This window comes from Solenopsis invicta, chromosome 10 (genome assembly GCF_016802725.1).
Source record: "Solenopsis invicta isolate M01_SB chromosome 10, UNIL_Sinv_3.0, whole genome shotgun sequence".
Classification (NCBI taxonomy): domain Eukaryota; kingdom Metazoa; phylum Arthropoda; class Insecta; order Hymenoptera; family Formicidae; genus Solenopsis; species Solenopsis invicta.
The window spans coordinates 6,598,613-6,826,867 of record NC_052673.1 but is presented as its reverse complement, the minus strand read 5'-3'; the positions used below and the strand labels follow the sequence as shown (position 1 = coordinate 6,826,867).

Here is a 228,255-nt window from a genome sequence, read left to right as displayed (position 1 = left end):
TCCATATGCGGCAAACACATATAAGATTAAGCACACTCCATTTCTAATTAAATAAACAGCATATTGTCGCAATTTTTGCAGCATGAAAAGCCATCTTTTATATGCTGATAACATTTATCTCATTTGGCGACGCATCTTGACGTCTTTATGCAAGCATTTTCAATCGGCAAATTTCGGCAATATGCAGACAATATGCCGAAATTTGTCTATCTGGGATGTGATAATACACTCAAGTTTAAGAATAATGAGAAGTGTATGTAATTAAAGGTTAAAGGTGTACCTTGAAAAAGTTGAAGTGCTCAAAAATAAAAAACCTTATAACAATTGTCAGTCATTATAATGTATTGGCATATTAGCATCACTAAAAAATGATGGGCTACTAAACGAATAACTCCATAAGCATTGTTAAAATACGTCACTTAATAAAGGAAATAATAGAGGTAGTCATATTGTCGACAATAGCCATAATACTCTCTTCTCCTCGACTCTTATCTCATTAAAATGTGTAACGATTTGTACAAAAAACTATATGTTTATATGCGCTGGATATATATATATATATATTTTTTTTTTAACTAAGTTAAGATAAAAATTAATGATGTATAAAATTAATTTAGTTACGTTAAAAATTACATGAATGAAAAAGATAACTTCCCAGCAAACACAGCTATATAATAGCAATATTGGCAAACATAGCGCAACTACTATTGGACACAGTTACTGCTCTGTTTGCCATCGTTTACGTGCGCTAAACGAAATTTGTACACGTACAGCTGTTTACCTATTAAACTTTTTTGTTAGGTTTTTGACTCGAATGACACATAGTCAGTGTTGTTTGTTATAGCGTTTTTCACTGGGAGAACTGGTGCGCACTGAGTGCGCACTCGCTACGGGCAACGTGTTTCACTGAACGTTTCGGTGCGCATGAAACCGGTGCGCGCTGTTTCACTGGGAAGGCTAGTGCCGAATTTTTGCCCTTTCGTGCAAGATTTCGGCACGAGCTCCCAGAGACGGTGCCAGTTCAGTGCAACATGGCTGCGCGGGACGCACGATTAGCAATTGCATTACTAGATTTGCTTTCTTCATCATCATCTAGCAGTGATGAAGAAGAAGTATTAAAAAATCCACGGAAAATTCCGAAAATCAAAAATTTTGTTCAGGTGGTGCATAACTTAACGGATAAAGATGTAAATACATCTGTTTTCATTGTTTCTGCAGATTATATTGTATTACACGTGAAGCAATAATATATATTGTATAAATATATAGTATCAATACTACAAATAATTATCAAAATATTTAAGATAGACTTGGTAGTATTAAAATTAGAGAATAAAACGTAGGAAATGCGAATCAAATGCGGTAGTTGATGCGTCAATAATATAAATAGTAAATATATTTCGCTATCAGTACATAAATGTGAATACAAATAACGGACGCGTTTCGACTTTCTTTGAAGTCATTCTCAACGATAATTTTAAATTAACAATTAGCATATATGATTTTGTTAATTGAAAATTATCGTTGAGAATGACTTCAAGGAAAGTTGAAACGCGTCCGTTATTTGTATTCACGTTTATGTATTAATAGCGAAATATATGTATTATTATATTGACGCACCAACTACTGCGTTTGATTCGTATTTCCTACGTTTTATTCTCTAATACAAATAATTATATTATTAATAATTGTATTATTAATTATATTATTATTATTACTATTATTACTATTACTACTATTACTATTACTATTATTATTATATTACATTATTATTATTAATTATTTTTAATCTAATGGAGTCTGTGGTACTTACCAATTAATTTTATTATTTTATTAATTTTATTATTATTTTTATTTATTAATTTTATAGAAATTTATCAATTTCTTTTCTAACATGTGCATTGAATAACCTCAAAAACCAAGATCATAAGTATATACTTACTCTTTAATTTATTATATAAGTCCGTTTCAAGCGGCTCAAGGGTTAAAGTTAATATTTCAGTATTTATTCTAAAAGAAATACACAAACTAATCGATCCTTCCATATTAAATTACAAATTTTTGTGATGCTAATGTTCAAAAGGTATCGAATATAATGCGCCATAAAACTGCACGGAAAATAATGGACGTGTTTAGCTGAGAGTGCAAGAAACTCGCACTGTCAGTGCACTCGGGCAGTGTCGCCTGAACTCGGCGAGTTTCCAGTGCGCACTCAGTGTCGCCCAGTGAAAAACGCTATTTAGAGTCTTCTGAAGTCCGGACTAGTCTCATTTCGTACACCCAAGGACTTTGATTCTGTCCATGGGGAAATTTTCCAAACTGAGAAATTGCTATCTTTCTACATACTTACAGTTCATGATTAACGTAACGACCAATAAGCTCTAGTCGTATCATTAATCATGAACTGCGAGTATGTAGAAAGTGATGACTTTTCAGTTTGGAAAATTTTCCCAGAATCAAAGTCCTTGGGTGTACATAATGAGCTACAGAATATCAGTAAATGACAAAAGTTAACCTTGGTTGACAGCTAGGATTCACAAGCCAAAAATAAATAAATTTTTAACTTTTTATTCAATTTTCTCGTAAAATTTACCAGCCCGGACTTTGTTTTAGTGCGTACTTTTATTCTGTGAAAAGATTTTGTAATCTGTAGAGTCAATTTGAAAATTAATAAACACTGTATATAATGTGTCGGTAATTTCCGTCAGTGTAGCATTTTCTTAAATTCAATGAGAAATTAATTTTGATTATTATTTATATATTAACTTAAAATTGTAGTTTTATGTAAAAATTAAATTATATGTAAAGTTCTGAGAAAAATTTTCACCAATATAAACTTCAATATAAACTTCATCAATCTGTTCATAATCTTTTTTAGTTGAAATTGGTTTATCTATTGACAAATTTTATTTTTTTCAATTTTTATTTTTACCCTTATAATTCCCATAAAAATTTTTTTTTAGATAAACCTTTTAAGAAATTTATAGCGTTTTTCACTGGAAAAACTAGTGCGCACTGAGTGTGCACTCGCCGCTGGCAATTGGACGTTTTGGTTCGCGCGATGACAGTGCCAACGGAAACGCTCAATTACCTGCAGCGAGTGCACACTCAGTGCGCACTAGATTTCTCAGTAAAAAACGCTCTTTAGGGGAAAGTAGGGTTATTGTACGCACTGGGTAATTGTACGCTTCGTGGTTTGGCACTTTTCCGATGAATAGAAATTATATCACGACGATATTTGTAGGCTGAAGGCATTTTTTAAATATATAACCATACGTTATATCATTTAAAAACGTAGTTAATTGAAAAAATAAGAAAAAGTAAAATCATGATTTTTCTTGCGATTTTGGCGTTCAGAAAATAAGGCAATAAGTTCGTATTTTTACTTTATTCATTTAATTTTGTTATACCTAACAAAAGTATGTTTTTTCCTGCGTTCTTTGAGCTATTGTTTATTAAATTTAATTAATAAATAGTCATCAAGTAATTGTTTTTTTTATCAAATCAAGTCCGCCGTCGACAATTTTACGCATCCATCTTGAAAGGCGTGAGACCACGTGAGATCAACTATAGTGCCACTAGTATAGTGTAGTGCAGTGTAGTGTAGTTAAAAGAATGGGCTATAACCTCATTTTTCCTCCGCGTCTATTTATCCAACCGCACGTACAATTACCCAAGGCCCGAGAAATTTTTTCGTTTAACCACTTGCTTATTTTTGCTGAATATAGCATTATCAAATAAAAAATTGTTCAATATCATATGACAATACATAATGATAAAAAAATGTTTAAAGTTTTTATTTCTGTACTCGTATCGATTTCAACTTTAAAAATCACTTCACTGCGATAAATTTCCCTTAGGTGCGTACAATTTACCTACTTTTCCCTATAGTTTTACATCACTACCAACTTATGGTAAAAATCAGATTTATATGCAGTATTCTGCTATGATCAATAGTTGATAACAAGGTCCGTGGATTGGCGTTGGAGGAGAAGGAAGGTCGTTGCATCCACTTCAACGATGTGGAACGAAAATGGCGGCGGCCATACTTTTACTGCACACTCGCTCACTCACACAACTAATAGCTGTAGTACCTACGTACACTAATACTGACTCGCTGTCTCGAAAATGGCGGCTATGCAACGACCTTCCTTCCCCTCCAGCGCCAATCCACGGACCTTGGTTGATAATACTCTTCAATTATCGTTGGAGCTTCTTCGTTGGAGTTGACTATCTATCTTCATAGATATTTTATGGCGACAGAATGAGATACGTCTAGACGTCCATGTCACTTATCATATCATGGTCGTCATGGCGTAGCGGTTGTTTCGTTTCGTCGTGAGCATATTGGGTGTGTTTTATTCGGAAAAAAGTTTTCGAGGATTGTTGCAACAATCAATCGCTGTTTGCATTTTAAATCGATTTTGTATTTCAAAACTCTAAGAATTCGCACAGATGTAATGCCTGCATAACTGTGTCGTCCCTGGTTCTTATAGAGGACTGAGGGAACGGGTACCAGTCAGCGAATGAACAATCATATTGTGGCCGTGGTGCATTACCGTATAAACAACGAAGAGGAAATATATTGTGTTGCACGGTCGTACGATTCTTTGTTGTTTTGGTTGGCTCGTGAGTTATTTTGATATCATCATGTGGCAAAGCGCAAACACGGGGATCGAGTCCAGCATGAATAAATGCCGCGCGTGCATGAAGGAAGGTGGCAAGATGTTGCCTATGTACGATGATAATATCATCAATCAGATTAATCTGCCGTACAAACTCGCGCAGCTCGCATCCATCCAGGTAACGTTTATTCCTTTCAGTATATCGACTTTGTTGTGCTATAACTTGCGTGGAAAATTACAAAGGTACGAAACTTTCGTATCTAACCTCAACAAGCATATTTTTGGTTAGTAAATGTTTAGTACTTGGAGTATGGTCTTCAACGAAGATATTAATAAAAATATATTTGGTGAGTTTTGATGAAACGACAGAAAAAGGCGCATTTTGTATCATGAAACGAATTGGAATATTTAAAAATTATGTTTTGAAGTAATTTTATTAAGTATTAGGTTATTTAAGGAGTAGGACTTTTTATATTCAGTTTTTCTGATATAACAAAAGATAATGTGATTTTTTGAAGTGTTATTTACTTGTCCCTGTTGTTATCGATGACAGTCTCAGACTGTTTATAGTTCATTACTATTAAGTATTTATTTTAATTTTTATTCAAAGCTGTAAGATGCTTATACTACCTCATTTCGTAAATGACCTAATACATGAGTGAGTGGAGGATTTGCCGTACATGGGGAGTTAAAAAATATAATCTAAGTTAAACTCAATTTTAGTCCCGATTTAATCACATAGATATTAACATTGAGATTTCTGAGTTGAAACTAAAATTGAAATCTTTTTGTCACTATTACATGTTGCATCTCGTCATCTAATTTCTTAACATTCAAAAAGTTCTTTAATGTTTAATAATTCACTTACGAGGCAAAGTATCTTTCTACTAGATTTTTTGTTTTTTGTTAAAACGAATCAAATAAGTATATTTGCATTAACATTTACAATGAGGCCTATATTCTAAATATTTACCAATTTCTTAATTTCAATGGTAAACCTTTTTAATTTTTTCACTTATGCTCTAGAGATAAAGTGCCATAATTGTTATTCTAATCAATCAAATCCATATACAACTAATATATGATTAATAAGAAATTTAATTTTGTTGATTGTCACTATTAATAATTTTATGTTAAAAGAATGTTTTGCATGCAGTATATTAGCATGTATTAAATGAGATCAAATAATAAAACTTATTTATGTTGACTACTTCAAGAAAAACATCGACATTATTTTTATCACTATAAGTAATTTACAATAAGCTAATAAGACTTTTTCTTAACAGATTGATAGATTTGATGGATTACCCAACATGCTTTGCCCAAAGTGTGCTTACCGAACTAATGTTTTATATAACTTCAGATTAGAAGTGCAAGAATCGGACAAGAAGCTTAGAAAGATACATGAAACTCAAATGTGCAAGGTATGATATAACAGAATAAAAATGACATTAAGAAAATTCTCCAGCCTTTAATAAGAACATGACATAATAAGAATATGATTAAATTTTGAAAATAAGTTTATGATTAATACATAGGAGTTCCTGAATTTTTTCAAATTTTTTTACAATATAATTTTCTTGCAATAACACTTCAAAATGACACTAGATTATAAGGAAAGAAAAATTTTAAGTAATTTAATCACAAACAAAATACAAGAATTTTGAAAAACTATATTTAAATAAGAAAGATTGTCGAGTTTAAAGAAATATATATTTTATAATTAAAGAAATAAAATTTCATTATATCATTAGCTGCATTTAGCAGAAAAAGCAGCTTTACAACTGTTGTAAGATTCTTTAATATAATTGGTTTTTATCTTTAGTTGCCTTGAGTTTAAATTTAAATGTAGATACAAATGAATTGTATTAACAAAATTTATAACAGATGCGAAGCTTTATTTGCTAAACGCTATTATTTTTGTGTAACGGTATAAAATTTCTATGAATTATAAAATTATTTTTGCTTATGTTTTACTAATAAGTATGTAGCGATGTGGTGCATTTTGTTATTACTACATTTAAATGATTATTATGAACAATATTTGTTCTATTTTTTCTACATTAATATTTATCAATATTATGAAAAAAATATTTGTTATTAACAAATTATTTTTATTGCTTAAACTGTGTTTATTATTATTTTAAAGATTGCTGTAAAAACTTCTTTGTCAAAAAATACATGTATGTAAATGAAAAGTTACATGACTCTCCCATCTTACTTTTTCAAGTTGGAAAACTTTCTTAATTTCTAATTTACATCTATTTAATGAATTAAATTTAGAATATTCTTGAATTATTTTGGGATATCATTAGCAAACACTAATCCATGAATATAAATTTTTAAGAACTTAGAATTACTTAAAAAATGTTCATGCGTTTTTTAGAAAGAAGAGTTAAATGAACAAAACAAAGATAACAGTATACAAATGGAGGAATCTTTAGAATTAAATATATCAAGTGACAGAAAGTTTACACATACTTCTGATTTTGAGCATATAAACATTAAAACAGATGAAGGGCTCAAGGAAGAAGAATACAAAATTGATGTATCACAGATAGTTGAAAATAGTGAGGATGACAAGAAAAGTTCACAATTGAATGAACTTTTTTATAATATTATACAAGAAACTAATGAGGATGTCCATTTGGTAAAAACCAATATACCTGAAGAAATTTCGAAAATGTTTGCATCACAAAATGTCACAATCATGTATGTACCAAAATCTGCAATTGAGTCGATATCAGAGACCACATTAATAGTCGATCAGGAAGAAAACGAAATCGAAACTAGCAATGATATATTTATCTCTGAAGTGGAAAATTTGAGTGGACAAGAAAATTATGAAGAAGTCTCGAGTAATGTATACATTTCCAATTCTGTAAAATCTAATGCGACTAGAAAGGAAAAATGCACATATTGGGAACAAGATACAGCAATAATAAATGTTGATGAACAGAAACAATACGACACAATACAAAATGAAGATACAGAAACAAAACTTAATGAGAGCGGTTCTAATATTGAACAATCCATAAGAATAGAGGACAGCGATGGATCCGATTCTGACTACTTTGTCGATGGTAAAGACAATGTATTAGGAAGTGTGAGCGATGCGATTATACGAATAAAGGAAGTTCAGCGAGAAAATGGGATCGAATATCAATGCACGTTGTGTCTGCAAAACTACGATCAATTGACAAGTGTATTGCTACATACCGTCGATAATCATGTCCCTCTTAGTGGTCCGTTCTTTTGCATGGTATGCGACAAAGACTTCAAAAGCTGTCGAAAACTGCGAGCGCATGTGAAAACACACACTGGTGATTTTCCATATTCCTGTTTCCTTTGTAAAAAGGCGTATAATAGAAGAAGGTATCTGAAAAGGCACATGGCATGCCATTCAAATTTTTCACGACACCGCTGCTTAAAGTGCGGTTGTCGCTTCAAGTCTAAATCGGAATTGGAGACTCATGCGACGACGCATAAACATGACGCGCCCTATGCTTGCAATCAGTGTACTCGAGTATTTAATCACAAAGGCAATTATAAACGGCATTTAATCAGTCATTTGGATCCTGAAGGCCGTCATTTACCCAAATATCCATGTAATTACTGTGGCAAACGCTTTCCTAACAATCGTACACTGCAAACGCATATACGCGTACATACTGGTGAGAAACCATTCCAGTGTGACATTTGTCTCAAGTCATTTTCACAACGAGGCAATTTATTAAATCACTCAAAGATACATACAAATCCTCGCAGTCATACGTGCGAAGTCTGTGGTAAAAGGTTTGTTAGCTTATGTATTTACAATTTGATACAAATAATCAATTTTTAAAGTAGAACGTGATAATTATGTTATAATTAAAATTATATTTAAATACTATAAATATTTGTTATAATTAAAAAGTTTCTGACAAAAACTAAACAAGTAAAATTTTTTCAAGAAACAAAAATTTGTTTTTGTGATTGAATAAATATGGTAATTTTTATAATATATTTTTATAATATTTTACATTGTACTTTTTTTATAATATTGATAATGATAGGTGCAATAAATTGCTCTTAAAAATTGCTTTTAACAAAAACCTTTTTATATTTTTAAATACAGTAATTTTTTTCAACGTATAATAGATAAAAGAATAAAGTTTAAAATTTTGATTAATATTTTGAGAATTAATTTACAAGAAAAAAAATTAAAAAATTGCTGGACTTATTCGTATATAATTTTCATGGAAATTTTATGTTTATTATTTATTTATATTTATATTTCTTTATTTCTATCTTATTTATTCCATTATCTATTATACATTTCTCATTTTTTGTTTAATTTTTGCCGAAACTGAACTATTGATGATGTGATAAGGCATGATTGGCGCCATATTTCAAACTTTTTGTTAAATGGACTTATTTTATTTTTGTAGGAAACTCTTTAATTACATATGTTATGATTTAAAAAAAGCAATTGTATTATTATACTGTTTATCAATATCTCAATTATATTTTGAATAATACATTAGTATTTTTTATATTTTTTTATTTTTGTTTTGGAATCATGTTTTTTATAACAATATGTATTTCATTAAATGTATATTTTATTAAATATTTTGATGTTAATGTTTTTATACGATTGTTTCAGCTTTAATCAGCGTGCTACATTACGAGATCATGGATTATTGCATACAGGTGAAAAGCCCCATGTATGTACAGTATGTGGAAAAGCTTTTACGGTTAGCGCGGCATTGAGGCGGCATATGTTCAATCACGTTGATGGCAAACCGTTTAATTGTGCGAATTGTGGCATGGGATTCGTCGGCAAATACGACTTACGACGACATATGCGAGTACATGAGAACCGACCAAGGGAAAAGCGGAGAAAAACTACAAAAACACCCAATTTAGTTCAACAGAAATCAGACAAAAGTCATGTCGTATTAGAAGAACCAGTTCTTGAGACTGTGTTCATAGCAGTAGCGAAAGAAGAAGAAGAAGAAGAAGAAGAAGAAGAAGAAGAGCATTTATCACAAAACATTACACAAACAACGTCTCAAGTCGAATCAGAAAAAGAAAATGAAAATGCATTGTTCAATCTTCAATCTTATAATTCGGTTTTATATAATACAGCTGATAGTAAATCATAGATGGTATAATAGTGATTACTATTTTGTTAGTAAGCGCATTTTTGTTTTATTCATATAATCACAAATACAGTCGCAGTCACTCTTCAATTTATCGATTATGTGTAAATGTGATAATGCAGCAATAGAATTTGTACAGCACTTTATAAAGGTATATATTTTATTTCTTTTGAAGCTAACAGGTAATTAGCTTTTTGCATAAACATATATTACAATTAATATTTAAAAATCAGGTATTTAATTTTTGAGATTTTTAAAGTGCTAAATGTATAGACAATTAAAAATAATTTAAATATAACTCTTGATGTATTATATTCATTTTTAAAAATAATTTTATGTTATACAAATTTCAAGATATTTCGTAAATTTTTTTCCTATAATTTCTATTTAGAAATAGAGATATGCAAATAGTTTGAGTTCGAATTTGAATCAAATCAAATTGCATAGATTCATTTTAAATCATTTTTTAATCTGAAAGATTTGAATAGTTTAAGAATTTTAAATATTGTCGATGATTCGAATCGCCTACTTTGTTTCATTTATCTATCTTGTACGACTGATCTTGTATTAGCAGTACTAATTCTCGTGTCAGATTGTCGATTTCTAAAACTGTTATTGTTTCTCAATTTTGGCTTCCGCCCAATAGATACTACGGATAATTTGAAGAATTAATTAATCGGAACAAAGAATTTTGCAAATTGACCAATCAAAGAATGCTTTAAAGCGTTTATAACATCAAGTGAACCGTAACTTTTACTAAACTATTTAAATATTATTTAGACACTCGGTTTGGTAATAATATTGTAATTTATATACGTATTTTATGTTTATTTATTAATATAATATATATCTTTATTAATTGTCTATAGTATTTAAAATATATAAATATATAAATTTTTATTTAGCACATCATATTTTTGTAATTATTCTCTAAAATTCTTGCAATTTTTGTCTATTAAAAAGAATTTGCAATATAATAGAAAATAGTTTTTTACATTTAAATTGGCAAATAACCGAGGGGAAATTCACAGCCGGCATTGGTGTACAAAATTTCGGCAGTGGACTGCCGAAAAAAGTAAGCAGTGACCTATAATATTGACGGCATTGTCGTCAGTGGTTGGGGAGTGGTGAGCTCACTTCAGAGTCGGTTTTTCGATCATGGGGTTGAGCACAAAAATTTTTGAATACTTCGGGAAAGCTTTAGAATTCTTGTGCAGGCATTGGCGTATGATAATGGGCACGCGGTAGTGTTCATAATTGCATGGCATTGCCTTAATTTTAATATAGGATTGACGGCATTGTAGGCATTGACTAACAATAAGCATTGTCGGCAGTGTACAAAAATGTCGGCAGTGTTTTACAGCAATGTCAAAAATCGGCATTGGTGTACAAAATTTTGGGTTGTGAATTCCCCCTCGCAAATAACATAAATCCGAGAAAATTTGAATTGATTCAAATTGATATGAAAATTTCTTATTTGATTCAATTTGATTTTGAATATGCTATCCAAAATTTGATTTAATTTGATTTGAACTTACAAATGATTAATTTGTATAATCTCTACACTGAGAAAAAAAGTTGTTAACGTTACTAAATTTTTCTATTTGAATTTCTTAAATTTAAAAATTTTACGTATTTAAATTTTATACACACACACAGGGTGGGGAGTACCGGGATAGCAAAATATCTCAAAAACTAAGCATTTTAGAAAGTGTTTCAGATAAAACTTGTAGGGTTTCAAAAGATCTATTTACTAATATTATCAGTTTGACCTTGAATAGCGTTGCCAAGGTCAGATCAAAATCACATTAACTTTTTAAAATGGAATATCCTATTTTTGATTCCAGAATCTAATAGCTGGTGGCAAGATCTTTTCAAAACCCTACAAAAAAGTTTATTTTCGTTGAATACTTTCCGAATTGTGAGGCTTGAAAGCTACAGTATACTGTAACTTTCAAGCGTCATAACTCGGAAAGTACTTAATGAAAAATAACTTCTGATTGAAATTTATAGGGTTAGATTGTGATACCATTGTATTTCATCTTTGTTCCATTTAGAAAAGTTAATGTGATTTTGATCTGACCTTGGCGACGCTATCTAAGGTCAAACTGATAATATTAGTAAATAGATCTTTTGAAATCCTACAAGTTTTACCTAAAATGCTTAGTTTTCGAGATACTTTGCTGTTCCGGTACTTTTCCTCTACCCTGTATATATATATATAAAATTTTGAAAATTATATTTTGGGTCACGTCCTCAAATCCAAATTTTAGAGAAAACGAAAAAACTCATCTTATTTCTAATTATTTAAATCAATGCTATAAAAATTTATATAAATACTTTATTTGTGATCTATTTAAAATTGCTGATAGTGATAAGCATTTTTTAAATTTATCCTTCTGTCTAGGTTAAATTTGGATGTTTGAACATGACTCTTTCGAAACTAACGATACAAATTCATAAGGTAACTAGTTTTTATGAATAAAACAATACTTAAAATTACTAAGAAAACGGAATTTATTTTCCTTGTTTTATTAAAAAATTAAAAATCAACACTGAAAGTAATTTGCAAAAATTACAAAAAACTTATTTTATGTTATCATGAACATTTGAAAAACGATTGATAAATTTAGAAAGAATACCAAGAATGAAATCTTCCTCGGGGATGTTGTTGTTCAGTAGATGACACCTTTTCGAAATTCGTGAAACCATTTTAATTTTTTTTTCTTCTCTTTTTCAAAAAACAATTTCCAAAAAATGAAATGACACTTTTTCAAAATTGATAATTCACATGTAATTAGATTAAATTTATAATTACTTAAACAAAAGTTCTAGTATTTAATGTATTTAAGTTAAATACATGATTAGCTGAACTGAAAATTTAATAGAGTTAAAAAATTTAGTCAATAACTTTTTTTCTCAGTGTATGATATAAAGATATTCTTACATATTATATAAGACGTCTGTATCTCTCACACGCGCACATCTAAAAAATTTTGAAGGTATTTGTAAAAATTTCAAAGATTTAAATATATAAATTTTAATGTATAAATAAATAATTGCAATATGTTAATAAATTCATCGACGGATAACTATTAATAACATAATACATTGATTGCTTTGTCGATTACATAATATATTATTCATATAAGAATTGTTATTCTTGTTTCAAGTACGAATGATACTAAATTTTTGTAAGAGATTTCATTGTTCAAGAATGTTTTATGGCATAATAAAGTTAATTATGAAAGAAAATATGTTTGCTTTCTGGAAGTTTTAAAGAAAGTTGAATATGTAAGTTATACATACATGAATGCATTCAATGTGTTAAAAGTGCATTAAAGCTAGTCTTGATTAATTTTTGTGATTATTAAATTGTCGTAATTACATTCCGGAAGATCACGCAAGATTCCATATATCGCACTGAGCACTACTGCTTATAAATTGTGTGTATGTGTATGATATCAATTCTTATTTAGCGCGCGAGTACTTGAGCGGCGTTCTATTAACATGCATATACTTGCACGCAGCGATATTCAACACGCTAAATGGGATTACGCACGAACTTTCGAGCCTTAATCTTTGTATCCATGATACTAGAAATCAGTCTAAGATTTTAAATAGAGAGAATTGACCAATCACATAAGTTAGTTGGCTGAATTGTTCGAATGCGATCAATTATTTTCTGTTTGCTCGAGATCTCGGACCGATTTTTAATATCGTGGATACACGACTTGAATGATTAGATGAAATTGGGACTCAGTTTCCATAACAAGAACATTCGGTATTTAAAATAATTATTATGATTATGAAATTGTTCTAATGTGATGGAGAAAACTTTTCCTTACATTTTCATGCCTTGTATATGATATATATAGTTTCTTTTTGAAATACGCAACATGCATTGCAGCAAATTTCCCCTGAACAGGACATGTATTATGAAACTAGAATGATCGGAATTATTTTCTAAATTTCTATTGTATTTTCTGCTTAGAACGTTTTCCCCAAAACGGAATTTTGAGTATATTCCATTTCGAAGAAAATTCTTCCTCAAAATTATTCTGTTTAATCACTTACCCTGCTCGGGGCAAAATTATTCCGTTCTATTCTTAACAAAATAATTTTAAGTATGAATCCATTCCAAACATGGCATTATAAAACTGTTTGGAATGAATTCTGAACGGAATTATTCAATTATATTTTCTAAATTTCTATTGTGTTTTTCAGGGAAAATGAAATAATTCTAATCGAAATCCATTCCGAATAGTTCCATAATATGTGCTCATTGTAACAGGGTAAATGTGCACATATCACAATACAACTTACCTATATGATAAACTCCATATTAAATTAATGATACCATAATAGAAATAAAGAAACAGATAGATACTTTTTCGCTGATATATACTTGTATCTTTTAAACTATTTTAAAGTTATTTTATGCTGATCTAATAAAATGTTACAGACTAACACAAAATATTAAAAAATAGAAACTATTTTAAATGTAGTTTGCTTCATTACAGAAACATTTAATATATAAAGCGTTTTTTTAGAATTAGTAGTTATGGTTGTAATGTTCATATTTCTTCCTCACACATGAGGTAAACTTGTTTTAACTTTTTGAGAAACACATTTTTTTCTGACGAATTTTCTGTTAAATCTTGCAATTTTATGTTTTTTAGGTCACTGATTGTGACTACATTTTTTTGTAAAAAAATATTCTTTTTCTACGTTATTTTTTTATAAATAATTAGAAATAAACAATTATACAAAGACCATGGGAAAATATGTAAAATAAGTAATACTATATCAGAAAATTATGAAATTATAATTGGTTTCATTAAATTGTGTGATACATTTTCTTATAAATGAAAAAAAAGGTGGAAAGTATACTTCTTACAGTCCTTAAATACATATGAGTCAATGTACCTATATACATTTGATTTTAATTATTTTCTTATAATAAATTATTTATTATTTATAATAACATGTTATATAGTAACAGAAACTTTTCTTTTAAGTAATAATGTACGACTTATAAGGAAAGGCACGAAAGTGTTCTTTAATTTTAACGAGCCTTTAATATGTGTAATACGGATCAAAATAGAAGACACATTTTTTTATACGTGTCTGTTTTTATTTTTAGGAGGTAAAACGCGTCTTTGAAAAAAATCAGTATTTTTCTTTCGAAACGAATATCGTGGAAACTAAGTGAATATTGTTAAAACTATAAGAAATAGAAAAAAATATTCTGAATAAAAGTTGAATGACTTTAAGAATACTTTATAACAGCGATAACAAATTATTTTTTTTATTTTAAATTAAAAAAATTTTTATCATTCTTGTAAAGTACTCTTCAAGTCATTTAATTTTTATTTCGAACATTTTTTTCTGTTTCTTATAGTTTCGACAATATTCGCTTTGAAAGAAAAATAGCGGTTTTCTTCAAAGTGGTGTTTTAGCTCCTAAAAGTGAAAACGGGCACGTATAAAAAAAAAATACATGTCCCTTATTTTGATACATACTACAACATATTAAAGTCAAAATTGAAGGACAACACTTCCGTGCTTTTCTTTGTTAGATTTATTTTCTCAAGTTGAAAAACAACAATACGAAATTTTGAAACATTTGAAAATTTACTTACCCCCGCTTGAATCAAATTTTTCTCTTTATTGTAATACTTGTTTAATTTAAATAAAATTTTGGGATAATATTTCTGTTATGAAAGATATTTTGTGATAATTTTTAAAATTTTTTTTGCCGTAACCGAAACGCAATATCAACTTACTTCTTCTGTCAACGAGCCTTGGTTTTTCTCCACCAAATGGACTCGATATAAAACGATAAATATTGTAATTATTATAAATAGATAAATATTGAGATGAACATGTCTAATAATTAGCTTAAAATGTAACGTAAATTAAATTCATGATTTATTAGAGATGCGTCGTAAAAATAAGCATACATATTTAAGCATACATTAAGATGTAAAACTCATAATATATTGCAGCATTTTTCTTCTATACATATACATATATAGTTATTACTTGCATAGAGATAATCACTAAATTTTATCATAAATGAAAGTAATAGAAGAAATAAAAATTTAATATTATTATATTGTTTATGTACGTACGTTTATAAAATAAAAATTAAACTTACAAATTAATCGTTACAATTTTGTCAATCACGCAAATTTCCATAAGATAGTGGTTTTTTAATAATATTTTGTTGAAAAATTGTAATAAAAACAAAAACGATATATAATATCTATATTTAAAAAAAACCGGTTGATTATTTTACATATATCTTTTTGATATAATTTATAATTCTTATTATTAAATAGAAATTGGCATATGTACAATTTGTGTTACCAAAGTAGCTGCATGAAAATGTAATAACTGTGATACTTGAAAGTTTAATTTAAAAGAAAGCCTCTTAGTAAAAAATAAAAATTTGTTTTTCATTTTTTTTAATAATTATGCATATATAAATTTTGAAAAGCTTTTAATTTTTTCTAATGATAGTAATAAATGTAATAATAAGTAAAATTCTTCAAATGCACAAATTATCGATTGTAGAAACAAAAAAGTGCTATTTCCTGACCACAGATAGCGCTACGCATATTATTTTCACGATTCACTATCGTTCTAAGTCAATATTTTCTGTAGAGCAATGATTGATTAAAATCTGTTTAGGTGGTTAAATGTAGTTAAAGTTTTCAAATAATAAGTAAGACGTTGCGTAATTACTTAAATAAGAATGTTCTGAAAAATTGATAAATAGTATACTTCTGCGAGTCATAGCTTATTTATTGCATGTCTATTTAATTTATATTTTTAATAATTTGTCTAGAATTATTCAACTTTTTGATCTATACAAAACATTTTTTTAAAACTGATATAATAATTAAATTTTCCATTTTTTTTAATTTTCTTAGCTCTCGCTAGATGGCGCATGCAGTCCATCGAGCTATTAAAAATCGAAGATTTTTTTACTTTTTCATGACTATAGAAACAATTAATATGTTTTTATATTAATCAACAGATATGAATGGCTCAAGTGTTATTGTGATAAGTTTACTGATTAATTATCAGTATTTTCACAAATGAAATTTGTAGTTTTGGAAATATAAACCCTGAAGCCGTATGTGTATTCAGTAATATTAGATAGTAATTAAATTAATTACATACGTAAAGCTCGACAAGGTTTCACCATTGTACAATTCTTTAAGAATTGAGTTGTAAGTTAATTGATTGCAAATCAATTATTTTTAATAAACTTTTATATTATACATATTTCAACTATTATTTAGAAAATCGTCTCCTTTTCTAATAAGACACATATTTAATGTGTCGTTTGTGATTCTGGAACTGATTGTTAAATTGAAATTTATACAACTTCCTACAAATGTTTTATATTGAGATATACGCATTAAAAAATAGCAAATTTAAATATCAATATCATTTTATCTTTTCAAAATATTGGAGTGATCTTTCTTCTTTTTCTTATTGATTTTCGTTAGTTTGATTTGAATCAAAATCATTACGTCTAAATGAATTAAATTTTGGAATAAAAAATGTTTTTATAAAGTGTTAAGAGACATATCGAAAGGATATTTTGTGATATTTTAATAAAGAAAATATGGTATTTTTTCTAATGTAAAACAAATAGTAATGAATGATTATTTAATGAAAGAATATTAAATATCATATTAATTATTAATATGAAATAATCAGTGAGATACATTAACAATCGCAATATTAACTTAATTTATACATAAAATATAATAAACAATTGAAAAACTTTAAATTATAAAATTATGCCGAAATTAAACATAATCTAAACTAACTTGTCTATTCGCACTATAAATGTACAATATTTCAATGTAAATCTCAATCTTAATGGCTTTGCGATCAAATACAATGAAATGTTACATCCTTTCTATATTTTTCAGTCAAATGTGTATTGAAGTGAAATTTTTTACGAGAATTAGTATTTTTATACTTCCAAGATTTAATATGACTGTTTGATTTTACATTTCATACGTGTAGCAATTTACGTGTAACGCTGACTGTAAACATCTGAAAATCTGAATCACATTCGATGGCGATTTCACAGAATGGAATTTCACAGAATGGACTAACGCTCTTAATTTTGCAGTTGGTTTTTTATAACTAGGAAAAGATAAAGAATAATTTGAACCGAGATTAAAGTTAATCTACATTGGTGAAAATGAGCATAAATGTTGAATTGGACTCCTGTGAGGAGCACATGTTAAAATTTTCGTAAAGAGAGCGAAGGGAGATGGAGCATCGATCGGACAAAGAAGAGCCGTCACTGGAACGCGCGTCAAGATACACCACGTCAAATGTAGACGGTGAAGAGCATCCAAATCGGAGCGCGCGTTCGCGGGAGCGGTCGTATCGCACGGAGAAACGCAAAACGATGTTGCTGGCTGCGCGTTCCGTGCGCAATTGAGAGCCGCGGTGAGCGTCGCGCGTGGCTGCGCGGCGCGCGACTGCGCAAGTCGCGCATGCGCGACGTCGAGCGGCCAAGCAGAGCAGCGAAAGCTACGGTGGCGCCAGTTATGGCGGCTGAAAATACACGCGCACGGATTCGCTACCGCCGCCGCCGCCGCCGCCGCCGCCGGTCGGTGCCTCCACGCCCTACCTCGCCTCCGCCACCGCCACCGATCCCGTGACTCGTGGGTAAGTACCCTCACACTCCACGCTCCAATCAGTCTGCACTCGCATGTCCACGAGGTTGCTCGCACGGGCCTGGCGGCATCCTCTTTCTCTCTCTCTCTCTCTCTTTCTCTCTCCCCCTCTCTTTCTCTCTCTCGCTTCGCCCGCACTCTCGTACCCTTGTTCTGTCGTTCTCTATCTCGCTCTTCCCCCCTCTTTCTCATTCATCGTCTGTCTGTCTCTCTTTCGCTCGCTCGCTCGCTCTTTCATTCACCTGACTCTTAACGCGAGCAGTGCGTTACACAGCACACGGGGGTGATACCGGTCGCCAGTCGAGGTACTGGTCGCGGACACCACACAACCGTGGTTGAGGTTAGGTCGACGGACCTGTCGGTCGTAGTGGCGGGACGCGGCGCGGCGGATTTGAATTTTCGAACCCGCGGTCATACCCGCGCCGTGCCCACGCACGCACGGCTTCACCAGATCGATTCGCGCGCGCGTCGCGATCGGAGGATCGCGCGGACCGTCGTCGTCGTCGTCGTTGTTCTTGTCATTACTACCGTCGCCGTTTTCCCGCCGAACAGACGGCTGCGAACGGGTTTGTGATTGTCGTCGTCCACCGACAACGCGCGGGCAGCCGTTGCGCGCGCCTGCAGATTAGGTGAGGCGACGTTAGACTGACACGCGCGTTTTTCGAAACGAACGGAAACGCTTTTTGTGAGGACGATGCGCCGCGAGTTTTTATCGTCGCCACCACCGCCACCGCCGCCGCCGCCGTCGCCGTCGTGGCCATCGTCATCATCGTCGTCGTCGTCGTTGTTGTTGACTCTGTTACTGTCGCCGAGGTCGCATTCGCGTCTGGTGGAAACGCGCAGCGACGGAGACAAGCAGCGGGCCCTGTGAGCTTCTGTGAATGTTCTCGGACAGCCGCGTGCCGCGGCTAGCCGCGCATCAATTTCTCAGTGCACACGAGGAAAACGTACGCGTGCCTGGTGATCAACATGTCATTCTTGCGCTCGGAAGCGCCACGCGGATCCCGCTCGGCTTCCGCGTCTCGTCTCGTCCTCGAGTCCGCGTCACGTCGCGTCGTATCGCGTTACATCGCGAGCGCGTTTGCAAACTGTTGTTCGTCGCTCGGACAATGAGAAACATCGTGGTCTGCAGAATATGCTCTCAAATTATCGTATTCGCGCGCTTATTTGAGCGAAAGTGCCGCGCATTAACGATGATGAGAATGTTGTCGATTGTTAAACCTGCGTTATGGGCGACGAGTGAGCCTTGTTTCTCGCAAAGTTCCGCGTATTTACCTCGGAGTAGAAATGTTATAAAAATGAATTATGAAACGATGAAATAGTGTAGATTGTAGCGTCAGCCTGGAAATTTATCTGCGCCGTATCATTGTTCGAACGTTAATACGTTCGATTACACTAAATTTCGATTACACTAAAGCTATTCGTATTGGCTGATTAGATAAACCTTGCAGACGTTGGCAGATGTTAACCGATTATTTTATCAACGATTGACAAGAGGCTCGCGGCTCTTTAATATGAAATAAAGTGGCATATTTTAATAAAAGAATCTTAATATTTAATTTACATTATCGAATCATTACTGCATATTAAGTGCTGCTTGTAAAGTGAACAACAAAATAACTTCAAAAGTTTATAGATACACGGCGAACGTTGCACGATAAAAAAATCTTTTTTCAAATAAATAAGTTTTTTTGAACTATAATTTATTAATTAAAAAAAATAATTATAACAATAATTTTTTCTTGATCACGATAATATTTCGTTGGAACAAGAAAATTATCGTTGCAAATAATTTCTTTGAATTAATAAATTATAATTCAAGGAAATGTATTTATTCGAGACAAGAATTTTTTTGCTGCGTACATTTTGTAAATCGGAAATATAAAATTTTTTACAAGTATTGCACAAGTGTTGCAAAAGGAATTTGTTCATACGAAGTGAATTCGAAACTTATTTGTCCAAAATAACGTTTTTTATTAGTGGTTTTACTCTATTTTTTTACCTTTATCTTTCTTTTGTATGAAATAAGACGTCGAATACATTTATTTGTTTAAATGCCATTAATATATTTCTCACACTAAATTGCTAATGAGCTTGACTGATCAAATCAATATCTATGTGATTGTTAAATCGATTCTTTCTCCTTACATTTTTACATTATTAAACAGTTCAGATAGTTATTATTTGCAATATTCGAGCGACGCGCAGAAAGCAATTTTAAAATTTTGATGTAAAAAATTTTTAATTGTGCTCGATTTGAATTTTTTGTTACTTTTAATTCTTGATTCCGATTTTGAATTGATGAAATAAATATGAATTTTGATAGGAACGGAATATATAATTACAGCCGTAAAGTCTTTTGTCAATTGTTTGCGAAATTGTGCGTACATTAAGCTTTGGATTCGATTGCTATTTCTAAAAGTCTACATGCAATCTTACTGGCACATTCGCCGTTTTTCATTACCGCTAATATTTCTCGCGCGCGATTTTCTATCAAGCGCTCATCGTTCAATCGCTGTCGCGAAAGCGAAGGCGATCTGGCATCGATCGACGCAATTACTCGCGGATCGAATTCGATAGCTTTCTGGTTGAAAGGTTAGAAGTAGCAGAAATTGTCGGCAGATCGACACCCGATCCAACACCGGTGATTAATTGACAATCGCGATAATTAATGATACGCGGTATACCGCGATCTCGTGCCACGACACGCTGATGCGTTCCATTAAATCGCGTTTTGCGGAAGAAAATATCGAGTGAGTTATGAGCAGATTTGCTCGTATTTATTCATTTTTTAGAGATGAACGCAGCAACTGTCATAACATTCGATACTGTTTTTAAACATTTTTGTTTCATATGACGCGCAAAATTTTAAGGATTTTAATTGTTCATTTTTATATATTTAATACTTGAAGTAGCACATTTAATATTTCTAAACAATATTGAGAGTTTTATAATTAAAAATGAATAGATTTTAGTTCTAAAATTCAAACGCTATTTAAATGCTTGTAATTTAAATTACAATGTGGTTAGAATTTAAAATCAGGTATTCTGAGAATTTGTAATGATCTAAGAATACTTTAGAGTCTAATTAAGATAATATAGTTTTTCTTATGTGAATTTAAAACTTAGCTGTAATTACATATTATGAAATGAACTTGAGATTCTAGATGTTTCATTAGATTTCATTGAGATGTTCACATACTCAGAGTATAATTTTACGATATGCGAGTCATATAATAACGGCAAAAAGATGCCGTATTCTAACTCCAAACTATTCTAGAAACTATTCTAGAAACAATTTTTGAAAAATGTAATAAATTAAAAAAAATTGTAATATATATTTACTAAATCGTACGGTTTTACAGTTAAACATAAATTATATAGAGAATGTCGGTTGCTGTTGGACTTCATCTGACTATTCCATAATTAATTAAACTGTTTTTGTATACGAGAAGTGCCAATACGAAATTGATAAAATTATAATTTCATTCCGCTGAGGAAACACGACATAATTCTCATCGATGTAATTAATGCGCCACGACGTAATCCTCATTGATGAGCCGCGAGCTAATTTATTGAATTCACTTCTCGATCGATGACCTCTTATTTCCAATTTTGCACATTCTTAAATTATAATGTAAAATCCGTGAAAATCATATTATTTGAATTGCGAGTTTAATAAAATCAAAGTCCGTAAAAAAAGATCAAGAATCGAAAACGAATTTAGTAAAGTTTAGAATACTGCAAGTGTACACCATTTTTAACTTGTTACATGTATTCTTTGAATCTGAGGTATATTATACCGTACCTTAATATTGCTACGTATATATTTTAATGTAAGATTCTATAAATTTTTCTTAAATCATTGTCAATGAATGTTTTTTATTAATAATTTATAGAAAATTAATTATGTTTAACTTATTATGAAAGATAATTTAATCGTTAACATTAACAAACAATGATAAAGTAAAAGAGATAAGTTTAAGTTCTCAAATTTATTTGTTAGATTTTATTTTCTTTTTTTTTAATTTTTTAGAAAAACATATAAGCTTTTGCAAAATTGGTAAGAATGTGCTCTGTGTATCAAATGAAAACGGGTTGTAATGAGATATTAAATTAATAAGAATTGATCGAGAAGTAAATCGCGTGATAATCTATATCTGTGGATAATCTATTTGTAATCATATTTCATCACCGTAGCTACGAAAATCGCGAGGATCCGATTAATTCGAAAATTTAGTTAATAATTGATTATCCAATATAAACGTGATCGATAAGGTATGTCCGATCATCGCGATCGCGTTTTCGAGATCCCGAGTTAACGCGTAAATTTTTCGAGAATCCCGCGTTGCCGAGCGTTATCTAGAATAGGAAAAAACGATAAATCGACGAGACACGGAAGGAAGAAAACGACGATATATGTTTTAGATGGATAATTCTGCGTACGTACCGAATCACCTACCGCCGCCGTCTTTGGTCGTATTCTCGCAGGCCGGAGGGCTGCCTGAGGCCTTGAGAATGCAAAGACCATTCAATCCACAAGTTAGTGTCCCATTGTCCTTACCCTTACGTCTATAAGCTTCTGCATCAGCTTGCATTTACGCCATTACGCTGCATTTCGCTCACCTGCAACGCGCTGAAACGCATTTTGACCCTCAGATAAAAATTTCTTCTGTTCTTCTTATGTTCTAAAATTTTCATTCTTTTATTAAGAAGAAAGTGAGTGTGTACGTATAAACTTAATCGCTCGAGGTATTACCTTCGATCGAATTCGATGTATTGCGAATTGCGCTCGGTAAACGTTGCGTAATTACATGATAATATTCGCGTAATTTTTTCAATCACATTTTTTAATCACAGAGTTTGACGAAAGAGCAAGATTTATTAGAGAAGTTGGAGGATTAAATCACTTTCACGCTTGCATTACGTGCAACGAAACTGCGCCGTGGTAATTCGAGCTTATCGTATTTGACGGTAACGCACGTCACTATTGGCAGAAAAGCAACTTGAAATATGTACAAAATAAACAAAACACACAAAAAAAATAAATAATTGCTGGCATTGGTTTCGATGAACGCGTCGGATTGCTCGAGTTACTTCCATCTCGCTTTGCATATCTGTGCCGCTTTATACACGCGAGTACTAATTAGTGCACGCAATGAATAGAAATTTGATTGTGTGGTGTGTGTGTGTGTGTGTGTGTGTGTGTGTGTGTGTTAGTGTATATGAATGTGAATGCTTGAATAACAGTTAGTACTAAGTCAATGATGCACAACTTTCCTCCGTAAAACAAATAATCTTGCTTTAGGCACACATTGTTCATTTATCGCTATAAAGGAGTAAATGTTTAATTAAGAAAATATAAGCTTAAATATAAAAATTGAATAGTAGCTTGTCAAATAGTTGTTTTTGTCGAAAATAGATATTTACAATTTGGAGCCTAAAGAGAAACATCCGTGTAGATTGTGCATCATTGACATGTAACATGGTAAGCACTTAAAAGAAGAGAAGTAAAACTATTAGCGGTGAGATGCAGTGAATATTTTTATACGATCAACAATCTATGAGTATTTTTTTTATGGAGCAGTCACGAATTGTTTGATACGTTTTAAAAGAAAATAATGGTTATTAAGTTTGTAGTAATATTGCAATCAAAGTATTATTTTTTGGTGAAGTATGACATGGACTTTCATAATTTTCTTATGGCCGTTTCCAAATTTTATGTAATACAATGAAAACGCCCGCGTATCGATAACGAATTATCGAAAATGCCATTATTAAACTTCCGATAATAACAAGACTCTTTTAAATACAATTTTATATCGCATACATTTCTATCTCATAACTGTGATTGCCACAAATATTTAACGAACGGGCGTCGCGGTTAATTATAAGCGTATTCCACAGCGTTTTTAAATGCTTGAATATTTTTCATACGTGCGGGACATCAATCGAGTCCGGATAAAACGCGTGCAGATGCGGAACGGTAGATACAGATAGCAGTGGAATGAGGGAGACAGCGAGAGAATGGGTTGCATCAAAATTCAGCATCGTTAAAAAATGAGATAATTTCGGGGCGAACCTAATTGTGATGGCGCGGTGACAAAATACACTCGCGTTTTACCGCCCGCGGAAGCGAGCGGAAAAAAAAATAAAAGATTATTGCAAATATGCAAGCGACGCGCGTCGCGCGACACTGATCGCGAAAAAAAGGACCGGGGCCGCAATTAAAATAATAATGAATACCTAATAAATCACTGATTGGACCGCGGGCGCAAATATGCCGGGCCGGCGAACGCGAACCTCATTTCCCCGTATAAAAGAATAATAAACTAATCGCGGCGTACTAATACCCGCGCGTGTAACTCATCGCCCGTGTCATTATCGGCCGAATGAAATGTTTATTCGCAAACCAGCTGTCCGTTTTCGCCGATGAAGTCATTTCGTACCTCCGTATCCGACCCTTAGTCGCGCGGAATGTCGTGTAACACTTTGCGCTTTTGTAATTATAATTCGTGATGAGTCTAATAATACTGAGCTATGTTAACCTTTCGTGGTCACCCGGAATCCACTGGATTCAAAAAAAGTTTGAGGCTATATGTGACAATTATATAATAATTATACAATAATTTTATATTTTCTTTTTCTTTAAAATGACCTTCTTTATTTATCAAAATAAATTTCTTTACATTTCTTGGAATGTGAACTCTTGCATTGTTTTCTCCTGAAAGTGTTATATCTGTATAGCCATCACTTTTTATTAAAAGAAAAAAAAAATTAAAAAGTTATATTCTTTTTTAGTAAAAAGACTTATTTTTAACAACTTTTACTCTCGCGATTTTTTAAAATGTGTTACAATTAAAATCTTTACAAAGCTGTTATATTTCTATGTTCTACAATGTTTAAAGTATGTTCAGTAATTTTCTTTTTTTATTGAACTTAAATGCGTTGATATTATTTTGTCTCTGGTGTGACTATCACGGAACTTTCAAGAGATATGGCCGCGAAGGGTTAAGGAAAAGTCGAATCTACTGTTGGAAATTTTATTAAATGAAAAGAACCGCTGCACAATTTCGGAATATCCAAGATAATAAAAGTAATACGAACAATCTTGTTTTCAAAAAATGCAAATCTTTTAGACTGTTACGAAGAGTAAGCCGCACAAATATAACAACATTTTCCTTTGATTTAACGAAATTTTAAAAGAACTTCCTGAATATTTTTGAAATATGATGTCACGTCATGAAGTACTCGTGCGTAATTACGCGTTGAAACACTCACATGTTACTCGCGTCATTACGTTTTTCGACAAGTCGCGGCATAGGAAATACAATGCACCGTTATTACTTTGGCGTTACGTTTAATACGATCCGATAATTCTGGCATTATAAATGTTACAAAATCCAACGCGTAGATGCTTCAGCCGAGCATTCAGTATGCGGCTTAATAGACTCGTCAATCACGGCGAATTGAATGATACAACCGGTACACCGGGTGGAAAGGGGCCGCGGGGGAGAAGAGCTTCAGGTTTTGACGGATTATTATAACACAGTGGTTTCGCGTTATTAACAGTATACCACCACGCTGCTTTGATATTATATGCCATTCAGACTCTGAAAGCACGGAAATACCCACATGCTGCAAATGAGCTATCGAATTACACGATTCAAACATTTTTTTGCTCGTTGCGTATACGCGGAATAAAGTTATCCTCTCAAGTTTGATAATACGAGGGCAGTTTCTCGAAACGGGAGTAAACGTCAGGATCACTTTCGTGAATGCCACTAAAATTTATAGGAAAATAGAGATTGAAGGCATACGGTGTACGGAGTTTGTAAAATCGATTATATAATATTAAAATTGTGTAATGAAGTAAAATACAAAAAAAATTTATATTAGATTGGAACCTCAACTTCGTGACGTCCCAATGTTTGAATACATATTAGTATTGGAAATATTTAAAATGTAGAATACTTGAATTCTCAAATTTCAAAAATATTTTGTTTTTTTTTTATAATAATTTGTGTGCAGCCCTTATAAATAGTATTAATTTATTTGAATAAATTTCTCTCTTCCCCCCTCTCTTTCACCTTTTCTTTCTTATATTATTTTCAATATTTATTTTCTTAATTAACTAATTAATTGTTAAATAACGATTATTAAAAATTAACTAATTAAAAGCTGTTTGAATGGAATATATATTTTTAATTCACTAATCCCTATGTTTTCACGATGGTGCGTTTTATAATGCTGATTTAAAAACAACGTAAAGCTGTATACATATACTCAAATATGCATTTATGAAGATCCAAGAGGCAGAATAATTAGACTAACATTTTGTTTACCAATCTTTTTTCCTCTCGTTCGTTTCAGGTGACCGATTCGAAAGACCTGCAGGTGCCCTTTAGCACGGCGGCATCGCTGGGCTACGGGCTGCATCACATGCTGCATCTGCCGCCGCAATTCCTGCACCCGCTCGATCATAGACTGCCCTTCGGCGGCTTCCGGCCCTTGGTGCCGTCCGCGTTCGCGCCCCCCAGCAAGTGCCTCAAGGTCGAAACCGGGAACGGCGCGGTGCCGGGGAACGGCGGCCTACCCAGCCTCGGCTCGCTTTCGAGCATGTCGAACATGTTCTCGCCACGTCCCTACCGGGTGCTGGCGGGGGTGCGGTGGTGTCTGTATCCGGTGCGGCGGCCGCCGCGGCCGCCGCTGCTGCCGCAGCCGGCCAGGAAGTCGGCGGGCCGCAAAGTCCGGCCGGTTCCGCGAGCCGCTCGCCCACTGGTACCGGTGGTACCGGTTCCGTGCCGAATCGTGGTGCGACTCCCGATGAGGAGGACCGCGACGCCAACGCCACACCAGGATCCGAGAATACCGAGCGGTCCACTCCGGAAGAGGGACGACCGTATAGACGTGAGTCCAATAATATGCATGTTTCTTGCTTTCTTTTCTGACCGGACAATGACGATCAATACGATATCGGTGTCGTATTGATCTTGCTGGAATTTAATTCATGTTTGAATTTTTCGTTAACGTTCGATTGTTCTTATACAATTTCTGACTGTTATCATATATACTCAACATTTCATCATTTGTATTGATCGTTTTTGTTTGTGCGATTTTAATATGTAGATATATTATATCAAATTTTTAACAATGGTTGTTCGCCAAGCTTCGTTAATACATTAATGACACATCGCTCCGAAAAGAGCATTAAATGTTATTAAAACCTTCACGTCAGCTCGTAAGATACTCTCGTTGACGTAATTTCGAAGGCACGCGGATTTTCTCTGTTCATGATAAACATTCTCCTTGTTAAATAAACTCAGCTGCGTATCCGAAATTTTCAAAACATACCACGGGTATGTATCTTAAGAGATAAGAAAGGAGCATATGTTGTATTGTTTGAGAACGCGATCTTTCTCGAGTCGCGGGCGGTCGGGGGTGGACAAACCGTATATTTTTTCGCGTTGACCCCAACGCATGGGCGGGTTAAAGCCGGTTACACCCGAAGCAGAATCATCTAGATTTGTATGCTTAATCTACCTAAGTCGTTTATTTGAGCCCCCGGCTACGTAACAGCTGTGCCACGGACAGCCCTGAAGAGACGCGTTTACGTGGAGGGCTCACACACACTCTCTCTCTTTCTCTTTCTCTCTACCGCATATTTGTTTATTTTCCGCCGTTGTCTTAATTACCGAAAGATAGAGCCATCCATTTTTCTCCGGTCGCGACGCCGCCGCCCGCTTTTTCCGTACCCTTCAACGTACGCCTTCCTTCGGGTTCGTGCTGCCGAGATAAATTGTCATTTTAAATAATATAATACGATATTATAATGCTCTCTGAAGATTTCAAGCCAGATTTGACTTACAGTTTGCACAGATATAAAACATTGTTGAAAGAAGATAAAGATAATAAAATATTCCACACTTTTGTTTAAAATATTTGAGTTTATTATTTTGTCTTTCTGACAACGAGTGAAATAATTTACGCGGTTTATAATAATAACAAGCATCAGATATATGAAGAGTCTGCTCTAAGAGAAAAGTATTTCGTAACTATAACGTGATAAAAGAATTATGGTTAGGAACTCCATTTTTATAGTTATCAGTGCTATAACGTTAGTAATAATAATCTTATGTTTGTAATTTTATCAATTATAAAAAATCTTACTACAAATTATGATAAATTTAAATATTAATATATAGTAAAATATCAAGATATGGATGGTAAATTCAGACAAAATAAATGTTTTTATTTAACAAATGCAATCCCAATTGTAAATATAACCATTTTTTTACATTTGCTACTACTATTTGTTAATAATAACTAATAGTTATAATTTCCATGGCTAAAACAACTGGCTAAATACAGTTGGCATCGAAAATGACTATAAATTACAGTTAAATTATGGTAACTGTATGCAAACATTTTGTTCTCTCAACGTGGAACAGTTCTTTCAATGATAATTTTTATAAACAAACTGTTGATGACGTTAACAAATGTTCAATTGTTCTTTTTATTAATAATATAAGATAGAAATAATCTCTCCCATTAAAAAAAACCGGATCGTACGCCGAATCTAGCAACCTCGTGAGAAATCGTACGTTTCTTCGTGCAAATTAACAGTCGACGAAAAAGCGCACGATGGTTAGTTCGCTCGCTTTTCGTTGGCTAATTTTCGTTTGATTGCGAAAGAGAAAAGGGGTTGGAGTCACACGAAAAGTCTCCCCCTTCTGTTCTTTCTCTCTTTCTTTTTTTTCTTTTTTATTCCCACGTAGTTCGGTGCAGAGATAACGACGCCCTTTGACCGCGTCGTGCTCAGTACCACTCGAGTGCGACGTTAGCGCTAATTAGTTGATACTGACTTTGTGGCGATGCATGGCGTGTGGCGTTCCGTAACAGGACAATCATTATGGAAAATTACTCGCATGATCGAGAGCGAAGAGCCAGTTTTAATTACAGAAGACACTGTATGGTTTTTTTTTTAATTACAGCCTCTTTTACGTTAATTATTTGAATAAGTTCTGAATTTAAATGAGACCTTTTTTATTTTGAAATCCTTTCTGTTGAACTTTATTGCTAATCGCGATCCGTGATGTGTCGGGGATATATTATTAATATATCGTTTGATATCTCAAACGTCGACGCTATTATGCGAATTGGCCGCATACATACCTATTTTATACTCCATGTATAGTGTGGTATTTTCATTATACACTCGCGCCCTTTTTGAGCTGCTCCGTGAAGGGTGCATATAGAGACGCGGTTGACATACGCTCACGCTCGTGCTTCATCGCTATTTATGGCAAATAATCATACGCGACTGTATCGTGCAATTTACATTGCGTTTGTTTGACTCTAATGGCGCGGCAAAAATATCAAGTTAATATTGACTCGCGTCTGTAATGCATGTGTTTTGGCCGCATCCACTAGTTGCTATAATCGACTATCGTCGTCATTTCAATAATCGTTATCGTTCCTAAATTTATTATTGATGGAAAAAATCACGTTTCTGCAAAACAAAATTAACATCTACCGTTTTTTTTTTTTTTTGTTATAAATTTACGATGATTATTATAGACACGTAATTCTAATCTTTAAATATTTTCGAAATACGACGGTTTTTATTACTCGCACCTGAGTATGGTTCCAATAAAATATTCATTATATCTTTATATTATTATAAAGTACGAGATAATGTAATTCTTCAGTCGTTATCTCTAACAACAAGATCGGCGATAAGTTTTAATGATTAGGAGTCGAAATAAAATCGCCAGCAGATCGTTCTGTAATCAGTTCGCCGGTGCGGAGAATATCAGCGAGCAAGTAATATGCGCGCATTGTATCGCTCGTGCTCGCACATCACTCCCGCGAACGCATGTAGGTACAGCCGTTGCATCGGCAGGGGGGGAGGGATATGCGGTGTTTGGTTCGCAGCCGGGGATTGGAGTGTACAATCGTACCGTTTGGCAGCCTGTTTGAATGTTTTGCGACGAGTTTATTCGAGTTATCAATTTCCTGGCAAATATCTGCATTTCCGCGCACCCATGTGTTCTCTTCCTCTGTCGTTCTTCCCCTGCCCATTCCCCGTCCACTATATCGCGCCTGCAGTAGTATTGCATAATTGCAATTCTGCGAAGGTGCAAGCTGAACTTTATCTGCTGACGAAAAATGGTGGAGGAAAGAAGTAAGCTATATACTTTTATTTAAGAACAGTCTCTATTAAGATCCTCTTTTCCCCTTTTCTCTCTCTATAGCCGCGAGAATGACATAAATAGCAATAAATTTGACGAAATTACGGATAGTAAAAGTGTTACATAATGAAAGAAAATATTACATAATGAAGAAATTGACTGATATTTATACCTAATTATAATCACAGCAACTTTGAACTATCGTGTACTCGCAAAATATCATGCGAGTATTTTTTAATTTTTTTTTTTTGCATTTTTTTACATTTGAATTTCATGTGTTTTTATATTATCTGTTTTATTGCCGTTTTTAATTACATTTCGGAATTTGCAATCCTTATATGGCACCAACAGAATTGTACCCATGAAATGGATATGCGACATAAAGAGTTACGAAACGTTTTAAAGTCGAAACGATATAGAGGGTCATCAAAAATCATTGATAATTTCGAAAAAATATCAGGGCTTGTTTTCAACATACGTGGTCGTTTTAACACGGGCACTTTTCCACGTAAAAGCGCATCGTAGAGGCGCGGCACACGACGGGCCGTAGGGCTGTGCGTGTATTAGCGCGTTATCCATACGTGTTTTTTTTTTCTTTTTTTTTTTACGCACGCATAAATACGCGGCGATATAACATAGGGACGCCACGCCGCTCGTCTCGACGGTCATGAAATGGCAAACATAAACCGGAAGCGTCGTGATTTTTAGCCCGAATGTATGACGTCGTTTTTTCAGTTTTGCGTATTTATGTTAGCGCAATTTTCTGCGAATATCACACCGAGAATCGTTTCTACGTACGTTGTTTAAAATGTACAGAGAAAATGCAAACTGGAAATTCTTAAATAAAATGAAGCGAAATTGCTTGCACGTAACTTATCATTTCATTTTTAGATTTTGATGAGAAGTTTTAGATAATTTTTATTTTCACTTAATACAACAGATTTAATGTTGTAGATTGTTTAGCTTTTTTGAAATTATTTTATAATTGAAACAAAAAAGGTTTATTTTTAGATATATATATATATAAATCTTTTTTGTTTAATAGTTAAATATGATTATTTAATGGATTATATATATAATCTATTGCTAGATTTTTGTTCTAAATAATTGTATAAAAATTTACATAAATAGTAATTAAATAAATATTTAATCTATATATTTTAATAAATAATCCTATTTTAGTAAATAAAGCTACGTCAGAAATAGAAAAGTCAATATAATTGACTTCATTGAATGATTGATAAATAAAACTATGAAGTAACAAAATTACTAGAGATGTCTTTCCACTCTTGTAGTGTTATGAATAATAAAGTAGAAAATCTCTTTAAGCAATAATTTATATGCATAAAAAAATGCATTGCTACCAATGAAGTGAGTTGAAAAAATTGTCGACGTGTTAAAAGAGTAAAAATGCAACGCATATTATTGTGGCATCGCATATTATGTAAATTATTGCTTCTTGAGGAAAGCAGTTAGTATCGCGACCGTTAGTACGCGACCGACTGTGTCGTACGTCACCGGTAAAAGCCCATATAAACGTCAGTTACGTCAATCATTCTTTAATGGGAATGAATTTTCGTTGACCGCCGCTAAATCACTATTGGCCAATAACGTTTACCGTTAACAAAACACCGCGTATGTCGGTACTGAATTGATGTACCACTTCGCCAATGAGATGTAGTATAAATACTCGCAGACGTGATGCTGCAACTATGTTAAGCAATCGAGCGAACGGGGTAAAATCGAATTTGCATGTAACGCGCGTAATTGCTATAGCAGTAAATCGATTGGAAATTAATGTCTCTTCGGTTTGTCTATTGGATATTCTAAATACTAACGAATTTTATTAAAACAACGCACTGTGTGCACATAAACGGAAAACAATTTTCGTAAACGCGAAATTAAATATTTTCACGGACAAAGCTAATACATTGCTTGTCCTACACTTAGAAAAAAAAAATCGTATCAGTAACTATATATTTGTGAACAAGCAGCATTTTAACTATGTATTACAAAGTTGTAATAAAAACAATAATAAATTACACGAAAGAAAATACAATAATATTAATCATTTGTAGTAAAATTGTTGGATAAATTATAATAAAATAGCAAATGTAGGTGGCGGAAAAATTGAACTGAGATTCGAAACTCGGAATCCTTTTTGTTCTCATTCCTAATAGCTCTTATAGGGCCTTACAGCACTACTCCGTTACTATCATAGGTATTCCGGTTGCATATTTAATTGACTTAAACTAGAAGTATGTAATTATAATTTAGTCATAATTTATTATTTGTAATAAAGTATATAACTAATTATAGTTGAGGTGCTATTTCACTATAAATGATTAGCACGAATATTGATACTGTGATAAGTTTGCAACAACTATAGAATAGTTTATTAAACATGTACATTAATTCTACATATAAAACTTATATAATTATTTAGTATTTTTTTCTAAGCACATTTATTTCATATTATTATTTATATAAATAATGTAAAAGCTTTCTGTTTTTTTCTTTTTAATTATTATGAATAATAACTTAACATGTTAAGACAGTTTATTGCTTTTTCATAAAATAATTACAATTTTCGAGAATGTGCCTTCCTCACAAATGATTCAGAAATGCTGCTCAAATACGTTCGCCGGTAGTAGCGCGTAGAAGTTTCCCTCATTTGTATTCTTAGGGCGAGCCGCGAGCCAGCACCCACGATTTACTATCACGTCGTACGAATTATTTAGTAATCAAATTTCACCCGCTTACCGAGGCTTCGACGGCGGCACGGAAGGGTGGTCGCGTCGGTGGCTGCTTTTACGATGATTTCTCTATTTTACGGTGGCTGCGTGAGAAGACCATTAGGCAACTGTCGAGATTCAGTGTAAACGTGCCGCGAAAACCACTTAAGCCGCGAATTCATGCTTTTTTCTCGGAAAATTATCGTTGAAAAGTGCGGCGAGACTGATAGAAGAATATCAGTCGACGACCTTTTGGAAAAAAATTACATTACAAAATGTATTATATATGTATAATATGAATATTTTTGGTTTAAAGATATAAAAATATGAAATATTTAGGAAAGAATTAAGAGAAATGAGTATTATCTTAATTTTAAATTTTAAGATTTCTTAGTTCTTTGTTTTGAATTTTTTTTTAGAAATCTTTGCGTTTCTAGATATATCACGTAACACTCTCGTGAGGTCTCAATAATTTTATTTCAATTTACCCGATTTTTCGGAGATACATCGTTATGTACATCGTCTCGGCTTTTAAAAGAGATGAGTGGAATTTGCTCGCCGATAATATGCGTTTCGTTATTTTCGTTATTTAAAAAAAAATTTCATAGCTGATATCGCGACCCAGATAACCACGGCACCCGGCCGTGGTTGAACCAACAATTCGTTACTGCGGATTATCCAGCTGTCCGCGCCGAGAAAAGGCGAGTAACGCGAAACTCATTATGATGCAGGAATAACGAGCCGCAGTATAGATTACCGGATTACAAACGAACTGGAATTATTGAATTACAAATGATTCCTCCGATTCCTCCTCCCATGCCATGCCCGATATTTTGTTTCTTCGTTATTATTTTGTAAGATACGACTTTCCGCATTGGCATGCATTTAATTTCCACTCATATACGGAACTATTGATGGAAATTTGATTTCAAGATGGAACCCATTTCACTTGTTATTACTTCTCTCATGGCGACTGTGCTACAGTCGCCTTCAGAATTTTATATGAATTTATTTATTAACGATAATTGGGAGCGTACCTCGATCATCATGTACAAAGATTATCGTTACGTGAAAGAGTAACATTAATTTGGATCAATGTATTTAGAATCAATCCCTTTGGAATGTTGAATGAAAATTTTCGATTAATAATTGAGTCATTCATTTTTTATTATATTTTAAAAAAATAAAATTACGAAATTCTGTTCCGTCATTTGCACAACTCAAATTCCAGGCATAGAGCATAAATTACGAACGACGCGGACGGACGCACCGTACGTACTGTTGACTCTCCACTACTCTCCAGTGCGACCGGCGCGGGCGGGCCGGCCCTTTGCCGTCTCCCTCGAATCGGCAGATCGAAGCGCGCAAAAACGGACCAACTGCCCGTCTGTGACCCATATTACTTGGAAAATTTTTAATTGCATTTTTTTTCATCGACAAAGAGGGCCAACGCGGTGTGCCTTACGGGTCGCGTCGCGCATCCATCGCGTTCGTTTGTATTCGACGGGAGCGGTTCGCGAACGAATGGCGACATTGCGAACGGACGCGCCACCTCGACGCGACCAATTACCAATCACTCTCGCGGAACAATAAAGCAAAACCGTGGAAAAAAATTCCCGTCAAAAGTATCGCGTTTCATATGCACCTAGCGCGTCCCCGTGGAGCCCGCGGTGGCGTATAACCGTCGCGCAAAAATAAAATTAAAAGCTGAATGTTGCGGGAAAAAACGCGCTGTCGCGCGTCGGTCTCCTTTGTTTACGAAAGAAAAATTCAACGCTCGATTTTGTTCCTCGAATGATTTGGAATTTTTATATTAATCGTATGTCGTGTCTCTCGAAATTGGATGCAAGCATTTGCAGTCTTGGAACATGCCGGACCGGGCACGTCTCTAATATTTTCACTCTGCGAAAGCGATAACGAAATTCTTCGGCGGATACCGTGCCTGAAAAGTGACGGTCGAGGTCTCATTTAAAAGTTTTATTTTCTCGGCTTTATAATTTTCGTTTTATTGCCCGAAAACCACTTTCCGTTGCGTCACACGTACTATCAATTTAATGGCGCGATAATGTCTAGTGGAGTTAATTCACGGATGTGGATCCAGTGGAACAGCCCCCGCGCAATATTAGATAACACCACTCTACATATGTATATGGCCATCGATCCAACTTCAAAGTCGGTTACTTTAAAATGCTATAAATACTTCCATTTACCGCTCTCATCGGTAATATAAGCGTATTTATTAATACGCGGATATAACTCGCCTCTCGCGAGAATATGATTAAAACTGACAGGACGTAGAATGGGTACAAAACATTTTTTAAATTAAGATAACGAGGACGTGAGAGCGCGAGCGAACGCAAAGCAGCCGTCATCGATCTTGCGGGGGGGAGAGGGTATTTAGCTCGGGGACACCCAAGCGGGAAGGGACGAGTTCCGCAAGAAGCGAGGGAGGATGAAGCGCAGAGGAAGGAGGACACTATTCATCCGAGAATGGTGCAACTGCAACTGCGGCGACGTGGAGTTCGCCGCGCCTCTACGTGCGCACAGTCCCTGTAGAAAGATGGAAGAAGCTGATTGTGAGGGATGGAGGGAAGGGATAGGGGCAATAGAGATGGCACAGTACTGGCGGTGTCGTAGCAGGGAGTAAAATAACTGAGATACTGGCTATATCCTCCTTCTCCTCCTCCTCCTCCTCCTCTTCCTCTTCCTTCTCGTCCTCCTTCTCCTCACGACTGCAACTAGCTAGGCGGAGCTCGCGGACCGAGCTCTATATAACAGCTGCATTGCATTGGGCATCTAGAGACCCCTCCGCTTGCATTCTTGCGCAATAGAAACGATCTCCGCGTCTTTCGCCCTCTTCGTTTCGCTTCTTTCTTTTTTTTTATCCTTCTGTCTACCCCGTGCATGTGCAACCCAACCCTGTGACTTATACGCGACTTATACGTAGTGTCCGCAAAAAGATATACAGTACGGTAGTAGGACTTTACTCTTAAAGCAGTTTACGGACTTCATTTTTCTTTAGTGGATACTTGGCTCCAAGTGTGACTGGTTGTCATGAATATTCTTCTCTGAATATTCTTAATTATGCGATGTTCTTTTTATTATTTGTATCCAGCAATCATTGACTATAAAATATCTTGAGTAGTATCACGTAAAGTAACAGTAAAAGGTCGTATAATTTTATCATAATGGCCATGTAACCGATATGAGCGGTATGTAAAATAAATTACGAAATATGAAATAATTTGCTCTATAGGAAATATTTAATTTTTGTATTTTCAATTTTAAAAGATAGAACAAGTGTCTTGGCTTTGAAGTCACCCCGTTCTTTTGTTAAAGATTAATTTTTAATTTCTACTGTTATTTTTTCATGCCTCTCATATCTTCTCCTTAACCAAAATTTTTAGCATCAAAATACTCGAACTTTTAATTAAAAAGAAATTTGCATTGATTTTAAATGAAATTTCTTGTCCCTATCGATGTGTTTTAATAAGAAACGAATTTGGATCATTAATGGACCTTACTAGGAGAGGACCGATCTTCCATCGAGACTCACTTTTTATAATCAACTGCAATCTTCGTACATTGCCGGTAATAAAATCACGGATCTGCTTCCGTCTCAGAGATTTGTACAGATATGTGTCCCTGTGTATGCATACTCTTCTGACCGTCGGGTCGACGACCGTCCTCTTTCGATTTCCACCATCCCCACGTGGAACCGCGATCGTTTCACCTTTTCCTCTCAGCTACCCAGTCGATGTTGTATCTTCCTCTCTTTATCCTCTCCAAGAGGAACGAGGATACTTGTGAGAGAGGGGGAGAGGGTTACTGATTTTCTCGTGCGCGCGCGCACGTATGTGTGTGTGTGTGTGTGTGTGTCTGCGTGGTTGGTAATTCTCTCTTTCGTCTTCCGTCTTCTATCCCGTCGTTTCCGCGCTCGTTTAACGATCTGGCTCGCGCTGCTAGAAATAGAAGCTCCGCCTCCTAGACCAGGAGCCGAAGCCTGAATGAGAGAGAAAGATAGGAAGAGAGAGAGAGGTATGAAGAAGAGAGAAAGAGAGGTATCCTCCTCCGCAACGTGGGAGGACGAGACTCCTTGCGAAGCCCTGGGCGTGGTGAGGGAGGAGCTTCCTATACTGTATACGAACTCGTTTATATCCAACAACGAGAGCTTCTACGCTCGGATACAGCCAACGTCGGCGTCGACGTCGCCGGAACCGTCGAGGATCACGACGCAGTTTGCGTTCGCTAAAACCGTTCGTCGTTGTGGTTAATCCCCGACCAACAGAATATTTTCCCACTATTTTCAGATTTATGCAAGATAATTTCTCGGGGAGGGGTGATCTCATAGATGCTAGTTAACATCATATTATAAAATTCAATGTCAATTTAATTCAGTGATATTACTTTTTACATTCAGTTTAACTGCTGTGAAGCGAAAAGTAACGACGCACAATTCGGAGAGTTAGAAAATATAACTGAGAGTCAGGCGAGAAGCATTATATACCAAAACGCGATCTTATCTCCCAATTACTGTTTTTGTACAAAATAATCTTTTAACTATGAATTTATTTCAAATTTTTATCGACTATTAACGCCCCATCATTATTATCCACCGTATAATACGCTTTTTTAATGTAGTAGGAAATACGGAGGATAATTATTAGTATTGTTGTTTACAATATATTATCGCAATTGGAAATTTGTTTTACGTTAATGAGAGCATATCTTACGACATACCTACACATCGATATCTTTGCGAGTATATATTTTAGATATTAATGTACTCAAGTAAACGTACAATAGGTTTATCTATATTGTAAGTGAATTCTGTACATCAGTTACATTCGCGCAGAACAATGGAACGTACAAGCTCGAAATAATTTTAATCAAAGACGATAATTTCAATTTATGATTCACGGCGGATTCGACTGGGCTTTAACATAATTTAATGAAATTCGGTGCTAATGCAACATATTTGGCATACGTATTCCGTCGGATGGAGTAGAGTTTCCCTGTAATTTTAATTAAAAGTATTGATTTAAATTCTACGTACTGCTACATGGCTCTCTCTCTCCACATATTAATTCGATTCATTTAACGTGCGTCGTCAATTTTATTCCCATCGAGCAGTCTGTAATTGTAATGCAGTCACGAGATATCTTTTACAAACTCCGATCGCGGACTTGTAAAGTCGCGCGACACTTCTCGTTACACATTTAGGCTTACTAATTTTTTTCCCATGCTTTTCACCACGAGATAGTGCAGTAAGAGTGCTAGTATATGCAGGGAAGATAAAATTTGCGTAGAATCTACCAATCTCGTGTAACCCGATGAACACGAGACTTCGTAATGAATGTAACGAAGAGAGTTAATTTTGATTCGTAGTGGATCTGACCAAATTTCGAGCTTAATGAAATCTGGTAATGGTATATGTATATGTGATTAATGTACGATTTAACTGAAATTTCATTTTACTTTGTATCAGTCGTGACATATCTTTTCGTGAAAAAAAAAGAAGAGATGTCTCTGATAAAAGCAATACATTTTTTTTTATCAATGTTCTAGAAGAAAGTTCAATTAGAACCGAGTCAAGTCCAGTCTTTTGTAAATATTGCCATAACTATTGATTAACAAAAGAAAATACTTAACAAACTCTCCAGATACTTTTTGCCTTTCTTTATCATTGAAAGAAACGCATTACAGTTTTGTTGGGCCGAGAAAATGATTTTCAAACCCGTATCTAAGCTAAACTTTAAAATGGTCGAGCAAAACCGTTCCTTCCGCGCATACTCTTATCCGGCTGTTTGATTTCATCGCATAACATCGCACGTCCTACATGATCGACGCATCCGTTTACGTGACGATCGCGCGAGCAAGGAAGGTGGGCGTCCCACGAAGGAGGGTTAAACTGTGCAGTTTGCCAATTTGCCGCAGGCGTCATCGCCCCGGTAGATGCGTAGATGCGCGCCATGCCGCGCCAGGACGCACCGCGTTTAGCGGGCCGGGAGATGAAGTGCGCGAACGAACGAGATTCGGCGAGAGGCTGATGTGCGGTTGAGGAGATTAATATGCGCGCGAGGCTCGCGCGCGCCACCCCCGTATCCTCATCCTTCACCCTCGTTTCACCCGTGTCCGCGGCTCTTGCGCCACCGTCGTTTTGCTCTTCTCTCCCTGCTCGCTCGTCGACCACCCCTCTGCTCGCTCGCTCTCCGTCTCTCTCTTTCTCTCGTCGACCACCCCCGTCGCAGTCCCATTTGCGAGTGGCGGCGATATATACACACGTATAAATCCAGCGGCGCGCACACGTGTACCTACGTATACCGCGGCCGGTGGTCCCCATTTAGTAATTTCTGTCACGAGCCGAACGTTCCGTTCGGAACGTCAACTCACGTGTAACTGCGGAGCGAATGGCTGCTCACGTATGCGTCGAGCTTAGCCGGCAACCGCGAGAAGAGGATGGCCTCTGCGAGAAAATTCGAGCGCATCGCGACGCTGATGGCCTCGAGCCGCCCTCGGGTCCGCCACGTTCGTGCAAATAGTCTGCGCGTGGAATATCGAAACTGTCATCTTACTCGTATAATATATAAGTACGTACAGGTGACACATTCAATTCGATGATATTTTTATATCGAAATAATAAAACGCTCTTTATATCAATGTCAATGTCGACACGTACTTTTCCTCTTTTAATGCGAAAGAAAATTCAGTTAAATTCTACAATCGTGTGAGACAAAGTCCACCTGTCATCAAGTTAATAATATTGATTGTAAAAGATAACAATATTGGGTGTAGCGCTAGCTGAATTGCAAAGGAGGGAAGAGAAAACGAAGATATAATGGATGTTATATTTTATAACTATTAGAAATTTATTCTCCGATTTGGAATTATTAGCATACGTTTTAATCAGATTTGTTAGTTTTCATCAGCTTATAAACGCTAATCGTATTTTGTAACGTTTATTAAATAACGAAAGTAAAAATGTGCGAACATTCTTAAATAATTTGTATTTATACAAAGATTTTTACGTAGTCAAATATTACGCAATTGAGTTGAGAATTTTATTCTTGAAAGAAACTCTGATATTAAAAAATAAATTTAACTTTAACATAATATAGATATCTTAAAAATAAACCCAAGATTATATATAAATATTTTGGAAATTCGAGAAAGGTCAAAAATGATGTTTTAGTTTTGCACCAATTGTATTCTATAAGACGGAAAGAACAGTTTTGCTAAAGTCTAAAACTTTAGAGATACAGATCTGAAAATAATTTTGTTGAATCATTCAAATGTATATGTAGATTGCTCGAGTTAATTGCTAAAGTGTCAAAACTTTTTACAGCATTGCTCATCATGCTTTGATGTCCACTATAATTATTTTAATGATCCAACAAAATTACTTTTAGATCTACATATATTTAATTAAATTTTTGGATATTTTAGCAAAATCATTGTTTCTGTGTACAAGGAAAGAACAATTTTGTTAAAGTATCTAAAAATTTAGCTAGATAACACAGAAAATAATGTTAGGCTGTCAAAATCACGTAAAATGCTTGTGCTGCCAAAAGTTTCGACTTTCTATTAACTTGAGCGTCCTACATAATTATTTTGATGGTCTAACAAAATTATTTTTAGATCTGTGTCTAACTAAATTTTTAAGTATTTTAGCAAAACCGTTTTCTGGAACATAAACCGTTTTAGAACACAAAGAAAGAGCATATGGAGCTGTTTATTTGCACGTTTAAAAAATCATTCAGTATTTCGCACTTAAGTTTTTTTCTTTCGATCTATTACTCGAATTTATTGTGTCATAAACTTAACGATTGGTGGACGCCAAAAAATCACGCACGCGCCCGAACCAGTTTTTTTTTGTTTTTTTTTACTTCGGAGAATATATAGGGAGAGCGAATTGCGGGATCGCGTTCTTTCGCGGGCATTCCGGAGGCATTCCGCGTGCATTCCGCGGAAGGATTGAGAGGGCGAACGACAACAGTAGGACCGGTCGGTCATTCGGCAGGGTGCAAAGAGCGGCAGAAATCACGCGTGCGGTTTTGCGGGCTGCGTTCCTAACCGCCGAACGCCGAAGTTCGGATTGAACTGTCACCATCAGCCCGTACGCCGCGACCGCGTGACGTATATTCGTTCGTAATAACTGCGGTCGACCAGTCGAGACACTCGGTAAACGTTGTTTTACGATCCGTCCCGTCTTTTCTTTCTTGTGCCTCTTCATGTAACACGTTTCAATGCTTACCAATTCGCTTCGGCGAGTCTCTTACTGAGAACGTGGTCGGAGACGCTTCAAAGTGAACACATCAAATACGTCGACCAAGTGACTTTAATCACTGTGGCTTTGCATTCGTAATATGAAGTAATAACATTGTAGTTCGTTCATGAAAAAGGCAAACTACATCTGTCGCTTTTATTACGGAATAAGCCGCTTTTGCTTTATTCGTTTTCATAAACGTTATATCGTTATTTTTAGGAGCCTGGCTATATTTATTCGAGACATGAAAAGGAATCAATTTTTTTTGCTTCCTTCTTACTCAGTTTCGAATGATAAGCACTGTTATCGACAATATAACGCTACAAAAAGTTTCCGGAAAGTTACAGGAGATTGCCGTCTCTAATAGGATTACAAAGAAAGAAAGAGAGAGAGAGAGATGTGCTAACTTGTACATGTATAAAGTAACAACTTGTAAATATTATAATTTTAATTTTAATTTATAAATTTCATTTTATTAGACTAAGGTGTAATCGAAATTATTTATGTGCACGGTCGTCGAGCTGATACAAAATTGGGATACCGGTATTATTGATAATTGATACACTGTCGACACTTTTTTTATTGATTTTCATGAATTTCTAAAGCGAAATAGGAATTTATCTCGATTCTAGTTGCGCGAAGAGAAAAATGCGTTTTTAATGGACAAGCTAATGAGAATTATAAAAATGATTAGTAATCGATATGCAGTAAAACGATCCGGCGAATCCGATCGCAGTAACACATGGAGGGCTTGATTTATGCTCGATCACCCTCACCAGCAAGTGCTCACGTACGCGCTCACGCACACAAGCGCAGATACGGCAAAGAGAAAGCGAGAGGGAGGACAAAACATTTCTTCGTCGTATTATATTGTCGAAGGCGTGGGCGTCGCCGGCCTATCGGCGGTTTTCGGGGGGGTTGGAGGCTATTTGTCCACCGCTGCGTTGTTACCTTTTTATTTGCCCGCCCGTTATATATGGCAGCACATACGTATGGATACGCGTCCATATATCCGGACTGGGCTATAAAAATACCAACGAGAGCCGATACGTCGGGTATTATTAGAAGCTCAAAACAAGATTGCCCGGACGACTCCGACTTTCGTGGCCCTCCACCTTCGTTTCTGCACCCTTCGTCGGTCAGCCCCTCGCATTGCTACCGCTCTCGCCCCTTTCTCGTGAAACGATCTCCGTGCGGACAGTCGCGAAAGCCCTCTCAACCCAGAACGTATCGTCGCAGTAATCGTCTCGAATCCCTTTTGCGTAAAAACATTGACGAGTTTTGTCTCCGCGATATAACACGTCACGGTTCTCAATCTAAATCTTGTCATTTTTAGTCTCCCTTTATGTTCTGCTCAAGTTTTTACGAGTTTTGTTTTCACAGCTCGTGAAAAATAAAATACAAGATGGAATGTTTACTTAGTTTACTATAATTATGGTTTCTTAGAGTAATCACAGATAATATTTTTTTCTATCACTCATTAATTACATGTAATTAAATTTTTAATAACAAACTCAGTAGAACTCATTGCGTGTGTATTAAGTGACGAATTTTGATAAACTTAGAAAACGTTGGAACATAAAAATCGAAGAGAATAATACGAGTTCTGAATTTAAGCTTAATTTAAACTCAAATCTTTATATTTGAGTAATTATTTTACGTGAACTGCGCGTGTTATTTCACGACTGTATCGTCGCATCAGACGGATTTTTACATGAGCAAAAATTATCCGAGACTTAACTCGGCGTTGAAAAGGTACAGGGAGGAAGAGGGACGTCCTGTCCGCCGATCGTTCACAAAAGAATATGAGAAAAGGAAGAAGCGGCTTACGCGCGCAAGAGGCTAGGAACTTAAGCCTACCAAAGTAAGACGTTCCACCTTTAGCCCTTTACTCATGGCGCCTTCGTGGATATTTACAACGTCGTCGCCCGGGTCCACGTCGAGCGGAAGCCGAGGAGTGAGAAATGGTCGCGCCGACAATTAACTGAAATCACAGCGGGCTAAGGCGGTTTGTCACTGTCTGCGCCCTCGAACTACCGTGCCCTGCTGTTGCCGTTAGTACCACTAATGTCCTCGGTCAATATCGAGAAACACACGGCCTCACTGCTATATTTTTTCACTTTTCATAATTTCTTTAATAAGATAAATGCCCAAATAATCGGACATATAACGACGAAGAGCCTAGCTTGCTATATTTTCGTAACGATTCGTATAAAGTGCTCTGATTACACAACCAACTGAAATATGAAATTTATTTACAACATTATTAACACACGAAAGTATATAAATTTTAAACTATTCCGAAAATCATAAAAACTTGTAAAGTAAATGAATGAACCAGTAAACTGATTCAATCAGTATCCAGACAATCTAAAATGCTTGTTTTTAATGTTTGTGAAATGTAAAAGATATATCTTAACAAATACATAGTTTCTTAAACAAAAAATCAAGGAGACAAAATATAAACTCTAACTTAGTTGTGTAACAAATTAATTTTTTTAATGTTAATTTTTATAATTTTAAAATAACTTACGTTATAAATATATCAAATATTTCGAGATATAATTAAATTTTTATATTTTAAAGAAAACATATTTAAGATTAATAATAATAAGTGAAAACGTTTAAGATCAATAATAATGAATGTGTCGAGATATAGGGGCATGTTTGATTTCTCTCTCTCTCTCTCTCTCTCTCTCTCTCTCTGCTCTGCTCTATCTTTCTGTCTCTTTCTCTCATTGGAACATTTAGCTTAATGCGCGTTTTGCTCCACGTTTTGCAAGAAATATTGTAGCGCAATTGTGTGGCCTAGCGCGCCACGATTAACAAGAGAACATATTACATAATAAAATTACAAAATTTTTTGCCGAGAACAATGCAGCGAGGATAATAAAAGTGATAAAAGAGAGGAAAACGTTATCTTTCGTACCCTTTGGGCGCGAGTGGCGTTCTCTTTGACATAAGCGTAGCTGTAGGAACGCGATTAAGTAATTAAGGGATTTTTAATCTTGTCCCAGTCTCACCCTCGTTTTGGCACCGGTCACGAGTCGGCGAAAGAATAAATAAACTCGAAGCCGTAGCCGTTCACAGGAATTAAATCACTGATGAAGAGCCTGTGCCTGCGTTCTTTTTTTTTTTTCGCCCCTCTCGGGGTTCACCTAAATCGATAAATTACTCGTGACGTGAACCCTGTGGGCCTCGAATCTTGTTCTCACCTATCCGCCGTGTCTCCTTTTAAATTCTCACTTGATGATTGTCCAGAAAATCCCACATTTTCTCTCTGTACAATTTATTTGTTTGATGGCGCATTTTGGTTAAATGCAAACGTTAAACTTGTCTTGAAGAATTTTCTTGAAATTCTAAAATAAAATTGTACAACATATGTGAAATACGAAAACAATGTCTCTTCAGTTTATTTAGCAAGTTTTAATACACCGAAATATGTATTTACAATATAGAGGTTACGGCAAAAGAATAAATATAGATAAATCGCAAGGCTATAGTCCATCCCAGCAAAATATACTGGCAGTACATTTCTCTTACAGATAAATGTAGATTCAATTTTTTCTTTAATCGTGGATCAGCTAGACATTACTAATGATTTTAAACAAAGTCAAGCCCGCAAGCACTTGTCGGTTAAATGCGAGGGTGACTTCGGCAAAGAAGAGCGAGCAGAGTGGAGTCACGGCAAAAGGAAAGTGGGGAGAATCGTGAAGAAGCGTGTTTGGTTACAAGCAGCGAGACATTTATCCTCGCCCCTTTAGCATTGCTCTGCTCTCAATCGCCCACGTATACGCATCGAGCCGTGTACGTTGCCGTAGCGTATATGTAGCCATAAAACGATTCAACGATCTATCTTTCGCTTTATCTCTACTTTTTATTACAACTTTGATAAAATGCATAATAATTCTAATAATTTGTATGCTCTTCGTTTCAACAAAATTATATTAAGTTTTTCTTTAAGCGTGTTTGTGATAAACACAGAGGATTTCAAAGTCCCTCCTCTTGCTCTTTAACATTCTCGTATTATAAGAAGTGGTAATCAGAAAATACCAGCACAGATAATTTATAATGCTGTCCACGACGTATTTTGTTATTAATTAACGAACTAAACACCGTCGGTTTTATTAGGGCACTGCTTATTTAACTTTTTGATAGTTGGATAATAAACCGTACTAGTTGGATTGGCCGCGTGCAAGTTAACCAGTTTTTAACGAGAAGGCGGAATGGAACGGAAAAGGTCGATACCTCGTGTGTCTTCGTTGGTCACTGCTCCGAAATCGCTCTCGATTTCGTCGTTTTCTAGCATTTGACAATTATTCGGTAATTTATCAAAGCGTCGACGCACAATGGCCCGATACGAAAGCAATCGGGAACGGCTCTACCTTTGTGAGCCTCGCACGCAACACACGGTGTCTGCGAAATACTCATCCGCGTTGCTTAAATTTTTTATCTCGAGAAATACCGAGTAACATTCAACGTTCTTAATTTTGACAATAAGAATATGTTAATATTATTTTTAATATTATATTTAACAGTCTCTTGTAATTTTTATTTTACAATATTTATTTATAATTATATTATGATTATAATACATGTATGTCGAAATTTATATTGCAAATTTTTTCTCTTTTATCAATATAAATTGAATGATAATAATAAATACGTTTCATCATATCTACGTTCTCGTAAAAGTAAAATAAAATCTCATACAGCTGGCTTAAAAAAACAATACATTTTAGGAGAATAAAAACACAAAATATGTAAAGAATTTTTATAAATGTATATATTTTTATTTTGTCTGAATCTGAACATGGAATTTAAATCGAACTCATTTGTAAATTTAAGAATTAATTCGAATCGATATACATACCCTCTTTTCCGCATATCAGGAACACAAGCCGCATTAGTCTCTTGCAGCTTCTACCAGCATGAAGAGGCGAACAGCTGCTATACTTTGTTCAATGATTCGGAAATCGTGATTTGCGCTAATCGTTTGTACCAGCTTTTAATTATAATTAAATACGTTAGCACTGGGACTTTGAATGACGAGCTCGGTGGTGAGGTTGTCTCCAATTAGCGGCATACGTCGGTAATATAAAGCACTAACGTCGCAGATCGACACCGTATTCCATCGTTGATTATCAGCGCCCGGTGGCAGGCTTCGATCGGCGATCTCCGCGCGCTTAATGCTCCCGGCGGCCACTTAGTAGCCGGCAGTCCGGTTACTTTGTGGCAGTCGAATCAGCGGCTACAAAATCGGCGACTAACGATCTCGTCGCTCGGTTTAGCGAATAAACTATCGCGGAAACGGCCGGCGGGCACAGCGGCGGCGGCCGTTAAAAACCGGCGGAGTTGATAATTCGATTTAAATATAAGCGCGCGGGCAGCCGGCGGTTTTTAATTTTTCCCGCCGGTTCTGCGGACTGCGCAGGATGATTTTTTTTTATGACCGCCGTCGCAGCGGAACTGCGATTTTATTTAATTCACTCGTTTGGGATCCGGACTCTATACCGAGTCATTAGTGCGTGAGTTAACGTCAGAGTTTACTGTTTGGCACAACGCAGCAACACGCACCGTCGTTTGGCCCGTTCCGCATTTTTATACGCCGCGCTTAACTTTGCCTATATAATTCGCATGAATGCGTTTGATGTAGCTCGACAAAGTGCGGCCATTTTCCCTCTGAGAAATCGAGTAGAAATTTTACTTCTACTTTTGACCTCAATTAGATCTTTTACGTTTATTTTGATATATTTAACACTCGAATGAGCTTCTTTTGAACCTATTAAGTAGGGTTTTTATGAAGAATTTTTAGTGATTTTTAAATGTTTTTTCGAAAATCTTTTTTTAACCTTAAAGTGGAAAATTTTCTGATAATTAGAATTTTGAAGCACAAGGTAGGAGCTTAAAAGATCTAATCGAGGTCAAAAGTAAAATAAAATTTTGACTCGAATTTTCTTATTTAAGTACAAAATTATGCGGCGTATAAAGAATTTTACAATATAACGTTATCGCAAAGTTCTCTGATTTTCTATTTCTCTTCTTATATTATAGAAACTATTTCATATATATTTTTGATATATATATACAGTAAATGGAATTGTTGATTTTATTTAAAACATTTTTTACAGATATTTTTAACGTAATATAACAAATTGTAGGGATTCCGCGATATAGCGGAGCATCTACTTTTTCCGCAATATTCTAGGATCTATTTCATTTTACATATTGTTTACTTATTGATTATTTGTTGCGGAGAAATATGGCCGCAAACAGATACTCGCGCTATTGTGAATAGAAATTTTGTTAACGTGAAAAAAAAAATTTTTTTACATGCTTCATAATTATCACAATTCAACATGGAGAAAATTTTCTCTTATAATTTACTCTCTCGAAATGGTAGTCGTGAAACTAACCTGCACACAGAAAAATACCAAAATAAGCGTTTATTCAGCTTTTTTTCTAGTAAATAACACGATTATCATTAATCAAGAATATTTTCTTGATTCTAATTGTCTTAAAGTATATACTCGTTACAAATTTTTAAAAAGTTCATTATTATATTTTAAAAAAAAGAAAAGAATTTATATGCTTTTTCGAAGAACATTATAAAATCGTATCGAAGAAAAGTCAAAATAATAAGCAAATTGAATTTTTGTTTGAACTTTATATTTTTGATTCAAGTATTAAATTACTAGAATTCAGAATATAATTTTGAATAAATGTGATGCTTATAATCAGCTTATGATAGATTTGCGGATATATGAACTTACAAAATATTTGAAAATAAGTAATATTTACTTAATTCAACGATATATTTTCTGTGTGTATATAGAAGTTTAAGTAAATGTTACTTGTTTTAAGTAAATGATAAGTATCATATTTTAGTGTTAAGAAAATATTTTTTGCAAAGGCAACTTAAGAAGGAAATTTAAGAGAAGAAAACTAAAAATTGAGTAAAACTTTAATACTACAAAATGCTCCTAGAAGTTTATTAAATTTTACTAAATTTATTCATATCTTACACCTGATGATTAGAATTTTTCTATCCATACTATATTTATACTTTAGTAAAATTAAAGAAATAATACGTACTTTATTAAAAATATAAAAAATGAAAATTCTTTAAGGTGTATGTTGACTCACAACTATCATGATTTTTAGGATAACTTTCGAGAGAAAATTCTCTCCGCGAATCTATACTTGTAACCGAGCATTTTCCGTAAACGCAAAGGAGGATAGAACCGACCGTATTGTTAAGCGTGATTGTACGCTCATGTACCTCGTTCGTAAGCGTGATCGCGTATATGCGGCGATATAATTCGTCGACACGTAACACGCACGCTCCGCTGCAACGCTTTTTTTCGTAGGGAATTCGGGACACCCGGTACATCTGGTATCCATAGTATGGAACGTGGCTGCCGACATCGAAACGAACAAGCGCGGTCCCGCGTTTGGAGTGGCGGAACAAAACTATCTCATTGTGTGTTAATACACCGTACCGCTCGCTCGCGGCCCGACTCGTGCGGCCCGCAATACGCGGCAATGGTGCGGTCTTAAAGTTGTGCTCACATCGCGATCCAACTCGATCGCAACCCATTCCGGTATACTGAGGATAATGGCAATGTTCTCCGTGTTCGCAGTTCCCACGATTGCTGTGAAAAATTGGACAGCCTCTCTTTCCCTGAAAAGGAATCCTAATTTCGGATGTTTTAAAATTGTAATACGCATAAGGAAGAGTGTGTGGAATATCGCGAAACTCTTACTATCCGCTGCAAATAATTTCTTTTATTATAAATTTATCTCGTTTTCTTTGAGATTACGACGTTTCCCGGATGGCGAGACCGCTAGTATCGAGAGACCACACATCTTGAGAATTTTCTCGATCGTTGTAAACGCGACTCTACCTTTGCAATGTTACATCGTTGAGATAGGCGTGCGTGCATGCCGAAAGCGTTCGATCCTCGAACATCTGTTCGCGTAAAGGGCGCGTAAAGATGTAAATGCTGAGCCACTTGTGCATCGGCTCTCAACGTTTTACGCCTTTTACTTTAGTCTAACCGAGAATCTCGTCTCGTTTCCTCGATCATTAAGGAGGATCCCATAAGTTTTCCACGCGAAGCTCTAGATCGTTTTCTTAGTCCACAATTCTCTTTGAGCTATTTATGAAAACTTTAACTTTATTTAAATCAAGAGCTCGTTACACCGAGGCTCAACGCACGATGGAGAAATATTTATAGAAATATAAGAATACAAATTTTATACATATATAGAATTATTTTCTTCAATGAATGTTGAATGTAACGCATAATGGAAATTAATAAGCTATAACACATCAATGTGTTATGCGAAACACAACATAATTATTATTAATTATTATTTATTACTTATTATTTATCTATAGTGTTTGTTGAGGAAACTGATTCTAATATCTAATGTTCCTCCACTTAAAAGTAATGTTTTTTTAACGAAACATACAAATACTTGCATCAAAATACATAGTTTTAAGAAAATGGGTGTATATTTTTTTTTTTAATTAAAAAAAATTTTATATCTTAGCGTAAAAAGGAGAGAAAAGGAGAGTTGATCGATAGTATTTATCACGATTAAATATCTTGTGTCTCTTACATTTAACTGAGCAATATAATAAAAATCGATAATTTTACACTAAAATATTTGAGAAATTTTTGAATTTTTGTTCTATTATTATTAATTTTATAATTTTGAATCTTACAGACATTGCGAATCTGTTTTACATAGTCCGACAGATTTTAGTTTTCTGTAAAGATTTTTTGCAATTGTCGATTAAAAAATGCTAATAGTCATAATCGTCTCTGATTCCACTGATGCATCATTTCTTCCTAATACTTCGCTTCTGCTTCGCGCAACGAGCTTTTCAGTCATGTTTGCATCCTCTTAAGAAGCGCGCGAGTCGCGTATCTCTTTAAATATTCAGAACTCGTGAAGCCCATATGGACGATGGTAGACGTGGTCGGGGGAAACGGCAGATTCGATAACACGGGCGCGATTACACGCTGCTCCGAGACTCGAAGCCGCGAGTTTGCGAAGGGAAACTAGCGGCATCCCTTGTATTCTAAATTACGCGAAAATTCGAGGACCAATTTTCAGCAGCTTAGAGGGTTCTCTCTCTCTCTCTCTCTCTCCCTCCCTCCTCTCGCGGGTTTCGTCGGCGGTTAGTAGGTATGGGCGGGCCACATATTGGATCATATCGTATCTTCTCGCGCCCCATGAATAATGCATCTCAAAGGTCGCCCTCTCCTCTGACTCCTCTTCTCCTCCGCCTCGATACTCGATCTCACCCCTTCCCTCCCTCATCCGTTTCTCTCTCTCTTTCCTATCTCTCTTTTTCGCTCGCTTCCTCTCTCGCGAGAGCCCAAGCCGAGTCGCGTTCCGAAATCTCTTCGTAATTAAAGCTGCCATATATTTTACTTTAATCGAGAAGATCGGCCGGCTACCATTGGCCGCGACGATTTATCACGACCGGACCCGTTCGTCCGCCTCTCTTCTCGCTTCTTCACCACCGCAGATTATAATGCCGAGGATGTATGTACCGGCGCGGCGTAATTGCGAGACTTTCTCACGACTTCTCGCCTCCTGAATCACGAATGCAAACGATGATCTGAAATTTCCATGAAAACGTGCGTGTTATTTTAAAAACCTCTACAGTAATCGTGAAAAAATAAGTTTTTAAGTTATTGCACACAACATTTAATCGTCGACTTTCTCATAATTTGTTTTTGTTTCATTCTCGTTAAACTTGATAGAAGCCAATATCGTTTCATAAATCGAATCGTTGCGAGTAGAATGAGAGAAATATACATATAAAGATACTCATCAACCTCTTCTGGTATCTTTGCATATTAAAAAACGCGATGCATTTTAACGATTTGCGCAGGCAATCAAGTTAGAAGCCGTAGCTGTAGCTCGACTTTCTTCTGTTTTGCGCGCGAATCACTTCCAGCCCGCGCGAGGGCGGAGAGATCCGGTAGCCCTTGAAGCAACAGAAGCAGCAGTCCCGGTGTCACAGACTGCGAGATAAATCTTGGATTACCACGCGCGCTCCCCTATCCTCCTCCTCCTCCTCTTCCTCCTCCTCCTGGCCTTGCTCCTTGAGTGGTAGCACCTCGGCATCCCGATTCTTCTCCGTCTACGACATTCACTTCTTCCCTCTCCTCCCTCTCTTTCTTCTCTTCGTCCTCGCACCCTGCCCGCCGACACAGGCTTAGCACCGTTTTACACTCGGGCGAGAAGGACTCGCGGACTACTGTACTCTTGGATTTACAACTTCGAAGACGCTGTTAGATCGCACGCGAGAGCTCCGTATTAATGAGCGATTAGAGACATAAATCTGACTTTAACTCTCACCCCATTTTTGTCACGCGCGCACACCTTGCTATTCTTATTGTTCGTAGATCTCACAGTAGATGATCCCGAAACTATTTTCGTCGCTTCCATAGAAACACGTTTACCTGAAATGCGATGTATGTGAACAGTAATAAATGAAATTAGGTTTTGATTCGATGAAATACCGAATCAAAACTGTATGTAACATAAATGCAAGAAAAGTATTTACTGTACCAATAAAGAATTAAAATTGGTTCAACCATGAATTTTATCATAATGCGCTTTTATTAAAAGAGTAATTTGGGTATATTTGGAAATAATTTGAACTATTATTAAAGTTCATTGTTACAATGAATATGTACATCGCACATATTTTTAGTCATCACTTTTTATTCGTTGTATTAACGAATTTTATTATTAAAACGTTTTTTTTAATCTTATACATACAATGAATTCGATCATTGAGCTAATGTACAAACTTTATTAACTAATGGGATAATGTTAATACGTTGAATACATTTCCACACTTCTATAAAATTTTTAGCACGCATTAGATGAATTAGTTAATTGATTCTATGAACATGTCACAAGAAGAATGAACTCTCTTATTATTTGTTCAGTTAAATGTTATATTAAGATATGATAAATTTAAGTTGTATGATATTTCAAGTCAACAAATTGTGAACAACTTTTTTTCGGTGAAATATCAAACGTAACGAAAAGAGAGCCATTATAGCGAATCTTCCAGCTAATAATAAATTTTTGAGTGAATTTTTATATGACGAACGAATTTTTACAGACGAATATACGACGCGCAGTTCACGTGAACTGGAGAGATTGTAAAAATTATAACACGAAATTATTATTAGCCATCAAAACCCACTATGACGGATAATAATCTTTCCTCTTTCTATTTACGCTGTATATGGATTGGAGAAATTTTTTTATTCATGGAAATCTGTTATAATTTAGGAAGATGTTGAGACTTTCACACTCGCATTGTAAACATACTTTTAAACTTATCCGAAACAACATGCGATGATATTGTAAAATAAATTATCCTCTTATTGCTATTTTTATTGTATATTGTTTTTGAAAAATGATTTTTTTTTTTTGCGAATGACGAGAATTGATCTTCAACGGGCGTGTGCGAAGGCGAAAAACTGGCGTTAAGAGGGAGGAAAATGAGAGCAACGAGAAACGAGGAACCCTCCTCGTCTTCTCGGTGATCCGCGAGACGCCACGGGAGTCGGAGTAGCTCGAGCGAACCCTCTTAAATTAATTACAGGGAAAAGATCCGCGAGCATCCCTAGGCAGCCACCCTTATCCAAGAGGGCAAAGAAGGATACGCGCGCGCGCGCGCGCGCTCAGCCAAGTGTCTAACGGATGGAAATCCTCGCTAAAGGAGCAGAATGCTCTCTCCGAAAAAATTTCTTCTTATACGCTTCAGACGCCGAGATTTTAAGTAGTCTCTTCTATGTTTCCCTCCTCTTCCGTGTCCTATAGTGTCTCCTATCCTTGCTCTTCTATCCCTTAGGTATCCCCATGGATTCTTCAGTCCAGCTTTCCTTCAAATTGGTTCGGCAAATTTACTCGATGTGTACGCCTCTTTTGCATGCCTGGGACAAATTAAAGATACCTCGATAAGAAGCGCAGGACATCTTTTCACGCCAATTTGCGCAATTTTTGTCATATTTTATAAGATTGCATTAAAGAACTAATCTTCTTTAATATCGGAGCCCTTTCATGTATAATTGAAAAGAATATGACATGTAATCTCTGGAGATTGTAAACGGTTCAGAAATTGTGGGAAAAAGAACATTCAGGGTGCGAAAACATTTGAAAGCGTTACATATGTTCTCACCCTTATATCGTTCACTCCGAATCCGGGGGATCGTAAATGTATTATTACCGAACAGATCTCTAAATAGTTGCGAAGTTTCCGGGGCCGACTCGCTAGAAATGCTGCTTGTAACCCGGCTTTATCGCGGATCTCGTACAGAACGGTGGAGAACAAGCTCTACAGGCTAATGCCGGTGTAATCCCATAAGCGGCATAAAGTCCCGATGACTGGTCGGAATAATTCCGATAGGCCGTTTCGCCCTCTTCGTCGCGCGTTCGAGTTTCCTATTCCTTTCTGTCCCGTGGAGTTTTGCCACATCCCGACCGAGCTTATAGTTTGCCGAGAAAGAAAATAATCGTATAATTTCGCTTAACCTTTCGTTTGATTAGCCTTTTTATTTTTAAAAAGATTTTTGCTAATTGATAAAGATTTTTAAATTTTGCATCATATTAACATTACGAACGTATAAATTGCTGCAATTTTTTTTTTTTTTTTTTAGAAAACTATTAGAAATAAACAGTGTTAAATTTTACATTGTAGCTAAGGAACGCTATACCTATAAAACAGATTTCTGGATTCAATACTATTACTCTTCCGCGTGTCATAAAATAAAATTGTTATCATAATTATTATTGGAAAGAGAATATTGTAAATGGAAAAATTCTTAAATGTGGAATAAAATAATCTCGATGAATAACATCGATTAACAGAATAACTGTTAATTAATATTTTCTTAATGGAAACTTGTGGCAAATTTTATAATATTCTTGATTTAATTTTGAATAAATTAAGCTGAAGAAAATTTGAAGATTTTTTTCTAATTAAATATTCTAACGAAGGGTTGTAAGAGAGCTCACTTCGTAGATACTAAAAATATCTCAAAACGTAAAGTAAGGAGTTACTTTACGCATAGGCAAAGATTGCTAGATTTTCCGTTAATTCTAATGCATTGCATGCGAATCTTTCTTACGAGAAAGCACTTTCTCGTACGGTTCCCTGTCGGTAGTATTTGAAATTCTGTAGCGATTAATCATTGTGCGTTATAACATCGAGCAAATTTTTATTCTAAATGTAAGGATATAAGTTGAAATTTATATGTGTTATGCTTGTCTCAAGACAATAAATCAGTCTTATTTATGGAGGAGAAAGGAATTATAAACCTCTTAGTATTGCTTTATTTTTATATTGCACAAAGTTGCAATTATATAAAGCACGACAGGAATATTTTTAGTTTTATGATTAAAAATCCTTTCTGACAGAATATCGATGTTAAATATCGAATAGTAGGTTTGAATCATTAAAAAAAATAAATTCTCTTTTTCAACGATTAAGTGCTCTCAATAGATATTACTTTGTAACATTTATTTTTTATATTACAGAGATATCGATATTGAGATTATGGCAATATACATAAAAAAATAACTCTTATTCTTTAATAATAACCGAAATATCGGTCGCTGAACTTTGACGTGATGGAGAGATTATCTGTGTGCATTCTTAATATGGCTTCTCTTCTCCAGTTACCCGATTTCGTCGCGTTCGCAGATTCAATCTCACGATTCGTACTGCACACGCGTGCACGTAGCAGCGGCGCTATTTACTTTTTTTCTTATTCGCGTAGCACATTTGTATTGGTTTTCTTTTTGAAACCGAAATTCCAAAGCAATTGTCTATATTGCGAGATATCGCTTTTGCCTATTTATCGTACAATTTTGCGATACGCGGACGTGCATTGAATATTAAATTTTTGTATTGGTTTTTATCGACTTGTTCGCTATTCTGTTCAATATTGAGTACAGAATTAAACAGCTTGCTTTTTGCGTAACTACATATTCTCTATAATCTATAATATTCATAAAATTCCGGCGCGTATAACAGCAGGAATTAATATAATCCAATCTGAAGCACAAAATATTTTAGCATTTTTAAAATATCAACTGTGACTTAATAAAAACTCGAGCGCGTTTGTATAAACTGTTACGTTATATAAACTATTAATAAATCTACTTCTACCTTATAAATAAATTTTTTGGAATTATGGATAGAAACGATCGTCATCATTCTGCAATCTTTATTATATTTTGCATTACGAATGTATAGTCACTAATGGAATATAATTAAAATTTAAGGCAGCGTCAGAGCCCGCGTCAACGAACGCGTAAATCGTAATGAGATCGAGAGATCGCGCGAAACTCGGGTGCTATTAGCGTCAGCCGGGGAAGCCGCTAGATCGCCGCTGGATCTTGAAGAAGTCGCGCGGGGAGCCGAGGACAGATCGTAAAACAACCGACGCGGTGTCGGCGCGACAAGAGCTGCAGAAAATACAAGCGAAGTGGAACACAGGCGGGCTGTGTCCTCCTTTGCATTAAACGCACATTCCGTGCCGAACGATTAAGACTTAAGAGAAACCGCTGTCCCCGGCACGCACTACGGACGCACGAAGACACGAATGAATGTCCTTATTGTCTCTCACCGTGAGAACCCCGGACACGCGCAAATCCGATGTAATTAAATAAACGATACGTCTCGCGTGAATCGCGAGAACGCGATTCTTAATCCCGCGCTCTTTTACACCCATTTCTGCAATGTAGACGACGTTGTGCACGCGCAATGAAAAATCGTTTTTAATTCCGGCAAAATCTTGCAATCGTCTTGGCTAATCATTTTGAAATCTTGGAACTTTATATGCAATTTTGATCTGAACGTTCTGGAACGTATCTTGAGTTTGGAATCCTCATATGAGAGCATCTCGCCATGAGATACTGGTAACTTCAGGTTTAGGAAACTTGAAGTCTACTTGCGTGAGGACTGACCTGTTTTTATGCACCACGCCGCAAAATTTGCACGTCGAGTGTCTCGTTCGGGTCTAAGATGATGCTGAGATAGCGAGAGGGAAGCCCCGCGTGTCGCGCAAACCGGATGTTAAACCGCACTTTACTCAATGGGGTGTACATAGGTCGGGGAGCGTAATAACAGGCGAAAGCATAATATAGGTGACGCTATACGGTGGAGGACGTGGACGACGATGGGGCATACACCCGTTACCCACTCTGTATGAAATATCAACCACCGTGAAACTTGAACGCCCTGAGAAACTTCGAACGTCCTCTCCGGCTCTCGCTCGATTGACGATCCGACCCGAATATGCGGGAGGACGAAAAATTCCCGAGAATCTTCACCGTAAAGAGCGTATAAACTCGTCGACCAGACGTGGCGAGCGCTGGAAGACCAACGTCGCGGTGAACTGTGCGCGACGACGTCGGATCCAGGCGCGGGTGCGTTGCTTTACAGACAGTTGTAAAATTAATAAAGACTCTGCCGTGATGAGTTTCTCTGGGAATCGATTGCGATTGCTCGTCTCGCGGATGTGAGGGATAAGAAAAACATTAGCTTATGAAGCATTCGGTCTCGTAACATTTACAGTTTCCGTCGGGCATTAAATTATCGAACGATAAAATCATATATATCTAATCTGTCAATGGGAAATTAATATTTTTCTATCGCAATAAATTTATATAATTTTTGCTGTCAGAAATAGAACCTAATATTGAGGATATTACATTATGAAATGTCTTATGCAATATATGTTGCGTTATTTTCAATCGCATATATGTTCTAAGAGAGAATATAGAATGATAAAATAGCTAATTCATAGCCGTCTGATGTGAATTGGTGATTTTATCATGCTATATTGTTTCTCTTAGAATATGTATTGTGAATATGTAATTCATTACAGGACGCATGATTTTTCGTTCTCTCTCTCTCTCTCTCTCTCTCTCTCTCTCTCTCTCTCATATTCTCGTGTGATGAATTTATATTACCCATCACACCCACAGATCGAGTTATTTAGAAAATCGTCATGTTGATTATTAAACTAATATCGAATTGGACAATTCGAGACTCGCCACTATTTATGTTCCCGTTTCAATCGGTGGACTTCCGCTGTGGGATAATACGGTTAACCGCGTTAGCCATTAGTCTTTCCACAATCGATACACGCCGGCTGCTACGTTGGAAATCGATGTCGATTATCGCGTAGTGACTCCCTGCCGCTTCCATTCCTTCCGTTTTCTCTCTGGTCTCTTTTTTTTGTCTTTTTTGCAAATTTTATTTTTGTGGTGTACATAATGGCATACATGGGAAGAACAATTTTATTGCAGAATTTAAAAATTTAGTCAGATACAGATCAGACAATAATTATGTTGAGCTATCAAAACTATGTAGGAATTCAAACATAATAATATTGCTGTAAACAGTTTTGACAGTTTAGCAATTCAAGTTGAACAATTTTTTAAATCTGACACAATTTTTTAAATCTTACTGATTAAATTGTACTGAAAATTATACAATATGTGCAATATTAACTTAGCTTTCAAACATGAAGAATCAACAAGTACATTTTTTTTTTTTTTTTTTCAATAGAAAAAGGTATAATCTGAAGATTTGTATAAAATTTTATATAAGATTTTTTCATCATCAAACGACTCAATATAATTATTTTCAGATTTTATTTTCGGCAAAATTGTTTCTGTGTATGCTTTATTATATTTTATATTGCATAATTTGTTAAAATAAGTTGGTTGTCATAAAAAAAAGCTCGAAAGGGATTTATAATTATTATTTGCATCAATTTAACTTTAAAAGTACATTTTGTTAACTGTTTAACATTAATATTATTATAAATAATATTATTAAATTAAGGCTAAAAATCTTGAAAAATCTTACATATAATTTTATACAACTCTCTAGATTAAATCTTTTTCATCACGTTTGATATTATGAGTCGTATTTCTTGTTGATTCTTCATGTTTGAAAGCCAAGTTGATATTGCACGTATAATTTTCGGCATAATACAAGTTAATTATAGCAGTAAGATTTAACAAGTTTATATAGGATCGCACGATTTTCTGGAATTATAATATCGTCGCATAATCCCAAGGATTAGCCTTAATAATCGTGGCTACTTCAGAGGGGCTTACTCTCTTCTTTCTTGTGGTTCTCCTTCAGTTCTTCCAACTCGTCTCTCGTCTCGTGCGTCGTATCGTCAGTTTGACAGCGTTGTCTAACAGATCTCACGCCGAGTACTGAGCCGGTTAACTCGCTGCAACCCAATCCACTCTCTCTCGTTTCAATCTCGAGTCTTCTTACCCTTCTCATTTTCCTCTTTTTTCGCAACCATCTTGCTAGAGACAGCCGCGTCCTTTTATGCATCTCGAGATGAGTTTTTATTGCACGCGCATAAAGCTTGATCTCGATTGACTAGCACAAAGATAAACACTAGTACATTTTGCCCCGAATATTTATTAAAATAAACGAAGACGTTAGATTGATTTAATTCTTCTGTTCGTGTTTTACAAATAATTGTTTTTATCATCGTACGAAAACAGAGATTATGCGCCTCTTTCTTTATCCGGAATATAATCATGAAAAATACAGCGTGCAAATTTGCTTTTACCATCGCTTCGTGTCGCGTCGAGGGAAAAGGGTAGTAGGCGCGCGTACTCGACGCGCAGCGCAAACACGCAGGGAGGCTGCCTGTCGTCGGACCCCGCGCTCGATCTCGGCGATGAATTATTCAGGGTGCCTTGATCCGGTCGGCCGACCGACCGACAGACGGATTCCGGTTCGTTCGATCTTCATGGTGCTCCGCGATTTTTTTCCCGGCCGTCTTCCAGCCGCTCTTGCCGGGGATCTCCCTTCTTACGAACGGCCAGATTAAGATCGCAGGGATCGGCTGTCAGCTGCGACGATGTCGATTCGTCGGTGATCGCATGGCTCCCAGGCTCGTCTTGTGTGCCATGTACGGCAGCCGTCGCATCCTCGCTTCTTCATTCATGCGCTGCTCCATCGTCCCCGATCGATGTCGATCCACTAGGTAGACAGGTAGAGACACTTCGAGTCAGGGTTTGGTCAAGCTTGACCGCGAAGCGTAACCATATTCAGTTGCGCTGCCACAAATGTTATAGACGTTACATGCGCATTGAGTACTCTCTAGAATCACCTGAGAAACCAGATGCCGTATCCAGAAGAACAGTTTTGTTCAAATACGTAAATGATGATTTTGTTGGACATCGAAATAATTATACATAGGACATTCAAACGAATTACTAGAATATCTAAATTTTTTTTACAGCTTTATTTATCATGCTTAAGCGTCCTATTTATTTTGATGAATCAACGAAATTATTTTCAGATCTGTAGCTAGTTATATTTTTAGGTACTTTAGCAAAATCATTCCTTCCGTTATGAGTCACAATAAAGTTGCGAAATCCCGAATGTGTATAATTTCCGGTAACTTTATTGTAGCATTATTGTAATAAAAAGCGACAATTTACTTTTATTTCAAGATTGAGCATTTGTCATTGCCTGTCTCTCGAAACACTTTATCAGCAATACTTGTACTAAACTGAAAATGCTCAGCTCTTGTATTTCTTTACTTTACGAATTTTTATGATACTCGAGAATTATACTGAAGCAGTTAATTGTGTCTATAATATTATTTTATCGTTAAAGTGGTTGAAAAAAATCGTCCGATCACGCAACGAGCGTTCAAAATGTTTGTCGTAAGCGAGGACACTAATGACGCGTTGTACGCGACGGGTGATGCTGATTCCTGATTATCTTCAAGATGACAATTTCCACGCTTGTAATTGGCGAGACGAACCTTTCGGTTGTGAAGCCGAGCATGCACAGTAGTCCCGTGTGAGGATTAACGTTAACAAAGTCCGCGGCTTTCGTTGCCGACTTGACTCTCGCGCGGCTTAAACGAGCCGATTCGTCACACCATACACCTGACTTCGTCTACGGGGTGTCCGTTTCGTAAAACATCTAATATTTTCCGTTTTTTTTTATTTTTTTTTTTTAGAAACGTGCGGTATATGTGTAATGTAATTATTATTATATTGTTAAATTTTCCGGTATAATATTTTCCAAGATTAATAAGGGATTATCAATATTATTATTATTTTTTAATATTGTATTAAAAATGTTATTTTTCCATCAAATTTAAAATTTAACTAATTATAAATTAAAATGTGAATTAATGCCAACACAAGATGTTCCTGTGTTATTCTTTCTCCTCGGAATATTTCTTCTTGGGGTTGGATAGCGCACGACTCGCAAACGCGGTAATTTAATTTTAATTATACATTGTTAATGATATACATTTTTCGGAAACATTACATACTTCTTTTTTATTTTCTGAGAAAAGTATTTGATATTTGTGTCTATGATAATTTAACAGTCTCATTTTTATCGTTGTTATTCTGTAGGGATTAGTAGTATTAGCATATGATTGTAATTGCTACGATTTGAACATAGTTGGCACCGAAAATGATTATAAATTATAGTCATTCCGTTGTACTAACTAACCATAGATATTTTAACATTTAATTATAGTAACAGATACCAAATACCTTTTCTCTCAGTATACTTATGTTAGCAATTTCCTCATCAACTGCAATTGTATGGTAGTTCATAAATTTTCACCATTTTCCAATCACTCGTTTGCAAGACTTCCATTATGAACTCGTCGAAATTACATGATTTTCGAAAGCGACGTGAACACGACGGATAATACTCGATCATGCTGCATCGCGCTCGACGTGCGTGCAAGTTTTTCGGCCGTCAATGCGGATCATCGAGCGCGATCATTTCGCGAACGCGCAACCGAATGACGATCGATCGGCGTGGAATGACGCGCGTCACCTTTTTCGAGGTGCTCGTTGGTCCGTCATCGTTTGTGACGTAGAAACCCGCAGCTGCTCGTCGTCGTTCGTTTATTTGACGAGCTCGACTGAACGCGCGGAATTAATGCTTTGGCATTAACCCTTTCGACATATCGAACTGTGTGATTCGTGCACGCATACCGCGTAATATCAAAAGTTAAAATCTCTTTTCACGAAGAGATTCAGTTTGAAAAGATTCGATACATGGCAAATGTTATTAACTGTTTAAATTTTATATAACTGAAAAAGTAATCTTTTCGATCTTTTATTTCAAAGCAAACTTTTAATGGTAGTTTTAGCATGTTCAGCAGAAAATTAACTTTGAGTCAAATACGAAGAAGAAAGAGATATATTTGAAATGTTTTTTTTTTTTCCATTGTATACATTTCCAATGGTAACTCAAGTCCGTGTGGGTGTGTGTGTGTGTGTGTATATGTGTGGACACCCGGTACATACACATCTATGCCCGTGGGCATGATGCAAAGGTTGGCGGCTTCCCCTCACACGCGCGTCTTTTGAGGTTCTTTTCGCCGCCTAATTGTATCGGGTGTCTTAATCAGCGTGTAAGCTACGGGGCCAGAAAGTCAAAAGTGAATGAGAAAGAGAGAAGGGGTGTAGGAGAGGAAGGGGAAACACCTCCGCACGAGGAGCCACCGTTCTGCATCTCAAAGGCGCAATTTAAAAAGTATGTTAAGTCGTCGCCATTATGCTCGATGTACTTATCCGCCCTGGGATCCCGTCAGACATGAATTTAGATTATGGTCCGGGTATTGTGCGCCGCTTTCCTTTCCTTCTCCGTCTCGTAAGATTCGAATAGAACCTGGCATCTCTCTTTCTCTCAGTATACCTCACTCTCTCGGAAGACAAAGAAAATTTTCTTGCTCAAACCGTAAACTAGAATGATGCTAAAGGAATTTGTTAAGGTCTTGTTTGTTTGTTTCTTCTATTGTCTCGCTCGCTTAGGGTAAAGTCGTCTATTGTTTATGGGTTCCCAATATGAGCTAGCGAGGTTTTTGCTACAATAATAAACGCACGTGGTTGGTGTCATCGTAAACTTATTACTCTTGCGGCAAAATCTAATTAGTAGAAAATTCATTATTACATCATGAGTGCAATCGTTGAAGAAAAATATTTTTAAAATTGGATATTGTCAAGATTTATTGAGACGAGTCTTTAAACCTTGTTTATTATAAAATAAACAAATATTTGATAAGAAATTCTGCATGTACACACACACACACACACACACACACACACACACAGTGATAGAGTAAAGTCGTATTAATAGAAAAGTACGGGATGCGATGATTTGCTTAATTATAAATATTAAATTTGGTGATCATGAAACTGCAAAGCGAGGAATTCATAACATGAGACACTAAAAATCAGGAAGGTGTATCGGTTCCACGGTAAACGGCAAAATAGTGTGGGCGATACAATTTGGGAGCCCCTTTGTTTCGGGGTGTTCCGTTAGTCTCTCGGTGATAATTCTCGTCTTGGTCTTCGGAGGAAACGGTCATTGCGGTCGCCGAATCTTTCCTAGATCGCTTCTAGCGCTTATTTTTGAGTATTTCGAAGATCGCAGGGACGGCACAAAGACAATCACACACGCGTAAAGATCACGTCAACGAATCCGCGCTTGCTTTCGAGCCGGAAGGACGCCAGCATCCGTGTCGCGCCCTGCGGTCGGGCCATGCGGCCCTTGTGACGGACGACGAACGCAAATCGCACCGTCATACTATATACACCTAATGGTATTTAATGCAAATGAAAAACAACAATACAATATTCTTATAATTGCAATTAAACTTAAGAACTTTGTTGTTTTGTCTAGTATTTAAATTTTTTCATGTTCAGAAAATTTCAACTTTTAACTTTATACGCGCGAAATTAAAATCCTATGAAATTTTTATTATCTCGCATTCAAATGTCGATTCGCCCGGATATGAATTTCGATGGGCGGATCAGGAGCGGCAGGAATGTAGGCGATCGCACGAGGAGTTAAAGGGGGTTGTCGACGGCCGACAGTCCGGCACGTGCTGAATGTATACTAAAAGCAATAAACTCCTTCGGGAACTTATCTCGTAATGACAACGCGTAATATCTATATGGGATCATAATAAAGCCACCGGGAGGCAAAACGCCGAGGGCCTTTGAGGGCATATTGATGCTCCACCTTTTGATCCTGCTCGCTAATTCGCTACGTATATTTAGGGATCTACGAGTCGCACGAGTACGACGCGTAATTGAATCGAGCGAGCGGAAAGCTTTATGAACTTTTCGCTAATCTTAGCGACTGATAATTGAAAACTGCAAACTACCAAAAACGTCTAGCATCAAATGAAAAAGGAAACATGAAATACGTTTGAGAATTATTATAAATGGTAATTAATTGATACATCATTATTGGCAACTTTACGAAGGTTTAATTAATATCTTTCCGTTTGGTAACATGACTAATAATATTTGCGGATTAAATGCATGATATGGTAACGCCTTTTGCTGAAACCGTCAACGCAAGTGCGAAATAATTTTTATATTATTCATGTTTTTCAATGCTCCTTTTATTTTTTTTTTTTATATTTTAATATACTCATTCCTCCAACATTATTGCACGACTTTTTCTACATGTACTTTTATTAATAAATGGTTATCATTAATATTGATTACTAAGCTACAGTGAGCATAACAATAATAATTTAATCGTACATTTTGATACTTAAAACTTTTATTGGATATATTGGGAAACCTCATTAAAAAGCCCATTAATTGAAAATGATCATATTCGAGCGAAGGATTTCTCGGGATTTTCAGGCTTCGACAAAAGATTTCGATTTACCGTTCGATCAGCAATCGCGCTGTTCCAATCTGCTAGCCTGAAAGTGTCGGGTGCCTTCCGTCGTGCATGATAAACTCTTGTTAATTGATGATGATTTTGTGTCTGCTTATCTTGATGACGATGACTGATGACCACTGTTATATGGGTGATTCTAGTGGGGCCTGTGTTCGGGGGCCGATGCGGCGCGGAGGCGCTCGGTCTGGGGCTGGGGCTGTCGCCGGGCCCGGCCTACAGGTTCGCTCTGCCCCCGGGACTCGCTGCCAAGACCACCCGCTGCCTTGTATTCGACCAAGGTAGGCCTACCAGCCATCTTCATTGCCGCGGCAGTCGCACCTTTGACCCTTTCGTGTTTACATCCGTTCGGTGGATTCTCTTATCCCGAGTTGTTTTAGCCATATTGCAAGTCCTGGAAAAAGATATACGTCAGTATAACGAGATCAGAGTCGCCAAGGAAATTGGCATGAGAACCGAAAGGGTTAATGGAAATGGCTTCTTTTATTTGCGAATGCAGGTAGTCGTGTAATTAAATTGCGCGGATCTATATGCGAAAATACGCGAGATGTGTCAGATGAGGAATGTGACGTAGGCATAAATTGTACGAGACCGCGCTTCATTTCGTTTAAACGCAAATGAGAGAGAATCGGCAGGGCCGAATTTGTTCGAAATGAAAACTTATTTTCGACTTATACCGTGGTTGAATATTCCCGAGCGAGGACGAACGAATGAAAGCATAATTAACGTGAAGAACGACCTGCTCGCGCCGATAATCAGATCCGAAATGCATAATTAATTTTCGTTAAATAGCGTCTAGTTGCATCGGTAATTTTCGGCGAATCGCGTAATGAAAAAATAATAATAACAGGTAATTTGATCGAAGCAATTTTGGTAAGAGTAATTTTAATTTAATTATATTGATTGCAATTTAGTTTCGATTCATCACAATCATTAAAATTTATGAGGTTATTTCAACTGAATTATTTTGATTAAATTAACATTACTTTATTTGTAGTCACTATATAGGATGTCCTCAGCCACCATATATTACTAATAGCGACTTCTGAATATTAATCAGGATAGAAAATTCTAAGATGTGAATATCAAAATTGTTGTTTCTTCGAATTATAAGTGATAAAAAAAATTGACGAATTGGATAATGCGCGTTACAATTTGCGCTCTTACGCAAATATAATGTGTATACGTACGCGATCTATCATTATTATTATTATGTTTGTTTCAAGTTTTCTCATCTTCGGAGGAATGCGATTTTAGTAAATCACAGAAATTAATCTGTGATTTACTACATGTTTTTTCACGAAGCAATTTAATCTTGCCTTCTTGATTAAAATCGCAATTCTATATTCATCGAGATCACACAATTTTTCACTTCTCTTGTAGAAATTTAAAAAAATAATGATATATAATTATTAAGAGGCGTGGTCGCATCTCAGCGCCAAGTCAAGTGCAGCGAGCTAAATTATAACGCGTGAAACTAGACCGATATATGAATAACACAAATAAGAAAGAAATTAGAAAGAGTTTTCTTTGCGTGTCATGCTACCTTGGAGAGAAATCCTCACAATTATCTTCTGTAAATTTCGACGATTTCTAATACGTGCGATTGATTATCTTATGTGATTCATAGGAGCAACGAGATGATAGATATTTATAGAAATAGATATTATCGATAGATATTAATAGAAAGATATATAATTATAGAAAAGCAGATATCTAGCGCGATTTATCAATTTAAATTATCATTTTTAAGTACATAGAAATCGATAGCGACGAGAATTATAGATTATCGTTTCGTTGCTACATTTGATGATTATTTCTTTAATGCTTGAACGCGAATATATCTTACCTCGTGCTTCGCGGATTAAACTGTAATTTGCTTATTCTGATTGAAAACGCTAAGTAATTCGTGAAACGAACATTATTTAGATAATACGTTGCAGAGTGATGTGTTTGTTAAGCGTTGATTCAATTGAATATAATATTTGACGTATGTTTATTTTCAAATGTCCATTAAATGTTTCATTGAACTCGGAGGATTGCTTGACAAAGCAATGCGCCTGCTACACGGCACTCGGCAGTTCTTATGACATAGTACACTATTGCTTATACAAGATACCGCGCATTATCATTCGTGATGTAGTTATTATGTTGCATTGAGGATATGTTACATATTATCAAAATGTGGAAAAAAATCTAAAAAATTATATATTAATGCAATACCGTTCTTGGTATTGCATTTGAAAGTACAAATAATTTGGCAAAGAACTATTTTCTACTTATTGTTGGATCAATAATTATTTTAATAAGGAATAGAAATGTGCTCCTAATAGAAATGCAATTAAGAAATAATGACAAAAAAATCTCGATTTTGTTTTATATAAACACTTTAAATATTTAGAATAATTTATGTAGAATTTTATTGCAAGGCAGAAATTTATTGTTTTGTAAATAAACGATTTATTTGTTTATTTACAGAATACCTAAATTCAAAATTGTAATGAAACATTACATTGTGTACGAAAAATTTTTTCACTTTTTAAAAATAATTAATTTTTTAGTAAGGAGAAACGTGTATAAACTATAAGAATATAATGTTATTCGCACAACTTTGATATGTATACGGTTTACTTAAGTTTTAAATATTAACAATTTCAATTTGCAGGGACTGTGTGTGTCCTACATCCTTATGTGTCTCTCGAAATGCGATCGCGATTATTTCAATTACATTACTCTGTGCAATTATGTTTGGAAATAGTAATCTACCCCTCACACTCTAATGGCTAGTTTCACAACTTCCGATTAATTTAATCGGCTGACTTTTCTATTGGAATTGATCAATCGCATTTATCGTTAAGTAGAATTGGCTAGAAATAATTAATCACGGTTGACATTTAACGAGTCGATTAAATTGACCGGAGATTGTGAAACTGATCTTAACAGCGAGAAAATATAAAGCTCGTATTCAGTCCAAGTTTTCTTTTTCAATTAAGAATCTAATACCTATTGATTTTTAATTGAACTGTAAAAAAAACAATTTAAACCATCTTTTACACACAAAAAACTAAATCACGTTTACTAATTACTTACCGATTACTATTTCTGGGTTAATGAGCTACCGCGTAAGTACATTGAGTCGATAACTATTAAGATTAATGTTTTATGCAGTTTATTCGATTAAAGTAGTAAAGTAGTTATTTTGATTGAAATAGCGACTAATTTGCTCACGACTCATTGCGACACGCCAATTCTATTTTTGAATTTTTCGGTCCTTAACGAAATGTGGAATGAATTTTCTGCGAATCGAGCAGTATTTAATTAATTGCATGCACTGAATTAATAATTCCGGAATTTCATAATTTTCCATTGATACTTTGTTGATGTCGCGTGAATTGCAAGTTTGTGTAATCGTACTTTTCACCACGTTCGTTTTTTCGTTGTCTTTTCACCGACATAAAATGCAACTCGGGATTATTATATACTTAAGTATTGTGCGATCATTGTGTGCTGATAATATTGAGCAACAAAAAATCAACTTTTTTTGCTTCAAGATTGTGTAGAGTATTTCCTGTAGATTTTTTACTACCAACCGCGAATCTGATCGCGTAAAATGTCTCTATCAATATTTCTGTGCCTCCAAAATCCCAATATGTAATTAATCTTATTTTTGCAAGTTTTACGTGAGTGCCATTGAGAAACAAATAGAATTTAAGAAGAGGAGCGAAGAATCTAATTCCGAATAATGAATAAATTTTATCTATAATATTTATTGAGAAAAAAAATCTGGAAGTCGCTTGCTTTGCGTGTGAGAAATTCGTTATTTCTCTCTTTATATATAAATCTTCAATTTCATTTTGCGTATAAGAAAATCGAAATTTATCTCGAAGGTAAAACAAATCCAGTTTCCAAAGTTAACATTCGAAATCGGAGCACAGCGTCGTCGGTTTATATCTTCACGATCGAAACTCGAACTTCTTAGGATTTCGCGTCGCGACATTATCTTATTTCACCAACGTTGTCGTTTGCAATCGTTATCGTGTCGCAGCGCATTGCAACATGATGCACAGTGATGATCGTATGCACTGGCGCATCAGGTGCGCCGGCACGCAGCTGGCGAAAGGCCCGACGGCGGCGGCGGGTCTTAGGAGATTTGTGGACAGGAAGATGATCGTAGCTCGTGGGCTTAGTCCGTGCAAACGCGCAAGTCGATTTGGTAGCTGGATTTGCGGGATCGATGGACCGTCGCGTCGCGTCGCGCCGCGTCGACCGGCTGGCCAGCACGCCGAATTCGCGGGAACGAACGGACAACGGATCGATAACTTGATTCGCCGCAACGGCGTGGGGACCTCCCCAACTTAAGCCCGAAATCGATCGGAATCAGTATCTACCTTAGCCATTCCCTGATTCCGCCCTGTTAATTGGCCGGCTCTGCGTCCCTCAAGATTAATGACTTTCATAAGGTGAATGCACCGGTATCTGACGCTTTTAGCCAGTGACTCTCAGCCGCGTCAAGTTTTCCGGGTAAACAGCGAATTGTAATTGTCACACATGTTCGGAAAGAGGCGAGAATCTACACTGGAAAAATTATTTGGTAACTGTTATCAAATTATTAAATTGTTCATTCCGTGTGACCAATTTTTGGTAATTATTATCAAATTTGGTAAATATTACCAAATTTGATGATAATTAGCAAAAATTTGGTAATTATTATCAAATTTGGTAATATTTACCAAACTCTTTCTTCAGCGTATTCTATTCTATACATGCATGTGCGATAGCAAACATTAGATGCAACAAGAAATTTATAATAGTCACATTAATAACAGTAAAGTACAGTGCAAAAAGTAAACTTGAATATTGATTATCGGAAAATTGATTGTCGTGTTATCGAATAAGTATTTGTTCTCACTTAAAAAAAAAGGGCATAATGTTAACATATCGTCGTTTAATCGTCGCCATTCGGTTTGCAATAGTGCGATCGAGATACCACTGAAAATAGAAAACGATGGTTAATGGTGAAAGTTTAACGATGACACATCCGGAATATTGTTGGATACATATGTCCCAAATTTTTCATCGCTGTACGCGCGCGCGACACGCGCCCTACAGTAATGCCGTAGTTTTATTGCCGTGAAAAGTGCGTGTTTGCCAACGGTTTAGCGAACTCGCTAAGCCTGACTGACATAACACTAATTTGGGTGTCATTCATTGCGAATGCCTCTAAAAAATGTTTCATATATGTACGTTTAGAAAACTTCTAATAATAATAAATTATCGATAATTAATCCTAAGTTTCCAGTGCAGCGTTATTATTTTTAGCGGTTTTATCTCTTAATTATTTTATTTTATTTTTTAATTGTACTGGCGATAATACATCATTTAAGTAATTGTAAGATATATCTCCTTTAGCTACTTAATTTTTTTCCAGATTAATCGTATAAAAAATAATAAAGGGAAGTCGTCAAAACTGATATGGCTTTCTAAAGCGACATTGTCTTATTTCTCGGAAACTAAACATTTCTGCATAAAATCTGTCAAAAATGAATTTTTGAAAAGCGAGAATAAAATTTGCGTTTTTCTTTCGCAAAATGCATGGAGTTACATCGTATAACATTGAAATGTCTTATAAACTTTTTCACAATTTCTTTAATATTCAAGACAGGAAAGATAGCATCAAACGTGACAGATCCACATTAACAGGGTGCCAAAAAAAAAACGTAATGCAGGAGGGTTTAATTTTAGCTTTTTAATTTTATAAACTTCTTTGTTTAATACATAAAAATAAATTTTGTTACTTATTGTTAGTTTATTAATTTATTTCATAGTTAACTCCTTTCCCACGGGATTGTGTTTAAATTCTATTATCTGCCAGTTTGAGGGCCCAAGTTCTCAAACGCTCTTTCTGGATTATGTTACAAGAACATTAATTATTACACACAATGCGAAACAGTATTACAAAACCTACTATACTAAATGAAGACGCTTTCTAGTTTGTATTCATGTTTATAAAGTTTCATTGTTAGCTTTTGTTCAACAAATATTATTCAAAAACAGTGGTATATGTATAAATAATTGATGACTTTCCTTTACTTAAAAATGTATAGCACTTTTTATAATAATTATTACGGAACTTTTCCAAATGATTAATTATATTTGTTGCCGGCAAGATAACTTGTCTAAGTTCTGACGTTCTTTTCTGACATTCTGATGATTCCCTAACAACTGATTCCGCTGAGCAATAATGCATCACGCGTTACGCGAGCTTCAATTTTTCGCTGCGACGGAACACGGTCCGACAGGATCGCCAATTAAACCGCTTTGCGGCGCGTCTTTCACCCCGAGGAAGATGAGAACGCGGCAACGTTTTGAGGGCTCCGTTACGAGTGGCTCGCGGTTGAACCAAGGAATATATAAACTTTAACGGCGACCAACGTCGCTCCTTAATACCTGCGCGGGCCCAGTTTTGGTCGACAGTTAGTGCCTTTCCTAGTACAGCGATGATCCTCTTCCCGCGGTACTTTTCCCGCTCATAATCGTCGTCGGCGACCGGCATTCGCGGCTTGTAATCAAATCTCGTTGCTCCCCAAAACCGACTTTTAACCCTTAACTAGCGGCATAAATGTGTGACTATATATTCCTTTTTGTAGCTGTTGGATTTTTTAAAAGGATTTAGGGCGGTTTCCTTTCCTGAAGCACTTGTGAAAGTATCCCTCGAACACAATGCGTCGACAAAAGGATTTATTGCAAATAGATTGTATCATAAACGAACACAACAAATTGATATTCGGAGCATCAAATTTTTCAATGTACAGATTTCAGAAATATTAATAAGTAGAGTACCTTTACTACATTCTTCTCAAGAGATTTAAAATTTGTAAACAAATTGTGAGAAGATTGATGGGAAAGCGGACTCTGGAATATTGAATATAGCTACAAATTATGTAAAATATGGTGCGATTCACATGAAAGAATTGTGCTTGAATATGTATCGAATTGTATTATATTTACATAATTTGTAATAAAAATTACGAAAATAAAATTTACTGATTGCGTTTTAAAATGTAATTTATATTTGAATTATTTAATATCGTTGATTGTAGCGGTAAACATAAAAAAAAAATATTGATAAAACGTGATATACATTTACGAATCGAAGCACATTTCGGGATTATTTCTTCGAATCAGATCGTATTGCGAAAATCCAGAACAAGGAGAGAAACCATGTGTTACGCTAAGAAAACAGAAACATGAGCGTTCGCCGAAATTGTCGGACCACCTCAACGCGCGCATAAATTCATATTTTATCGCACGGATGCATAATATATGCATCATTTCAGCATATTTTAGACGGCGCTTTTTAGACGCTCTTGTGCATATTGTTCGCACATTTAAAACTTGGCCACAAGTATTTCGTAAACGAGCATTATCACCACTCGTATTCTGTAATCTCAATTTGGAACGCGTGATTTAACATATAATATTTTTAACGGAATTTTTTTATTGTTGCGAAATTAAAAACCACTTTGCCTATTTTAATATATATAACTTTGGTTAAGAAAATATCTCTTTAATTTCTCGAAACAAAATATCGTCGTTTTTACAATGTGATGTTTGTTATAAAGTACTAATTGTTTGATCAATATTTTTTCACACACGATGTAAAGGTTAAGCCAAGAACTCGCGAATTAAAATTAAAATCAGTTAATTGACAGTCCCGCGATAGAATATCGTCCAACTAATTAAATCGGTAATTAAAGGCCGTAAGAAAGATCGGATGAAGGAAACGGGGCGCGACAAAGATCTGGATATTCTCTTAGAAGGAAATAAGCTACTGTTAATTTATCGTAATCGCTCGGTGTGACTAAGTAAGTGAGCGACGCCTCGTAATATTCTTTATTAAAATATCGAGCTGCTGCTTCTTCCCGCGTTTGCTCGATCTTATCTCCGAGACAACTCATCCCCGAACGAAAACAATCTGAATATTACTGATGCTTGTATTGTATCTAATTAATCGTTTCTTTTACTATATCTTATTTTTACAAAATCACTCATACTATTCTCTAAATTTTTAGCAAATTATTGCTGCTACAATTGAAAGATTTCCTACATAATTAAGTTCAGAAAGTTGAATTTTTGAGAAACAAAAAGAACTTGTAAAAGAACAGTTTTAATAAACGATTAAATGTAAATATGATAATTTTTCTTCGGATATATAATAGGTGTAAAAATAAAGTTGTAAACTTTGATTAATATATATTTTTAGGCGGGATCCATTTAAAAGAAAAATTAAAGAATCTTTGGATTTGTTTGTGTGACTTTGGCAGGAATTTTATATTTATGTATTATTTATTTATCTTGTAATATTTTACATTCACCTTTTTTTTATAACATTATTAATGATAAACGTCAAAAAGAATATATTATTTAAAGTATGGAGCGATTATTTTTTACTTTTTATTCACAAAATTTTACAAATTATTTTTAATAAAAACGTTTATTTATATTTCTTTTTGTATGAATTATAAATATTATATACAAATGTAATTTGTACAAAGAGTAATTTTCTCATGAAAATACAATAACTATAGGAACAAAGTTTTATTTTGTAAAGCTTTGATTAATATAGTATTTTGAGGATAAGGATTAAAAAATAAATAATTTAAAAAATCTTTGCACTTGTCTAGTTTTTGTAAGAAACCCTTTAATTGAATACTGTATATCGTATTTAGTTTACTTGCTTACTTTATAATAATACTAATGAGATTTGGCGTAAATGACATCCGCTTTGCACTAACGTTAAAATCTTTTCGGTGAGCATTCATTCAGAAAATCAGGGAGAAACGAAAACTTTTTTCCTCCCCCGAGAGCAGAGGTGACGTTAATTCCCGGCGACAGGAGCAAAACGCTTTGCCATCCGGAAGGATACGCGTGACACCGTTTCGATCGATACATGCGTGTACCGGGGATGTGACGGTGGACTGGTAATCGCATCACGAGGCGATATCTCGATTCGTTTAATCGGACGAAGGCGACGACAACGACGGGCAAGGGCCAGATGGACATCGCGAAAGTTGCCCTTTCCCTTTTGTGTCCCCCGCTCTTTTACTACGGATTAATTAGCTCTTTCGTGAGTCAGCATGACGGATCGTGACGAGAACGAGAAATGACGTGACTTTCTCTAACTCGATACGAAAGAAATCTGTCGAAAGTGAGATCACAGCTCAAATCAGATTTCTGTACTCTTATTCAATTTTCTATTTAATATCAAACACACTTTTCTCCTCTTTATTATATATTTTTATATATGATTAATACTCTTAATGTTGCAATGAATAATGCTCGCTGATTTACGATTTCATATAAATTCAAAAATATTACTAAAATGTTGATACTAATTTATCTTACATTAATCTGGGATCAATTACTAAAGGATAAAGACAAGAACAATTTTCTAAGCTTATCCGAAAGAATATGGTTGCAAGATTTTATAGAAAGATTGTGACGCATCTTATGTGGGGCAACATAAAACTCGAATCGCGAAATACAGTGCACACGCGAATCACATGCGAAGAAAGAAATACTACCACACACTTGGTAGGTAATCGCTGATAGGATTAATTACAAGCATAGCTTCGATTGGGACAAATCTTGATTTTATGCAAGGAATGATTCTTGAGAAAGCGATTGATTTCGGAAACGCTATAAAATGCCAAAATAGTAGCCTTAATTTACAATTGGGTATTTACATCATGGATATGTTCCATCCTTATTAAATTATAAGGCCTTAATCAGTTTTGCGTTTCTTCTCTGCTTTTATTTATTCGCAATATTATAACGCGCACCTTGTGACCGCATCATTGCAATATTGACCACGTCCACGATCATTTTAAATTTCAACTGCCGTCATACATCCTAAAATAGTTTAAATTGTTGTCTTTTGATTGAATTTTTATTGCTCTTATTTATTGTATAATTTATTCATTATGCATTGCCTATTACATCTTATATACATCATTATGGGATTTTTGTCCTGTACTTCGCGTGGTGATTGACAAACTTGCTCTATATTATTTCATACATGAAGTGATTGCTTGATCGTCATATTTAAAACTGTTCACTCTATCAATCACTCGACCTACTACCCGATTGTGACTGACACACATCCAGGGCTGCGTTCGGAAATATCACTCAAGTGCCCCTATGCATCATTTTATTCTTGTTTAATATTCGGTGAACGAGAAGGATGGGATGATGCACATACTCGGGTGATGTTTACAAATGCAGCTCAGGATTGTTGCTTTCATGTGATGCAGTGTACATGAATGGTTCTATTAAGGTGTGCAATTTACCAAAGAGGGCTCGAATTTGTGCCGTTATAGCATCTTGTATTTTTTTTTTAATAATGAATTGTTTTATACGGGCACGCACTACAAACCATGTTACCTCTCATTGGCTTTTCTAATCGACATGTTTTATTTCATAAAAATAGATAATTTGTATTCCTAATTATTTGTGTAATACTAGAGTACGAATTAGAGTTTTTACAAATTAATTTAATCACATTGACATATCTTCAATAAAAAATTGAAAAGAGTAGAAAACAAAGAGAAAGGGAGTAGCGAAAAGAGAGAGAGAGAGAGAGAGAGAGAGAGAGTCTGGTGATAAAAGTCGAGCATCGCCGGACGAATAATCGCTTTTCATAAATAACCCTCGCGATAAATCAATTCAATGCCGGGACTCTTTGGATTTCCAAATAAGCAATAACTGCCGAAGTGCGGGGATGGGAAAATGAAAAAGCGCGGACCAATGGATCTTTTTTTTTTTTAAAGGGGGGAATCCCGGCGTGTATAGGGGTGAGGCGCTAAGTGGGTCAGTATCGGCACAATGCGGCAGACATGCAACAAAAAACACGTTGTTATACGGACCGCAACGGAGATGCGCTCGGTGCATACGCGTTTTATCCGGACCGATATACCTGATAACGAGTTCCAAAAAAGAAAAAAATAACTCGCTCTACAGGAAATGGATATTGAAATGCGTATTCTCGGCGAAGAGGTCGAAGTAGGCCGGATATTGAAATATGCTTTTGCGTGAGGGGGATCACGATGGGAGTTCGATGGAAGTCTGTATTTTGATCAAAATTCTTGCGATTTTTTTCGCAAGAAAGAATCTCCAAATTAGGAAGAGATTAATATTTGTTGCCAGCTTTCGGTTTAAAAATAAAATAAGCAGTAACAAAAGTTTTAATACATTTTTTTCCAGAATTTTACCACAGTCGTTATGTCGATGATGACTGTAATTTAATTGACGGTTGTAACTTTAAATGTCTCGTGTGTTTTATGTAGCTACTGCAGCTGTTTTCTATTTTCCGTCGAATGAAAAGTCGATGAGTAAGCAATAAAAAATGAAAGAAATTTCAAGACGACTTTACGAGCGATGTGTCTTTGTATATCGAGTGAAAAGTAATGTTGAAGAGAAGGAGAAGCAAAATGTAGATCTAGGGCAACAACGTCTGTCTCGATCTTCTCGATCGTTTCGGTAGAAGTAGGAATTCGCTCATGCGACAACAGAGATATTATTTTTCATAAACGCGGCATAAATGGCCGTTTCGCGTGATTGCGTGGATGCTTGGAGGAGTACGCTAACGAAGATCCACTCTGTATAGGATCTAGTATGATTTCTAGTTACGCTTTCATGAAAGTTATGAAAGATCGCCTACGAGGCTATTTTTCCAGTAATATTTTTTTTTCTTTTTTAGATAAATTTATAGGATTAACTCGGGTAAGATGGTCATAGTTTTATAAAATCTAACAAACATATTTTCATTTTTGTTATTTTTTAATAATATTTGATATATCACTTTACTGAATTTTAAAGTTAATAATACTATTGAATTTAAAGAGAAAACACTTATTAGAAATCTAATATTATTAAAATAACATATGCACTGGCCGTCTTATCAGACTTTTAAGGAAAAGATGGCCATACTATTATGGGACAGTTGGCTATACACGTTTTATGTTAAAAATAAATGTAACATTCTCTAAAGTGATAAATAAAACTTATAATTTTATATATTTAATATAAATACGTATATTATATATATATATATATATATAAAATTATGTATAACTAAATTATATATAAAATTATGTATAACTAAATTATAATTATAATATTGCAATAGTAACATAGAAATTAAAATTTGATGTCGCAATAATATAACAATTATAATTTTTTTTAAGTAAGGAAACGAAACAGATTTCTATAATTAAAAAACAGCGTATGAAAATTATTTTATATACTTATGATTATCTTGTCTGTATGGCCATAATACTCCAATTTACCTTAACCTCTCAATCTGAAATTACATAAGCGTCTTAAATATTACGTAATATTTCTAGCATCGAACGCGATAATGTTTAGCACGATAATATATCGCTCCGCTTGCCCAAGATAATTAAGAATTAATTAAGACTGAACGGATCATTCGAAAACTGGAATTACCCAGTCATGTAAATATTCCCGCCACGGTATCCTAAGCATGCGTTTAATCGCGAGAAGCGGGAGGAAACTGCCGCCGCGCGAATTCGTTTACTTTCTATTACTCCGTTTTTATCAGGGGATGAGATCATTATGCGAGTCCCCCTTACCGTCCCGCGTGACGTCTTGCATCACCATTTTTTTTTTTTCAGTCGGGCTCCAGCCGGAGAGAAGCTTCTCGCCTCTCCGCGCGCGACAGTAATTTTACTTAATTAAATTCCGTTCTTTCCGCCTTTGGTGGCGCGACCCCTCGTTTCGGGCCGGCCACCACCGACTAACCCCTCCTCCTCTCAAATGCCGCCTTTTCCTAACGCGTCACCCGCTGTATCGCCACTGATTTTTCTCCTCTCGCTCTGTCGCTCCGTTCTTGCTTCATCGTCGCTTCAAACGGTTTTTCTCGTGGACGATCTCAGCCATCGGGAGAGATAGATACCCTCCGAAATGAAAGGGGCGGATCTAAAAAACTTTCAAGAGGAACGCTGGAATGGTCACAAATTATATTTTCAAACGATGGATTATGATCATGTTGCTTCTTTAAATTTTTTCGCATTTTATGTTATTATTTAATATGATTGTGTTATTGTTTAATATGATTTATTACGTATAAACTTTTCCTTTTTCTTTCTTTCTAATCGATCTTTCATGACTGAAAATCGTGGTCTTCATTTGATACATACTGCTTATATGCTTCATGGTGATTGTCTCGGCAAATTACTCTCGGTAGTTTGTAATTGCCTTTCGCGAGAGGTGATGATTTATTAAATCTGATATGGGTATAAGACTTGAACCTGGTAGAGAAGAAACGCGCAACTCTTACCCTACGATTACCACAAATTACATGATGATATTAATTATTAAAAAAGATAAATTATAACAAATTACATGATTCCGTAATAAGTTTTGAATTAATCTTTGATCGAGAATCTTTAATAAAAATTGTTGAAAACAAAACTTCTAAATATTTTAAATAAAGATTAATGGATTACAGCTGGATTGTAGCCGCTGATGATATCGCGTGTAATAAATCTTCTATACATAGCACATGTCTTTTAAACTCCTTATATCATAAGAAGGCTGGGAATTAAGACTCGTTACACGTGTTAAAGTATCCGGCTATCGTTACCTCCTTCGTCAAGGCGTTCGTCGAATAATATCATCGGCGATGATTTACATTTAATAGCAGAGTAAAAACGCGGCGAGATGTCAGCGGAGTCGTAACGAGGGAAGAATGTGTCTATCGCGGCTTTCGCAGTCGGGATAACGTTCACGGTTGCTCGTTAAGCGCCGTAAGAATTAAAGCAGCAAAGAAGGGCTCCACCCGAGTGAGAGAGGGAAAGAGAGAGAGAGAAAGAGAGAGAGAGAACAGCTTCTTATTGCCACTTCATTTGCAATTAACATTTATGGGCGCGGGCGAGTGCCGCTGGAAAAACTAATTAAATATTCTGTGACACGCCGTGAACCTTAGGGGCCGATACTTTGTACATAGCGTTACGTCGTTTTCAACCCTTGAACGAGGAGAAGAGGAATAAAGAGATAAGAAGTCACAATTTCTTTCGGTCTCTTGCCAGAGTTGGAGATTTAATTCGCAACCAACTTTGTTAGTATTTTATAATGATGCACTTGAATAATTAAATACTATTTTATCACATTGGTAATGGAAAAGAAAATTTATTTTAAGTAGAACTGTTTTATTTGTACATCTGTTCAAATGAAATATTTATAGTAAAATTATTAGCATGCAGCTGATAATTTTTATATCTACATTAAATTTTTTTTTATATACGCAGAGAGAAATTTCTCTTAGAGTTTATCTTTTCAAAATTATAATAATTATGGGACAATATGGTATTTCGAAGAATTTTTTTTTAATTTATTAACTATAAAATATATAACGTTTTGTTAAATTTTACTAAAATATATACAAAAATGACAATTTTTAAATACGTTAAGCAATTTGTAACTTTTTATTTTTTAAATTAGAATAGATACCGAATAGAAATAAACTTGTGAAATGTTAATTATTATAATATATAAATTTTATAATACAACCTAATAACTGACTTACAAGGGAACATTCCGAAATGTAAAATTCTGATTTTAATGAAGGTTTGTATACATATAGGTTACATAAATAGACGAATTCAGAAAATATCAGTTGTTGCTCAAAACGGTTTTAAAATCATCTCTCTTGTGTAAAGCGATTTTCAGCTTTTCTTATTAATTTCAAAAATTATTCAAAAAATATTTTATACAAAAGTTTTACAATAAAATTACTTCTATTTATTCTCGTCAATAACATTTTTAAAAAATACTTATTTGAAAGAAAATTTTTTCAAAAATTATTTTTATAAAATATTATTAGTAGAAATGGATAGAGATAATTTTATTGCAAAACTTCTGTATAAAACATTTTTTGATATCTTGAATAGTTTTTTGAGATATAACAAAAAAAATTGAAAATTGCTTTACACAAGGGAGATAATTTTACCCTTTAAAACCGTTTTTGGGCAGCAACGGATATTTTTTAAATTTATCTATTTATGTAACCTATACGTATATGTACACAGTTTCATTAAAATTAGAATTTTATACTTTGGAATGTTCCCTTTATGTTAGTTCGTGATAATTTTACCGTTCAACATGATAATTAGCTGTGTTGAATTATCGGTTACTTTTGTTATTAGAGTGCGTCTATTAGATTACTACATTAGCTACTTTAGATTAATTCGAGCAAAGAAGAGGCGAACAAAGAAAGAGCTAGATCATTCAAAGTACTTATTGTTAAAAAATGGTAAGAATCATATGCCCTCTCAGAAAATATAATAACAAGGTTAAAAATATTTTTAATGTACGTAATTTTATTGCATCCTTATGCAATATGAAAATAAAGCAATATTAAGATGAGGCTTATAATTCCTATTCTCCTCTATCGAATTAAATAAGATTAACCTATTATTTTGAGACCAAAGTGAGACATATAAGTTTCAGCTTATATTTATATTTTTATATTTCGAATACAAATTTGTTTGATGTTATAGCGCACGGATCGCTAATATGCAGTTCGGGATATCACTGATAGGACCGCGCGATCAAGCATTCTCTCGTAAGAAAGATTCGCATGTGATGCATTATAATTAACGCATCCACGAATATTCAGTAGTCTTTGTTTACGCGTACAACATAAATCCTTATGGATCTAATGGATCGATTTGGCTATGACACGAGATATTTTTGGTATTTACGAAGTAAGCAGCTCCCTTGTGGGTCTTCGTGATATTTCATCAGCAAGAACATTCTTCAAATATCCTTCAGATCAATCTCTGTCATGAATTTCCATTGTCTAATCTATATCTAAGAAAATTAATGAGACAGCATCAAGATTATTTCAGTCTAAATTTAAGAATTTTTTCATTTAAGAATACAATATTCTCTTTCCAATGATAATTATGATTGTCTCTGTATCAGTCTTATTTTGCGATACGCAGAAGTGTAATGGCATTGAATCCAGAAATCTTTTCTGTGGGCGCAGGCGACTTAATCACGTCGCTAAATGACGGGACAAAGTTGCTGCAGTGCATGATTCAGTAACTCTGCTGAATTGCGTTATTGAATAATGAATATATAGAATTTTTAACGCCAAAAATTTGTTTACAATATGGTATTGTAACGAAACGCTTTTATGAAGCGCATTGTTAACAATTCGTTTTAGAACATTTTACAATCTGGTGATTTTTATTATAAAGTTTATAAAATGTCTTTTGTATATTTTAAAAACTCCTATCGTTACCGATAAATATTTGACAGGTTACCAAGTTGTCCCAAGCTTATCGTCAAATCTGATAAAATTTGCAGCCAATTTCGGGTAAAATATAACGAAAAATTCTCTCCGCCTAGCTGTATATGTGTTTTCATAAAATTCTTACGTTTAATTAAGTTTTCGTCGCAAATCGGATTGAAATTTCTGAAACTCCATCAGAGAACGCACATGCGACTATTGGTACATCACGCATACAATTGAATCGAGCGTCATGTCGCTCGAAACCGTGGCAAACTGCGCGCGGCTTTGTCGCACACCCGTTTGCGTAAAACGTACGTCATCTTTCGGCGCTGATGAACGCCGGTGTAAACGCGGTATAATCGCGACGTGTTACTACCTATTTGTCGGTCGGCTCGTAACGCGGGTCGGCCAACCAACCCCTCCCCGCCCCCGGGGGGAGGGGGAGAGAGATGGGGACGAGAGAGCGAGCGCCGAGGGTTAGCTCGCGGTGTGATCGGGCGAGAGAGTATATCTAGCGGATTCGTGTGTGCAAACCACATCGGGTGGTGGTTGTCGGGCGCGCGATCCGCGTGTAAGCCCCTCACACACGATAAGCACCAGCCGATAACGGAAGAGCATCCCTCCGGCGCGCACCCTCGCACGCGCGCGCGCGCGCGCCTCCGACACCCGCTTCTCGTCTCCCCCTCGGGTTAACCCCTCGTCATGAGGGCCACCCTAGCGCGACGGACGCTTTAAATTTTCGCCGATTTTCTTTAAAATCTTCGGAAGGGACGCGCGCACGGACAGCCGGGATGGCGAAGGGATAAAGGCGAAACAACCCCGACGTCGTCCCACCGGCGCGGGCGCCCCCAACCCCCGCGCGACAAGGCGACAAGATAGCGCTGACGGATAGGGGCAGCCGCAGCGCCGGCTGGGGCGATGAGAGCTGTTTAGAGATTTTCGAAGTGATAACGCAGAAACACGGCCGCGACCGCACATTTAAATCCGCGAGCGCGCATGCACGCCACTACCGGGGATTTTCACTGATTTAGTTTCCTCGACGCCGTTTTTCCGGCCCCCTTCCCTCTCGACTGTTTGTCAGCGACGAAAGGTGCGAGCCTGCGGGGAAGATGAAATTTGTCGCTCATCCGATCAATCGATCTTAAATCGATCTTCGCCTTCAATGCATTCCTCTTTGAAGTTCTTATGAAATACTAATCGTTGTGTTTCACGCGATTCGCAAACTCTTTACTGAACTACGCTTATACAAATTTCTTTGTAGATATATTTGTTTTCGAACAAAATAAAATTTTATTGTATAAATTATAAATAGGCTACACTGAAGAAAAGTTTGGTGATTATAATAATTAAATCTAAATGATGGTTACTAAACCGATGAAATAATTTTCATCAAATGTTTGGTTAATATAATCAAAACTAGTAATTATTACTAAACAGTTAATATAACCAAATAGTAATTATTACGCAGTAATTGCTATTATTTGGTAGTAATTACTAGTTTTGGTTATATTAACCGAACACTTGGAAATTATTGAAATTATTTCACCAAAACTTGGTGACTTTGTAACTTCGTTGCAAACTTTGTGAGTTTAGTAACACCGTCTGGACTTGATTAGATTTTTTTCAGTATAATGAAGAACATTGTTAATACGGATTACTATTTGCAAATTATTTTTAAATACTGACATAATTTAACATTTACATTCATTTTGTTCTTTTATTTAACGAATTTTCCTTCGGACACGCGCCGTCGACAATTATTTGATATTCGCAAGAACATTTCCAGAACAAATTTAAAATACTGCACTGTCGTCCCCTACATCCAGCGCTCATCACATCAGTTTTTTTCCGAATAAGGCATTGCTATTTTCCTTGAGATTTTCGATAACGATAACGCGATACGAAGATCCGCCTGGATTTAGTTTTCTGCCTGCGCTGTTCGGCTGCCATCTCTTTTTGACAATCGGTTTACAGCGGCGCTCCTACGACGCGCAAGCAGCTCACGTGGATGGGTCCGTTTAACGCTATCGCGCCGTCGACATTTTCAGCGCGCATTGATCTCGACTGTCGCTTCGTTATCGATAATCTCCCGGCTGACGAAAAAAATCATGTGTCGTTTGTTTCACCGTATTTACGAGCCAATCTCAGCCAACTAAATTCCTACCATTCCGCTTGCGCTAAGCGTCCCCTGTGTTTCTTCGTGGCTTTGTTGCAACTTGGACCACTGTTGCATGAATTCTCTGAAACAGAGGACAAAGTTAATATGTCAATTAGTTTTATACTGACGATTTTCTTTCTAATCGTTCACGGTTGCTTTTCGTTTTTACTAAATTGTCATTATCTTGTTTTATGATCAAATTAGCTACAGTATTGGTAATCTTTTAATTATTTAAATATTAATACAAGCGGATGTCCAATTGAAAATGATCAGAATGTCATTATCGATTATTAGAATATTAGATCGAGCGCTAGTAAACTTCAGTGTGTAATAAATAATGCGACTATCTTCGCGACGTCATCGTACGTCTCTTTCTTCCGACCCAAAGGAAAAACTTAAATAATATATCCCGCGTTGACGTAACCAGAAGTGAAACTCTTCGAGATTTATCCGCACCCCGCACGCAGAGCACGACGCATATTCTCGTGTCACCGTTTTTCCCACCGCTTCATAACTTCTCTCCACCACCTCACTGTGTCGCCTTCATTTTTTCTCTTCTCCCCCCCCCTCTTTTTTTTATTAAACCACCGTGCGCTATTTGTAGTCGACTACGACGACACGGGAAGCAACAACCCGCGGTAACCCTGAGATATTATGTAGCCGTACAAACCGCGCGATGACAAACGTTTGCCCGGCACCCCGCGCTCTCTCTCTCTCTCTCTCCACAATCACCCCCGCGCGCGCGTTTACCTGCCGCGCGAACGTGCGGGGCGAGAGGGGGAGGAAGGGGCTGCGTTTTTGCGCTCGCACACAAATGAGCGCGATTCGCTCGTACGCACGCCGCTTGTGTGTACCACGGCAATATGGAAGATCATATGTCATGCCGGGGGTGACGGGGGTGTGCGGGGCCGCGGACTCGCCGGGGGTGGCACGCATACCCCTCTGGAGAGGGCCGGCCGCTCGTTCGTTCGTCCGTCCGTCCGTTTGCACACCCCGTCCGTTTTCAGTCCGTACGTACACACCACACCACGTTCAGGGGTGGATAGTGTTCAATAGAGCATGCCGTTCGCGGGTGGAAGAGATCATTTTAGGCCCGCTTTATCCGGGATATCTTGAAACGCAGTTCGGAACGATATTGTATATAGAATGTCGACAGCTTTACTTTTCTTCTTCGTTTTTCTTTTTTTACTGTGAAAAATTAAACGTATTGTTTTTCGCTATGTTAATTTTTATTTATTTAGGCTCTTTATTGATTAGATTTTATTAATTTAGGTTAATATTAATAACTTTTATCGTGCGTTCGTGCATGTACAACAATGTATCACGGTAGATATATAATTGAATCGAAGTTAATCGAAATTTTAATAATAGCCTTGTGTAAAGTTAATATTTTGCTTTTCAGCGTTAATACAGGTATTATTTATTTACTGTAATTGGACTGATCGTAATAGTTATATTACTCCGATTTTATCGCGATAGTTGAGATTTGATATTCCAATGGAATATTTCGATACCTGTACAATAACGCGTAACACTCGTGGGGGGCGAATATCGAGCATCGACCGGCCCTGCGCTCACACGCGCTCGCGTAGATTGAATTCCCGCAAACGGCGATGTAACGCCGCTGGCGGAAACGAATAAGCCAAATAAAATAAATAGTAAGGGCTTTTCCGCCGTAACCCGCCGTTCTCCCCGAGGTGTGCGTGCGTGCACGCGCGAACCCGCGTGATGTACGCGCCGTGCGTGCGTGTGCGTCGCTGCTGCCGTCCGGTCGTGCGTGCGGCTTATTAATCTGACGCTAAAGCGATATAAAGCGGCCGCCCGCGCGACAGCCACGATAGTACTTCATGCTTGCCACGGTCTCGTGTAAGCGGCATCTTCGATGTTCGGATTACCCTGCTCGTCGTCGAGAAACCTCGAAGATTATAGCGTGTGGTAAATGATACGTGTGTCGCGAAAAATCATTCTCCCAATTTTATGTTGAAATTATTAATCAATTGTTGATGAGCGTACTTTTACGTACATATTAAATTATTACGTAATATATGTGAAAAGACAGTTACATGGTATCATTTCGTTTGAAGAACGAATTACAATTATTAGATTATCGCTCAAGATGAAAAAAAATTTCACTCATCGTTGATAGATTATTATTGAATTTTCTTGGCGAGTGTTCGTTTCATACAATGAAAATCTCTAAACGGTGAAGGTTTGTTGTAAAAATGATGTTGGAAAATCCCTTCCTGAGAGATCGCGTGTATACACAGCGACTTTGGGTGCGTGTAGTCGCGCGAAGGGGTGGCGCCGGGGGTGGCTGGTTGATATAAAGCGCATAGCGCAAGTCGGCCGTGGCGAGACTCTTTGTTCGGGCAACAATATAAGGGTGAATCGCGGTCGAGGATTGTTTGCGCCATATTGTTAGGGTGGGAGGATGATTCGACCATTTATTACGGCGGCATTCCAGCCTGATAATACTAGTAACACGACTGCTAACCGGAATGCCGGGTTTATTCCTTACTGTTGCGACTAGAAAGATGTCGGAGCTCGCGATTGCCAATATTTTATCGCAGCTTATGAGAGCCACGTTGACACATTTTCATTTGTTTCATGCAATTATTTATATTATGCATTTGATCGATTCCGTAATATTAAACATTGCGTTACGTATTGTACTTTTAAAAAATTAGAATGATTTTGTTTAATGTAATTTATATTCTTATCGATGTGATGCTCTGAAGCTCGAATTTCATCGGCGAAGCGACGGTTCTCTGCTCTGAAAATCACGTAGATCTCAACGACATGCTATAAATTTAACAACACTCCCGGCGCAGTCGGAGAGACATCGCCACCCTCTTTCCTATCGCCATCGCGGACACAAAGGGCATCCGTGATATCCTACCGCCCGGTAGGAGCTAATCGATGCACATTTCGCCAGGGCGATTTCCGTAATTGCGGCGACGCATTAAACGTCGTGTGCATCGGCGGCGGATGCTCGTTCGTCAGGGATGAGCACTCACAAATTAGAAGAATTCCACCATAAAAACCAGTTTCGGGGGTGGAGGAAGGGAGGGGCCGCTGGTCGAACTCTCGACAGAGCTTCGCGGAATACCGTGGCGGCGGCGGCGGTATTGTGCGCCACCCGATATTAAAATGCCGGTGATTGATGTGTGTACCGTGCCGGGGAAAGAGTGAGAGAGAGAGGAAGAGAGAGAGAGAGAGAGAGAGAAAGATCGTGTTACGCGATACGCCGGGGTGGCCAATGGGACGCGCGCCACTCTTCACCCCCGAAGCGGCACCTTACTGAAATACGAGGCTGTCATAACGGGGTGATATTGCGTCTTCCCGCAGGGGCCACCCTGTTTCTTTGTGACCGTCGGCGCGGAGTATCCGCGAATCGGCCGGCTCGGGGAAAAAAAAGGGAAAAGGAAAATGGGAAGATATCGCGCGGCAATCGGTGTATTTATATCCGCGTAAATCATTCGGCCATTGTGCCTTGTCTGCTTCCGAAAGAACGCAGCCTGTGTAAATCTCGCGATTTTCGCGATCTTTCTTGCAACCGAGGGGGACAGAACGAGTTAGAATTTTGTATCTTGTCGCGAATTACTCTAGTCTTATATTTAAGTAACAATGAACACAAATCCAATTTTTAAAAGGAAATTTCTTATTACAAAGCACTTATTATGATTAATGTATAAGCCTGCATAACAATTTTTAATTAATTACATTCTAATTAAAACACATTAAAACATTTTTATCTCTCACTTTTATTCTCTGTGGAGTAAATTGGGGTATGATGGCCATACGGAAAAGATTGCTATAGTCTGTAATTGCTCCAATAAGTGCATTTTTATAGTCATTCTGAAAGATAATTAACATTTATAGTAATTCATATGCGTATACTATTCGAAATAATCTTATTCTGAATATTATATAGGTAATATTTTTACTTTTGACTATCTGCAATGTTTTGAATGTAGTCCTCTAAAAGCTGCTATAACGTCGAATAAATTACAGTTAAATTACCATAACCAACGTTACTTATATAATAAAGGAACGTAAATTGTAATGTGACTTATAATTTAGACTTTTATTTTCACTATTTATTTAAATACACTATGATCATCTTTTCCTTACAATTCGGGCAAGATGACCCACTTTGTTTTTTCATAGACTGTTTTTTTTTTAATTATGGGAATCTGTTTCGTTTTCTTATTTTAAAAGAATTATAATTTTTATGTTAATGTTGCAATATTATAATTGTATTTAACAATAAATCATTTAAGATACACATACATATTTATTTTAAATATATAAAATTATATGTTTCATTTATCACTTTAGAAAATGTTGCATTCATTTTTAATATGAAACGTGTATAGCCAACTGTCCCATAATAGTATGGTCATCCTTTTCTTAAAAGTTTGATAAGACGGCCAATGTATAATACTTTGATAATATTAGATTTCTAATAAGTGAAGTAAAGTTTGTCTTTAAATTCAATAGTATTATTAACTTTCGGTTTCAGTGAAGTGATATATCAAACATTATTAAAAAATAACAAAAATAAAAATGTGTTTTTCGCATTTTAAAAAACTATGGCCATCATTTTACCCGAGTTTACCCTATCAGTGTTTATTCGCAGAACTCTTGCCAGAATACATTTTCTCTTTCACTCTCGTCCTAATTTGCGCACCTAAATCGTTTCGATGGTTTTCAATTGCGGGATTTCTCTCCTCTTCAGCCTCATCGGCGTTTACATCGATTTATTACGTCGTGGCTCTCGCCGAAAGCTCGCGGAAATCGAACGATCGGCGAACGGTTAAGTGTGAGTGGCGAGACACCGCGGAAACCGAGTTTTGCGGTGCTAAAATCAATTCCGTGTTTGCCTGTCAATTTGTCGCTAATGGCCGACCAGGTAACACCTGATGATAACGCGCCATTCCCTGGCAGTTTACCTCGAATGTCGATTTTAGTATTGAAGCATTTAGGCACACGACGTGGCTGACCCTCCCTAGATTAGCGCTCTCCAAGCAGGATTCTGGAAATACTGAATGATACATTTTTAAGACAATGCCCGTGACGGTCTCGTGATCTCCGCAAAGAATTCTCAAGATCTCTCCCGTCATCATCGTACGTACAATTTGCGTCTTTAACGTAATACAATGATAAAGCGAGAACTTGTAATTTTTTCTCACAATAAAAAAAAACTTAAATTTATTATAATATAATTTCAATTAAAATGACGAATTTATTAATGAAACATATATAACAATATGTAGAAATGACATGATTGACCGTAAAAATGAAATAATACAGGAAAAATATTTGGATCCGGATGCATTCTACATTTTTCCAGTCCGGAAATCGTCGACGGAAACGAATTCATCCGGTAACGCGATAAACATTGGATGTTGCGAGAAGCAAAAACAATAACGATTGTTCGCAGGCGATGCATTTAACGTGATAATTAATAATATAATGTCGTAATTACGTTCGATGTAATAACCAATAGTGATGTTGAATATCGTATGAGTTTAATGTTTGAGCCATCCATTTTTCCATTCCGCGCCTATTAAAATAAAATATTAACGGTAGAGAGATGCATGTGCCTGTGTGCGTGTGTGCGCGCGCGTAAAACAGGAATCATTACCGAGATTCCTCTATAGTGATGATGAAAATAAATTTCGTTGCATAATGAACGTTTCTTACGCTCGAAAAATTTCTGCCCAAAATATATATTCGATTACTTTTTCAATTTTATCATTATCAACTTTTCTATATAAATTATTAACGTTTATATCGCAGTTTACTGCAGCAGATGCGTGCGCGAAATAGAAGACAATTTAGAATTAGCAGTTTCACTAAAATTCTGCGTAGCGGCGAATGTGTTGTCAACAGTATTGTAAAAGTACAATGAATTAAAAATATTTAATGCGTCGATGGACTTGCATACGTTGCCCGAAAAAAAGTTATGTACTATTTATTACTCGGTGCGATGCGCAGTATTTTTCGCCACAAAAAAAAAATTATGTATCTCCGTTATCGCGCGAAGCTTGATGTTTTATTTACATCAAATCACTCTAAAACATTTATTACGACGTATACATATAAAATAAACATTGGTATTTTTAAAATATCAATTATTTATTATCTCATTTTTTTCTACGCATTTACGGCACGTGATATGATCTTAAAGTAACCTTATAATTTTATATTTGCGGACAAAATACACATTTCACTTACATCTTATTAATACTTTCATGATATTTCATAGAAATAATGTGTTTTACATTGTTTATCGCCCCGAAAAATATTTTATGTGTAATATTATATTACGCATAAAAACGTGATATATTTGTTACCGATGCGTTGCATATTGATACTCATTTTCCATATTTTAAATAATGCGTCGTTAAGCCACGACAGTTTCGTTAACATTACGGTTCCATTAAAACATAAAAGAACTTAATCTTGAAAAGTAAAAATAATTTTGGAATAATTGCGATGTAATTTAAATAAAAGCATTGAGTAGGTCTTTTACATTTAGCTGTGTCTCTAGTTACGTAATGCACATAGAATGAAATTCGGATGTCGTAACGTACGGGATACAATTTCAAATTTCAATGATCCGATGCATTATGCCGCGACAGTTGATTCTTCGCCGACCTTCGCTATGTGTTCTTTTTTTCTTTCTTTTTTTCTGATCAAAGAACGAGTTAATGCGCCAACGTCCTCGTAATTTCGGCGGCGGCGTGCACGCTCGCGTATCTTTTAGCGTTGAGAGGGCGAATCGTTACGTAATGGCCACGTATACGCGCGCGTACAGGGCGTACGATTAATACAGCGCCTATCAGTTTTTCATGGAGAAATAATCCTCTCAGTGGGGGCTACGTCATATCAGCCTCGCGTCACGAGATGGAAAAAGGCAGCACGTGTTCCGCGACCGAATTTTACATTTCGCCCGGCGGGCGAGCTGGCAATGCGAAAGAGCACGCGCGGCTTCTCACCCTGTGGCCGAATAAAAATGAAAATATAACGCGCATGTAATATCTGGATTACAATACGATCGGCCGGTGTTGTTTCGGAAAATATTTGCGTTGCTTTTTGCAACCGAGGCAAACGCCGTCGAATTTCAGTGATCTGCGTACACGGAGATTTCGCGTTTTTTTCTCTGTTCGCTGTACATTTGTTACCTTCTTTCCCGTCTCAATGAATTGGAGGAAAAAAGTTTGGATACTAAGCGTAGAATGATTTTGATTAATAACGATAAACTTTACGTGTTATTCAATTTCTTGTAGTAATCTTTTCTTTTTTTTAAGTCGCAACGATCCTAAAGACGTGAATTAAAATTCATTTTACTTTTTTAATCAAACTCGAAATGTTGCACATCGATTTCTTCATTTAATTTTTTTTTTTTTTGTAAAATAAAAGAGAAAAAAAATCGCATAGTGAATCGTAGTGAATAATTTTCGACGCTATATTACATGTATATATATATTTTTCATTTTATGTTAATTTTGTTAATACGTCTACATATATTAAGGCTGTAGAATTCCAAAAGCGATTACTCGGAAATGTTTTTCCGCGAGCGATTGGGAAACTGGTCTCTATCACGCTCCCGCGTGAGAATAAGCGAGGATATGCAAAGAGGTTTAAAATGCCCCGCGTAAAGGCGGCTTAACACCCCCGTAACCCGGCTGCCGGAAAAAGACGAGAAATTTGTATTTGTCGACTCGTTTCTCGCTTTTACGAGGAGCATCTATCCACACGAACCACCCCTGCGCGTCTCGCTGTCCCCCGGTTCTCGCGTTGTACATCGCTATGCAAACTCCTCCGCGATCTCATCCTCGATAGGATGCAACCACCCCTCGCAACGCCCTCGTGGCACTCTTACCACCCTCGCGAGAGCTTCCGATGCCTCTTTCCATTTTTTTCTTCTCGCTCTCGCATGATTTTATGAGATGCGCTCGTAACATCGGAAGAGCGACCGAAAGATCCTCCGGAGAAATGTGGGACTAGCGACTGCGCGAATGACAACAATCGAACGTTTCATTTCAAATTTTATGTCGCGGACGGTGGATAGCAATATATGCACTATCTTCGTATTTGTCTTTAAATGATTCGAATAAAACAACGTGTTTTTGTAGTGTAAGAATTGTGTTTAAAATTATAACACTCGAATCCTGCACGAATTAAAATTCTCGCGCTATTTACGATCGAGCGGACTGTCATTTCGGATTCGCGATTTCGTGTCGATTTAATGTTCGATCTTACCGACTTGCGCGCTTCGTATTCGTTTTGTCGCGGACTGACTGTCTGTGAAATTTTCAAGGGAGAAAGGAGAATTGATGATCGATGCCTGCGTAAATAAGTAAGGAAATCGCTGATTACGCTTGTCAATCTGAATTTAGCCAATGATAATACCACTCGCCTGTTAACATATGTTCGAATCGTATAACATGGGACATGAATGTATTCTAAATGTGACGGGAGAGCGTATACTAATAAGCGTTATGCATCAATTTTTGATAAAGAAATATATTTTTCACTTAATATATAAATGGTTTTTATAATATTACAATTTTGTATGTACATAGTTCTTTACATATTTATGACTATTAATTTATTATATTTCTACATGTCCCGTAATGAATATTTATATATTTATGTAAACTTCAGTAAAGTAAAAATTTAGATCCATTAAAGCAAAATTTGCTCGTTAATTTGGCCTATTATTTATGTTAATTTGTTATTATATTTCTCTCCAAGAAATATCATATCTGCATAGCAGATTTTTTTAAATTAATTTTTCAATTACAAAGTTAAAGAACGATCAAATATCAGTCTGTTGAAATAAAGTGAGTAGTTTACAAAAATTATTTCTAATGCTGGCACACATTTAGAGTAAAATCAGAATTAGTAAATTTAAATTAATGTATAATTGTTCCGTTACTGTATTATTGATCTTATTTTCGATTTGAATCTGTCATTTTCCTAGTTAAATTTGTTTTTAATTGATGTAACTTTAGTTTTTTTTTTCTGAACGAAGGGCGAATCGTATAAATTATCTTGTCCAAACTCTTTTCACGACGCTAATAGGCAAAGCCGTATTCATATTTCTTTCACATTTTCCGAACAACTTGTCACATTACTTTCGTTTCCCCGAATCACCGAAAATAGATTTCGAGTAAAATACCACAGAATGGGTTAGCCCATTATCCTATTTTTAGAAACTAAGTTGATTCTTAAATAGCTACTTTTACATACGAACTCGAAACTCGAAAACGTACATGAAAACTTTTATTGTTTTGTAAGATGTAACTAATTATTTCATTACAATTGTACAACATTACAATAACGAAATAATAATATTTTATAATTAGTATAAATAAATAAGAGGATAATCATTTTAATATCCGAAAAGTATTTTACTTCTATACTTTAGCTTTTGCACGAACAATTATTATTATTTCTTTTAACATTTATTTTTTTTAAATGCTTCTAGCACATTTTAATTTTTCTAGCATTTCTAATTAATATGTTGAAATTAAAATACAAGGGAAATTTAAATACAAGTTTCCTATAAAAAATCAAACAAGTTTAAACAATAAAATGTTTATGAAACAAAAAGTTTTCAAATCGTTTATTATATAAATATGGTAATTTTTCTCAAGGTTAAATGTACCAGTTAATGAACAAATAAGAAATTGTATCAGACAATGAACAAATAAGAACAAGTTAATGTAACTAAATTACATTTTCAAAAGCTGATATTTTAAAACATGAAACTTGAAAATTATATCTAAAAAATATAATTCAATTTCCAATTTATTGTTTTGAAGCCTATTATTGTAATATTTTTCTTAAACATTTATCAGAAACTGATGCAATAAATCTACAATAGATATAAATATAATATGTAGGCTTTGATCAAAATTTGAGGACTTATTTAAAAAAAGATATAAACGATCTTTGGACTTGTTTGGTTCTTGTAGGAATTTTATACCATTTTTACTATCTGTTTATTCTATAATATTTTATATTTAAGATTTTTTATAATATTAACAATAATAAAGATGAAAAAGAGCATACTATTTAAAATATAAAGCAATATATAATTTTTTACTTTTTATTGACAAAATTTTTACAAATTCATAACAAAAACGTTCTTACATATTTCTCTTTGTATAAATTTTGCATTTTTTCGAATACAATATGTATAAGACACAAAAGTTTTAGCCTTTTTTATTAATATTTTGAGATATTGGAGTAAAAGTTGTGTGTTTGTTCCCTGGGTCAAAAATCCAGGAGTTCAAATCCATCCAGGACAATATCAGACTTTCAATTGATCACTACCTTTGATGAATGGCAAACCACCGAAGTACCTTTGCCAAAACAATCTATTTAAATCATGATCGTGAAGCATGAAGAACCAACTTGAGAAAGAAAGAGAAAAATTTTAAGGAAACATAAAAGCAAAAAACCTCTAAACTTTTTTAATTTTTACGGAAACTTTATATTTATATATTTCTTGCACATATTTTGTATAATTCTTACCGAAACAAAATGATTCATGGTCTAGTGCTACTGATAAAGAATAATTTGGCGCCATAAAATCCAAATTAAAAAAAAATAGACTTATTCGCAGTGCTTTTCGCAGGGAGAACTCTTCAATTCTCTAGAATATATTTTTGATATCATCGCGACAGCCAATCTCGAATCCGTACATCTTTCATAATAAAATGTTTAATTATTCCCGGTGATGATTCGAATTCCGAAACAAATCAATCCGCCACTCGCTCAATTCTCTCTCGTTCGCTCAACCTGACTCTTGTTCTGTGCGGATTCTCCACATCCATGACCGGCCATCATTATCCGCGTGTTCGCGCGCAATAAATATCAGCGATCGCATGATCGCTCCGAGTGTCATGCGTATCGGGACCCGGCTCGAATTTTCCGCTTTGATGCGACATGCGCCGAATCATGACTCTTCCGACAGTCGCCGTCGCCGTCAACGGTCTCGATATTATCCGCGATGACGCGGGGGCTCGCGTGTATCAGATTTTCGACATTCGAAATTCGCACCTAGCCGGAGGGCAGGTGTGACCGGTGCCCGCTCACGCTCGCGCTCGCGCTCGATACTTTCGGCAAAAGCTTTCGTCGAAATATAATCCAGCGCGGGGTTAAATTACAGCCGCGGCGGCCGCGCCGGACGGATATTTCAATTGACAACGTTATTCCGAAACGGTTATGGACCGATGCGAGTTGCGTGTACGGATATGCCTGTACGTGCCGCTTTCGTCGTCCCTTTCGGATTCTACGGACAGTACGGACGTGTCCCGTGTCGACGAAGCGACCTGTCCGTCCCTCTTTCTCTCTCTCTCTCTTTCCTTCCTCTCCCACTCTCTTCTATTCCGCGTGGATGTTGGGTGATTTTTTTACTTCATTCGCCGCGCGTATCAATCGCCGGCCGCAACGCTTCGAAACGCGATTTCGATATTCCGCCACCGTATGGAAAACCTTGTAACAACGTTACGTCATTCGCCATTTAACGGTGGGATTTTTAATGCGATTGCGACGAACGCGCCGAGCGAGCGAGCCGCAATCGCGCGCGAGTCCGCGGAAATGGAATTCGTTTGAGATATTGTAAGATTGATTCGGTTGTTACCTGTAACTGGCTTCGTTCATCGCGTCGAATTTATTTATCTTCTCTTCCACTTTTTGCTCGAAAAGCGAAATCTATCAAAAGGAATCCCGATCTATCTCTTTTTCAGCTCTTCCACGGGCAACCTTTGCTCTCGTGCGATGTCGAATGTATTTTTGTATTTTCATAAAAGTATCTTTAGTCTTTTTGTAAAATTACACAATTATATTGAGTACCAAGAGCATTAGAATATATGTAGATGTAAATAGAAATTCGATAGAAATCAAAATTTTTATAATTGTCCGATTGATCGAAAATATTAAATTTACGGATTGTTAAGAAGAGATTTCCAACGAGCCTTGCGATTTGCCTCTGCTTTAAAATTGAGCAAAGTTGGATTGAAATAAACGACTAAATTTTAATGATCAAAATGGTCATTTAATTATCAAATGTATTCAAATAATATCCCGATTATAATAGTTTCCACTGTATTTAGAAGTGCTTATATATATTATCACAGCTATATTATAAACGATAAACTATAACAGTGAATATTCGTTGAGGATATACAGGTTCGATATTCATGTACGTTCGATATTCGACGAGATACACGAAATAATAATCGGCAAAATTGGCATGCGGGATGTCTAAACCTCGCCGTTGCAAAGTGTGAAATACGTTAAATCGCCAAAAAAAAGAACAAAAAAAAATTCGGGGTGGAACGAGAAAAAACATATCGCCGTCATGGCGCTAAATTGTCATGATATTTTTTTCCAATATATAACGGATATTTCTGCCGGGCGTACATACGCCCGCCAGAAAGGTTGGCGCATTATTGTATCTTTGCACACATAAAATACAAATGCAGTTAATCTTCGTGAAAGCGGCTGATACGAATAAACATGAAATATTAATGTATCCTCCTGTCATTTTCGCACGGCTCGCACTTTTCCATGTCGCTCGTCGCGATCGCGGCATCTCTCTTTCAAGATTTTATATTTATTATTATAAAAAAAAACGCAGTTTTGTGTCAACGCCTGTGTTATTTGTAACAAGTTCAAGTTGCAGAACTAACCAGCTAGCTCGTTAAATTCCTGAATAGCTTGACAGTGTCTAACCGTCTAAATGTTTACACTCTAATTCCGCTGTGAAATGAAAAGACTCGACTTCTCTGCTGTCAACGTACACGATATTTCTGCGACAGTAATTATTCAGTGCGGAATAAAAGAAGCGTGTGTCGCGCAAAGCTGAAGATCGAAAAGACTCGGTAGGAAAAAAGGAGCGGGATTGGAATTAGCATGTCTCGGGAAAATTCGCGTTTTCCGGTGCGGACGGAAAATGAGCGGTCGAGCCCGTCCGTTTGCGTTTGCGGCCGGACGATCGTTCGGTGTGGGTCAATCAGCAGCGTTCGCGCTTGCACATGCACCAGAAGCAGAGTTCGGTTACCGCGAGACAGATAAATGGAAAGAGAGAGAAAGAGCGAAATGGGACAGGGAAGAAGAGAGGGAAAGAGGCAGTGTCGAGAGCTTGCTTTAAATCCGATAGCTCTGTGTGGGATAACCACTGGCTTTTATTAATTAATAACAAATGTATCCCGGAATGAGTTCAACATCAAATAAAATGATATTCCTGTCGGGTAATCCGGTCGCTCTCTCCCACTCTCCCGTCGACGAGGACCTATTCATATCGCGGATTTTCAGCTGCGAATATCCACGTCGAATTTCGTACTGTTCGGACCGAACGAAAAATGGGAATGCGTATGAACGGTAAATAATATCGGATTGATAAATATTGAGCTACATCTTATTCCATTTTATTCTGTACGAGGTAATATTACTTTGCGCGCGCTAATAATTTTGAACAAATTGATAGATTTGAGGAAAATATATGTGTCATAGATAAAGAGTACGATTTAAGTCTGTATCATTTACGACACTGTTTTTAGTCCTAAGGTCAAAATTTTAGAGTCATACGACTCTATCAAATTCGGAAGATAATTATATGAAGTAGATGAAAAATGTCATCTTTAATTACGAAAAGACTTATAACAATTTATATAGAGAAGTCTCAAAATAAATATTTATCATAAAAGTTACAACGTTATTACTTAATTTTCCATTATATTTTAAGCATGTTTTATTATTATTATTATTCTAACCGAATTATTAACTAATTCACGAAAATGTCGTGATATTTCCCCATACTCATTAGAATAAATTTGATAATTGCGATCTTCACTTTTCCCATATTCTTTTTTCCGAGACGACTATTCCCGTAGACGCGGATTGTACGAATCGCTGCAAATGTAATGCGGAAAATAAATAACGCGGACTGGTGTGTAAAATCGCATCGGCGGGTAGAAATAAACGTATGAATCCGCGCGTAATTGCACGATTAAAATTTGACCGCGCTCTCATTATCGTTATCGCGTTACCGCGATGGAAAATTGCGGCCTTCGCGTAAGTCATTTATGTCGTCTACAATTATTTGCGTAATAACCGACGTTATAAATCCGCGCGCTTAATGCTGTTGAATATATATATATATATATATATATATTTATTATATATATATATATATATATATATATTTGCGGGGGATTTTGATGCGCGTCGGGCGTTTGATATTTTCGAAAATTGCCACAGAGAAAAGTCGGAACTCGGCCGCGACGCGGTTTAAAGAACGCGATCAAAACTCCGCGTTGATCCGTGCACGCACTTTGCCCGTGTGTTTTCGTCCATTAATTACGGGTAATATTCTGCCGACTACCCCCGAGGGGGAGATCGCGTGAAATATACGCAGGATAAACGCCGATTTCGCAAGCGCGAAATTGCTGCGCATCATGTAAAAACAGCGAAAAAATTATTCATGTCGTTTTTACGCGGCGCCTTGCTCGAAGCCCAGGTAATTCGTAGGCGCGCGCTCGCGCGCGCTAATTTGCAAAACCGCGAAACGATACGCGATTTTTGCGCGGCTCTATCTCACGACGACGGACACGCTTCGCTTCGCTTCGATATATTTTGCAATTCATTATTCGGCCGCATGTAAATACGCGCGATACTTCGCTACGAAATTTGTCCGCGATCAATTAAAACTTTTTTTACTAAGCGTAGTAAACAAAAATTATCAATTTCTCGAAAAATCAGTCGGGGTAAAGTTGCCGATATCGCACCGATTCCTAAATTGCTCCACCCCGCGTATAAGTTCAAGTACTTGTACACTCTCTGTGAAATTATTTGGTAACTATATATTATCATCATCCTGCATTGAATTCAACATGTTAAGTACAATAAAAATTTTGTTATTAATATTTATAAAAAGATCGTAATTTCGCTGCTATTTTTCAAATACATTTTGTAGCCTGATTGCAAAGAAGGTAAAATAAATAATCTATATTTTGTTAATTTGTAATGATCACAATATTATTAAAATTAGATTAACAAAGTTCAAATAACTTTGTGCTCAAGAATTTGTAAATTAAATAAATAAAGTTTTACAAAATGCCTTAAATTTCCTAAATCGCATCATTGCTTTGATAGAGGTTACATGTATAAAGTCAAATATAATAATCATGCAGAGCATACATTGTAACAATATTGCCGTAATGTAGCAATGTTATTGCAATACTACTGAAAAGTTAACGAAGTGATGACGTTAACAGAAATTATTTTTAGTTGACGGTATTTATCTCCAATATTAATAAAAATATATTTATCTAACGCATGTTTGCTCGAGAAGAAAGAATCTAGCACAAAAATTGTCGTTTTATCCCATGAAGAGTAATATTTATCTGTGGTGTGATTTATGAGATTAGTTACCTAAATCACACTACTTGAAGGTTTTTTACAAATCATTTAAAAATTTATGATGAGACATAAAATTATGAAAAAAAAATAAATAAATAAACATGAAAGGAGAAATTTTGTACTTTGTTATGACGTAAGAAAATTACAAATATTCCTCAATATAATTGCTCTGTTATAAGCTTTTATGTCAAAAGTGGTGCGATTTCGGCAATCTTACCTCACCTTAAATTATTAAAGCGTAAGTGCTTGTCTTACCGAGCTACATGTGAAAAATGAAGTTTGAAAGTTTTTAAAGATTAGTTTTTCGAATCGAGCGACGTCACACGAAACTGTCTCTGCTTCTTTGATACAATTGACGAGGATCTCTCATCGAGATTCAATTTGATCCATGGAGATTGACGCGTTTTCCGTGGAGATCAAGACGCACGCCGATCCGTCGAGGAGGGTTAAAGTGGCGGATATCAAACCCGTATAATAGCGCGAGTGTCAAGGGCGAGAGGGAGGATGGCGAAGGGAGGAGGAGGAGGAGGAGGTGGAGGTGGAAGGGCGCTTGACGACGGGGTGAACGATGCCTGGTATAAGTCAGAATGCGGACAAGCGTGTGGTTTCGGGGGTGAGAAGTTTAAATGGCTCGTCCGTATGGTGCTTCTCTACCCCTTTGTCCCTCGCATCCCACCTTCGTTTTCTCTCCATCCCCTCTCCCCGTCCCCTCCCTTTCTTCGTCTCTCCCAAAGTCTCTCGGATCCGAAAAACTCGTTCAACAATCTAGCTACCTTTTGCACCTCCGCCACGCGAATTTCGCCTGCAACAAGATATCAAGCTGGCGTTGTGTTAGCTTTTTCGTTTGATTTTTATTAAAAATATTAAAGCCGGCTCTCGGACAACAACGTTGCTGCTGGTGGCTGCCGGTCACGGGGCGAGCATTTATTGCGCGACCAGGTTCAAGTCCGCTCGCGCCCGAGCGCCCACGCGAATAAAACCGTTGAGGAGCATACGTTTACGTAGAATTAATCGGAAATCCAATAACTCGCCTCTCGTCGCCGATGTAGATTCAATCATGTTTGCCCGCGCTGCCCGTTTCTGACCATTTACATGGATTTACATGGACTTAATTATTGTCATCCGATGCTCGAACCGTTGTTCCGCTTTTATTTATTTTTTATTTTCTTTCTTTTTTTCCATGAGCCCTCTCGCGAGTGATCGGGCGGAAGGAGAGAGAGAGAGAGAGAGGCGCGGAAAATTGCACGTTCTCTCTAAAGGTAGTTGCGCTTATTTTTCATTACTGTTCTTTATATAGGTAATCGTCTGAGGAAATTAAATTAAAAAGCTTTATATTTTGGGAATATTTTAAGTTTATCTATAAATTGTATATCGATATCCACGACGATTGATAAATACGTGAAATTTTATTACGCGAGATATTCATTTCCGTAGGAAATATCAATTTTTGTTATCTATTGCGTATATGCTCTGCAAAAAAATTATGCATTTTATTATGTGATGCTTAAGTGCAATTATGTCACTCCGAATGTCCATGATTCTTCTAATTCCATCGTGCCGCGCGCTATACCTTTTCGACAGCTATATCTTCTTGCGGAAAAGAGCGGAAATTGTCGCTTAATTTTTAAAATGACATTCAACGTCATGTTTTTTTTTTTTTTTTTTTCTCCTCAAAACATCGATGTACGACTAACTAAAAACGAGATGTTGGCGCGAGTTACATCTCGATTTGATTCTATTCGCGTAATTTTCACGCGCGGCCGAGTTTTCTTGCGATAATTGCCGTATCCGTAGACGAAAACGTCTCGTCCGCGAGATAGCGATGGGCGACTATAGGAGCATCGAGGGAAAAAGGAGTCGCGAAATTTTCTCACTGACGATTTGCACCCTTCGCGCGAAAATCGCACAGCAAAGCCCCTCGTGTGCTCGTTCTTCCGCCACGTTTCATCCCCCTGCTGTCAGACGACTGACAGTACGGCGGCCGCCCTGCTCTCCCTCTCCTGCCGCTCTTCTTCTACATCTCCACTCGAAATTTTCCCTTCTTTTTCATAATTTTATTCATTTTTCTTGCCAACCATAGCGATCCCGCGGCCGTCTGTTTGCCTATGCAAATGCTGCGCGCCGAAGCGAGCTGCTCTCCGTTTCTTCCGTCTCGGTTTCGCCAACCCTCGCTTCGTGTACATTTTACAATACCGACCGGCCCCCTACCTCCGACCCTTTCGTCTTCTCTTTCTCGTGCGAGTGTCTGAATATTATTAGTAATTAACGGAAACGCCCGAATACCGCTTTATGTGGGACGTCCGCCGCCCTGGCGAATTACGTCCCTCTCGCGCGGTATAATTCCATGAATAAATCGCGCTCTACGCAAATTAAAACTTTTCAGAATTTGCAACGTTACTCACGAACGCATAGAGCCAGCCGATACTGATCTAAATCTCTGCTGTACGAACGAAACGTGTCGGAGCGATAGTCGAGAAAAAAACAGACGGATGTTTCGAAACGAAAAAAATCTAGCTTAATCCCTCCCGTATTTCGTCAGAAAGCGAATCTGCCTCTTATCGTGCCCTCATACTGTCTTGATGACTGAGAACAAATTATCTTTTTTTTTCCCACAAAAAAATTGCGTTTTGTGTACAGAATGCGTCTTTTTTTATTATAATAGATTATTAGTAAATTATTATGTAAGAATATTTATAAAATTTTCTTAAGTATTTAAAGATGTATTTTCCGTACAATCTTAGCAAAAAGTGACTTATATTATTGAAAACACAACAATTTTTGAAATTTTAACATATATTTGGATTCCATGAGATCACTACGGGTCTTGACTGTATAAAATTGTATATTAATTAGGGATATTTTTAGTTTTATTGTTAATGCCGGACGTAACTGTTAGACAGCTAATCAACGATATTTTAATGCTTATCTACTTTTACATTCTTACGATAGCTCAGTTTTTAATTAATATTATTGTAATAATTTTTTTAATAATTTTTTAGCGATAAATTTTGATACGTCGCAATTTTTGTAAATCTTTATAAGAAATTGTAACTGGAGCTTATAAACTACTATTTTGGAAACAAACATATGTATTTATTTATCTATTATACAATCTAGCTTCTGCTGATAACGAAACAATAAGTAAAATTAAAGAGTCATGCTCAGGAAGCCGAAATATATGTGATTTTTAGGATTTTTTTGGTGAAAATTATAACTATTTTTAAAAAACATGTTTGTATATGTAAACGAGTATACTTTTATGAATTATACATACTTTTTTTTATTAAAAGGTATTAAAAGGTAATAAAAATAAAAAAATATGGCCTTTCTCTCGAAAGTCCTTTTAAAAATGTTGTTTTGCGGTGATTAATTTGGATCATATTAAATAAAAAATTCAAAATGGCGATCGTTAAATTTAAAGTTTTTATTTTTTAAAATAAAAACGCACGTTTTTTGTTCGTAAATGAAATTATTATTGTAAACGAAAAAAGAATCCTCCGTTCAAGGAAAATTTTTTAAATTTAAATTTCTAGTTTCTTATATCTATCAAACCTCTAAAGTTTAAGATAAACTGATGTATTTGTTTTTCGGGATCAAATTCCTAGTTTTAAAAATGTCATTTCAAGAAAATTGCGTTTAAAATTTCAAGACATAGTGTACACTTAAATAAAATTTTCATTTTTTTAATTTACGTAGAAATTATCTATTTTAGGCCCATATAGTAAATTTTCCGAAAAGATTGTCTCAAAATCAATTTGATGCTGTCGATAAAGTATTCTTTTTTCCCGGTCACAACTATCGCTTTTATTATACTTGCTCCTAACGGTCAAGCGAAGTATACTTTGAATAATTGCCTATAATTTCACCAAATTTAATCGAATAAATTTGAAAGTTTCAAGAAATATTTTTTAAATGTTGTGCACAGAAAATTTCAAACTGCACTTTTTTTTAAGTTTCTTGAACATGATCTCTTACAATATTACCATTATCGTCTATAATTAACCTTAAATAAATCATAAAAGATTTTTACTGACGAAAAATCCTCAGTCAATTAATCTAAAAGAATTGAATTTATTTAAAGTTTAAACATAAAATAAGTTGAGATTTTATTTAATCTATGCAACTCCAAAACGTTATATGCATTCCTTTTCAGTATAAGATTATTAATGTATACAACAATGTATGACTTTCTAGCTAGAAATTGTCATTTCCCACAATTTTGAAGGATTGCTCGCGCCTAGCGTGGTTTTGTCAAGGTATAACGTTGAATGTACCAAGTTTGCTGGCTCATGCTGATAACGAAATCGACGGGCAAGAAAGACGAAGACGCGACCGGGCCGTCCGTCGCTCCTTACGATCTGGCCGCACAAGTTCCGTCGATTTGCCGCATCTGTGCACGTTCAGGAAGTTACTACGTTAGCGTGCCACTTAAATCACTCCCTCGTTCCGGGCCTCCCATGTAGGGGTATCGTCGCGATGATGCTCCTCTTAAGCTTCTGCGGGAACAACCTCGTCATCGAAAGTTCATCCCCCGCCGGGACGCGCGCGAGTCTTTATTGCGTTGCGAAGTTTCTCTTCGAGGACACGTGTCCTTCGTGAAGGATCACGAGAGTGCGCGTATATCTTACCCCTCTATTCCCAGCAATTGCGACGTTTGTGATTAATCTGGATAATATAGCCGAGGTGAAATTTAATTACGAGTTAAAGTAAAAACTGATGAAACAAAGTGTTTTGATAATTATTATAAGAATTAATAAGCAAGTGTAATTTTCGATAATGTAAGTCTCATTGCTGCTTTATATTAGTAGAGAATGACGGTTGCGTTTAAGCCTTTTTTTTTATAGCGAAGAGGACAAACTACACGGGAGGACACGTGCAATCGGATTTTCCATGTTGTACTCTCTTAATCCTTTAAAAGATTTATATGGAGTATAGCTCGTTATTTATTTAAAGTCATTGATACCATTACTGACATTTATCCGGCGCTCTAAAAAAATCGCATCGAACCCGATCGGGCCCAACTACATCAAGGGTCATCGATCACGGGACTTCTCTGAAATCCTTCGATATTAAAAATACAAATCGGTAAAAACAAAATTCCGTAAAAACAAAAAAGAGGAGCGCAAAAATTTGTCGGCGCGAAGCTTACGGTTCGGAAATTCGCATCGGATAAAATATCGGCGCCCGAATACCGATTTATACGGCGATAATTCGCGAACTTTTCCACAAGGCGATGAAAAAAGTTGACGGATCAGTCGCGGGATAATAAATACATCGTCTTCGATGTCGATAACGGCGGGAAATAATTTATAACGCGGGAAATCGCGCGGGAGCTTTCGGTTTTTAAGCGGCGGCCACATCGCGCAGGTACACTCGTGTCGGATACGAGCGATGATCGACATGGCGGTGCACGTGATGGCTTTATAAATTCGTGCGCGTTTCCTGCGCGTATGTGCGTGCGTGCGTGCGTGCGTAGGCGCGCGCGCGCTCCCGCACCCTAGTAAATAAATACGCACCGAGTGAGAGTACGCACTCGTATTATTCACCGGATCGAAGTGGAGAGAGTATTATGGAATTTATTTAATCCACCCGACGCACTGGCTTTGTCGCATACGAATGCTGGAAATTGCGATCGATCATTATATCCGTCGATTCTCGTAAACGACAGCTAACGTTCGTTAGGCGGATCTTGAACGCCGAAAAAAAGGGTTTGTTGAATAGTTTTTGTTTGTCGTTCTGTTTATCGCCGAACTTGGCCGGACTCTTTAGGTTGATTTTTCGGGCGGATTTGTTGCCTGGGAAACGCTATAAATCATTTTGACGGCATAAAATGCTGTATACCTTTGAAATATTATAGGAAATATAAAATGTATAACATATGTAATAGAATATTGTATATATTTTACCGAGGGGGAATTATCTGTCTCTCGCCGGGCGGATTCGAAATCTCATCCCTTTTGTTCGTCTGTCATCCCCATGTCTCGCGAAAGCCGCGATTCGTATTCTTCTGCTGCCAATACAGGGCTTTCACCAGGTATTGTACCGTCGCCGAATTTGCATCGTTACATTTGGTTTGCGCTCGTGTTCCTCACTCGACAATAATTCAAGATTTCCGCGGTGAACAAGAACGTCTTTCGAATTGTATTTTAGCATTCACTTGAAAATGTTATATGGACACCGCGCAGAAATACTGTGAGAAATTGTTTCGTTCGTTTATCTATTGCTTTCTCTATTCTTTTAAAGATAATAAGATATTAATTTTATTATCATTTTATTATTTATTGCTTGGCTTTTTAATTATTAATTTATATATACATAATAATTCACGTTATTGTAAGGCTTATGTGAAAATTAAACGATAGCAAAATCTTCATAAAGGAAGTACTTTGACCACCGGATATGAAATTCTTCCAGAAGCATATATGCTGTTTTTCAAATAATTTTTTTCTCTTTCGAGATTCGCTGTTACTTTCCATAACATTCACCGGCGAGTAACGCGTCTGCTTACGGAAGTATCCGTAAATCGTCAGGACAATGGAAAGCCGCGTGTTACTTTCTTTTTATACATCGGAACATTTTAACATTGTACGCGAACGGATGTGTCAGAGGCTCTTCTGGGATCGGGCGAAAAATCGGCGGGAATAGCACTGCAGTTCAAGTACGGGGCTGTTAAAATCGAGTACTCGTATCAGCAGCGTTGATGCGACGCGAATGTAGCGAGAATATTCGAAATTTTTTATTCCGCGCACCGCGTTATTATTTTAACGTCGACGTAAAATTCTTCCGCGGGACTCGTAAAACATGCCGAATCTCCGGGTATTTAATGCCAGCGTTTTAATTCGTTCTTCAATTATCGAGATATTTAGTGAGATGAAGACAGTGAAAAAGGATTATGTCCAATCGCAAAATTTCTGTAGATAAAATCAACATGAAAGGATTCGCAATTAAGGGACACAGTCCATCGTATATCGAACGAAATTGGTAAAAGGCTAAATTTTTTACCGTCGCTTGACGATCCAAAACGTTACGCCACGCAAGCAATCATTGACATAGTACGCATTGGCCCGATGTATTTACGAGCGAATGCCTTGAAAAGGCAAGTTCCTCGGAATATTTAACCCGCCATTACACCTCGTTAATATCGTTTCGAGAGCCGCCACGGCATTTAATTATCGCAATTTCCCGAGAGACCGCTACCGAAGCCCGAACTCGCCGGGGACGGGAAGCACGAGAAGAAGCTAAAAGGCCGAAGGAGACGAAGCGGCGCAGAAAGTCGTAATCGGCGGTCGAGAGGGGGTGCCTTCTAAAAGACTTCCTGCGAGGAAATCCTTGCCAGAGAAAGAGACAGGATAGACGTTCCGCGGTCGACGTCGCGATGCTACGGGAAAATTAAATGAATATGGGTAAACGATATCAAAGGGGCGGGAAGGAGACACGTGTATCTCAATTCTTCAGCCTGACGTGGCGGCGAGATTGCGTATTTTTAAGCTTGCCTAACGCCAGAAAGAGGAATTTCCTTCCTTGCACCTTGGGGAAGGGGAGAGGGGAGGCGCCCCCGAGCGGATTTCGTCCTCGGTTTCGTTTCACGCCACAACGGACCTGACGCCGCTCCCGACGACGTTTATGCCTCGGAGGCGTCTTCGAACTGCCATCCGGTCGATAGAATCGAGTCTCTTCCTCTTCTTTCGCTACCACACTTCGCGATCATTCTTATTTTGAGAATTTTCGAAAATACGTAACACTATCGCTCGAGGAAAAAAGATGCAAAGGAATGATGATACTGTAAATGAAAAGCAAAGTAGTAGCGGTAGAAAAATAGTGTGTACTGGGAAAAATCGGAAAAATATAAAATTTTCAGGGGATTTAGTTTTTATCTTTGAAAATTATGGATTTTTATGGAATTTTATTGGTACTCGAGAAAATTTTTGGAATTTTATTTTTAAATTTAAATTCTATCTCTTTCTGACAAAATTATTTCTTATATTTTTTTATATTGTCCAGTAATGTTTCTATGTCTATCCAGTGATGCGAACTATATAGATTCATGTATGGCATTTAGTTTATATTATTTCTTTCCAGTTCAATCTCCAATTTAATATTCAAATCTTAAATGTCTTTTTTTGTTACTACATGATTAAAGAATATTAAAAAGTATGTCTTTTAAAGCTACATTAAAAAATTCTCTAGTCTTGTCTCAAATTTTGATTAAAGTTACTTGATTAAATCTGAGAATTCTCAGGGAATTTATTCACAAAATTTGAGTACACATCCTGTAATAGCAAATACAAAGTAACAATTATAAGATGAAAAAATGACAAAAACAACAATGTTAGCAACAATATTACACATTTTCTTAGCTAGCAAAATTGTTAGCCAAAAATGCGATAGAGTAAATAGAAGCAAGAAAAAATTAGAGATTATATAAAACAAAAATGCAAAATCAAAAGTTAATAATAAAACAAAGAAAATAATAATGTAATAATATTACATATTTTCAATTAGCGATAATAAAATTTTTCCAGCCGAGAACAGGTCAACAATAATAGAAAAAATGTCCACATATAAAACAAAGATGCAGTTGACAAATATTTTAATTATTGCAGCAAACGATATGAAGCAATGTTGAATTTATTATTATATTTTTATGCAAACGTTGTACGAGAAAAAACGTGAACGTTTCTATTGAATGATTATCGTCTTAAAACTATTTTCGTCGCTTTATCATATCTTGAATTGAAAATGTCAGCAGATTTCATCCCCCGAAACTCTGTTACCGCGAACGCTGCCGGGATATACGGGGAGTGGTCGGGGGACGAATCCAGTTACGCGTAACGGTATTTCGATGCATTAATATTTTCGTGCGAGCGAATCGTATAATGTCACTGCGGCCGGACCGCCGCATCCGGATTACGAATTAATTGCCGCGCGATGAAATCAAAACATCCACCTCCGTTTATAATTAATGTTATTGCGTCGTGCAAAGGGTGGTTCACCGCAGGTAAATCGCCGCGGCCAAGCGCGCAAGTAAATTCGAGTTGATCTATGATCGTTTTCGAGAGAACGCGGGATACACTTGGAGGGGGAAAGAGAGGGCAGTTCTAAGGGAAGGACAATTAGTAGAATAGCTTCTCGAAGGGCGATCAATTGGATAACTGGATTAGATTAACTTGTTTTGCGGCCGCATCTCCTTCCTACGTCGATACTCGTTGTAATGGAGTGCTATGCTATCCCTACCGAAATTAAAGGGGCTGCATTTTAGGGAATCTTGCCAGAATACGAACTTTCCTTCCTCTGTTTTTGGAAGAAATTGTGTACTTTACGAAAATATGCAAATAACACATAAAAATTAATATACTGTCTAAAATTGAATTTTAAGCGTGAGTAAAGTAAACTTTTGTAAAAATTAGGTTTAGATATGTGAATTTTCGAAACCGCTGAAGTTTTTGTTTCTTTCTGCTTTGGGAATTTCTAAAAAATTGTATGATCTTTTTATCAGAAAAATGTTATTTTCCTGCTAGAAAAAGCGATTACTAAATTTTTAGTTTTCTTTTTTTCTTTTTTTTTTAAGTAACGGTGTGCAGAGAATATTTTCTTAAAAATACTTTGTAATCTTAAAATGCTTAATATCTTAATATCATTTACTTGAAACAAGTAATATTTACTTCAAGTAAACTTCTGTGTACACACAGGAACGTATATGTTTGAATTAAGTAAATATTACTTATTTCAAATATGTCCTAAGTTTGTATGTCCGCAAATCTATCACAAGTCTGTCATAAACATTAAATTTATTTAAAATAAATTTTGAGTTTTATTAATTTTTTATTTTAATATGAAATGTTCAATTAAAACAAAAAATTCAATTTATTTATTATTCTGACTTTTCTTCCATATAATTTTATAATATTCTTTGACAGAATATAAATTCTTTTTTTTTTTTCAGTACATGATAATAAATTTTTCTAAAACTTCTGATGAAAGTATTTTAAGATGATTATTAAGAGAATATTTTTTGTTAAAGATAATCGTTATTTGCGAGAAGAATAAAGTAAATTGGCTAAACGCTTTTCTTAGCAACGGAATTGATATTTTTCTGTGTATATCTTTTAACATATATACGAAATATTAATGACGTAACGAAATAAAATGATTGCAATAGAAGTTTTCAATGACACTGTAACTTTCAAATATTTTCATTGTGTAAATATATGTACATTTCTTATGTTAGTGTTGGCATATTAAAAATTTTTCTCTGTCGCGATTACCAAACTCAGCGCGAACGGAATGTATTATATACGGTTGAAGTATCTGTAGCGCGTTATAGATTTGATTTACATCCGGCCCCGCGTAATCGAGGAAAGATTAGACAGCGGCCAGCTGCCGGGTCAGCGCACCGGCACGGCATGACGATCGTGACAGGGTTGTGCGCTCGTAGATGAGGCTTGTCGAAGGGCAACACGAGCCGATGCCCGCACTAATCACCCTGACTCGAGCCCAAACTAAACCCTCCATCCAACTCAGCGTCCCTCTGTTTTTTTTTGCCGCGTCATTCATAAGAGAACCGAGATTTCCGCGTGATAAGTCAAACCGTTCAAGTATCCGCCAATTTGATCGCCGAATCGATCATCGTTGCGCGCAAGCGTCTCGAGGGAAAAGATGTGGACATTTTGAGATAAAAATGAGTTATAATACGAAGGTAATAAAAATTGAGATCCAACTTACCGAGGCTAGATCTTTTAAAAATTTAACTTACAAACATGTCGTAATTTTGTTTAAATTTGATATATTGTTTTTTCTCCTGAAAAACAGGTCATAAAAAACTAGAATTTTTTATATACTATATATGTAATGTAGTTTGATTCAACGATTGAAATAATATCAACAATGTTGCAACGCGGAAAGAATGGCTTTGCTGAAATATTTAAAAATTTCAGTAGAGGTCAGGAAATCATTTTTTGTTAAGACTGTCAAAATAATTATATGGGACACTCAAATTGGTTGTCAAATTTATTGCAACATTATTATCCCATTTGTTATACCGTACATATTTATTTTGATGGTCCCACGAAATTATTTTTCAGATTCATATGTAGCTAAACTTTTAGATTGTTTTTTTCCGTAAATATAAAATATTTTAATAAAATGCTAGTTAAGATAAAGTGATATGAAAAACGCATAATTCGAGTGTACAATCTTAAACCGAATCCCGTTTGCAATCTTTTATTTTCGTGTTCCAACATACCTTTTGCAATCACAGTTTTATTATTATTATTATTATTATTTCCAATATGCTATTAAATATCTTAAATGTGGAATTCGCGAGCCGTGCCAGAAAAATCGATCTCGCGTTCCATAAACGTCCGCAAACTCATAATACACACGCTCGTCGCGGGAATGACCACAGCCGGGCAATATCGCGAACAACATTGCACATACCATTTAATTTTATTCGCGGCCTCGGTGAATTGCGGCGGAAATATATCGGCGTCCGTATCCGCGGAAGCTTTATAAATATTGTCGCGGTGATATCTCTGTCGCGCCTTGCGCGACTCCGACCCCTGGATATTCAAATGTCAGCCGGGATCAACCGGCTGACAACGTTTTAGCGCCTCGAAATATTATTTTCCACCCCGTTGCCGCGCGGCGTCCATCGTCGATTCGCAAGAAGGAAGAAATACAAGGCGAGGGGTCGATCTCTTCATCTCCTATCTCTTTATTCCGCGGCGGCTTAACGATTCAATAACCGATCGGGTTCAATCCGAAGCCGTCATAGTTTGCATCGAAAGTGTCTGCGACACCCTTGTACATTGTTATATATTGTTCCCCGCTCGAGAATCGTATCCTCTTTTAACGTATCTCGACGTCTCTCGCGTTTTTCTAGCCAAATCTTCGTTTGGAGATATGAATGGTGGAAATATATTCTTTTGAGCTGTTTCGCATTGTCATGTTAACGTAGCTGAAACCAGTAGTTTTTTTTTTTTGTTAACAAAGAGACTTGCCAAATTTTACATAAAGTACGTTCACATTTATTAGTCACTGCGTTACGTTATTGTACGTATTAATCAGCCGAGTAATTCAACAATTTCTCTTTGTACAATTAATGAATGATCGATAATCTTGCCGCTTCGTTTATTTATATACGAAGCGACATTCCGTGTAAAATGAAATAATTTCGCAACGAACGTACGCCACTTAGTCGGCAAATTTTACTTATCAGCCATCACCGAGACGATTCCGAGCCTTACCGAGCGGCCGTTGCTTACTCGCAAATTGATTTCGATGCCGTGCACCGATTGTACCGAATTATGACAAGTTCGCGTTTACGAGCGCGCGTACGAGTACGCTCGAACGAGATTAAATTGAGCGCTGGCTCCGCGACGGGATTTAATTGACTCGCTGAAATCTGTCAGGGTCCGCAATTTTCCAGTCGCAATCTGCGGAAACGAAGCCGATCCCTCAACCTCTAAGGAGGCGTAAAATTCTCCTTTTGGCGGTTTGGAGCGTATCGTTTACATTTGAATTATACATTCGCATACGTCGGAAGACGCGCTTCCACCGCTCGCTCGTCACGCGATAATTGGATCTGTAACTTTGTGTAGCTTTACAAAATGACGAGTGAAACGGCGTCCTTGGATCCGAGGTTTTTTTAATAAACGCGTTTTCCATCATGCATTTAAAATTATATGACAATTGTCGTAAGTCTTGTACGGAAATTTGCTAGACACGTTGCAATATTAAGATTGTAAAATATGCATAAAGAAAATATGCAGATATGAATTCAGATATCTATTTAGTTTTAATTTATTAATGATTACTACTGATTTTTATGTCCTAATTGTTAATTATTGATCGATTATTGATTTTTATCTATCACCTTTAGGGCCTAGCTCTATTGATTTTCGAATCTCTTGCTCTCCGTTTTTACAATCTCTGAAATATCTGTACTTAGTTTCCAACCTTTGTTCTGCAACTTCAATTTTTAATTTCCTTTTTACATCGAGAAAAAAAATGACTGAATTTTAATAAACATTTATTTGAATACTTGCAATGACGTAATTTATTAAATATAATTAAATATTTATTTAATACAATAAGAATCACCAATGTAATTTAACTATCATTTTTTTTTACTGAATAAATATTTATTTACATTTAATAAATTGTGTCATTGCAAGTATTCAGATAAATTTTTTTCTCAGTGTATACGTTTATTACTTTCAGTATTTTTAATGATTTAGCTTCTAGTATCGCCATAATGCAGACAGTTTAATCTAGATAATTTTTTTTTATTTAAAAAAAGGGAGATTGCTTTAATTAAACTCTGCTTCAATTTAATTAGTTTTATTCATGAAGGTGCATGATCTATTATTCATCATCGGAAAATGATCTTTCACGTATAGCAGCCATGTATCCGCAAAGTAGCGACGAGAGGATCGTTAATCCTCGATCGCCCTGTCGAACCAGTATCGCAGATCATTGTCCTTTAGTCATTCGATCGTAATAGATCGGCGACCAAATCGGCTCACAGTACCCGCAGTTCCGCGGGATCTCTGCAGGAAGTTGCTCCCACAACGGCAGAAATGAGTTTGGCGCACTTACCGGCGTAAATCGTTGATCGTAAAATCCGAAGGAACAATCGCGGATTCGCTGTAACAACGTGAGGGGACTTATTTTTATTTGTCGAAGCATTTTATCGCAGTCCCTGTCTTATTGCGCTCCTCCAACATCTTTCCATCTCATATTCAAAAAACTCAACGATCAAGTTTACAACGCGCGTCACAATTTTATGTAGTTATGCTTCTCTCTCGTACAAATCTTCGAACTGCAACTAAGCCATTCTGCCGATTTCAAAAAAAATTTGTCTCGACACGTTCGATCTCCGTTATCGTTGCGTGCCGCGAAAGCAATCGTTTAATTCCAAGTGGTTGAGTTCGTTCGCACGGTTCGCTTTAATTGTATTTTCGCAAATTCCCATTATTCGTGCTGTGTGTTTATTATGTTTCAACGGGATTTCAAATCTCTTCGTAAAGGTCATTCCTTAACTTTGTGGTTTACAGCTGTTCACATTTTATTTCTCAGTGAATTACACGCTCGTTGATGCTACAAAGTTGCTGTTCTACACATGGACGGCGCGGATTTTACTGTCTTTGAGGAGCGGCGAGACGAAAGACTCGTATCACGGATTGTAAATGTTACGGGATCCGTCGCCGGGAGAAGGGCGCGGAATCGTTAGTTAGTTGCAAAATCGGAATACATCGCGGCCGCGGAACGATCCAGTCCCTCTCTCAGGCGAATTAGTCGGCCTGGCAATATAAGTTTACAGCACTGGATCGGCGATTATAGTCCGGTCTTAACGATTCTTGAAAGTTGCAGCGGGGCCCGAGGCGACTCTCCTCTCGTCTAACGCGAAGGATTTCGCCGTGAAAGCCACCGTGGAGACTTTAACGTCCGACGACGAAGCATTCCCGCCGTCTCGACGAAGTATCGCTTGGCAGGATATTTTGCGAAGAAATTAAACGGTAGATGTTGATCATATACGAGGTTGTTCCGACTGTTCTGCGTTGATGTTCAATCCAAGAAGAATCCGGAGTTAACGTTCTCCGTGAGGAGAATTAAATAAAAATATTCAATCGTGTTGCGAAAGTATCAATAAACGCAGTACATTTTCTTAACCCATTGTAATGGAAGTAAAAAGATGTATTGGATATTTTCAAACGAAGCTTATTTCTACTTTTTCGCGAATGTTTGTAATTTACATGACAGCTCGACTTCTCTTATGGTAACCTATGAATATTTTAAGATGATTATGTGATTAAATTAACGTAATATACAAGGATCAATGTTTTTTTCTGATTTGTTTGATATGTTCGCGATAACGATTTTTAAAACCATGGTTCATTAAACGTGTGAATATTATCGCTGATGAAGACTTTGTGCAGTCGAACCGTTCGATTTAGAATTCGAGATTTCGTTTGAACGAGAGAATATCACGACATCTTAAATTGTTACTTTGCTCGCAAGTGATCGTTAATTTTATTCTGATTACGTTTGTAAATAGGCGAGCTTGTTCTCTGTATTTTTTTATTTTCTTTTCTTTCTGATTGTTTCGTAGTGTAACTTTACAAATAAGTCGTTGCAATTCGCGTGCGTTATGTCAACGCGTTTCTCCGTCGTTGTCTCACCGTACGTAACAAGAATCGTAGACTTCTATACGCGCTATTATTCAAGGAAGGAATGTTGATGCGGTTTAAGAATTTTGCAAATCCATGTTGTCGAGACACGTTGTCAGGAGCTCGGGGAAGTAGTAGAAGTCGGTAGTATAAGTTTACAGCACTGGTTTGACACGGCGATTAAGCGGGAGGTTTAACGATCGATCGGAGCGAGGTTCCCCCCTCGGTTGAAAGGCGGGCGACCCAATACACGACGGAGGTCTTTCGATCCTTCTGCGGTCGGTCACAAACAGGACGGCGGACCGTAGACGAGTCTTTCACAATGTAGACAAGCTGCGCAATCATTCTACGCGAAATTTAATTGCGACTTGATTTTCGGGTTTATTGCATGGACGCGGACGTAACATGCGTGACATTCTACGCAGAATAATCTGCCGTTCTTTTTCTTAGGACTCTTGGAGAGTCTGGAATAAAAAATTTATTCGACCTACAAATAAACGTACAATTAACACAAAATGTTTCGAAATTAGTACAGCAGTATTCCAACTTTCTACTATAGTATTTTATTAAGATACATTGAAATAATCATCGTTAATCTTTTTAATTGGATGTATGGAATTAAATTTTTTTGGCAGTGGTAAAGTACTCGTAATATCAAATAAAGACGCAATAAAATTTGTCAATAAAATGAATTCATTGAAAATCTATGTTTCAATTAATTTAATCCCTCGACCACTTAAAAAATTTATTATGTCGTATTTATAAATTAATTTTTTAGCCATTTGGATCACGTTAATTATATTGTAAAATCTTGTTCGATGTACTCGAAGTTCGGCAAGACGAACCACGTGTAGAACATATATCCGTGGTGAAGGTAGAAAGCTCGTTTCTACGAGTACACAAGAATCGTTTTTATCACTAGCCCAAAACCTCAACGACCGATCGTAAAGCTTCGATTTAAAGGCCTCGCCTTATGGCGTTATACGTTTGGCTCTGGTTTCGCTTAATGTCTTCGCAACTGTGTGCAATATTTTCTTCAAATTTCAAGCTGAGCTGCAACACGTAGTAATATCCTGTCAAAATTTATACGAACGAAAAATTGTTTTAATTTGATATATTGATGTGAAAAGTACAATTAATTATCGGATTTAGGAAAAGAATGAAAATTACGTCTACAAAAATTCTAAAAAAAAAGTATAAAAAATAATTGCAAAATCTTTGTACATACATGAAAATTTTATTATAAGTGAAGTCTCTTTTAATAAATTTTTTAATAAATTATATTACAATTTACTAATTTCTTAATATCCATACTTTAAACTTCGTAAAACAACTGTATAATAAGTATATTTACTTTTTTGTGAAAAATATTTTTTTCGTTTAGTTTAATCAGCTTAAATAATTTGTTATTTTTAAAAAAAATTGTAATCGCTTCACTGCGATTTTTTTTGCCGAGATATATCAATTGAAAGTTAAGGACTTTCGAAAGTATAGGAGTATAAAATATATATATAATATATACATACACACGCATCTTTTTGTAAGCTTAAAGTCAAAAGCTATTGAAAGCCTATATTTAGTTTACCTGTGCTGATGTTCAGTTCCTTTAGTCTCTTAAAAAACTATACTCCTATTTCAATTAATAGTTCATTAGGTCTGACTGATATCTATGTGAAAAAAATTGCACTTTGCCAAAAATTGATTTTAAAGAAAAAAATTATGAGACCATCGTGTAAAATAATAACGAAATAATTTACTTTCTCCAGAACATTTTTCCTGAATATAGTCAAAAATTATTATTTTTGAGCATTTTACTCATTTATCTCAAAAAAGTTGTCGTGATAGGCAATTTTTGTGACCATATTTGTACTCGGCGTACAAAATTACGTAGGAAATCACTTATACTTCTCAAACAAATTTTAACATCCTTAATTTCATGAGTCTGTATAATTTGTAAGAAGTTTTACGTCAGCCAGGTTGAAGTCTATTGCGGTATTCATTGTTGCGGAACGGTGCCGAAAATAATAAATCCCTATGATGATCCTGCGAAACGACAATAGGCGTGTCACAGCCGTAACTCGCAGAGACAAGAGACCGGGATCTTAATTGATCACCGTCGATTAACGTCAGTGCGCGAGCTTTGCGCGATTATGCGCTATCACTTTGAGTTAGTTAGCGATTTCTTCCGCGACATGCGGCGACAAGCCGTTCTTCGCAACGACGAGCAAGAGAAAACGAAGTGGATGAATGACATATCCTTCGCTGTCATATACTCCGTGGCGTTTTCTTATCGATGTAACGGCAGAAACTAATTTCTACATAGGTGGCTTTTGACCGAGACGTTCTCGAATTTTTTGAATAAAGACATCAAGAAAATTTGATGTGCTACATGTAACACAGTAAAAATACTGAGTTTTCAACATTGATCATTATATCGGTCGCTTAATGCTGAATATTTAATTTTGTAAGAGTTAGGGCTTTATTCTTGACAATTAATAATATCGGCTTTAATACTGGCATAAACACAATCTTCTAAGTTGATGAATTATTTTATATCAAATGGTAATAAAATTAAATTTTCGAGAACGTACACGAATTTTCAAGAATGTTCATGAATGCCACTTTTACATGCACAATTAATTTCGAAGCAAAATAAAAAGTGCGATGCTACTCGATACTAGACATATGAAAAATGTTTTCTCTTTTATATGACACGAAAGAGTTCTTCTAATTTTTATGTAGAGTAAACTCGAGTAAAATGGCCGTAGTTTTTTAAAATGCAAGAAACATTTTTATTTTTATTATTTTTTAGTAATGTTTGATATATCACTTTACTGAAGCCTAAAGTTAATAATACTATTGAATTTAAAAAGGAAACACTTGTTAGAAATCTAATATTATTAAAATATTATAACATATGCATTCTTACCAAACTTTTAAGGAATAGTTGGCCGTAATATTATGGGACAGTTGGCTATACACGTTTTATATTAAAAATGAATGTAACATTTTCTAAAGTGATAAATGAAACTTATAATTTTATATATTTAATATAAACACGTATATGTATCTTAAATGACTTATTGTTAAATATAATTATAATATTGCAATAGCAACATAAAAATTATAATTTTTTTAAAGTAAAAAAACGAAACAGATTCCCATAATTTAAAAAAAGAACAGTGTATGAAAAAACAAAGTAGGTCATCTTGTCCGAATTGTAAGAAAAAGATGATCATAGTGTATTTAAATAAATAGTGAAAATAAAAGTCTAAATTATAAGTCACATTACAATTTACGTTCCTTTATTATATAAGTAACGTTGATTATAGTAGTTTAACTGTAATTTATTCGACGCAAAAGCAGCTTTTAGAGGACTACATTCAAAACATTGCAGATAGTCAAAAGTAAAAGTATTACCTATATAATATTCAGAATAAGATTATTTCGAATAGTGTACGCGTATAAATTACTGTAAATATTGATTATCTTTCAGAATGCCTACAAAAATGCACTATTTAGCAATTATTGGAGAAATTACAGTCTATGGTCGTAATAATACCCCAATTTACCCTATAGAAAAATAGCAATAAGCCAAACGGATGATACGTTGATACCTCCTCTATAAAATTTTTTTTAAACAAGATACGTACATAAAATGTCAATTATCTCCCGCCTTTAATCAATCATTACGTTATACGTTCATATAAAAAAATTTCAAACGAATTCGAGCTTCGCCGTGCTTCGTCATGCGGTATTATCGATGCACTTAAACTTCATTTCCATTATTCGCTCGTTCCCATTGAACGGAGGAGCGTGAAAGACGATTTATTCGCGAAACACCCGTTAGATTTTTGTCGTCGACGGAGCAGAGAGGCTCGCCCGGTCTACTGCGTGCGTGCACGCATGCAAATTTGCAAGTTTGTTGTTAAGCACAAAACGGGTCCCGGCTTGTCGTTCGTCGGCGTGAGATGTGGTCCGTCAAAAAGCCATAAAACGCCGTGAGGCCTCGGCCTTCCTGCCCGCACGCTCGCGCGTAAACTTGCACACGCGTGCGTGCGCGTATGTACACGCACAAGCTTTCGCGCCCGCTCGCTGCGTTTATTTGCGTCGGTCAGGTCCCCGGCTCTTTAGGGCCCCGCAGCTCGTTCCCAGGCATTGCCTTAAGCGGTCCTTGGCGAAGATAATAAAAGGCACGTCCGGGCCTCGCGGGGTCCTCCGATCGACCCGGTAAACTCGGTGACAACAACGACACGCGCGTCTCTTGACGCAGAAAATGCACTTCTTCGCCGCGCCTCCTCGCCCTCCATTTCCCTCTGTCTCCATTTCCACTTCTTCGTCTCGTCTCTCACGATTGAACGGACCCCAAAGGGCCTCTGGCTTTCTAAATCTTATCGGCCGGTTGTAAAACTTTATGTTCGCGCCAGGACGAGAGGCGACTCCGCGAACGACGACAATAGCTTCAGAAATAACGCCGCGAATTGTCACAAACGAAGTGGAAGTAGAAAGCGAAACAATGGAATAAATTAGAGTAGGTATTAATTTTTTGTTTCCCTCGTAGCTGGATGTGATATACTCTTTTTTTTTTCTTTTTAATAACAGAGATAACGAAAACGGAGCATGTTATCCAATATTTCATATTTTTCGAGTATTTAGAAGGGATTTCGTGAGACTGCAGGAGGGATTAACGCGAGATGTATTTTGAGCAATTAGAATAAAAGAAAGAAAAAAAAATTAAGTAATTAGTATTAAAAACACATTTTTATCGTGTTTAATGACACAACATTTGTTAGTGGAACAAATTGAACAAATGTTCAATGGCGAACAGGTTTCTCGCATTAATCTAGAACATTCAAGATGGCAGCGGCGACGGGCCGAGCAAAAACGGCCGTGTTTCGGTTTGACGGGGAGTTGTTCCGAGCGCAGGGTGGAGGCCGGAGACTCGGCTGACGCGGCGGCGGTAAGGGGTAGCCGTAAGCGGTCCTGTCCGCGCTTGCGGACGTACCGATGGATCATCCGTCGTCACCCCATATCGCGGGCGGTCCTCGAGCGTAATTTATCCCGTTATGCTAATCGGGACGATTTGTCTAAATTAAAAGGCGCTCGGCCGTTGATCCGCGGTCAGGCCCTTCCCCATTTTCGACCCTCCCCGTCGTTCTTTCGCCACCGGCTTTCGTCAGTTTCTCTTTCTCTCTTTCTCTCTCTCTCTCTCTCAGGCCATCGTCGTCGCGCGCGTGCTCCATCATTATTTCTGTCGTCGTCGTTGTCGCCGTAGTGGCGAGAAAACGACCGCCGGACACTTGCCGTCCTCTCGCCCATCCCCCCCGAGGGACGACGGCCGTGTTATCGCGGCCAAATCCCGCGGATGATGAGACTTTAGTTTATTGTACGTGCGGCTCGCCTCCCCCTCGGGAAGACAAAGACGCGCGCGCCATCCCTTGCTCTCCTTCCTTTGCCGACGGAGAGCGGGGTTCTCTGATGCCCACGGATTTGCTTCTCTCCTCGTCGACGAGGTCCGAATCGAAGCCGCAAATCCTACTCCGCGCACGAGACTCGCCTGCGAAATGAGATTCCTTTGAGAAAGGAAAAGAAGAAAAGAAAGAAATGGCTCCCGATCGGTCTCGTCGCCCGGGAACGCCGCAATGATTCCTAGCCTCGCGGGACTTGCTGCTTTTGAATCGACGGAATCTCGTCAGCTTGCTTCAAATTTTGATATTTTACAATTTTCTGAAGAAAATAATATAAATTCCATTATTTTTAAGAACTCGTTTCCTCAGAAAAATGTTTTGAAAACTACTGACCTGAACAAGAAACGAAAATCGTGTCACGGCTACTTTCACATTTACTAATATCTTTTTAATATTTCTTATATTTCCCGAATTTTAATGATAATTTTGTTACGATGCCGTCACTTTGCAATCGAGATACTACGGAACTTTTTTTAAGGGGTTAGAGATTAGACTACTTTAAAAAGATGAAATGAATAACTTTATTTAAAATCTGCTTGGAGAGCTTTATTGTACGTATAAAACTAAGTAAAAAAATATTTTAAAAATTTTTCTTATGTTCCTTAAAAAATTCTCTCAAAATTTTCTCACGTTTTTCTCAAAACAGCATTTTTTATATTGATGTAAAACACAACTCTAACAATTTTTATCCAATTTACTTGAAATTTTAACAGGATACTCGTTAATACATTCTGTAGAAAAATACATAATATTTTTTTTTCAAAATATTGAAAACTCTTTTTGCCATAATTATTTTTATATGTTTATTTTAGGGGCAAAAATGCAAGTTGTTTGTAGTAACTGTCATTTTGGGAAAAATCAATATTTTGAAAAATCCCTGCGTATTCCTGTAGTCTTTGATATGTAGATAACGAAAATTCTTTGTATTTTGTTCGAAGTCAAGCTGCGTGCCTGAAATCCTTTACACAGATTTGAAATTGCAGAAAAAAAAGAGATTTTGCAAGTGGACTATTGCATTGTTATTTTGGACACAAGAAAACTAAAAAAAAAAATATTTTAATACTTAGTTTTATATGTGCAATAAAGCTTTCTATGCAGATTTTAGTAAAGTTATTTATTTAAAAATTCCCAAAAGGAATTATTTAGAGCCTTAAGGTGGTCTAATCCCTTAAAGTATTAAATAAATAAAGATAAAAGATATAAAAGTGTATATATATATCATTATAGAAAAGATACCAAAAAACATTGTCGACGTATATCATCATCATAGAAAAGATACCAAAAAACATATTGTCGACGTAATCCGCACTAGCATCACTCAATGTTACGTCGCAACGTTATGTTCCTTTTTTACCCTCTATTCTCTTTCTTGGAGTGTTTTGTCGTTCATCCTAATCATCCTTCTCAGGTGGGGAAATACGGGTCCGTTGATGACAGCCGATGACGATGATGAAGGCGATGATGCCGCCGGTCGCCAGTGGTAGTAGGTCGAGCGTTAGAAGCCGCAAACACGCAGTGTTAATATCCAATCACGTCGCTTCCTCCGGCAGCAAGCGTTCGATCGGCTAATTTTCCATAATTAAACCGCCATAAAGTCGCCACGGTTGGAACTTGCTGCGCGAGATTCACGTGTCGCTGTTGGTCCAAAATCGATCGGAAGAGAAGGCTTTGCTAATTATTCACAGTTGATGGATTTCACTGTTACCATTCGCAAAATTAATTCGCGCGAAAATCGATTTGATCGTGCATCAATGTGATCGAGCTTACTCAAGTTTAAAATATCTCGATTTCCTTAAGATATTGCTCGCAGTGAAGGGAGTGATCTCTCTTTCCCTTTCTTTCATTTTGAGAATATTTTCTTCTAATAGCAACGGTTGCGAAGGAAGATTTGTGAAATATAGAATTTGTTCCAATCCATCAAGACGTCATGAAGTTTTTCCGTTTTTCTGATCGATATTTCAGAATCATGTTCTTCAAAATAGGAGGTTTCCATACATATCAAAAAAGTTAAATTATTATGCTTTCAAGACTTACACGAGCATTCTTTTCAAGAATGCCAAGAAGTTTACGGGTTTTCTTCGTGTCTTGATCCATTTTTAATGCCAACATTTTGTGAACGTTGCAGAATAAAAAATAAACTGCTAATTTTAACATTTTTTGCATGTTCCAAAAAGTCCATTCTAAATTTCAAGTTAAAATAAATCTTATTCATTGTGTTACTTATTGACAAATTAAAAAATGTCAAGTAATTGACGCAATACTTTACATTTATTTGTGTTATTATGATGTAAAATGTGATGTACATATAAATTATTTAAAAGCTACTTGGAAGAGTAGTTACAATAACTCATGGAATATTATTTTGAGTACTTTTAACATTCTAAAAGACGTTGAAATCTTTAAATAATCTGCATGTTAAATTAACTTTGAGACATGTTGATTATTTGAAATAATTGTGTTGAAAGTACTCAAAATAATATTCCATTTCTAAGAAACATACACAAAGTGTTGATTTATAAAGTTGTAACACATAAATGTGACACGTGAAAATGTTATAAAAATAATAACATACCAGTGTTAATTTTACATTGAAATAGTAATCAAAACGTGGTAACACAGGAAAATTTTAACATATGGACGCATAATTTCTTACCGTGTGCAGCTCACTTCATCAGGGCGAGAAGCAACCTGATACCGGTGTCGCTCCTCTGAATTAATAATATTAAATTATTACGATTATAAGAATGCAGTTTGCGCCGCACTTGACTTATCGTACTAACTTTCTCGTAACTTTTACATCTTTATTTATCGCGCAATTTTTATCAGCATTTAATTTCGTGCATTTATAAGGAGTATCGTCCGAGCGCTCTCGTAACTACTGAATCGCTTGCAGATGATCGGTGTAACGTTGGTACTGTTAAACGCGCGCGCGCGCGCGGGCGGACTAAGCTATACCGTGCTGGCATGCTAAGCTATATAAATCTGAGCATCTTATGGCGGCATAAGTCTAAGGATTAACCGGCGTCCTCCACCGGGTACCAGCATCTCGCCAGCGTTACCACAGGATTGATCCCCCGCCGACTTTCTTCTCACCAGAGGAATTCCGCTCCTCGTCTTATATATCCGCGCGTCTGCGATATTTCTCTTCTCTCCGAATCGGCGCGCCGCCGCAGCCGCCGGCGAATGTTAATTTTTCCGAGAGGCTATTGTTATTCGCCAGGGCACCCTGATTAAATCCATTACTCGCCGCCCGATCATCCAGTTTTCATGAAAGCCTCTTTCTTACGTCTGTGGAAACTTTTTCTGTGGAAATGAGATAAGTTGATTTCTTTATATTTCTTGAGATATACATTTGCAAAATAGTTAAAAACAAAATGATTTGTTATCAGTTTTACATTGTTTAAACAAATATCGTGAACAACAAAAAAAATTTTTAAGTTTAAGAAGCTTAGAGTTTAAAAATATACGCGAAAGAAATTTTTACATATGACAGTTTTTTTATAATGTTAACTTAAACATTTATACTATTTTACATTTTTTTCCAGTTGTTGGAACTTTTTTTTTTGCTACACGTTAAGCGTACGTATTTCAGAGTAACGGTAGAATATAGAAGACTTAAATCGCGAATATATCATCAGAGCAGAGTCGAAAATGCGCGAGTATTCCCGGAGGATCTTTAAAAGCCATTTGCGGCTTGGGGCGAATCGTTGACTAACTTTCGTCTATTTCTATCTTCGAAGGAAACGGCTGTTTGGTATTCGCGTCGATCTCGAGTGGCTCGCGGGTAGCTGATGGGGTGGCGGTGAGCGTGAGCGCGAGAGAAAGAGAGAACAGCGGGGGGATACAGGTTTCCCGGGGGCGGCTGATGAGGTATTGATGATAGGATCGCGTCAACACCAGCTGAGCCAATTACACGCCTAAATCTCCTCTCTCTCTCTCTCTCTCTCTCTCTCTCTCTCTCCACCCTCCGCCCTTTCCCTTCGCTCTCTCCTTTTTCCACCGTGAAATTACATATCTCTTGTATTTATCGCTTTCGTGTATTCTAATATTGATCGATAAAACTAATTTACAACATATAGATAACACAGTTTAACGAAAAATGACTTTTTTCAAACACCAGAATGAGACTAGTCATTTCCGACAGTTTTTTTTTTTTGACGCTAAATATGAATCCGGTTTCCAAATTGCTTCATCATGTAACAATTTGGAGAAATTTGCAATTTAAGTTGCAAAAGAGAACTATTTTTACGGATTTTTTTTTTATATTATAACGATATGTGGCGTACTGGAGAAATTTTATTGCAATCAAAATTAAATACGTTGTTTAGATCTTTCAACCCTCAAAAGGAATTTTTTATATCTGTCGTCTATGTCCACGATTAATGAGACATTCGTGATTAAATATAGAACTTACTACAGAAAAGTTATGATACAAACTATTTTATAGTTATTACAACTAAAGCTTTAGTAACAATAACCAAAATAGTTTATTGAACTACATACAAAAATTCTACATAGGGTAAAGTCGTCTGTTATGGGATAGGTTCCTAATATGCGATAGCGAGGTTTCTGCTACATTAATAAATGCATGTGGTTGGTAGCATTATAAACTTATTACTTTTCAGGTGAAATATATTTAGTAGAAAATTTATTATTAGATCATGCAAACAGTCGTCGAAAAAAAAATTTTTTTAATTGGATGTCAAGATTTATTGAGATGAGTCTTCAAACCTTGCTTATTACAAAATAAACAAAATATTTGTTAATAAATTCTACATGCAGTGATAAAGTAAAGTTAATAGAAAAATACAAGATGTGATGATTTGCCTAGTTATAAATATTAGATTTGGTGATCTAGAACTCATAATACGAAACACTTAAAAATTCCCAATTATTATTGCATACTGCAACGTCGAAAGCTTTCCAAAATGCTATAATACAATTTTTTATTGAGGACTCTCGAATTATGAAGCTTGAAAGTTATAGCTTTCAACATTAGCACTGAGACTTTACAATATCTCGAAGAGAATGGATTTTTGAGAAAAATGTTACGTACAAAAATTTTTGAATGTTAAAAGAGATATTTCATTGGTCAACTAGATTTTGAGTCCGGAACCTAATTTGAACCAAGTCGATAAGACTTCTCATATAAAAAAAAAACTTTTGTTTCGTATTAGGAACTCTGTTTCTGAATTAGCAAAATTGGCAATTTTGATAAAAAATTTTATGTACGACATGACTATTATAGGACGTTAACTTTCGGCGATGAACTTAAATATATTTACTATAATTTGGATATAAAAATAAGAGTTAATGGTATAAATTAAATAAATGATAAGCCATTAAAAAAAGGGTATCTCATAATAGGCAACTTTACCCTATAGAACTTGTATAGTTGTCACTTTCATAACTGCCATTACTATAAATTTTTGTCTAAGCGTACGTTCATAGTTGATTAAAAAAAAAAATTCTTTGTAGAGAATCCATTGACTCCCTTTTTGTTAGCAACGCGTGTTTTAGAGAGTTTGTTGCGTGTATCTCATTCCAGATATTAATTATCACGCTTAGCGCCCGTTGACTCGTAAAACGAAGTTCGTAACGCATTAAATATCCTCGCACTTTCGTGGACTTCTCTACGGTCATAAAATTAAATGTCTGGCAGTACTAAGTTTCAGGTTGCATTGTCGCGCGCATTTCTCGAATCACTCGCGAGCGCAGTGATAATAAATGATCGCGCGCGACAATATCGTTAGTTAAGTTGTCGCCGGTTGATCCTGAGAGGCGAAGGGAGGAATTTTTTTTATGGTAAAATTCGTTTCTTCGTCGATATCTTATCTCACGCGGCCGCATGCGATTCGTCCGCCACTAATACCGTTGTCTCTTTTGTTTTGTTTCAGGTAAGTGCAGCCGCGGCGCTATCAGCCACTCAAAGTAGTAGAATGTCAACGCGTCTTCTCATCGACGGCTTTATCTTTACCGCCGTTTGCGTATACGTTCGTAAGTAGGTGGACGTGCGTCTTAGACGAAGAGCGATAAGAAGCGTGGCCGCGCCCTCGCGCGCCAGCAATAATCGTATATGAAAGTGCTGGGCCCGCGAGCGGAGAGGCTCTTCTTTTATGCCGCCCGTAAGTTCTCACCGCGGCCGATGCGGAATGCCTCCACATCCGTCTGACGCTCGCGACGTCCAATTTCACTCGATGATCGAGGGAACCTCCCCGTAGGAGACCCCACATTTCACCACTTTTTTTTTTTTTTTTTTAAGTGATTCTGCGGACACATTTGTCAAATGTTCGTCAGAGCGATTGGACTTTATATCCCTCCCCAACCAGCTTTCGTCACGATAAATGCTCCCCTTTAAAAAGAGAAGGAAATTGTTTTCGTTTTTAAATTTTTTTTTTATTGTATGTTTAAAACGATAAAATTTTTGCAAAAAATATTTTTTGTTTACGATGGTTTCCAATGGAACATCAAGCGTGTAACACCATGGTGAGTAATTTCAACTCGTAAACCGGAATATCGTCAACGAGGAACAAAAAAATGGGTGAAAATATTTTCGTTTCTTTTACGTGGCTCGGATATCTTTAAAATTGCGCGTTTGTCGCACAAACCAAATTTAATTGATGTAATCGTGCTTCGATCTAAACCAGGCACTTTCGTAATCGGAACGCGGCTACGTGGGATGCGAGCATACGCGAGCATTATTCCTAGCGCCGCTTTCGATAAAGGGCAACGCGCGCAGAGGGATAGCTCTATTTGTCGCGACGCGGTGCGCCTCGCCGCCTCCGAATAACAAACTGCTAGGAAATAACAAACGCGCTGGTACATTGAAATAGCCCCGACGGGTCGTATCTCATGGCCGAGATAGAAGGGAGGAAGGAAAGAGGAAAGCCTTCGAGGGAGCGCGGGGAGACTGGAAGGAAAAGAGAGAACGGGGAAGACGGCTCAGACGGAAGAGAGAAGCGGCGTTCTCTTCTCTCGCGAAATCGCCTCCCAAATCTCGCGTGAAAATTACCCTATTGTCGGGTGCGGCCCGGCCGTTCTCGCTCCCCTCCCCCCCTTCCATTTCTCCCATCGCGGCGACCTCGTATTTCATCCCTCGGTTACATAATCGGCTTTTTGTTTCACGTTTTTATCCCCGAAGCGGATCCCAACCCCCGCGCGCGCGCGCGCGGCTACCTTTCCACCGCCAGGGTGGAACTGGTCCGGCGGATCCGAGGGGATGGTGAAAAAGTGCCCCGAGGATATCGTAAACCTTCCTGCCCCCTCCCCACATCTCGTTCTCCTACCGAGTCCCGCTCGATTTGCTCTTGAGCATCTCTTCGTGGCTCGCGCGCTGTCCCCCGAAGACGACCCAAAGTCTAAATCGACCGGCAACGAACTCGGTTTACCGAAGAACAGGGTTAACCCTTAACCCACCCCCGACCTGCGGTTTTTATGTCCTTTAACCCTTCAAGTGTCGCTTACGAATGTCTTGAAAAAATGGTTAACTACGTCATTCTTCGAAATGTCAGGAGAATAATTTTTATCGAGTGTTTCGTCAGAATATTGCCTAACAACATATCAGCTTGATTAAAAACTCGTTGATGAAAATCCGAGAACACGTACCGCCGTAAAATGAGAGCAGCAAGAACTGGAATTCGACTGCAAGATTTATGTTTCTTTTTGTTTTTTTTTTAATTTTAACGAAAGTATGGGGGGGGGGAGGAAAACAGCTCCTCTGTTTAATCCATTAATTACGAATTGTGATAAAATTTTCATATTCCATAATACTATATGAAAAGAATTTTTATCCCGTTTCAATGGGCTTTATCGGCGAAATCTTGCATCGGGCGATTATTACGCAGCCTCGAAAATTGCGAATCTCTTCGTTCGCGGTAGCATCTTTCCTCGTTACGAGCGCCGTCACCTTAATCAGCCTCCTATCAGATATCACGTCCCAATTAACCCGTTTTAACGACCCGCACACTCGCCCCCTTCCTCTCTCTCTCTTTCTCTCTCCCTCTCGTCCCATCCATTCCCTTCTTTTTTTCATAACCAGTTCGCTGCACTCGTACCGAAATGTCGAAAAAAGGCGAAGCACCGCTCGGTCATTCGGTACATAACGTTGAGTGGTAGTCAGGTATTATCAGGGGTTATCGACGTATAGTCCGTGAAAGGGTGCGGACGGATGACGGGGGAGGTCGGGGGAAGGGGGAATGGGGGAATGGATGGACAGAGAGGCCGATGTGGACCATATGCCGCCCAGTATGCTCAACACTCTCTCACCGGGACAGTCCAGTCCTCGACTCGAGGCCTCTCCTCTCTTGTTCGCCATTCCCCCTTTTGCCTCATCTCCCATGCCGCCCTTCCTACCTCACCGCATCCCTCGCCCTCTGACCTTCTATCATCATAATCGATATATTATACCGCGGTCTGTATTTTATTCACGTGTCACACCGTGGAATGCGTTTGTTCGGGATATTGTACGCCTCTCCCTCCTCCCCCGTTCTCTTTTTCCCACCCTCTTCGTTTTTTTTCCCCGGCCGGTTATTTGATCGGCCGAGATCGGCTTTTTTCCCCCTTTTTTTTCTTTTTTTTCGACGCGGCGCATTTTTCGAGATACGATTATGGTGCCGAGGTTGCTGGAGATCATTGCACGTCGTTGAATTAGACAATGTCTGCAAGGGGATTATAACGAGGTGTCCTTTATCAACTCGCGCTTTTGACTCATAGTTCTCTTGTAAAGTACATCAAATTTCTGATTCCAACCAAGTCTAAATAATTTTGATAAAAAATAAGTTGATGTAAACAATACAATATATTTAATTACAAGTATAATACTTAATATACAGTATTTATTGTAAGAGAGAAGAGTATAAGTATTGTACATATATCTATGTATAATAAAAGATGAAAATTTGTATAAAATATATAATATTTGTCGTTATCTATATAAAATTATCTAGATAAATAAATAGTTTATCTTTATCTAGATTATTATAATGCAATTATCTTAGTAAAAGAAATATTATTTAAAATCTTTGATTTTTTCCAAATTATTTATATAAAATAATGTGAAAATGAAGGAGAGAGAAGTATTGTTCTTACAAGTAACCTCAAACTTCAAATTACCATTCATCCTAACAGGAGAATTTTTCAAAGTGATAATAGGATTATTGAAGGTTCTAAAATTTACTGCTACTGAAAATCTAGAGTACACGTAATATGAATTATAGATTCTTCGTACCGGCAGTATATAGCAGCTTATTATTGTTAAATCAGTAATAGTGCAATATAAAAATTGCCCTAAAAACTTTTACAAGGAACTTTGTCAGTCATTGTATAATGTGTGTTACATATTCCTTCCATTTTTTAACTTTGATTATTTATGTATTGATTTAAATCCAAAAAGAGAAAATTGTTTTTTAATGAAATTATTTAAAGAATTTTTATTTTTACGAAGTGATTTAGAAATAAAAATATGAACATATTGTTTTTATATCCTAAATTCTTTTTCTCAATAGCGATATTATCTAAAAGTTATCTATACATGTAAAACCGTATTTAATTTTATCTTTTGTCTAGATGAATTGAAATTAAATCATCTTTATTTTATCTAAGATACATTTATATATAATTTATCTTATCTAAATAATTAAAATGTTTTTAAAATATTAGATATGTTTTTTGATCAAATACAGTTTCATCGGTTTTGTCTCGAGCTGCGAAAGCTCGTCCCTTCGTTATCTCAGTTTTTCTCATCTCCGACAGTATCGCGAGCATTCCCGTGGTCAAAGTTTCTTGATTATATCAGTGACGTCCAGTAACTGACGTAATAACTTCGCAGTTCGTCAGCAACGAATCAAACCGTCGCGTTTCTACGCGACACGCGAGTAGGCCAGATGAGAAAGAAGAGAGAGAGAGAAAAGCAGAAGAGGAAAAAAATAAGATTTGTCAGAACGCTCACGTCTTTTATTGGGAAACTTGCTTATCCCGTTTATCGCGCACGAGTGGATGTGTGAGGGAGGGAGGTCAGCTAATGCCGCGTTAATTTACAATTTGCGCGACTAGCGCGACGAGTCGCACGAGGAAACGTCGATATCGGCCATCTGCCGCCGATTCACTGCGGTCATCCCGCATAATTCTCTGCGGTTGTCGAAATCGTTCACTATTATATCCCGCTTGTGGCTGTAAAAACCGCGGCGGTTAATTGTTTTTTGCCTTCCCTCGGGGGGGGGGGGGGGGGGAAAGGCCGAAATAGATTACGCATGCCAAGTTGCGTTTTTTGCCGAGGTATTTCATCATCGGTGTCGTAAAATCACGAAAAAGTATCGCGATAATCGAAATCGCGCGAACAAACGAGAGTATGAAAAGCAAAACTTTCGAACAACAAAATGTGTCGTCTCAATTTACAAAATTATTAATATTGTGCCATGTTAAAATTAAAATCTCATTGCAAATTATTGATATATTCAAAGGCTGCATTAAAGGCCTAATGCATTTACTCTATTCTACTAGAAGTGCAACGGGCTGCATCGAAATTCCGTGTTATTAACGTGTTGTTGCACTACACCAACATTCCCAACGTCAGATTATGTCGCAATGAAATTCCGGCTCTACTTTCACGTTTGTCAGAATCGAATTTGACGTCACATTCCGACTGTCGCGTTGGCGCCCGCCATCTGACACTCTGTCTTATCGCCGGGTGATCTGGCTTATCATTGGCCATTACCTCGACCACATTCGCGCTTCTGTCGTCATTGCGCGAAACGCGCAAAGTCACCGCGCGTCCGCGTCGGGGAAACTGGTTTACTTTCGGTTGCTACGAAGGCGCACGAATGTCTCAAGAATCGGCTCGCTCTTAACCGGCGAGGTAATAAAATTCGAGGGATTTCGACGTAGAAGAAGTCGTCTACCTACGTATTGTGTCTTCTGCGATCAGAGCGCACTTCTTAGGCTTTGTACACGGGCGGACACAGCTGTCCAGAAACATTTCTCTCTACTCCCGCCTGTCTTCGTCTTCCTCTTCCTTTCTCTCGCTTCATCTCTTACTCTCGCGCTTCGTTCCACTACCTCGAGTGTTCTCCAGTTTCTTCTTTTATCACTTTTATTGGGCTCCGACCACTGTCGTCATTGAAGTCGACCGGGGTTTATGGACGCGGTGCCATTCAGTAGGCAGGAAATGCCACGGCCGATCCTTCTGCGCAGGATCGCGACTGCTGGAACTCTTTCACGCGCGCTCGCGAGCTCAATTGGAATCATAAATTATCGCCGAGACCGCGCTGGTCCTCTATCGTCATGAATTATCGGTGCGGATGCTCGGCATCGTAAATGACTTCCAAAGAAACGCACCAATCTCGAGTTTAGGTACGGAGGAAGATGTTTTAAGCGAAAGCTCGGCCGAGACAATTCATCACAGATCATGGTATATTTCTGCTACAAGGAAATGTTTTGTATTTTAATAAAGAAAAGTCGTCAACATTGGTATAGCTCTCCTAAAGCTATTTCTCGGAAATATCATAAGTATATCATTGTATTTATACATATGATAAAAACATGATCCAGTTAGATAATTGAAGAAATAAAAACTCAAGTTCATATATTCATTCATTTCTTTCTATAAAAAATTTGATAAAAGCGGGTTTTTGAAAAGTGAAAATAAAATTTGCACTATTTTCTTTTGCAAATTTTATTTGCATTTTTCAAAAACTTGTTTTTACCAAATTTTATATAGAAAAAACCAATGAATACATAAATTTGGGTTTTTACTTTTTTAATTAATCTAACTGGAACATGTTTCTTTTATATATAAATTTTATATATAAATACAATGATATATTTTGTTTCGAGAAATATGGGAATAGCTTTAGGAAAGCTATACCAATATTGACGACTTTTCTTTATTAAAATACAAAACAATTGTTTAAACAATAGTGAATATGGCAGTTTCATTTAAAAAATTGAAGGTGATCTTCACGTGACCTTCAAGCAACTATTCAAGGTCATATTAATGACACCATCTTATGTCCCCCTCGAAACTATTCAACTTTTGTATGAAACATTTTTTGCTGAAAATGCTTCATTGAAAAATTATCGAGGTCCGCTTTGAAAATGGGACACCCTGTATAATAAAATAATATTTTTCATAAACATGGTATTTCTTATTGCACAATGAAAAAATCAAGAAAAGAAAATCGTCCATCCGCACCGAAATCCGATCAGCCCCACCATTGGGGGCGAAGTGAGTCACCAATTTAAAAGAAATAAAACTGAATAAACTCTTTGAAGAAGCCTATTTAGCTTTTTTAAAATCGCAATTTCAATTTTACAAACTTGTAAAATTGAAATTGCGATTTTATATGGGAAACAAAATTTCTTTGTGCATTCACAATCTCTGCGCCTGTATCACCGACTGACACTGAATCATACGCAATATAAAATTGTTGTCTTTTTTTTATAATGATCCGATTCATCCTGTGATCTGATTCGCCTCAGTCTGTACTCTGGTTGCGCCGTGTTGAATTGACGTTGTTAACTTGACGACCGAAAAGAAAACTTGTCTATTAAAACTAGTAAATCATTGTTAGCTTGTAGAACGACAGAATCGAAGTGAGACGTCTAAATCAACGAAATAAGCATTAAACCCTTCAACTGTCAGTGGATTGGCGCGACAGGTTAAAATAAATCATCTAGACGAGGATACCAGATCTATAATCTGTTCTTACGGAGAAGTATACTGATACACTTCTCCGTTTACGATGCACAGCGATTTTATGTTTTAATTCTAGCCTTTTAATTTTATAAATTTTGTTGTTCCATAAATAAAAATTTATTTTATTAGTTAATTTATTATTTTATTTCATGGAGGAGTTATAGGTAACTCCTCCATGAAATAAATGGGACCGTCTGATATCTGTTATTACTACCTAGTATGCCTGTTTTAGGGCCCAATTTTTTAGTCTCTTTTATTGAATTATGTTTCAAAAACATTAATTACTACAAAGTCCAAAATGGTACTTAGAAATCGCTACACCATCTAATAGAAGACTCTTTCTATTTTGTATTTGTTTCTAAAGTTTTATTTTTAGCTTTTTGTTTAGAAAATATTATCCAAAAACGAAATGGTACATGCTGATTTTGTTGACTTTCCTCTATTTTAATACGTTTGAATTACAAACGGAAAATAAAAATTTTTTTTGTTGTGCAATTTTGTTGTGAACGAAATTCTCTCTATCGTATCGACAGAAGATGAAAGAAATATTCGATTTTCCGTGCTTTTAAAAATGATGTGCTCATCTATTTGTCAAGTGTACAAAATTTTGAAATGAATATAAAAGCAGCGTACGTACAGGGGTATTGCAGTACAAACGTCGAGATTTGATAGCACTCATAAAACTACATGAAAAGCTCTTAATAAACATTAAAAAATCAAACATCGTTATCGATGTTGAACGCGTATACATATGTTACTTTGAAAAAAAAAAAAAAAAAAAACGGAGGATTCGGTGTTCGATTCGGAGAATCGAACGACGCGCGGGCGGATCCTGCCGCGTTCGAATCGCGACTCGAGCGGATATTGCGCGCGAGTTAAATTAATAAACGGCGTTCCGCGGTGATTTCGTCCGAATTGAATTACGCGTGTATGTGTCGCGCTTGCAAAATTCGCTCGTCCGAAGTGCGACACGGGGCAGAGAAGTGCGGGTGTGAGTCGTCGCTTATGCGAGTCGACTCGACTTAAAGAAAAAAAAAGACTGGGAAGGGGGAGGGGGGAATAAGGAAGAAAGGCACCGTGTGCACGCACGCACGCACGCACGCACGCGGAGGTAAATCATCCCGAAAGCAATCGGCTGTGGGCGCCGACGGTGATTTACAACAAACAGCTAGGTGTTTACTGGCGTTTGCGACTCGCGACTATGACGACCGGCGCGAGTAAAAATCGATTCCGTTCTCTCCGGAGAAACTCTCGCGCCCCAAAGTTTCCGCCGCAGTTATTTACGCCTCATATTGTACGTTTTGACGAGCGTAAACGTCGACGGGCCGATTTACGGCCGACGATCTCGCTCTGTCTCGCGACCGCGTCGCGAAACTTCTCCTCGCGGCGACGTCTGCATTAGGTCGACAATTATTGTGTTATTAGTGCGTCTCTTCGGGGGTGTACGACGTCGAGTGTCGGCTCGGTTGTGTCCTCTCTTTCTTTCTCTCAAGGGTGGTCCAATTGAAAGGCAGAGAGACGTTGACTCGTCCAAGATAATCACAACTCCTCATATATCTCTAACTTCTTTTATAGACTCCAACTTCTCGGTTTGTCCAAGTTACCAAATCTCGGAATCTCCAATCTTGACTTTCACTTGGACTGTGTGTCGTTTTAGAAATGGATTTAAAAAATTCTGAAAATCGAAGAACGTACACCTGTTTGATATCAAACGGCATCTAGGTGTACGTATTTCGCGCATGGCGCGTATACCAGGTTCGAGGGATGTTCGCTTCTCGCGAGTGTGGCATCTTTCGCATCTTTTTGCCGTCGTCCTTCGCACTTGGCGTGGCCCGAGGTTCTTCTCAGCGAATGCATCTGCGGCCGTGGATGGCCGCGGCCGCGGCCGGTAAGCTTCCTTAAGTCCGTAACTCTGCCGTGATTTGTGTCCCCGCTTTCGCTCTCGGCTCGTTCGTTCCTCTCTCGGCCCCTCCGCAGGGTCCTCACTTCTGTGTCCCCGAAGTTGGTACACCCACACGCCGTCCACCTCGCCGTCCCCTGCCCCTTCCTCGCTACTTCCCTCCGTGCCTACCGAGCAATTAACAAGTCCCCCTCGAGGGCTAATCCCGCTAATCCCTTGACTGATGCCCCCGTCCTCCCTTCTCCTCCCTTTGCGCCCATCTTCTGGCTCATGTCCATGACCCGCTGCGCTCCCGGGACGAGCTCGTTTCACTACCAGCATCCTTCGAAAGGATGCTGGATGCTGGAAGATCGCGAGATATATTGCCCAGCCTCTCGACGACTCTATTCTCGCTCTTTCAGCCGCACGCTTTCGCATGGGCGCGGACAGACTTTTTCGTGTGGGCCCGCATGGGCATCGGCAACAGATTTCTTGCGAATTCGTCCTAGGAATTCTATCCAAGGGATTTCGAAACATCCTTTTCATACTTTTTTTTTTAAGATTATTTTAATTACTTAAGAGACAGAATTAAGAAATTATTATATAATTTTTTTTCTATCTGGAATAATTCGTTTTAATTAAATTTTTATGTGTTATAAATATCTTTGATAGCGCAGAGGATTTTAAACTTTTCTTTATTTATAATGTACACATAATTATATTTGGTAAAAAAAAACTAATAATCTTTGTAATTATTCGAGAATTCTAACATATAATTCAGTCTAAAAGCTATATTCTATTTTTAGGAATGGAGTCAACGTTATCCACGTTCTTGTATAGTTACCTATAGATAAAATTTTGTCGACAGAAATTACTTTCTAAACTAATGATTTATTGCACGTCATTGACAATGCTCTTTAGTAAGTCGCCGTCAGTTTTCATGCTAATTTCGAGCATATGCGATGACGCGGCTGTCATCTTCGCGAACGAAAGTATTGGTTGCTGATGAATGAAACGCGAGAAGCGTAGCGCGTCAGGACATGCTCCAGGATATTTGTCATCTGTGGGTCCGATGATTTTGCGTAGTGACTGATGAACCACTTTATGGACAAACAATGGCTGGCGATTTATTTCTTCATCGTAAAATGCTAATTCTCGCGCACAATTGTGAAACGGCAGTGGCTTTGTAGCGAAACACGGCGTACTATCTTCGATTGTCCCATTATTACGAGATACAACCGTTATCGATTAATTAGTGCTTGACGTCTTTGACAAGTGAAATTTTACTCCTTTAAAAACTTTCACAAATTTAATTAAATAAATATAAAAGTTTGTATACTTATTTTATATGTATGTATACATGATTAATAACAGAAGCATACAAACTTATATATATATATGAAACTTGAGGTGATTTCTCACCCAAATTCAAGACGGAAACTTTATGACCATACGTCCGAAACAGCTTAGTTCCAAAAAATGCAAAGTTGAAAACAAAAATTTGTTTTTGTTTTAATTTCAAAAACAATTTGATCTATTTTAATGTAGCTTTTTATGAGTTTTGCATTTGCTTTAGAGCTTGCTTTGTATTTTTTATATTTAATAATTAAATGATTTTATTTATTTATAATTTATATTAAAATTTTGTTCAGAAATTGCTTGTTCTATGGAAAATGAATCTATATATAGAGATCTTTTTAATAGAAAAGAGATCTTTTCTGGCTTATTTATCTCATTATATCATAAAATAATTTTGATTCAAAGAAAAATCAGTGGCGTACTTTTTTCGTAAAAGTGTACCCACTTATCCTTGAATTTGCCCCTGATTGACTAAAACATCCCTTGAGATGAGGCTTGATATTATTCAAACACATACAAGATTACATCAAAATAGTCCGAATAAATTAAAAAATTTTTGAAAGGAGCGAAATTTTTTTTAAACTTTGACTCTGTATCTTTGAAAGTAAGTCGTTTCAGACTTATGGTCATGTAAAGTTTTCGTCTTGATTTGTGTGAGGAATCATTCTTTAAAATCTTAGCTTACGGGACACATCCTGTACATAAATGTATTTGTTTATTTATTATAACAAGGGGAAAGAGGGAAGAGGAAAAAATAAATAAAAGAAAAAATCAAAATTTTATTTTGATTTTTTAATTTTATTATTCTTATAGCAAGATTTTTTTTATAATATGATTTTTTGTAATTGAGAAAAACGTATAAATGAAATTAAATTTTAGATACATTGAATATTAGATATATAAAAACATAGCTGAAAATAATACAGCTCTTTCTCCTGACTTGATAAAATCTATTGCCGATATAAAAGTATATAGTAGACAGTAATATAATAGACATTTCGTAATTCTTGGCTAACAGACACGGCTAGTTAAACCGTTAAATGTCGAGAGAGTTGGAAAGACAGTTCGTGGATTCGCTTTCAAAACGCATCCATTCAAGCCGGATCGTATTTAACGTCAGAAGCGACGTTATGTTAACTCGTACTGAATTACTGATCCATCACTGATTCACACGCGGGTAAAGGTTACCATTGAGATAATGCGACACGATTCACGTTGCCGAGAATGAAAATTTCTCTCATATATCTCTGGTACATGCGTAGTTTCTCACGACGTTAACGTAAAAAATTGACAAGATAAATATTTTTGTTTGACAAAAATTTATACTGAAAAAAAAAAACTATATTTGTAAGAAAGAAAAGATTTTATTAAGATTTTATTTCACTGATATAAATGTGTAGTTTGATACAAAAATATAAAAATAATATGCAATCGTCGTGGCATAATTTATTGATAACTCTAACGTAAATAATGCTTTTTCTTTATTCCTGCCAAGTGGACTGCTGCTCGTCCGTCAGCTTCTTAGCGAACAATATCTAAAAATAATTCGCCTTTCGCGATTTCAACATGTTATATGGCACAGCCGGGGAACACTTTTGATCAATTTTCCGTGCGTCATCGAACCAGGAAACGGGACGCGCGAGGTAACAGGGGGTGAGCCACGGAGACCACTGCGACGGGAGGGCGAGAGTGGGGAGGGGGGTGGGGGGTTGCGCGCACGCACCAGGGGTAGGTTACACCGTGGAGTGAATGTCATTTATACCGAGCGGTGCGGTACACATTGTTAGCGCGGCATGACGGGGACACCACCCCTTGTCAGGCATTGTATATTTTTTGGATCGCGATTTAGCCGTGATGTACGGCTGCGGCTTTGCGCGTTATGCTAGTCATACACGCCCGTCCGTCAGGTAGCGCGGGGCGCTATCGCGAGCTCTCGTATAGCTTGGAGTGGAAAAGTGTTAGGCGTGTCAGAGAGATCGAGTGGAGTTGGAGACGAGAATGATCAAAGTCACAAATGCGTGCGTTCGCCGAGATGATATTTCTTGCAATTTTAATCGAGCATAACCCTCAATTTGCCAGACTCGCTCGATTGATACCGCACAACGGCACTATCCGAAATTAAAATTCCTACAGACGATTCTACAAAATTTTATTATCTTTCAAGTTACGTTTCTGGGAAAAAAAAAACACGATGGCAAAGAAATGTATTTTTCTCGATGATGTTGCACGAATTGCCGTGCAACATTTTTTAACGTCGCTAACGAAAGCAATTCTGTTACGGTATTTCTAAGCCAATGGTATTGTGGCGCAGCAATTGCAGCCCGTTTAAAAACGACGCATCCTGAAAGAAATGAATGCTCACGCGGCGAATAAAAATTATTTAATAATTTTTAACGGCGCGCATATATAGATTTATATATGCACATATGTGTTTTGCGCGACGGGTCCGCGACATATCGGCGGTATTTACTCCGCGTTGTGTAATCTACCCCGTTGTCAATGGTTTTTTTTTCATTCTACCGTGTTCCTTTCATATCCGGGAACAGCACCGGGATACCGAATCCCCGTTACACGTGCGGCAACTATCGTGTTTTCAAAAGCCATACGATTTTTCGGAACGCAATATCTCGATTTGCTCGCGCGTAGCGATTATCCCCGAAAATTATTGTTACTGTTACGCGACAATTTTTAGCACCGTTTTGCGCTTTGCCGGCACTGTGATTCGCCAAAATTTTATCAGGATTTATAGATATCGTTTAAAGTATCCCGTACTACCCGTTTTCATCTCGAAAATGCTTCATGACTGCTATCGTGCGCTGTCAATATTAAGTGATTAGCGAAATTAGATGAGATTATTGTTAATCTCAAACACCGAGGGAGAAATGTGCCTGGTAATTGTGACTATAATTGCCTGGTAAAATAATTATGGTCAGGAGTTTCCATTTTTATACTCATTACTGTTGGTAATAATAATCTTGTGTTTATAATTCTACCAGCTATGAAAGAATTTTACTGTAACTAATCTTAAATATTAATATAGTAAAATATCAAAATACGTCTGGTAAAAGTAAAATAAACATTTTTGTGCAGTAAATGCAATCACAATTATATAGTAAATACAACTATTGTTTTAACACTTGCTTGTTACTCACCTAGCAATAACAAACAGCTATAATTTGCGCGATTAAAACAATTATAATATGTAATTGCGACACCGAAAATAACTATGAATTATAGTTAAATTATGATAGCTGCGAGCATTTTTGTTCCTCAGCGAACGTGATGTGGAATATCGCGGGTTCCTCACGCGTTAATTTTGGCGGCGAAAAGTTTTGGCAAAAAAAAAAAATTAAAATTAGAATTCGACGCAGTTCCGGTTATTCTGTCACATTATTGCTCTACTCGCGAAACCAATCGTCCCGTGACATAATTGATTCCCTGCGAAGCTCAAAAAGTACGTACACCGTACGATCGAAAAATTCGACCTCGGAAATCACGCGCGATATATCGCGGAATTAATGGTAAATCAAACATACCCCTCGTTCACCCTGTTTCACCCCGTGTCAGTGGTCTTGTCGCGCTATTACAAGGCTACAATGGACCGGGGATCCACTGCGAGCTATTATGTCGCATTTCGTTACGTCTCCCAATACAAATATCCCCGGGGCGATGGCGAGTGATAAATCAGACTTTTCGTACAAGATCCGCCATTGTACTCACCCCACTGACACGAATGGATATCATTTCTTTTTTCTCTCTCTCTCTCTCTCTCTCTTTTCCTCTGTATTCAGTCCTAACCGGTCTCATGTGTTCGCGTTCGAGTTCTTGTTACTGGTGGGACTTACCAGGAATTATCGTCTGCGGTTGTGAGGATCGATCGATGCAAATTAAGGGCTCCACACGGGCTGGAATGCATCAACTGTGAATGATCACCTTCATGTGCGATTACGACAACGATGATAATCGGGATACTAGTTAATTGCGATTCTTTTTATTCGCATTTCTACCTTTATTATCAAATGAAAGCGCGAAGTGAAACAATGATATGTTGATCTTATTCTTCAGTGTAAATTTTTATTTGTTTTTTTTGTGTAGTCAATTGAAAAAGTTAGGGCTTAGTCTATATTCAAACATTATTATTTTTGTTTCCTGATTTTTTCTGCGAAAAATTTTTTTATTGGTTTTATTTTGAAAAAAATCACCAAAGTATGCATTCAGAATAAATAATCCTTCGATGGATTTTTCACAAAACTTGCCTATTTTATGTTGCCTGTTCGTAGCAAAGGACTCAAGTTCGTCTGGAAATTGAAAGACGATTCGAATTTTCTCACTTTTTAATGAAGTTATAAGAAGAAATTTATCTTTGAATTTTCTTGCGCTCCGTAGCACATATATCAACATGTATCTCTAGTTTTTATTCTTTATTTAAATATCAGTTTAAAAGCAGATAATTAAAAAATACGTCGAAATGTTTAATTGAATCAGAGAGAGACCACGGTTCTCTCGTCGGACGCGATTTTTCTAAATGTTTCCGGTTTTTTTCCTCGACCGACAATGACAACGAGAGGTCGGGGTGTCGGTTACAAGGCGGAACAGAGGGAACGACAGGTCGGACTGTCGGCTAAGTGGAGTAGCAGAGACGACGGAACAACAGAGAGAAGCCGAAGGGAGCGACATGAGTGACACATGGAGCGTTGACAGCTTCTCGCTCGTCTCTCTCCCTCTCCTCTTCCTCTCGCCGAATGTCATTACTCCCGACCTATCCATCCGGGATATCTCCGGTCGAATTAGTTTCTCTGAGTTTCGGAAGACCCCCTTTCCCGGTCAAGTAGTCGCCCAAAAAATATTTGTGCACGTGCTGTGAGTTTAGTACATTTTTTGCACCGTACAAGTTACAACTAAGACGTGACAGTCTTTGCGTTATTGTTTTAAAGTAGATAGATGTATGTAAAAATGAGTGCGAAAGTTACACACATGTTAGATACAAAGAAGAAATGTAAATTATGATTTTAATTTAATATTTATAAAAAAAAAAGTTGGCAAGAATATTTATCTGATTATTAACATTTTTCCGTATTAATTTTCTACTTCAGTGAAATAAAAATTATTTTGGTACTTTTTTTTGTAGCTGTACCGATTAAGCATTAAGGGAAAAAATGCCCCATTTTTGCTTCATATTTATATGCGTGAAATAAATAAATCGTATACGATTTATTTCTATTTCATTTTCAATTCCTTAAAATCTAAAATAGATAAATATGGATGACAGTGAGGTAGAGCACAAGTCTCTTTTCTTAAAGACGAAAGCGAAGCCAAGTTCGAAAACCATAGGAAAGTTTGACGGAGGCGAGAGACGAAACGGCCAATTTATTCTCTCGAGAGTGAGACTCGCAATCATGGCTTCGTTCGGCGAAGTTTGCTCGCTTAAATGGCCGTAGATCCGAGGTGGGGTGGCTAATCTTCCGGCGAATGAGCATGAAGCCGGAGATGTTCCTCGCCGGGCTGCCGCTTAAACGGTGAGCGAGCTCACGGAGCTTTCGGAGAGTGAGGGGGACAGAAACTTTACTGCGGGGGGCGAAAGAGGACGCGGTATTACCTTAATCACTCGGAGGCCTGGAATATTGTTTCAAACGACTTGCCGCCATTTTTGGCCCGCGCGCGAATTAATACGTTCATTCCGGAAACGACGTCGATTGTCTATATTATTGCTCGCCGACAGACCTTTTAATTGTAGTTGACCTTTTTTTGTATAGCAAAAAATCGAGAAAATTCAAATATATATCTCACAGATTTTAGAAAGTTCGATATTAAGATGTAAAATTTGATAAAAATAATGTGTAATATTCAGGCCTATTGAAGGGTTGGAGCTACAAGATCTTTTCTTTTTGTCATTTGAGATTAACTGATAATATCTTTTCTTTCTGAATATTTATTTTTTCTCGTGTTCTTAATTTGTTTTGTGGTTCTACAATGCTTTTTTTAATCTATTTATTTGAGAAACGAAAATAAAATAAATTATTTAAAAAGTTCAGAACACATTAAATTATTTCTTAGATGTGTGCTGTTTAATAAAAATTACGAATTTAAGAGTGTACTACATTATAACTATTATAGGCTTAATTCTGTGAAGATTCAACCACTCGCTGTGACTTTCCAAGTTTTTTTTCTTTCTCTTTCTTTTTTAAGGTGTAAAATATACATTACATAAGGGCCAAAAATAATTTTATAACGTTTAAAAAATACATTTCGAATGTTTTGAATAAGCTTTAAAATTAATAATAAGACCTACAAAAATTTTTCTTATTAAACGACGACATAAAATTTTCTGCAGCTGAGAATGACTCGAAACTGAGTCAAAACGTACTATGACATGAGGAAGAAAATTAATTTGTTGTAATTATATTACCCTCCAGGAAGCGCGGTTTACTCTTATTAGCCCTTGTAGTTCTAATTATTCGACAGTCTTGAGAGTACCACTTCAACGTTTTATTTTAATTTTAAAATTAATACTTCTTTCAATTAATGCTTAACTTCTATTTTGTTAACGAACAATCTTTTGATCTCAAGAATAGTTATGTGCCTTCCTTGCCGCTTTCGGACTTGGATCGTTCTGATACAAAAGGAAGAGTGGTAGGGCGAAGCCGGGCGAAAGACGAAAAGTTTGAAAAATAAATAACAAGGTGCTAAGCGGTTGCCGAGAACGAACGAGCCCTTCGTTGGGGAGCATCGCACAGTTTCAAGGGTAAGAGGAGGCCGCTTAGGGGTGAAATCCGACCAAGTAAACGAGAGACAGAGAGAGAGAGTCATCAAGCGTGAGAGAGAGAAAGAGAGCGAGCAAATAAAGCGAGACAGAGGGGAAGGACTGACTGCGGTCGAAGAGGCCTGTTTAACAGATTTAAAAAATCACCAATAATTCCGAGAGGACGAAGGGAGAGAGAGCGGCTGGCTGTTTGCTCGCCCGGAGGGGTGGGATGTAACTACCGAGAGCGTAGTAAGTGAGATCGTCGCGGGGACGTCAGCGAGAACGTCATTTTTCATTTTAATGGTGGCCTCTTCTGTCTCCTTCGCCTTCTCGGACTTTTCTACCGCCCTCTCAACCCCTCTCTCATCCCATTTATTTGTTTCTCTTGTCTCCTCCGCTAGAGGATTCTACCGTGGCCCCTTTATCCGAGGTCCCGTCCTGGTCCTTCCCTCTCTCTCTCTCTCTTTCTCACCGCGTCTTCTCGCTCTTCTTATCCCCGTTACCGCTGCTTCTTCTTCTTCTTGCTCCTGCCAGCCCGACAGCTGCCTTTTATCTTGGCGCGAACGTCTTAATAGCCTGCGGCCGCTCTTCGCGCCCGACTCGCTTTCTTCCTTTCTCGATCTCGTCGTGGATACTTCGCGGCCACCGACCGACCGCCGAAACCGTTGCCGTGGCGGTGCGCGCATTTCGCGCTCGTGTTTCGGTCTCGAAACTTTCGATTGCATTCATCGCGACAACGAAGAAGCCTTCTAATGAAATAATACCACAGTGCGATACACAGTATAATTTATCGATGATAAATACAATTTATGCCGCAATATTTACACTTTTATACGTTTTTATACTTTATGTAAACAAGCTCGTAATCAATTTGAGTAAATTGATTTTTATGCGCGATTAAAGTGTTTTTACTTGTCTCCCTTGCCTAAATAAGATAAGCCTCTCGCGCGTACTTACGCTCACTTTGAAAATTATTCTCGCTCGTAAAAACGGGACTGCACACGAACTGCTTTCTATGCCTCGAGACGTAAGTGGATTTATCGCTGTTACTTAAAAAGGCTAAACTTGGCGAATGCGAGACAGGAAGAACGCGGGGAGATTGCGAAAAAAAAGGCGACGATGCAAAAAGACGGAGGCCGATCGTCGCGAAAATCGAGCGATTCGCCGACGCGACCAACGCGGCGATCAGAAAATCGACCCAAAGGCGTGCCGCGCGATCTTTTTACCGCAACGATCGCAATTGGAAGCGGACGCGGGACTCGATTCGACGACGTAGCCGGCTTCCGCGGCAACCGGTCGAAGGGGGCTCGCAAGAAAGATACGTCGGGGACGGCTGTAAGCTCGACGAATGACAGTTACATGTCAATACTGAATTGAGAAGTGGTTGTACCCTTTTTCCTCCGTTCGCTCTTTTTTGCAAAAAAAATATTCGTAAATATTCGTATTCGCATTCGTTTTAACCCTTTCCCGTGGAAGTTTCTCTCATAAATAAACGTCGATCTCATAAATAAAGTGCAGTCGAAGTAACACACAGATGTTGCTTTACTGAGTTTGATTCTTTCTCGATGTAAGTTTATGAAAAAATTAAGTGAAGGAATTAATTATTGTTTAACACAAGTTGGTTGAAAAAATAAGTTTGCAATATTTATTATGAGAAATCTTGGTAAAATGTAATTAAATGGAATCGTTGCGTGTAACGGAACTTCAGGGTTAATTTGATTCATTGATTTTTCTCATTTTAGCTTTCCAATAAGTACATCGTCTCATATCTCGCGAGATTGATCTTTCTTCTTTCGTTTCCGTCGATAGAAAGAAAAAAACTGTCAGAAGAAGAAGGCAGTATCGGCGGGATAGTTTTAAAGTTTCAGCAAAGCGATACGACTGTCAACGACGGTTCGACGTCGGTCAGGTTTTTCCTGTTTTGACAAGTCTCGTGAGCTGGCAACGATTTTTCTCGTCACGAATCCGTCAGTGGAACTTCCGACTAGAGAATATTGTTAAATCGTCTTTTAAAGAAACTTCTGATAGCATCTGTTCGAGAAAAGACAGAAATAGGAAATCGTGAGTAGAACGATATAATGATGAGAAATGGATTTTATATTTTTTCATGAATTTATATTTTTAAATCTCGTAGATTTTTCTCAATAATTGGATTCTTTTATTCGATCTATTATTTGAGATTTAGATACGTAATTTGCACAAAGTCGTCTATTATGGGATAGGTTCCTAATGTGAGGTAGCAATGTGAGGTTTCTCCTACATTAATAAATGCATGTGGTTGGTACCATAAACTTATTACTCTGGCCGAAAGTGAAATCTATTAGTAGAAAATTATTATTAAATCATGCAGTCGTCAAAAAAAATTTTTTTTTAATTGGATGTTGTCAAGATTCATTGAGATGAGTCTTTAAACCGTGTTTATTATAAAATAAACAAATATTTGATAATAAATTCTACATTCAGTGATAAAGTAAAGTCGTAGAGAAGTACGGGATGTGATGATTTGCTTAATTATAAATGTTAGATTTGGTGACCGTGAAACCGCAAAGCGTGAAACTCATAATACGAGACACACAAAAATTCTATTTATTATTGCATATTCTGACTTCAAGAGCTTTCCAAAATGATATAATAAAATTTTTTCATTGGAGACTTTCAAATTATGAGGCTTGAATGTTATTCGGTTTTCAGCATTATCACTAATTGTGAGACTTTAAAATATCTCGGAGAGAATGGATTTTGGAGAAAAATATTACGTACAAAAGTTTTTGAGTATCAAAAGAGCCATTTAATTGGTCAACTAGATTTTGAGTTTGGAGCCTGAATTGAAACCTAGTAAGGTCCAAGTTGATAAAATCCATTTCATATAAAAAAATCTTTGTGTCTTACATTAGGAACTCTTTTTTTGAATTAGCAAATTTTGATAGAAAACTTTCATATACAACAAAATATAATTATTATTGGTTGCTAACTTTTAGCGATAAACCTTAAACATATTTACTTTAATTTACTTTTTACTTTTATATAAAAATAGGAGTTAATGGATATAAATGAAATAAATTATAAGCCTTTAAAAAAAGGTATCTCATAATAGGCGACTTTACCCGATCTCTCTTAATGTGATATCGTAAAATTATTTCTGTGCTTCAAAAATTTTCAGTGGAATAAAATTTCAATGCTATATATTACGAAAAGTGTATTATATTTAAACTTTATCGATATTTAAAATTTAGTAGCATAAATTTGAAATAGAGGTGATAATCAGTAATTGACACTATTACACGTGTGTTAATAACTTCCGTGATGCTCATCAGACCTCACGGTTACAAGATAATCATTTGGATGATAATTTCTACGTCAATTCCCCTCGGCGTTAAAAGTCTCGCTTTACCAGGTATATCCGATTACATCGATGTCTGTTGCTCGGAATCGCACGCGCATTCATGTCTCTTTTTTCCTCTTGCGCCGCGGATAAGCATCGCTGGTCGCGAGAGAGGAGAAAATTTCAGACGCGGAGAGGAAAGCGCGACACACAAAAACTGTGTATATTTCATGTAACTTTAAATGAGGAAATAATCTCGGCACCGCCAACGAGCTTTTTGAATTAACAGCCGTCCGCACAACAAGCTGCGTTTTATATTGTTAATGTCTCGCGCCATTTTCATGGCGCATCGTACGACGTATAATTATTCACTTCTGTTAATGAACATCTGATTTTGTTAACGCCGTCGCCAAAAATTTGAACGCGAAACATAACTTTACCTAACATTCGTAGTAAAATGATATTTATGCGAAGCGTTTTTTCCTTCGGCTATCCACATGGTGAATTCTGCACGGTTTCGACAAATTACACTGGTTCTTCCAGCTTGTTTTTTTTTACCATTCTTTTTAAGAAAGGATATAAACTTATTATTAGTAACAAATATTGAAAGTGGAGAAAGATAATAGTAATAATAAATGTATCGAATATGTAGAGGATAAACTAAGAGATTGATTTTTTATTTATTATGAATGTTTTACAATAAGATAGAATTATATTGCAAGAAAAGTGAGTCAAGCATGAATTTTTTGAATTTTATATTACTTGCGAATTGTGTTCTAAACATTATACGTCGGCCTTTAATCAGAAAATGAGACAACTTGAATTTAAATAAAAAAAGAAAATGAAGAAAATGATAAAAATTGAAAAAAAGTTTAAGTCTAATATTACAATAAAATTACTACTTACTTCTATATTACTTCTAGTGAACTTAAAACAAGCAATTTATAATTAACTCTAAAGTACTTAACTTATGTTTAATATTGCCATAAACAATTGACTCCTTGATCCAATGTTTTTGCTGCTTTTTTTGTTCAATCGGATCACTGGTGCCTGATAGTATTTTTGGGTTCTAAAAAAAATCTGAAAAAATTTGGCTACCCTTTTCAGAATATCACAATGTGATTTCACAATTTAATCCGAAGCGTTTTTTTTACTTTTTTTTGTGCGTGTCCGAATTTGAGGTAGAATAATTCAAAATTGAAAATTTGCCTGTTTTTAAATCTCCGGTTGGACCACAGATTAATTTTAAAATAATACGTAATTTATTTTACATTCTTCTAAGAGTAAGGACTTGATTTTTTGTTTGTCACTTTTTTACGGAGTGACATGTACAATAATTATAAGGTAAATTGTGGTATTATGGCTATAGTCTGTCCATCATTTCTCCAATGATTGTTAAATGGTGCATTTTTATAGTCATTTTGAAAAATAATCAACACAGTGATTTATATGCGTACACCATTCGAAAAAATCTTATTCTGAATATTATATAATACTTTTACTTTTGACTATCTGCAAAGTTTTGAATGTAGTCCTTTAAAAACGTCGAATAAATTGCAGTTAAGCTAATAATCAATATTACGTATATAATAAAAAAATCTAAATTGTAACGTGACTTATAATTTGTACTTTTATTTTCGCTATTTATTTAAATACACTATAATCATCTTTTCTTTACAATTCGAGCAAGGTGACCCACTTTGTTTCTTCATAAATTGTTTTTTTTTTTAAATTATATATAGGAATCTGTTTCGTTTCCTTATTTTAAAAGAATTATAATTGTTGTCTTATTGCAATATCAGATTTCAATTTTTATGTTACTATTGTAATATTATAATTATACAGCTAAGTCATATAATTATATACATATATTTAAGATACATATACGTATTTATATTAAGCACATAAAATTAAAAGTTTTATTTACCTACAACTTTAGAAAATGTACTACATTCATTTTTAACATAGAACGTGTAAAGCCAACTGTCGCATAACACTATAACCATTTTTTTCTTAAAAGTTTGATAAGACGGCCAATGCGTATGTTATATTTTAACAATATTAAATTTCTAATAAGTGTTTTCTCAAATTTAATAGCATGAACTTTAAGATTCAGTGAAGTGTTACATCAAATATTATTAAAAACTAACGAAAATAAAAGAATGTTTTTTGCATTTTAAGACTCTGGCTATCTTTCTCGAGTTCACCTTATAGTCTGTAGTGTAGAAAATTTTTTCCTATCTTTACTTCAGCATCCCATGATTCCATCTCTTTACAGTCGTGGAAAAAAATTTTTGCAGCACGGACCGCCTTTCGATTTCTTTACATTTTTATTAATTGCACGATGCATTAAATTTCCATCACAGTCATGTTACATTAATTCGCCATACTTGAAGGCGTGCATAAAATTGTTATAAATAACACTGAACGTATTAACCAAACGCGAATCGAAGGCCGCGTATTACTCGGGAGACCTTAATTTAAGACGCTCCAACGAGATATCGGCGTTCTCCTCGCACCCCCGTTGCATTTAATATCACATAGATATTTCCGATAAGCATCGTCCATTAAGAAGTGCAGAAGGCAGCGCGCGTTCGAGGAACGCTTCCTCATCAAGCAAGGATCCCTTTGGTCGAGGCTCGCTGGGGCGCGCTGGCAGGACGAGCGAAGGGATCGGATGGGAAGAGAGGGAAAAGGCCAAGCGAAAGCGGAGTCGGGCGGGCGGAAGGGGGGAGGGGGCAGACATACAGGTATGACTGCTGCTGTCATATATAATAACCGCATAAAACAGATACGCGCGAACCAACCAGCCCACGAATATATTATGTTGCCGCGGCTAATTTACGATTATAACGTACGTGTATAACTATCATTGTTGATATACTGCCGCGACGGAGCGGCCGGGAGCGAGCTTGTGGATAGCAGGAGAGATCGAGAGAGGAAGGCCGATGAAGGAGAGAAACGGCGGACGAGATGGAGAGTGAAAGAAGAGAAGAGAGAGAGAGAGAGAAATTGCATTGAATTACTTCGTGGCCGTAGGAGAACGAGTCGCCGAATCTCGCGAGGAATAATCACTCGCGAAGGACAGAAAGAAAAAAAAATAAAGATGGCCAGCTTTCCCTAGAGTTCCTTTAGGAACTCTAGCTTTCCCCCGTATTTGCGCACCGCCGCGCACAAATAATTTAACGTTATGAATTGATTGTGACGATGACCGTTATCATTCCGGCGATCCCGCGATGGCCTCGTGCTCGATTCATGATTCTCGTGTGCCAATCGATCACTATCGCAATATTCTCGAGTGCGAAGGGTTCCCTCGTGACGACATCCCGTTCTGACGTAAGCGCGTTCAGACGATATTGTAGAGTGTAGACTGACGTAAAATGATAACGGTTTGCATTCTATGATATGGAAAAGCCTTGTAGAAAGTTGCAACAGCCATATTTCATTGCATAAGAATAAATTTATTTTTCGCTGCGAAATTAAATAGCAGAGACGATTAAGAAGTCAGTTAAAGGAAGTTCTTATCAAGCCAATAGTTTCATTATTTTTGATTATAATCATCCGTATTAAAGGTGTGCGAATCAAGCATTTGTGAAGTCGAACCGAATTTAATCGAATTTTCTCCAATTTGCATTACATGCTGAACGTAATAAAATACTTTTAATGACGTTGGAGATTTTTTTGAATAGACAAAAATTGAAAAAATTTTTAAAAATAATTACAAAAGACGATAATAATTAAAACTTTCTAATAGACATTGTATATAGATAATAAGTGTAAAGGTATTTAAATGAGCATTGAATACATATTGTTACAATGTTACTATCGTGGTAACACTTTATTAAGAAAATATTATATAGAAATTGTTTCCAATTTTATTCTAAATTTTATAAAATCTTGATACAATTTTATAAAATGAAACAATTTACACACATAATTGTTTATCGTGTACATGAATTTTTAAATGTTTCAATAAGATTTGGAAACGATAAAAAAGTTTTGGAAATCGACAACCACACTGTTAAAAATCGGCAAGCAGAAATGTAACGGAAGCAAATTTCAAGTAGGTACATTAAAAAACATTTCATGTAAATTTAATGTTGTCAAAAATACACTATTTCCATGCACAAGATTTTCACTTATTGATACATTAAATTTAATGTGTAATTTAAAAATACATTAAATTTCGTGACATTTTTAACAGTGTTGGCATGAAAATTAGTACATATTGACATAAGATTGATATTCGCGTGAAAGGTACAATGAAACAATCAAAATAGACGATCGATTCATCGGACGGTTTGAAATTCTCGAACTATTCGAATTCGAACCTTTCGGAATCGCATCCATTGTGAATCGATTCAACTTCGAGTTATTTACGCATCTTTCAATATTTTATACTTTCTCGTTACATACAGAGAGAATTTTTTTCTCAAGATTTATCACGATTTACTCAGGGTCGTAGTGATCGTGGGATAACACGGAGAATTTTACTATTATATAATTTAATAAAATTTAATATAATTTAGTCAAATTTAATAAATATAATAAGTTTTATGAAATTTTGCTAGAATGTTACCAAAATTTTGAAATTTAGTGACCTTTACTAAAATTATAGTAAAATTCTTCCAAGTCCATGTCCGGCGGTAACCAAGATTTTACAGATACATTCCAAGAGAAAATTCTTCCAGTATATTTATTGATATAGCCTTCGGAAGCGCGATTACATTTACATACGATTACGCACGGTTTAATCACGTTAATACATTCTCTTAGAAGCTCCTAGTATATTCTTCATTTTCTAGCGTAATTATTTAATTAAAACGCGAGTAGAATCCCTCGCGTCTCGTAGAACTAAGTAGAACCGACTATCTAACATTATCTCGGAAGAAATAAGCCCGTGTCCCAAACGACCTTTTTAACGAACTACTTTAAATTCCATTAAACCGATCATAAATTCTTTATAAAAGAAAGCCAGAAATGACATTTTGATGTATGGAGTAAAACGGCCACCAAACCACTTTGCTTCGCGCATTCGTTTTGTCGGCATAGTGTTTCCCGGCGATGCCTCGGCGCGATACGAGAGAAGAACGACGGGCGTATCGATGCCAGCCGAAGATTGCATTCAGTTGCACGCGCGCCGAAATTCGAGAACTTCCGCGAAATCGAAGAAATGGCGCGAGGGAGCTACGTACCGCCCTCTATGTCCCTTCCCGTTCGCTTTTTTTTTCCTCACCATACACTTTCGTCCAATTTCGCCGTAATACGTCTCCCGAGATATTTCGACCGAGCCTCTGTCGCCATCTCGCTCGACTCCATCGCACGAACGTAAAAATTGGAAATTGAGATATTCGAGTAAGCAATCGCTTTCAATCGCTCGTCAGCTTTCACGCTTTTTCTATCCCCACTCGCTTCTACCTTCGGTGCTGGAAAAAAAAGTCGGATATCTTTCTCTCGCAAGCAGCAGCTGGCGAGCTTCATGCTCACGTTCAAAAATACTTTCAAAGACGCCTTCGTCCAACAGCGGCGTTTCTCACATCTCCCGGCGAAAGTTTCTGCGGGACGTGTTAATTCCGCTTGCGTGCGCTTCCCAGAAGGGCATGAGCGCATAAAACGATCGCGTACACCTGATCGCCGCGCCGCGCGAAATTTCTTAATCCCGCTCGGAGGCCCGCGCAGAGAAATGATGTCGACCGTGTCGGCGGGACGGGGTGTCGGGGGTGCGTGTACGCCGACGTGGTTTACAGCCGACAGTCGCCTCGTACATAGATTCCCGAGGGAGAAAGGTCCTCCCCAGGTCTCTCTCTCTCTCTCTCTCTCTCTCTCGCCCAAGCCACGGCGATATTTTAGAGGCCACGCAGCGCGCGGGGCCCGCCGCCGTTAAATCATGTGCAACTTACCTCGCGTCGCGAGCTGGACATCGCATCCTCATTACGGATTATTCATTAATCGCCGGGCCGACGTGTCCCTTAGGTACGTGAGTTATACACGGTGGACCTGGCACCTTGGCGCGAGCATCTCTTCGCGTCTCCAGACGGACACATTCACGGCCGCTTGTATACGTGTTTGTATACACGTCGCGTCGGTTCTTCTCTTTTAAGAATCTTCGTTAAGTATGTAGATTCGATTGAGATGAAATGCATCCTTTTACGATCACGCGAGAAAGGATGCCGATAAAATGAATATAAGATTCGTTGAAAAATTAAGTAATTTGCCGTAGGAAAAAATGGATAAAAAATTCGGACTACTTTAATTTACGCTTTTCTCGCTTTTCTACGATTTGAGTGATGGATCTTTTCATGATTTTTAATCTTCCGTAGATCTAATCACTTGAGATCTCAAATAATTTTTCAATTTTACTTCAAATTCATGTACAAAAAAAAAAATAAAAACTAAAAAACATTTTGTATCATATAATTGTATAATCGTATATACTCTTAAATATTAAAAGAGTACCGAAATTTTTTTCAGAGTCTTTGAAAAATTCAATCCTTTTCCAGTGACTCTCAGTTAATCTGATTAAGCTATGGAAAATGAGTTGGTCTGTGGAAGATTGAATTAAAGTATCCTCAACTGTGGATATTGGATTCATCAAATTTGTTTTATTTAGAACAATTAATTTTTTATATTTCTTTAAAACTTAAAAGGCTGCTTTCTCTTCTAATGCAAGTGTGAAGATTTAAGATAAATTTCCCAGAGACTGAACAAGTGTCCCTATTTCCAGACACTTACACGGAAATTACTTATTATGTTAAATGTGTTTTCTTTATAATATTAACATTTTAATGTAATCTTTAAATGTACAAAAATGTTTATAGGTTATTTTAAATATAAAAATTAGCATTTGAAAGATTAATTTGTCACGTAACTAGGTTAGAGTTCATATTTTGATAATATTTTAAAAATTTTTAAGAGAAACATGTATTTGTAAGATAACATTTTCATTTTATTTTATAAACAATACAACAATTAAGAAGAAGCATTTTAGATTGACCAGATACTGGTACATTTAGATTTACAAACTTTTATTATTTTCAGAATAGCTTAAATTTTTCATGCTTTTGTGTCATTAATAACATTTTATATTTCATATTTTAATTAATTATCTAATTAGACCATTTTATATCCATATAAAATTACAACCATTTTGTCTCTGCATCGTTATATTCGGTTACTGGGACATTTACCTTGAATGTAAATATTTCTGTAAATCTCAAATTCCATAGGGTACTATTAAATACTTAGATACGCGGAATGCCTATAAAGTAGTCGTCCCACGAATTATTGTTAGCGTCAAATAATAACGTCGGCCTCGTGCATTTTGAAAGAAAGAGGAAACGAAAGGTAGGAACGATGAGGAGGAGATCGAGGGGAAATAACGACGGAGGAATGCGCGAGCGTCCGTTAACGGGGCGATGTACGTAGGCGACGTGTGTACGACGACGGGCCCCTCGAGTACAGGCCGATCGATAAAACACGCCCATAAATGGATAACGGCCAGACGAATGACGGAGATTTCACGAGAGAGCTGAAATCACGAAACGCTGGCAGCTGCCGGCTTTCGAACGGCCGTGCTATTAACGATCATCATCATCCTCGCGAGAGGATCGTCCCCGCGTCTCTTCCCCCGTCGTCGTAAAATCTTTATTTTCCACCGCTCGATCCTTCCGCGCTGCTTTCGTTATCCCAGCTCGGTGACAGCAAGTTAATAATAACGGGCCGCTGCAGACTCGTTACGCTCACGAACATTGTTAGAAGCAAAATCTCTGTGAAGCGTTTATGGCCGCAAGAAGTGCCGATAGAACGAGTTACGAAATCAAACGCAGGAAATTAACGATTCGTGATAATCATTGCGACGATACGGAAGAAAAATGGCTTACAAGAGGGAATCACTGAAAAGAGATTGAGACGGTCACTGAACGTTGAGAGGAGAAAGATGAAAATTAAGTTTCGAATGAATAAAATAACGATTATTGTATATCGTAATGATCGATTCTCTCTCGTCCCGTTAATCTACGACAAACGTTCAACGGAATTTCAATAGTGGAGAATTGTTATTCTGCTGTCTTGCATTCTGTCGCTCAAACTGCGCTCATCCTCCGAAGACTCGCCTTGGCACTTCGCAATAACGAGAAACGATATGAAATGATCGTGTGTGGGTTTGCGCGGTTGTACGATTTACGATAAAACGGGATAAATCGATTTTTGCACTTTTGGGACTGATGACGCCGTCTCGCAGCTTTATGGTCGCGTATTAAACTGGACATTTTAAATCACGACGAAGTTTCGTCTCGCGTGAGATTGGCAGTAAAGACGAGTCCGCGAGTTGGATTCTACAGATAATGCTGCGGGATCGTGGTTGACTTCACTGCCATTTTCGCCATCTCCTCCGTGTCTTGTCTTTCTCTTTCAGATTCCACGTACTTCAAAATTCTGTAAGATATCAATCAGCTAAGCCTCGAATTCCTTAGCTTAAGATTCTACAAAATACGTTGATGTGAGAATATTTATACTTATTATTTTATTTTTATAATTTTTTTTCCTTTTTTTTTAAGAAATGTGGATAAAGTAATTCGTAATCGATGTTAGTAGTTGCCAATACTGACGTAGACCTTTGTTGTTTAAAACATAAAAATATATTTTATTACTTAGTTTATTAATTTATTTTATTACTTGGTTTATTAATTTATTATTAAGTTAACTTCTTCCCTTACCGTGTCTGAATTGTACTATTACTATTTACCGTATCGGTTTTGAGTCCCAATTTCTCAAACGCTCTTTCTGCCGTTATGTTGCGAAAACATTGATTATTAATTAACAAAATACGAAACAGTATTATAAAAACTGCCATCTGATAGAAGACACTTTCCAAGTTTTATTTTTAGCTTTTGTTTAAAAAAATATTACCCGAAAACAGAGTGATGATTTCCTTCTACCTCTAATATCTTTCCACAAGACATCAATGGAATTTAAGTCTCCAGATGGATGTTCTCTCCGCGTGTCCAACGCTGCGCCGCTGGATTTTCCGATCCGTTTCCGGTCCTGATACTCGACGCATCGTACCCGGTTACAGGCACTTCCGTGGCCTACTAGTCATGCGCTTTCGATATCCGACATACTGGCGCAATTAATGTCCACCGACGGTGCTATCGGCACGCAGCGTGTTTCAGTTTCCGGCGTAAACGGCGCGAAAATGACCATTGGCGAGATGGACCTCATCCCCCTTCTCCCCCACGCATCGTGCATCCTTTAACGTGGTTTCTCTGCGGGACTGTAGGATTTCTCGATCCGTGGAAGGCCTCCGTGTCATCCGTAATGGCCGCATCTCCATCGTACGCGATGTAACGCGGCCGATAACCGCTATCGCGACTCGGATTATTTATGGTTCTTCTAACGGATATGCACGCGACGCGATAGTCAGCCACATCCGCTTGCAAAATGGATCACTATTAAATCTAGGAAAATTAATTTAATTCGTTATTGACGGCGCGCTGGAGAAATTTTTAATTTAGATCGCACATTCAAATATAGCGACGTGCAAATTTTATAATGAAATCTGTCGGATTCTCACAGATGTATGTACATATATAAAAAGGATGTGTATGCCTCAGCTTTTTGATTGATTGGATGCATCAATAGAAATTCTCGAAGCTTTGAATTAACGTGCACGTTCTTATCATTCTGTACCTTTACGTCTGACATACGTTGAAAAAAAAGGATGGGCACTTGACGAAATTTTTCAACTTGATTCAATTCCTTGAAGTTGAAGTATTTATACATTTAACTTAATACATAAAATACTTGAACTTCAGTTTAAGCATTTATACGATATATTTAACTTAAATACATAAAAACTTGAACCGAAGAGAAATCAAGTTGAAAAATTTAATAAACTTTACATTAACATAACTTTTTTTCTCAAGGTATCTATAGCGTATATTGTACTCGTATATGTCAAGGAGTCTGAATGGCTGCTAATCCCGTGTAAACGACAGGCATACGCGATATGTGATACTCCTCGTTACACGCACATTTACGCGTCGATTCAACAACGATAACGTTGCAAGCCTGTTGCAGCGTGCCATTAATTTGTATTCTGTTTATACGTAACCGGACGAGATGCCGCAACACTTTGATTACGCGCGCTGAGCTATCCACGAGGATATTTATTTGGGTCGCGGCGAATCGTTATCGTCGCGCACCTGACCCGTGATATTGCACGAATATTTAATACATGTGATTACCTTTTTACAATTTATCCACCGCGCGTGTTTTCCGTATCACGCTCGACGTAATTAATAGTTAACGCGGGTGTTTATTTTTTACGAACGACATCGAGATGACTGCGCACGCTCCGTGCAGCTTGAGACTCCATTAAGTATTCTCACTTTTAGTCTTTTCGATACAAATAAAGCTATCAAAGACCTTGTGGGTCAAGTTTCATAAATCGAGCGAGCAATTTGCAAAATAAAGTTTTTTTTGTATTTTGTTCTCAAGAGTTATTTTCAGGAAAATATAAGCTATAAATTTGAAAAATTTGATACATTTATTTAGGATTTAGATGTTTTTTTACAAATTTTCTCAAACATTAGAAAAAAATATACAAGTAATTAATATAATAATTAGAAAAATTGGATGAATAGATTTTATGTTAATAAAAAAAAAGAAAAATTAATATGAAAATTATTAGATAATTTATAAAATAAGTTAATTTAATCATATATAGAATTGTTAAAATTTAACTAAATATAAATTGAGTCATATGGAAAAAATATATTTGACATTTATTTGCAAATCTGTATGGGGCGAATAAAAAAATATCATTTTATTGTTATCATGATTTAGAATGCAGAAATTATAAGGACAAAAGATTTAATAAATTCTTAATCTGTATCAGGCTTTACCAAATTTGATCGCAACTTATTGTTCGCAAAAATTGCAACTTATCCGCGCTCCTTAAAACTAGGGATTATAAAAAAAGCGGGAGAGAAGGGAGAGGAGAAAGAAGTAAATTATTTATTTATATATTATTATTTAGCAGCCATTCAGACTTTGCTCTTTCTACTTTTTAATTTTTTATTTTCATGTATAAGGAGTTTAATAATTCTAGTTTATTTCGAAATTTAGGTTCAATTTCTACCATGGCTGAAAAATTTGTCGCAGTGAATTGCAATAGATACTTTGAAAATCCCTAATCTATATAAATTTAATTCTTTTCCGACCTACAAGTTCAAAAAATTGATTTCTGCAAAAACAAAAAATTATGAACAAAATCGATATTTTCATTTTTTTTTTAATGAATTTTTTTGTCAGAAAAATCGAAAGGTTAAAATTTTTTATTTGATTGTCGATCAGACGAGAGAGAAAAATATTATAAATATTATCTATAATTTTAATTATCTATAATTTTAAGTCAATTGTATAAAAATTGAACAAGTATTGTTACTATGTAGCAATAATTTTCAAAAATGTTGCGAGTCAAACGCATTAAAAAATGTGCAGTTTATATATTTAAAAAACTTGAAAATCTCGTACCTTTAATCTCTCTCTCTCTCTCTCTCTCTCTCTCTCTCTCTCTCTCTCTCTGAAGATTCCAATTATTAAAAAATGCCAAAAGAAATAAATTTTTGAAACATAAGGGCAAGAATACTTTAAATACGAATATCGGGTAAAATTTGAATCAGTGAATAAAAATAAAAAATAAGCGTATTAAAAAATACGGGATATTTTTCTGTAATAAAATGGATGCAATGACTATAGAAAAAAAAGAGGGAGAGAGAGGGAAAGACACGTTTCATTAACGGTTGATTAACGCCACATCATTTATATTCTTTGTTAATAATTATACAACGCGATCTCGAGCACACGCGATGCATTGTGTTATTATTTTTGTGCAATATGCTGGGAACCTGGAATAAAGTGCATTGAGATTTCGTGGGCGGGAAAAGATAGGCCAGTAAAAAAAAACAAAGTTAAACGCGATACGATTCGTTTTCGCGGCGACTGCGACCCGGCGCGTATCGTGACTTTCCGGATCAGTGGGCGGGAATCGCCCGTTACCGTCAGAATCGATCGATCGCTATTTTTTTCATTGTTGTAAATAAATACTGTGACAAAGAGCGCGGCGGATAAGAGGTAATTTATTGGCAATAAAATCTCGATGAATAATTGCCGTCGTGCGGGTGTCTTACAATCGGCTCTGTTTCCCGTTTGTAAGTTAATTTAAGTATGAAAATCGTTTTTATCTCCAAAGGGCATACGTAATCTTTAAAAAAAACATCAAGCCTTGATGTTTATTTATATACTTTGTGTATACATATACATAATACGTATAGTATGCATTTAGGAATTTTAAAATTTGAAAAAATTTTAGTTTATTAATTTTTGAATAAATTTTTATGTTAGCCAAGTGGGACGGATGCTTACAAACATCAATTTCTACATTGTAATTGTGAGCCTTGACCCGTTTTTCCTTCATTCTGGATTATTACTATCTTTTTGAATTTTGGTATTTTTTTAAGAACTACCTAAAACCGATTTTAATCCGATGATAATCAGATTATTTTTTTGGGGAATTCGATCCGCTATATTGTATTTTGAATTTTCGAATTTTGATTCTGAAGTCAAAATTTATTTCAGTAATCCTGAGAACTTTTAAAAATCGAAGTCTTCATAAGTAAACACTTTGTTAAAAAGTCTCGACCTTAAAGGATTAATGAGTGTGTAAAATAATAGTTTTAATTTATTCGAAGAAACTTTTTTTAAAGATTAAATTTACACCAGTCATACTAAAAAATTTACGAAATAAAAATAACTTCATCAAAATAAATATTTTTATTACACCAATTTTACACATGTTATTTGAAATAATACTTTTATAACATAAAAAGATGGTATGACGCTTGTAACGCGTGCAGTCGTGCACCACGATGTCTTCGGTGACGAGAGTTAAAACGATTAGCGGCGGAATGCCAGGAGCGATCGGCCAATAAATAAATCGACAGATCTCTTCGTTTCGTGTTGCCTTGTTCCCCTTGCCGAATCTTCCGACAGAAGGTAGTAAAAAGGCGGACGCGGACAATTAATAATTTGTGCCGAACTTCGTGCCGGCCAATTTGTCCGACGCGAAACGAATTCCACTCGTCCGTCGTGCCGCTTTTTCGTGACCGAGAGGAATCCGCGAAATTGCTTCGCGAACATCCAGACGCAACTGTGACGAAACTGTGAATATCGTCCTTCCGAGATTCTGCATCAGCTTTCCTAAAAACTGTTTGTATTTTAGATTTTATTCATTAGTAGCTACAATTTAAATTTATAAAGCAAACGGTACAGTTGACATTTGGATTTACGAGCTTTAAACCAGTATAATTTTTGTCTCCTTGTTTTTCTGTTTCGAGATAAAACGTAATTGTTATAAATATGTAATTAGGGTAAAGTCGCCTATTATGGGATAGGTTCCTAATATGAGGTAGCGAAGTTTCTGCTATATTAATAAACGCATGTGGTTGGTACTATCATAAACTTATTACTCTTGGGGTGACATCTATTTAGTAGAAAATTTATTATTAGATCAGGCGTGCAGTCGTCGAAAAAAAATTTTGAAATTAGAGGAAATTTATTGTTTCATACGTAAACAAGAATGTAAAATCTTGTAAGAATTTATAATCTTAAACAGACATAATTTGCTTACACGGGGAAAATTTTTCTCTTGTAAGCGAATTATGTCTGTTTAAGATTATAAATTTTTCCAAGAAGTTTTATATTCTTGCTTATATATAAAACAATGAATTGTTGATTTAATACTAAATTTTTTTCTGTGTGAATTAGCAAAATCGACAATTTTTATAAAGAATTGTATATACAACAAAGTATCGATATTATCGCTTGCTAACTTTTGGCGATAAAACTTAAACATATTTATTATAATTTGGATATAAAAATAGGAATTAATGGTGTAAATTGAATAAATTATAAACCTTTAGAAAAAGCTTTCTCTCATAGGCGACTTTGCCCTACCTATTGCGTTTTAAAATCCTAACAATTTGTGCTTTCTCATTCTTTTTTATATTTTTTCATATATAACTAACATACGCCTGCACGTGCGCTATTTTTAGGAAAATATTCAATGAACTTTATTTTTATAATGCATATAAAATATTTTATGAATGATTGACGGTATCATCCGGTTTGTTTCATATTTGTCGAAAAATGCGTCCTCGAAGTACGCTCGAAAAGTTCATACATCTCGCACAACCGATAGAACAGTGATAGGCGTAATTTTGCGCGATCGACGTGTCGATGGGATTGTTTTCGTCGCGGTCTGAATTAATATCGAGGCCGATCGGTTATCGAACAATCCGGTCGCTCTCGTCGAGCAAAAGAGATAGACGCGGCAAAAACACGCACTCGCGCGCGCGCACATGTTGGAAACGGGTTCACGGGAGGAAGAGAGAAAAAGCGAGAGAGAGAAAGAGAGAGAGAGAGACCGTCGGTATCCGCGACGGTGGAAAAGGACACGCGCGAGGGTGGAAGAGGGAGAGCCGGCAGGGGCGGGATTGGGAGAGACAGGGGGTGCACATTGACACATCGCCACAAAATTAACACATTCTTCTCACTCCACCGGCGGCCCGGCGACAATCACGAAATAATGTGGCCTGTGCGAGCGAGCGAACGCCACCGAAATGTGTGGCTGCCGTTGCGGTCTGTTATAACCCACCCCCGATGCGCAAAACCACCCCCGAGCGTTGCCACTTGCTGTGTGTCGCTGCACCACCGACAATTATCAGCAACGTCTACACTCGCGATTTTGCTACAGGTTATCGAATCGATCGTCGCGAGGCCGTCGCGGATTACGCGGATTCGTCACGACGATAAGGGGGATGCGATTGTGACCGATTGTGACCACTCGATCGGCCGTGTGGCGATAGTTGCGCGGTGGGCAAGTGGGTGTACGGTAAACTAAATAAAACGCTGAAAACTTCAAAGTTATCGCGCGCAAAATAATTTTGCGCAAACGTAGAACAAAATGTAGGATATATAGTAAAAAAGAAAGGAGAATAGAATTTTTTCGTACAGCTGTCTCGCAAGTCGCGCTTCCCACTAAATCGCTAAAGGCTTCACTCGTTCGTTATTCTTTCACACGAATTCTTTAATTCCTTAAACGGCCGATTTATCGAATCGTCCCGCTGCCGGCGATCGCGCGCTTTCAACGCGAGAGTTTTTGACTTGGCGGATAATACATTTGCAAGATTCATGTCGATCAGCTTTGCGCGCTATTTGACTCGCGTAGCCCGGTTGTTGCGCACGACCATCGGGGGAAAATTCAGCGAGATTTTGAATGCGAGTGCATCGCGGTTACGAACTCGGGAGATCGAAATTAACGTTCCGCGTTAATCGCCCGCGGGCTGCATGTGAAAGCTGAAAGTTTAATTATCCCGATAATTAATTGATTTCGAATGGCTCGGCGATCGGCTTCCGTTGATCGTCCATAATTCGCCGCGGTCCGCTTCTACGCTCTCTTCGATCTTTCCCGTGGCAGAAGTAAAACTGCGCCGAACCTCGGATTTATGCCGATGCGGATTCGTACGCTAATCTCGTGATGCACCGCGCCGTCGATCGCGTATAATTGTGCTTAATCTCCATCGTCGGGTGTTCGGTATAATGCATACCATTAATGCCCGCTTGATAACGTTATCCGTTATGCTTTCATCAGTTTCAAATCCCGCTGAAAATTATTCAGCCAATGTTATTCGTGCGCCTGGCTTGAAAAATGCCGGCCCGGTATCAAATTTTTTTTCTATTACGAAGATATTTAAATTAATAATTATTACCGTATGGCTTTATATTGAAGATTAGATGAACAGTGAGGATAGTTTTGAATTATATTTTTCTGTTCATTTAATTCTAAGCGATACACGGCATTTGTCATCCTTATCAATATACAGTCAGTGGCACAAGAGAGTTTCTTGACATATAATGTATCGAGTATATTAAAATTTATTTATATTTTTAAAGTGTGTGCATTGTATTGTACGTAATAAAATGCACTTATTTATATGGAGAAATCTAGATATGTATCTCGCGGATTTTAGAATGTCTTATTAAAGTATAGAATTAGATAACGTAATATTCAGGTATCGATGGATCAAAGGATTGGAGTCTCCTCCAAAAACTTTTTTTCTTCTCTGCTATTTGAAACCGCGACTTATAATACTTCTCCTTTTCCTCAACGTATATTTCTCGCGTCTTTAATTAATTTTATAAGTCTACAAAACGTATTCTTTTTAATTTATTTATTAAAAAAGTAATAGTACAATAAAATAAATTATTTGAACGATTTAAAGCACATTAAATTATCTTAAATATATGCTGTTACTAAAAATTTTGAGTTCAGGTAGTTAAGGCGCTACAATTGTACACCGATTCTGTAAAGTTTTGTCTGTTTGTTGCAGTATTTATTATTTATGTGAAGGCATTTCCAAGTTTTTAATCCTTTGACCAAACCTCCGATCAAAAATCTCGCGAAAAGCATGTCTCTGCGATGACATAATTTAATAATAATTGGATGTCGTACCAGGTAAATGCATTTCAATACATGTAATGTTCTTTTAAAATGCAACTTCAATTTTTAACTTGTTCGATTTCGTTCAGAGAACCGCTCTCGTGCCGCTGACTGTAATTCTATAATTAAATGCTGACTCCAATACTTTTTTGTCTTTGCAATTATGCTTTTACATCAATGATTTGTATATAATATCCAGAACTTGCTTTTTAATGAATTTCAACTTTTATCTGTTGATAAATTTGAAGATGTAATAATTTTATCAAGTCGGACTGTCGAGGCTGACGATCGTAAGCCGCTCGCGAATATCGTGATCAACGATCGGAGGAAGAATCTGGGTGGTATTACACACGAGCGCATGGAGATAGGGTTTCGATCATCTTCCCACAAGCTTCGAGGGAGGGCGTTTAAGAGAATCGCTCGTGGCGTTAAATGCAATATTTCACGAGCTTTACGAGACAGTCACTCGCGATGTCTCGGTAACGTATAACTGGCGACAACGAGGTAACCATGAAGCGGTACAAAAATCTCCGCTTGATAAGGACCGGCGCCTACGATGCTCTCTCACGTCTGGCTAATTGTCGCTTATTAAAAACGGTCCTCCTTAGTACAATATCGAAGATGACGAGAGTGGAACAGGAGAGAGAGAGAGAGAGAGAGCGCAGCGATCAAAGCGTCTACCGAAGTATCCTCGCCTCTTCGAGACTCCTTAATCTCCGCGGCGAGCAATTTCCGCCTCGGGAACGCCTGAGGGAATCGTCGAGTCGCACTCGACGCCTCTCTCGCGAAAAACACAAGTTTTGGGTAACGAGATTGTCCTTGCCGTCTCTTTACTTCGTGTGGTTTTAAAAGTTGTGGAATTTGCAAGAGAAAGATTATCGAGCGATTGCATCTTGATAAAAGTAACTGATGGATGTTACTCGCAATCAATCGAACAAAGATTGCATTTTTAGAATAGTCACGTCTCGATTTAAAATTTCGTACTTTTTTTACAAGTTACCACTTAATTTTATCTAATTAGTAATTCTTCTAAAAAAAAAAAATTAAGCGCAATTATTGCTGAAGAATATAAAGTTCAGTATGTTTATCGCAAGTTCTCGGATGTTGGCCTGCATCTTAAATAAAAATTCCCATACAAGAAATATTTTCAGAGACAAAAATATCTTAACGAGCATCGCATACCAATTACTGATCTTTCAACAACCTTTCAGTTGTCTATTAATAACAGCCACACGAAAAAAGAAACGTGTCATGTTCGAGAGATTAGATTATCTCTAATGTATTTTCAGGCTCTAAAACCGAATATGACCTCAGAATTGCGCCATCAGATCAGAATTTTTTTTTACTCTCAAAAAATTGCCAAATATTCCTTAAAATTACACACTGTTCAGCCCGGTAAAAAAAATCCTGATCCGATGACCCAATTCCGAAGCCATATTCGGTTTCAAAGCCTCAAAATACATAGGGATACACGATGGGTCTAATCTCTCGGACACGACACTTTTTTTGTGTGGCTGTGTAATTGTTACCAACGTTTTACCTTATTCTTATGTCTGTCGGGAATTAAAAATTGCCACTCTGGTCGTAAATCTTCTGGCTCTTTATTTATTTTTTTTTTTAACTCGCACGACGCAATTAACCCGGTTGCATTTTCGCGACAGAAATAATTCGGATCTCGATGTTAACGAGGAGAGAAAGGGAACGAGTGCCGATCGATCGCCGGTCGATTTCACCCGACACACCCAGTAGAGCGAGCGGCTCGAGGCGCGCCGTCCGGCTCGATACTTTCTTGTAAATTGTATTAAAACGCCCGTCTTTTACGACCATGTCAAACTACCTACACGAGCATTCTCGAGAGGCAGGGAAAGGAGAGATGCCTGCAGACTCGTGGGGTTAGTGGGAGTGTGGAGAAGGGAGCGTGGGGTCACGGGGGATGCTGCGTGCATCGACAGACACGCAACACGTGTGTGATCTCGCTGTACTTCATCGCGTATGCTTGCGTGTGCGTGTTTCGATCATGCGTAAGAGAGAAAGAAGAGAGAAGTCATCCTTCTTAAACGGATTTTTGAACTCGGAGCGCCGTGCAGGAGCGAGAGCAAAAGATCGAAACACCGGCGCACGGCCGGTCTCTGTAGATTATGCTGCGAGAAGCGGGGAAACTTGAAATGCATCCTACTTTTTGCGTTTCCTTCGACGGAAGGATTACCACATCCTTGCCATAAAATCTGCTCAAGTTTGACAGAATATCTCGAGAATATCGTTTTAAAGTATGGATAACATCCGGAGATATAGAAATAATTGCAGTAAATTTTTTAATGCTTTAATCGTAATCGTGTATGCACGTAATCATATGTTTTATGTATGTATAATATTTTGTGTGATTTAATGTAAAAATATCCACAAAACCTAGTCATTCGTATGTTCTCATTATAAATTGCACTTATTTGTATTCTCTCTGCATATTTAATGCTAAATGTTAAACGTTTGCTTTCCTCGGATATATTTACCTAACATAACTATTATATTCAATATGAATATGAGATGAAAATCAGGCAATAACATTTAGAGCTAAATATGTAATCAGAATCGTTGGTCCATATTCTCACCGCATATTTGGCTAAATGCGGCCGTCTGATTTTGAGTTAATGCAAGTATATACAATATAAACGCGCGCAATATTAAAGTGAGATGAGAATCCAAAAGTCGTATTTAACGTTAGGTATAATATACAACGAGAATATGTGGATAACGCTGTTTTCGGAATGTCTCGATGATCAACCTGCATCGTAAAACAATTATATATGTAATTGTAAGCCTTAAAAAAAGGTGTCTCATAATAGGCGCCTTTACTCTTACATTTCTACTGTAAATCGTACAATTTTTACACATATCATTTGTCATGTTTTATATACTTTTTTTTTTTAGTGTGTCCAGCAAAAAAATTTTCTGTACTTACGCGTGAACGCTTCTCGCAGTTTCCGCGTGTATGTACGTTCACGTTTATATTGCCGAGTTGCGTGCGCTTGCACATACGCGCTTTTGCGTACGATGTGCGTGCGTCTATGGTCCCTCGAACCAGCGCGGCGTGGCGCCCCTTGACATCCTCGTGACACATACGATGTGCCCCCGTCCCGTAACCCTCTTCTCGTCACCCCTTGCTCTCCGTCCTCCGCTTACGATATTGAATCCCGATTTTATGATGCTTCTCCCAGTGCACCCTCGCGACGCTGCTCGCGGTGTAAACTTTTATTCGCGAGTTTAGAGGAAATCAGGCTGGCGCGAAGGGCGCCCGTCGAAGCGACGGGCCCTCTCGACATGGGGGAAGACAAAGGGTAGTCGAGCATGCGAATCGTTGAAGAGAAGGGGCGGGGGTTGCGTTTTTACGCGGGAATAAAAATATGGTTACTCGGTGAATGTGCTGTCTGTACCGCTTGACGTTTTCGCTCGGAGGTCCGTGAGAAGATGCGATAAATGCCGTGTGACGCGCTCTTGAAAGTTTGAAAGAATCTCTTAGAATTAAGATTTTTTAGCTCTCGGTATTTTTTTTTTTATTATTATTCTTCGACAGCTATAAAGATTCGATTTTTAAGAAATTGTATGTTTTTCTATGTAGGTATTTTCCATGGACCTACAATCTCGTTTCATTTTACATTTTATTACATTTGTAGGATTACTGGACTTCTCCCGAGAGAAATATCGTTAGAACATTCTTGTTATAAATTTTATTGGTCAACCGTTCCTCTCTTCGTCTTCGCGATTCTCTACTCTTAATTAGCGTCATCTCATACTTGTACTTCGCATTCCGCGTGGTAACGTCACTCTCGATTGGCGAGATCTCGATCGAGTCGCTAAGATGAACGGTATATCGTGCGACGACCTCGCGAACAAAATTGTTAGAAACGTTTCGTTCTGAGTGAGACAATCTGGAGGAAGGCCGACAGGCCGGTCGGAGCTTGAAACGAAAGGAGCCACCGACGAGTCTTTCTGTCTTCTTTCGTGACGGCTTTTACTGCCAGAGAAGCGCGCCGGGAAAAAGGTACATCCTCGAAACGTCCTGTATCCATAAAACGAAGATAGCCCCGGTACACCGTAATACCGTTTCAAGCGAGCGAGCAGTCGCTATTAATTAATGCTTTAGTACCAGTATCGCCGCTCTTCTTCGAGACGAGTGGTAGCGGTCTCGACTACGGCGAGGAAGAAGGAGGATGCACGTTCGGGAGGAAGAAGGAAGAGAAGGGGAGAGAGTGGGAGAGATGCCCGAGCGGGATGTAGGGTTGCTGCTCCTTTTCTACGTTTCACTTTGTAGCCACTCAAGGGCGGCCCCCGAGCCCTCTAAGAGCCGCCTAATCGACGCTACTAAACCCACGAGAGCATCACGAAAGGAGATGCCACGAGGGTCGTCGTATGTCCGACGTTTCTGCATAACTCCCGTACCGGTGGAGGGCGGAGGGCTCGTAAATCACGCGCGGCAAGAGAAGAGGAGAGACACGCCGCGGGAAGCGAGCGATCTCTCTCCTCTTCGCGCGTGTTACCCGCGATCCGCAGTTTACTTCTCTTCGAGAAGTCTTTTTTCCCTCCTTCTTTTAGTTTCATACGTTCTATTTCTCTACCGCGTTAAATTTTAACGATAAATTCTTCTTGGAATAGACTTTATGTGATTATTAATTAATAAATTAGAATTTACAATAAAAGACTGTTGGTATATTTGTTTTCAATTAAATAAATAGTTACAAAATTGTATTAGTAAAAATTGTTTAAATACATGAGTTATCTGTTATCTTTTATAAAATCTATAATTGAAATAATAAAATTTTGGATATTTTTTATTTTTTTATAAAGTCGCCTATTATGGAATAGGTCCCTAATATTAGCTAGCGAGGTTTCTGCTACATTAATAAACGCATGTGTTTGATGCCATCGTAAACTTATTACTCGTACTCTTGGAGTAATGATATATTTAGTAGAAAATTCATTATTACATTATGCGTGCAGTCGTTAAAAAAATTTGAAATTGGATTGTGTCAAGATTTATTGAGATGAGTCTTCAAACCTTGTTTATTATAAAATAACCAAATATTTGATAATAAGTTATGCATGCAGTGATAGAGTAAAGTCATATTAATAGAAAAATACGGGATGCGATAATTTGCTTAATCATAAGTATTAGATTTAGTGATCCTGAAACCGCAAAATGTGGAATTCACAATATGAGACACTCAAAAATCCCCATTTATTATTGCATATTCTGACGTCGAGAACTTTCCAAAATGCTATAATAAAGTTTTTTATTGAGGATTTTCGAATTACAAGGCTTGAAAGTTATGGCTTTTAGCATTAGCACTGACACTTTAAAATATCTCTAATAGAATTGATTTTGGAGAAAAATATTACGTACGAAAGTTTTAGAGTATTGAAAGAGCTATTCGATTGGTCAACTAGATTTTGAGTCTGGAGCCCAATTTGAACCTAATATCCAAGTCGATAAGACCAATTGCACATAAAAGAACATTTGTGTCTCATATTAGAATTTTGTTTTTTTTTTTAATTAGCAAAATTGGCACTTTTGATAAAAAATTTCATATACAACAAAGTATAACTATTATTGGTTGCAAACTTTTGGCGATAAAACTTAAATACATTTACTATAATTTGGTTATAAAAATAGTACTTAATGGTATAAATAAAATAAATTATAAATCTTTAAAAAAGGCATCTCATAACAGGCGACTTTATCCTATACTGAGAAAAAAGTTGTTAATTTGATTAAATCTTTCAGTTTGATTAAATTTCTTTGTTTCAAGTATTTATCATATATACTTAACTAACAATAAAAAGATATATAAATGCTTAAATTGAAGTATTTTATGTATTTAAATTAAGTACATAAATATTTTGAACTAAAGAGAAATTTAATCGAATTTGAAAAATGTAGTCAATTAACAACTCTTTCTCAATGCATAGTAACTCGAAAAGAATCTAAACAAATAGAAAATACTTCAGTGCGACGCACGAGCTGTTTATGATATTAGATCCCATGCTTTGTAGAGGTAAATTCCGGTTTAAAGGATCATCCGGTACGTAGTTGGATCCTCGCGTAAAATTAGTACGAGACTAAAGATGTGCTTTAATATCAGCCGACGCCTGGTTAGCGAAACGCCTCGTTGCTCGAAGTAGTCGTGTAGCCGAAAGGGAGGATAATAATAAGGATAAGACTAAAGGATATTAGTTGGTACAATCAAGCTCGACCCCTTCTCGTGCTCCTATCTTAATCCTTCGAGGAAAGATCCAGGAGGTGCTGTATTTTGGGCTAATTGTTTGATACCTTGTCGATGATCGCTAATTACTGTCGTCGCTAATTGTGCGCAACAAATAACGCTACGATCAAATTTAATTCCGAAACATTACGATTATCTACGTTGATAAAATTTTATTTAATTATAATTCGATGAATTCCTATCACGAAATTTGAACATGCGCAAAAATTAAAACACCGAAATCAAATAATTTCTTTTTAGTGATTTCGCATGCACAAAGGAAATACATTATGGAGTGATAATGGCTCGCTTTTTCTCCCTTTTTTGTGCGCGCGTGCGCCTGCAAAACACTATGATAATTCAGCGGAAATTCGAAGGAGAATCGGGAAGCGTTTCAACCACCGCACAAAAGGGTATTATAGAACGGTCAGACTCACAATATATGGGTAATAATAATATTTTGTGGATTAACTAAATCATCGCGTTCGCGGTGTGCGCTTTACGGTCATTAACAATGCGCATAATCTACTTACTGACGGGAAATCCCACGTAACGAGCGGCTCGTACTGATGGATCGGCAGCATTGATCACTAAATTGATAGAATAAGACTTAGGCGCCAAAGTAATACCGTACAATTGCGAGATATCGAATTGACGGCCGATCAACTTTGTCTGCTCCTAATGATGATAAATGATGGTATTTATCCAATGCAAAGTTTGTTAATTTATTTACAGTTCTATTTTTTATAAATGCATTTACATTTTTTTTTTGTTCTGAAGTCAGCAGTTTGTGTTCAGATGTCATTTAATATTTGAAATTTTTATAGAGCAAGAGTTACATTTAAGAAGAAAATTTTGTGAGGAGGAAAGAAGATATTTAATCTTGTATATAAATTGTATTTAATTAATATATACATTTTTTTTCTATTAAAATACAAAGAAATTTTTTTGTGTTATCCTATTTTATCTAATTTTAATAATGTGTGAATTTGCAAAAGATGACTTTATGTATTTATAATAATATATCTAAGAATAAAATTTTATTGCATATTTAAATTACACTACATTTATATTATATATATATTTGTAAGAGATTTTCAGTTTTTAATTCTAACTTATTGTTAAATATTATACATAATAGGATGGACAGCTCGTATTATGCAAGGCAATACTGGAAACAGTAAGCCAGCAACGAGCAAATTAATGTGATATGATTAGAATATCACTTATTAATTACAGTTACATATTCAACGGTAGTGTAAAACAATATATCCGAAAAGTATATAACAAAAAGCTATACGTTCCGACTAAGACAGAACCTTTGTCGCAAGTGATAAATAAATGAATCAATTAACAAGTAGTTAGTGCTGAGTGAACATAATTGAAATGATTTTAGCTTAGCTGTCTTCCCTCTATGTAAATAGCTCTAAATGCTTCTGGATATCTAGCGAATTCCGATCAAAAGGCGAATCCGCAAGTCATCATGCGAAAGCACCGCGCGGCGACAGGACACGTCTGTATCCCATTGGGCGGGGGAATTATCATAATTTAAACATGTCCTTTGTGCACGGGCGCAGCGTGAAATCGATCCGCGCTACCGTAGAACGATGCCTCGCCACGTCGTCGTACGGACGGGCAGGTGTGCCGAAACCGGAAGCCTTTGGGCCTCGCCGCGCGCTCGACTCAATGGACCGACAAATTCGAACTGTGACTTTTGACTGTATAATCCCATCCCGGAGCCTTTTCATGCCACTGGGAAAGTCTCGGAGAACGGTTTTTCCTCGCTGACATTTGCCGGAGACGGGACTCTTTCCGTGGATTCCCTCCAGTCATTATCCAATATGGACTTTCAAAGCGCAGACTTCCTCACAGGTATTCCTTTTTACCTTCAATTTGTGTTCAATTAAAAAGGATGGCAGCAAACGCATTTAGAACATGAAAGCGTCAAGATTGATAATCACTACAGCTTAACGCTCAAAGAAACGTCTTTGTGAAATTGCATTAAATTGTTAATTATCACACAAATTACAAGTTTTAATTATATTTCGTCATAGGACGTAATGCTGCTTTCCGTTAAAGATAAATTGCCGTTGACAAGGATTATATACGAAAAAGTTCTTTCGGCATCGATACGATCGATTATACGAGGCCTTAATAACATTTCAACTGATATCTTGTACAGGGAGACCTAAAGCACGGTACCCATGGTCCACGGTATATATTTATTTATGCAAAACCGCTTGTGCGCGGGCGAGACCGGATATATCGCGGGGTTCAGCCCGCATTCGCGATTTATGGCGCTGTCATTTTCGGTTTTGCACTGCTCGACGTGTAAATCATTCAAGCGGCGCGGCGCGGCCGGGGTTGTGATCGCGCAGATTGCCGCAAGAATAACATCGATACGAACAGCCGTTCATAGGCGACTCCTTTCTTCTTCTTCTTCTTCTTCTTCTTCTTCTATTGGGCTACGGATATCTGTCTTCTACTGAAGATCAAAGTACCACGTCATACAATCAGAATCAATCGAATCTATTGGCCCAGAGATTTGATTGTGTATATTTCTGCGACTCCTTTCTTCGTTTACAATTACTCTACCTCTCGATTGTGCAGTTAACCGAAAATTTTGACACGTCAAATAGCACGACTTGATTGTCCGACGAAAACGCGCGCGCGCGCGGATCGCCCGCCAAATTATTTGCAACTAATTGCGTGGAAACCAGCTGCCACTGATTTATCACAAGTCAAGCGCAGATGAAAATACAATAATAATGAGATAATAATAATAAACTCATTTAATATCAATGATTAATTAATATCTCGTGTGTTAATATTCAAGAGGAAGATGATACGTCTCAGGCGCGTATGTCGCTGGCATGCACTGCAGTTGCACGTCATCGACCATCCCTAGGAGCAATATGAGAATCTACAGGTCATTGAGTCAGTCGGTCAGTAGTCAGTCCCGAAGGGGACTTTGCGTCATCATCGGACAAACGCGTGGCTTACATTTGAATTAAATGCGAACTTTAAGCTATTAAACTTTTAAGCTGGCTACCACGGAGAGAGAGAGAGAGAGAGAGAGAGAAAGTTGCTTATTCATTAAACCATTCTTATTCATTTTGAACAGCAGATTGAAATAAATTTTAAAAATTTGTTGATGAGGTGTGCGTTGCATATGATAGTAAAAAAAACTCTGCTTTTCTTTTTTTTATTATAAATAAGTGGCAAAGTGTATAATTATAATTTTTGCAAAATTTATAATCTAGACGATTTACAAGAATTTTATAATTTAATAATATTTATTTGGTAATAATAATTTAATAGTGGTAACACAGTGATAATGATTTGACTCTTTGCGGCATACATTTTTCCATCAGCCCAATTTCAACAATACTTGAGACTCTGGAGTTTTTTGGCTCGTTGATTTTGACTCTAAAATTTAAATTTAAAAATTTTTTAAATTTAACATAATATATAAAATGTGTTTGATTATTTTTATTAAATTGTATATTTGTCTGTATACATACATATATCGAATAGTTTATGATTCTCAATTATTTCAAATAGAAAAATAAATGCCAAGTAGCGATAAATATTTGAGATTTATACAAGACAACAATGTCTTATATAAATTTTACAATGTCGCATGACAATTTTTATTAGACAATTTATAAAACTTTTGTATATTTTAAATATTTCTATCGTAACATTTGATAGAGTGACAAGTTGTCCCAGTGCTTAGTTATCATCACATGGTAAAATTTGTAGCGAATTTTGCGGTAAAATATAATAACGAAAAATTCTTTCCGTATACTATTAAAAGTCTAGTCACACAATTTTATTATACCGCAAGTTATTATATACTAAATTAACGTAAACTTTCTCTCTTTATCTCTTAGCTGAGCTCGTAACAAGCGCATATTTCCGCAAAATTTTACTGGCCATCTCCTGGTCGGAACAAAGAAGAAGCGCAGGCGAATTGTGCGCGATTCTCGCAAACCCTCGCCGCGCAAACAACCCCTAAATGCCAGCCAAGGACCACTGACTGACTGTTCTGACTGACTGGATGACTGACTGACTGCCGTGCTACCCGCGGACACAAAGGGCCGGCTTTGTGCGTGCCTACAGATTAGTGGACTTATATACAAAGTCATTCACGGCGAGCGAAGACCCGTATCGTTCTTCTCGCCACCCCTCGTCGTACCTCGTCCTTGCCCCCGCGCGCAACCCACCGTCCTCGTTCGCACCTATATTCCGTGTCCGAAACCGGCTGCGCGTCACGTATTTCGATCCCTTCTGGATTCGGGGGAACCATCCGGTAATCTCGCTAATACAGATGTCAGCGACGTATACACGAGACGAACTACCAACTATTCGACGTCGCTTCACGTCGCTTTGACTTTTCACCCTCCCGCTATAACATTCTCCTATCCTTCTTACTTCGCATTCCCTCGCATTCTCTTCCGCTTTCTCATTTTGCTTTCGCCCATAACTCGTAAGACCGGCCAAAACACACCGAGCCTTCGAGAAAGATAAAAATTGCGAAACAACTCAATCCTCCGTTTAACGAGATTTTTTTCTTCGATCATAATTATTTATTTATTTTTTATTTTTTTTTTTTTTTTAAGAAAAACTGCGCGTTTGACGATATTTTTTGAGGATTTTGTGGGCAGCTTATGTCAGTGGAGAATTATTTATCCGTTTGTAAATGCAATTACCAGGATGCGAATAGTATTGTAAATTATAATATTTAACACTATTATTTATAATTAATGTAAAAAGAGAAATAGTCTCAATAAATCATAGAATATTGCGGTGATTTCCATTAAATGATATAAATTATTCAAAGATTGTTTCACCGATACTGACATTTATATCTCGTCAAGTGTATTAATTTTTCACGGCTCGTGTTTAATTAACTTAAATTAGTTATTTAAAATCACATTTATTTATTTTTATTTACTGTCTCGTTAAATTATTATATTATTCGTAAATCGATTTGTAATTATCATCGATGCTTAACGCAGACGGAGGAAGAATTTTGCAAAAGGGACGAAACGCGCGGCAAATTGCACGGGAAAAATTCGTCGATCGTGAAGAAAGTAAAAAAAAAATAATAAATTAAAAAGCACCTAGAAAGATCGCCGAGAGAATCCGCCTGCTCCCGAGAATGCCGCTCGACAGAGTGTTTTCACCCTCGGATAGTTTAATGCCCCCTCCCCTCGTGTCGACACCCGAGGCGACTCACCCCGGGCCTGCCGAGGCCGCTATTAGTTTGGTTTCGATGGTGCGGTAGTGAGTTACTCGGTACGACGCGTCCGACCCCTCGATGATCAACCGGACCACTTAAGGCCTCGTGTGCACGCTCATGGACCGCTCGCGAGATGTATCACAACCACGCGAATCTCGCTTTCCTGTGGAATCTGCACTGTGAGTACGGGCACGCGGAGCTCCCGTAACTGCACGTGTTTTTGCTCCGATCGTGAGAACAACAAAAATCACCTTTCCAAAGTAGCTACGAAAGAAGTATAAATCATATGTTTAATAACTACTTTAATAACTGATCTAAATGTTAACTGTTTTGGGGTTTCTTGGATTCTTCGATTGGACGGTTTTATGCCGTTAACGGAAAAAAGACAGCCGCGTTTAACGTGTACGTGCATTGGGAAGGTTAAAATAAATAAACTGCAGTACAAATTTACTCGCATAAAAGGTTGACATTTCGGAGCTGATTTATTGCAGAGCAATCGTAAATTAATATCAGAATTACAACAGAGTAATATTGCAGTCATTATTATATCATAGAAATTAAACGAAGAAATTAAATACAAATATAGCGAGCAATTAGTGCCGCAGCACGATGATAGACGTATCACTATCAAACGGTAGATAATTATAATACGAGAAAAAATATTACCATTTTATACTATGTCGAATCGGCATGGATAAAAGAGAGTTCATAGATTTAAAAAGCTAAAATACATTTATATTCTTCTTCATTATATATTTCTACGTGTCCCGCATAGTGACATCATTAAAAAATCACGCTACAGTTATGCGATTCATAGTAAGCGCATTATGAATCTAGCGCTTCCGTGGCGGAATTTCCGCTCGGAGCATTCGACAAAGCGCGCAGGTATACAACTAAAATGAACACCACTCGACTGGTTCGTTAGCGGATAGTCAAAGTGCATTTCACTCGAGCAGTTGCACCCGCTCCGGGCCGTCAATTATTTCCATTAGGCTATTGACGTTTCGAGCCACAAACGATCTGTCTAGTTTTACGCGACTTGTACCTCCATTCGCGCGCGTTTATATTTAACGCTCTTACTTGACATTTTAACATGTTACTTAAACATTGATCGTTGCAACGTTACAACATGCTGTAACAGTGTAGCAATGCACGTTTCGGAATGTTGCAAACCTATTGAAATTATGTTGAGGTGAAATTGTATAAATAATGCCCAATTATTGAAGCAATATTAGTAAACAATAAATCAAACGAAAAAAAAGTAAAAAAGAGGCGAATATCAGTTAGGCGCGATAAAACCTCTTGTACATGTATTGTAATTTTTCTAGATTTTAGTTTTCTTTACACTGATATGTCATACTTATTATCAATTGGTGTTTACCGTTATTTACATAAAATTATCTGGAATTCATCTAGATAAAGAAATGGCTTTGTCTTATTTTTATCTAGATTATTATAATTTAAATATATTATCGTCATCTTAAATAAAAGAAATTTATTTTTATTTTTTTTAAGTATCAATTAGAATATAAAATGTAAACAATAACGAGGCATTGTTCACATCATTTTTTTGTTTATACAAAAATGTCTCAAAATTATAAATTTGAAAACTTTTACGAGGAATTTTGTCAGTATATAATGTAACTTATATATTCTTTTTATTTTTTAACTTTGATTTTTATCTGTGTACTGATTTAAATTCAAAGAGAAATATTTTTTGTCAGATTAAATTATTTGAAGAATTTCTATTTCTCTTTTTAAGAAACAAAGATTTTAAAAAATATATATATAAATCTATTGTTTTCATATCTTAAATTGTTTTATTTAATAGCGATATTACCTAAAAAAAATCTAAATGGAACTATATATAATTTTGTCTTTTATTTAGATAAATTATAATTAAATCATCTTTGTCTAATCTAAAAGACAATTACAAGTAATTTATCTGATCTTTATCTAGATAATTTTAATTTATTTAACTGTTATCAAGATATAAAATTAACGCGAAAGAACATAAATACAGTTTATAATTTCATTAATTGATGTAGGTCCATTATATCATCAAATAATACGTTGCTCCAATTACGATTGATGGAGGTTTCTGCAAACTGACGTGTAGATGAATCTCGACCCTTTGCACTTGGCAATTTAACATATCAGCGTAGTAGCTCAGCATAATAAAGAGGGGACTTGAAAAATCGCAATTATTCCCGTGCACGCGTCTTATCGAGGCGATCTCACCGCGTTCGTCCCGCATCCAGGTGTGCCGCGTCCGGTAAGACTTCGGACCGGTTCGCGAGATCAACGGCGACGGAGGACCTGGACGATGAAAGAAGGAAGAGAGGAGTAGTAGAACTGCGCTAAAAGGATTCGCCAAAAAAATCGCTTCCTCTTCCTGTTTTATGGATATGTAATTAAACGGTCAGTCGCGGCGCGCGGGATTTAGGACGACCGACGGCGTTTCGCGCGACATCGAGGGGACAGGATCTAATTTATATAAAAAGGAAGAAACGAGACAACGAATTGAAAAGAGAGAAATGGAGGAAAGATAGGGTGAAGATGAGGGAGGATAAAGAGAAAGAGAGAGAGAGAGAGAGAGAGGAGACTGGTGGTATTTACAACCGCACGCGAGGTCCTACGTATGTATCGGCGCATTATGGGCCTCGTGATATCAAAGAGGCCGCCTTTACAACGAGCCATATACAGTCGTTTACAGCGTCGGAAATCTGACTGACGTCTATATAAGTGTACCGGGGACTCGTCTCCCTCGCTTCGCGGGCAAGCGTGAATGTCGCCGAGCAACGTGCCCTTGTCCCCATATCTCGCCCCGTGAGAATAGGAAGTCGGTGAGCGTTACTCGTCGTTTTCGTTCTCGCGACGATGTCTCCGTTGCACAAGGTGGATGCTAATTGCTAATGGACGATATTCGCGATGGCACATTTTTGAGCGGGACGGACGTTAGGGATCGTAACGATGGATGTAAGAAATCTAAATTGGGAATTTTTTTAGCGAAACCTCGCGATATTATTCCTTAGATAGGGTAAGGTTGCCGATATCGCACCGGCTCTTAAATCGCACCACCTCGCGTATAAATTCAACCACAATAGTTGTACACTCTTTGTGGAATTATTTAGGAACTATATAACATTATCATCATCCTTTATTAAACTCAATACGTTAAGAACAATAGAAATTTTGTTATCAATATTTATAGAAAAATTGTAACTTTGCTGTTATTTTTCGACACATTTTGGAGCTTAATTACAAAAAAAGGGTAAAATATTAAAATAATCCATATTTTGATAATTTATCCATAATGTAACAATATTATTGAAAAGTTATCGAAATGGAAATTATTTTTAGTTTACGGTATTGATCTCCGATATCAATAAAATTATGCTCATTTAATGCGTTATTACTCGAGAAGAAAAAAATCTAACAGAAAATGTGTTGCTTTGCCTTAGGAAGAGTAATATCAACTGTGGTGCGATTTAGGAGACCGGTTGCCTAAATCGAACCATTTCAAGGCTTATTAAAAATCATCATTTAAAAATGTATAACAATACATAAAATTCTAAAAAAAATAAATATGAAAGGAGAAATGTTGTGCTTTATTATGACGTAGGAAAATTAAAAATATTCCTCATAATTTCTCAGTTATAAAGCTTTATGTCAAAAGTGGTGCGATTTGGGCAACCTATGGTGTTTACGCTGATGCGAGCGAAATTCTTTCTTTAAAATGCGGCTATTACTGTCAACCGTTCCGCTTCGCGGGGTTAAGATCTCGAATCTGAATTAGAGAGACGCGCGAACGTATTCGGCTGTTAAAGGTGGACGTAAAAAGGTTCCATCAATTATCCGAGATCCTTTACGCGAAGCATGCGCGTGATAGCGTGGCGCGAATCCTCTCTCGCGTCTCGAGAGGGTCGCGGGCGTTTTAACAATACCTCAACAAGTCGCTATCCCGATAACGAGTTAAATTCACGGTCGCGGTCTTATCTTCCGCACGACCTGTTTCTCGTGCGCCGCAGCGGTGTATCGTTTTATCGCGCGGACACGCTCGATTTAATTATTCGATATTGCGCGCGGCGCGCTGCGGAAAAACACGCGGTATCTTGAGTTACGCTTATTGCCGCGCGAATAAAACGACCCGCGGATTCCACAAAGCGCCCTGGCTCCTTAACAATGCTCCGCAGTTATTTACGAACACGACGGAAACGCTAATCTTCCCTTCTGAAAAGGATCCGCACGAATATTGTGCGACAGATAGAAAAAGCCCTCATTTTCCTCTAAGACTTTTAACGTAAATTTGCGGCTTATATTGCGAATTTATATTTATTTTATCAACTTAGGAGGAATAAGATTAGCAAGTGAAAGAATTTAGTTTTGACTTACTGTACTCTTTAATTTAAAAATGTTTCACGATATGTTAAATGAATAGAAAAGAACGAATAATTTTACCTGAATTCATTTCCGCAATATAAATGTGGAGTAACTCCGGTATTTATGTCACATGGGGATTTACACCGTAAAAATAAAAATAAAAATAAAAGGAATGGAGATAACTTGCTTGTAATCACTCTGTTACCTTGTATACGTTTCTGTTATACTAATATTGTATAGTAATTTTATTTTTTTTTTATTTTTAATGTTAATGAAACCATTGTGGGTTGAATTAATTTGTCAATATATGAGTGGCGCAGCGATGTATTGAAATTTACGTAAAATAATTGTTCTCTCTGTAGAAAATGTAAAAGGTTTATTGATTATTTCATAATACGTATAGAGAGACAGTAAAGGATGAATCGCACGATAGTACAAGTGTTTACTTTGCTCAATTTGATTGTCCCACTCATGAGTGGCCATATAAATCCCACCACTTCTAATATACGACAAAAACGCAAGAACTTTTTTTACAGTTTTTCTTTTCAAATATGAAAAAATAAATATTCCTATTTCTATTTTTTTTTTATAATAGTAGATAGTATCAAGTTTTTATTGGTACAGTTCATTTGCCTTACACATCGTAAATAGAACTCGATAAATTGAGTTTTCGTTAGGTGCGGCCTATACACCAAAGTTGCCCCAGTAATTTCGAGCATTCTGCCGAGCGCAGTTAAATGGGACAACATGGAAGATCTCTTTTCGGCAAAATCCTAGCATTCTGGAATATCGAGAAGGAGATTCGCTACTCGCTTCTCCTCAAACAGAATCATCATTTGCAGGTGTAACACTCGCGAGCGCGCGAAAGCGTAACATGCACGTCCACGCTACCTTTCGTCCTCTTTCCCTCTCCCTATGACCCTCTGTGCACGCTATTCAGGCGTAACGGAGAGTTTAATTAATATTCGCACAGCGGGTTGGCCCGTTTGATTAGCTCTACGTTGCGCGGCCTGATGGGCAGGCATGCATCCACGTAGAATGCACATAGGCGAAAGGGAGTGAAACAGAGTGCGAGGGAGAGAGAGAGAGAGAGAGAGAGAGAGAGGAGAGGCTACATTCCGAGAGCCTACGAACCAACTGTAATATCACAATCATAACCAGACCCCTCGTCGGCTCGTCCGTCCATCCGTCTGTCTGCCAAAACGTCCTCACGCTTCAGCGATATCAAAGAACTGTTGGCCGCTCGTGACGTTTACGGGTACGCGCACGGTACGACCACCGGTGTCCCGCAACCGGTTAGCGTTTTGCGCTCTTCGCGGTCGGTTATGAGCGATATAGTCGATACGCGGGTAGGTATCCGTAGGCTCGAAGCGCGCACAAACGGAGGGAATTATTTGCTAACGATGCCCGCTGCTAATTAATTACGTCGTTTTAAACCGACCCTCGTGTGTTTTGTATTGTTGTAAAATGAGACGTTGTTACAATAACGTCTCATTAAATAAATAAATATTTTATATTTATCGATCATTTCCGTAAATATTAGTCGCCAATGGGTCGTCCGCGTGAAATGCCAATTAACTTATTTCGCGCTCGTAAAATGCGCAGCTACTTTACGCACGCTTAGAACGATGACGAGTCTAACGGAGAATCTTCACGGACGGAATCATCATCGCACAAAATCGCTGTCCGCCGCGCGACGATTTCTAGGGAACGCGGGGAATATAATTTTGTAAGAGCGATGAATTTTCTGCGACATACGGGGTCCAACTGGGGGAACGAAATAAGACATGCCGGAGCGAGAAGAAAATAAGGCAACACAAATGCGGGACCCCGGGAATCGAGGGATTTACCGGCCCCGAAACGAGTCGTTCGTTGGCAAGGTGAATCCACGGAAGCTCTACCGTATCTCTTCTCACTCCCCCGCTTTCCCCGCCTTCCCGTTCGGCCCGCTGTTCTTCCACCGCGTTGCAAGGTGGTCACCGGGATAAGGAAAATAAAGATAAAGAGATGGACCGAGACAGCGCAGGATGTACGAGTTACGTGAACACGGGCAGTGCGACCGCCTGCTTTACGAAGTGGGCACCTACGTTTATTGTCGTAGTATATAATACTCCCGGTGAATCATTCACTATGGCCGAGAACGTTTCTTATTTCCCTCTTTTTTTTTTTTAACTGTGACGTGCGTAGATTGGAATGACTCTTCATACAGCGCTCATAGCGGTACTTCGTGCGAAACATTTTATCGTATTAAATCTAAACGTATCTCTTATATATAATTATGATATTAACATGAAATATATATTAGAGACATATACGTTTAAATATTTATGAACGCGAACTAATAACTGCACGAGTTACAATTAAAAAAGGAAAATGGAATTTCACTCCGAAATGATTTATACGAGTATACGCACACACAAATGTCAATTTGTGTATTCCCGAGAAATTGAACTTCGTGCCCGAGTGTAAGCTGTCTTGCATAGCTACTATCATCGGCACTCGTTGTTAGAGAAAAAAATCGTATCGGTAATAAATTTGTGAACAAATAGTACCACAACTATATATCACAAATTTGTAATAAAAATAATAATACTGTATGAATTAAGAAAATTTGTAACCAATTGTTGCAAAATTGTTGGATAAGTTATAGAAAAATCGTGCAAATGTTACAGAAAAATGGAACCTACTAAGATTTGACTCGGGATTCTTCGTTCTCGTTCTCTTAGAACTCCACACCACTACTATCTATAGTTTGTCCGATCATATACTCGACCGACCGTACATAAACTGGAAATATGTCATTGTCATAACTTATTTGTAGTAAAGTCTATATAACTGTTATCATAATCGAGCTATTTCACTATAAACTAATAGTTGCACAAATATTTATTGTCGTAGTGATACAATTTTAAAGTTATTGCAACTAAAACTTTAGATAGTTTATTAAACTATATACATTAATTCTGTATGTAAAACCTGTATAGTTGTCACTTTTGTAGTTGTCACCACTATGAATTTTTCTCTGAGTGTAGTAGCTATAAAAAATCAGCTAGTAGCTACGGAAAAAGAATTAGTAACTCTCCAATTATGCATTATGTGTATTACAAGTTTTCAACTACGAGATTAGACTTTTTATATGAAATATGATAAACCCCAATCTGCGGATGTGTTGATTAATTTAAAGTGGCCAGGTAATAGATTATATCTTTGAAAAGCATCAGCGTCATCCGATACCGGTTTTTTTTTTTCTGTGTAATAACTAGACAGCATTTACGTCACAAAAACCGATTATGAATACATATAAGCTTCTAACTAATCAGTGACGAGTTAGAAAACTTATCTAATCAGCGTTACCTAGCGACCAGATTTTTGAATCGGATCGACTATTCATTTCTACTCGGTTATTTACGATTTCAGAATAAAGTAGCACTCGTCCGTCCGACGAAAATATGATCTTACATAAGATCCGTAAAAAAGAATACAGAGTAGCGACTTACGACTCCAATATTTCTGGCAACTCGGTCTTTGAGAGATATCTTCCAGCTTCCTCGCCGCAATGACACCTGAATATATCTGACAGATTATTTTCGTGGCGTAAAATAGAATCGCATTAGTTTTCTCTAGAGAGAACTTTAGTAGCCTTTGTCCGTGTCTCGGCGAAGATAAACACGATTCTTTTTATACCAAAAGCTGTCCATTCAATGTATTCCGAAAATAATCTCCGTAAACTCAGAAACGTTTCTCGCGCGAATAGAAAGCCCGACGATTTGACTCGCTGCCACCGGGCCGCGTTTGTCCGCTACCGATCTCGTCGATCCGTATGCATCTTTATCACCACCCACGGGCGCGCGTAAAGCCCAACAACGACGGCGTGATCCGAATTCGACGCGGTCGTCGAAGAAACAAACGATTCTTCCTCACGCGCCCGCGGGCTCTTTTTCTCGCAGCCGCTTTGCTTCGTGCGAGAGCGAGAAAGGTTACACCGTTGAATAAGATATCGCAGGCTGTCGGACGTGTTTATGAATATTGGCACGAATGGCGAGCGGAGCGAGTCTTTCGGTCTGGCGCGCACAAAGGCGAGCTCCAACATAAGTCGTTCGCGTTTCAGGCTTCGCCGAGCTCTAGATACCGTCTCTTTCAGAGTTCGCGGCGTAAAAATTATTAGCTGTTTGCTCTGTGTGGAATTAACGAGAATCGCAGAGCTCTCGAGTGTATCGCGTTTCGATTAAACTGCGTGGGAATCTGCGTCAGTCTCCGGGAAGAAAATGAATTGGGATTTTTAGTCGAACGCGTTGAAAGACTTCCGAAGATTTTTGGAGTTAGTCGAACCAAGTTAATCAACGTAAAGTGAAATAAATTTAAATGAAAGCCAATAAAAGGTTTGGATATCGCGAATAATTATTTCGCGTGTGTCGAATTTAATTTCCAAGCTCGAAATTATTTCTGTCGGCGATTCACAGGTAAATCTCACAATCAGAAGCGTTTATCGCCGCAGCACGCGCACGAAACTGGCTCGAGAGGCGATTGGAAAGAGCGGGAAGAGGGTGGAACGGTTAGTCTCCTTTCGGAACGAGGATCGGCGGTCGAAAGATTACAAAGCAGCCTGCGCGAGCGTCGAATTGATATTGATAGCCGCCTCATGCTACCACGTGCAAACTGCCTCTCGAATACAGCTGGGGAGAAAAGAAAGAAAAACGCGGCCGGATTTCAGCAGGAAGCTAGCCAGCGATCGAGAAAGACGAGGGCGAAACGACATGGAAGGCGAAAAGGCGTGAAAAAAAGAAGCTGAACGGAACAGCGTCTCGTGATGCCAGTGAGGGATGCATCGCAATTGAAATGAAACGAAAGCAGCGCAGCTGTGGAACCAAGCGCCGTTAAATGTCTGGAAGACTTATATGTAACATTGGAAATCATTTCGTCGGGTATCTGCAACGCCCGTTCAAACTGATGCGTTTATTAGCTACGTTGTTCGTATCATTGCTATCGTTATTTTCTTTCCGCTACTGCTGATGATGTGAGATGAAATAATTTTGCATTATATCGATTGAAAATTATAATATTTAGCATTCATGAATAATTGTTTCATTATGAATATTTTAGCATCTCTAATTTTTTCTGATGCAAAACTTTTACTTTTACTGGTATACATCACGTGCTTTCTTCACAATATTTTGTAGGATAAAATCACCTGTTATGAGATATCTTTTTTTGAAGGCTTATAATTTATTTAATGTAAATATACCATTAACTCCTATTTTTATATCCAAATTATAATAAATATATTTAAGTTTTATCGCCATAAATTTGCAACCGATAATAATTACACTTTGTTGTATCTAACTTTTTTTTTATCAAAATTCCCGATGTTGCAAATTCAAAAAATAGTCCCTAATGTAAGACACAAAGATTCTTTTATATAAGATGGGTCTTATCGACTTGGACCTTACTAGGTTTAAGTTATCTAATTGACCAATCAAATCGCTCTTTTGACACTTAAAAACTTTACGTAACATTTTTCTTTAAAATCTATTCTCTTCGAGATATTTTAAAGTCTCAGTGCTAATGCTGAAAGCCATAACTTTCAAACCTCGTAATTCGAAAGTCTTCAATGAAAAACTTTATTATAGCATTTTGGAAAGCTTTCGAAGTCAGAATATGCAATAATAAATGGGGATTTTTGACTGTCTCATATTATGAGTTCCACGTTTTGCGGTTTCACGATCACCAAATCTAATACTTATGATTAAGCAAATTATCGCATCCTGTATTTTTCTATTAATATGACTTTACTCTATCACTGCATGTAGAATTTATTATCAAACTTTTGTTTATTTTATAATAAACAAGGTTTAAAGACTTATCTCAATAAATCTTGACACATCTAATTTTAAAAAATTTTCCTTTCATCAACAGTACGCATAATCTATTATAATTTTCTACTAATTAAATTTCACCCGAATAATGAGTTTACGATAGTACCAACCAATATGTGCGTTTATTAATGTAGCAGAAACCTTGGTACCTCATATTTGGAACTTATTACATAACGGGCGACTTTACCCGTATCTTTTAAATTGTGAAGAGAATTGTAATTTATGCAAAATGTAATTATTCAAAAGATTGATAATGTTTAACTTTTGACCGAGCACTGCCAACAATTAAACTTTGGCGTAGAAAATTGGGAAATAGTGCATGCGAAACTACGATACGCTGACCATACCTGGAATATTTATACCACGCGTCCCATTTTTTTCCAAAGCAACTGTATTTCCGCGTCCTGACGTAAATCGTCACCGCGACCCGGGGAACGTTGAGATCAGCGGGGGCAGGAGGCGGAAATCAGTTCGGCGAACCGTGGCCCCCGGGTCCTGTTGTGTAAATGAGGGATCGTAAAGAAAGCTACACAGTATCAGCTACACACCTCGGACACCTACCGAAATCGCTGGCTGGTGCCCCGGCCCGCTGAGACCCCCCGCCGCACAGTCTCCCTTAAATCACGGCTGTTTGTAATTAAGTGAATGAATGGCCTGTATCAGAGTTAATATTTGCGACATGACGTATGACGGTACCGCGGAGACAAATCCCTTATATATCACCGCGCTTTATATAAGTGCTCCCTTCCTTCACCCCACACCCTCTCGACGGTTAACGGCTGCTGCTGCTGCTGCGAGCACCCATCGACAACTTGGCAATCGCCTTGTTCGCTCGCGCCGCGATTTATCTCGTTACGAGCGATCGAGAGCTTGCGGATACTTCCTCCCTCTGTTACACCGTGTTGCTCTTTGCTCCTTATGAATCGTGTTGCTAGCGCTGTGTGAATTGTCTTCATTGTTAAAATATCGTCTGAAGAGTTAAATGGTAGATGTTATAATATATTTTGCTTGTGAAGAACTTTTAGTTTCTTTATTTCAAATCTTTGCACTTGTTAGAGTAAAGTCAGTTTATATGCCGGCGTAGCTATCGGTAACTTAATTTATCAAGTATTATTTACTATGTTTAAGGAAAATAAATTATACCGATGCAAACTTCATACTGTTCACTATTACAAAAAAAATTTTAAGTATGAAATATTTCTTTTCTTACGCTTGAAAAAAAAAACTTAAAAAAACCCTTGCATTTTTGTCGTATAAAAAAAAAGTGGTGGGATTTACAACTACTCATGTGTGAGATATACGGTGCATGGATAATTTACAAATATGATGTAAAGTAACATAATGACTTACAAAATGTGTCAACGAAGTTTATTAGGGAATAAGAACGGTAAATTTATATACAATGTAATAATAATGCAATATCGAAGAAATTAATATGCACAGACATCACCAAAGTGTAGTTATGTGCACATTGTGTTCTCAACATGGGAGCAAGTGCTGCTTTCCAATCGCGCAGCGTCTGTATTAAGTACGGCATAAATCCCGCTCGTTGAAAATGCCGCATTTCCTAAACAAGTGGGATATACAAGATATCAAATTAAATGAAGGATACGAGAGCTATGCACTTGTATCTTGCTTGTATTCCAGCCTTTGCTATCGCTCTACATTTACATATTATGAAATAATCATTATGCCTTTTACATTTCCTACACAGTAATTATTTTATGTACATCCTAATACACCATCGCACTACTTCTACATGAAAAAATCCGTTCAACTCGCGATATTTTGATTGATATTAACAATAAAGAACTGAAATCACAACACAGTACTAATATAGCGTGAAGGCTCATAACAGAGTGGCTATGAGCAAACTATCTTTATTCCTTCTATTTTCTCTGACTTCTGCGGCGTACAACCCGGCGCGGCGTAAATACCGACTTTACCTCAAATTTCTACAGTTTCAAGTGAAATTTGCAGATATTAAAATCAGAGATTTTTATTGTCAAGGCCCATTAATGTTTGAATTTCAAAATTCTTCCTTAAAGTCGTGAATTCTTTGTCTCAAAGCTTTCTTATAGTCTTGAGGTCATCGACTTTAAATCCTTCAAACTATTCATTCTTTGAATTTATTATTCCTTATACTCTTTGAAATATTGTTGGACTCTTGCATTATTTTTGAGATCTTCTGATTTTTAGATGCTTATAATCATGCTTCTTTGAAATCCCAAATATTTCGAATCTTCTGCGTTAAATGTCTTTCGTATGGTCCAATTTAAAATCGTAAATGTTTAACGATCGCATCCTTGTCTTCTTCTAACATCTTCCATTCCCGAGCGAGGCTGTATCACCATCTGAGAGCAACAACATCCTTTCAGCACGATCTTATCACCGGCATCGGCGTCGTTCCGACGAAATTCGGTGCGACGGGAGCTGCTCTTCCTGTTTCTCGTTACGTCGGGATTTACGCAAATTCTCGGGCGATAAATTCATTTCGACGATCCGCAATCTCGAGAGCGAATCACCTCGGGCGAATGAGGGGGCGACGACAACCCCCTCCCCCCTCTCTCTCTTTCTCTCATTCCCCAGGATCGGCACGCGTGTCTGCGTGCATGCGTGCGGGTGGCCGGAAGGGCAAAGGATACAGGAACAAGCACTGCGGAAGGCAGAAAGGAATGTCTATATGAAACGACCGACGGCGGACGCGGTGACGCGTGATTCTGCACATCGGCCAAAGGAAAGATTACCATCGCCCTGCTTTTTCCCAAAACTACAACCCTACGCTTCTCTCGATTTTCTCCTTCGCTCTCTCACTCCCACGTTTTGAAACGCAGTAGATGCTCTGCCGTGTGTGCCGCCGGATGATTCTTTGATATTAAGCGCGCGAGAGAGCTGGAGGGTCCTAAACGGTATCGCGATACCCACTCGACAGATGTGCAAGGAAAACAGACGGGGATCAACGAGATATCCGGAATTCTGAAATGTTGATGTTAGCGTCGACCACTCTGCTTGCGACATGATTTATTTATTTGTTTGTTCATTCGAACGAGAGAGGAGAAGATTGCTAAGGAATTGATGATATTGTTCAAACTTGTTGAATCAATAATCGTGGTAAATTTGTACCCTGCAGAATATTTTGAATTATAAATATATGTGTGAATCATAGTTATGTGTATATAATTATATTTGTGCATCGGGAAAAAAATATTTTGAAACAAGAAAATTTTACCTAACACAAGAATATTATTTACTCGGTGGTTTACTTCTAATAGCTTATTTACTTGCAGTCAAGTTAAAAATTTCTTAATTAAAATATTTATATGTAAATAAAATGAAGAAATATAATTTTTAATCGAGTAATTTTTTTTGCAGTTCTAGAACATATTTACTATTAGTGTATTTTTACATTAAAAATAATCAGATCTTTTAATCTAATAATAAAAAAGCAATTTAATTAAGTTTAATAATATTATTAGCTTATTTGTAAAATTATTATTTAAATATAAAAAATGGAAACATATAAAATTATATATTTAACGTAATGCGCGTATTTATTTGAAATACTCGCATTACGTTAAATATATAATTATATAGATACTTTTATTCAAATAGAACGAACAAATGCTTGTATCAAAATATATGGTTTTAAGAAAATGTTTTATTTTCATTTAAAAAAACTTTTTCTTCTCAATGTGTATATATAACTATTACACTTAACTTTGAGGGTCGACTTTCAAATGGCATTAGCGACTAATAATAGTAAATTGTTTTTGATAGCATCTGTTATGTGTCAAAGCATACAACTTTAACATTTCTGCACGTAACTTAACAACTGTGGAGTTATTGCTATTAAGATACTCATTGTTTATAATGCATAAAAATGGACAGTGATAAACGGCATTGTCGACACTTTTTACTTTTTTTCTTTGATCAACAGCCGCGGAACTCCCCAAGAGCCATCATTGAAACTTATCCCGCTTCTGCTCAATCCATTAAAATATGCAAATATTAATTTAGTTATGTAATTTAAAAGTAGTGATTTTAATTTAACTTAAAAGACAAAGAACGCTGAGGACAGTAAAAAAGCATGAATTGTAAGTAATTTTCGATCAAAAATTAGCTTAAATGCTAAATAAACTGGCAGGTTTATTGGATGATAGTTAAAGTGTTGTTTCTAAGCATTAAAACACTATGAGGAAGATTCAAAAGGAAGAAAAATGAATTGCCAGAGTTGACTATCTAAAATCGTTACAATACTTCCATTTTACTGCTTAGGTATGAAATAGTTTTTGTCAAGTTTTTATCAAGCGCAAGAAGATGAAAAGTGGCTCTATTATCATAATTCTAAACGGAAAAAATCATGGATAGATTCAGGATAATCAACGATAATCAGCGACAACATCTCATCGTCAATCTGTCACGTTTCACGTCTATTAGTTCTAGTTTTGTCCGCGACGGAATGTCGCTACCGTCAACGTGGAGTTCTCGGCTAGGGAATCAGGAGCTTTAATGATAAAAAATTAAAGGCGACAGCGTATTTAAAATTCGAGTCTTACAAGTGGAAATTCCCCTATAAGATCGTTCAATTGCAAATTGAATGCTTTTCGCAATCGCATGCGTCTCTCGCGCAGCCGTCGAATGTCTCCGGCTTTTCGTTTTTCCGTCGTGTCTCGCAGCAGCGAGAACTCGCGGCGCCGCGGCGGCCCATAAATCTCTTTCGAATTACCGGGCGGCCGTAGGGCCGCGTTGCTCTTCGCCTGCGATTGCCGTACGCAGGTGACGTTTTTTGATCAGAGAGACGAGACTCTCTGCCTGTGCCGCGCGGCTGTAAAAGCGAATTAGACGACCCTCCGAGTTTTTCGCCTCGTCCCGTAATACGTCTTCGTCCTCGTCCTTCGTTTCTCCCTCGCGTCGTGCGCGACCGAACGTCGTTTTACGTGCGAGCGCGACGTGAAATTCATACTGTGCGCGATAACTCGCGGCAGGATACTTCTCGCGCTTATGTCCTTCGCGTAGCGAAGGTGCCTATATCAAGACGAGGTGGCTCGGGGATTTCTCGGGAGCGAGACGAGGAGCGAGCTTCTTGTCGGGAACAAGGAAAGACAAAAGGACAAACGAGACATTGGGTGGGGCGGAGCGAGAAGGGGGGACGGAGGATCCAAGGATACTACGGTATGCATGAAAGGACTCTCTCGTCCTCGGTCGGCAGGCTCCTTTCGCGCGAGTTGCACTTACCGAGGTAACACACCCTCGCTTATACCCGTAACTGTTGAACTTATGGCATGGTATCTAGCGTAACCTGCAGACAATCCACGGCTACTGCCGTCGTCTATGAACGGGAGAGACTTTCCCGGATCCCTTTACCTCGTATCATCTCGACTGTTATTGGTATTATCCATACTCGATGCGATTTCGTAAAATAATAAGAAAATATCAGGAGTAGGAAGGGTCAAATGGATTGGAAAGTTTGGTGAAGGAAATGTAAAGAAAATCGTAAGTAAAACTTATAATATAGTACGAATTTATTAATAATTAAATTTCATTTAATTATATAACTCTTAAATAGATATCTCCGATAATAAATATCTCGTTTTAAAATTTTAAATTGTACACGTGTGTATAAGTACTTTACATTACGTTAAAAAGAGAGACACTTATATCACTACTATGATTTATTCATCGAGAAATAGTAACGAGCAGCTACGTATTACTGCCAATTATGTGAACGCGTTAAAAAGGAGAATGCGGAAAAGAGCAGTCTGATAAAATATGCGACGACACATGCAACATTTTACTTCCCTACCCGCCTTGCTAATTCCGTACTCTAATTCATCTCGATGCCAAGTAATGTACGATTTCTTATAGCGTGAAGTGGACAACCGATATTAAAATATGCAATACGGATGCGTGACAGTCACGTTGATGTTATGTTGCCCACTTTATTTCCTATAAATTACAACTTCTATCCTATTTAATTCTGTATTGCATTCCAATATAGGGAATGTTGATGGAAAGAGATAAAATATATATGTAACACTCCATACGCAAAAATTTATAAAGTTTAAAGATTATATCGTAGATTGAAAGTAATAGAAGATTAAAAAAGTTATTTTATATTGTCGTAATCTTTTTATCATATTTCACATTACTAAAGTAGAGGAGAAGGTAGTATTATAGCCACTCATTTTATGCAATAACTTTGTTAATAATCAATATTTTGAATGGAAAACTTAATTTGTATTCACCGAACTGTTTTCCAAAAGATTCTAAACTGAAAGTTGTAACATATCTTATATTAAATATTATTTATACAATTGTAAAAATACTGCATAATAGGTCGACAAAGCACAGGTTTGATAATATGGCCTACCACAAGAATAAATTAAAAAAAATTGATTCTAATTTGAAAAACAATTTTGTTATAAAATTATATACAGGGCGATTATTAATGAATGTCCCCACTTTTTATCATAGGAGCACGCATTTGTAATTTTTAATATAATAATATGTTAGAAATACATATCCGTCGGCAAATCAGGCTCCTATAGTAAAAAGTGGGGACGTTCATTAATAATCACCCTGTATTTATTCATAATATAGACAAAAAATATTTCAGAATATTTGCAAATGTATTTACGTGCCTTCCGCAGATTGTAGTACAGAAAATCTGTAATACATGTAATGTGAATTATAGATTAGCAGTAAAATTATAACCAACTTATCGAATAATTACTTCGGTATGAAAAAAGGAGACTTATTATTTAATTTTGCTTAACTCAAAATGTGTACATTCAAATATAAGGTTAAATAATAAAAAAAAATCACTCGATTGTAGATGTATACATTCGTATACTAATATGCTCAAATTTAAAAAGAATGAGGTTGTATGTATGATTAAAGGTTAAAATGTATCTTGGAAAAGCTCTTATAACATATCTTATAACAATTGTCGGTTATTGTGTATAGGCATTAGCGCCATTACATAACGGCAGGCTACTAAACAAATGATTTTACAAGCAATTACTAGAACTGGTCATCTAATAACGAAGATAATACGACTGCCCATAGCTACACAGCTAATACCACTTTCTCCTCTAATGTCATCCTTTCTTGCATTTGAGTTATAATTTTGAATCACTTGACAGGCGATCTTTGTGCACACGATTAATATTTAGCTGACTGGCTTTTGGAAACAGAAATTCCCGAAGGAACGTGGTTGTTGAGAGCAAGTCGTTAATATTCCATTATACGCGTTTAAGCCGCGGTTAATTGTTAAGAATGTGTGCTTTCGTTGTTTGAGTGGCTTAAGCTATTAATAAAATGAGCACTCCGCCGCCCTTAGGATATCCGGATATTATGAGCGAGAAGAGTTTCTTTTGACTCAAAATCAATTTCTTCTGTACATAATAATATTTCTGCGATTAAATATCAACAATTCTTTCAGTTTTAATATAATAATAATAATAGAATCTTCTTGGAATATATAAATACAAAAATCCCTAATTTTTTAAATAATTCGTGTATTAATAATCTCGCAATGTAATTGAAGAAATTAAAAACGTTTGAAAAAAATGAAGCAGAATAATCATTGACCTGTCATTTTGTTACTTTACATTGTTATTGAAACGAATAAATCGCAGCAGATTTCGCCTTTCACTTTGCCAGCGGCGCACCTGTCGACCTGGCGATACCGATCTTAATTGAGTGCTTCATTACTCAAAGACTTATCGCGTGAGGCGTGCAAAAAAGTGCCAAAGCGGCAAGCGGCGAAAGATGCGCGGCGGCGATACGTTAACGCAATATCCGGCGCAACAAGCGAGAATATTAACATACAAGTGAAACCGACAGAGAACTCGCGGCCTAATTAACATGGAAATATTATCTGCTCGCAAATCACACGGAGACCCGCTTTTTTCGATCTTTTTGTTATTCGCAGATGCGACTCCGTCGGGAAACGTATTAAATTATTCGTGCGGTCCCATACGTTATATCGCGAGACTATAAGAAATAGCTAAGAACCACATTAATTGCACATCAGGAAGCTCTGTAATTAACAAGACAATGTAGAATTTTCTTTAAACTTGATTTCAACTGCGATACATTTACACAAGACGTTACACTCTCTATTGCCGCATTCTGATATAGTTACAAAGAGATTGGATATATAAAAATTAAATTATTTTATAGGTATTCTTAAATGGTATTGATACGAGAGAGAAAGGTATTTGCGACTACAATTGAATATTGAATAATTGTGATTGGGAATTTTGTTTTTATAGTTATTACTATTATAATTATTCAACATTCAATTATAGTCACAAATACTTTTCTCTCAATGTAAAAAAAAAAAAAAATTATGAATCAAGAACATAAATTGGATAATTCTCTTTCACAGTGGAATTTATTTTTTCTCTTTCACACACGAAAATATAAATATCTTGACTGCCAGTCGTTCATGTAAAAGCTGAAACGAGCAACTTGGTGATTTCTTTTTCTCGGTATGTCACTCACCTTAGCCTTAGCGAAAAGGAACGTAAAATCGCTGTTAAAAGCGTTCGGACCGGCTCTAAAAATACGCGCGCGCGCAACGATATGGAGCATAATATAAAATAATTGTCCGATCGCCGCGTTCGATTTTTTCTTTTTTTTCTTTTTTTTTAAGGCGGTCCCGCGATTCGACGACTTATCGTTCGCGTATCGGTGTCGTTTGAATTTTACTGCCGGCCGACAATATATTTCTCTTGCGTCTGGCAAATGATGCGACAGATACTTTTCTCGCTTAGGTTGACTGGCGCTGACTGACGCCGTAGTTAAAAGAAACCAGTTCTTAAATATGTCAGAGAGGATCATCCGAGTCATCGTCGAGCAGTGTGCTACGCTGATCTACAGGCTTCTTCAGAATTGCAATTGGTGAACAGATGAAAATTGTTCGCACGACGCAGAGAGAATTTCTCTTAGCATTTACGCTCAAAATCAATGTAATCATGGATCAGTGCGGACTTGAAAAAATTTTATTATAATTTTAATAAAATTTCGTATAATTTGAGTATAATTCAGTAAAATGTAGTGGAATTTTATAAAATTTTATTAAATTTTCTCCGCGTGATACGCTATGAAGCTATTGTGCTGTAAAGCTATTTATTAAATTTATTTTATTTAGAAGCATTTACCTTTCACGTGTACATTACATATCACGTAAAGTAAACGGCGTCGTGAATATTAAACGCGTAAAAAAATTTGCGCCAACGTTTGAGTGCTAAGTAATATCACAAGAGGCTCGCATCATCACTCGTCTTTGATTCTTCGTCAAGACGATAATTGTTAGTTAGCTATAAAATTTTCCCTTTAATTTCTACGACCACATGTTAAAATCCGCATTCACCATTTCACTTTCTCGAGTTCTATGTATGAAGCAACCTGTACAAGATCCTAAAGCGTCCACTTACTTAGTCCTCTACCTGCGGCAACGCGAAACGCCTCTTAAGGCGCGCGGGTTATTAAAACCGCATCCGCGAAACGACAGTGGAACTTTTAATAACCACTAAACGCTAGGATTTACGCGCGAACTCGCCGAAAAGGCAATATTTGTAAACTCGGATTTTGTGCGTTTAATTAAACAAACGACCTTTCGCTGCCGAGTGATCGCAGCTTGCCGCATAATAATTAGGATCATGCGAAACTTACACCGTGTGAGAGTCAAATTGTATACTACCGATGATTAAATCGATTATCGAATCAGGGAATTTATCATGGGAAATGTGTTTGAAAATCGAAAAATAGTAATAGAGAAAAAATTGGATTTCCTCCCAAGTGAGAATAGGATACGTACATTAAACCAGTGTTGTGAATCCTGACGAGATACTGAAAAACGGGTTTTATATTTAGTCGACCAATATTAAAATAACAATGTTATGGTACTAACCCAATTTGTGTCGATATTAGTACTGGTCCAGTGTACTGTCAGTAGATTTTCAATATTATGTCCGTACTGAAATTAAAACAAAAGGAATACGAATATCGGTATGGAGCCAATAGATTTTTACCGCCGATATATTTTTATGTAATATCATGTCCATACTGAAATTGTCTCCTACCGTGAAATAGTGCGAGACATTGCCGTCAGAGGGACAGAGCGGCTAAGCTTTCTCACGTAAGAAGAATACTGCACGACGCATATTAACTGTGTAAAATTCAACATTCAACACCCTTTTCCTTGTGTTGGAGCTCTTAGGATTTTGCTCTAAACAACCGTTGCAATATTGAGTATCTGTTTTTTGATACAGTATTACATAGTGATATAGTATTAGAAATCAGTTTCAATTTTTCTATTATGTTGTAACAGTGTGTTGGTACCTATGTTTGGGTATAATAATATAATGCTACAATATTAAAAATTATTATTGATATTTTAACAGCAATAGTGCGATTTAGGAAACTAATTAAAAGACATGGCGCGATTTAAGAGACTAAATCATTTTGTAAAACTTTATTTATTTAATTTACAAATAAGTATGCAAAGTTATTTAAACTTTGTTAATATAATTTCAATAATATTGTGATCATTACAAAATTTAAATTATATATTTTACTTTTTTTTTGCAATCAAGCTACGAAATGTGTTGAAAAATAGCAGCGAAATTACGATTTTTCTATAAATATTAATGACAAAATTTCTATTATTTTTAACATGTTAAGTTCGATGAAGGATGATGATAATGTTATATACATAATTCCCAAATAATCTCACAAAGTGTACAAGTATTGTGGTTGAATTTTTATGCGAGGTAATGAGATTTAGGAGTCGATACGATATCAGCAATTTTACCTTAGTATTATTTCAAGTCTTGAGCCATTACTATTATCGGTTATCCACCAGTATAACCGATACGATACCAGTATTTGTATCTAGTACCGCGTTGGTACTCAGTATTGAAAGTCGGTACAATATCTCACCCTTTAATTCTCACTATTTAATTCCCACTTAAAATAAGACAGATAATAGATCTTTCGCGATATGCTCGCGAAGAAATCTCGCTTCTTGGTCTGTTTTATCGCAATATTATTTAAGAAAATTTCTAAATAGAGACCCAAGTGCCGAACGTCTCAATATATCACTTTGTCGTTGCTCGTAAATAAAGGCGGCAGTCGGGGTGCAAGAAAAGCGATCGCGCTCATTAAAGCGCGCCTCGGGGCCCTTGCCCCGACTGGGAAAGCGCGGGGCATAAAATCGCGGCTACTCCCGATGTAAATTTAGCGTTTAGTACTAATTAAATGATTCTTAACCCCCGCGATATTCGCCAGCCTCACTTGGATCCTGTAATAATTGCTCCTCGTCACGCTGCGGGCCCTTTAATGCCCGCGTCCCGTCTGCACCTGTCGCCGCGGGGTACCGAAAAACGAAGGTACGCCTGCAATGTTACGCCTAAAACCGAATTTACACGGTCCAATCTTGACGATCTTTCCGCGAGTAAATTGCACAAAATAAACATATCAAGCGAGTTTTTATACTGTTTTGCTCGCATTTACGTGAAAGTAACATTGTAAAAAGACTTTTAAAAGATTGTGTATCGCGTTACGTTTTACCATACATCCGGCGTAAATAATTTTAAGAACTGGTCTTTACATATACATGAAGTTTGAACGGGCACGTCGGAAAGATTCGATAGTAACGTCCCCGCTGCGTGTGTCCTGTTGCAGTTTGTGCGATAAATATCGACATAATATCGGATTATTCCTTAACCAATGTCGAGTTTTTTTTAATAAGCTTGACGAACCGTGATGAGATTATTTGTGGCGCATTTAATGCTCTTAGGAAATATTCAGCTGTATTGCGGAGAATTTACAGAAATTTCCTGAGAGTGATTTTTATATCTTTATCTCTTGGGATATACACATTAATGTAGGGTAAACTCGGATTAAATGACCATAGTTTTTTAAAATGCAAAAAACATATTTTTATTTTTGTTGGTTTTTAATAATATTTGATATAATACTTTACTGAAGCTCAAAGTTAATAATACTATTGAATTTAAAGAGAAAACACTTCTTAGAAATCTAATATCAAAATATTATACATTGGCCATCTTATCAAATTTTTAAGAAAAAGATGACCTTTCTTTCCTTAAAAAAGATTTTTAAGGAAAATAGTATTATGGGACAGCTATACACGTTTTATGTTAAAAATGAATGTAACATTTTCTAAAGTGATAAATAAAACTTATAATTTTATATATTTAGTATAATATAATTATGTATAACTTAATTATAATTATAATATTGCAATAGTAACATAGAAATTAAAATTTGATATTGCAGTACTAACATAACAATTATAATTCTTTTAAAATAAGAAAACGAAACAGATTTCTATAATTTAAAGAAAAACAATATATGAAAAAAACAAAGTGGGCCATCTTACCCGAATTGTTAAAGATGATCATAGTGTATTTAAATAAATAATGAAAATATGTGTGAAAGTACAAAATATAAGTCACGTTGCAATTTACGTTTTTTTATTATATAACGTTGATTATGGTAGCTTAGCTGTATTTTATTTGACATAGCAGCTTTTAATTTAGAGGACACATGTAAAACTTGCAGGTAGTAAAAAAAAAGTATTGTATAATATTAAAGAATAAGTTCATTTTGAATAGTGTACGCATTTAAATTACTGTAAATATTGTGTGTGATTATCTTACAGAATAATTATAAAAATGCACTATTTAGCAATTATTGGAGAAATTACAGACTATGGCTAACTTTTCCTATGGCCATAATATATCCCATAATTTACCCTATATTTCATTAATTAAATTATTAATGTGAAACGAATAAAATACTTATTTTCTTTGATTGCATTGTACAGTTGGAATACATGGCGGGTGATTCGCACGTAACGCGATGAATGAAATGCAACGAAAATTTAAAGGAGATTTCGCGAATAACAGAACTACAAGGTGTAAATGCGTCTTTTTCTTGCATTATCAAAAAAAAAATAGCTTAAGTCTAACGCTCGAATGATGAGATTAGGGTAAGGTTGCCGATATCGCACCGACTCTTAAATCGCACCACCTCGCGTAATTCAACTACAGTACATGTAAACTCTTTGTGAAATTATTTGGAAACTACATAACATTATCATCATTTTTCATTGAACTCAACATGTTAAGAACAATAGCAATTTTGTTATTAATATTTATAGAAAAATCGTAACTTTGCTGCTATTTTTCAATACATTTCGTAGCTTGATTGCAAAAAAGATAAAATAAGTAATCTAAATTTTGATAATTTGTAATAATAACAACATTATTAAAATTAAATTAACAAAGTTCAAATAACTTTGTGTTTTTATTTGTAAATTAAATAAATAAGGTTTTACAAAATGCTTTAGTCTCTCAAATCGCACCATGTCTTAATCTTCTAAATCTCACTATTGCTTTGATCATGGTTATATATATAAAATTAAATATAACAATTATACAAAGCATACATAGTAACAATATTGCCGTAATGTAGCAATATTATTGAAAAGTTATAGAAATGATAACATTGACGGAAATTATAATTAGTTTACGGTATTTATCTCCAATATTAATAAAATTATTCTTATCTAACACATTTTTACTCAAAAAAAAAGAATCTAGCAGAAAAATGTCGTTTTACTCCAGGAAGAGTAATAATAACCTGTGGTGTGATTTAGGAGACCAGTTGCCTAAATCGCACTATTTGAAGGCTTCTTAAAAATCGTCATTTAAAAATTTATGACAATACATAAAATTCTGAAAAAAATAAATATGAAAGGAGAAATGCTGTACTTTATTATGATGTAAGAAAATTAAAAATATTCCTCATAATTTCTTAATTATAAGCCTTTACTTTAAAAGTGGTGCGATTTCGGCAACCTTACCCTAATATCGTCACACGTGAGAGAACATTTACTGTGCTTCGTCATCCAGCGATTTCTTTTTTAACCGTATTTTCATCGCGTATCATCTTTCCGCTATGCCAAGTATTTCCGTTTTCGAGTAGATTGCTATGCGGCATCGAAACTTAGATTGAGAGTTCTATGAATAACCCAGAGAAATCAACGTTCCATCTTCCGTTAGTCCTGATCTAATCGTTAATAAATGCTGGCGCGGATATTGGTAATTTCAATATTAAATGTGCGCTCGCGGGAGCTGTGTTATTGTACAATTTCAGTTTAAATGTTCTACACTTTTCACATATTAATTTTGACATATTTTACTACCTTCGACGCATCCGCACAGCTCTCTCTTTTTTACTTTGCTTATACATGCGCAGCACGATATAATTAAAAACCGAACACTCAACAAAATTTCTTGAAAATATGTATTTATTTGATTAATCCACATTTCCATTAGTAGTGTGCTGCCACAAATTTATGTTCTAATTGTCCAGAACATGCCGCTTTTAAGAGTTAACAATAATTTAATCCGATGGCGTAAAATGGAAGACCGATCTAATGGCGGATGTAATTGCCGTCGTTGTTGAAAGAGCGATTAATTATTTTCGTCAGTTGCCTGCTGGTGCAACATCCGCGCTCGATATCGCGTTCAATCTTGCAGAGGTGCATCCGTTGATTCCATAATTTTATTTAATCATACTCTTCCTCGAAACTTTGCCAACGTGACTTTCGCTACGGCATTATTGACGTTTGTACACAGTTTCTCCTGTACAAATGTCAATAATGCCATAGCGATTATGTATAACAGATATGCGTAAAAGTTTCAAGATAAGAACGTCAGACGATATGAAGCTCGAAAAACGTCTAATAAAACGTCTAATGCGTCTTTCAATGCAATGAAACTTTGATATTGTATTGTGGCAGTATTTAGAATGTGCCTGCACAGAAAAACGTTATCAAATTAAAACTAATAATTAATAATTTAACAATTATTTAATAACTATTGTTTTATATAACAAGCAAGAATATAATTTCTTTCTTACATACAATTGCTCGATGATCTTAGTACCTAATTTAATCCTTTTTAAAGAATTTAATAATTTTAAATTTCAATCAAATATTACATTTTTATTTTGGTATTTAGTAGTAGTCTTCTAACGAGTTTTATAGATAACTGTTTTAAATAATAATTATTAGAATTAGATAATAATTTGAACATTTTAAGAACGCTCATATTGTATAGCACAGATTATTATTTAAACAGTTTTAAAAAACTATTTTGATTTGGTTTGAAGATATTATCTTTTCTATCCGAAATGTTTTCCTTACAGCTTATGAAAATTATTATTGAATAGTGAGAATATACTTTTCTTAATGAAATTACACAAAATTTCTTCATGTAAGCAAGTTATATAGCATTCTGTTAAATGCTATATAATTTTGTTTCAATATTTACATTTCGAAAATAAATATATTCTCAGAATAAGAAAGATGTCTTTGTAATGTTTTTTTTATGTATATCTGTTTTCTCGTATTACTCAATTAGTGATTATTAATTCGCGATGTTAACTTTAAGAGGATCGTATTTTCTTTTCTCTAAATATTTACGTACACAATTTGAGAGCGAGAACTCGAGTATTATCATGTATTCTTTAATTAAAATTTTGGCATTAAACTATGGCGTATTAAACTATGCGCAATTCACCCTAATAAAATCATTAAAAAGGGTTACATCCTCACGCGAATAAATCACTCGTTGACGAAGACGTCACGCGTGGGACGGGGACACGCGCGTCCATCCCCGATACCAAGGGGGTGACTTGCTCGCGCTTTCGACTTGCGGAGCCCGTAACCCACGCCATCGAAACGACAACAGTTGCGGTTAAATGCCTGACACCCGGTGGCCGCGCGCCGCTCCCTGCCACCCATCGAAATTCGGCTCCGCGTAACTCTTTCGACTCCACACGACTCGCGAAAGGGATGGAGGAACCTCCAGGACTCTCACCCGTAACGCTCGAGGGCGAACTCAGTTATTTAATTAAAACCGGATTACAGCGTGGTGGTGCCACACGCCGTCGTTACAAGTGCCTACCATACATCTGTAACCACCGGCGCCATCGATATATACTAATTGCTCTATCCGGATTAAATGCGCGTAAATGCTGCATCGCCACCATCGGACTAATTACCCACAGCTTGTATTTCCACCGAACTTGAGCACGGTGAATTTTTGACGGACGCGAAATCCGAAACGGACGTATGCAAAAAATCAACGGGCCCGACGCGAATTCATACACTCGTTCTACGGAGCAATATCGAGTATTTCAGCTTATTATCCAAGCTACATTCGTTGATTGTCATTTCCAGCAACAGTTTCGATATCTAGTTTCAAATATGAAGTAAATCTGCTATGTTAATATTTATTTTCTCTTTTAATTAAGAATTATATTGCTTTTTATTAAGAATCTCTTAAAAGAATAAATTTGGAATTTTTTAGAGTTTCAAATTCCAAATTTGTTTATGAATCGTGTATGCGAGTGCTGATTTGTGACCACAATATCGTAATACAAGATATTTTATTAACTACCGGGAAAATCCTAGAATTTTCAGGGAATTAATTTTTTATTCTTGAAAATCATGGATTTTCATGGAATTTTATTGCTACTCCGGGAAATTTGTGAAAAACTTTTTACTTTTAAATTTAAATTCCATCTTCTTAACAATTGTTTATTTTATCATTTTTTCTTAATAATGCAAAAGCGATTAGTAATGAACACAACATACACACACGTCCATGTATTCTTTTGTGACTCGCGAGTTTTTATAAAAAAGATTTAGTAACAATAGAAGACAATACATCGTTCTATGCTGGTGTTGTGTATTTATTCATTTTTCGAATTTTGTATTTTTGGAGATATATTGCAAATTGATCGTTATGTACTTATCACATTTAATTTATATTATTTCTTTTTAGTATCTCCACCGGTTTTAATTTAATATTTAAAACTTGAACGATTTTTCTCTGTGATTAAGGAACATTGAAGGGTATAATAAAATAAATTTACTTCAAAGTTGCATTGGAATATTCTCTATTTTACCCAGAATTTTGAATAAAACTCCTGGAAAATCTGAGAACAAAATTTGAATAAATATCTTGTAATAAAATTATTTAAAACCTTTTTATAACCTTATCATATATCCTAAGCGTTATGATTGTTTTAATCCTATTTCGTAAAAATTCTTTCTTTACGTTGTTTACACATTTGTCGTTAACGTACATACGGATCGACAATCTCCCGATTATCAGGAGAAAAGAACGATTCGCATTGCGAGGTTCGGAAATTCGGACTGGTTTCGGTCCCCCGCCGGGCGGCAGAAGCGGTGCTTCACCCCTTCGCAGACGCGGCGCGCCTCGCTGCCGCCCTTCGAGTTCGCGTTGATGTTCTCTATTAAATCAAAGAGGCATTCAGATGGCGGCCGATGCGCCAGGAATCCAAATCGAGGCCATAAACCCCCGAAAGGCAGCGCTCGAATTGCAGCCAAATGTCTCTCGTCCCGCCATTACGCGGCCGTCGCCCGCGAGACTGCCAGTGTGCTGCTCGCAATCTCAAAAGCAAATTCTTTCCCTCGGTCCGGGAAACGATCAGCGACGTGAGACATTCCCACTTGATAATGAAAGCGCGAATTTTGATGCGATTATTGCTCTCGTAAGCAGCACTTAAAAAAAAAAGAAATTGTTAATCGGACGTACTCTCCGCATCCGCTTCGCGGATTACCAGATGTCGCAGCTCGCGACGCGCGATTATTTTTCCAATTGACACTTGCCCAGGACTCTCGGCGAGAGCATCCCTTTCAATAAAGACGGGAAAACGGAATATTGAGTACAGTAAACGGGCGCAGAGACATAAATTTGCGAGCACATCTAATTGAAAGGGGAAAAGAAGAACGGAGTTCACGCAGACGCTCCGTTCGGGAGGACACAAAGAGGAGCTGGGGTAAGGTGGCGGGCGTGTCGCACAGGTCGGAGATAGAAATACGAGATGCAGAGACGGGATGAGGAGTATCGAGAAAAGGGAAGACGAAGGGCGACGTGTTTGCCGGACTGCTCTCCGTGGGATATGTTAAACTGCTCGAGAATGTCGGCATTCCCCGAACAAACGACGAGAGAGCGCGCGTGGCGCGGCCCGGAATCGGGATTCTCCATAAAAGAGGAGCACCCGTGCGAATTTCAAGTATTAGATCGCCCCGCGCGATGCTTTTTGCACGCCTCGCGTAACTGTACAGCCGATGTTACAAAGTTGCTTCGCAATATTTCTACGGGATACTATTGCTTCTCAACAATCACGTTCCCATAACTTTTATCACTGAAAGAAAACATTGTTTAATTGAAAACATATACTTCCTTGTTATTTATCTGTTTTGTTTACATAAAAATATTTACTTTCAAGTAAGTAGATCTTAAGCATATAATTTTGTATCATTACATTTTTGTATTTAGATAATGCTTTTACAGATAAATTAATCATTAAAATTAATTAAATTGTTTTTTAGATTAAAGAATTTGTATATTGTTTATTATCTGTTTGAATATAAAAGTAATGTAACGGTAAACATTTTCTAGAACAACAAAGATAGAATTATTTCTTTATTTTTTTTTTTTGTTTGAATTAAGAAATTTTTAATTGAACTGCAAAAAAATGAGCTATTAGGATCCAATAACATTTTTGTTTTAAAATATTCTTTTTTCTCAGTGTATTATACACATTTTTCTCTACTACTACTTTAATCTTATTTTTAATCTTAAACTATAATCTTAAACTTAAATAACTGCATTAAGTTACGGTGATTTCGTTTCTTCTTAATTTTTCTATAGGCTAACGCGTAATTCAATTTGTAATAATTAACGAAACACAAATACCTTTGTCCTAAAATAACATGTGATCGACAATATTACATTTCGTCTTCATTAATAACACATTATGAGCATTGACACACTATGATCATTGAGTACAAATAATTAAATACCGTTCCTTCGAATAGACATCGATCTGCGAAAGTATACTTGGTTGTTCTATTTCTCCAGAAATTGAAATGATCGACGCCGCGACGTTTCATTTGATTGATTGGCAATAGTCGACATTCGCGTTAGATGGAATTAGTGAGCTGAGAATACTGCATCACTTAGGTCGTCTTTTCTCGACTTCCTCTCGCTATTACAGGCAAACGTATTCTTACTTATCGCACGAACAAAATACAGCTGTAATAACTTGATTGTTTGAAATTCATCTAATTTTAAATTGGCGAAAACTAATATAATCTGAAATACGGAAGATGGGTGATAATAACGTAAGATGAAGATAATAATACATTTTCTTGGATTTTAATTAATTATCGTAATTATTATAAAGACGCTTATCTATTTTATAAACACAGAAAATAGTAAAAATAGATAAGTGTAAATATGTATAATAAAATAAATAAGTAAGTGTAAATGAATTTAGATTGTAAAAAAACCCAATATTAGTTAATTTTGGACTATAATTAATCGATTTTTGTACATTGATTATAAAAAGTGATTACATAATTTATACAATAATGTATATGTATAATTAAAAAATTTTAAAACGTCAGAAATGACATGTTATTCGTCAGTCAACCGTTCGCAGCTTTTTCTCTAATCCACAAAGGCGTAACATTGGTCCCGAAAGAAGCTCGTCATGACCTTATCGCCGTTATCATCAACGGTCGTTAGAACGTCAAAGGGGGCGATTCGCGTTTAAGGACCTCCGTCTGCTGACATAATTAACGGAAGCAACGTCGTTTTCTCGCGAAGTGGTTCGCAGGGGTTTGCGAAAATAAAAAGAGAATTCCGAGGGAGGAGAAAGAAGAAAACGAGATGTCGACAGCTGGCTAAGCCAACGGTTCTTTCACATCTCCATCTCGTTCGTTCTCCTAGCAATGTACCCGCCATTCTCGTCGCCTTTTCAGTATCTGTATTCTATGTCTTATCGCGCGCTCCACGTTTCCGTAAGTTTTCACTTTTACAAGTTGCGGAATTCTCTGCCACATATGACAGTGCTTTCCAGCTCTCTTTTTCCCTTCTCTCTCTCTCTCTCTCTCTCTCTCTCTCTTTCTCTCTCTGGAAATTATTCTTGCTTTATTATTCGGATGCGCGAGCACAGGTTTTTCATTGAGAATTAGAAAAATATAACATCTGCCGTAATATTTCTCTAACGATGTGGCAGTTTTCACACTTTTCGCATTAATTTGAAAGTAAGAAAACAAGAAAGTGCAAGAGCATTATAAAAAAAGTTAATTATTGCGAGCAGTTAAACTTTTTGCTCAATTTTTAAGTATCGTTACTCCAAATTACAATTCATAAATTTATATATATGAGTGTTATCTGTATGTTTTATTTATCTTTTTTCCCTTTATGTTTTTCGATTTGATAATTTTACTTGTAACCAAGGGAAAGTAGTAGAAACATTTTGAGCGCGAAGAGCTTCCTTTAGTTCTTGCGCCCGCTGGAATTTCGTTCGCTCTCGATTTCTTTCGTCGTGAATCTTTTTTCTTTCGACAATACCACCGTCACCCCCCACGTTTTTTTTGCGAGGCTATCTTTCCGTGACCATAACTGCGCCATCATTTACACTTAGTCCCCTTTAGAGCGGCACCGGGGTGGCCCTGAGATAGAGCGGTCGCGTATCTTTAATTAAAAGAGGCGCTCACCATCTACTTATCCTGACGCCGAAATAAAAAGACGCGACCGTGTGCACGGTAGAGAAGGGGGTGTCGCGATATTAAAACATCCCGCGCGTGCGCGAGTCTGAAAGGCTTGGGGTAAATAAAGATGTTACACCGTTCTTAACGGCCAATCGAGGTGGAGATAAGGTTCCGCGCGCTTAGCTGATTCGGTATATTCTCCTCTTTCCCATTTACTCAATCGGACTTTCTCATTATCTCTCGTAGTCATTTAATTTAATCTAATATATATATATATATAAAACACCGTAAAATGGAGTGAATAAAATTAGTTTTTGAATTTAGAGATTGATGTATTTACTTAATAATTTTTTTTTTAATTCTGTACTGCAATCCATATTCTTCTTGATAGAATAAAGATATGAGATGTTCATTATGTTTGTTTGAATCATAAAATTAAATATTTTTTTCTTCTGTAAAATCACTGCACTAGTCGCTGAAAAATCACCAATAAATGATCGTTTAAGAAAAATATAAAAATAATGAGATTTCAAAGTAATAAATTGCAAATTGATATTTTTTCGATCCAATTTTCATATAGATTTAGTTGAAATATTATTTTTTTATTTGAAAATATATCAATTAGTATTAAGTTGCTTTTATTCGTTCATTGACTGGTTCAATTTCTTATTTATTCATTACCTGATGAAGTGATTCTAATACAAAACATGCAAATCGTGCAAACTTATCGTACAATTTAAACATTGCAAATTTTTCGAAGGAACCTGATATTTTTATCTTTTTATACAATCTTATATTTTGTGTTTCTTGTCTATATATTAATGTACTTATTTTGTTATTTATATTATTGAAATTGTTAAAGATGTAATATTGTTAATATAATATAAATTTATAGCACAAGTTAAAAATAATTCTATTAACACGTTGAATTAAAACGATAATGTAATGCGCGATGGTGGCAAAAAAGGTACGAGAAATAGAGATGAGATTGAAAGGTATCCAACGGAAACTCATAAAAAAGATTAAGCTTGCTCATTACCTTCTTCCGGTCACGCGTTTCTTGTAAAGAGAATATTCAGATAAAGACTGAAATAATGTTTTCGGTCTAAAGAACATTTCATGTTTTCCTGGCTTAAACCGTAGAGAATTTTTTTTGCGTCAGCGTGGTCGTAAAATTTGTTATTCAACTCATTCTTCACACATTCTTAGTTTCTCATTCTCCCTCTTACTCGCATCATTAAAAAGTCTTACATCAGAGACAATCGTTTTGGTCATATCCGTATTATTATACGTTCATACGTAACGTGATAATACTATGCCTAATAAAAAAATAGAAGCTTGCATTAAACATCATAATTGTAGAACTAAAATTTGAACAAAACTGAAATTTATATTATGAAAATCAGAAATATCAGGTTATAACTTACAATTGTGATATTTAATAACAATTTTTATTTTTTTTTATTATGGTACATTATTATGGTACATTACAGAATATCTCTGAAAAATGAATTCGCGAAATATACGAATTTTGTTAGTTTTACAGGATTTTCTATGCATATGTCATAAAAACGTCTATATGTCTACACATGTTGAACATTAATGTTACAAAGTCTTCTTCGAATTTCGCGCTTTTCGTTTTTCCCGCTTTTTCTGATTACCGGACTGTATCATGTGCCTTTATTTATCCGTATAAAAGTGCCATACTTAATGAGGCTGCTATGCGGACAAAACGCGAAAATTACACAAACGCAATTATAGACACTATCGAATAATGTCCGCGTCCGCCAGAGGAAATCACGGCGGAATCATCCAATTAACGAAATACCTAATTTTCAATGAAATTCCCATTATACTGTACACGGCGATAAGCTTTAATATTAAAGCATTTTATTAAAACGTAAAATATTAAAACACTGTAATGCATCCACTGCTCGTCAAATAGCGTCCGTGTTTGTACTGCAAACGTTTCGTGCGCATTTGCAGCCCGAAATTATATCATTTCCTCTGCTTACCGCCGTCGCAATCGGTAAATATTCCACCCGTGCAAGCAAAAATTTAAAAGTCATCATCAACCATAGTTGATGACATTTAGCGATATTATAATACTGAGGACATAATGAACGTTATCTCGTTATTTTTGTAATAGAAAGAATTTATTACAACATATATAATAATATTCTCTTTTAATCTTTTATTAAAATATCATATTAATTTGTACAGATTGTACATTGCATAATTATAGTCATGAAATGAAAACAAATATAAATACATATGATACGTACGTTGTTTGATAAATTTCGAGCCTGAACATAAAAAGGACATTACTGGAAATTGTTGTAAGGTGTGAAGGCTGTATCTTTTTAATGATTTGGTTTTGTTCTGACAATCAGTTGTAGTACGCGTATTAATATATTTTTTCATGATAGAAGAGGTCGAATATCGTTTCGTGATTAAATATTATAATGGGGAAAGCTTCTAAATGGGAAAGCCTCCAACGGAAATGAAAACCGAGTTGGATTCTTTTTACGGTAACTTTGTTCCTTTGTTTTCAACAATTAACTGATTCTTACAAAAAGTATAAAGTATAAGTATAAAGATTAGTTTGAATTAAAAAAACACTGTTTTATTATGAAATTATATATTTATTTAAAATAAAAAAAAACTTGCAGAATATACATATGCAAACGTATGTTTGCCGCATTGCCTACGGCCTACAGTGCTGAAAATTTATAATACATATGATATAAACTATTAATTAGTAATAAAACTACAAGTAACTTATCGAGTAACTACTTCGATATGAAAACTTAAAAAAAATGAGGTTACTTTAGGCCTATATTATTGTTTAATTTTGCATAACTCGAAATGTGCACAGCCGAGTAAAAAGTTGAGTAACAAAAAAACATTCGAGTACATATCGTGTAATACACTCAGTTTGAAAAAAAGGATGTTATTAAAATTGAAAGGAAATATGTAATTAAAAAGTACATACATTGAAATCTTTTAAAATGCTCGAAAGTAAAAATGCCTTGTAACAAATATCGGCTATAATATATTGGCATATTAGGGCTTTATATAATGGCAGGTATCTAAATAAATGATTTGAAAAATAATTACTAGAATTCGTCAGTCAATAACAAAGATAATATGATTGACTATAATACTTACTCTGTCCGTGATACTACTTTCTCCTCAGTCGATATCAGTTAATAGTTACTAATTTTTCAGTTTGTGACTTTAAAAGTAAAATATTATGAATAATTTTGTTATCATTTTTTGTTAACACTTTGTTCTTTTTTTAAATGGAATATATGAATCATAAATTATTTATATTTTTTTTATTATAGAAAAGTAGATTTTATATAAACAATCTGCTAATCAATTTTCAGCAAGAAAACTTTACCTTCTCAAATACGAATAATCATTTACGTTAAAAGAAAATAAAATAACAAAGCAATTTTGTGTAAAAGCAGTAAAATAAGAGTTTTTTTTACATTAAGCAAAAAATGCCAGTATATTTGACATATAAACAAGCCCTATCTTTTCTTTCCGGAAACAAGCCCTATCTTTTCTTTCCGCGAGAACATCGGGAGTCCCGCCGTCTATTTTTACAAGTCGACCCTTGAGAGTCGAGATTTGTGAGGGCGAGGAATGCTCCTGTCTTTACGTTGTCGACATGAAACATTTGTCGTGTTCAAGTCCTTATGGCTGCGGCCGGATTGTCTTTTCTCAAAACAATGAACCAATTGCCTTCGAATTATTTAAACGATAAAAATTAACTGATTACAGAATAATTTATTAAATAAGTAATGTATTATATTTTTGTTAACATATTTCTACTTCTTCACACGACACGATTTGTTTTTTAACATATTATGCGTCTAATATTTTAGAATCGTTTATTTATGTAGAATGACAGAAACTCAAAAAATTAATGAAAGATTGAAACAAATTCTTTGAATACAATTCAATAGTTTCGAGTTGTTAAATTTTCTTTGCGAATTTTCTTTAGCTTTATAGAAAACGTTATTTAGTATTATCGTTAGAAAAATAACGACAGTTGCGAACATTCGGCACATTTATTTTCGTAAATTCTACGGAATTCGTGTCAGGAAGTAATATTTTTTCTGATTCATATTTTTGCTCCTGTTACTTTTATAATCACTTTAGTGCTCAAACAAGATACAATTAAAGTACTGTGTATGATCTATAGATGCAACTAGTAGATAATAAAACAATCAGATTATACATAAGTAAATTATTCAAAAGTTAATTTGCGATCATTACTCTTCAAATTCTTGAATAAGATTTTTACAGAATAATTTTATTGCTTATTTGAAAAACAACATGTCAATTTTTGTTGAAATCGAGACATGCAGAATCAGGAGAAAGTTAGATGTACAATTTTCTTCAATTTTAATTTCGACAAAAATTGACATGTGTTGTCTTTCACATGACTGATTAATATATCATTGATTATTTATTAATAATGAAATTTGATGTAATAATATGTCAATTAGCATAAATGAGAGAGAGAGAGAGAGAGAGAATGACTTTCAGTTAAAAAAAAAACGATTGCTAAAGTAATATCTAATCAGACGACCCATGCGGCGTAATCGAGAAATCACATTAGAAGCAAAAACTCATTGAAAATTACGGCGCTGATTAAAAGCTGTCGAGAGCTTTCAACTGGCGTGTTTATCACCGGAAGGAAGACATTTTTAAACGTGATAATTCGATTTGTCACTCGCCCTGACATCGATATCGTCGTATAGGTAGACATGCCTGCCTAACTAGATTTCCGTGATATCGTTCGTCAATCTATCCAATCTATTTATGGCCATTTGCAGCAGACGAAGAGCGATTTATTATTACAGGGAAGTGCAATTACGAGATTTTATCGTGCGAGCAACGAGACTAATTTTGAAACGACGATAATTTGTGAGAACATATGCGAAGTAAAATGAACAACGTAATTAGAGACATAGTGAATGTATAAATCAACTTCTTTAAAAAATTCCTTTGCCTAATAATAAGATATTATGGCGTTGCGAGCATCGCGGCAGATAAATTTCAATTTCTCGTATCAACGTGACAGAAAAGTCTGTTTCCTACATAATTTATAAAATTCGAAGACAGTGTATTTAATTTATGACAACGGGTTTTTATTTATTTATAATTATTTAGTAAACATTTAAGGTCAGTTAATTGCGTAAGCAAAAAAACTATTCACACGCTGGATCGTTTAACGAACAAGTGGAAGACACTCTCGATTATAAAGGCATAATCTCCGAAAGTAATTACTCGTAATAACCGATAAATCTCATTCCTTTTTTCGAATCGACTTTCTTCATCTCGTCGTCGCGACGTTAATTCCGCCGACTTCCGTTACTCGATGTTAACGATGTTGCTTCGCAAGATAGACTGCAATTATCACTCAGGAATTTTTAAGTGCATGCAAAGTGCATGTATGCATTCACGCGTCGTCGACTTTGCGTTATTTTATCGTCTGGTCTCAGTAGCTTATGTTCGATAAAACTTCGGAGCATCCAATTATGCAGAGTGCGCCTACATGTATCTTTTGCAGTCGATCGAGAAGCGAAGATCTGCCTCCACGATTTTTAGATACGAAAACATTTGGAAAATGTTACAATTCATATAAATAACGAATAATGCGACGTTTAAACTCAAAAATTAATTAAACAAGGTATATTCGATAGCAACAAAAAAATAAGGAAGTTATGTAACTATAATGTGCTAGGGAATTTATAATAGGATTTTACAATTCATAGAATTGAATATTTCGATAATTTATATTTTATGTTAATTGAATTAGAGGCTGAATATCGGAATCATGTAATCATCATTAATCTTGTAAATTGATTATTTTTTTATGCTTCTCAAGACAGAAAACATGGTATATTTGCAATTTTTTCACGTTATCTCGTACCGTTATCATTGCGATATTATGTAAATCAAGGTAAAATTTTAAATACGGTCGTAAAGACGCTACGACACATTGGTCGTATGATGTAAACAGAATTCCCGTGAGCTTCTTCGGGCCTCTCAACGTAAATTCTAATATATGACAAATGTTCGCCGCGTTCGGTCTATAAATCGCTTTTAAATAATTTCGCGCGTTATGTCTAGTCGATAAATTCGAAGCTGCAATGTCTTCTCCCCTCCCCTCCTAAAAAAAAAATAAAAAAAAAAGAAAAAATCCCGACGCGCTTAGATTTCAATTTAGATTCGACAATTTAAGCGCGTGTCAACGACGCCGAGGACTCTCTCGGGATGCCGGCCGGCGGAAAACGCGCGCGGCGCGCTCCTCCGTGATAAACCGTTCGAATAAAACTCGGTGGCATTCGCTGAGGGATGCATCGTCACGATCGCGGGCCCTGGTCCCATCTTCCTCGTCTTCTTCCGCGGCTATCGCGCTTCGCGATAAATATTTATTGTCGTATAAAGGCTTTCGGCATTCTTCCGGCGCGCGGCGACGTTATGAAGCCACCTTGAGATACGGGCGATTAACGCGTAATTAAAATCAACTGGAGGAATCCGGCATGTCGGCACCGCGAACTTTTCCTATAAGTTTATGCATTTACCTCGGCGGCTCGGAACCGCGGGGCGCGCGCGGCGCAGGCGGCGACGAGCTTTCGCAATTAATTATGCATTCCCGTCGGAGTGCGTCTGGTGCGCGCGAGCCTCGAAGACAGAAGTATCCCGCTGGATTACCGCGCGGGCACGCGGCCGTTTGCGCCGCGCTTTTTCCCTCGCCCGCCTTGCCCCCTTGCCCCGGGCCTCTTCCTCTTTTTCCCTCCTGTTTTATTCGCCGTTTTACGGGGCAATAAATTGCGAGTAAACGAGCCGGACCGCGTTGACCTACGACGGCGGTTTTCGTTTCGCGGCTCATTTCTGGGCTTAATGCGGCGCGGCGCGCGCTCCTCGACGGCGAGGACGACTCGACGTCGCGGAAAGTAATTGCTACGCGAGTTGAATACTTTTTAAATCGCGTTAGCTGACGACGTCTTCCAAGAGGCCAGCGCGGTCCTCGGTGATACCATTCCTCGGGCGCGCGCGCGCTAGATAAATCCCCACGTCCGGGGACATCAAAGGCATCCTTCAAATGCGTTTAATTGTCAAATAAGAGGGCATTTCTTTCCTTTCATTCCGTTTTCCTTCTTACTGAAAATTGTTTCACAAACGATACTTTCTATTATCGCGCAAGAATGCACAATATAGGGTAAAAGTCGAACTTTTGACATAAAGGCTTATAACCAAGAAATTATGAGGAATATTTTTAATTTTCTTACGTTATAATAAAGTACAAAATTCCTTCTTTCCTAAATTTTTTTTTCAAAATTTTATGTGTTGTAAAATTTGTAAATGACGATTTTTAATAGGCCTTTAAATAGTGCGATTTAGGTAACCGATCTCCTAAATCGCACCACAGGTTAATATTACTTCTCCTGGAGTAAAGCAACACTTTTCCTGCTAGATACTTTCTTCTCGAGCAAAAACGCGTTAGATGAGCATAATTTTATTAATATTGGAGATAAATACCGTTAACTAAATATAATTCTCATCAATGTTATTATTTCGATAGTTTTTCAATAATATTGCAATAACATTGCTACATTACGGCAATATTGTTACAATGTATGCTCTATGTGATTATTATATTTGATTTTATATACAAATTAACCACGATTAAAGCAATGGTGCGATTTAGAAGCTGATGCGATATCGACAACCTTACCATATGCTGCCATAATTACATTTACTTCTTTTTGAAACATTATAAAAAGGAATTTAAAACAATTGCTACGAATAATTTGGAGCAATGTAGTATTATTTGTTACCAAATCTGGAAAGTAACGCATTACTTGTAACATTGTTACCTTTTTTGTTATTTTTTGTCTGCAACAGTAACAGTAACGTCGTTACATTTTTACAGTCACGGTAACGAATTTAATCGTTACTTTAGTTTTCTATTATCTTTATATCTATTCAACACGCTAATCACGTGATTGGAAATATTCCGATAGTACTTTATACTGCATTCCGATAGTCGCTGTCGGTATTGAATAAATTACATTATATGTACGAGTATACTATAGATTTTCAGTACTGGCAGTGATTATTGGAATGCATTCTAGTAATGACATTATAATGTGTTTAAAAAACTGTTTAATCTAAATTCTTGTAAAAATGAGTTTACTAAAAAGTGAAGAATTAGAAAAATTATTAGATAATTTTAATATAAAGAACAATTTGTTCCATGTACAAATGTAGAGAGTTTCAAATTTTGATATTTATTATTACATTTAACATTAATTAATTATCAAATAATGTAATTTTAAATTCTAGTAACATTGTACACTGAGAAAAAAAAAAGTTATTAACTTGACTACATTTTTCAACTCGATTACATTTTTTCAGTTCAACTATTTGACTTATTGTTAAATACGTAAAATACTTGAACATCAGTTTTAGTATTTACATATTTAGCTTAACTGCATATACATTTAGTTTAATATATAAATACTTGAATTGAAAAAATTCAATCAAGTTGAAAAGTTTAGTCAAGTTAATTTTGTTAATTTTGTTGTTGTTCGCAGTGTAGTATTAAAAAAAAAGGTAATAAATTTTTCAAGTAACGCGTTACTTTTTTAAAAATGTTTCCAACTCTACTTTCCACTGAATGACAATGAGTAGAAAAAAGTAATCATAATTGAAAACTAAGAGAGATATTTAAAAAAAGATAGCACACCTTTTCTGATATTTTAGGAAATATTAATAAAGACACCTATTAAAATATTTACTCGATAGGATCTGTAGAATCAGATATCTTGATATTAAATGAAATTATTTTTAATCTAACAATAAGTAAAATTTGAATTCCTTTTCTTTCAGGCAAGAAGAAATTCCCCTCAGATCCATCTTGCTGTCCGGTATGCGGAGTGACAGTGAGACCCCAAGAGCTGGAGCAACATTTTGCTCAAGAGCTCGATCGATTGTATAAGGTTTCCTCGGCATCTTCAAGGCCCCGGCCCTCGAGGTCGACCTTACCGCCGACGCATCCTCAAGACCATCCCCATGGTCCGATGTTGCATGCCCCATCGGCAGCGGATGGCACTCCTCAGGGTAGATGGGAGACATACAAAAGGATCAAAGCCAATAGACAGGTAATGTATTCTTTACTTTTTGCCTTAATCCTTCATCGATCACGTAATATCTCTATAATCTTTCGAAGAAACAAATTAAGAGATTTTAAGAAGATAAAAAATGTAATTACTACAATAATCGCTCGCGTTTGTAAAGCAATAAAAAAAGTAAAAGACCAAAAAACGAGCAAAATAAATATTTATTTTAAATCAAACATAATTAACGTTACGGTTAAATTTACGTTTCGTCTTATTGTTAGTCTTTATCAGTCCTTTTAATAAATAGTATTAATAAATAATCAACAAAGACATTGTTAAAATAATTGTAAAAATGAATTTGAAAAAACGCTTGTAGTAGAGTCATGTCGGAGATTACGTCGAAACTTGACAAGTCAATCGAGATAAAAGTAAAATGAAAAAATATATATAATGTTAGTGTATGGAATTCAAATAATAGAATTGAGATATCAATAAAGAAAGAGGTGCATAATTGCACACTTTGTTGCTACGTGAGAATAGGTTGAATCCGATGAGATTGACTAATCAAAGGAAAATGTCAAGTTAAGTGTTGCAATTACTAATTATAATAAGAATATGCACGTTGCAATTTTTTCATACGCAGGCCAGAATACGCGTTAAGAATCGAAAGCGAAAAGCGGACGAGGCGTCATGTCCGGTTTGTAGCGAAAGACTGTCGGGCACCCCGGAGGAATTGAATCAGCATGTTGACCGATGCTTGAACAAGCAAAACAACGGAAACCCGGCTGGACAAAACGCGAATGTCGACGAGGAGGAGGTCGACGTTGAGGGCGATCCTGAATACGAAGAGTACGAGTGGGCTGGCCAGACAAGAGTGCGCGCCACTTCTATGCTCGTCGGAGGGTTTTCCGGTGAGTCCATTGCATTTACGTACTAAATTACACGCATATTTATTATGTTATGCACAGAAATGTGCAAATATTTGCATTAAATTTGCGGTTATTAAGCACATATAATATACGATTTTATATTTACTTAAAAACGCCAGGTCAATAGAATGTTAAATATATTTATGCGAAAGGCTAAAATAAATATATGCTGTACGATAATTACAAATTGTACGACAGAAGTCACAATTGATTAACATTTAGTTTACTTTTCGACATGAAAAAATCATTTTGTGCTTCTCAACTCTTAAACACACCGATTCCGTAAAATGCGTAAACACGTTTCCCCGTTTGGGAGACTTTTTCAACTTTGAGAAGCTATAACATTGGCTCCAATCAATATCTTTTAACAATCTTTTTTTCAAATAGAAGTTCAGAATCTCAGAAATATGACTGTATAATCGGCGTTGCCGAAAAATGATTTATTGTGATGTTATAAAGGAAAATCCATTAAGCAAAAATGAAAAATTGTTCAAAAATCTGTTTTTTCTTTAAAAAATTATATTATTACAACAAAAAACTTTTAAGGACTTTAAAATATGGCGTTCTTAAAGCTAAAATGTCATACTTTTAGACAAAAATTATGGCATTGTTATTCGTTTTAAAAAGTATAATTATGTAACACGGAAAATATGAGGTGCTTTTAGATATATAAAAAACCACTTTTTTTAAATCAACCATATCAATCAAAAGAGGAGATTTTAAGCTTTTTTTATCCCCTAGTCCGAACTTCTTATCTCATTCTGTCTTCACACAGCAATCGATCAAAACTTCATAGGGGATGTCCTTGACCCCCAAATGTGTTTAAGGATTAAAATTAATATAAATCGATATTAGCAAGATTGACATTTCTATAGCAACAATATACTTTATAAATACCAATTACAAATTTAGACATTTTTTAAATAACTTTTCTAGGAAAATTACTCTACATTATATTCTGAAAGTATGACACATTTTGCTAACCAAAAAATCCTAGTATTTACAATTTTGTGTTACAATCTCTTTTTTTCTAACACTTAATCTTACATCTTTTTTGTACATATCGTATATTTAAGAACACATTTGTGTGAATTAGTGTTCTTAATCTGGAAAAATTTTTGGAAATTTTGAGAAAAATAATTTTACGCATTTTTTCTTTTAATTCTTTTAAGATAATGTTATCTTTATTTAAATAAGTAATGTATCGATAAAATCCGTTCTCATTATCACATTCGTATTTTTTGGAAAAAAAACATAGTTTTTTTACTTTTTTTATTTTTCTGGAAAAATTAATAAGACCAGTGCAGACTGTCATAGAATAAAGAATCTTTGATCCAGGGTGAAACAAAAATTCATATAAAAGTAAAATTCAAGTTGTTCGGTGTAACACGTGCCTTTTGCTTTTTCTCTTCAAAAGTTTTCACTACGCGTTCGCCGAAACGCGCTGAGAGATCGTCGCTTCTCTGCTTCGCAGCCGCAGGCCTCGCCACATCCTCGAGCAACCGTAGCGGTGCCAGGGGCGGGGGCGGCAATCAGGAAGACGAAGACGTTGATCTGGTAGTCGACGGCGACGACGCCGCAGAGTTCGGACCAGCTCAGTATTCCGAGGCAGACGTGGTCGCGCCGCGGGTCGACGGCACGCCGCGAGAACAGAAAGAGCGCGACGCGCTTCGCGAGGCCGTCATCTCGCCGAATGCACCGCACACGCCGCAGCAGCTGACCCCTGACTCCGCACTGACGGCGCAAGGCCTGATCGAGGTGAAGCCGGAACCGGGCGCCGCGACGCCCGTCACCCAACAAAACGATCCCGATGAAGGTGCCTCCGTGTCGCCCAGGAGAGACGGCGACACACCCGTCGTTGAGGCCCTTCGCGGCCGCATCCGTGAACTTGAGGCTGAGATGCGCGGACAACCCTTCAAGTGTCTCATCTGCATGGTGAGTTAATTAATCTCGTGTACGAATGAGGCGAGAATTCTGAGTCGTGTCTCTGACTCGAGAGATACTCCGACACTTACAAGGGACGTGTCACGGGTGTCCGGCGCCAATTTGATTCTTCTTGAAATATGTTGTTAAACACGAAAATCTAAGAGACCCGTATTTTTTTATATCGGCGAAATCTCATGTTTAGGGGGTGAAATACCCTTTGAAAAAAAAACGTTATTTCCCTTTCGGGACAAATATCGTCGAAAGTAAAAGAGACAGAAAAAAAATTTTTTAACAAAAGTTGTATGGTTTAAAGGCCTTGTTAAATTTTCAATATGCCCAAGTATTAATTTAACATAATTTGATTGTGTGATTATTTGAATATTTTGTATTAAATTGATATTCAACATTTCTTAGTGTTGAAATAATAATTTATGAGTAAATGTACAAATAACGTTAAAATAATGTAGTTTTAATATATAAAATATTAACGTATTATTATCTAGTGTTAAATTTTACTAATAAAATATGCTTCCACAATTTCTTTTCAAAGCGTAATATATTTTGTGTTAATCTATATTACATAATATTTATGTTACTTTATAACATACTCATCTTGTATTAAATTAACACAAAAATTTTGATAGACCGTTTTGAAAACGTTAAATTTAACACAAAATTTGTTACCGAGAGTCGGAATTTTTTTGACATGCCTATACAAATGGATGAATAATTGGCAAAAATATCTCCTAATATTTGAAAAAAGTTGTAATGAATATTTTAAATATTAAAGAGTAAGTGTACAAATTAAGAAAATTAATAGCTTGTATTTTTTCTTAAAATAATATAAAAATGATATCCAAAGCGAGAAGGCCTCCTTAACATTCTTGAATCTCAAGATAAATCGTGGAATAATTTCTAAAAAATAATGTGACACTACTGCTAGGAAATAATTGAAAATGCATTTATATACAATTCTAGATTTTTAAGAAAAGGAAACAGAATCGAACAAAAAATATTGCTTGAAATTGACATTTTACAGAACAATTTCGTTCAAATAATACGCTTCGCGAAATGAACGGAACAATCGTAATGATAAAAATTAGGTTTCGCTCTTTGAAAACGATTATTGAATGTAAAAACTGAACCGATTAACTTTCGAACGCTAATATGGCATATGATTGTAATTGAGTCACCGTAATTAGTTCATTCGCTACAGATAACTTGCTGGTTTTAATATTGTGAAAAATCAAATTGGACATGCGAAAAATAAGCCGGAAAAACGGCGCGCTTTATCGTATTTTATATTATTACGTATTTTATATTATTCCTTGTAATATTGCATTATACATATTATTTCATTCGTGATCTGAAAATGTGCGTTTCGCAATTCGTAAATAATTGCGACTGCGTATAAAATCCGCGCGCATAAAATTCAACCGCGCTTTCCCATCGGCGACAGCCTGAAATATTTAGATCGTCAAATAAATTATTTCCTAATGCTCCGCTCGTATACGAATTAACGAAGTAGCGAAGGAGCATTACGTGTAATGCCGCCGCTCAGTGTTTCCATCGTCGATGCGATATTACCTGTCCGCCGACTCGCCGCTACTTCGTTATAGGTTCGCGTTCACGCGGAACTCGCCGCGCGAGATAAGACGGCGATCTTGCTCGTAACGTGGTGGCAGTAAAACGCTAAAGGTATATCGACCCTACGGTCGTTACCGGCCAGAATAAACGGCGGGCGTGTTTGTCGTTCCTGGGAGGAATGCTTACGTAACGAGTAACGATTGCTTTAATTCATTTCGTGAAAAACCCGCCGGGAGAGAACGGCCGCTAAAGAACGCCGATATCCGCCGATATCCGACCACCGATCTCGCGATAAATCTATTAAATCTATCTCTCGTTATCTATGCACCTCGTCGCGTCTTTATCGCTTGCGAAAAGTCGGACCTGATATCCCCACCGCTTAGCATTAATCTAATGAGAAAGTAAGGTCTCGTTAAATTCTCGATTTCGAGACGGCGCGATATGCTTCAAAAACCAATTATGTCGCATACGCCAATTAATTAACTAAATTGGTGATATAGTAAATTTATACAGGTATCCCTCTACTTACGACTACTTCGAATACGACTCTTACGAATTCTCAGACTTACGATTGAGACGCATGCGCGTCACGGTAATTTTGTTTTTCAATTACCTGTTGAAAGTTAATCTGTGTTTAAGCTTAAATTTTTTGTTATATCAAATATTATCCCTTTTCCTATAAATTTGAATAACTCGTGTTTGACTGATTTCTATCTGTGGCAATTTTTCGAAATCTTGGACTCCCGTAACCTTTCGTAAAACAAAAATTTGTGGTGGAAGGAATCTTTATGCGGTAGAGATACAGAAACCGTCGATCTCTCTGTAAACAGCATCAAATTGATTGTGAAAAGTAAAAAGTAAAAAAAAATTGTAATAATCATTGTATGTACTCTAAAAATAGAGTAAAAATATTCTAAATTAATATCTTAATGTCTATTTGTTGTAAAAATTATTTTTTCTAAAGAAAAATTATTTATTATATTTTTAAAGAAAGGATTTGAAGAACAGAATTGAATCGCATATTTGCTAGCAAGACAATGTTGAGCTTCTTGAAACAGATGTTATTTTTGTATCAAAATATTTAGAAAATACTTTTTGCGACTCTCGATTTTTTTTATTTTACCTTTTATTGAAAATCACTTATTTTCATGTACTCGAATAATTATACTTTTTGAAAAATTTAGAATTCCTGTATTTTTTTCAAAGTTTGTACCTAAACTAGAAAACTTTTAAGTTATGCTTTCTTATATGCATTTATTATAAAAACTTTTATACAATTTTTTAAGTCAAATAATTCTTTTATCCAATATGTGATCAATCTTCGGTAATTAAATTATATTACATGTTATTTTTTACCAAAATAAGAAACATTTGTTATAAAACTAGAAACTTAAAAGCATGATTATGGATTTTTTTTAACCACTTTAAATAGATGAATAAGGGACCGGAGTTATTTAGATTTGTAGAGTTGTATTGTATAAGTATATTAAAAACTATATTCTTAAGAAAAGTTATATTTTGTTATTTTTTAAATTAAAATTTGTAATCATTTTAGTAATAAAATAATTACAAATATGTTTTGGACCGATAGTGTAACAACACAATGATAAAATAAGTATTTTTCAAGTCAAATAATTCTTTTATCGAATATGAAATCAATCACATCAATGTCATCAATAAAATAATTATTTTTCATGAATAATATTTTATTTATATGTATAAAACAATACCACTTATATGTGTCAGTTTAAATGATGTACGTATTATACGAGCATACATATTGTATACTGGCAGTTTCGAAACGTAACATTGCCATAAGTGGAGGGATATATGTACACGGTTAATATTTTTTTTTATATTGACATGCATGTGTGAAAAGTGGAGCTATGCGAATTCGCCAATTATCTTATCAAACATACTCCATTTCAGGAGCAATACAAAAAGCCGGTCACTTCGGTTTGTTGCTGGCACGTACACTGCGAGCAATGCTGGTTGCATACACTGGTAAGTGTTAATTGTTTATAGTGATATGCTTTCGAAACCAATATGCTTTCAATGCCTAATTATCTTTCAGGTATTTTAAATAATTAAATTATTTAAACCTATGGTATAATTTTGGACGTTTAACGCGCAATTTATATAATGTAGTCTATTGCTGAATTTTCTGTAAATATATATCAATAGAGGAAAATTGCCAGTACTGGCATAGTGCTTCTAAAGCGGCACTTTCTTATTTCTCGGAAACATAAACGTTACATTGTATTAATACTGAATAAAAATATCATCTATTTGGATAATTAAAATCTGCTAAAAACGATTTCTTGAAAAGCAAAAAAAAATGTGTGCGATTTTCTTTTACAAATTGCATAAACTGTTTAAACAATAATGAGTATTAATATTATTAGTAATAGAATTTTACATATTTATAGTTTTGTTTATTCTTCTCTTTCATATTTTCCTCGTAATTTGAAACATAAAATTGCTGTACAGAATAAATCGGTACCTTTCCGAGAACCAATCATAGGGGTCAATTTCATTACCGTCGTTAACTTTAATCGATTAATTTTGTCAACTGAATTATCAATGGCATGACCTCAAATCTTAATTCTTAACCTATTCATGGTAAAAAATATATATATAGAATGTAAATGATAATAGAAAAATTTTATTTTGAAATATAAATACAGCACATTTCGATAAATTAATTTTACAAATTTCATAACAGGTTTTTAGACAAGAAAAAAATTTAAATTCAAGATGATTAGTCTTCAATTGGCAACTCTTGAATTTAATCGACCGATCAAGGATGCGTTCCATCATTCACTCAGAGTACTAAACATCTATAACAAATGTATCGTGAATTGTAGATTTTCAGTACTTACAGTGAATTTCGGAATGCAGCGCAAGTTAACGGAGTTGATGAAACCGACTCTATGTCTGTTAACCTCTTCTATGGTAACTTTAATCTTCAATGTCGCGCCGTGTTCAAGTTAACAATCGAAAAGAAAGCTTGTATGCTAAAAAGAAATTCATTATTAGTCTACAAAACAACATAATCAAATAAAATGTATAAAAATTATCAAAATATACATTAATCCTTAATCGGTCTTAGGATCTAATTTCTCATTCGCTCTTCTTGGGTTATGTTACAAAATTAATTACTTATTACTATTATTATGTAATATTACTATTACATTAATTATTACAAAATACGAAACAATGTTATAAAAACTGCTATACTGATAGAAAACACTTTCTAATTTGTATTTATGTTATAAAATTTTACTTTCAGCTTTTGTTTAAGAAATATTATCTAAAAACAAAGTTGTTTGTCGATATTGGTGACTTTCCTCTATGCAAGTAATTTTAATTTTCAGATCTCTGCATTTAATTGTCTTCTAACAAGGAAAGGCACAGAAATGTCCTCTGACGAACCTTTAATATGTTGCAGTACTGATCAAAATAAAGGACACATATTTTTTTATACGTGCCCATTTTCACTTTTAGGGGGTGAAACATCCCTTTGAAGAAAACTGATATTTTACTTTCGAAGCGAATATTGTCGAAACTATAAGAGATAGAAAAAAAGGCTCTGACTGAAAGTCAAATGACTTGAAGAGTATTTTATAATAGCAATTCAAAACATTTTTTTAATTAAAAAAATTTTTCAATTTAAAATTAAAAAAAGTTTTTGTTATCAGTGTTACAAAGTATTCTTCAAGCTATTCAACTTTCATTCAGAACATTTTTTTATATATCTTATAATTTCAACGACATTTGTTTCGAAAGAAAAATACTGATTTTCTTCAAAAGGCGCTTCACCTCTTAAAAGTGAAAACAGGCGTATAAAAAAAATACGTGTCTCTTATTTTAATCCTTACTACAATTACAATATATTAAAGGCTCGTCAAAATCGAAGGACGACACTTTCGTGTTTTTTTCTTGTGAGTAATTACAATTACAACTATTAATTTGATCTTCGATCGTCAGTATATTCATCGAAATTTGTATCAATATTGTACATCTACCTGGCATTCTGTCAATCTATTTAAGATTAATATATTCAATTATTCTCTATTCTGCTGACTATTCTCAAAGTTTGTTGCGAGTTCTGTCAAACAGCTTGGTTTCGTAAAGCCTGTTGAGAAACGAGGTTTCTTATCGCTGTTACAGGGCGCGAAGAAGCTCTGTCCGCAATGCAACATGATAACGTCGCCGTCCGATTTGCGACGCATCTACATGTGAACGAGCTGGCTCGACATCCCTCAGGATTCGTGTTCTCCCTCCTCTTCTCCCCCAGCCATCCCAGGGATTCGGGATCAGCCGCGCAGCGTTACTCTCGCTCCTGTAAATACTTGTATATTTCTCTGCGTTACGTAAATTAACTCTCTAGGATTTTAACATGTACGTTTATGCATCTTAGAGCTAGATAAATTAACTCTGTTAGTTCTTAATGATCATCAACCGAGCGTCGCTCCAGGATGACCCGGCGCAGTTTTGCACGTCCACAACGATCGCGGCCGACATATTCATTTACATTTACGAACTTGCCATTTCCACCGAAACCTGTGAACTTTCCCGCGAACACTTTCTGCCACGCTAAGTATTCTGTTTCTGTTTATTATTGAAATCACAATTAGAATATTTTTATTACTATTATTTTAATTGAACGATTATTTTTACGACTTCGTTGAAACGGTATACTCCGTTTGAATGATAATCATAATTGTTTTGATACTTTACTCAATTTTTATTGTAGTTTTTACAATTCAACAGACTTATGAAATGATTATTTATTATAGAACAATCATTAAGTACCTATTATAAATATACGCCTCAAATTATATTGGAAACGTGGATTAAGCATGTAACGGAGAATCGTTTGTTAAACATGCAACAAAACTGCGAGGAGCGGGCGACACCGATCCGCATCGACGAAAGTCACGTCGTACGCTCTTACAATATCTTCGTTTTGCAAATGAGGATTAAGGAATCTTAAGATTACACGAAAGGACGATGTGAAAGAAAGCCGATTGGCTGTGTAACTTTGTTTTTTTCCGACACGAATCATTTGTACGGAATTTACGACTATGTAACGAATTCTTCTTTGAACGCGACGTTTTTCCTAAAATGATCGGCTTTCGACGCACGTCGATCATATAATTACCAGAACTTTTAGATCATCGCCAAACCAATCTTTCTCGCGAATGCACCAGCGAGCTAATGTAAATACACTAAACGGATCAAGAAGAGAAGTAAGTCCCCCGATCGCTGTTCTGTAATCGAAATAAAACGATCATGGAATGTACAATTGCGCGTTCTGCATTATTGTCCCGAATTATATTTTTTTCTTCCCGGCTAAATCGACGATTCAGATATTTTCGCAGGAGAAGAAGATATCACAGGTATGTACAATTTATTTATTATCGTTTCTTTATTTGATATTCGGCATTCAAATAATTTAATATTCCATTTGTCAACTGAGAAAACATCAAAAAATGTTGAAAAATATTGCAAAATGTTACAGAAATAACATACGAGTATGTTACCATATCATTTTTTTTTTTAATACGAAATTACAAACATTGCCAGAAAAATTATGGATACTTCAAAATAGTTATACGGAAAGAACGTTTTACGTTCTAAAGAATCTAAAAATTTATCTGGATACAGATCCGAAAATAATTATACACGTTTAAAGCTGGAGTTCCTAAAATGTCATAAATTTTTTGCAACATTGCTCATTATACTTAAATTTTTTTATGATTATTTTAATGGTCCATTAAAATTATTTTCAAATCTGTATCTAAATTTGTAAGAGAATGTTGGCGATAGGGAGGAGGGTTATTTTACCGATTGAATGCGATATTTTTCACACAAAGTAATCTTTTTGTTAATTACATAGAATCATAAATCTTTTTCCACAATTAAAATATTACAAATACAATAACGCAGAGTGAAGTAAAAAATTTTATACGCAAAGAATTGGAAAATTACAATTTTATTATCGATATCTGACGTTGATTCGTCATCACAATACCCCTCCCTTACACGCACGCACACGTACATACACATATACAGAGATTAGTTTGTTTGGCAAAAAAACTAACGGTGAGTGTATACATGTACCCTCCCTAAATATTTTGGTGTAAATTGTTCTTTCCGTGTAGACAAATAATTAAGTTTTTTTAGTAATAATTGTATGTACAGATAAGTGGCTAAAACCGAAAATAACAGAAAATATAAAATTATTATGCGGATCTTCAATGAAATTCTTTGGAATACAATAATATCGACCTTTTTTTTAAAAGCTTTTTTACTTAATTAACAGTATATTTATTTGGATAAATAAATTTTTCAAGTGAGTATCGATTTTAAACTATGGCACATTAAAAAATAAATAACGCACTCGAAAAAATAGTTTTTTAAATTTAATTAATTTAGAACGAGTCTGAATAACATTTAATTCCGTCGATAATTTAATAAAACGAAGTCACGCGTATATAAGTATGTCTGCAAGCGAAGGAATGACACACACATACAGAGAGAGAGAGAGAGAGAGGTCTTCTAAAAATACACTGCTGTGTATAAGTTTTGTAAATGTCTAACGTTTAATTTCCGTTCCTTATCTCCATGCCTTAGCTCTATGCCGTACTCGCTTCGAAGGAGCTCTGATTAAAGCCGCAGCGGAAGTGAGACCGGCGCGGTAGGGTCACGGGGAGAGAGCGAAGAGGTCACCACGCGGTGACGGTCCTCGAGGAAAAAGGGTCACGCAAAATGGCGCGTTGGGTTTACGAACCGCGTAATAGGCAACGACGGGGGGGGGGCGGATAGCGGAGACGGAAGTAGAGGTGGCGAAGACGGAAGTGGAGGAGGCGGTGGCGGTGAAAGTGGCGGCGAAGGTGGAGCTCGGTGTCGCGCTCCGTATGGATCCGCACGGGCGAATTCGCGAAGAGGGAGGGAAAGAGTCTGCAGTCTGCTGGGCGCAGGCGGGATGCACTTTGAGGTACAAGAGCGAGAAGACCGCACAGCAAGATGGTGGCTCGATACGCGAACTCTTGCGCGGCAAAAAGAGTATCTATGGAGTCCTCATCTACTTTGTCCGAAATGGCTACGCGTTAACAAAATGTGGCGGTATTGTAATCAAAGGAGAAAGTGTACGAAGGAGATTCGTCGATCATACCGTTTATAGGGCTACCCGTTTTGGAGCTTAATTAGTGGTCACGTTACGGTTACCATTAGGAAACCGTCACTTTCGTTGAACTAAAACATCTGTAAAGATAATTTCTGGCAATTTTTCGATGAAGAAGAGTAAAATTTTAAAAAAAGAGGACAACGATATACATATGTAGGAATCTTGATTCATGATGAATTTGTGATTGATGGAATTTATTTTTCACGGGAACATTCCTTCGCAAGAACCTTTTAAAGTTTCAATAACGTGTTACATGAACAACTAGCAATTATGTATATTCGCAAGCTAATTCATGCACAAACAATCTTTACGATGCTATTTGTTACACGCTAATCCGTTTTTATCATCGCTCCAAGATACTATGTTGACGTTCTCCAGCCTTGTTCGAATTCTTGCTCCGCGTTTATCATTATTTCAACATTAATCCGATCATATTCGTTCGATTTGAAAAATCAATCTAACCATTGCGTTTCTTATATTTAACACTTTGCCAGCCACTCCCAGCTGTCTTCATACTTATCTACAAGCGCGTTCTAAAGAAGATAAGACTGCAAGAAGGTAAACCCGGCTAGCTGGTGCGAATTCACCATCACCGGTAAGAGGTAGTCGATAAAGGAAAATGTCGGAGCCGCTCCCCGAGGTAGAGGTGGACGATGGTGGTGGGAACGAAAAAAGAGAGAGAGAGGAGCACGGTCGCGGAAAAGGTCCGGGAAACCCGGCCGGGCGACATACCTCCCGCGAAAGGTGGGCTCGTTCGTAGGTGGAGGCGGTGAAAGCTCCGCCTCTCTCTCCATCGTGCTTTCCATCGTGTCCGCGACGCATTTTCCTACTTATACGCGCGAGTTCACGCGCGAGAAGCTCGCCCCGAGCTCGTCTGCCCGCAGTCAATCCCGCGGAACGCCGCGAAAGACGCCTCTGCCTCTTCCTCCTCCTCCACCACCACCACCTCCACCTCCTTTCTGCCGCCTTTCCGAGTCATTGAACTCTATTCCATTCTGCTGCATAGAAATGGAAACGCTCGGCGCGTTACCGTCGAACTGTCGACGATACTTTGTTGCGCACGAAGGAGGGTAATATCGTAGATATAGACCCACGGAAGAACGCGGGGATAAATAGACGATCTTAATAACAGCGGATAAAAGACGCATAAAATGCAGATGAAGCTCCCAAAGACGTTTAGAAAGACAGTACAGCGAAATTTGAAATATCGACTTTTTATAGATTTCTCAACAATATCCGTTAGAGAATTGCGTTTTCTGTTACACCACGATGATAATATAAATCTATTATATTTTCAGACGTGTGTCGTGTGATGCCGCAAACTCTTCATTTTTTTAAAAACGCTGTAGATGGAACGATGCAATAATATCAAGCAAGTAGAAAACGCCTGCAGCTTTGTTTTAAATATTTTTTTTTCGAATTTTTTGAAATGGATATACAATTTTTACAATCTTCTAACGTTGCTTTCCTCAATAATCCACATTTTGCGAAATGGATTCTTAAATTCAGACTTGGGTATATTATATGTATTATTAATTAACTGGGACTTCCTTGAATTGGATTTTGAATTTATTAATTATATAATACAGAAGAGTAAAAGTTTACTCTTATTGTTTCATTTTAAAATCAAATGTTTGAAACGATTCATATTACTCGCGTAACGATTTTGTCGATTGACAAATGAATCGAGAGGCGCGGTTGCGCCGCGTGCCAGGTGACACGCGAAGCAAAGACGAACCGAGCCTCTTTTTTACGCGAGTCAGCGAGTTTCACAGCGATTCCACGCATACGAGATTATCAGATCTACATGACATAGGCATTACTCAATCGTTTTACGTATTTGATAATTTTATAATTCTAAAGGCAGCTATTCTCTTAACAATGTGCAATTTGTGACAGTTGATGACGATTGAATTTTTTGGCAACGTAGTTGGGAAAGTTAACGGACACATTAACGACATTTGAAGTAAACATCTTTGGGCGCAATTTGGCGCAGTTTGGGTCGACCACCGAATCATGCACGATCGTAAGGTAGATCAACGGACAACGGGAGACAACGGACTCCAAGGGCATACAGCCGCACGTGGCAGCCGCTCGCAAGCGTCTGGCACGATTCGCGGTTTCGTCAATTCCGGAGGAGGAGGAGGAGGAGGAGGAGGAGGAGACCGTACGTCATTGCGGCGGGGCGTGTTTTTCGCTCGACGAACCCCGCAGGCGGAAGGGATGACGGGACTCGCACACGGCGCAAGTCGGCCACCCGTTCCTGACGCCTGCGGACTCGATTCGCACCGTGCGTCGCCGCCCCCTTTCGCCAAAGGGGGGACAGACCGCGTCTGAGAGGTCCTTCCGTTCCCGCCGTTCGGTCCCCTCGTCCTGCGGCACCTTCGCGGGCGTCGCCGCGGAAGCCGAGAGAGAGAGGTCCAGGTGCGCAATCCTCGCGGCGGCGGCGTCTTCCACGCGGTGCGTTCTTTCTCGTCGCTCGTATCTCTTCCCCCTTCACCGCCCTCCACTAACCGCTAACGCCACTCCACCTTCCAATCGCACTGCTTTTTTGAGTCACTCTCCATCTCTGTCTGCGAATTTTTCTCTCAAGAGAGTAAGAACATGCGCACACAAATTGAGAGCGAGAAAGGCGCAGCGGACCGAATATTTTCTCACACGGGTTGTAGAGGTCTGCCAAATTCGATTTCTGCTTGCGTAAGATTAATTGCAGATGACGAGAAAGAAATGGCGAGGAGTGGTGAGGCGTATGCCATCTTGACCATATTCATCAGCCAACACACAAAATACTAGTTAATATTATATTTGTTGGTAATAAGAAGGGATTGGAAAAACAAACTGTTCACATGAATATTGTTCTAATCAATAACTCTCCTATAAGCTATAGTTAGGTAGATATTTACGAGTAAATGTTATATTATTTGTAATCTTTGTAATCGAATTTTGCCATTAATTTCGAAGCTACATCAGTAAATTCTTTTAAACTGCGAAGCGTTTAGAAACTTTGATATCGGAATAACAGAACAAAAAGAAATGTGCATATTTGAAAATTAAATTAAAAAAAATTAAAATTAAATCTTTTTATCACACAGAATATGCATAATATGTGCTTGATGAACAAATATTGAAATATTTATGAATGATTTTAAATCTTTATGTATAGCCTTGGACAAAAGTACGTACATGTATAAAGAACCTATATTTTTAAAATTATTTTTAATTGAAGGTTGTTTAGAGAATTATAAAATTTTTTTTTTAATGTGAATTAGCTTTCGTTTTTAGAACCTTTAACATAATGCTAATAACTATAATTAAAGAAAACAATATAGATAAAAAAATTCTAGTTAAATAAGAAACTATAGATACCTGATATTTACTTTTGGTCAATAACATAACATTTGGCCATAAATATGTATTACAATATAAATAATATATTGTACATATATAACATACAATATGTTATTCATGGTAGAA

The 228,255-nt window shown here is 36.4% G+C and overlaps 2 protein-coding genes across 2 annotated transcripts; both read left to right on the top strand.

Moving 5' to 3' along the window:
* Positions 1 to 4,277: 4,277 nt before the first annotated feature.
* On the top strand, positions 4,278 to 10,067 carry LOC105200459 (zinc finger protein 182). The gene is made up of 4 exons (XM_011168020.3): positions 4,278 to 4,803; positions 5,912 to 6,049; positions 7,012 to 8,420; positions 9,271 to 10,067. The coding sequence occupies exons 1-4, from the start codon at positions 4,651 to 4,653 to the stop codon at positions 9,770 to 9,772; spliced, it is 2,202 nt and encodes a 733-aa protein (XP_011166322.2). The 5' UTR covers positions 4,278 to 4,650; the 3' UTR covers positions 9,773 to 10,067.
* A 15,319-nt stretch (positions 10,068 to 25,386) lies between these two features.
* LOC105200461 (E3 ubiquitin-protein ligase RNF220) lies at positions 25,387 to 222,897 on the top strand. The gene is made up of 8 exons (XM_026138879.2): positions 25,387 to 25,395; positions 26,975 to 27,398; positions 64,613 to 64,750; positions 212,915 to 213,186; positions 213,788 to 214,055; positions 215,491 to 216,008; positions 219,516 to 219,590; positions 221,760 to 222,897. The coding sequence occupies exons 1-8, from the start codon at positions 25,387 to 25,389 to the stop codon at positions 221,829 to 221,831; spliced, it is 1,776 nt and encodes a 591-aa protein (XP_025994664.2). The 3' UTR covers positions 221,832 to 222,897.
* Positions 222,898 to 228,255: the final 5,358 nt, after the last annotated feature.

Bases quoted from the DNA above. Each gene is read 5' to 3' on its own strand.
- LOC105200459 (XM_011168020.3), top strand. From the start codon at position 4,651: ATGTGGCAAAGCGCAAACACGGGGATCGAGTCCAGCATGAATAAATGC. The intron at 4,804-5,911 runs GTAACGTTTATT...TTTTCTTAACAG, and splicing joins CGCAGCTCGCATCCATCCAG to ATTGATAGATTTGATGGATT. The intron at 8,421-9,270 runs GTTTGTTAGCTT...CGATTGTTTCAG, and splicing joins TGCGAAGTCTGTGGTAAAAG to CTTTAATCAGCGTGCTACAT.
- LOC105200461 (XM_026138879.2), top strand. The intron at 27,399-64,612 runs GTGAGTCCAATA...GGGTGATTCTAG, and splicing joins AGAGGGACGACCGTATAGAC to TGGGGCCTGTGTTCGGGGGC. The intron at 214,056-215,490 runs GTGAGTCCATTG...TCTCTTCAAAAG, and splicing joins GCTCGTCGGAGGGTTTTCCG to TTTTCACTACGCGTTCGCCG.